At 37.2% G+C, this 288,358-nt stretch overlaps 2 protein-coding genes and 1 long non-coding RNA gene across 11 annotated transcripts; 2 read left to right on the top strand and 1 right to left on the bottom strand.

The window, feature by feature from the left end:
* Positions 1-90,594: 90,594 nt before the first annotated feature.
* On the bottom strand, positions 90,595-239,420 carry CDK8 (cyclin dependent kinase 8). 4 transcript variants are annotated; one of them, XM_072611765.1, is made up of 13 exons: positions 239,293-239,420; positions 176,754-176,829; positions 153,118-153,228; positions 148,830-148,970; positions 109,873-109,930; positions 107,381-107,512; positions 104,739-104,882; positions 101,904-101,973; positions 100,597-100,669; positions 96,128-96,225; positions 95,058-95,148; positions 94,790-94,945; positions 90,595-91,878 (listed from the first exon to the last, which is right to left on the bottom strand). In XM_072611765.1, exons 1-13 carry the CDS (start codon positions 239,418-239,420, stop codon positions 91,753-91,755), a joined length of 1,404 nt encoding a protein of 467 aa, XP_072467866.1. In that variant the 3' UTR covers positions 90,595-91,752. The 4 variants fall into 4 exon arrangements, with proteins under 4 accessions (XP_072467866.1, XP_072467868.1, XP_072467869.1 ...); XM_072611767.1 differs by having other exon boundaries at positions 94,790-94,948; positions 95,070-95,148; XM_072611768.1 differs by having other exon boundaries at positions 95,070-95,148.
* LOC140505613 (uncharacterized) lies at positions 238,778-267,344 on the top strand. 3 transcript variants are annotated; one of them, XR_011967577.1, is made up of 3 exons: positions 238,778-238,900; positions 259,814-265,161; positions 267,233-267,344. It is a non-coding gene; the product is annotated as an uncharacterized lncRNA (long non-coding RNA). The 3 variants fall into 3 exon arrangements; XR_011967578.1 differs by having other exon boundaries at positions 238,784-238,900; positions 259,814-260,029; positions 265,043-267,344; XR_011967576.1 differs by having other exon boundaries at positions 259,814-267,344.
* Positions 267,345-273,666: 6,322 nt separating this feature from the next.
* On the top strand, positions 273,667-285,165 carry RNF6 (ring finger protein 6). 4 transcript variants are annotated; one of them, XM_072611764.1, is made up of 4 exons: positions 273,667-273,790; positions 278,998-279,209; positions 280,119-280,226; positions 282,263-285,165. In XM_072611764.1, the coding sequence occupies exons 2-4, from the start codon at positions 279,017-279,019 to the stop codon at positions 284,023-284,025; spliced, it is 2,064 nt and encodes a 687-aa protein (XP_072467865.1). In that variant the 5' UTR covers positions 273,667-273,790; positions 278,998-279,016; the 3' UTR covers positions 284,026-285,165. The 4 variants fall into 4 exon arrangements, with proteins under 4 accessions (XP_072467865.1, XP_072467862.1, XP_072467863.1 ...); XM_072611761.1 differs by having other exon boundaries at positions 273,671-273,795; XM_072611762.1 differs by lacking the exon at positions 273,667-273,790 and adding an exon at positions 273,990-274,157.
* The last annotated feature ends 3,193 nt before the right edge of the window (positions 285,166-288,358 follow it).

Here is a 288,358-nt window from a genome sequence, read left to right as displayed (position 1 = left end):
CTCTCCCACACTTTCCTTTAGACCCTCCCAAACACTCAGCTAGCTCTGGCAATGCATGTGTCAAACTCCTCATTTATGTACACGTCCCTAGAAAGTACACTTTCAAGGTAAGTGAATTTAGCCACAGTATTCAGTATTCAAGTATTCTTGTAACCAGTGGTTCCACGTATGGATTGTGGGCGCAGGCTGGTAGAGAACCTCTATTTTCTTGGTAGAAATTGTTAGGCCAAAATTAGCCCAGGCAGCAGATAATCAATCTGTATTTGGTTGTATCTCAGTTTCAGAGGGTGCATTGAGTACACAATCATCTGCAAACAGAAAGTAGTGCATCAACTCTCTCCACTTTAGCCTTGGTAATTATTTTTATTATTCCTATTTTATAGATGAGGAAAGTGAGACAGATAAAAGTTAGTTGACTTACCAGAATCATAAAACTAGTAAATACCTGAAGTAAAATTTGAACTCAGGTGTTTCAGACTTAGGGTCCAGTATTCTGTCCCCTCCACTTCACTAGTTATGCCATGTTATGATGTTATGCTAAGCTTTGCCATGCTGTGTTATGCTGTAATATCATGTCATATTGCATCATATATTATGTTATGTTCTCTCATCATATCATATTGTGTTATATTATTTTGCATTTTATTATATCACACAATTCATTATATTTAATAACATTTCATTACATTCCATTGTTACATGACATTGTTACATTATGTTATACTTCATTTTATATTATTCTATATTATTATTGCTGTTATTGCTACTAGCATGGTGTTACAAGCTATAGCTTTGGAGTCAAGAGATCTGGCTTTGAGTGCTAACTCTGATCTTAATTTCTGTGAGACTGTGGAAAAGTCATTTAGCTCCTTTGAGCTTCCATTTTTTTTCACCTTTATGATGAAGATAATAATATTTGTCCTATTTATCTTACTGTGTTGTTTAAGGTAAAGTGTTGTATAAACCTTAAAGCACTATGGAAATGTGAGCAATTATTATTTTTCTTATTAGTTAGTTGCTGTCCTTCATGCTCAGAGGGGACCAAAATGGCACCACTATGTTGGGGTCAAGGTACCATGTGTCTCACTGTGGCTCATCAGACTAATATGAACTCAAATAGTCCATGTGAACCAAACAGAAGGTTTACAGAGGGCTGTGCTGACCTGTGAAATGTGCACAGTCTACCAGCACCTTAGCAAAAACTGAATGGCTTCCATTTGAGTTGTCTTAGGATCTGAGTTGTCTGAGGATCACCTGGCAAGATAAGGTACCAGACACTGAGGTCCTTTCTTTAGCTGAACTGCCAACATAGAGTTGTCTCTAAATTTGCTTATCTCACCTTCCTTTTTGAGCTACTGAATTTTTCTTATATTTAGAACTGGAGTTCATCTTTCTCTAAGTCTCAGTCTTCCTTTTAACCCAGGAAAATAGTTTCTCTTTTCCAGCCCTGAGCATTCTCTGTCAATATCATACCTCATCTGTAACTGACCTATTTCTAACCCCTCCATCACCATGGTTTTTTTCCGGAACATCATTTGACACAAATGAAAGGTGTTTTGCATATCCACAAACAACCTAATAAAAATCAGTATCATCCATATTCAAGGTAGGACAATTTTACCTCTACATGTTCTGTTTCATCCTCAGAAGGAGAATTCTGTGATGAAGATGGCATAAACATATGCAAATGAACTGGAACAGTTTCATTAACACCAAATAAGTGATAATCTTACATTTTATTCATTACCTCGATATAGACCCAGAACAATGATGTCAGATTGACGTAATAACAATGCTTCTGGGGGAGCAAGGGCAGACGGAGAAGGAATAATGTATGAGTTTATGTCTGATATATTTCAGAGAAAAAAATAAAGTCCAAACTCTGGTGGGAAAAATCACCACCTCAGAACAGAATAGTTTGCACACATAATGGATTGTCATAAAATGCATTCGCCATAAATTGAGAATTTGTTTAAATCTTCTGGAAAATAATTTGAGATTATGTGATGAGTTACTAAACTGTTCATACCCTTTCATCCAGTGATTCTCTTCCTGTTTATATCCCCAGTGAGGTCTTTAGCAAAAAGACACATTCCCTGGGCTCTAAAATGCTGAGAGGAGCTAGGAGAAAAAAAGAAATGTTTAAAAGGGAATAAGTAAGGAGATGGAGGGTTAGACAGGCCCTACCTTTTAATGAATACAAGTCACCAGGCCCAGTGTCCTGCAAAAACTGGGAAATATCATTACTCACGTGCTCCAAGGAATTATTGAAAAATGCTTAAAAACAGAAGTAGAACTGGTGACATGTGACAAACATGGTTGTAATTTTCCAAAATAATGGCAAAATAGTATATTTTTTACATTATAACTATGTAAAATGAACTTAGACTCCTGGCAGAATTCTAGAATATATTAAAGGGATGATTGAGAACACTTAGAAAATAAAGTGGTGATCACCAGGACCCAGCAGGAGGTCATCAAGAATTGGCCATGACAGACCAAGTTCATTTCCTCTTTGTCACGATTACAAGCCTGGTGGAGTAGGGGAATACTGCAGCTATAGTCAAGACAAGTGACAAAATGTCTTATATTATCTTTGTGGACAAGATGGAGAATGTGGACTGGAAGACAATAGTACAGTTCGCTGGATTTGGAATTAGTTAAATGACCAGATCTAAAGAGTAGTGATTAATGGATTAATATCAATTAATCATGAAGTGATTAATGACATTTGTAGTGAGATACACTCAGGCTTTGTCCTTGGTCTTGCCTGATGAATTTGTCAGTAGCTTGCATAAAGGGAGAGACAACAGGTTTATCAAATTTGCAGATGACATGAAGTTAGGAGAGGAAGCTAACATGCTGCATGACAAATTTCAGGTTAAAAATATCTTGATTAGTTGGAATCATGTCCTAAACCCAATAGATTACATTTAGAAGGGATAATGTAAATTAGGGTCAAGAAACAACTGTGCAGTAGTCTGTCAGTTAATAAACATTTATTAAGAACATACTCTGTGCCAGGGCCTGTGCTAAGTACTGGGGATACAAAGAAAAGTAAAAGACAGTCTCTGTCCTCGAGAAGCTCACAAACTTTGTGGGAGAGACGACATGCCAATAACAACGTACACACAAGATACATGCAGGATAAATCTGAAATAATCAACAGAGAGAAGGCACTTGAATTAAGGGGATTGGGAAAGGGTTTCTGCAGAAGACGAGATTTTTAGCTGTGACTTTAAGGAAGCCAGGAGGTAGGGATGAGGAGGGAGAGTGTTCCAGGCATGGTGAATAGCTGGTGAAAATGCCCAGAATCAGGAGATGCAGTGTCTTGTTCAAGGAACAAGGGAAGCCAATGTCACTGGACCATAGAATATTGGGAGGGGAATAGTGTGAGTTGTAATGTAAGAATACTGGACAGGAGAAAGTGAGGCTTTGCACAGTCCTCCCTCACTTAAATCCAGTACATTTGCATGTCATGGCTTAATCAGTTCACAGTCTGAGGTCATGGTCCTCTTCAAGAACAAAGGACAAACAAGTACAATAAGAATATTGGAAATGTGAGAAGGGCAAGTTATAAAGGGCTTTGAATGCCAAACAGGAAATTTTATATTTGATCTTGGATATAATGGGGAGCCACTGGAGATCACTGAATAGGATTATGATATGATCAGACCTACGCTTTAGGAAGATTGCTTTGACAGCCAAGTAGGGGATAGACTAGAATGAGGAAAAGCCTGTGGCAAGAAGACCAACCAGTAGCCTATTGCAATACTCCACAGGTACAGAATAGGGGAATTGTGGCTAGATGGTAGTTCCTATAAAAAACCAAAAACTGGATGATTTAGTGAACTGTAAGCTTTCTATGAGTTAACAAAATAACATGCAACCAGAAAAATTAATACAGTATAACCTTAGACTACATACTGATAATAATAGCTAATATTATCTAGTACTTTAAGGTTCACAGATTCACTTTTACCACCACTCTCTCATTTGATCTTCACATTAACTCTGAGAAAATTTGTCATTATCCCTGTTTTACAGATGAGGAAACCGAGCCTTAAAGAATATGTGACTTGTCCATGGTCATAGAGCTGAGTGTCCAAAACCTGATTTAAACTCAAGTCTTCATAACTCCATGTTCAATATTCTACTCGCTGTGCTATCTAGCTGCTCAGTGTCCAAAAAGACGGAAGCCATGATCCCATTGAACTCTGCCCTGGGCCAACTATGCCTGTGTGAGACATTTTAAGAAGGATATGGATGACTTGGAATATATCCAAAGAAAACAAGTGGGATAGTGAGGGCACTGAAACCACACCAAAAGATAACTGAAGGAATAGCAAATGTTTAGTCCGGTGAACACAAAAGTTAAAGGTAGCCATGACAGCTGTCTCCAAATATTGGAAGGGCCATTATACTGAAAAATAAATAGATTTTATTTGCTTAATCCCAGCAGGAAGAACTAGAAGTAATGGACAGCTGCTGCAGAGAGGCCAAAGGAAAGACTTCCTAAAAATTGGAGCCATTCAAAGGTGAAGCAGGTTAGTTTGTATGATAATGAGTCCATAGGATCGCTGATTTCAATCTGAAAGTGACCTTAGTAATCATTTGTATTTAATCCAATCTCTTCATTTGAAGAAAAGGAAACTGAGTCCCAGAGAGGGAGAGTAATTTTCCCAAGATCACATCAGTTTAACTTTATTAAGTCTCCTATGATTACTCTTCCATGTTTACCTTTTTATGCTTCTTTTGAGTCTTGTATTTGGTCTGGTCTTTTTATCAAGAAGCTTTAAAGTCCTCTATTTCATTAAATATTCATTTTTTTACCCCTGAAGGATTATACTCAGTTTCATTGTGTAGGTTATTCTTGGTTGGAATTCTAGCTCCTTTGCTTTCCAAAAGATCATATTCCAAGCCTGCCACTCCTTTAACATAGAAGCCATGACATCTTGCATGATTCTGCCTGTGGCTGCACAATATTTGAATCATTTCTTTCTGGCTGCTTGCAATATTTTCTCCTTGACCTAGCTCTGGAATTTGGCTATAGCATACCTGGGAATTTTCATTTTGAGATCCCTTTTTGGAAGTGATTGATGGATTATTTTAATCTCTATTTTACCCTCTAGATCTAAGATATTGGAGCAGACAGTTTTCCTTTAGAATCTCTTGGAATATAATGTCTAGGCTCTTTTTTAAAAATCATAGTTTTTAATTAGTCTAATAATTTTCAAATGATCTCCCTCCAACTAGTTTCCAGGTCAGTTGTTTTTCTGATGAGAGATTTCACACTTTCTTCTTTTCCCCCCATTCTTTTCACTTTGTTTCATTGTTTCTTGATGTCTCATTGAGTCATTAGCTTCTACTTTCTCTTTTAATTGGTTTTTTTTTTTTTTGGTGAGGTAGTTAGTGTCAAGTGACTTACCCAGGATCACACAGCTAGTAAGTGTTGTATTTGAGGCCAGATTTGAACTCAGGGCCTTCTGACTCTAGGGCCAGTGCTCTATCCACTGTGCCTTAGCTGCCTACCCACCCTCCTTCCCTTTAATTTTTAAGGAATTATTTTACTCAGTGATCTTTTATACCTCTCTTTCCATTTGGCCAATTCTACTTTTGACCATAAGACCAATTCTGTTTTTTAAGGTTTTATTTTCTTCAGGGTTTTTTTTGTGACTCTTTTAATAAGTTGCTAAGTTTCTTTTCATAATTTTCTTGCTTAGCTCATTTTTCCCCATTTTTTCCTCTACTATTCTTATTGCTTTCTTTAACTCTTCCAGGAATTCTTGTAGGGCTTGGATTCAATTGACATTTTTCTTTGATGCTTTGCTTGTAGTCATTTTCATATTGCTGTTTTCTTCTGAAAGTGTGTCTTTCTCCTCCCTGCCTTTCTAGTAGATTGTTATGGTCAAGTTAAATTTTTTTTGTTAATTGCTTATGTTCCCAGTCTATTTTTTTTGCTTTGAACTTTATGCTCAAGATGGACACAGCTCATCTTGGGGTGGAGAAGCACTCTGCCAAGCTTCAGACTCTTTCATGCTATTGTACTCAGAGCTAGTTCTGGGGATCTGAAGTGTGTGATCTGTGGAAAGGTGTTGTCAGTGCTCTCCTCATCTGCATTCTGCATTTACCCAGGAAGGGTCCCTGATCCCTTATAACCACAAGCACTAGCACTCCTCTTTGTCCTGGATCTGTGACCAGGTTGCCTGTTCTCCTGCAACCACAAGCATTAGTCCTCCTTTCTTCCTTGGAACTAGAACCAGGAGCCCTGCTCTCTTGTGACTGACCAGAAAGTGTTCCTCTCTGCCCTGGAACTGTGATCCAGAACTGTATAGGAGCAATGGAGTTGTTGATCACTGCTAGCTGTATTCAGTGCCAGTAAAGGATCCCTTGAAATCTTTCTGACCCTTTTACTGCCTAAGGGCTGAGAGCTCCTGAAGCTGCTGCTGCTGCTGTCATAGCTACCTTCAAGGTCCACTGCCAGTGCTGCTGCTGTTCTCTGGGCCGGCATTCCAGGGGCACAAAATTCTCCTGCTGACCTCTTAAGTTGTCTTAGGCTGGAAAAAAAAAATCTTACTCTGACCTCTTTTGGGTTCTGCCACTCCAAAATCTGATTTGACAACTTATTTTGAAGTTGTTTGGTGGGAAATGTTGAGAGAGTTCAGCTGGGTTGTTGCTTATACTCCATCATCTTGGCTCCACCCCAACATTTTTAATACCTTCTAAGGAAAAAAAAATTCATGCCTGCATGCAGTAGGGCATGTACTGATGGTCACTGAAATATCTGTCTTAAGATATCTCATATAATGCAATGACCTGGTGTTTGGAATGCCTACCACTAGAGTAACTCCTTTGTTGCTGAGAAATTCCTGTTGAAATTCAAACAGTTTCCCTGAGAGATATATTTCCTTGTTCCATTATCGTTACCCGTTTACACATTCCTACAGATTAGCTATATATATATATATATATATATATATATGTATATCGTGGTTACTGTGTGCCAGGCACTGTGCTAAGCACTTTATAAATATTATCTCATTTGATCCTCACCACAACCCTGGGAGGGAAATGCTATTATATCCTCATTTTATAATTGAGGAAACTGAGGCACAGAGACATGAAATGACTTGTCTAGGATCACTCTAGGAATGGATGTGAAGTCAGGTCTCCCTGCCTCCAGGTCCAGTGCCCTATTGTACTTTGTTACCTAGCTGCTTCAACACCAAACAAGCATGTTTTCATATAAGGAAATATTTAGAAAAACCTGAAGTATGAAGTGCTACCTGGATTGGGCAGGCTTCATGAGTCACTGTGCTAGGTTTGATTTTTTTTTTTTTTACAGAAGCTCAGTGCTGATGGGTTAGTGGCACATATCTGCTATAGGCTGAGTTACAAGATCACTTGAATTTGGGAGTTTTGAGCTGAAGTAGGGCTAAAGCTGATCAAGTATGCACTAAATCTGCCACAAATGTTGTTGTGCTTATCCTTCGTTCTTGAAGAGGACCATGACATCAAGATGATGACATGTCTTGCAGCTGACTTTGATTTGAGTGAGGGAGGGCTGTGCAAAGTCACTAGCCTCACTTTCTCCTCTAGAGCCATCTGGGTCCTGTGGCCTGATATTCATCAAGACAACTGGAGAGGGCCCAGGATGCAATGTGGGATCTTGGCCATTTTAGACTAAGGTCTTATCTGACTCTAACTTTGAGTGAGATACACCCATTCAATGAATAGGTCTCTTTAAATGGTTACTCAAGAGATGGCCCCTTTTAAGAAAAGAAAAAAAATCACAAAAACCAAAATCAAACTGTAAGCGGAAGACCTTCAGGGTTCCTGGGTAAAAGAGAAACAGTCATTAATATAGTGAGCCACTGAGAGTGCATGTTTATCCTTCATTGCTGAAGAAGATCATGCAATCAGAGAAATAATGACATGACTTGCACTTGACTTTGTTTTGAGTGAGGGAGGGCTGTGCAGGTCATCAGCCTCACTTCTCCTCCAGATCCATCTGAATCTAGTGACCAGATATTCATCAGGATGATTGGAGATGACCCAGAATGAGGCAATTGGGGTTAAGTGACTTTCCCAAGGTCACACAGCTAGTGAGTGTCAAGTGTCTGAGGTAAGCCCCTGAGAGTAGAGGCAAGCAGATTGCCTAAGGAGGGATGAAACAGCCCAGGTTGGAAACAGAGCAAGCCAAGGCTTCTGTACTGATCACCAGAGGGATGCTGCCAGGAATGTGCAGTTAAGTGTTTAACCTGCATTAGTAACATTTTCTTCATCACATTCTTAAGTCTAGACAATCAACAAAATAATAAATCAAGCCCTGATTTATAGCCTTTGCTGATTCCTGAGGTGCAAATACTAACACTGAAATTTTAACATCTGCAAGCTGGAGGAACTAGCTGCAGAGCACACCCCTACTGGGCCTGTAAGCAGCAGCTACAGATAGGGTCAGATAGGGAGACTCAGGCTCAAAACAAATGAACTACAAAACAGTACCCCAGTGCCTAGCACAGTGTCTAACACACACACAGTAGGGGCTTAATAAATGATTGTTGATGAACTGATTGAACAGAGGGCCTTGGGAAATCATCTGATAATATAGATGGGGTACTGAATTGAAATTTGACTTACTTTATGGTTTTTCTGAGGTCCACTACTAGAAGTGTAGAGGGTCTAAAATGCAAAATAGCCAAGTAGTTGCCTCAGTATGTAGTGAACCGAAGCACATCTACCATAAGGAAATTAGGTCTAACCCTTTAAAGACAAATCAAAGAAGAATTCTTCCTTCTTTTCCCCCTATAATCATCACTATAACAATCCTCGCTAGAAAATGCTTAAAGTGATCCGCTGAATATGATATCATGCTGGGCAACTTGCAAACTGTAGAAACCCATTGTCTGCCTTTTCTAGGAATTTATAACATAAGCAGATAAGCTGAGAGGGCACACATGACCATTTTGCTCATCCATCGAGGCCTGCTGTCAGTGGCATAATAACTATGAAGCCTTCTCAAATCTCCCCCCCCCACAACTCCTTACCCTAGCCAGAAGTAGTCTCTCCCCCCTTTGTTCTCCTCTAAGCAACAGCTAAACCATCTGAAAATCCAATCTGTGCTGAAGCGCCAATGGTTGCTAATAGAACTACTCTTGGTGCTTTGTTTGTACCTGTAGTTTACTGCAGTGTATCTAACTACTTATCTGTCTGTCTGTATCTCTGTCTTCCTTTCTATGTCTGTCTCTTTCTGTCTCTGTCTGTCTCTCTCTCCATATATCTATATAATAGATGTACAAAGTGAGTGCTTAATAAATGTTTGTTGAATATATATGTATATAATACAAACACACACTCAGATATGTTAATATTTTCCCTCTCTCACTATAGTAGGACGCTCCCCTTGAAGGCAACAGTTAAGTCACCAAGAATTAAGCACTTTCTATATCACACGCATGCTAAGATCTAGGGATACAGTTAATAAATATTCATTCATTAAGCATCTACTAAGCACTGGGGATACAAAAGTGGTAAAAGCAGTCCCTACCCTCAAAGAGCTCATAATCTAATACAGGAGACAACAAACAAACAAATAAGCACAAACAAATTATATACAGGATAAATGGAACTAATTAACAGAGGAAAGGCTCTAGATTAAGAGGGGTTGCAAATGCTTCCTATGGAGTAGACCTTAGCTGGGACTTAAAGGAAGCCAGAGAAGGCAGTAGGCAGAGACGAGGAAAGAAAGTGGGGGCATGAGGGAAAAGGAACAGCCAGAGAAAATGTTCACAGGGGAGAGATGAATCCTCTTGTTCATAGAACAGTAAGGATGCCCATGTCACTGAATCTAAGAGTATGTGTTAGGGAGTAAGGTGTAAGAAAGTTGGAAAGGTAGGAGGGAACTAGATTCTATTTGAACATCAAACATAAAATTTTGTATTTGATCCCAGAGGTGACAGTGAGCCGCTGGGGTTTACTGTGGGTGGGGGGAACAGGAGACAGTGTATGACAAATTGTACCTGCACTTTAGGAATATCACTTTGATGGATGAATGGAAGCTGGACTAGATTGAGAGAGACTTGTGGCAGGTAGACCCACCAGGCATGAGGTAGGAGGGCCTGTACTAGTGTCAGAGGAGAGAAGAGGGTGTATTCAAGAGATGTTGCAAAGGTGAAACCAACAGGCCTTGACAACAACCTGGATATGGGGGGAGGGGGCAGGGAAGGGTAAGAGACCTTGAGAAGTCTAGGAAAACTCCTAGTTTGCCAGCATGAGGAACATAGAGGCTGGTGTTGTAAAAAAGGAAACTAAGAGCAGAATAGAGTTTAAAGAGAAAGAAAATGAGCCCAATTCTTGACATGTTGAGTCTACTTACTGGTCATCTCAAACTCAAACTACAATTTTTGATGTCTGAAAAGCAGCTAGAGATGTGAAGTTGAAAGTCGGTAGAGAAATTAGGGTAGGATAAGTAGATTTGAGAATCCTTAGCATAGAAATGGGAATTAAAATCATGGAAGCTGATGAAATTCTCAAGTGGAATTGTACAGAGAGACAAGAGAAGACACCATAGGATAGAAACCTGTGGAACACCTGTGTTTGGAAGGTATGATCTGGATGAGGATCCAACCAAGGAGACTGGGATCAGATAGAAGGAGGGGATCAGATAGATAGGAAGAGACCCAGAAGAGAAGAGTGTCCTGAAAACTTAGAGAGAAGAGAGGACCAAGGAGGAGATAGTGATCAACAATGTGAAAGGCTGCAGAGAGGTCAAAGGGAACGAGGAATGAGAAAAGGCCATTGGAGTGGACAGTGAGAGATCGTTGGTAACTTTGGAGAGATCCATTTCAGTGGAATGATTAAGTCAGAAGCCCAAATGCAAAAAGTGAAGGAGAGGGGGGAGAGAGAAAAAGAGAGACAGAGAGAGAGAGAGAGAGAGAAAGGAGAGGGGAAGAGAGAAAGTGGAAACACCTATGCACCTATTGTAGATGGCCTTCTGAAGGAGTTTAAACACAGAGACAGAAGATATATAGGAGCATAGTTGGGTGGGCTGGAAAAAAACCAAAAGAATTTCTGCCCTCAGGAAGCTCACAGCCTCGTGGGAAGATAGCATGCAAATAACTAAGTACAAATAAGATATATGCAGGATAAATTGGGCTTAGAGGTACTTATAATAGTAGTTTGTATGTAAAAATTGTTCAATAAATGTGAACTGAATTAAACCAACCCAGGAAAGAATGTACACTAAGGAATTTTTATTCTCCATAGCTATGAAGTGATAAGTTGCTGTTGGTAGAACATCTGTGGAATCAGTAACAGCTGCAGCCTGGGAGTTGATCCACAGAAAGAAAGGCTCTCTGTGAAAGGTAGCCTGTGGTATGTGAAACAAAGAAGGAGAGTCAAGCAACAGCCCTTGCAAACAGTGGTTAGAGCTTTGGCCTTAGGAGGAAAGTTATTACATGAATCCAAGAGTTTATTATTCCATGCTCTTTAGCACACTCAGAGGGCAAACTGAAGATCTATTTGACTTAGGAATTCAGGAAGCAGTAGAGGAGCCAACCCCATGGGCCAAGATAAGCAGGACTGGATCAGACAGGAGAGGGAGTCTGTGAATGATGCCAAAGGTCTTCCAAGATTAAGGAACCTGGAACTACCATGCAATTCTAGTGCCACAAGGGCCAGAAAGACACAAAGTTTACTCTCAGGGCCACTCCTGAGCTCAGCATTGTGTTCAGTACAAAGCCTAGGTAGGGTTCCTGCTTTCTAGAAGTTTATGGTATGTTTGGAAAGACAAGAGTCATAGGCATACAACAAGTAGGCATACAAGATGTAAGGGACTTCAAAGGCTTCACATGTTAGTCACATGATACAGAATATGCCTGTGATTTGAGGCCAGAAAAGGGATTAGATTTCCCTGCCAGAAACTCTTCCCTCTCTACAAATAGAACAGGAAGAAGGGTAGAAGTGCTTCTGCTGTGGCTACTTTATCCACCGCCACACTACTGAAGGCCTGTTGTTGTTGAGTTATGTCTAACTCTCCGTGACCCCATTTGGAGTTTTCTTGGCAAAGATACTACAATGGTTTGCCATTTCCTTCTCCAGCTCATCTTACAGAGGAGGAAACTGAGGCAAACAGAGTCAAGTGATTTGTCTAAAGCTAGATTTGAACTCAGATCCTCCTGACTCCAGGCCCAGCACTCTATCCACTGTGCCACCTAACTGCCCTTACTGAAGACCCCCTCCTCTTCTACCTTCCCAGGACCATGATTCAGAGTTACACCCCTGACTGCAAACTCTCATTCATTCTTATAAGCAGTAATGATACCCATCCAGCAGTAATGATGTCTTAAATTTCTGGTAGCTTAATAGAATTCACATACTCTGAAGGGTAACCAGCACATCTGTGAAAACTGAAATAGATTAAGCTTGTATTAAGTGCGTAATTATATATCAGGCACTGAGTTAAACCCTTGGGATACAAATAAAAGCATGCTAGACCGACTCTTCACTCAAGGAATCCATTGTAATGGGAGAAGATAACATGAGTGTACATACCTGGTGAACCTGACAGAAATGACCAAAGAATAATATGGGGGCTTAGAAGCAGAAAGGTCAAAGTTGGCCTGTCAATACCAAGGAAAGTTCCAGGGGACAGAGTGTAATTTTCCACTGGGAAGAAGGTGGAGGTCATGGCCCATGTAGAGATGGCTAAGGGTATCTGAGGATCCAAATTCATTTCAACCCCCAAAGCATGAACAAGAATTTTAAATTAAGGTCTTTAGCATTAACAGGATGTCACTTCAGTTTGAGAGATATTTAATGGTTTCATTGCTGTGAGGAGAGAGAAACTGACAGTCCTAATCTTTGTGAGTCAATGAATCTTCGGGACCTTTCTGCAAGGCTACCCTGCTGTGTAATACAAGAGTAGCCAACTCATTCACAGATGTTCTTTTTCCTACAGAATTGAGAATATTACACAATATCATATACAATATGAGATCACTTTGGGATAGCAAACATCTCTAGACCATGACATCTGCTTCATGGAAAAGCATTGTGTTGAGTTCTCCTAGGTGAGCAAAGTGACCAAATTCTCCCACCTTTGGGATCTGCTTAGTGGCCAAAGAGTGCAATCTCCCTTAGCACAGGAGTAATATCACACATCCTTGGCTTCACCTTTATTCAGTGTTTCCTATAAGGATACGTGCTTCATAGCCAGTCAGACCTAGGGTGAGAAACGGTGGCCTCTGGACACTTACCAAGTACCATTTGAATTTCCTGAACCTGTGTTTCCTGCTAATGTAGACTAGACACCACTGCCAACACAGAGTGGTAGCTCAAGCCTAATAATCTATCCCTGTAAGGTTATCATCCCTCCCCGCCCCCCACTTCTTGATTCATTTTATGTTTTCTGTAATTTTTAATGGAGTAATTTTTTAAAAAAATTAAATTCACTTTAATGTCATTTTAATCTCTCTTGGTCCCCAGTTCCAGATCTTATATTTAAGACTATTCAGCTTTTTAATTGGTTGTATCCTTGCTTGTGACAAATTCCTATTTCTATATAGCCTAGGTCTGCATGGCCTCATCAAAACATTTTACCTTATGTTAGAAAGGGTATGTCATAACATTCAGAAATATTACCAAGCAAGTGAAAGTTTACAGATGTTTTTCATCTACATATGTTTCTTTTATCAGAGGAGGTTGTAGTGGGAAATTGAGGATAAGAATTTGCCAAATTGAGATTTGCCTTGGTAGCTATATCAGACATAGCAAATCTTTCTTAAATTTCAAGATGGACTGGAATATTTATATATAAGCAAATACTTATTGCAATTCAAAAAGGGAGATGTTTTGGAGAGGAGGGCTCTCTTATGAGCTAGTCAAACCTTCCATGACTAAGGCTAATCTAATAGCTGCCTCTTGGGCCTTGATCAGGCATTCCTACACCTGAGCAGGAAGGGCCCCCACAGGCCACATACTCTGTGCAGTTACCTTGGAGATGAGGGCATATACTATCTAAGCAGAGGTAAAGATACTAATGCTAACAGGATGTTTATAACTGGGATTTGACACCAGTCACTGGCACCTAAGCACCTAGAACTCCACTGGCAGCCCCATTCCTTCATTAAGATAGCATTAGAATTTCTCATTCTGGAAACTCTTCTAAGGTATTTCTCAGAATTTTAAGAATTTACATATTGGGGAGAGGGAAGTATATACTAATCAGCCAAGTACATTAAATCTTTATCTCAAGTTTTATAGGAATCCTTTGTGTAAACTTATCAAAAGATCCTTGAAAGGGGCATAAAATCAGAAGGTTGGCTAGTTCTGGGAGAGATAAATAGGTTTGCCATATGGGTGGTCTACAAATTCTTCACCTCTCTTCTGGTTTTTCCTTTACTTAAGGGCTATGGGAAACAAAGGCATTTCACAACACACCAAGGCTGACAGCAAGAGGTAGCTGCCAGATGGTTCCTTCTGAAGACAGAAGTCCCACAGGCTACTTAGCAAATTTCAAAAATGTAAGACCCACTTCCAGACAAATATTTCGGAAAAAGCAATCCAAGGGCAGCTGAGGACACCTGGGAGAACTCCCTTTGCTTCAGTAATGGTGTTTTTGGCAATCTGTATGGCAACTGGATGATTGGTGTTTTCAGTGGGGAATCAGTCTTCTCCTTTGACTTGCTGAACAATACATCATTTCTCCCATCACAAAAATGTTTTCTTTTGCTCTGAGTATGAACACAATAATCAGTGGGCAGAAGACCACTGACCCCAAAGAAAGACCTCAGGATCCAGGAGTCAAAGGTCATAACAAGGACAGAATACCCAGGTGAGAGTAGAGCCACTCTCTTTAAGAGAAGTTCCCACTTGACCCAAGATGTCAGTTAACATCCATCCACGCATGTTATTGGTCAATGACAATTAAACTGAAACTTGGAAGGGGTAATCAACCAACAATAACAAGTATTTATTATAGATGGAACAATGGATAAGAGGGTTGACTAGAGTCACAAAGATCTGCATTAAAATTCTGCTTTAGACATTAGCAGTTGACCTTGGACAAGTCACTGAAATTTTCTCAGCCTCAAGTCCCCACCTATAAAATGAGATAATAATAGCACCTACCTCCCAGTGTGGTCGTGTGCATCAAGTAAGCTAAGCTATGTAAAGCAGCTGCAAACCTTAAAGCACTATACAAACACTAGTTATTATTATTTTTAATAATCATTTATTAAATGTTTAATATGTACCTCGTGCTTCACATACAAACAGCCTCACTATTTTTAGTAAATGCAGATATAAACAAAATCATTAAACAAAAAGTATTTGGGGAGGGAGGGCTTTAGCAGTTGGGGATCAGGAAAGACATCATACAGCACATGGTGTCTGAGCTGCATCTGAAGGGAAGAAAGGGTGGCAGCTAGGTGGTACAGTGGACAGAGTGCCAGGAATGGAGTCAGGAAGACCTAAATTCCAATCCAGCCTCAGAAACTTACTAGCTGTGTGATGCTGAGCAAGTCACTTAACTATATTTACCTCAGTTTTCTTATCTGTAAAAAGAACCAGAGAAGAAAATGGCAAACCGCTCCATATAACATGGGAGATACTGGCACAGGACTGCCCAACTTGGCATGCCCCCATCAGAAAAAGTACTGTGCAGAATTGAAATAGCTCAAAGAAAATGCAGGATGCGCAGATTTAGAGAATCCACCCCAAATGTTCACACAGACCTGACCTGTGGTAGAACGTTCTGAGCTCATATGTCTGATCAGCCACAGTCAGACAGTGAAACTTGACTCTAGCATAGTGATGTCATTTTGGTCCTGTTTGAAAATGAAGGACAATGACCAATCAGCCAAGAAAATTCCAAAGGAAGTCACAAAAAGTTGGACATGATTGAAATGATTGAACAACAATAACAAAGGTAGCTTTAAGAGGAAATGCATGTGAGGCATGGGGGTTGGCCAAAGCAAAGGGACAGACGTTGAAAATGGGGAGTTTGTCGGGTGTGAGGAACAGGGTGAAGGTCAGTTTGACTGGATCAGAGTGTGGGAAAGGGAGTCAGGTTCAATGAAGTTTGAAAGATAGGATGAGGCTACCAGGTTGTGTGAAGCTTTAAAAACTAACCCGAAGAGTTTCTATTTTATTCTAGTGACAACAGGAAGCTGGAGCAACAAGATGGTACAGGAAGACCTGAGTTCAAATTTTTTCAAATTTCAAGTACTTACTAGCTGTGTGACCCTGGGCAAGTCAGTTGCCCCTGTTTGCCTCAGTTTCCTCATCTGTAAAATGAGTTGGAGAAGGAAATGGCAAACCAGTCCAGTATCCCTACCAAGAAAACTCCAAATGGGGTCACAAAGAGTCAAATACAGCTGAATTATTATTCAACAGAATAATTATTCTTCAACAGATAGCCACTAAAGTTGGTTGAACAAGGGAGCAGAGATCTGTGCTTAAAGAAAATTATTGTGACAACAGTGTATACAATGTACTAGAGTGGCAAGACACCTGAAGCAGAGACACCAGTTATGAGGCTATGGCAATAATCTAAGATAGAACTGATAAGGGCTTGAACTAAGGAGATAACTGTGTGAGCAGAGAGAAAAGGCTGGGTGCTAAAAATTCTGTGAATGTCAAAGAGGCAAGATTTAGAAGCTGCTTATATGAGTAAAGGAGAGTGAGGAACTGAGGAAAATGCTGAGGTTGTGGGCTTAAAAGACTAGCAGGTTAGTGTTCCCTTTAATAGGAAATAGGGAAGTTTGGAAGGAGGAGGTCTAAGGGTAAGATAACAAGTTCAGTTTGGGACATGTTGAACTTAAGATGTCTTCAAGCTTTACAGATTGTACTGTCCGATAGGTAATGGGTAATGTGGGGCTGAAGCTTAGGGGAGAGACTAGGACTGAAGACAGACAGAGAGAGAGAGAGAGAGAGAGAGAGAGAGAGAGAGAGAGAGAGAGAGAGAGATAGAAAAATGAAAATATGCTGAGTAATGGAGTGACAAGAAATGTGATGGGGGGGGCAAGATAGTGGAGTAGAAAGATGGACCTGTAGAAGCTCCCTGACATAGCCCACAAAATACCAATAAAAAATGACTCTAAACAAATTCTAGAGCAGCAGAAGTCACAAAATGACAGACTGAAAGAGATTTCCAGCCCAAGACAGCCTAGAAGGCCAATAGGAAAGGTCTATTGCCTCAGGTGCAGAGTAAAGTGCAGCCCAGCATGGGCCACATGGCATAGCAGGGATAGGACCCAGAACAGGCTTCAGGGAGCCACCAGCAGCAATAGTTCCCAGATTGCTCAACCGACAAATGCCAAAGAGAGCTTCAAAGGTCAGTGAGAAAGCTCCTTCACACAAGATAGGGAATGTGGTCTGGACCACCAGCAGCAGCCACTGCAGCAGCAGCATCCATTTTTGGAGTCTTCAGCCTAAAGACCCTAGGGGAATTGAGCAACTGATCTGAATTTCAGCCCTGAGTATAGCCCTGGGGTGAGAAAATGGCCAAAAAAGGGAAAAAATAAGACTATAGAAGTGTATTTTCTTGGTGAACATATATTTTCTTCCATCCTTTTGGATAAGGAAGAACAATGTATATGGTCAGAGGAAGTCAAGGCTTCTGCATCCAAAACCTCCAAAATAAATATGGCCATATTCTCAGGCCATGGAAGAGCTCAAAAAGGATTTTGAAAATCAAGTAAGAGAGGTGAAGTAAAAATTGGAAAGAGAAATGAGAGAGATGCAAGAAAATCATGAAAAGTGAGTCAATAGCTTGCTAAATAGTGCTGAAGAAAATAACACCTTTAAAAATAGGTTAACTCAATTGGCAAAAGTGGTCCAAAAAGCCAATGAGGAGAAGAATGCTTTAAAAAGCAGAATTATCCAAATGGAAAAGGAGGTTCAAAAGCTCATTGAAGAAAATAGTTATTTAAAAATTAGAATGGAACAGATGGAAGCTAATGACTTTATGAGAAACCAAGAAATTACAAAACAAAACCAAAAGAATGAAAAAATAGAAGATAATGTGAAATATCTCATTGGAAAAAACAACTGACCTGAAAAATAGATCCAGGAGAGACAATTTTAAAATGATGGGACTATCTGAAAGTCATGATCAAAAAAAGAGCCTAGACATCATCTTTCATGAAATTTTCAAGGAAAATTGCTCTGATATTCTAGAACCAGAGGGAAAAGTAAATATCGAAAGAATCCACCAATCACCTCCTGAAAGACATCTAAAAAGAGAAACTCCTAAGAATATTGTAGCCAAATTCCAGAGTTCCCAGGTCAAGGAGAAAAGCAAGCAACCAGAAAGAAATAATTCAACTATTGTGGAAATACAATCAGGATGACACAGTATCTAGCAGCTTCTACATTAAGGTATCGAAGGGCTTGGAATAGGATATGCGAGAAGTCAAAGCTACTGGGATTAAAACCAAGAATCACCTATCCAGCAAAACTGAGTATAATACTTCAGAGGAAAAAATAGTGATTCATTGAAATAGAGGACATTCAAGTATTCTTGATGAAAAGACCAGAACTGAATAGAAAATTTGACTTCAAACACAAGAATCAAGAGAAGCATGAAAAGGTAAAGAGGAAAGAGAAATAATAAGAGACTTACTAAAGTTGAACTGTTTACATTTCTACATGGAAAGATAATATTTGTAACTCTTGAAACTTTTCTCAGTATCTGGGTACTTAGAGGGATTATACATACACACACACACAGAGCACAGGGTGAGTTGAATAAGAAGGGATGATATCTAAACAAATAAAGTTAAGGGGTGAGAGAGTAATATATTGGGAGGAGAAAGGGAGAAATGGAGTGGGGCAAATTATCTCTCCTAAGAGGCAAGAAAAAACTTTTTCAATGGAGGAGAAAAGGGAGGAGGTGAGAGGGAAAAAGTGAAGCTTACTCTCTTCACATATAACTTAAGGAGGGAATAATATGTTCAGTCAATTTGGTACGAAAATCTATCTTACACTACTAGAAAATAGGGGAGAAAGGACAAATAGGGCAAAGGGGATGATAGAAGGGAGGGCAAATTGGAGGAGGGAGTAATTAGAAGTAAATACTTTTGGGGAGGGACAAGGTCAGAAGAGAGACTAGAATAAATGGGGGCAGGATAGGATGGAAAGAAATATAGTTAGTCTTATACAACATGACTATTATGGAAGTCTTTTGCAAAACTACCCATATATAGCCTATATTGAATTGCTTGCCTTCTCAGTGGGAATGGGTGGGGAGGGAGGAAGGGAGAGAATTTGTAACTCAAAGTTTTAGGAACAAATGTTGAGAATTGTTTTTGCATACAACTGGGAAATAAGAAATACAGGTAATGGGGTATAGAAATCTATCTTGCCCTACAAGAAAAGAGAGAAGATGGCGATAAGGGAAGGGATGGGTATGATAGAAAGGAGGGCATATTGAGGGAAGGACTAATCAGAATGCAAAGCATTATGGGGTGGGGGGAGGGGAGAGATGGAGAGAAAATTTGGAACTCAAAATTTTGTGGAAATTAATATTGAAAACTAAAAGCAAATAAAAATTAAAAATTAAATAAAAAAAGAAATGTGATGATTCATCATCCTGGAATCTAGGAAAATTCAAGACATTATTAATAACATATTAATGATCATATTATTAATATAACCATATATTATATTAATTATATACAAAATAATCAGTATATCATATTAATATAATTAATAATTTATATAATCAATAATTCATCCATTCTACAAGTGTTTATTAAAAGTAAACCGAAAGTCCAGCATTGCATGATCCATATAAGGGCTTATGATGGCTTGAATTAAGATGGTGGCTATTGAATCCAAGAGAGTTTAAAGGAAAAATTAATCAAATGACAAGTATGAAGGAATGTGAGGAGTTAAAGATGATTTGAAGGGATTATCAATGAATTGATCAAATAGCAAACATTTATTAAGTTCCATGTGTCAGGCACTGTGATTATAAATTCTCTGAATAATAAATTCATATCATAATTATCATCCTATCTCCCCCTGCAGCTAGCACAGTGTATTATATGGAAGAAGCAACTAATAAATGTTTATTGAATGTATGGATAGATGAATGAACAATTGTTTGCTGAATGAAGGGAAGAGAATGAGAAGAATGAGCATTTATTAAGGGCCTTTTATGGGCCAGGCACCATAATTATAAACTTTCTGACTACAGGATTTTAGCCTTACTATGTTCCCCAGCACCTAGCACCATGCACTGTACTCAGTAAGCAATTAACAAATGTTTGCTGAATGTATGAATAGATGAATGAATGAATATTTGCTGAATGAACAGAAATAAGAAGAGTAAGCATTTATTAAGTGCCAATTATGAGCTAGGCGCAGTGATTGTAAATTCCCTGACTACAAGATGCATGCTTTAATTATCAATCTATCTCCCCAGGACCTAGCACAACGCATTGTGCATCGTTAGCAATTAGTAAGTGTTTGTTGAATGTATGCATAGATGAATAAACAAACAATTGCTGAATGAATTATGAATCTGAAGAATCAGGAAGACAGAAATGGGAAAAGATGGAAAGAGGTGCACAAGATTTCTTCAACTGGAATCAACTTCCACATTTTGTTTAGTCATTCTGTCATGTCTGATTCTTCATGATCCCATTTGGGGTTTTCTGGGCAAAGATACTGGAGTGGTTTGTCATTTCTTTCTTCAGCTCATTTTACAAATACGAAATTGAAGCAGACTTAAATGATTTGCCCAGTCTAGTAAGCTCAGTTAGTAAGTGTGTGAAGGAAAATTCAAAATCAGGAAGAGAAGTCTTCCTGACTTCAAGCCCAGAATTAAAACTACTCTGCCACCCAGATGCCCTATTTTCTTTTTTTTCTGTCTTAAATTTTTTTCAACTAACATGCATTTTTTTTCTCCTTCCCACCTTCCTCTGAAAAACAATACCAAAACTCTAATTATAACTATCTATACATAATCAAAAAGAACAAATTTCATGTTCAAAATAAATCATATCCAAAAATGCATGCCTCTTTCTACATGGAGTCTGTCACCTCTCGGTCAGGAAGTGGGCAGCACGTTTCACCATAAGCCTCCTAGAATTGTGATTGGCCTTTGCACTGATCAGAGTTCTTAAGTCTTTCAAAGATGTGTCTCATGGAAAGCATGCTTCTGACGTAAAAGATTAGGGATGCCAGATGTACAGGTAGTGAAGGCCTTGAGAAGGCAAAGATGCCAGACCTAGGAAACAGTCCTAAAGGTCCATGCCAGACACCTTGCTTCTCAGAATGCTCCCTGGCCTTTGGCACTTTCACTAGTTATAAGTCAATGATGTGTTTATTAAGGAATTATAGGGTTATTTGTTGTTGTTTAGTTGTTTTCAGTTGTGTCTGACTCTTCATGAGCCCTTTTGGAGTTTTCTCAACAGAGATAATGAAGTGGTTTGCCATTTTCTTCTCCAGCTCATTTTATAGATGAGGAAACTGAGGCAAAAAGGGGCAAGTGACTTGCCTAGGGTCACATAGCTAGTAAGTGCCTGAGGTCAGACTTGAACTCAGGTCTTCTGGATTGTATGCCTTGCATTCTATTCACCGTGCAACCTAGCTGCTCAGTTTGCAACTTTTCTGAAAATTCAGTACCTGAAGCAAGTGGTTCTTTTTCTTAAAATAGCACTAACAGTGCATTAGCCTGGAAAGAGTCCTCAGCTGGAAGATATGAGGCTTTGGTCCTAGTCCTATGTCAGACCCTCTCTGACTGTTACTTTCAACAAGTCACTGGACTTGCCTCGGCTTTTATTCCTTCCTTTGTAAAATTAAGAGTAGGACTAGATTTTTAAGGTCCAGCACAGTTCTAAACATTCCATGACCTAGGGATACCCTTGAAATTTAGATCAACACTATAACTATTGACTAGATTTATTTAAAATGTTAGAACTTAGGTCAAAATGGAGAAGAATTCTCAATAGAAAATTTGGCAATATAGCTCAGGACTGCTCTTGTCTTCTCTCCTGGAGTGTCAAATATAGTTACCTGGTCAGGCCTATAGATCCTTAACAGGGTCCAAGAACATGAAAGTTTAAAAAAATACATGATCAACACTGTTTTTATTCCTATCTCAAGTCACATTAAATGTCAACATTTTACACTATAGTGTTAAATGTCTTCCTTTATTTGGGCATTAACTTGCAAACTTACCAAATATGAGACATCAATAAACATCTACAGCACCTCTCTACATAGAAAAGTCAAATAGATTTTTTTCCTGTTTGATTACTTTTGCATCTCAACCTTTCACTATTCAAAGAAACAGGATTTGGGGTTTTTTTGTATTTTAGAAAAGGATATTCTCTTTCTCCTGGTGTCAGTTTTATCAAGCAGAGTAACACTGGTCCCCATATAATAATGAGTAAGGTCTGGGGAAGTTGCTAGTTAATATGAGTTTAGGTTTATTTTATCCAAATTCTATTCATCTGATTAACTAGAAATAAATCACAATGAATGTAGATTCCATCAAGCCAAGATTTCATTTTCTTTTATAAAATAAGTAAATAAAATATACACTAATTTAGTATATGTCTATATACCATACTATACTATGTTATAGCATACTAGACTAAACTGTAATATACTATACTATTATTATAATATAATATAATAAAACTAATTTAGTGTACTGCAAAGGTCATAAAGATCAAGACTAGAGATCTTACTATGGGAGAAACCCATAGTAGGACCCATAGAAGTACTAGAGTTTACTCACAATATCCTCCCTATTGCCTCTGAAATGCAGACTAGGACACTGGGATACAAGTTAACCCCTTCACTTGGAGACCGCATGGAAGGAAATGGAAGCGAGTGAGAATTGGATAGGACCTTTAAAACCTAGAGAGGAAAGAGGGAGGGCAATATTGACAGGGTAAGGGGAAAACATGAGGTTTGTCTCAGTACCTTTAGTGAAAAAAATATTTCATCTTACTATGAACGACAATCAACCAGGACCTCATTTTAAACAAGACTGGTGGACTGCAGCTCTGTTTTCATTGATCCAAACCATAGGAATTTATATAACTATATCAAAGTCTGAATGGCCCATTAAGGGCTATTCTAGGGATTGTGCTCACAGAGATCCCCTGGAAACTTTCCAGGGCTCCAAGAATATGACAGTTTTTGACCTTTTGAAGATGATGAACTTTCTGGCTACTTCTAGCCCTGCTATGGATGGCCTTTCACTGAATGGAATTGTCATTTTGGAAAGACATAAAAAGTCTTGAGTACTCTCTTAACACGGTGACAAGGTGTTGCAGTGGATAGAGGGCCAGGCCTGGAGGCAGGAAGACTTGAGTTAAAATCTGGCTTCATACTCTTACTAGCTATGTGATTGTGGGCAAGTCACTTCACTCTGTTTGCCTCAGTTTCCTCATCTGTAAAATGAGCTGGAGAAGGAATGGCAAATCACTTCAGGATCTTTGCCAAGAAAATCCCCAAAGGGGTCACAAAGAGTTGGACATGACTGGAAACAACTAATAACAAGTCTTTTAATATTTTCCCATTCTGTGACTGAATAAGGGGATAAATAACTATATTCATTAAAGGAAGAAAGAAACTTCCTCCATAGCAAGTAGTTCCTGCTCTTATATTCTCCCATGTAAGGGATGGAGGATGGGGAGATGAGTAGTGCTAATTCTTCTTCCGCCCCCCAAGATGCAGGTGACCTCTGGACTCAATCAGGGGAGCTGGAGTCTGGGCCCCTGTCAATGTGTTCTACTATGAATTTCTTTCTCTCAAGAAGTGACCTTATAAATTTGAAAGGTCAATGAGTATGGCAGTGTCAGAGCTCTCCCACCCACATTTACACATGCAGGCAGTAACTGATGAGCCGAACAACATCGCCTCTGCGTCAGAGATGACCGTTGACAAGATCAGCTCAAGCCTAGTTCATTTACCGGTAAATATGTACCAAGGGTTGCCTTGTACATTGTCTAGCTGAAGTGAAATATAAAAAAGACTTTATCAGTAGCACAATAAACTGCTTTATGTTCTAGTAAAGTTAAAACACTACTACCACCACTCCCATTCCCACCCCAAGTGGATTGCTACAGTGCTTATGAGTTAAATTATTGTATCCTGTTCTGTCAAAGTGACTGGGTTGGGTTTTTTTAAATGTTTACCCTTTATTGTGTGCACATGTGCCATTAGTTTGCTAAAAAATGGCATTATCCTTGGGATGGATGCTAGAGACCTGCTTCTGGGAGAATCATGAGACTAGAGTATGTGTGAACATTACGTAACTGTTTTCAGTTGGCCTACCATGGGAGGAGCTGTTTTCCATTGACTGCATTGCCAGAATTATGGGTGTCATCAAAAGAGTATGAGTCAGTACCAGCCAGGAGGCAAGGTAATTCTTTCACTTATAGCTACTTATGAGAAAACCATGATGTAAGAGGAAGGGCTGTAGAGCCTTCTGCCCCTGAGGCCCTAATGGTCCCTGAAATAATGGGCCTAGGTCTTTGGCCTTTTCATTCATTCTTTTCTGTTCTAGGTAAAGGGAGTAGAATTCCCCCATCTAGCCCAGCAGCCCAAGTCTCAGGGATCCAGGAATCCAAGAATCCAGGCTGAATTTTGTAGCTATTCCAGTATCTAGGCCCCGAGGAGCAAGACTTCAGGGGTCTAGCCCTGCAGAAGCCAGTAGAGACTCTGGTTTGGGACATGAACATAGTGAGGTGAGGGTTTTGAAGGAAATGAGCTAAATTGGGAACCTAATCTTCACCACCACCCTGCAGGTGATGTAGGATAAATTATGCCCCTGAGGTATTGGGGAAAACATATTTGTGTGTTTGTTCCTGCTACCTCTGTAAATATTCCCTTATAAGAGCTACCTGATTGTGAGTGGTCAAATGGAAATGGGATGCTAGTCACTGGACATCTAAAAATATGGGGAACAAGAGGCTGCAGGGCTTGAGATGATGGCAGAGAATGGGTCCAGAGTCAACCAGAGTATGTGTCTAGGACTAAGTTACCTGTCCTATATCCAATAACATTATATGTTGAGGATCTCTTTTACCATCTCCTAAGACTTAGAAACAAGTCATAACCTAACTGAAGAACATGAGAATGGGGATCTTAATCCTTCTAATTCGAGATCAGACTTCCAAAACTCATGGCAGAGAGGAATAAGAACTCCAGCCCCTGGTGGCTTCTCAGCAATCCCTAAGGCTAGAGTGCTGGACAAATAAGGGACCATTTCATGAATGTGGTTTTAAATGGTTCTGTGCAGTTGGACATCTATTATTAGTAATAGTGTTCAATCTACCAAGAAACCAGAGCCAACCCAGGCTACCCCTTAAATATGAGGCTTCCCTTTCCTGAGCTACCCCTCCCTTTAATAAACTGGATTGGATTACACAAGCAATATTCATCGCCTTTTACTTAGCAATTCTCTTCAGTTTCTTAGGCATCAGGAATAAACTAGTGATTTAGAGGCCTAGGAGAGAATTGCTGGTCTAGTACAGACCTGCCCCTGGATTTAATTTGTGAAATTACTGAGTTGGAGTTGGGATTTTACCCAACTCTGAGAAAGAAATTACAGACATTCCATATCAATCCATTCATCCCACAAGCAACATGGATTATATTGTGATCACAGGCACACCCTAATGTCTCAGAAAAAAGAATTTGGTATTTTTTATGATTGTGTTTTTTAAAGGAAACTTTAGTTGTTATTTTTAAATCGCTTGCTTAAATTTTGCTTCTTTAGTTTGTTGAATAAAAATGATCTTTATGATCACATATTCAATACTTGCTTGCCTTCAAAAAAATTCTCTGAGTGCATACCTTAAGGAAATGTGCTTCAAACACCTATGATTGTGATTAGAAGTGTCCTGGTGTGAAATGAGTCCTGAATTTGGAGTTAGAGGATCAGAGTTTAAATGCCCATTTTCTTACCTATGTGACCTTTGGCAAATCACTCCAGCTTTCTAATCTCTGGTTCCTTCACTTGTATGATAAGAAAGTGTGCCCTAGGTTACCACTAAGGAAGATCTCTTCTAGCTTCAAATTTATGGTCTATGGATCTAATCTTCTAGAGTGTGTGTGTGTGTGTGTGTGTGTGTGTGTGTGTGCGTGTGCATGTGTGTGTGCGTGTGTGTGTGCGTTTGTGAATAACAACAATATTGTAATAGTAATCAGGAAAACAATAACGTTTGGAAAGTCTTCCAGAATCAAACAGTGCCACTGGGAAAGGATTCTTAAACTTCTCCAACCCACCAACCATTTCAGTGACATACTAAAATATATATATATATACATATATAATGTTATTTATGTATATATAATCTCTTTATCTCTTGGCTTCCACTTGAAATTAAAAGGAAAAATTAATTCACTAGAGAGGAAACATGATACACTGGGAATGAGCAGTAGATTTGGAGTTAGGGGGCCTGGGTTTGAATCTCACACACATACACACACACACACTATTTGCTCTATGATCTTTGATGCTCTTAGCTTTTCTGGGCCTTAGTTTCTTCAATTATAAAAATGGATGAATAGATAGATGGACAGATAGACAGATAGACAGACAGACAGGCAGTCAGACAGACAGACAGACAGACAGACAGACAGAGGGCTGAAACCCTTGAGGTTCCTTACAGCTCTGTGAAACCATAGCAAAAAATGGAATGAAACACCCAACGGGGGACAGTATATTCAGTGAATAAGCATATATATTAAGCACCTACTGTATTTTGTTCCAGGTACTGATAATGACAAAGATTTTAAAAAATGAAACATTCAGTGTTTTCAAAAATCTTACATTGAATTAGGGAAGACAATATGTATGTTGTTGTTCAGTTATGTCTAATTCTTTATGACCCCCTGGACCATGCTGTCCATGGGTTTTTCTTGGCAAGTATATTATAGTGATTTGCCATTTTCTTTTCCACTGGATTATGGCAAACAGAGGTTAAGTGACTTGTCCTGGGTCACACAACTAGCTGTCCATAACCATATTTGAACTCAGGTCTTCCTAATTCCAGGTCTAGTGCTCTATCCCCTGAGCCACCTAGCTGCCTCTTGTAATATGTATAAATATTTATACATACAAATATATGCACACATATACATATAGACAGAATACATGTACAAAATATGTAAAGATATTTATGTATGTATATATGCAGAAAAATTCAAGGTATGTTAGGAAAAAGTCCACTAGCACTTGAAGGGGATCAGGAAAGAGGTTGATACCTGAGCTGCATCTTAAAAGAAGTTAGGGATTCTGGGAGGAGGTGGTGAATTCTAGGCACTACCAGATGGCCACTGCACTTTGTGACAAGCCCATTAATCACTGATTGATGTCTGAAACAAAAATCATAATTTTGAAGATACATCCTACCAGATGTGCAGCTCCCTGATCACAGTTAAATAGGATATTATAAGATATGATAAAGGTTTGGAGAACCTTATGCTTCTGTCCCTTAACCTCCCTGGGGCTCAGTTTCCTCATCTGTAAAATGAGAGTATTGGACAGGATGCCCTCTGCCCGAGGTCCCTTCCAGCACTCTATCTCTGATCCTATGCCTATGGGATACCCTCGTAAATCTGAGGCTAGCTGCATAGGGGCCGTGCCAAGCCGGAGATGGGCACCATGATCGTTTCCTCCCAGTCCCAAGGTTGGCGATGTCACGGCTCCTTCAGTGGGCATGTCCAACTTCGACCACGAGGGGGCACCGCCCGTCACCAAACGTCCCCCAGGCTGGTGGCAAACCTGCTCCGGTGCCAGGGAACTTTCTCCAGCGGCCCCAGCTCAGGGCTGTTGCAAGCGCATGCAAGAAAAAAAAATCCCGTTCCCAGCACAGCCTGGCCAGGGGAAAGGCAGAGGGAGGGGGAGGGTGATGGCTTTTCCCTCACTTTGTTTGATATCCCAGCTGGCAGGGACAGGAAGACTGGAAAAGTAGAGCCGCAAAGCGGAATCTCGCGCCAGGCCCGCTGGAGCTGTGGTTTCTCCCCTGCTGATCTAAGGAAAGTTCAGCCTTCTCTACTGGCTGCCCACACGCACCCCCTGCCCCCGAGCTAGCTCTGGGACACCGGAGCAGCGCAGCCGGGAGTGGGGTACCTCCACCCCGCAAAGTACTGCCCTCCCTAGCGCGCATTCCGCTGCTCCAGCTCGATTACACGCAATCTACACTAGGCTGGGCAGCATTCCGCCTGCTGCTCCTCCAGGCGATCTTCAGGTCCCAATGGCCCCGGTTCCTCGTCTCCTCTCTGCCGGACTTGCACCACCTCCATTACCTCTGCAATTTGCCCTGAAATAGCGGTTCTGTTCCCATCCTGTCTTAGAGTGGGCTTCCTAGCTGCGAGTTTCTTTTCTGACTCGCTTTGAAACCTTTCCATTAAAGCAGAGGTCCTTAACCATTTTTGTGTCTTGAACCCTTTGGAAGGCTGGTAAAGTTATGGACCCCTTATCAAAATAATGCTTTATAAATGCATAAAATACATGGAATTACAAAGGAAGTCAATTATTTTTAAATGCAGGTGCGAAAATGTTTTTTCAAAACAAGTTCTTCAAACACAGCTCAAGAGCACCTGCTTTAGAGTGAGTAGTAACTATCTCCCATCAACCTCTTTTTCTTCTTGGCCTTCAACCCTTATGCCCCACAGACTGTGTAGAAAGAGCTGGAAACTAGGGAAGGGGTACAGAGGACCCGGGAGCATTCAGGGATTGCCATAATCAAGTATTTTATCATTAGGTGGCCAGACGGCTGGTGATGAGCTTCTCTGTACTTGGATAAACTGGTTTACAAAAAGCAGCCCTTGTCTCCTATAAAACAGCCTGCTAGTCTTCTGTGATCCTTTTTTTTTTTATAAACAGACGCTTTTAGTGCCACAAAATTCCACTGCTCAAGGCATGCAGGTATTTATTTTCGGATAAGGAGAGCCACATGTGCACAGTGAAGGCTCAGAGAAAGCCTCTGGCAGACAGTAGCACACAAAGGGTAGAATTTTTAAATCTTGTCTGGGGTCATAAATGCCTTTGTCTGGCTGGCGGTAGGTCTATGAAGATTCCCCAGGCTCTCTTTGAACCAGTCTATCTTCTAGCCCAGACTCTGTAGCCACAAGTTTTAATTCTCCAAATGCCCTCTCTCTCCCTCCCTCCTTCCTTTCTTAACTTTCTTCCTTCTTTATCTTCCTTCCTTCCTCAATTTCCTTCCCTCCTGTCTTTTTTCTACCCCATGTATCCTTCCCCCTCCTTTCCTCTCTTCCTCCTTCTTTGCTCTCCCTTTTATTTTTGTCTTTTTTTCCTATTCTTTCTCTTCAAAATACATTTTATTACTGCCTTTTATGTTTACACCATATTCAAAGGACCTTCTCCTTTCCAATTTACCTTCCCCTTTGTAAAAGGCAGGAAGGAAGCAAGGAGGGAAGAAAGGAAGGAAAGAAGGAAGAAGAAATAAAACATAAACACCATATTCAGTGATCTGCATCTAACAAGGCATACAACATCCTTTCCTGATGGTCCCCAACTCTCCAACGTGAGGAGAATGTGTTGCATTGTGCTTTTCAGCACTTTCAATGGTTTTACAGCTACTTGAAGTTCACTTCCTTTTAGTGAACTTTTTTTCAGTGTTATTGTAGTCATTTTCACCGACTTTTTGTTCTGTCCTCCTTCTCTGCTCTTCTAGTCAATTTAATTCAACATCTGTTGGCCCTTTATTATGTACAGAGCACTGTTCTAGGACACTAGCAGAGATACAAAGGTAAGTGTGATAGAGACCTACTCTCATGTGCCTCTGTGCACACACCTGCACATATGAGAGAAAACAAAATTAAATGTGATAAATGCATGAGAAAGATGAAATTTGACTTTAGATGAAAAGATTTATTTTGAAATAGGAGAAGGAAAAATCATTTCTGACTGGGAAAAAGATACAAAGTTTCATGAAGGAACTAAAATTTAAGATAGAGCTTGGAGGAGAGGTAAAATTTGAACAAAGAAGGGCATACTAGTCCAGGGAATGGGATGACCAAAGACATAGAGATGCAAAGCAATGTGACATGTTGCAGGACAACGAGAACTCATGTTTGGTTGGAAACTTAATTTGGTACTAGATCCATAGAAGCCAAATTAAGGAATTTGGGATATTTGGGAGGCATTGAAAAGTTGAGAAAAGAATACCTCTCCACATAATAAAGATAAGACTGACAGCAATGTGAAATATGGAGAGGAGAAAGTCTGGAAATCACTGATCAGTTAAGAAGTTATTACAATAGGCCAGATGACTACTAGTGAGAGTCTATACACCAGAACGGTGGTAGAGGTGGCAGAAAGGAGATAATTGTTGTGATGACTACTGGGTTCATCACATTGACAGGAATTTGACATTCATTTTGATGAGAATGAAAGAGCAGGAAGAGACCAAAATTTTGGATAGTAGTAGAAAACACTTGTAACCCAGGTTTCCAGTTTGATGAATTTGCATAAACTCTTCATTGGCAGAGAGAAAGATTACTAGAGGCTATGTGCCTGTGTGAAGGGCTGAATTGGTAAAAGTTTATGAGAGGAGAGAACTCCTTGCTCCCGTCTTTGAGAAAGGATCCATGTAATACTCTCAAGCTCTATTCAAAGAGAGATCCTTCGAAAGAAGAGCTGGAAAAGACTTTGGGAAGCAGTAGACACACAGAGGATCTGGCATCTCAACACATTCCTAATTAGAGACTTTGGGGAATTTCCTGATGGATGAGTTTGGGGAGTGAAGTTGAGACAGTTCACTCCCAGTGAGAGAGCTCATTTATTTGTCTTGTATACTCTAAACTGCATAACTTCTCTGACTTCTATTTGCTATTTGTTTGGATAGATGGGTTTATTTGCAATTTATTATTGTGATAGCCTTTTGTGCAACTAGGAAAGGAGTTAAGTTTGGGATATAAACTTGGGGTGTTTCTTCCACTTTAGGGTATAGAGACAAGGAAAGCGGCTGGAACATAAGAACAAAAATAATTTTCCCTGGACTAGCAATATTTGAGGGTGGGAGAGCAGATAAGTATAATTCTAGTCTAGTCTCTGAGGAGAACAGAACAACCAGCCTTGTGACCTCCATCTCCTGTTCTCCTACAGACAGGAACCAGCATTTCCCTTGGAGAAGGACAAAAGAGATTCCAGAGATAGCTATTCATACCTTCCTGCAAGGTACATTTAGACAAACACATATGGACATAAGCATAACCTACATAGACAGTTTACTTATACTCTGAGACACCAGGCACTGAAGAAATGAGTGAAGATACTGATGACCTTAGGGGAGCAGAGAAAAGGAATTAAGGGAGCTCCCATTAGATGTTCCCAATATTTTTAGAGAAGTGGAAGGCAGGGCTCTCTCCTGTGAGTGGAGAGTCATTGTGGGAAATGAGAAAGAGAATCAATCACTGTTGAACAGTATTGTCAACTCACAATGAGGAGGTGGCTTAGGTTTGTGTACTATAAATTTTGAGCAAATGAAATCAATATGATTTAATAATTTTCTCTCTCAGTGCTCATCAGCACTGATGGAGAAGAAGAAATCAGCCGGTGATTGTTACTCAGGGCTTGGGACTGGAAAGTCAAGGGGGTTGAACGAATTCTAGGGCGGTTGCTAGTAAACAACTGAAGTGTGTGTGTGTGTTCATCCTTCATTGCCAAAGAAGACCATGCCATCAGAGAAATGATGACATGACTTGTGCTTGACTTTGTTTTGAGTGAAGGACGGCTGTGAAGGTCACCAGCCTCATTTCTCCCCCATATCCATCTGAATCCAGTGACCAGATATTCATCAGGATGACTGGAGAAGACCCAGGATGAGGCAGTTGGGGTTAAATGACTCGCCCAAGGTCACACAGCTAGTGAGTGTCAAGTGTTTGAGGTGAGATATGAACTCAGGTCCTCCTGACTCCTGCACTAGTGCTCTATCCACTGCACCACCTAGCTGCCCCAAACAATTGAAGTGGTCAAATGGAAAAAGAGGCAAGAGCAACAATAACAAAGGAAAAGACTAGGAAAATAGAGGGGGACTGAGGGAGTCAAGGTCATTGTGAGTGCAAAAATCAGATATAGTATGAGCAGGGGAAGTGAGGAGGTTGTGACCAAAGGGTGGAATGTTAGGATTGAGGGCAATGAATTCTCTGTGATGGTGAAGCTTAGCATCTGATCATCACTGTGGGTACCTGAGGAGGGGTGGAGATAGAAGACCTTGATATTCATCATTCCTAAAATACAATTACCCATCCATCCTGCCACTTTTTTTAAGAAAATGGCCTCCTCTCTGTCTCTGTCTCTGTCTGTCTCTGTCTGTCTCTGTCTGTCTGTCTGTCTGTCTGTCTGTCTGTCTGTCTCTCTGTCTCTCTCTCTCTCTCTCTCTCTCTCTCTCTCTCTCTCTGTCTCTCTCTCTCTCTCTCTGTCTCTCTCTCTCTGTCTTTATTGTTTTTTTCTCTCCATGAATCTCTTCTGTTTATCTCATTGCTAACCCAGGCTCAGCAGGCGAGTCAGTGCTGAGTCACTGGCACCCACCCCTTTTCCTCATAAGTCCTTCCTGCTCTCCTATTTCATAGCCCATTTGGAATAAGACTCCAAACTCCCCTCCTACCTTGCTTGTCAATCTTGTCCATTTGTGTTGATACCTCAGACCTCAGACTCAGATACTATCCTAGACAGGGATGTCTGGATTTGGAATCCAAAGACTTGAGTTTGAATTTTGCCTATGTGACTTCAGCAAAGTCTCATCTCTCTGGGTCTCAGTTTCCTCATCTGTAAAATGAAGACATTATAGTAAATGATCTTTAAATTCCCTTCCAGCTCTAAGTCCTATGATTCCTAAAAGGTCAGGCAGGGGCAAATTGCATGTATGTCATTTCCCCTTCCCCCACATACTTATTATGAGTAAAGATTAAGAAGGGTCATGAACGTAAAAAGAGGTCACAAAACATTCCCTGTGGGAAAATCATGTAGAAAGGTTTGAGGATGAACCTTTTGCATGTGATTTGATCTTAATGGGGCTTTTTGGACTTACTCCATGTATATGAACCTCAGGACTTTTTTGTACCAGCTGGTTGAATGCCATCTCCTTTTCCCTTCTTGAGTCACTGCCCGGTAATCTACTCCTAGCTTGGCTCAGATATGGAGCAATTCTCCCTGGGGCTGACACTAAAGACTGGGATTCCTGGGTTAAGGGCAGTCAGGTGGTGCAGTGGCTAGAATGCTGAATTTGGAATCAGTTCAAACCTTCCTCAGACACTTACTAACAGGGCAACCCTGGCTACCCTGAGACAGGTTCAGCCTCAATTTCCTCATTTGCAAAATGGAATAATGACATCTACCTCACAGGGTTTTTCTGAGGATAAAATGAATTAACATAGTCAATTTGCAAATTGTACATACTATATAAATAAGGGAACCAGAATTCATATTTCAGGTAAATAGTTATGTTCGTGTTTACTCATGTATAACTGAGAAGACTGCTGATAAATCATGTGAAATGAATGGTCTTCACAGACTTGTTCTAAGAGGTCCGGATTCCAGGTTATAAATACCCAGGCACTGGTACTTCCTCTTTGGGCATTCTTAGCTGTGGCAGATTAAGAGCACTGAGGCCCCTCCCTTTCAGTTTGCATTTTTTTGGGGGGTTTTTTTTTGTATTTAAATTTATTTATTTAACTTTTCAACATTCATTTCCACAAAATTTTGGGTTCCAAATTTTCTCCCCATTTCTCCCCTCCCCCCACCCCAAAACACCAAGCATTCTAATTACCCCTATCACCAATCTGTCCTCCCTTCTAACATCCCTCCACTCCCATATTCCCATCTTCTCTTTTGTCCTGAGGGGCAAGATAAATTTCTATACCCCATTACCTGTATTACTTATTTCCTAGTTGCAAGAACAACACTCAACAGGTGTTCCTAAAACTTTGAGTTCCAGCTTCTCTTCATCCCTCCCTCCCCACCCATTCCCTTTGGGAAGGCAAGCAATTCAATATAGGCCAAATCTGTGAAGTTTTGCAAATGACTTCCATAATGGTCATGTTGTGTAAGACTAACTATATTTCCCTCCATCCTATCCTGCCCCCCATTGCTTCTATTCTCTCTTTTGACCTTGTCCTTCCCCAAGAGTGTTGACTACTAATGGCTCCCTCCTCCCACTGCCCTCCCTTCCATCATCCCTCCCACCCTGCTTATCCCCTTATCCCCCACTTTCCTGTATTGTAAGAGGTTTTCATACCAAAATGAGTGTGCATTTTATTCCTTCCTTTAGTTAAATGTGATGAGAGTAAGTTTCATGTTTTTTTCTCTCACCTCCCCTCTTTTTCCCTCTACTGAAAAGTCTTTTACTTGCCTCTTTTCTGAGAGATAATTTGCCCCATTCCATTTCTCCCTTTCTCCTCCCAATATATTTCTCTCTCACTGCTTAATTTCATTATTTTAAGATATGATCCCATCCTATTCAATTCACCCTGTGCTCTCTGTCTCCGTGTGTGTGTGTGTGTGTGTGTGTGTGTGTGTGTGTGTGTGTAATCCCACCAACTACCCAGATACTGAAAAAAGTTTCAAGAATTACAAATATTGTCTTTCCATGTAAGAATTCAAACAGTTCAACTTTAGTAAGTCCCTTATGACTTCTCTTTGCTGTTTACCTTTTCATGCTTCTCTTCATTCCTGTGTTTGAAAGTCAAATTTTCTTTTCAGCTCTGGTCTTTTCATCAAGAATGCTTGAAAGTCCCCAATTTCATTGAAAGACCATTATTTCCCCTGAAGTATTATACTCAGTTTTGCTGGGTAGGTGATTCTTGGTTTTAGTCCTAGTTCCTTTGACTTCTGGAATATCCTATTCCATGCCCTTCGATCCCTTAATGTAGAAGCTGCTAGATCTTGTGTTATCCTGATTGTATTTCCACAATACTTGAATTGTTTCTTTCTAGCTGCTTGCAATATTTTCTCCTTGACCAGAGAACTCTGGAATTTGGCTACAATGTTCCTAGGAGTTTCTCTTTTAGGATCTCTTTCAGGAGGGGATCAGTGGATTCTTTCAATATTTATTTTGCCCCCTGCTTCTAGAATCTCAGGGCAGTTTTCCTTGATAATTTCATGAAAGATGATGTCTAGGCTCTTTTTTTGATCAAGGCTTTCAGGTAGTCCCATAATTTTTAAATTGTCTCTCCTGGATCTATTTTCCAGGTCAGTTGTTTTTCCAATGAGATATTTCACATTGTCTTCCATTTTTTCATTCTTTTGGATGAGTTTTGTGATTTCTTGGTTTCTCATAAAGTCATTAGCCTCCATCTGTTCCATTCTAATTTTGAAAGAACTATTTTCTTCAGTGAGTTTTTGAACCTCCTTTCCATTTGGCTAATTCTACTTTTTAAAGCATTCTTCTCCTCATTGACTTTTTGAACCTCTTTTGCCAATTGAGTTAGTCTATTTTTAAAACTGTTATTTTCTTCAGCATTTTTTTGGGTCTGCTTTAGCAAGCTGTTGACTCGCTTTTCATGCTTTTCTTGCATCTCTCTCATTTCTTTTCCCAATTTTTCCTCCACCTCTCTCACTTGATTTTCAAAATTCTTTTTGAGCTCTTCCATGGCCTGAGCCCATTTAATACTTATTTTGGATGTTTGGGATATAGAAGCCTTGACTTTTATGTCTTTCCCTGGTGGTAAGCATTGTTCTTCCTCATCCGAAAGGATGGGAGGAGGTATCTGTTCACCAAGAAAGTAACCTTCTATACTTTTATTTTTTTTTCCATTTTTTGGGCATTTTTCCCAACCAGTTACTTGATTTTTGGGTCCTTTGTCAAGAGTAGGGTATACTCTGGGAATCTGTCAGATCTCAGTTCCTCCAATGTGGCACGATCAAGCGTGTACTGGTCTGGATGCAGAGAGGGATTTTTTGTGCCCAGAATCGTAGCAGTTACCTCTTCACAGCCACCTGGCCTCCAGTTCTCAAGTCAGGACTAGGGGCTGATTTTCAGATAAGCTGGATGGGCAGGGCCGCCATTCAGTGTGAGACAAAGACCAGATCACCCAGGGCCTCCTCACAGGGCAGAGGCAAGAATCAGCTCTTCAGTGCCCCCAGGATTTTTACACTCCAAAAATGTATGCAGCTGCTAAGCCTGCCATGTAGCCTCTGAGACGCCTGCCTGCTGCCAGAGCTATAGGAAGGCCCTTCTCCCTTCCTGTCCAGCTGGAAAAAACCCGTCACTGACCTTTGGTGTCTATGGGTTGAAGCATCTTTGAACCCACTGCTGCTGGGACTGGGGATTTCACAAATGGAGATTCCACCCCCAATGGCTGTTCGTGAGCTGTGCACTGCACGGCCAAAGCTGGGCTGGGCTCTGTGCTCGGCTCCACATCCAGTGCAACCCACTTTTCCCATGGGTCTTTCAGGTCACCCTGGGCTGGAAATCTCCTCCACTCTGTTGTTCTCCACTTCTGCTGCTACAAAATTTGTTGAGAGTCCCTCTCTACAGCCCTCTATGGGCTGTGGGGGGAGACCCTGTGTATGTGTGTCTTTCTACTCCACCATCTTGGCTCCACCCACCAGTTTGCATTTAAAAAAACCAAAACACATGATCATTTTTTTAATTGTAGGGGAGAATAGATGTTTCATTTGTTATATTATTACTCTCTATTTTCCATCAGCAGCTCTGTTTAATCTGGATTCCACAGAACATCCTGTCCCACCTAGGATAAACTAATCACCTGAAATCTCATCACTAAGCTTTTGATACCCAGCACCTTCTCCCCTTCTTCAGCTGCCTTTCCCTTCTGATTGGTGGGCTGGAGTGTAGAGCATTACATTCTTCCAAAAACCTCTCTATATCTAGCACTGGGATCTGAACTTTCCAAGTAACTCTCCATTTGTCAGCAGCAACTCAGCTTGGTTTTGACTCCTTGAACATCAGACTCCTACCCCACTGTGCCCACCTAGATTTTCAGTTTCCTTTTGTGTATTGTATTCCCCCATTAGAATGTAAGATTCTTGAGGGCAGGGACTATCTTTTTTTCTTAAGAAAGCACTTAGAACAGTGCCTGGCACATAGTAGGTACTTAACAAACGTTTGTTGAATTGAATAATTTATAAATTAAACACTTTCATATGTTGAAATGAAAAAATAAGCCATGGATACTTAGCTTAAACTACTCTGTTTTTGCTTTGAGAACATATAATGCACTTTCAGCCAAGATGGCTGTCCGATGGGGCACCCCCCTCTCTACCCCACTGCCCAGTTCTTACATATTGACTACCATATCTTAAATTTGCACCTGATCAAATAATGGTCAAGAAATCCAACAAGAAACTACAGTGATTTCTTCCACCTCTGAATCTTACCCCCCACAAAACTTAGCCAAAAGTCATGAACAAAAAGATGTTTGCTTACAGCAAATAAGTGTAGATAAATAAGACACAAAGATCTGAGTATGGCCAGAGGTAGGTGTAAACCGAACTGCTGTGTCCCAAGGAATAAGAGTAGGGCCCCTCAAGAAAACTCTAGGGTTTTGGAAAGGCCCAGTGGGCTTAGAAATTCCCAAAGCAGTTAGAAATTCACAATGGGACACTGGAAGCTACAGTGGTCAGAGCAGACAACTCTAAGGTCCCTAGCACTCTGTTCTGAAACACCAGAGGACTTTTACATTCCAAAATTCTGAACTTCAGGATTCATAGAGGTGGATGGAGGTCAAAGCAGGAACCTAGGCAATCAAAAATTAGACTGAGCTTGATCATGTGCCCTAGGTGAGCAATATTTAAGGGAGTAAATAGGTATATCTCTAGGCTAGTACCACCACCTTCTGAGTAGAGCAGAGTAGAGTCCACTGTTCCCAACTTACTGCTTCCTCTCCTGGCAGGAGCAAAATTCTCCCTTAGAGAACAGTAATGGGAGAAGCTAAAGATATCTACTTTAAAGATATCTACAAGCCTCCTCTTTACCACAAGTGGAGCTTCACCATACAGGAAGGACACATTCCTCATTCTTACTCTGTTACTACATATGTATGTAAATATGTGTATGGGTATATATGTGTATGTGTGTGTCTAGGTGGAATATATGTATATATGTATATACACACACACGCACATATATTGTTATTCAGTCATTTTCAGTCATGTTCAACTCTTCTTGACCCCATTTGGGGTTTTCTTAACAAAAGCACTGGAGTGGTTTGCCATTTCCTTTTCCAGATCATTTTACAGATGAGTAAACTGAGGCAAGTAGGGTGAAGTGACTTGCCCAAGGTCACATAGCTATTATCTGATGCCAGATTTTATATTTATATACATATATATACACACATACATATGTGTACATGAGTATATGTATATGTATAGTGTGTGTATGTAGAGACAACTAGATGACACAGTAGATACAGCACTGGACCTAGTTCCAGAGTCAGGAAGACCTAAGTTCAAATATGGCCTCAGACATTTACTAGTTGTGTGGCCCTTGGCAAGTCACTTAACCCTACTTGCCTCAGTTTCCTCTCTATAAAATGAGCTGGAGAAGGAAGTGGCAAACCACTCCATTATCTTTGCCAGGAAAACCCCAAAGTGGGTCATGAAGAGTTGGACATGACTGAAATAAATGAACAACTCTGTGTGTGTGTGTGTGTGTGTGTGTGTGTGTGTGTGTGTGTGTGTGTAGCGGTCTCCTATTTTCCATTTTTGTATCTCCAGAGTCTATTACTTGTTTGGTCCATACTAGATGTTGAATAAATGCTTCTGGACTTGTTTATTTGACTTAACCCATTAGAATGTTAGCTTCTTGAGGGCAGGAACTGTTTTACCTTTTTTTGTATTCCCATTGTTTAGAGTAGTGCCTGACACATAGCAGGTGCTTAATAAATGTTCATTGACTGATTATTCCAAGCATCCAGAAAGGAGTTCAAGTATTGAGGAACCAGTCAGGGTAACACAAAACAGGCTTATAATTAAATAATCTTACATTTATAATAGAATTTTAATGGTATAGAACTTCTGATAAAAGGAAAAAAATACCAAAGCAGAGTAGAAGCTTCAAAGTACAAACACAAGAGTCACAACCTAGAAAGGTAAATTCATTAAAGAAATTCAAAAGAACTGCATGATGTACTAACATTCTAATAAGGTCCAATGACGGATCCCTTTGGCAATGTGGCAAAACCTATAGACTTCAGAATATTTTTAAATACACAAAATAAATTATATAGAATTTCAAAGGAAAATAGCTATACTGAAGTACAATTATAAAAATACTGGGGAGAAAAGTCAGCAAACCCCAAGTTAAAGATCTCTGTAATAGGAGAAGAAATAAGTAATCCTTCAAAACATGAGTATCTCCAAAGAGTTAGTAAAGGGAGGGGTTAAATAAGGAAAAAAAGGAAGACCTGAGGGAAGACTGGCTATATTCTGAGAGTTTTAAGAAAGGAGAGATAAAGGAGGAAAAAAAAAAGAATACTTTCAGGTAGAAAGGTGGAAGGTGGTAGAACTTGGCATTTCTCCATATGCAGAGGTGGAGTAAGCAGGTTTCAGATGAACCTCATTCTAATCTGAAACAAAGAAGGATTGAACACACACAAATAGTTTGGTGTAGAAATGCATCAAAGTCAACAAGGAAAGAGCAGGTATTAAGGGGAGGGATTAAGAGGATGGATAACAACAGGAATAGTCACAAGAAAAACAAACTTCATAGGGCTGAGTAGGGGATTAAGAGAAAAAGAAAACCAGGGGGTGATCATCAATTGGGGAATGGCTGAACAAACTGTAATATGTAAATATAATGGCATATTATTACAGAATGATGAAAGTTGGCACAGTGAATAGAGTGCTGGGCCTGGAGTCAAGAAGACCTGAGTTCAAATCCAATCTCAGACGCTTACTAGCTCTGTGACTCTGAGCAAGTCATTGACTCTATCTGCCTCAGTTTTGTTAACTGTAAAATGGGGATGAAAGTACCCACTTCATAGAGTTGTGAGGATCACATGAAATAATCTTTATAAAGTGCTTAGCACTGTGCCTGGCATATAGTAAGTACTATATAAATGTGTATTCCTTCCATTTTCAGATAGCTAGGGTGAAAAATGGCAAGGACTTTTAGCTTATCTCTTTTGCTTTTTAAAGGAAATTTTTAAGGAAAATTTTAAAGGAAGAGGAAACATTTTTATTTTTACATTTATTTTTATTTTACATTTAAAAGGAAATAAGTCTAGTGTTTTGATTGGAACTCATATACACTCTAAGAAGGTTGTGAAAAATTTCTCTCCCCCTCTACTTTCTCCTTCTGGGTCTCAATCTCTGTCCCCCTGTCTGTTCCTGTCTCTGTGTCCTGTCTCCCTGTGTGTGTGTGTGTGTGTGTGTGTCTGTCTGTCTGTCTGTCTGTCTGTCTGTCCTGTCTGTCTTTGTCTTTCTCTGGCTGCCCCTACCTCAACCAAAGATGGAGAAAAGTAAACAAAATCTGGTCTCTTGTTCTAGTCAGGCTCTGACTTCCTCATTCTCTTAATTTCACTCCACCCCTCGCATAATGAGTGCAAATAGCTAGGATTTTGGGTGGCCATCAAGTTTTTGTTTTTGCTGTTTTTTAAATAACAGTTTAAATAGCATAGAGACAAAAGTAAAGAGTTGGGAAAACTGAAACCTCCAGTGCTGGCTATTTGATCTAGCGGCCAAGGAGAGAGATCAAGAAAAATAGGGGTGAAGATATTGAATGACAAACAGAAGGAAGGAGGAGAAAGGAAAGGGGATGAGGGGGAAAAGGAGAAATATGGGAACTAATGGTGCTAGTAGACAAGATGATCCTCCTCTCTTGTCCCAGGACTGCACCTGGTTTGCGCCTGGTCAGCTCCCAATCCAGTTGTTTTCTATGCCAGGCCATCCCTTTTCTCCTCAACAAATCTAGAATGGAGTCCAAGGGATTCCCCGTCCTAACCCTCCATCATCTCTTCTGCCATCTCTCCTGTAGCTTCCCTGTTGTTTTTTTCCCAAAAGTTAATTCAAGGTCAAACATAAGAGCAATGAAACCCCGAGAACTCTGGGTAGTCTGCTTGGCTTGTAGGCAATTACCTCAGTCACCACATTTCCATGACAATATCTGCAGGTGAAGCCAGAACAAGTTACATTATTAATAACAATAATAACTTCCTCAAAGCCCAATACATCATGTCTTTTGTGGGGAAAGGAGGGTAATGTGGAGAGAAGAAAACAGGTAAATGGTAAAGACAGGAAATGCCAGCCATGGTGATTGTAGTGTTTGCGTGACAAGAGTAGGGACTGAAGAAACCATGTTGACTCTCCATGGAACCATCATGATGAACTGTATTATGTGAAATACAGAAGAAGGAATGGTATTAATTCATGTTCTGGTACCAGAGAAGGCAAGATACACTGGAAGGAATTTGCAAAGCCCAAACCTTTCTGCTGGAAATGCTTTGGTGTGAATGACACTGACCACTAAAATGGGCAAATTATAGGTGCTTGTGAAATGAAGATATAAATGCTTTTATTATGCACCAGTACAACATCATCACAAAATTAGGGACAATCTTATCATTTATAAGGCAGGACTTCATGCTGCTTTTTTCTCACTGACATCCTTAACCCTCAAATTACACATTATTGCAGGGCAAGTATAAGAAAAAACTTTATTCTTAAACCCTGATTGGATGAAATAAAAACAAAAACACAAAGTTATTTAAATCTGAAGAGGGAAAAGATGATGAGCCTTTAAGGCACTGAAAACCTATGCTTAGGGGCCATGAGAACAATATATGCAATAACAACCATATCATACAGACAAAAATCTTTGAAGGTCTTGGGAACTCTGATTTGACCCAACGATCAAACAAGTTTCAGAGGAGTCATGATTAAACACGCTGCCCATCTCCTGACAGGGAAGTGATGGATTCAGAATAATGAGTAAGACTTTTTTTCTATATGGCCAAGGACGGAATTTGTTTTGCTTGACTGTACATGTTTGTTACAAAGATTTTGGGGTTTGTTTTTTTTTTTGCTTTCTTATTTAGGAGGTAGGGAAGAAGTGGAGGGGAAGAAGAAATCTTCATTTGACAATGAAATAAAATTTAATTTTAAAAAAGAATATATGCTTAACAAAAATTCAAAAAGCACTACCAAATAATGAAACAGATGGAATACATAATGCTGATGTCTCAAGTGATTTTGAAGAGAAGACACACATAGATTAGAATTCCAAAAAGCTCTTTTTGAGTGCAATGGTGTAGACCAAGTATATCACAACAGTAAATCACAAAAGTTGATCTCTGCTATAACCATCATGAATGAATGTAATCTCTCAAAATATTTGGTATATAATCTAAAACATTTCAGGACCTGGACACAACACTATATGTTATAGCCATTCCCTTGGCTCAGAAAATTTTATCCATATTTAGCTGGTATGCATAGTAGGAAGCTTAAACACCACACTACCCAATTAAAAGAGACAGCAAAGGAACTTGCATAATGGAATATGGAAAACAACAGCATGTAACAAATTCTTTCTACCTTTGATCAACAATGGAAAGTGAAAGTCAAAAGGTTAAAGTAATAAAAGGAGTCAAAGAAGCACAAATAACAAAAACTTAACATCAGTCCAAAACTAGATTATAGATAGAGTACTTAGATTGGGATCTGTAATAACTCTTTTAATGGAGGATATTTGACATTTTGATAACATTTGAAAATACTTTCATAACCTTATCTATGTAATCGGTTTCCTTTATAATCCTAGGTGTTTTATTTTATGCATTTTAAAAATTATTCCCAGAAGATGGCACATAGGCTATCCAAGGGGCTCATGACACAAAAAAAGATTAAGAATACTTTCCAGAAAGAAGAAAGCACATCCACTAGATATACTACACACAAAAATAATAGTAAAGGCAAGGAAATGTCAATAAGGGCATCGTTCATCAAGAACAGAACATGCCAGACTAACACACACACCAGGATTACTAGATTGTCATATTCAGTAAAGCCTTGAGAAACAAAGAAATTATAGGATAGAGAGAACACCAAAAGGATGTAGACAATTTCTAGTTGTCAAAAGAAGTTCAAAACAGTGAATGTGAAAGTTGGATTAATTATAAAATAGAAAGCTTGCATATCACTAATTCAATGAATGACAGCAGGATTACATCAAGAGAAGTAATTGAAATTGTAGTTTCTCAGCAAAAGGGAAAGTCTTGGCAGGGACAAATAAAGTTCTTAATTGTTAGCTCAAACATTTCACAGTGGTATGTAAATTACCAGAAGACCATTTCACCAGCTTCCTCTTGATGTAATCCTGATCTCATCTTTCTTAACAGAAGACATTATATATTTATTAGCAAAAGATGAGAACACCAGCAACCCCTCCAGCTATAAGTCAATTACATGCTTATGCACTTTATATAAGTATTCATAAAAGTTTCTTTTTTAATTATAAATGCCGGAATATAACTAAAAGTTCCAAAGGTATAAAGATCTACTCACTCTTGACAAGGTGATTGTTGAACAAGACACTCCCAAATGCTGTAATATTAAAATAACTTTATTATATGGGAGGTTGAAATGAACCAATGGATGAAGTTAACTCTTTCATCTTCTTTGGTCAAAACACACTGAGCGTAAAGGTAACAAGAAGCAAGTTGAGGATATACATTTTATATCAGGTACAGAGTTTAAGTAAAGATTAAAAATAGCAAGTAGCATATAAAAACTGGAATTCTCTGAAGTTTCAGGATTGGCGAATCAAATCTAAGAGATTGCACTAAATTTTACTGTCTTGTTACTGACAGATTTTATCAGAATTATCCAGGAACTTATAAAGTGATTTGGAACCAGAGAAGCAAAGCCTTCTTCATAGCTGTCCTGAGAATGAAGCCTATTTCAGAATATACAAGAGCAGATTTCCAAGGATCAGACAATTATATGGGACATCTGGGACTCAAAATGTGCTGATTAAATCAACATTGGGAGTGGTTTACTAGGATACAAGGACATTTGATGTTACTTAATATTGATGGTCATTATTGCGTTGCTCTGTCCTTTTGTTTCATGGTGTTTATGTTTATGTTCCAGTTTTCTTGGTTACCTTGATGATATGTAAATCTCCCATCTCAAAATGAGCTCTCTAAGGAGTTTGATCTGTAACCTGAGAGGTAATTCTTTTTGTGAATATATGAAAAACCTTCTAGATTTGGTTTATAGATAAGTTATCCATGGGGGGAGTAGGCTGCCCACTCCTCCATAAATCAAAAGGGGGAAAACTGAGGGAATCGGTACAAATGGTTAATTGTGGGAATTGAGTGAACCATACTGACTCCATCATGTGATGGATGACTAGCTAGCTCAGTTCTCTTTCTGTTCAGTTATGGATCTAGTCCAAATTTTTCTCCTGTGAGAAAATTTTACTCATTTGTGGGAATTAGGAGAAAACCTTATTGCACTGTTGTAACAGGAAGCACCCTAGCACACCCAGGATGACTTTCTAGTACAGGTTTTTGGATCTGCTTTTCTTAAAGGAAAGCAACTTTTAAGTGGTCAACATTCTTCTTTAATTACATTCACTAGTTCAGGGGAAAAGTCAGCACCCTGAATGTCAGAGAAAATACGAAGAGAACAAAAGCAGAGAAATTAGCATAAAGACTCAAAGCAATATTGCTATACACTTTACATACACTACTGAATCAAGAGAGCCTTTACATCTGAGCAGTCAGGGAACTCTGAACATATGGCTACTCAGTGTCTCAATCAGAAAATCAAATGTTCCTTCTCATAAGCAAACCCCCAAAGCAAAACACCAACTTAAAGTATATATGCACTTCTTAGAGCCAGAAGGCATCACAATCCTCATGACTCAGTGCCTAATCACCTTAGTACCAAAAGGTATAGAAGGCTTTCTATAAGCAAGCCTCCCCTAAGCACGTTTCTCTCTAAGCAAGGTCCCTCCCACAATGGGCTCCATGTGAGGCCCATTAATGGGCAGGGAAGATCTTATTATCCCATTAACATTACAACTATTTGAACCTAGTCCTTAGTGGCTGAGAAACTGGACCGCCTCTTGTGTTCGTCCGTTTTTGAAAAAGACCATGACATCAGAGAAATGATGACATGACTTGAACTTGACTTTGTTTTGAGTGAGGGAAGGCTGTGCAAAGTCACCAGCCTCACTTTTCCTCCTGAGTTGTTGGATTACCTCTACCTGCTATTTAGAGACCTTTTCCTAAGGACTTAGGTTATGATGGTCAGAAACTCAGTCAGATCCAATGACTGATGCAAGGAGCTTTCTCACAGATGTACATCTCAAATAACCCATATGTCTTACCTGAAAATTGGCCCCATTGCGATTAATCAGTTATTGGTTCCATATTCCTTTGTTTACAGAGAAATTTTGGATGATGGAACATCTCTTTTTCTGAATTCAGGGAACTGCACCTGTTCTCTCTCCCCCTCCCAATTTGAAAAGTTTCTAATCTTTCCTCTAATTAGAAATCAGGTTACCTAATGAATTGTTTCCTTTTAATTAATCTGTTTTATTTGATTAACTGTTTTTAAAGTATAAAGGTTTGTCTCTCCCAGTATTCAGAAGCTAAGTCCCAATTTGTTAGGGAGTTGGCATACATTGCTTAGTAAATTGATATGCTCAAAAGATCAAACCTTTGTTTCCTTACATATTTCATCTTTTTCACTACCACCTCCCCCAAACTTTCTTCCCTTCTATCAGTTCCAACTCCTCTTATCCCCTTCCCCTCCTATGTCTCTGTAGGGTAAGATAGATTTCTATACCCAGTTGAGTGTGTGTGTGTGTGTTAATCACTCTTTGAGCCAATTCCAATAAGAGTAATTTTCAAGCACTCCTCCCACACACACACATTCCCACTTCCCCTTTAAAAACTCTTTCATGTGAAATAATTTACCTCATTCCACCTCTCGCTTTCCCCTTTTCCCAGTGCATCTTTCTTTCTCACCCCTTAATTTTATTTTTTAAAAAATATCATCCCAGAAAAAAAAACAAAAGCCTCCTTTTAGCCTAGACACACATCAGCTCAACTTAAAGATCTGTACCTTCTGACTGAAAGAACCAAAAGCTACAACACTCAGCCAACATCATGAATCGGAAAAAGCAGACGAAAAGTGAAAAAACCATAGAATCTTTCTATAGGGATAAGGACCAAAACACAAACACCAAAGAGGTTAGAGCTGAGACTGTACTTCCATCTGAAACCTCAGATGGGACTACGAATTTCTCACAAGCACAACTAGATTACCTGGAACGTCTGAAGAAGGATATAAAAGAAAAACTGGCCAATGATTTTAAAACTATAAAAAAAGAATTCACTGATGAGAACATCACCCTGAAAAAGAAAATTGAAGAAATGGAAAAGGAAGTTCAAAAATTAACTGGAGAGAATAATTCCCTAAAAGGAAGAGCTAATCAAATGGAAAAGGAAACCCAAAACCTAATTGGGAAAATTGATCAGATGGAAAAGGAAACCCAAAACCTAACTGGGAAAATTGGTCGAATGGAAAAAGAAGTACAAAAATTAAATGGAGAAAATAGCTCCTTAAAGGGAAAAATTGGTCAGATGGAAAAGGAGATGGAAAAGCTAACTGAAGAAAACACTACGATGAAGATTAGAATTGGGCAAGTAGAAACTAATGACTCAATGAGGCAACAAGAATCAGTCAAACAAAATCTAAAGAATGAAAAGATAGAAGAAAATGTAAAATATTTAATTGGAAAAACAACTGACCTGGAAAATAGATCCAGGAGAGAAAATCTAAGAATTATTGGCCTGCCAGAAACCCATGATGAAGAAAAGAGTCTGGACAATATCTTCCAGGAAATCATCAAGGAAAACTGTTCAGAAGTACTAGACTCAGAGGGCAAAATAGTCATCGAAAGAATCCACCATTCCCCTCCCGAAAGGGATCCCAAACTCAAAACCCCAAGAAATATAGTTGCCAAATTCCAGAGCTATCAAGTGAAGGAGAAAATATTACAAGCAGCCAGAAAGAAACAATTCAAATATCAAGGACACACAGTCAGGATCACACAGGACCTTGCAGCTTCTACATTAAAAGATCGAAAGAATTGGAACCCAATATTCCGTAAGGCAAAGGAGTTGGGACTTTAACCAAGGATCAACCACCCAGCAAAGTTCAGCATAACATTTCAGGCAAGGAGAAAGTCATTCAACGAAATAAGGGATTTCCAGAGCTTCCCGACCAAAACACCAGAACTCAATAGACAATTTGATCTTCAAATGCAGGTCTCCAGAGAATCATAAAAAGGTAAACAGAGGGGAAAAAACAAAAACAAAAACTTGCTACTCAATTAGGGCAAACTGTTTACCTCCCTATAAGGGAAGATGATACCTGTTAATCTTGAGAACTGTGCAGCTATTATGATAAAAGGGATATATGTAGAGGGAACAGGCATAAAGTAAATGATGTCATGTCAAAAATATGATTTAAGTATGAGAAGGGAATGTAATAGGAGGTGTGGAAAGGGGGAAGCAGAAAATGGCAAATTATATCACAGGAAGAAGTACAAAACTATAGTAGAGGGAAGGTGGGGAGGGAGATGACCATTGTTTGAGAGGTACTCTCATCTGATTTGTTCAAAGGAGGGAACAATAATCTTAAGTAGATAAGACCTAACTAGCTCTATAGGTAGTAGGAGGGGAAGGGGGAAGAAAAGGGAGGGTGGCTAAAAGGGAGGAAAGAAGCAATAAGAGTAAAGGGGAGTAAAAGGGAGGGGGGTCAAAAGAAGGAGGGGAAGGCTGCAGGAGGAGGGGGAGAAAAGTGAATACTATTGAGGAGGGGAAGGGAGACGGGAGAGCTAAAAGCACAAATGGTGGGAAAGAGGTTGGAGGGAAATACACAGATTGTAATCATAACTGTGAATGTGAATGGAATGAACTCTCCCATAAAACGGAGACGGATAGCAGAATGGATTAAAAGCCATAATCCAACAATATGCTGCTTACAAGAAACACATCTGAAATGGGGGGATACACATAGGATAAAGGTCAAAGGATGGAGCAGAATATATTGTGCTTCAGCTCATGTAAGAAAGGCAGGAGTAGCAATCCTAATCTCAGACAAAGCAAAAGCAGAAACAGATCTAATCAAAAGGGATAGGGATGGAAACTATATCCTGCTAAAAGGCACCATAGACAATGAAGCAATATCATTACTAAACATGTATGCTCCAAGTGGTATAGCATCCAGATTCTTAGAGGAGAGGTTGTGGGAGTTGAAGGAAGAAATTGATAGCAAAACTATACTAGTGGGGGACCTCAACCTCCCCCTCTCTGAACTCGATAAATCCAACCTCAAAATAAACAAGAATGAGGTTAAGGAGGTAAATAAAACTCTGGATAAGGTAGATATGATAGATCTTTGGAGAAAATTAAATGGGAATAGAAAGGAATATACTTTTTTCTCAGCGGTACATGGAACATTTACAAAAATTGACCATGTACTAGGACATAAAAATCTCACAATCCAGTGCAGAAAGGTAGAGATAATCAATGCATCCTTTTCAGATCATAATGCATTAAAAATTACATGTAATAAAAGGCCATGGAAAGAGAAACCAAAAATCAATTGGAAACTAAATAATCTAATTCTAAAGAAGGGTTGGGTTAAAGAAGAAATCATAGAAACAATCAACAATTTCATTCGAGAGAATGACAATAGTGAGACAACGTACCAAAACTTATGGGATACTGCAAAAGCAGTTATTAGGGGAAGTTTTATATCTCTGAATGCTTACATAAATAAAATAGAGAAAGAGGAGATCAATGACTTAGGCTTGCAGTTCAAAAAGCTAGAAAAAGAACAAATTGAAAATCCCCAAGTAAATACCAAATTAGAAATACTGAAAACCAAAGGAGAGATTAATAAAATTGAAATTAAGAAAACTATTGAATTAATAAATAAAACCAATAGTTGGTTTTATGAAAAAACTAATAAAATTGATAAACCTTTGGTCAATCTGATTAAAAAAAAGAAAGAAGAAAACCAAATTACTAATATTAAAAATGAAAGGGGTGAACTCACCTCCAATGAGGAGGAAATTAAAACAATAATTAGAAACTACTTTGCCCAACTTTATGCCCACAAATTCGATAATCTAAACGAGATGGATGAATATTTTAAAAAATACAAATTGCCCAGATTAACAGAAGAGGAAGTTGAATACTTAAACAACCCCATCTCAGAAAAAGAAATTGAACAAGCCATCAATGAACTCCCTAGGAAAAAATCTCCAGGGCCAGATGGATTCACAAGTGAATTCTATCAAACATTTAAAGAACAGTTAATTCCAATACTACATACACTATTCTTGAAAATTGGGGAAGAAGGAGTCCTCCCAAATTCTTTCTATGATACAAATATGGTTTTGATACCCAAACCAGGAAGAGACAAAACAGAGAAAGAAAATTATAGACCAATTTCCCTAATGAATATAGATGCAAAAATTTTAAATAAGATTCTAGCAAAACGAATACAGCATCTTATCACGAGATTAATACATTATGATCAGGTAGGATTCATACCAGGACTACAGGGCTGGTTCAATATTAGGAAAACTATTAGCATTATCGATCACATCAACAACAAAGCTAACAAAAACCACATGATTATCTCAATAGATGCAGAAAAAGCTTTTGACAAAATACAACATCCATTCCTACTAAAAACACTGGAGAATGTAGGAATAAAGGGAACTTTCCATAAAATAATAAGCAGTATCTATCTAAAACCTTCAGCAAGCATTATATGCAATGGGGATAAGCTAGATGCATTCCCAATAAGATCAGGGGTGAAACAAGGTTGTCCATTATCACCACTATTATTTAATATGGTACTAGAAATGTTAGCTGTAGCAATTAGACAAGATAAAGATATCCAAGGAATTAAAATAGCCAAAGAAGAAACTAAGTTATCACTCTTTGCAGATGATATGATGATTTACCTAGAGAATCCCAGAGATTCAAGTAAAAAATTACTAGAATTAATAAACAACTTTGGCAAAGTTGCAAGGTACAAAATAAACCCACACAAATCTTCTGCATTCCTATATATTAGCAACAAAGTCCAACAGCAAGAGATAGAAAGAGAAATCCCATTTAAAGTTAGGGTAGACAGTATAAAATACTTAGGAGTCTACCTGCCAAAACAAACCCAGGGATTATATGAACACAATTACAAGACACTTTTTGCACAAATAAAGTCAGATTTAAGTAAGTGAAAAAACATTAGCTGCTCATGGATAGGCCGTGCTAATATAATAAAAATGACAATTCTACCCAAATTAATATACTTATTTAGTGCCATACCAATTAAACTATCAGACAATTACTTTCTAGAGCTGGACAAAATAATATCAAAATTCATTTGGAAGAACAAAAGGTCCAGAATATCAAAGGGACTAATGAAAAGAAATGCTTGGGAAGGTGGCCTAGCGATACCAGACCTCAAACTGTACTATAAAGCAGCAATTATCAAAACCACTTGGTATTGGCTAAGAAACAGAGAGGTAGACAAGTGGAATAGACTTGGCACTCAAGATGCAGTAGGCAAGGAATATAGCAACCTTCTGTTTGATAAACCCAAGGACCCCAGCTTCTGGGATAAGAACTCATTGTTTGACAAAAATTGCTGGGAAAACTGGATAACAGTGTGGTGGAAATTAGGCATAGACCCATACCTGACACCGTACACAAGAATAAAGTCCAAATGGGTACATGATTTAGGTATAAAGATTGATACCATGAATAAACTGGAGAAGCAAGGAATAATGTATTTATCAGATCTATGGAGAAGGGAAGAATTCTTTACTAAAGGAGAGATAGAAAGCATTATGAAATGCAAAATGGATAACTTTGATTACATTAAACTGAGAAGTTTTTGCACAACCAAACCCAATGCAACCAAAATCCGGAGGGATGTAGTAAATTGGGAAAGAATTTTTACAGCTAAGCTCGGGGATAAAGGCCTCATTTCTAGAATATATAGAGAACTGATCTAAATGTATAATCATACAAGTCATTCCCCAATTGATAAATGGTCAAAGGATATGAACAGGCAATTTTCAGAGGAAGAGGTTAAGGCTATCTATAATCATATGAAAAAATGCTCTAAATCACTATTGGTTAGAGAGATGCAAATCAAAATAACTCTGAGGTACCACATCACACCTATAAGATTGGCAAACATGACAGAACAAGAAAATGATAAATGCTGGAGAGGATGTGGGAAAGTTGGAACACTAATTCATTGTTGGTGGAGCTGCAAGCGCATCCAACCATTCTGGAGAGCAATTTGGAACTATGCCCAAAGGGCTACAAAAATGTGCATACCCTTTGACCCAGCAATATCGCTACTAGGACTATATCCCCAAGAGATCATAAAAATGGGAAAGGGTCCCACATGTACAAAAATATTTATAGCAGCACTCTATGTAGTTGCCAAAAACTGGAAGTCAAGGGGATGTCCATCAATTGGGGAATGGCTGAATAAATTATGGTATATGAATGTAATGGAGTACTATTGTGCCATAAGAAATGATGAACAAGAAGACTTCAGAGAGGCCTGGAAGGACTTATATGACCTGATGCTGAGTGAAAGGAGCAGAACCAGGAGAACTTTATGCACAGCAACAACCACAGTGTGTGAGAGTTTTTTCTGGTAGACTTAGATTTTTGTAATAACACAAGAACTTCTTACCAAAAAAAAAAAAAAAAAAAATCCCAATGGAGGATCTCAAGGCAAAATGCCTGCCACACTCAGAGAGAGAAATATGGAAGTCACTCACATATTGTAGCAGATCATGTTTGTGTATGTGTATGTGTTTGTGTATCATGTTCTGATTTGTTATATGATTTCTTTCATTTATCTTAGTCTGACTACATAGCATGACTATAGTGAAAATATACTCAATAGGAAAGTATATGTAGAATCTATACCGAATTGTATGCAGTCGTGGGGAGGGAGGGGGGGCGTGGGGGGTAGGTGGGGGGGATAAAATCACAATTGTATGGCAGTGATTGTTAAACATTACAAAATAAAAAAAAATAAAATAAAATAAAATAAATTAACAGTAAAAATAAATAAATAAATTAATTAATTAATTAATTAAAAAAAGATTTTTGGAGAGGACACAAAATGGAAACCAAAGTCATCTAAAGAAAAAAAAAGGTTAAAATCTCAAAGAAAATAATAAAAAGAAGTAATAAAGAAGAAAAAAATATCATCCCATCACATTCAACTCAAATCCATGTCCTCTATGCATACTCCTTCTAACTACCCTCATAATAAGAAAGTTCTTAGGAGTTACAAATATCATCTTCCTATGTAGGAATGTAAATAGGTTAACCTTATTGAATCCCTTATGAATTGTCTTTCCTATTTACCTTTTTATGCTTGTCTTGATTCTTGTATTTCAAAGTCAAATGTTCTATTCACCTCTGATCTTTTCATCAGGAATGCTTGAAAGTTCTCTATTTCTCTCAACTGAATATCTATTTTCTCCTGAAAGATTATACTCAGTTTTCCTGGGTAGATGATTCTTGGCTGTACTTCTAGCTCTTTACCTACTAGAATATCATATTCCAAACCCTCTGATCCTATAATGTAGAAGCTTCCAAATCTTGTGTGATTCTGCCTGTGGCTCCACAATATTTGAATTGTTTCTTTCTGGCTGTTTGCAATATTTTGACCTGCAAGCTCTGGAATTTGGCTATTGCTGGAAGTTTTTGTTTTGAGATCTCTTCCAGGAAGTGATCAGTGGCTTCTTTCAATTTCTATTTTACTTTTTTGTTCTAACAAATCAGGGCAATTTTCTTTGATAATTTCTTGAAAGATGATGTCTACACTCTTTTCAAATCAAGGCTTTTAGATAGTCCAATAATTCCTAAATTCCTTGATCTAGTTTCTAGGTCAGTTATTTTTCCAATGACATATTTCATATTTTCCACTATTTTTTCATTCTTTAGATTGTGTTGTATTGCTCTTGATATCTCATGGAGTCATAAGCTTCCATTTGTCCAATTCTAATTGTTAAGGAATTATTTATTTCAGTGAGCTTTTGTACATCCTTTTTCATTTGGCCAATTCTATTTTTTTTTTTTTAAAGTTCTTTTCTTCAGTGAGTTTTTGTGCTTCCTTTTACCATTTGGCATGTTCTATTTTTCAAGATGTTATTTTCTTTAGGCTTTTTTTTTGCGTGTATACCTCCTTTACCAAGCTATTGACACTTTTTTTTCATTGTTTTCTTTCATCACTGTCACTTCTTTCCCAATTTTCCTCTACCTCTCTTATTTGATTTTTAAAATCCTTTTTAAGCTCTTTCAGGATTTCTTTTTGGGCCTGAGACCAATTAACATATTTCTTTGAGTCTTTGACTTTAGCAGTTTTGATGTTGTTACCTTCTTCTGAGTTTGTGTTTTGATCTTCCCTGTCACCACAGTAACTTTCTATGGTCAGGATCTTTTTTGGTTGGTTTGTTTGCAATTTGCTCATTTCCCCAGCCTGTTTCTTGATTTTTAACTCTATGTTAAAGTGGGTCTCTTTTCCCAAGTATAGCAGACACTGTCCCAAGCTTTAGGCCTTTCTTGTGGCTGCTCTTAGAGATAGTTCTGGGGCTCTGTAAGTTTTCAGTTCTTCCAAGATGGTATGATATGAGGAGAGGTGTGGTTGCTGCTCTCTTGGCCTATGCTGTGGTCTGTGAGTGACCACAAGTGCTCTTTTCCACCTTGGAACTGTGACCAGAATCCCAGCTCCCCCGCAGCTATAAGCTCTTGTGTGCTAGTGCTCCTTCTTGCCCTGGGACTGCCACCCTGGACTATAAGCTATATCCAGATGTAGATGGTACAAGAGTCCTGCCCCTGGTGCCAGCAAAGGGACCTCTCTAATTTCCTTCTGACCAGTTATCTGACTCCCTTACTGTCTGTGGGCTGAGAGCTCCAGAAGTCACAGTGACTGACTTGATCACCCTCAAGACCTACTACTGGTTGACTCAGGCCTGGCCTATGCTGGCTAAGCCTGCAGTGGACTGTGTTCCACTCTGACCTAGGTGCAACAGACCTTTCCTGCCAATCTTCTAAGATGTCTCAGGCTGGAAAAGTGTTTCACCCTGTCCTTTCGTGGGTCCTGCTTGTTCAGAAATTCATTTTGAGGCATTATTTAAAGTTGTTTGGAAGGGGATTTGGGAGAGCTCAAGTGAATTCCTGCCTTTTATCCACCACCTTGGCTACTCTTCTTAATCAATTTTAAAAAGAAGTCATTTTATCCACCTTGGCAGAAGTCCCCAGGACATTAAATATAAGAGAATTTTTTTTAAGAATATAGAAAGATAGAAATTTGTCTCAAGATCATTTCCATCTAAATATCATTGAAAAATATAAGAAAGATAAAGATTAATAGCAACAATTATGTGACTACTTTAAGGTTTACAAAGTATTTTATATACATTTTCTCATATCATGGCAGTACTTGTACTCAGAAAACCTTGAGATCTTACCCCAAAAAACCAGAAAAGCAAAAGGAATAAGCTGAAAGACTTGCAAAATATGATGGGGGAATGCTGTTTGAGAGGCCATAATAGAGGTAAGAATAGCACAAGTGGATATGTGTATTTCCTTTATGGAACTGAACAATGTTCTTACAAGCCTCAAGGCTACAGTGAAGGGTTCTCTCCATAAATCAAATTAGTCCAGAGGGAAGAAACAAAAAACTAGACTTTCCAATAAGTGAATGATTCCACAGTCTCTCTGCTCCTTTGCTTCTTTCTGCCTTGTTTTCTCTTTTCTCAACTCCTTCTTCTCTTTATCCCTTTAATGTTGTTCCTCCTTGAATTCTTTGACCTTCTTTCTTTGTGTCCAAAGTGCATAACAGAGGACCCTACATACAATGGACGTTCAATACATGTTTAAATGCCGATGAAGGAAATGATAATTGTGTTGTCCAAACTATAAGTGCTCTTTTTAAATTTTTTTAATCCCATTTGGGGATGGCACTTTTGAAAAAGATTACTATTAGGATGCCAGTGAGAAATAGGGTCATAGTTTGAAGAGGAGGAAATAAGCACAAGGAGATGAACCAAGGGGCCTTGGAGAGGATCCTTCAGATTCTGTATTCTCTTAGCTAGGCCAATGGCTCTCTAGGTTCCTACTGACCCAATTCTGATGAATGTTCTATTTTCTCAACTATCCATCCCCTAGCTCCTGATCCCATTTTGTAAAGTCCCCACTTAACCTTTATTGTTTAATGTCTGAGTGCATCTGTACTTATTTCTTGGTAGTAACATGATGGAACAGGGGAAAAATCCTTAATTCACTTAGTACTCACCCAGAAAAAAGATCTACATGTCCTTTCTTTCAGCCTCAGGACTTTATTCAGAGCAGCATCCCAGAGACCCTTAATCTGTACTTTTTTCAAGGAGGGCAGGGTGAATCCTAATTTATATTCAGTCACTGAGACTGAGCTGAAATAACAAGCTATGTCACAGCCACTGTTTTGGGAAATAGGCTCCTAGGCTTGTGAATACATGTACAGTGCTAAGTTCTACACAGGATGGCACAAGGCCACATGCATGTCTTCTGAACAAGTCCACCAGCCTTAAATATTACACTCAAGTGGAAAATGGTTTCTTTTTCTCCTGGAACAATAGAAGGCTTTTAGTCAGGGCACGCTGGGGGAAAGGGCTGGGCATATGCTCAGAACTGTGTAACCTTTGGCAAGTCATTTAACTTCTCTAAAAGATGTACCTAGCTCAATCCATATCTAGCCCTTGTACCATAGTCTTGATACATTGTCATCCAACCCTTTATCATAGACTTAAAGTGAGAGGAAACTAACCTATTACTTCCCAAAGCAGCTCAGAACTCCATTTCTGAGTAGCCTTAAATATGAAAGTGTTTGTGTTTCCCCCTTGCATCAAGCCTAAGTCTGCTCCCATGTCAATGCATTGGTTCAAGTTCTGTCCACTGGGACGTAGAAGAACAATGACAAAATATTACAAATAGGAAAGCTCCCAGAGACCATCTAGTCTGCTCCTTATCTGAACAGGATACCCCCAGAAATAGCCCTGATAAGTGGGCCTCTGCCTAAAGACCTTCAGTGATGGTGAAACCAGTGCCTTCAGGTAGCCAATGCCATTGCTAGACAATCCCAGTTGTGAGGAAACCTATCCTTACATTAACATCCCCAAATCTATTTCACAACAATTTTCACCCTTGCCCATTGTTCTGCCCTTCCTACTCAAGCAGAACAAAGCTAACCCCTTTTTCCCATGATAGTCACCTGAAGGCAAGAGAAAGAGTAAATGAAGGATGTGGTTTGTGTCACTGACAGAAATTGATGCTGCTGTAAACATCCAAAGGAACAGTGTAAGGTTGTTGTAAATTGCAAAGGCCACATGTAACCTATTTTTCTTTTTGTTGAATCCATGATTTCATTGGTGTAGAGAACTCCCATTGAAAAAGCTATCATTATTAATATTTTTGTGTAATGGATGACTGGATCATCCATAACATAGGAGAACCCTTACCCATTCCTGATGAACCCTAAGGCTATGCTGGCACATTCTTCCTGACTTTATCATCCTTGGGTATTGCCATAACTTAAGGTGTTCTACTATTCCCTGACCCACTGAGACGGTGGGGATGGGCTGGTGGGCAATCAGATCCTCCTGGCTTTATTTCATGCAGCACAAGCCATTTTAATTGTCACCACCTTCTTGCATCCTGGGAAAGTGCTGTAAGATCTCCAGATAAAGGAGTCTCCTATAGAAACAGATCATTTAGCCATGAGGGAGAAGCTGAAAAGTAATTTAATAGATGTGAGAATGCAAGAAGGGCTATTATGGAAGTGAGAATAACCACCTGCTTCCACTAAGGATGAAACAAGATGAAATTAGCCTAAGCTACAGTGGAAGGGATTTAGGTTAGCCCAAAAGAAGATTTTCCTAATGAGATCTGGTTCAGTTTGTTTTTGCTGCCAGGTTGGTCAATGAATATTATGATAGCTTATAGCAATATTTGTTGATTTACTGAATGAGTGAGTCATACTGATAGTACAGCATTTGGTGCATGTTATGTGTCTGGTATATTTGACAAAGGTATATGTGAAGTAATGTGTAACCCACAGGGCTATACATCCTGGTACCTAGGCTCATATATAGTCTGGAAAGAATATTCATACATAATTTCAGGGAGTTATCTATATTAACTAAGCACTATACCAGTAGGATACAGTAAGGAAGATAAATAAATGTGTTACAGGCAGTATCTCTCAGTGTACAAATACACTCTGTCACTATTTCTTGCTGTCAAATAGGAGCATGTGTGCTCTTCTGATAGATGGAGGAAATCAGGGACCACTGAAAAACTGAACTAAGACATCAAGAATTGCTAATGCAATAAGACATATGTGTGGGGCAAGTTCATAGGAAAATGAGTCACCATCCATTTTCATATGAAAAATGGGCTTACTACAAGTGGTAAAAATGTTCTTTTATACACACACACACACACACACACACACATACACACATATACATCCATATATGTACCCATGTGAAATATGGGTGAATATGAGTTCAAATCTGGCCTCAGTCACTTAGTAGATATGTGACCCTAGTCAAGTCACTTAACTCTGTTTGGCCAAGTTTCTTCATCTGTAAAATGAGCTGGAGAAGGAAATGGCAAACCACTGCAGTATCTTTGCCAAGAAAACCCCAAACAGGGGTCACAAAGAGTCAGTCACAACTGAAACAACTGAACAACAACATAAATATGAAGAAGGAAATGTTTTTCTTATATCTGTATACCACATACACACATGCAAATGTGTACAAATACTTACAGGTGATTGATATCTTCATTAGCACATAAATATATGTCAATATTAAATCTTCCCATCTTTACCTTCATATTTATTCAAATACCAACTAAGTAAATTATTATCATAGAATTTCAGAGTTGGAAGTTACCACCTGGACCATTTAGTCCTAGTATAAGAATTCTTTCCTTAATATAATGAAAAAGTGATCATCTACTCTTTTCTTAAAAACCTCTATTGAGAGAAAACCCACTTTCTTTTACCATCATATATCTTTCTGACAATATCATTTAGGTTGCTTATCTTATACTATTCTTAATGAGTACTATGTTACAGTCTCCTTATGCCCATCACACATCTTGTCAATACTATATGTATGACTTAGGACTTTAATTCTTTAAATATTGAGGCATTCCCTGATTTCTAGCCATATAACATGAAGAGAAAAATATCAGTGTTAATAAAAATGATCCATAGAGATGGTGTGGCATATCTGTCTCTGGAGTCCAGAAGACTTGGGTTTTATTCCTACACCTGACACATGCTGACTATGACGCAGGGAAAGTCATTTAACCTTTCTTGACCCAAGGCAACTGTTGAAGGCTAAGCTGCAGAGTAGACAACTGGTTTGCTTTGATAGAGAGACCTTCCTCTCTGAGAATTTCCTACACCAATAAAATAAGGCCAGTAAAAGAAAATAAAAAAAAAATAAACAAAGGCTTTTTTTTTTTTTCAGAAAGAAGCTTGGGAGATCCCCAAAGATATTGAATAATTACCCAGGTCAGTCACTGCTTAGTATCCCTACTATTTAACTCACTATAGTTCAATACTCAGTCTGTAATAGCTGTACAAGATGTATGTACACATAGCTAGAGTAGTTCTATAAACTATCCATCCAATAACATATCAGGATCTGGTCAACAAGCATTCTTCATTCATGTGGTTTTTCCTGTGTCAGCTAGGTAGTAGAGAAGAGAGGGTGCTGGGTCTGAAGTCAGGAAGACTTGAGCACTTACTCATGCACTTACTAGCTGTGTGACCCTAGGCAAGTCACTTAATCTTTGTTTGCCTCAGTTTCCTCAAATGTAAAATGGGGATAATAATAATAGCACCTTTCTCCCAGGGTTGCTGAAAGGCTCAAATGCAATAACATTGGTAAAGCACTTAGCACAATGCCTGGCATAAAGTAGGCACTTAATAAATGTTTGCTCCCTTTTCCTCCCCTCCCCTTGTGTAGAGGTAGGATAAATTTTTAAGTAATCATGCATTTAATTGAGGGGGCTCTGTAATGTTCTCGGCTTTGATTTAATCACCGTTATCCACAAAACAGGAGCAACAGGAGGACTTCATCCAAAGGGAATTCTACTTCTTTTTGGACATTGCTTTTAATGCCCTCCATGACAGGGGTAGATACCTTTTTATCAAGTTTGCATACTCATTTTTTATATCTCATTTGATGTTAATAATCAGTAAATTGATAAATTGATTAATTAAAATTAAACAATGCATATTAATTAATTACCTGCTACATTCTAGTTATTGGTTCATTGAACAAAGCTATCTCTCTTGCATCTTAAAAGATATTTTGTATGAGGGTAGCTAGGTGGTAGAGAGGGTAGAGCACTGGCCTTGGAGTCAGGAGGGTCTGAGTTCAAATGTGACTTCGAATACTTATTTGCTGTGTGTCTCTGTGCAAGTCACTTAACGTCAATTGTCTCCAAAAAAAAGATGAAATTTTATATGACTTGGAGAGATACCTTGTTGGAGGAGAGCCTTTAAGGTAGAATTTTACTCTACTGAATCATATGATTTTTAAAAATTATTAATAGACAAAAATCATGGTGAGATTTTGTAGTCTCTGAAGCTCTGTTTTGTGTATGACTGTAGAGTACAGTCTGCTGTAGAATATTGTTGCAAAAGCTCATTTTTTTCCTTATCATAATATCATGTCTGTTATATTTCCCTTATTCAGGTATCTTTAGGATTTATTCCTGAACACCCTCAAAATAAAAGTCCTGTCTGTGTTGGAGAACAACAACTTATCATGGAAGGAAATTTAGATTTGGAGTCAGAAGACCAGGGCTTGAATTCCTGCTCAGTCAGTGATTTGCTATGTGATCTTAGGAAAGTTATTTCTCTCTGAACCTCAGTTTCTTCCTCTGTAAAATAAGGATTTTTGTACTAGATGGCCTCATGTCCCTTCCTGCTCTGGATCCTATGATTCTGTTCAATTCTATGCCATATACTAATAGAGAAATGGACAGAAATAGTGATAGACGATAAATAGATGGACAGACAGAAAGAAAGAGTGAAAGATAGATACACAGACAGACAGACAGATAGATAGATAGATAGATAGATAGATAGATAGATAGATAGATAGATAGAGCATTTATTAAATGCTTAATATGTGTCAGGCACTGTACTAAGCACAGCTAACACCTTTTATTTCTAAATTCCCTAACCAAAAGCAGCAGTAGAACCAATTTACTCTAAAAGCAGACCCCTAGACATCATCTCCCCTGAGTAGATTTAGGTTGCAAAGAAACATTTGCATTTTTGTTCAAACTCAGCTCCTCAAGTCACACATTCAGCAGTGGTTTGATTCTCCCACAGGGTCTCACTCAGCTAGGGCAATTACATGTGCCTTAGGTGCTCTCCTTTGGAAGTGTTCTGAATCTCTTATTGCCTGTCTAACCAATTTCCCAGGCAAGACTGAACAGGCTCCTTGGCGAATAGGTTGGCATGACACCAAAGCCTTTCAGCATTTGAAGCAATTTTCTCCCTGGACTCTCTGCTATGGCACCTCACCTGGAGGCTTGATTACCACTCAACTCTGTTGGTTCCTTCCAGTCCTGCAGCTAATAAAACAAAGCAAATGCTTCCTAGTAAATTAAAGAAAGTGTGACCTGTGAGACAGCATCAAGGATGCGGCAGAGGCTTCTTTGGCTTGGATCTAAAACAACCCATTTCTAAATCAGTCACTGCCATGTGAATGTGGCAAAGTCTCTCCTCTAACACTCATGGGGACAAAGCCTATGATTGTGTAGTTCTTAGAGAAATAAATTAGCTAGGAAATGAGTGTAAAAACGTTCACAGTCAAAGAGTATGCTCTGAATGCCAAGTAAGAACCTCCTTCTCCAAGAAATAAAACATATCTTTTTCAAGACTAATAGATAGTGACTTTTAGAAACTCTTAAGAATATACAATAAGCATGTGAGTTTAAAGATACAAAAAATGTGAAATTTTAACAAAGAATTAATTTAGCTCCAATAATGATAGTGATAATCTCTTGAGGTCATTTAAATTCCACTGAGCACATAATTTAAAAATCCACTTCAATTTCAGGTAAAATTAGGTACCTGGGGAAAATAAACATTCATGTAAATAATGAGTAATAAAGAGCAGAAAAAGCAAATTTCTATACATCTGTACATTTCTATACATTGGGCACAAGTGGCACATCATCAAGAAAGACTAAGAGATGTGATGAGATCTGAAGATCTGTTCAAAGGGGCAATTTGAAACAATGTGTTTCTTCCATGTGAAATCAATAACTTGTGCATAAGCTGTCTCCCTGTTTGCTGTTTGGGGACCTACCAGGCTCACTTCACCAGACTCTTCTCTTCACAGTTACACTGCCATTTCAGTTTTGGATTTAACATAATTGTCATCTGGATATATTAAGAAATAATAGGGGGCGGAGCCAAGATGGTGGAGTAGAAAGACGCACATACACATAGCTCCGAACCCACAACCCATAGAACATCTGTAAAGAGGAACTCATGGCAAATTCTGGAGCAGTAGAGGCCACAGAACAGTGGAGCAAAGGAGATTTCTGTTCCAGAGGGACCTGCAAACTTCTTGCAAAAGGTCCTTCGTGCTGCAGACTGGGCGTCCGGGACTGGGAGCCGAGTACAGCCCTGTTGCGCCCACGGCACCAAGAGAAGCAGATCTGAGCAGGCTTCAGGGACGGGATCTCCAGCGGCCGCACGGGTCCCTCCACCCACAGGTGACGGGGGTCGGTGAGAGGGTCTCTTTGGTGGGTTGAGAGGGGAGTGGGGTGCCCCCATAACTCAGGACCCCTCGGGAGGCAGCAGCTGAGGCAGCAGCAGACCAGGGCTCCCCAAGCAGGCAGGAGCCTGGATCCATTGTTGAAGGTCTCTGCATAAACCCCCTGAGGGAACTGAGCCTGTGAGGCAGCCCTGCCCCCACCTGAGCACCTGAACTTAATCTCACACTGAATAGCAGCCCCGCCCCCGCCCAAAGCCCTGAGGCTGGGAAGCAGCATTTGAATCTCAGACCCCAAACGCTGGCTGGGAGGATCAGGAGGCGAGGTGGGTGTGAGGAGAATATTCAGAGGTCAAGTCACTGGCTGGGAAAATGCCCAGAAAAGGGAAAAGAAATAAGACTATAGAAGGTTACTTTCTTGGTGAACAGACATTTCCTCCCTTCCTTTCTGATGAGGAAGAACAATGCTTACCATCAGGCAAAGACACAGAAGTCAAGGCTTCTGTATCCCAGCCCACTCAATGGGCTCAGGCCATGGAAGAGCTCAAAAGGAATTTTGAAAATCAAGTTAGAGGGGTGGAGGAAAAGCTGGGAAGAGAAATGAGACACATGCAGTCAAAGCATGAACAGCAGGTCAGCACCCTGCTAAAGGAGACCCAAAAAAATGCTGAAGAAAATAACACCTTGAAAAATAGGTTAACTCAATTGGCAAAAGAGGTTCAAAAAGCCAATGAGGAGAAGAATGCTTTCAAAAGCAGAATTAGCCAAATGGAAAAGGAGATTCAAAAGCTCACTGAAGAAAATAGTTCTTTCAAAATTAGAATAGAACAGATGGAGGCTAATGACTTTATGAGAAACCAAGAAATCACAAAACAAAACCAAAAGAATGAAAAAATAGAAGATAATGTGAACTATCTCATTGGAAAAACAACTGACCTGGAAAATAGATCCAGGAGAGACAATTTAAAAATTATGGGACTACCTGAAAGCCATGATCAAAAAAAGAACCTAGACATCATCTTTCATGAAATTATCAAGGAAAACTGCCCTGAGATTCTAGAACCAGAGGGCAAAATAAATATTCAAGGAATCCACAGAACACCACCTGAAAGAGATCCAAAAAGAGAAACTCCTAGGAACACTGTGGCCAAATTCCAGAGTTCCCAGGTCAAGGAGAAAATATTGCAAGCAGCTAGAAAGAAACAATTCAAGTATTGTGGAAATACAATCAGGATAACACAAGATCTAGCAGCTTCTACATTAAGGGATTGAAGGGCATGGAATATCATATTCCAGAAGTTAAAGGAACTAGGACTAAAACCAAGAATCACCTACCAGCAAAACTGAGTATGATACTTCAGGGGAAAAATTGGTCTTTCAATGAAATAGAGGATTTTCAAGCATTCTTGATGAAAAGACCAGAGCTGAAAAGAAAATTTGACTTTCAAACACAAGAATGAAGAGAAGCATGAAAAGGTGAACAGCAAAGAGAAGTCATAAGGGACTTACTAAAGTTGAACTGTTTACATTCCTCCACAGAAAGACAATATTTGCAACTCTTGAAACTTTTCAGTATCTGGGTACTGGGTGGGATTACACACACACACATGCACACACGCACACACACATAGAGACAGAGTGCACAGAGTGAATTGAAGAGGATGGGATCATATCTTAAAAAAATGAAATCAAGCAATGAGAGAGAAATATATTGGGAGGAGAAAGGGAGAAATGCAATGGGGCAAATTATCTCTCATAAAAGAGGCAAGCAAAAGACTTATTAGTGGAGGGATAAAGAGGGGAGGTGAGAGAAAAACATGAAGTTTACTCTCATCACATTCCACTAAAGGAAAGAATAAAATGCACACTCATTTTGGTATGAAAACCTATCTTACAATACAGGAAAGTGGGGGAAAAGGGGATAAGCAGGGTGGGGGGGATGATGGAAGGGAGGGCATGGGGATGAGGGAGCAATTTGAGGTCGACACTCATGGGGAGGGACAGGATCAAAAGAGAATAGAAGTAATGGGGGACAGGATAGGATGGAGGGAAATATAGTTAGTCTTATACAACACAACTATTATGGAAGTCATTTGCAAAACTACACAGATTTGTCCTATATTGAATTGCTTGCCTTCCAAAGGGAAGGGGTGGGGAGGGAGGGAGGTAAAGAAGTTGGAACTCAAAGTGTTAGGAACAACTGTCGAGTAATGTCCTTGCCACTAGGAAATAAGAAATACAGGTAAAGGGGTATAGAAAGTTATCTGGCCCTACAGGACAAAAGAGAAGACGGAGACAAGGGCAGAGAGGGATGATAGAAGAGAGAGCAGATTGGTCATAGGGGCAATTAGAATGCTTGGTGTTTGGGGGGGGGAGGGGATAAAAGGGGAGAAAATTTGGAACCCAAAATTTTGTTAAAATGAATGTCAAATAAATAAATAAATTTAAAAAAAAAAAAGAAATAATAATGCTTCTTTTTGTTCAGCTTCCTAGAAAAGAAGTGACATGAAATATTGGAATGAGTTATGACCTGGGGCAGCCAGAAACCAACTCAGCCACTTCAGATTTCTGGACTTCAGTTTCCTGAGATGTAAAGGAAGGACTTAGACAAATTATCTTGAATGTCTCTTTCAGCTCTATAATTCTGTCTTCCCAATGGCAGAGTTTTCAATTAAGATTCCCATTCCCAGGACAATATAAGTGGAGTAAAATTTGGATCAGTAAGTTGTTGTTAGACTGCCTCCTCCAAACACACCAGTAGTCTCACTAACTGAATATTCCAAATACTGAAATTCTGATAAGGATTCCCAAAAGGGAAGGGCAGTGACTAAGTGGAAGATAAAGGCAAATTTTACTCTAAATGTGGAATTGTCCATCTCTGAGAAAACAATAGAGTGATAAACCTGATGAAAACAGAGGGAAATTTGACCCTATGCCTTCTGTCAAGGTCTTAGGACTCTTTGACTTTATTTATATAAAGATCCAGATTTGGTATCATGTTTAACTTCATTTTGGATGAAGTATTACAGAGTGCTGATGAATACAAAAAAGAATTCTGTTGATGTGAAGGGAACAGAAAGTCACTTTGCATGGGAGAATCTGACTTTTTCTAATCATGTTCTATTGTGGATGATTAGAAAATCTTTGAACATTTTCTTTGAAGAGATCAGAGATACTTGATTAAACCATGGAGACTTGTAGCTTTCAGGGGAAAAAGGAAGAAACAATTATTTTTCTGAGCTATTTGTTTTTAGAGAATGTCAAGCACCATAATGCAGGTACTTAAATATATTTGGAAACGTTGAATGTGCTTCCTGTTGTTTGTCCTACGTTCTTGAAGATGGCCATGACATCAGGGAGGTGATGCCATGACATGCAAGTGAATTGGATTTAAGTGAGGCAGGGCTGTACAAAGTCACCAGACTCACTTTCTCCTCCGGAGCCATCTGGGCCCAGTGGTCAGATATGGATCAGGACAACTGGACATGGCCCCAAAGATAACAAAGATCATCAATATTAAGCATCTTTCCCAGGGGAAAAAAGGGGGCAGCAAAATTCATTTAAAGCAATCACAAAAGAACAATTATATTTTAGATCTCAGGATTTCTGGTCTTCCAACATGCTTCCCTTCTTCCTTTTATCTTGTCAATACTGTTGATCTCAAGTGAAACTGGTTGTGGGAAAAGGAAATCAGGTAAGGTTACAGGATAAAACCACTTTTTTCAAATTTATTCAACACACACACCTGTGACCCAGGCACACAAAATAATCTAGGAAAACAAATCAAGGAGAACTAATTTAAGAATTATTGGACTACCTGAAATCTATAAACAAAACAACAAAGAGAGGCAAGGGATAATATTTCAAGAAATCAAAGAAAGAAAATGCCTAGGTCTCTTAAAACCAGAGGGCAGATTAGAGATAGAAAGAATCCACTAGACACCTCCTAAAAGAAACACAAAATGAAAGCTCCCAGGAATGTTATGGCTATAATTCAGATCTCCTAAGTAAAAGGAAAAATACTGCAAGCAGTCAGGAAAAAAAAAATTAAACTACCAAAGAGACAAAGTCAGGATCATACAAGATTTAACAATCGATACTTTAAAGGAGTAGAAACCTTGGAATAATAATATTCTAAAAGTCAAAAGACAGACTTACAATCAAGAATAAACTATCCAGTATAACTGAGAATAATCCTATAGGCTAAAAACTGGATTTTTACTGAAATAAAGGACTTCCGAACATTTCCTATTGAAAAGATTAGAGCTGAGTAGAAAAAGTGACATAAAAACACAGGAGTCAAGAGACTCTCATGACTGAGCAAGTGTAAGGAATTAAACAAGGTTGAACTGTATACATGTTTATAAGGGGACATGATACATATAGTCCCTCAGAACTCTGTTATCATTACTGGTCATAGAGGTAATCTAACTAGATAGAGGACCTGGTAGTGATTCTGTAATATTGTGGCAATTTTTAAGGTAGAAAGGAAGTGGAAGAGGTATACACGGGGAGGAGGGGAATAGAGAGGGAAATAAGGGAAATTATCTCAAATAAATGGGATATGCAAGTAGAACTACAAAAAGAAGAAGGAAGTGGGGAGGTAAAGGGGAATATTTAAGGTTAGGTCTGCTCTGAACTGGTCAAAGCAGGGAAGAATATACTCACACACACAGCTGAGTATAGAAATATACTTTACCTGATAGGGGACAGGAGGAAAAAGTGTTAAAGAAGGGGGGGTGGAGAATAAGAGGGCCTATAAATTAAGAAAGGAATTATTAAAAAGCAAAACAAACTCTTACTGATGGGATAAGAAACAAAGAAAAGGAAAAGTATAAATGAATAGAGGAAAATACACAGTTAGCAATCAGATCTCATAAAATTGAAAAGAACTACAGAATGGATTAGAAATGAGAATCTAATAATATTTTGTTTACTAGAAACATACTTGAATCAGAAAGACATACACAGAGTTAAAGCAAGCAGCTAGAACAAAATCTATTATGACTCAGGGGAAGTTAAAAAGGCAGGAGTAGAAATCATGATTTTAGACAAAACAGAGATAAAGAACAAAACTTCATTGTTGTTCAGTCATTTCAGATTCTTCATGACTCCATTTGCAGTTTTCTTGGTAAAGATACTGGAGTAGTTTGCCATTTTCTTCTCCAGCTCATTTTACAGATGAGGAAACTGAGGCAAAAAGGTTTAGGTGTCTTTCTTGCCCTGGGTCACACAGTAAGTGTCTGAGGCCAGATTTGACCTCAGGAAGAGTCTTCCTGACTCCAGGCCTAGCAATTTATCCACTGTGTCACCTAGTTGCTCCAAGGAAACTACATTTTACTAAATAGTATCATAGTCAATTAATTAATATCAATACTAAGTATATATGTACAAAGTAGCATAGCATCTAAATTCTTAAAGAAAAAGCTAAATGAGTTACAGGGAGAAATAGGCAGTGAAACTGTAACGGATGGAGACCTAAATTTCCCTCTCCGAGACATAGATCAGGTCTGCACAACCTGCAGTGGCCAATTACGGCCCTCGAGCACGCAAAAAATTTCAGGCAACCATCAAAAAATGTAGAGTATGTTTTCTTCTACATTTTTTGTGGGTTTCTCAAAATCCTTTGGTGTGCTGCAAGAGGTCATGGTCCACAGGCCACAGGTGGTGTGGGCCCGACCTAGATACATCAAACAAAACATACATAAACGAAAAATAAGAAAAAAAGAAAGAAATGTAGAACTTGAATAAAATTTTGGAAAAGTTTAGATATGATAGAACTCTGGAGGATACTGAATGGGAATAGAAAGAAATATAGCTACTTCCCAAATATGCATGGCACATTCACAAAAATTGACCATGTATTTGAGTATTAAAAACTTCAAGAACAAAAGCAGAAAATCAGAAATGTTAAATGCATCTTTCATTAGCCACAAGCCAAAAAAATTATATTAAAAAACGGCCTCTGAGACAAAGATTAAAAATTAACTGGAAACTAATTTAATTCTAAAGAAAGGATGGGTCAAAGAATAAATCACAGAAACAACCAATAATTTAATTAAAAATAATAACAAGAATGATATAAAATACCAAAATATGTGGGACACAGCCAAAGTGGTACTTAGGAGAACATTTTTATCTCTAAACACTTTCACCATTAAAGAGAGGAAAAATTGGGCATGAAATTAAAAAAATAGAAAACCAGTAATTCAAAAACACCCTGAATTAAGCACCAGAGTAGAAATCCTGGAAATCAAAAGGGAGATTGACAAAATCAAAAGCAGAAAAATTACTACATTAATAAAGAAAATTAGAAGCTTTTGGGGGAGAAAAATAAAATAAAAAGTAATTATTTAATTGATTTTTTAAAAGAAAGAAAAACAAATCATCAATACCAAAAAATGAAAAAGGTGAATTCATTACTAATTAATAAAAAGATAAATTATTAGGAAGTATTTTGTCCAATTGGGGCAACTAAATAGCACAGTAGATAGAGTGCCAGGCCTAAAATTAGGAAGACTCATCCTCCTGAGTTAAAATCTGACCTCAGACACTAGATATGTAACCCTGGGTAAATCACTTAACCTTGTTTGCCCCAGTTCCTCATCTGTAAAATGAACTAAAGAAGGAAATGCAAACCACACCAGTATCTTTCCACAAATGGGGTCACAAAGAATCAGACACAATTGAAAACAACTGAACAAAAAAATTTGAATTTATATCAATAAAGATCTAACTGATGATCTAAACAAAATAAATGAATATTTACAAAAATATAAATTGTCCAGATAAACAGAACAGGAAATAAAGTATTTAAATGACTCCATCTTATAAAAAGAAATTGAGCAAGACATAAATGAACTCCCAAAGAAAACAAACTCAGAACAAGATGGCTTTACAAGCTCATTCTATCAAATGCTTAAAGAACAATTAATTCTTATACTAAATAAATTAGTTTTTTTTAAGAAAAAAGGGTGCCATCAAATTCTTTCTATGACAAGAATATGGTCTATATATTTAAACTAGGGAGAAAGAAAAATTAAACCAATAGCTCTAAAGAATATTGATGCAAAAAAAAATTATCAAGAAGACAAGAACAATGTATCACAAAAATTATACAATGTCACCTGGCTAAATTTGTACCTAGGATACTATAGGAAATAGGAAAACTATAAACATAATTGGTCATATTAATAACAAAACTAATCATATTATATCAATAGATGCAAAAAAAAGCTTTTGGCAAAATGCAAACCCCATTCTTTTTTAAAAGCACAAGAAAAGCTGATTCCTATACTTATAGAGTATCATTACACATATGGGCACTCCTCTCCTTGCTACAAATTTAAATATCAATTGCTTATTGATATTTTAGAAACAGTAAAAGTTTTCTATTACTAGGAAAAAAGAATAAAATTATTTTTAAAACACTAGAAACCATAAGAATAAATGGAGTTTTCCTCAATATAAATGATATCTATCTAAAACCAAGAGCCAGAATTATTTGTAGTGAAGATAAAGCTAGAGACCTTTCTAATAAGATCAGAGATAAAGTATTTATGATAAAGATCATAAATACTTTTATGATCACTATTACTATTTCATATAGTGCTAGAATGCTATAGCAATAAGAAAAAAGAAATTGAGGTAATTAGCATTGGCAACAAGAAAATTTTCACTTTTTGCAGAAGATATGATAATTTATTTAGAGAACCCTAGCTAAAAAAAAAAAAACCCTAACTGAAACAATGAACAACTTCAGCAAAGTTACAGTAAATAAAATTGTCTCCCACAAACTAGTAGCTTTTCTGTATATTACCAACAAAATCCAACATAATGAGATAGAAAGAGAAATTCTTTTTAAAATAACTGCAGATTATACAAAATACTTGGGAGTCTATCTACCAAGATCCACAAATTCAGGATCTACAGGAACACAATTACAAAACATTTTCTAAGCAAATAAAGAGATTTAAATAATTGGAAAAATGGGTAGGCTGAGCTAATATAATAAAAATGACAATGTTACTTAATTCACATATTCAGTGTCATCCCAATCAAGCTATCAACAAAAATAGAGCTAGAAAAAAATAACAAAATTTTTCTGTAGGAACAAAAAGTCAAGACTATCAAGAGAATTAATGAAAATAAAAGTGAGAAGGAAAGGACCCTGGCAGTACCAAATTTCAAACTCTACTACAAGGTCATAATTATAAAAAAATATTTTGTACTGGGAAAGAAATAGACAAAATGATCAGTGGAACAGATTAAACACATAATATACAGAAGCAAACAAGCACAGTAATCTAGTGTTTGATAAATCCAAAGGTTCCAGTTGTAATATCTGTAAAGCATTTAGCACAGTACCAAGCCCACAGTAAGCGCTACATAAATGCTACTTGCTGTTATTGCTAGGCGTGTATTGTTGGCAAAACAGGAAAGCAGGCTTGAAGAAACTAGTTATAGACTAGCATCTCATACAGTATACCAAGACAGTATTAATATGGGTCCACAATTTAGATATAAAGGGTGACATCACAAGTTAGAGGAACATGGAATAAATTACCCAATAGATCTATGGATGGAGAAGAGCTCATGACCACACAAGAGACAGAAAGTTTCACAAGAGGAAAAAATGGGCCATTTTGATTATATAACAGAACTAAAATTAGATGGGAAACAGGAAATTATGAAAAACCTTTGCAATGTTTCCCTGATACAGGATAATGTCTAAGATATGTAAAGAACTCGTTTAAGTTTAGAAAGATATGAATAGGAAGTTTTCAGATAAAGAAATCTAAGCTATTATTAGCTACGTGAGGGGTAGGGGGAGAAATGATTTAAATCAGGAATCAGAGAAATTCCAATTAAAAACCTCTGAGATTCTACCTAACACCCATAAGATTGGCAAAGTTGATAAAATAAAGGAAAGTGACAGATAGTGGAAGGGCTGTGGGAAAACATATACATTAATACACTGTTGGTGTAGCTCTAAACTACTCCAGCCATTCTTACACTAGCAGTTCTAGGTTCCCAGAAATAGACTCCCACCATAAACTCTCTTAGGATCTCACAGGTAACCTTATTGAGAGTAAATATCTTCTTAAATCATTCCTCTAGCTCTTGAGCCACACAAGCTGAGACATTTTCTGTCTACCCAAGTCATTTACAATGTATTTATAACCACATAGTACATGATACTTACAAAACTAGGCACTTGCAATAATGACTGTTAGACCTTAAACATAATGACTTGCCTAACAAAAAGGCCAAATAAATAACGTCATCAAGGTTAATATGTTAAAGTAAATATAAATAATAAAATATATCACAACTACAAAGAAACATGGGTCACACACTTTCAGCAAAGCACTTATTCCCTAGGGAGGGAAAGGAGAGAGGAATAGAATTTGGAACTCAAAACTTAAAAAAATTGAATGTTAAAAATAGTTTTTACATGAAGTTAGGGAAAAATAAAATATTCTCTAAAATTAAAAAAATTATTAATCATTACATTTCTGGCCACAGACTGACTAAACATTTTATCTGGGCAGGTTGTTTTACTATCAGAGGAGAAAAAAGTTTAGCATCAAGTTACCATCTTAGCTCAGACCTTCAAACAGCTGTTGTCTGGACTACTTCAATAACCTCCAAAATTGGTCTCTCAGCTTTAAGTATTTCCCTGCTCTGAACCAGCCTTTACACACCTGCCAAATTGATATTCCAGTCTTGACTCTGCTCAAGAAACTACATTAGTTCCCTAATGCTTGAAGGATAAAATGCAAACCCCTTAGTTTGACATTTAAAATGCTTCACAATCTTGATCTATCCATTCTCTTAGGCTTTTTGTATTTTTCTTCCTTTCATGAACATTATGTTCCAACAAAACTCCTCTTATTTCTGCGACATTCCATTTCCTATCTCTGTGTATTTTGCCCCTCACTTTTGCCCGTAAGAATCCTTGGTTTCCTTTAGGGATCAACTCAAGTAAGTCTCCTATAAAAGGTCTTTCCTGGTTCTACAATTTATTATTACCCTCATCTCACCAAAATTACTTTATGTTTTACTCCTACATTTTGTTTTCCTCCAATGAGGTATAAGGTCCTTCAGAGCAAAGACTTTTTCATTTTTGCCTTTGAACACCAGAGTCTAACGCAGTGCCTGGCACATAGTAGGCACTTAACAAATACTTAAACCCTCTGCATAAGCTTTTAAAAAATATTATTAATTTTTATTTTCAATACCGAATTTTCTCCCTCCCTCCAGTCCCTTTCCCACTCATTGAGAAGGCAAGAAATATGATACCCATTATACATAGGAAGTCAAAACATATTTCTGAATTAGCCATGTTGCAAAAAAAAAAAAGCAAGGAGCAAGAAAAATAACAAATTATATATGTGTGTGTATATGTATATATATCAATTTGCACTCAGAGTCCATCAATTCTCTCTGTGGAGGTAGATAGCATTTTTTAATCATGAGTCCTTTGGAATTATTATGGATCACTGTACCGAACAGAGTATTGGTAAGTCTTTCACAATTGATTCTCATTACAATATTGCTATTACTGTGGACATTGTTGTCCTGGTTCTGATAGCTTCACTTTACATGAATTCATATAAATCTTCCAGGTTTTTCTGAAACTTTATCATCTCTTATAGAACAATAGTATTTCACCACATTCCTTTACCCTAACTCATTCAGCCATTGCCCAATTGATGAGCATACTCTCAATTTTCAGTTCTTACCACTACAAAAAGAACTACCATAATTTTTTTGCATAAATGAGTCCTTTTCCTTTTTCTTTGATCTTTCTTGTTTAGACCTGGTAGCAGTATTGCTTTTATAGCTCTCTGGGCATAGCTCCAAATTGTTCTCCACATTGGTAGGATTAGTTCACAACTCCACCCACAGTGCATTAGTGTATCTATTTTTCCAAAACCCCTCTGGTATTTGTCATTTTTCTTTTCTGTCATCTTAACCAATCTGATAGGTGGTACTTCAGACTTGTTTTCATTTGCATTTCTCTAATTATTAGTGATTTAGAGCATTTTTTTCATATGAATATTGTCAGCTTTGAGTTCTTCTGAAAACTGCCTGTTCAGATCCTTTGACCATTTATCACCTGAAGAATGGCTCTTATTTTTGTAAATTTGGCTCAGCTCTCTAAATATTTGAGAAATAGACCTTTATCAGAGAAACTTACTGTAAACCTCCTCCCCCCAATTTCCTGCCTCCCTTCTAATTTTGGCTGCATTGGTTTTGTTTGTGTGAATATTTTAAAATTTAATGTAATCAAAATTATTCACTTTGCCTTCCATGATTCTCCCTATCTTTTGTTTGGACATCAATTTTCCTTTCCATAGATCTGACAGGTAATATTTTCTGTGCTCTCCTAATTTGTACAGGACATCAACTTTTATGTCCAAATCATGTACCCATTTTGAGACTGTCTTGGTGAGATGTTGATCTATACCTTGTTTCTGCTGAACTACTTTTCAATTTTCTCAGCAGTTTTTGACAAATGTTGAGTTCTTGTTCCAATAAATGTGATTTGGGGTCTATCAAACACTAAGTTACTATGCTCATATCCTTCAGTATATTGTGTACCTAATCTATTCCATTCATCAACTACTTTTTCTTATTCAGTACCAACTTGTTTTGATAATTACTGCTTTGTAGTATAGTTTGAGATAGTTCCCCCCCCTTTCTCCATATTTTTTTGATTCGCTTGATAATTTGTAATCTTTTGTTCCTCCAGAGGAATTTTGTTTTTATTCTTTCTACTTCTAGAAGTAATTTTTTGATAGGTTGATATGGGCATGAATCAGTTAATTTCTTTAGTTTATTGTCACTTTTACTATGTGGCCCAGCCTACCCATGACCAATAAATATTTTTCAGTTGTTTGGTGGTGATGGTAGTGTTTGTCCTTCATTCTCGAAGAGGACCAAAATAACACCACTACACTGGAGTCAAGTTACAGTGTGTCCAACTGTGGCTGATCAGACCAATATGAGCAGGTCAGGCACAAATAGTCCATGTGAATATTTAGGATGGATTCTCTAAATTTGCACATCTTGCATTTCTTTTGAGCTACTTCAATTCTGTTTTGCTCATACAGCACAGCACCTTCTGTGATGAAAGCAAGTGCTTGTCCTGTGTGAGTTTTCCTAAAATAGTTTTTTGGCAAGTGTACATTTTGCATTCAAACTATGTGGTCAGTCCATTGGAGTGGAGCTCTCTGCAGTAGGGTTTGAATGCTTGGCAGTTCAGCTCAAGAAAGGACCTCTGTGTCTGGTACCTTATCCTACCAGGTTCAGAATCCTCCTGAGAATTCAAATGGAAGTGATTCAGTTTCCTGGCATGGTACTGGTATACTGTCCAGGTATCATAGGCATACAACAATGAGAGGCCAGTACAACAGCTCTGTAGACCTTCAGTGTGGTAGTCAATGTAATACCTCTTCTCTCTCATACTTTCCTTAGGAGTCTCCCAAACATGGAGCTAGCTCTGGCAATGCATGCCTCAACTTCATTATCAATGTGTACATCCCTGCAAAACACACTAACTATCAAGGTAAATAAACTTACTCATAGCATTCAAAACTTCTCCATTTGCTGTAACTGATGGTTCCATGTATGGATGGTGTCGTGCTGGCTGATGGAGCATCTCTGTTTTCTTGGTTTCTTTCAACTGTTTAAATCTGTCTTTGTGTGAACTGTTTTTAATTGTGTTCGTATAGATTCTCTGTGTCTTAGCACACAAATTCCCAGCTATTTTATACCATTTGCAATTGTTTTAAATGAAATTTCTCTTTCTATCTCTTCCTGCAGGGTTTTGTTGGTATGTAATGTTAATGAGAGTTGCTTGATTGGGGAGGCTTGTTTTGTGAGAAGGTCCACACCTTTTCTTAATTAATGGGGTACTAGGTCATGAGGGTTGTGATGCCCTCTGGCTCTGAAAAGTGTATAAATACCCTGAGGTGAGGTTTTGCTTTGTGAGCTTACTCTTTGGAAGAATTTTCTTGTGATATGACCAGATGAGCCTCTGGGTAAGCCATTAAGAAACCCTCCCTCATCCAGATGTTAGTGCTTCTCTCTCTGGTAACTATGTATGTATGTAATGGTCAAACAGTTGGATCTGTTTGTTAATCTGTGATGTATATATTGCTTATGGTCATACATAGCCTGTCTGTTGGTCTTTATTTCTCTGCTTGTATTTTCTGTTGGCATATGTGATTAAAGAAGATTGTTGACCCCTCATAAGTAGCTTTCCTTTTAGAAAAACAGATCTAAGAACCTGTACAGCAGGCCATCCTGTATATGCCAGGGTGTTTGCTTCTACATGGTAATACATAAAAATGCTGATGATTTGTGTGGGTTTATATCTTGAAATTCTACCAAAGTTGTTCATTGTTTCAAGTAATTTTTTGGTTGATACTCTAGGATTCTACAAATATAACATAATTTTATCTGTTAAGAGTGATAGTTTTGTTTCCTTGTTTCCTATTCCTTCAAGTTTTTTCTTGTCTTTTTGCTATAGCTAGCATTTCTAGTACAATACTGACTAATAGTGGCAATGATGGTCATCCTTGCTTCTCTCTTGAACTTACTGGAAAGACTTCTAATTCATCCTCATTACAGATAACGCTTACTCTTGATTTTACTTATCATTATTATTAATTATTATTATTATTATTAACATTCATCATTCTAAGGAAAGCTCCATTTATTCCTTTGTTCTTGTTTTTAAGGAATGGATGTTGTATTTCATTAAAATTTTCAATAGATTCATTTCTGCATCTATTGATATCATCATATTACTTTTGTGTTACTGGCATTTCAAAACACTTAGAATTTTCCTAATATTTAATACTGAATGAGCCCAGCATTCCTGGCTTAAATACAGTCTGATCATAGTTTCTGTAATCTCTTTGGTAGCATTTTCATTTAAATGTTTTACATCAATCTTCACTAGGAAAATGAATCTATGGGTTTCTTTCCCTGTTTTTGTTCCCCCCTGGTTTAGTTTTCAAAGCCATATATGTATCATAAAAACAATCTGGAAGAACTCCATTACCTATTGTTTCAAAGAATTCCTATAATATTGGAATTAGCTGTTCTTTAAATGTTTGGTAGAATCTACTTGTAAATCTATCAGGTCTTGGGGGGTGGGGAGAGCTAATTTATGGCTTGTTCAATTTCTTTTCCTAAAAGAAGTATATTTAAATATTTTATTTCTTCTTCTGGTAATCTAGAAAATTTGTATTTTTGTAGATATTCATCTACTTCATTTAGATTGTGAGTTTTGTTGGCATAAAGTTGAGGAATATAGCTCTTAATTGCTCTAACTTCATCTTCATTGGTTGTGCATTCACCCATTTCATTTTTGATACTGGTAATTAGGTTTTATTTTCTTAAACCAAATTAGTCAGTAGTTTATCTATATTTTGATTTTTGTCATAAAATCCGCTCCTAGTCTTATTTAATTTTTTAACTTTTGATTTTATTAATTTCTCTTTTGATTTTTAGGATTTCTAGTTTGGTATTTAATTGGGGGTTTTAAATTTGTTGTTTTCCTAGATTTTCTTTTTTAGTTACACTATTTATTTAGAAGCTCAATTTGTTGGTCTGTTTTCTCTTTTTTATGTAAATTTTTAGAGATATAAATTATTTATAAGTACTACTTTATCTGCATAACAAAAATTTTGGTATATTGTCTCATTGTTGTGATTATCTTTAATGAGATTGTAGATTGGTTCTATTATTGGTTCTTTGACCCATTCATTCTTTAGAATTATTGTTTAGTTTCCAATTAATTTATAATCTATGCTTCAAAGGTAATTTATTAAATATAATTTTTATTGTGTTACAGTCTCTCCAAAAAGTGCATTTACTAGTCCTGCTTTTCTGCATTTGTCAGGTTTTTTATGCCCTAATACATGGTCAATTTCTGTAAATGTTCCATGAGCAAGAGAATTAGGTATATTCTTTTCTATTCCTATTCAATATTCTCCAAAGTATTATCTATCTAACTCTCCTTAACTTCTTTCTTTTTTATGTTTAGATTTATCAAGGTCTGAGAAGGGTAAATTACAGATTCCTACAACTCACTTAACTTTTTTTCAAGAATTTGAATACTAAACCTTTTGGTGTATATGTGCCTGCTATTTTTTTCAGTATAATTTATTTATTTTTACTTTATAACATTCATTTCCACAAGATTTTGAATTCCACCCCAGGGCAGTGTGTATTCTGCACTCTATCCACTCCTTCCCCCAATTTGTCTTCCCTTCTATCATGCCCCTTTCTCCAATCCTCCTCCCTTCTATCTTCCTGTGGGGCAAGATAGATTTCTATACCCCACTGTGTGTACATCTTAATTTCCAGTTGCATGCAAAAACAATTTTTAACATTCATTTTTAAAGCTTTAAGTTCCACATTCTCTCCCTCCCTCCACTGCCACCATCCCTCATTGAGAAAGCAAGTAATTCAATGTAGATTATACAAGTGTAGCTAAGCAAAACACTTCCATAACAGTCATGTTGTGAAAGACCACCCACATTTTCGTCTATCCTGTCCTGCCCTTCATCTATTCCATTTTCTCCCTTGACCTGTTCCCCCACAATAGTGCTTGTTTCTGATTACCCCTTCCCCCAGTCTGCCATCCCTTCTATCATCTTCTCTTGACTATCCCCTTCCCCCCTGCCTTCCTGCAGAGTAAGACAGATTTCCATACCCAACTGAGTGTCTGTTACTCCTTCCTTAAGCCAAATATGAGAATAAGGATCACTTGTCCCCCTTCACCTCCTCCCTCTTCCACTCCATTGTAAAAGCTCCTTCTTGCTTCTTTTATGTGATATGATATTCTACCTCTCACTTTCTCTCCCAATACATTCCCCTCAACAGTTAATTTTATTTATCACATATTCTCCCTTCATATTCAGCTCACCCTGGTACCTTTTGTCTATATACACATACATATATAGGTATACACATATACATACATACACATACATATACATATGTGTGTATATATACACACAAATATTTACACACACACATATATGTATATGTATGTATGTAATGTTCCCTTTAACTACTCTAACACTGAGACAGGTCTCATGAATTACAAATATCATCTTTTCATGTAGGAATGCAAACAGTTCAATTTTAATGAGTCTCTTATGGCCTCTCTTTCGTGTTTACTTTTTCATGTTTGTTTTGATTCTAGTATTTGAAAGTCAAATTTTCTATTCAACTCTGGTCTTTTCAACAAGAATGCTTGGAAGTTCTCTATTTCACTGAAATTCCATTTTTTTTCCCCTGAAGTATTATACTTAGTTTTGCTGGATAGGTGACTCTTGATTTTAATTCTACCTCCTTTGACTTCTGGAATATCATATTCCAAGGTCTCCAATACCTTAGCGTAGAAGCTGCTAAATCCTATGTTTTCCTGATTGTATTTCCACAATACTTGAATTGTTTTTTTTCCGGCTGCTTGTAATATTTTCTCCTTGACCTGGGAACTCTGGAATTTGGCTCCAATATTCCTAGGAGTTTTCCTTTTGGACTCCCTTTCAGGAGATGATCAGTGGATTCTTTTCATTTCTATTTTAACTTCTGGTCCTAGAATATCAGGGCAATTTTCTTTTATAATTTCTTGGAAGATGATGTCTAGGCTCTTTTTTTTTAAATTGTTTTCAGGTAGATCAATAATTTTTAAATTCTCACTCGCAGATCTATTTTCAGGTCAGTTGTTTTTCCAGTAACATGTCATACTGTCTTCTATTTTTCATTCTTTTGGTTTTGTTTTATAATTTCTTGATTTCTCATAATGGCTTTAGCTTTCATTTGTCACATTCTAATTTTCAAGGTATTATTTTCTTTAGTGAGTTTTTGCACCTCCTTTTCCATTTGGCAGTTCTGCTTTTCAAGGCATTCTTGTCTTCATTGGCTTTTTGGACCTCTTTTGTCATTTGGGTTAGTCTATTTTTGAAGGTGTAATTTTCTTCAGCATTTTTGGGGTGTCCTTTAGCAAGCTGTTGATTCATTTTTCATGATTTTCTTGCATCACTCTCATTTCTTTTCCCAATTTTTCCTCTGCTTCCCTTACTTGCTTTTCAAAATTCTTTTTGAGCTCTTTCATAGCCTGAGACCATTTCATATATATATATATTTTTGGAGGCTTTGGATGTAGGTATCTTGACCTTGTTATCTTCCTCCAGTTGTATGCCCTGATCTTCCTCATCCAAAAGGATGGAATACCTTTTCACCAAGAAAGTAACCTTCTAATAGTCTTATTTTTCTCCCTTCTTGGACATTTCCCCAGCCAGTTACTTGATTCTGAGCTCTCTGTTAAGTGGAGGATATAATACCCCAAGTTTCAGAGGTTTTGTATAGCTGTTTACAGAAATATCTCTAGGGACCTGTAAGTTCTCAGTTCCTCCAAAGTGGTATAATCAAGGGAGAGGTGTTTACTGCTTTCCTGACCTGAGCTCTGGTCTGTGAGCAACCAAAAGCACTCTTTTCTGCCCTTGAACTGCGTATAGGATTCTTCTCCACAGCTGCCAACAGCTCCACCAGGTCAGCGCTCCTCACCTCAGGACTGTCACTCAGGACTGCGATCTGGATCAAGTGTTCATTTCCCCCATCATCTATCAGTGGTGAGCTGCAGAAGCAGCCACTGCTGCAGCAGTGGCTCCTGCTGCCCTGGGGCCAGACCATATTCCCCTCTCATTCAGGTAAAAGAGCTTTCTCACTGACCTTTAAAACTGTCTTTGGCGTTTGTTGGTTGAGAAACCTGGAAACTGTAGCAGATGCCAGCGATTCAGTCCTGAGTCCTGTTCCAGTCCCATCTGTGCTGGTGCAGCATGGGCCACACTTCGCTCCAAGACCGGTGCAATAGACCCTATCAGCCTTCCAGATTTTCTTGGGTTGGAAATCTGTTTCACTCTGTCATTTTGTGGCTTCTGTTGCTCTAGAATTTGTTTGGAATAATTTTTTACAGGTATTTTGAGGGGTTTGGGGGGGAGAGCTCAAGTAGGTCTCTGCTTTTATTTAGCCATCCTGACCCTGCCCTCCCATATGTGCACTATTAATGCAAATTTACTGTTTATGATACCTTTTAGACAAATGTAGTTTCCTTGAGTGTCACTTTTAATTAAGCTTATTTTTGCTGTTGCTTTGTCTGAGATCATGACTGTTACCTCTACCTTGTTAAATTTCAGCTGAAGCACAAAAACTCTACTCCAGTCCCTTATTTTAACTATGTGTCTTTCTGTTCCAAACATATGTAAACAATATATTGGATTATGGTTTCTAACCCATTTTGTTATCCTTTTCTGTTTTATGGCTGAGTTCATCCCATTCACATTAACAGTTATGATCAACTGGGTATCTACTTCCATCTTCTTTTCTTTTCTTTATCCTTCTTTTCACACTGTCCCCTCCTCAAAAATCTGTTTTGCTTCTGACCACTACCTTCCTTCATCTGCGTTCCCTCTTATCACCTCCCTCTGCTTTCTCCTAGCCCTTTCCCTCCTATCTCACTGCTGGGTAAGATGAATTTCTATACCCAACTCTGTGTGTGTGTGTGTGTGTGTGTGTACATATACACACACAAATACACTATATACATATATACATACTACATACACACACATATATGTATGTGTATATGTATGCTTTCTCCTTGAACCAGTTCAGGTGAGTGAGGTTCAAATATCACCTGCTCCCCCTCACCATTTTCCCCTCCATTACAAAAATTTTTCCTTGCTTACTTGAGATAATTTCCTCCATTTATCTTCTACTTTTCCCCTTCTCCTACCAAATCCCTTTCTCACCCCTTCATTTTTCTTTTGAGACATAAGTCTAACAGACACACCTATTCTCTTTGTCTATGTAGACTCCTTTTAATTGTCTTAATGATGATAATGTTGTTAGGGGCTACATGTATCATCTTCCCATATGGGAATGTAAACAGTTTAACCTGATTAGGTCCCTTAAGATTTTTCCCTCATGTTTGTCTTTTTTATGCTTCTCTTGAGTATTATCTGAATGTCAAAGTTTCTATTCAGCTCTATTCTTTTCATCAGGAATGCTTGAAAGTCCTCTACTTTATTAAATATCCCCTAGTACCCCTGCGTAGATCATTCTTGGTTGTAACAACAAAAAGCAAAACAACAAAACAAAACAAAAAGCTCTGTTGCCTTCATATTCTAAACCTTCCACCACCTTATAGTGGGAGCTGCTGAATCTTGTGTGATTCTGACTGTGGCTACATGGTATCTGAATTTTTTTCTTCCTGACTGCTTGCAATATTTTCTCCTTGACCTGGGAGCTCTAGAATTTGGCTATAATATTCTTGAGAGTTTTCATTTGGGAATTTATTTCAGGGGTTCACTGGTGGGTTCTTTCAATTTCTACTTTGCCCTCTGGTTCTAAGATATTTGGGAAGTTTTCCTTTACAATTTTTTTTGAAATATGATATCTAAGCTCTTTTGTGACCAAGTCTTTCAAGAAGTCCAATAATTATTAAATTATCTCTCCTTATTTTCCAGGTCAGTTGTTTTTTCCCAGTGAGATATTTCATATTATCTTTTGTCATAATTTTCTTACATAGATCTCATTTCTTGACATTTTCATTAACAGCCCATGCTGCTTCCATCATTCCCCTGTGTACCATGCTTCCAGTCAGCTTTCACCCCAGCGTCCACAGACATCTCTTTTTGTCTTTTGTCTTTGAGCTGCCCTGTGCTGGAAAAATGACTTGCTGCGACTTGTTGTTGGCTTTTCTGTTCAGAATTCAATTTGGTATTTTCTGTGGTTGTTTTTGTAGGGGGAAGTTTGAGAGTTGTGACTTTTAATTCTACCATCTTGAAATTAAAGAAGTAACCTTCAACTGGTTTGGCAAGTTACTAGATGAACATTTTGGTGCTAGGTGCGTAAATTCTATATGAAAACAAAAAACACTAATGAAATAGGATTTGTTCAATAATTATTTTCCAAAGTAAACCATTTCCCCCTCTCAAACACACAATGCAAAAGGATCTTCTAAATGCTCCACTAAGAACATGAAATTTTCTTTCCTTTAATAAAAAAATGCTATGGAAAAATAAGCTTAATAGCCTGATCAAGTTAAAATAAAAATAGCTTGCTACTGCCCCCAAGAAACTAAATGGCAAGCTTTTAAAGAAAGTATTATATGGAAAGGGAAGGGAAGGGAGAGATGGTATTCTTCAGGGATAGGAATGTGTTAAGACAAATTCTTTCTGATTTTTTTCTGCATTTCATGCCTCAATGCCATATTCACTCATATAGGAAACATTTATTGAGCACTTACTTGCAAGGCACTGTAAGGGATAAAAGGATGAATAACAGTGTTCACTCTCATGAAGTTTATGATAAACTTGTATGACATGTAGACAAATAGCTATCATAGACAAATAGCTATAGTAGAAGATCAAATGTGATGAATATTATGAAAGGGGGGATAAGAACTCATTGTTTGACAAAAATTGCTGGGAAAACTGGATAACAGTGTGGTGGAAATTAGGCATAGACCCATACCTGACACCGTACACAAGAATAAAGTCCAAATGGGTACATGATTTAGGTATAAAGATTGATACCATGAATAAACTGGAGAAGCAAGGAATAGTGTATTTATCAGATCTATGGAGAAGGGAAGAATTCTTTACTAAAGGAGAGATAGAATGCATTATGAAATGCAAAATGGATAACTTTGATTACATTAAACTGAGAAGTTTTTGCACAACCAAACCCAATGCAACCAAAATCCGGAGGGATGTAGTAAATTGGGAAAGAATTTTTACAGCTAAGCTCGGGGATAAAGGCCTCATTTCTAGAATATATAGAGAACTGATCCAAATGTATAATCATACAAGTCATTCCCCAATTGATAAATGGTCAAAGGATATGAACAGGCAATTTTCAGAGGAAGAGGTTAAGGCTATCTATAATCATATGAAAAAATGCTCTAAATCACTATTGGTTAGAGAGATGCAAATCAAAATAACTCTGAGGTACCACATCACACCTATAAGATTGGCAAACATGACAGAACAAGAAAATGATAAATGCTGGAGAGGATGTGGGAAAGTTGGAACACTAATTCATTGTTGGTGGAGCTGCGAGCACATCCAACCATTCTGGAGAGCAATTTGGAACTATGCCCAAAGGGCTACAAAAATGTGCATACCCTTTGACCCAGCAATATCGCTACTAGGACTATATCCCCAAGAGATCATAAAAATGGGAAAGGGTCCCACATGTACAAAAATATTTATAGCAGCACTCTATGTAGTTGCCAAAAACTGGAAGTCAAGGGGATGTCCATCAATTGGGGAATGGCTGAATAAATTATGGTATATGAATGTAATGGAGTACTATTGTGCCATAAGAAATGATGAACAAGAAGAATTCAGAGAGGCCTGGAAGGACTTATATGACCTGATGCTGAGTGAAAGGAGCAGAACCAGGAGAACTTTATGCACAGCAACAACCACAGTGTGTGAGAGTTTTTTCTGGTAGACTTAGATTTTTGTAATAACACAAGAACTTCTTACCAAAAAAAAAAAAAAAAAATCCCAATGGAGGATCTCAAGGCAAAATGCCTGCCACACTCAGAGAGAGAAATATGGAAGTCACTCACATATTGTAGCAGATCATGTTTGTGTATGTGTATGTGTTTGTGTATCATGTTCTGATTTGTTATATGATTTCTTTCATTTATCTTAGTCTGACTACATAGCATGACTATAGTGAAAATATACTCAATAGAATTGTATGCAGTCGTGGGGAGGGAGGGGGGGAGTGAGGGGTAGGTGGGGGGGATAAAATCACAATTGTATGGCAGTGATTGTTAAACATTACAAAATAAAAAAAAAATATTATGAAAGGGACAGGAAGTATTATGGAAGTGGAGGGAGAAACATCAAAGCAAAACGGAAAATTATTTAAATTTTGGAAAGAATATTTTAATAACAACAATAATAATAGCTAGAATTTGTATGTGCTTTCATGTTTATGAAGCACTTTAAATAACATCCCACTTTATCTTTACAAACAACCCTGAGAGTTAGGTGCCATTACTCTCCCAATTTTACAGATGAGAAAACTGAAACAGACTGAGGTGATTTGCCCAAGGTCTTTTAGCTAGAAGGTTTCTGAGGAGGGATTTGAATGCAGGTCCTCCTGACATTGGGCCCAACACTTTTATCGACTGTACCACTTTGCTGCCCCAGGTGCCCCTTTCCAAGGCAAACTCCCTTACGCGCACACGTGATTTCATTCCAGTCCATCTTCTCCAGCAGATTGTCCCCTCTATCATCTCAGCTCTCTCATTTATCTTCAATCTTTCCCTGTCTACTGGTTGCCCACAAACATGCCCAGGTCTTCCTCATCCTCAGAACACCTCACTTAATTCATCTCTGTATATCATTCCATATCTATTTTACTTTTTTGCAGTCAAACTCCTTGAAGTCCATCCACAGTGAGGGTCTCCACTTCTCTTGCTGACTTTTTAATTTCTCCAGGCTGGTTTCTGACTGCATTATTCAACCAGAACTACTGTCTTCAAAGTTACCAGTGATCCTGTAGCCAGATAAGATGGTCTTTTTTCAGTCTTCATCCTTCTTGATCTTTCTGCAGCCTTTAACACTGTGGATCACCTCCTTCTTGACTTTCTTTCCTCTCTAGGTTTTTGGTACACTACTCTCTTCTGATTCTCCTATCTGATGGATCCTCAGTTTTCTTTGCTAGATCTTCATCTAAGACTAGGTCATGTCCATTAACAGAGAGTGCTCCACAAGGCTCTGTCTTGGGCCCTCTTCTCTTTTTCCTCTAAACTATTTCACGTGGTAATCTCCTCATCTCCCATGGATTCAATTATCATCTGTGTACTGATGATTCTCAAAACTACCTATTCAGCCCTAAGCTCTCCACTGACCTCTAGAATCCCACCTCCAACTGGTTTTTAGGCATCTCAAACTGGATTTCCAATAGATATGTTAAACTCAATGTGTCCAAAATGGAACTCATTATCACTCCTCCCAAACACTACCCCCTTCCAAACTTTCCTGCTATTGTCAAGGTGACTACCACCCCAGTCCTCTAGGTTTACAACCGAGGTGTCATCCTTGACTGCTCACTCTCTTTCACCACCATAATTAAGACTTATCCATTTCACTTTTGCAATATCTCTCAAATATGTCCCCTTTACTCCTCTTGCCACCACCTTGGTTTGAATTCTCATCTCTTCAGGCCTGGACTATTGCAACAGACTGCTAGCGGGTCTGCCTGACACAAGTTTCTCCCCATTCCAGCCCATTCTCCACTCAACTAAAATTTTTCTAAAGTGCAGTTATAATCATGTCACTCACCTAACTCAACAAATTCCAAGTTCCTCATCACCTCCAGAATAAATGCAAAATCCTATATTTGACCTTCAAAGTTGTTAGGCTTACACCTTAGGCTTCTTCCCCTATTAGGTACTTTTCAAGCCACTGACACTGGCCTTCCTGTTCCTTGAAAAGGATACTTGGTCTCCAAACTGGACATTTTCATTAGCTGTCCCTTGTATATGGAATGCTTTCCCTTTTCATCTCTGCTTCCTGAGTGCCCCGGTTTTCTTCAAGTCCCAGATAAAATTCCAGCTTCTATAGGAAGACTTTCACAATCCCTCTTACTTCCATTGCCTACTCTGTTGATTATTTCCTATTTGTAAAGTATATAGCTCATCTGTGAAGTCATTTGTATGTTGTTTCCTGCATTAGATAGTGGGCTCCTCTACAAGGACTATCTTTTACCTTTCTTTGTATCTCTAATACTTAGCACAGTGATTGGCACACAGTAGGTACTTAATAAAAGTCTATTAACTGACATTAATACCAACCTGGTGCAACTTAATATTAACTTAAGATATTTAATATGAGAGAAAAACTTAGCAAATTTCATTAGATTCTAAAATAGAAGCCAAAGAAACATACATTCGCACTACACAAATATGTGCACATACACACATATCTTTTTACCTAAATGAATAAAATATCAAGACATGTTAAGTTATTACCTAGTTGATTTCCCACCAGGATGTTGCAATGGTGAGGTAAACTAAATTACATTTGTTAAATAATAGAGAAGGGAGAAAATGAAACTTTTAATTTTTGTATCTAAGATTAAATGAAGTAAAACACTGCAAATTTTATGCAGATATTCTTGTCCTAAGAATTTTTTAGTCTACCTAGTTAGAGGAAAAAGGAATTTTTTTCTCAAACTTTATTAGTGATCACTTACATTTTTAATAATACTCATATTTCAGGAAATATCTGCAGTTTAAGGACATGATGATAGAAACAAAAATATTCTTTCAGTTCCAACTTGTTTAATAAATATCCTAATATTTAATTTATAATATAGTTTACCATGGTTCTCTAAGACATAGGCAAACCTTAGATCCATACTTTATTTTCTTCTCTAATGCACTTATCCCTCTCACTAACAAAATGCTTTCTCATAGTCACATCCATACTCTTGACCATCACATTCCCCCTTCACTAAGCAACCTCTCCTCTTTTGCGGTTCACACTGTCCAATTTGTCACCCAATCTTGATCCTGCTACCTGTTATTTATTGATGTCCCAGGCACTCTCCTCTCCTTGATGAATTTAATGGTTAGCTCAGTCTTTCCCAACATTTGCTGTCATAACAAGAGAATTAACATACATATTTATGCTCTTTCAACTAACTTCCCAGTTCTTCAGCCTACTTCCTATAACTTACTCTTCCCCGCTACCTCAGCTACATACTAATATACCCTCTTCATAAACTCTAAAATTCCTTTATCTTAATAGTTTCATCATTCTATCTTTCCCTATGCCTTTTGATCCCTTCAACTCTGTTGGGACCTCCCTTGCTCATATCCCTAATGTCCCTTCCCAGAGTATCACTCTATACTTGCTACACTCTCCTCTCCCTTCCGTATCTTGACTCTTTTGATGAAAGAACTCAACACTACACAATCTTTCTTTCTTGAATCTCTTTTCCAAGTGTCCTATGACCAATTATCCCTTATCAAATACCAACCCAGCTTATTTTCATCACTCACAAACTATTGAACAGAGATGGTGGAAATCACAAAATTGTTTTGATTGGTTCCATTACAAACACAATGGACCGTTACTACAGCAAACATTTTATTCCTTCCTGTTTGATTTTGCTCCCTCAATCTCTGTAGTGACTGTTCCAAACCCTGACACTCTTCATGCCTTCTATAGAACCATCGCTAATGAGGATCATCTCTTCAATGAAAAAAAAAAAAATCAGGACATTTGTTGAGAACTTCCTATTACTCTCCTTGTCCTTATTTCACACCATTCAGTTATTTTACCATACTATCTCTTCTGTCATTCCAATCTTGGATGAAAAGGTGTTCCTCCTGACCAAAGCCAATCCTTCTGCATACACCACTGGTCCAATCCCTTCACAATTTCTCCAGCAAATTGTCCATACTTAGCCCAATTCTCTCTTATCTTCAGTCTTTCCCTATTTATCAACTTCTTCCAACCTTCCTATGTCTCCTCTATAATTAAACAAAAAACAAAAGCTTAACTTGATTTTACTATTCCTGCTAACTCTTTTCATGGCTGAACTTGAGGAAACTTGAGTTCTCATTGCCACCTGGCTTCCAATCTTATCATTTACCCTAACTGCCCTGTTCAAAAGTACCTGTAATCCTCTGCCAAATCTTGAGGAACAGCAAGTAGACCTACCACAGAACTTTATATATTTTCTCAATCAACCTTCTTGACCTCTCTGGAGAACTTGACCCTCTAGAGCACACTCTCTTTTCTGAGATTTTGTGACACCATTCTCTACTGGTCATTCTGTCTGACCACTCCTCAGGGTCCTTTGCTGGATGTTCCTCCAGGTCACACCCACAATGGATATACTCCAAAGCTCTATCTTGATCCTATTTTCTTTTTCTCTATCCTATGTCCCTTAATTTAGCCAGTTCTCTTAGGTTCAATTATCATCTCTATGCAGGTGATTCTAAGATCTCTGTGTCTAGCTTTAGTTTCTCTCCTGAGTAGCATTCCTACATCACCAAATGCTTCTGGACATGTCATGCCCACTATCTCCTCATTTCAGCATATCCTCCACTTAGCTGCCATTAATTTTTCCTAAGTATGGCTTTGACCATGTTACTTTCCTCTTCAATGAGCTCCAGGATCTTCCTGTCAGATTCAAGATTAACTATAAAGTTCTATGGCACTGAAAGCTCTTCATAACCTTGTCCTTTCTTATGTTTTTTCATTCTCCTCACACTTGACCTCACTCCTTATATTTCATGATGCAATAAAGTTGATCTACTCAAACAGGACATTACATATCCTATATCTGTTGTACCTTTCTACTGGCTATTCTCCCTTATACTGCTTTTCCTTCTCACCTCTGTCTCATACTTTCCTTGACTTGCTTCACAAGACTTAGTTCAAATCCCACATTCTTTAGGAGATATTTTCTGACCCTGTTTCCTTCTGAGAGCTTATATGCTGCCTTCTCTCAGATTATCTTTTATTTACTCTATATCTTGTATGGTGCAACACAACCTACCCTATTTACATGGGGTCTCCTCCATTAGAGCATATGCTCATTGAATTTAGGGATTGTGGTTTTGCTTTTCTTTGTATCTCCAAGGCTTAGTATAGGACTTGGAATTTTAAGGGTTTTTTTGGCTGAACCAAACAGGTTTATTATATCAATGAAAATGACTTATTGTCAATGACTTATTTGCTATCAACTAGCTTTAACAGCAGTTGTTCATTTAAGCATGCAATAAATGTTTATTCACTGGCTGACTGACACCAGGTTGGGATGAGGAAAGGCTTCACGAAGAAAGCACCTAAGCTGGATTTTAAAGAATTGTTAAGAATTCAACAGGTTCAGAGAAGTGGGGAAAACACTCTAATACAGTGAGCAGTGACAGCAAGAGCATGTTCAGGGGACAGAGTACCCCAGTTTGGCTACAGCATAACATAGGAGATAAAAAAGATGTGTTAAGGCTAGAAAGATAGGGTGGGACCATATTCTAAAGGGTTTTGAATACCAGGCAACAGAATGGGAATTTTACTCAGCAAACAATGAAGTATCATTTAAACTTTTGAGCAGATGAGTGACATGACCAAATCTATGCATAAGGAAGATAAGTCGATAGTAAGTATGAAGGATGGATTAGAAGAATAGTCCAGGTAGGTGATGAGAGCCTGAATTATGATGGTGGCAGAAGGAATCAAGAAGAGGATGTAGATATGAGGATACCTATAGAAAAACTGCCTCAGATAATTGGGAGTTGGTCATTATTCTACTGTATTATATCACTTTCCTCCTAAAATACACTTAAAGTAGCTGAAAAGTATTAATGCATCTTTAAAGCATGAACCTTATTCATTGGGCTGGGACAATTTTCACTGTTCTTAAATTACATTGAAAAATTTTTCTGTGTATACATTGACATTTTTAGAAGCTATGTTAAAGTTCCTCACCCTTTGAAAAAGGGGAAAAAACTATTTCATAGTGACAAAATTATCTTCTGCAAAACAATTATAATCACTTTAAAAATGTATATAGATCATTATTTATTTAATTCCATTTGGTCCATGAGTCTCTTGTATTCAGGAAATCAGAATTTTAGGGAGAAAATGATTCTAATCCAATTTGAGTTGTAATTTTGGTGGCATTAGAACACAACAGTAATTTTGCTAAGTAAAATTAGTCAGTCAATAAGCATTTATTAATAATATACCATGTGCCAGGCACTGTGCTAGGGATAAAAAAAAGAGACAAAAGATAGTCTCTGCCATTAGGAACTCACAATCTAATACGGGACAATATGCAAAAGAACAATATACAAACAAGTTACAAACATAGATTATTTTGAAGTAATCAACAGGGGAGGCAATAGAACTAAGAGGGATTGAGAGTTTCCTGTAGAAGGTAAGATTTTAGTTGGGACTTGAAGGAAGCCAGGCAAGTCAGAAGGTAGAGTTGAAGAAGGAAAGTATTTCAGGCTAAAGGGACAGCCAAAGAAAACGCCTGGAATCAGGAGATGGAGTTTCTTGCTGGACAAACAGCAAGGAGGTCAGTGTCACTGAATTATTTGTGTCTGGGGGATGTGGGTGGGGAGTAAGGAGGAGAGGTGGGTTGTTGAGGGAAGATGTAAAAAGACTGAGAAAGTCTGGGGACACTATGGGAGAAGAGTTATCTAGGTTATAAAGGGCTTTGAATGCTAAAGAGAGGATTTTGTATTAAGTCTTGAGGTAACAGGAAGTCTTGGAGTTGGGCAGACAAGTGTTTTTGGAAAATCATTTTGGCAGTCCAATGGATGGACTAGAGTAGGGAGAGACTGGAGGCAGCAGCAGACTATTGCATTAACAGAGGTGTGAAAAATGAGGGCCTGAACCAGGGTGGTGACACTATCAGAGGAGACTGGATGAGGGTGGGGGGATGGAGTGTGAGAGGAACTGAAGATGCCACCTAGGTTATAAGCCTAAGGTCTGGGAAGATGGCAGTGCCCTTGACAGTAAAAGGGAAATTTGGAAGGGGGGAGGGTTTGGAGTGAAAGATAAGCTCAATTTGGGATAATTATAACAATATATTTAGAAATAGTTTACTTAAATGTCAGGAGAGAAACAAGTATAAAAGGAAGACAAGTAACAGCATATTCAGATTTATGAAAAATAAATTTATTACATAACACCTTGTTTTTAACAATGTTCAATTTTTTCCTCAGAATACTTGCGTCATTCATGTAAAATAGTTTGATACAGTACATTGTATGTTATAGGTTTTTTTTCCTCATAAATTCTAAGGCTCTCCTACTCCTTTCTCCTTTGCTGAAGTAAGGGCACCCTAAGTAACGTGCGAACAAGTTTTAAGAAAGAAAATTAAATGAACAAAATTTTAATTCCACTACACCAAGTCAGCTCTGAAAATCAGGACAAAATATCTGAATGGATGCCGCACCTTTTTAAAGGAAGTTATCACCTCATGCTTTTTCATATCAAAGCATGCTCACAATCAGCAACACCAACAGAAAAAATAAAACACTGTCTATGACAATCTCTTTTAGTTTGTTTGCTAAACCAAACAGGTTTATATCAGTGACAACATACTTATTTACTATCGAATAGCAGCTTTAATACCAGTCAAGTCATCGATTTTAAAAAACAAAAAACAAATTCATAGGTTGGAAATTAATCTTTGGGAGTTCTGAAATCTGCTGAAAAAATTGCGTGGCTTTACGTACTTTGGAAAAAAATGTACTAATTTTGTTGGTCAAAAACACTGATCATGTGGAAAATGAATCAACCCATTGAAAAGACTAAAAAGAAATATATACCAAAATAATCTCAATCTGAATCTTGATTATTTTGTTGGTTTTTGTTGTTAACATATACTGTATGTTTCAAGTACCAGTTAAAGGATTTTGCGTACTATTGGTCAGATAATGTTACATCAAGAGAATTCACCACATACAACAAGGAATGCCTGCCCCTAGCACATTTCACAGCTTCAACTGCTACAGACTGTCACTGAAAAAATGCATTGGTCAGTCTGAACCATGTCAAGTAAACTATGGAAGTAGCACATCCACAACACAAACTGTGCTAGCACTTTCTTTTCAAGTCTAACTCCAAAACAGGGAACATTTGTGAGCCACTACTCCAATCTGTGAAAAGTGGTAGAACTTGGCTATTGGACATTTTGAAGGTGTGGTTGTACAGTACATTCGCATGGCCCATACCAGGTTCCAGGCAGAGAGCTGCATGGTCAGTTCTGCAGCCTTAGCAACAGTGCATTGACATTATTCAGATGCAGCTCAGTACCGGTGTGTCTGATGTGAGTACTGTGGAGGCTGCTGGGAGGTAGTTGAATATCCCATGCTGCTCTGTGGCTGTGATGTGCTTGGTCCAGGGTTGGGATAGGCAGCATGTGGATTGGAACGCTAGAAAAGGAGGCAAAAGGCAAAAGATGTGAGTTAAATGAATAAACAATATGCAGTTGCCATACCTCAAAATGTTACTCAAGTGATTCTCATGAAATGTGCACACAAATCTCTGCTGAGCCAAGGGACTTCTAACACCAGTATCAACATTTTGCAACTTATGCTTTAAATCTCATATTTTCATTCTTTGCTGGATTTGATATTTTACTGGAGAGATTAAAAACCTTCATTACAATGCAATCCATAGTGAACAATGACAATGCTGAAAGACAGGGTATCCCTGGTTACCCTCTTAACCACTGGATGCTCCTTTTCTGGTGTGTTCCAAAATCACTGAACCACGAGAAGGGCAGTCCTTCTCTCTCAGTCCAGATTATAAGTTTATCACTAACATTTAGCAATGCCTCCTTTGAGGTTCACTTCATCTACTGAGGAATACTTGTTGCAGTTATCTAGGTTTCTCTTCTTCACCTCAACACCTGCCCTCTTATATACATTGATGGTTCTTCACCTAAAATCCCATGGCTGTCTTTTGCTCCACCTCAGTCACACACAAATGACCTTTGATCTTATTATCCATAACTCTTCTACCTCCATGGTCTAAAACTCTCAAGTTCTCCTTGCTTGAATCCAACCTCCTGTCATTCAATCTCCTGCTTCACTACTTCACCTATTCTTTGTACATATCACTGTGCCAGCCCATCCCACACTCCTGCCTATCCTTCTCTCTTCACTTCCTTTCCTTCAAAGTCCTGACCCTATGGTCAACTCCATCAACCAAACACTATGCTCTGCCTATCACCAGTCCTGGGTTACTACCACCTACCCCATCCTTTGTTCCCACCAACATGCTGCTTAACATTGGCTGAAGAAAATTATACCACAATGGTGAATAACTTCACTACAAAATAATGGTGACTTATTTGCCATTAGGAGCTCACTACTGCACACTGCCCTGCCACATCTCCTTCTTTATCTTTGCCTCATGGAATCTCAAGCTTCCTTCCAAGCACAGATCAGTTGCTGCTTAATGCAAGAGGCTTGTCCTGGTTCCCCCAGCTGGTAGTGGTCTCTCCATATTGAAATTACCTTGTATTCATTTTGCATGTATTTCTCATTAACTTCTCTGTATATATATATTGTTCCCTCCTGTAACTGTAGGGGCTGGGACTGTTTTGCTTGTACCTTATCCATTCTCTAATACTCAAATGAATTTGTCATCTCACTGATGCATATCAAAACTATAAGGGGCTTAATAAATGTTTACTGAATTGATCTGAACTAATTTCTTAACAATTTTTTACTTTAACTTAATGCTTTATACACTATAGACATTTTTAACATGTGTAAATCTTATTTCTTATCCAGATCAACCCAAGACAATAAACAAAAGAAGAAAAAGAAATCTGACAGTAGGATGGAAGATCTAATGTAGAACAAATCTCACTGTAGGCAGGGATTGTCTCATTTTTGTCTTTATATTGTCAAATCTAGCACAGTGTATGCCACATAATAGGTGCTTTAATGAATGCTTATTGAACAGATGATATATATGGAATTAGTTTATTGTGCTTTGGTATCCTTTATTTATGATTTTTATTTTCTTAAAGAAAGTATTTATTAAAGTAAAAGCAATATATTGGAAAGATAAGGTGGAAAGCAGAATTTTTCAAATTTGGTAACTACACATAGAAAAACAGAAATAACAAAATTAATATTTTTGATAGCTCACTTGGGGTGACAGGATTTTGTCTTCTACCCCACTAAAACAAAAGTGTAGCCATAAAATATTATTTCAAAGAATATTTTACAATATCATTCTTAATTTTTCCAGTGATTCCCTAAACTTATACAAATTTAAAACCACACAGATGTATAAAAATTAAAAACAAATATTTGTTCTCAAAATTAGCCAACATAGATAACGATTTAAAACACTAAAGGATAACCTTGATAAATTTCTTCACTTTTGAAAAATGCTGCTTGGATATTGTAGCACTATTTGACTTCATTCCAAGGTTACCATCTTAATAAAGGTATAAACACATTCTTGAGCCAAAAAAAAGGGAGGGGGGAGAATGTATCCATCCAGGTTGGGTAAAGGGGAAGAAGAGTTAAGCTGTCTTTTGTTGGTGAGACCACGCACAATCAAATTTTTACCCTGAAGTATATAAGGACTAGAGTTATGCTTTCTTTCTTAACCCACATAGTATAGATAGTCTTTCTCTAATAGCTTGAAATTCCCCTTTACTGTAGCCCTGACCCACTCCCTCCCCCAAATCAAGGCCCAGAACATAATCCCTAGGATTATAACAATCTTCAAATCCTATTTGGGAACTGTAGCATTCAATTCAAATAAGACCGTTTTCTTTCATATGTAGGAAAATAACTGGTTGGCTGAGTTTTCAGGGACCATTACATAGTTTGCTGATTAGAATAAGCACAAAAGAAAACCAATCCTCAGAACAAATCTTACAAGAGAAAAATATACATGTCATCTGAATAGGAGACATGCCAACACCTAGGCACCTAGCAAGTACAGTGGATAGTGTGCTGGGCCTGGAGTTAAGACTTGTATTCAAATCTGAGCTAAGGCTAAGGCACTTCCAAGCCATGTGATCTCTGGGCAAATCATTTAACCTCTGCCTCAAGTGTAAAATCGTGATTATAATAGTGTCTACCTAATAGTTTTTGTGAGGATCAAATGAGAATTACCTTATGGGTAAAGTGCTTAGCCCAGTGTCTGTCACGTAGTAGGAATTTAATAAATGCTTGTCCTCAGTCCCACGTGGATAAGGAAAATGTCTAAATGACATGGCTATACATTCTGGAACGTTTACAATGATTTACTGCTTTCTGACTATCTCACCCACATCAAACAGTTTTATATTAAAGTTTAAATCTGAAATACCTGATAGTCTGAGGTCATGATCAGTCCACCTGAGGTAGTGGTAGGAGGAACAACTCTCACTTTTTTCAATGGGGGTCCCTGTGCATGACTGCTGTCTTGATTCCCTGGATGACCAGTTCCATTAGTATGGTTATTGCCCTGCTGCTGCTGCTGGTTCTTCTCAATTGGTTAAACAGAAATATAAATTTCAACTCAGATGGAGAACAAAATTCAAGATGTAAAAGGTTAGGTGTAACAATACAACAAAACAAGAAGCTATAGATTGTACTTCAATATTTACTTTGTCTCCCTTGTCATCAGGCTCTTCTTCTGTTAAAAATTCACGTTTAGGATAAGGGATCTGGCAACCTGCAAAAACACTGGCCATAAGAAAACAAATAGTTACTGTCTTTTTAGAGATGGAATCAAAGTTCCTATGCCCTTATAAGGAAATCTGGCCTATACACAGTGACTTATGCACGGCCTCATTAAATTATTTTCTTCCTTTACTGTTTTTATAGAAAAGGTTGAAACTTATAATCTCAGTGAAACCTTCCTTTGGCACTACCATCAGCACTGCAGCTATGGTATCTGAACAAGGAAAGGCTACAGCTAGCCAATTACATTTTAGTGCTTTATCTAATATTAAATTTCAATCATTTCAGATTTTAAAAAAAGTTTTATTTCAGACTTTCAAAAAACTTTTCATGCATGTAAGAAACAACCTGACTCTTGTATTCCCAAATACTAGCATTACTGTAGGTAGTTTGGGGAATCTTATAAAAAATAAAAAAATCAATCTCAACAGGAATTAGAATAACGTGAATCAACTTTCTTCCTGTATCATTAAATTCCTCTTCTCTAGATGATGTTAGAGAGTACCACCAAAATGTTCAGGTATATAACTACGAAGACAAGAATTTATCTTTAAATGTTTGTTGAACTGAACTGAATTCTACACTTTTGGCCACTTTTATGACAAAAAATGAGAGAGGGAAATATGAACTAATTAGCAAATGGCCCTTGGCATTCCAGAACAGAGAGCTGGAACTTAAGGCCTTGAGCAGGAGTATGGGAAGATCTATAGCATGAATAATCAACCTGCCAGTGAATAAGAGGATTAGTGCTATAACTAATGGGATCAAAGTTTCATAAAGCAAGAGATGAACAGAAATGCCATTTAACTTTAAATCCCTTAAATGGCATGTTGGTTGTCAGTGTTCATTTTTAACTTGTCAGAAGTCAGTACTTTCCGGCCATCTGGGGGGTAGGGGGCTATTTGGAGAGGGGTGACTGGGGAAAACATGCAAGAAACCTTTTAACTTGTCATGCTGATGGGATAAGAAATCAATCACTTACTCTGATGTAGGAAGTGGATCTTCTAAGAAATAAGGATCCTGCATAGCCTGTTCTGAGGTAATTCGCTTTATTGGGTCCATAGTAAGCAACTTCTGAAGCTGAAACCAAAAGTCATAAAAGTTTTAACATATAACTCTGAACCATATGAATGAAGACGTATGACCAGAAGGCCTGACTGTCTTTCAGTAAACAACATCTGAACACAAAAGGTGCCTATCTGTACAACAGAAATATATCAAAATTCACAAGCTATTAGTCCAATGCAATTACAGGTAACAAAAAGTATATTCAACTGGGAGCCTGGAAACCTAGGTTTAATATGAGTTTTGCTACATACTAACTATGTTGTTGTTCAGTCATTCAGCCATGTCTGACTTTCTGTAACCCCATGGACCATGGCATGTTAGGCCCTTCTATCCTCCACCATCTCTCAAGATCTGTCCAAGTTAACGTTCACTGTTTCCATGACATAATCTATTCATCTCATCCTCTGCTGTTCAGTTTTTCTTTTGTCTTCAATCCTTCCCAACTGCAGTCTTTTCCAATGAGTCCTATCTTCTCATTATGTGGTAAAAGTATTTAAGTTTCATCTTATATTTTTCCAGTGAACAGTCTGAATTGATTTCTTTAAGGACTGACTGATTTTAATTCCATGCTCTTCAAGGGACTCTCAAAAGTCTTCTTCTCTATCACCACAATTCAAAAGCATCAATTCTGTGGTGCTTGGCTTTCCTTAAGAGTCCAACTCTCACAGTCATACACTGCTACCAGAAAAACCATAGCTTTAACTACAGGGACCTTCGCTGGAAAGGTGATGTCTCTGCTTTTTGCTATGCTGTCCAGATTTGCCATAGCTTTCCTTCCCAGGAGCAAATGTCTTTTAAATTCATGGCTGTAGTTGCTGTCTGCGGTGATCTTTGAGTCCAAGAATATAAAATCTAACACTGCTTCCATTTCTTCTATTTGCCAGGAAGCGATGGCACAAGTTTCCCAGATGTTGGGTTTGTTTTTTTTTTTATATCAAACTTCACATAAGGTTGGTACCTTCCTCTTTCACCCTCATCAAGAGGCTTCTTGATTTCTCTTCACTTTCTGTCATCAAAATGGTACCATCTATATATCTGAGATTAACATTTCTCTTGGCAATCTTAATTCTGGTTTTTGATTTATCCAGGCTAGCATTTCACATGATATACTCTGTATATAAGTTTATTAAACAAGATGACAATATAGAGACTTATCCAAATCCTTTTCCAATCTTAAACCAATTAACTGTTTCATGTTCAATTCTATCTGTTGCTTCTTGACTCACATAGAAGTTCCTCAGGAGACAAGATGATTTAGTATACTCCCATCTCTGAGGACTTGTCACATTTTATTGTGATCTACACAGTCAAGGGCTTTAGTTTAGTCAATAAAGCAGAAGTAGATGTTTTCCTGGAACTCCTTTGCTTTCTCCATAGTCCAGTGAATGTTGGCAATTTGGTCTCTAGCTCCTCTGCCTCCTGGAAAACCAGTCTGCTCATCTGGTAAAGCTTAGGCTTGTAGAATCTTAAGCCTAACCTTGCTGGCACATAAAATTAGCACATCTGTTCAATAATTTAAACATTCCTTGGCATTACCCTTCTTTAGGATTTATCATCTGTAAAATCAATGGGTTAGATTATATGATCTCTGAGCTCCTTTATAACTATAAAATTCTTTGAAAATACATATACTTGGGACAGGTAGGTGATGCAGAGGATAAAGTACTGGCCCTGGAGTCAGGAGGACCTGAGTTCAAATCCAGTCTCAGACATTTGACACTTACTAGTTGCGTGATCCTAGGCAAGTCATTTAACCCCAACTATCTTACCAAACAAACAAAAAAAAAGAAAATACATATACTTACATGACTCTAGCATTTTCTAAAACATACTAAAATACTTTTTAACTTTTATAACTTTTTTTGGAAAGGAAGAGTAATTAGATTTTGATATAATAAACTAGTGTAAATCAGTGATATGTGAAGGAACAAACATACTAAAAGATGACAAACATTAAATAAATATTTAATAAACTTGAGAACAAATCTGAATCCATTAGGAAAAATGTAAACAGAAGATCCTTGTACTTTCAGTGATCTGTTCTATTATAATTCTGATCTAATAAACCTCACTTGCCTTGAGGTTTAATATGAGAAGATAATAACTGAGATTTATGTAGTACCTTGCAGTCACAAAGTAGTTCTAAGACACTGTTACATCTCTTGTCTCATTTGATCTATGGGGCAGATCTTCACTTTGCAGATAAAGAAATGTAGGGCCAGAGAGAAGTGACTGACCCTAAGGTTATGTGTCTAGTAATTATCTAGTGCTTCTTGACTCTGAACTAAGAAATGAACCTAAAGCTTCTTTTCAAGTCCAATATCCTCTTATGCTATGTTGCCCAGCTGAAGGACTTGAAAGATGTCCACACAGACAGTCCCAATACTAAATGCTTGCTGGAGTGCTATCATTTGACTGAGTTTTTTAAAAGCTGCTATTTTAATGGATTCTACCTTTACCCCCTGGGCTGAAGGAGATAGGAAGATACAATAGAACCTCTGGATCTAGCAGCATAAACTCAAGATAAATACACATCTATCAAGTGCCAACTAAGTATATGACACTGTGTTAGGTTCAGGGGACATCAAAACAAAACAAAAAAATAGGATCTGCTCTCAAGTGGCTACTTGGAACATACAAGAAGTAAATAAATAGGATGGGGGTTTTTTGGGAGGGGAAAGTGGGGTTTGGTTTAGATTTGTGGCTCCATTGAGTATCTGGAGCTCTGGGAAGGCTGTCTTTCTATCTCTACAGGTCAGCACCTGCTTTACAAATAACAGCCTTAGAGAGTTGCTTGGGGCACTGAAAAATTTACTGACTTGCCAAGGATCATATAGCTAATATGAGTCTGAAGCAGAAGTTGAACTCAGGTTTTCTTGACCCTGAGAGGCTGGTATTCTTCCACTATGCCACAATACAGGAGAAAGCAATAGCCACTAGGGACATCAGTAAAGGCCTCTTGTAGTAGGGGAGCCACTAGCTGAGTCCTGAAAGAAGCAAAGGATTCTGAGTCAAAGGACAGAAAAGAAGGCACTCCAGGCACCAAGGTTAGAGATGAAATGATGAAATGGTAGGAAACAGCAAGAAAGCCAATTTGGCAGGTATGCTGACACACAAGAAGGAAAGTGGGTCAAGGATGGAGCCTTGGGAGACACTCACACAAACTGGGTGGAAAGATGATGATCCAGCAAAGGAGACTAAGGATCTAACAGGTATAAAGAAAACTGGTATCACTTAGTTAAAACAGTTTAAGAATGCACAAAAATGCTTATGGAGTTATGTAAGAACTACTGGTTGGCATTATTTAGGATAAACCAAGGAGTGACAGAATCAGTTTAGGTCACCCCATGATACAAATATCTCATTTCTCTTGAAATAAGTTGCAAGGAAGTACAAGTTTAGATTCCTCTGAAATACCTTTTCATGCAAACAATAGGTTTTTTTTTTTAACAATCCACAAACCTACCAATATTTAAAGAACTTGTTCATGACCCTGCTAATTTTATATTTATAAATCAGATTCATTTTGTATAAATTTATTTAACAATTTAGATCTAACTCTAAATATGTTGTAATAATCTGTTACTGAGATCAAAGTAGACTGGTCCTATGGAAAGTAAGAAATGCAGTTTGAAATGTTGACAAGATGTAATCATCATGTTGTTATTATTAGAAATATTTGCTGAGTAAGCATGAAAATGACATTTTTTCAAAGAACTACTAGTATTATTTGTTTAACTGTTAAGGAGCACATGATGGTACAGTGTATAAAAATAAGTCAGAAAATGAAAAAAAAAATCAAACTATCTTCCAAAGATTCCCTTTTGCATTTCAAAGAGCATATTTTTGGAGTCCAATTGCATAAAGCTTCTGTTCCAATGTGACAAAGTTAGTATTGGTGACAAAACATACTGTAAAATATGGAATTGGCAGTAGTAAAAAGTACAATATAACTCCATCATGAATCACTGCACTATTACATAGATCAGTCAAATGCTACACATACAGGGGGATGATGCCTCTTTTAATATAATAATGAAATTTCATAATGTCAGTGTCATCCTTGTTTTCCAACAGCATAATTATACCAGGGTTCAACTATACTTATAAAATGCTGTAAGCAGTTCTTTAAAGTGCTTAACTGCAAAACAAATAAAACAACAAAAAGTATCTGAGTTACTATTCACTGGAAATCTATGTAAAATAATTAAACTCTGACTAGTTAAAATGCCCCCATAAGCCAGGAAGAGTAAGTGCTCTGAAGCATATGCTGCACTAGGCACACAGATGAGCTCTTCTTCTAAGAGACCAGCCCCAAGATGAACTAGTCATTCATTATGCACCAAGGCAGTTTCATTATGATTGCCATTAATCAGGGCTTACCAAGTGGAATGCTTTACTGTCTGGTTTAACTTTATGTTTTTCCATATACTTGATAAGGCTGCAGTTGGTATATCTGAAAGAGAAACACTGTAAGATGTAGAATCATATCAGACTTAAGTTGAGACTCAATTACATTGCAAAAAAAAAGAATAAATAATTTTTTAACTTTGATTATTATGATGTATATGAAAATAGTTATATTCATGTAAAGACTAACATAAAATCCAAACTCATATTTCATCCAATATCTCTTTCAGTCATCTTCTAATTAATGTGGCATATATTTATGTATTTAACCAAGGTGAAAATACATAATGTACACTGAATCATTATTTAAACACAATTTTACACTAAAACTCTTAGAATTTTCAAACCTACCTCTCAAAAATTTATCTCAGCCTTGTAATTAAGTTAAACTACAGAAATACTCCACATAAGGTTGCCCCTAATCAGCATCATTAATACATTTAAGAGCTAGCAGCTAGATAGCACTTTATGGTTTGAAAATATTTTGCCAATATTATCTGACTTTACCTTGACAACAATATTTTGAAGTAGGTCCTATTTTATTGATAGGGAAACAGCCAGACAGAGGTTAAGTGACTTGTCCAGGATCACAGAGCTAGTAAGGGTCTGAGATCACATCTGAACTCAGGTCTCTTCCTGACTCCAGGTCTAACACTTTATCCACTGAGTCACCCATTTGCCAATTATAAACATTATAAGCAAACTCCAAGAAAAATTTCACACTGCAACACTCTTTGACTAAGCATATATACTATAATACTGCTCTATGGGACTAACTGCCCCCATAGCGTTTGTTTGATCTGTAATCATATTTCCCTTTTACCAATCAGTGATGCCAGTTAAGACGTGCGTACACATATAAATTATTGGCACACAATATTTTCCCCACATGAAAGATAAACGTTCATTATTCATTGTGTATACATTATTATCTTGATGAATGAGAAAGTTGTTAATAATAAATTTAGTTTATCTTTAGTTTTAAAAATTATTTTTCCATCCACCAAAATGACATTTATTCATATATGTGGGGGGAGAGAGAGAGAGAGATCTTCTGCCCTGAGATATCAAAATTTTCCCATTCTAAAAATTATCACTCAAGAAAGACCAAGACAACAACCATTTGTCAAAATCTAAAGGACACCAAACGGGCTTAGTATTATGAATAATCTGGTGTTGGGTGATGTCTGACCTCATACTTTGATTACATGGAAATTATAAAATGATAGGACTTCATATTAAATAAAACCGTGCAACAAAATGCATTTTCTGTGACTTACGTATTTCTTCGGAAATCTTTCATTAATGTTGAATGTTCAGGCATCTTTTTTATATCTTCCCAATCTTTATCTGTGAAGTACATTCATTAATTTTATATGCTCAACTTCCTACTATTAGTGCACAAAATAGTGGTCAACTCTATTTTAAGATGTCACCCCAATCTTTATTATGCCACATAGCATAATTCATCTAATTTCACTTTTTGAACTAAACTTTGTTGGTCCCATCTTTAATTTTCTCAAAGGTAAGTGAAAGTTATTCTTCTTTTGTAGTTTTTAAAACTGGTAACAAAATTTTCTCATAATTCTCATGCCCAAAGATCTGGAGCTGGAAGGGACCTCATTTTACACATGAAGAAACCGAGGCCAGAAAATTAAGTGACTTGCCTTAGGTTACATAGATAATAAGTGGCAGAGTCCGGTCTTGAAACCAGGGCTTCTAATGATCTGGTTTCACCTCTTTATCTCATTCTTTATCACATACATCTTTTTTCACAGTAATGTAATGTAACTATTAAGAAGTAAATGTTGTAAAACTTATGCTCATATGAATTTTACTTTCAGACTCAACCAAAATATCTCAAAAGTCCTAGAAACAAAATGGTTTGGGTGAAGAAAATTATTACCTAGAGTAGAATTCCTAAGGAACAAAGCATCTATTTGTCCTACTTATCTAGCCAGTTTGGGGTTTTGTGCTGTTGCTGGTTTTTTTTGCCTAAGAGTTGCTCAGAAAGCTATGCCCAAATGACATTTACTAAGTGCACACTGGATATATAGTGCTGTATTAAGTACAATGAAACACTTTAACAGCACCTTTAGCACATATGTCTCTATCTATATGTATATCTATCTACCTATAGATAGATATAGATAAATATATAGTTGAGATGATTTTACTTTACTCCTCAGGACCAAATATTTTCCCACTACAACTTCCTACTAAACTATAATACTGAAAACGGTGAATGTGCATTCTTTATTTACATTTACTCCTAAAATGAAAATCCCCATCTCATCAGTTTCCCAACTTCACTATCTCTTTGTTAATATCATTCTTCCTATTTCTAAAGTTAGACATCTTAGCATCAACTTTGATTCTTCTCTTTCATCCTCTTTATACAATTTACCAAGTCCAATCAATTCTTTTGAGATGCCTCATGTTTGCCTTTTATCTACATTTCCTTTGTTATCATATTAGTTAAGACCCTCATTACTACAAACAGATTACTCCAACAACCTCCTAGATAGCTTCTCAAAAAAAAAAAACACAAAAAAACCCACCAACTTTCTTCAACCCAATATATCTTATATGGTGTTGTCAAAATTAGTTTTCCTAAATCATTTACTCTTTCATTCATCATGTCACTTCCCTGCTCAGGGATATGTAATAGTTTCTTTTTCCCCTGATTACATCAATTCAAACTTTTCTGGCAGGCTTTCAGTGCTCTCTATAGTCTGATCTCCCCCCCCACTTATCCAATTTATCATTATTTTTCAATAGTTCATGCTGTTTCTGGTCTACTCTAGCAGACTCCATAGAAGTCATGTTCATTCTTGTTTCTGGACCTTTGTTAATGCTTTTCTCCTAGAGTTTAATGACTTCACTATTACTACTCAAACTCTAGCTCTTCTATAAGGCCTACATCTTTTCCAGGAAGTCTTCTGTGACTAATCCAGGACTATAGTACTTTCTGCCCTCTAAACAATTATAGTATGTTTAACATAATAATTTCACATTTAGTTATAAATTAGTTTGTGTTTATGATGCTGAGAGACTACATGGCACCCATGCTAAGTGACAGAAAGCCAGCCTCAAAGACCTGGGTCCAAGTCTAGCCTCTGACATAGACTGGATGTATGATCCTGGGCAATTTACTTAACCTCTCAGAGCTCCAGGCCTCTGTAAGTCTGCGTATTGTGTACCAGTTGCTACTCTGAATTGATAGAAGGGGTTTCATTACCAGGAAGTTTTCTATACTAATTAAATAACAATGGTTCCCTATAGCAAAAAAATAAATGCTTAGGGGGGGAACCTTATAAATATTCTCTAGTTGCTCTAGTATAGGTCTTATTTTTTTCAAGTAGACCCTTTAAGGACAGTTCTCTCATATTTCTTTTAAAACAGCCCCTAGCAAGGTGTTGAGCATATACCATAGTTGTTTGTGTTATTACTGGTCCATCTCCCTCAGAAAAACTAGACAGCATAAGTTTATAGATACTGTAAAGAATGTGGAGATAGAAAATCTTAACTCTAGCTCCAACTCTGCTTAGGACTTCCTATGAGACCAAAGGTAAGTGAAATTTCTCCCTCTGAGAAGAAAAACAATAAATCGTGTGTCTACTCTGTCTTATATGAAGTGGGAGAACAGACTAACAGAAAAGAACACATTTCAAAGAAAGGCAATATATGAATACTTTGATAGTGTTTACTGCATACTAATATTAGAAAATATGAAAGTACAACTCAAGACCTCTCTGAGGCCTTGAACTATAGTGACCTTTACTATATCCTATTCCTACATGGAACCTCAAATTGCAGTGATCTCCTTTTTATTCCATTAAGAGTGGGGTCCATAAAGCAATAAAAATCTTTAAAATATTTTGCCATTTTTCACAAATAAAACAACTTCTATCCCTATTCCCTCTACAAATCCAGATCACCATTTAATATGCAAACTAAATATATATTATGGTATATATTTGTGCAACCTTTTGAACAAAAGATTCTATACAAATAGCTTTTATGCTTTACTTGGTTTAACTTTTGTTTTAAAAAAATCTTATCAAATGCAGATATCTAAAATTAAATAAGAGCGATAAAAATGCAATATGTACCTGCAGGAAATCCCATTACATTGAATATTCTGTCCAGCTGGTCATGGTGATAAGGATTACTAGTTTTGATGTCCTCTTGTCGACAGTGAAATATTGGTTCTGAAGTTAGTAGCTCTGCAAATATACACCCTATAGCCCAAATATCTTTAAGGGAAAAAAAAGAAAGAGAAAAAGGAAAAAGAAAAAGAAAAGGAAAGGAGGAAAATAAAGTGGATCTTTCCAAAAGAAAATGCAATGTTGGGTTTTTGTTTTTGGTTTTTTTTGGAGGGGTGAGTGGAGAAAAGGGAAGGATTCTTTATAAAAAAAAAAAAGGAAAGCATAGTCATTCCTAAACAATTAACTTATGGACAACAAACACCACGAAATTACATTAATTTTAAACTCCATATTTTAAATCCTGTTATCCTCCCTCCCTCCGACCCAGTAGTCTTACTCTAAGCCTCAGTCTAAATTTAGAATATTTGAGTGAAGTTATTTATGCCAAAACCAAAATCACATCCATAAAACTGGTTTCAAAGACCCTTATATCTGAAGTGACAACTAAAAATAAAACAAAATTAAAATTAATCAATACTTTTTTAAAATAGGCAGGTCACTTTTGTGTGATGAAATGATTATGTCATCATTTTTGTCTCCCTGATCATTTGAAAAGTTCAATCATTGCTCTGCCATTAATTCTAATTAGCAAACTCCTATTGCCAGTAGGAAAAGATCAAGTTCCAACTTCAAATATTTACTGAAACAGTATTCCTGTTCTCAAAAAGCATATAGCACTTCAAAGTGTTCCTTTCAGTTACAGTGTATCTCACCCTGGGAGCTGCTTTTCAAATGGCAACAAAATCACTTTTTAAAAGGGGAGTGTCAAGGTGACTGCTTTCTTTTTACACTGTAAACTTTTTGCAAAATTTCAACTACATATTTGTTTTCCTATTGCCTAATGTATAAAGTCTACCTATTGGATTTACCACTGAAAAAATTTTTGAAACACAAATAGGAAAAGATGAAACGACTTATCCTTTAAAAAAATGAAGATGGCAGGCAATATGTGATCCACTGCATGCAACAGATACACAACAAATTCAGGAAAACTGGAATATTTTGGCCAATATATGCATTAAATTTTAAAAAAAATATTCAGATGCAAATCAGTGAAAGAAGAAACTTTTCAAAAGCTTACTTTCAAGTAAGTTAGCTACATTAATTATAGCCCCCAGTATAAAATTTGTGGAGATTCTCAGAGTCAAAGATTAACCATATTGTTACCCTCAGTAAAATAGGATTTGGAAGTATACGAATTATCATCTACCTGTTCTTGAAAGAAAACCTATCAGTGATGCAAAAAGTTCATCTTTGATATGAGCCTGGGTTTCCATTTCCCAGTAATAAATGAATTTCTCAATTTTTGCATTTCACACCAAACAGCCACCAAGCTCAGTTAACACTTTCAAATGAGAACACCTTTGGTCAAAGTAAGTCATGTTCTAAACGTTTATCTCTGAACGATCTTTTCACACAGCATGAATTTAAGAATACTCTAAGGTTGCTCTAAGGCATCCTTACTAAGAAATTATCAAGTGATAATTTATATGGTAATTATACATCAAATTGACCTAAAATAGTTTTAAAGAATCAATTAAGAAATCTACATAATGATGCTATAAAATATGGCTGCATAAAAGAAAAGCAGATGGTACTGTTTTTTTTTTTAAATATAACACATTAGAGTCTTGCTCCAAAGTCTAGGGCATGGCACAGAAGAGACATCAGAATATGTAGGACTTGCTTAAGCTAGGCTCGATGGATAAAAGCAAAATGTAGAGGGGATAAAAAGAGGTAGGTAAATGAAAAGGGAAGAGGGAGTAGTTTGTCCCAAGCCCTTGATCACCTATGGTAGCTTCCTTCTCAACATATACCTCACTTCCAATATCTTCTATGTTTTGCATACTAATTTGAGATCACTTTATTCACATCATTTTGCCCATTTTATTCTCCACTCAAAATTTTCCAGTGATTCCCAGTCAATATACAAATCAAATTAAAATACTTCAACTACAGACTTCAAAATAATTCACTTAGTAGTTTACCATACCTAATTGCTCTCATCCCACGGTACTCTTCAGTCTATGTTGTCAAACACCAATAGAAGGTTCCTATTTATGGTTTCCAATTCCTTCCTCCTTGAACCAATGTGTCTTTTGTTAAGCCATATAATATTTATGGAATATCTTCTCCAATCTCATCTGTCACATCTTGTCTACTTAGCCCTTCCAAAATGATGCAGTTAAATAACTGAAAGATTAAACTTCCTGCTCTCTGACTCTGGAAGGCCGAACTAGGACCAACAAGTAGAAATTATAGGAAAGAACAATTTGGTTCAACATAAGGAAAACTCTCCTAACAATTAGAACTGTCCAAAAAATGGAATGATCTTTTTTTGGGTGGGAGAGTGAATTCTCTGTCACTGGTTGTCTTCAAACAGAGGCTGGTTTGAATGATCACATGTTGGTAAAGTTGTAGACAGGATTCATGCTTTGGATGGGCTTGGACTATATGACCTCTGAGGTCCCTTCCAACTCTTAGATTCTAAAGACTATTTCACAAGAGTAATAGCTAAGCGGCAATTTTTAATTAATTCTACTCACCAATAGCTTTGGTATAATGTCTTGCTCCAAGAAGGAGCTCTGGAGCTCGGTACCAGAATGTTACAACTACTGGATCCAAATCTGCTAAAGGCTTCAAAGGTGAATTAAATAATCGTGCAAAGCCCATGTCAGCTGTGAAATTTAAAACAAAACAAAAAAATCCACTTTAACATTAAGAAAATAGATTCTAAGTTTTACTGATTGTGCAACATTTTATAGTACTCATGCAAAAGAATAATAGTTTGAAGTAATAAAACTTCTATTTCTTAATGAGGTTCCTTATACAACCAACTTATATATCTGTACACCTTGAGTGCTATTCATTGTCACCCAGATCTTTGATTAGATTAGGTCCATGGTCCTGCTCCCTTTGGTAAATATGACCCTACCTCCTCTCATAAGCAGGTTTCCATCTAATTTGCCAACACAGAGGCAAACAGCCATGATCCTAAGATAGGTTTGGTGTTACTGAAGACAAAGTCGGTGACAACCGTAAGGAAATGGCATACAGTTCTGATGAAGATGGATGAATTATCTGCTACTTTAAATTGTTTGTGCCCATTTTACTAGCATGGATAATTGAGAGGCAAGAGTATTTTAATGTCATCACTGATGCTTCTTCCATGGATTTATGTTAGATTTAAGTGACTAAATCATAGAATTTTAAAATTTGAAGGGATCACAAAGATCATCCAGTTCCACCCCATAATTTTAAAGAAGAAACTGAAAACCAGAGTCATTAAATGACTTTTCAAAAGTCATTACATAGTCATTTATGACAGATCTGAAATTCAGTTTATGTGCATGAAGTGTATATGAAATAACTTCTATGTCATCTATTAACTAGTTTCAAGCTTAACTCAGTATTCTTTAAAATTGAAGAACTACTAAGTAAGATTAGCTTCTCTCCTAATTGAACTCTTCAACAAAGGAAGCATTTTTATACTGTACTTAAATTATCTGAATAAGAGAATACAGTAATCACTAATCTGGCAAAGGATTATAATTTTACGTAATCATATTTCAAGAGACAATTACAGATAAAAGTAACACTTCCTTTCAAATTGTCAATCAGCATACATTAACTTCTCCACCCTCCATACCTCCTGAAGAACTTTTACCTTAAAAAGAAGTTTAATAACACCAAATTAGAGAAATTAAATATTTTATGTAAAGTCTCCCCAAATCTCACACTAAGGAGTACATGTAAAAGTATTACTTGGCAGGTTCTCTTCTATTTCTTAAGCTCTGTTAGAAAAAGTATTGCTTGGCAGATTCTCTCATTTCTTAAGCTTTGCTAGAAGCTTACATTTAAATTTTATCAAATTTGATAGACACCTTCTTCTTTGATGCTCAGTTATCTATAAAGTCTAAAGAGATGCTTAGTGGCCTATTCTCCAAAAGATGTGATTTGGGAGTTACTGTGGAGGACATTTGATCAAAAATTTGCACAGTCTAGACTAGTCACAAAAATTGAGATTGTGTAGCCAGGATGTATGTAGTTGATAAAAAACTATCAACTGAGAAGAAATATCAAGGACTTATACAGGGGAAAGAGAGGTGAAGGAGGGTGAAAAGCATGAGAAGCTCACATTTTTGTAGAGCAGAACCTGTCAGATGATACAGAATTCCGCAAACCACAATATTAAATTTGATATACAAGTCTACTCATCTTCCCACTTTAAATTTAATGTAATTTTGTGAAAGCATATCATTATTTCCTAGTACAAAAACATAAAATAGCTTAAATATATATGACTAACATGACTAGGGAAATGATAATGAAAAATGAGAGTCAAATGACACATTTGTTCTTTCCTTTAAGCTTCAGATCATCAAGAAATATATGGAATTGTTATTTCATTTTTAATTAAATAATGCTATAAAAAAATATAGATCCCAGAGTATAGAATGCTTGTGTTATTTATTTGCTTTCAAAAAGACAAAAATTCACAGCAGTATTTTTTTAAAAAAAATGATAGACTGCTTTAGGATTTACTATTTTAAGCTATCAGGCATAAACAGCTGATTAATAGACTTTTATCAAGAAACTGCAGCTTTTAATCCAGTCTTAGTCTACAGAAAAACAAGTGCATTTATATTCTATTGCCCTGGATGAATGGAACTGACAGATCTTGGTACATGTTTTGTCTCACACAATAGATAATGAGAGCTAGCACTAACTAGTCATATGAGTAGAGGTGAATCTAGTTTCTACATTAAATAACCTGTACAGGTTACATATAATGAAGGAATAGGTTTTTTTGGAAACATTCACTGGCTGCTTCATGAAAAAAATGCTTTGGTCTCCAGGCTTATCTGGTACATTTCATGAATGTGAAAAAAATTTCAATCTGAATAAATGCTGTTTAAAAATTATTTCTATCATATATGAATACACACATATCATTACAAAAAAATTTTTTTAATATAACTCCTCTTAAAAGCTCTAAAAATGTGAAGCACTGTGACTTAACAAAGATATAACGTACCAATTTTTACTCTTCCTCGCTCAGGACCTTCACCCATAACTAAAATATTAGCAGGTTTCTGTGGAAACAAAAATTTTTATATTTTTAAGCAGACAACATGCCAATACAAATAAAAATTCATCTGAAATTTGAAAAATATTAATTTACAAAACTGTCAACTGAATTCAGATCAACAAAGAAATGTTTATTTGTGGATATACATGTATTGAGCACATTATGATTATCCAAACAAGTCTTCCCTTTTTGATAAGTACACCTAAGACTTTTCTGAACTTCTTAAATAGCCATTGCTTTCACTACTGCATTTCTTGTGAACTATTTAATAGGAAGCGGATAATTCAAATTAGGCAGCATTTATTAAACAGCTACCATATGACAAAGCCCTGTGCTAGATGCTGAGGATAACAAAGATAAAAACAAAATGGTCCTTGTCCTTAGGGAGCTTTACAAATTAGTGTATCATTTTCTTCTAAGTCCTTTAGTCAAATAAAAACATACCATATGGTTTACATAAGCCTTTCAAATATGACTCCATATGAAAGAGCAAATAAGTTTCATGCAAATATCTCCCAAGCAAACTGCCAAAAATTTTGTGGAAATAATGATTTTTTGTTTCTTTAAAAAAAAATTTAACTAGAATCTAAAAGTAAGAACTAAGAAAACCATTCAATTTTAAAATCTCATTTTAAAAATCACTGACATCCCACAACTCTCTAAAAGCGGTTTTAAAAATGTTATTAATTTCCTAAAACATAAGAAAGTAGACATGTTAATTAAAATACTTAATTTTCTCCCTAGTCTACTGATAGATTTATTCATTCAATACGGCCATAGTTTGCTAAATAGTACAACTGTACTAGAATACAAAAAGGGGGAGGGGGGGAGATAATCCTAAAGATCACATTGAATATTTTTATATCAATTGTGCTTATTCTAGGTATTAGGATCTCCTCTTAATCCTCTACTATACTAATAAAGCCTCTATACCGCCACTGTAAAAGATTCAATACCATACAAGACAGCTGTCATTCCACCTACCATTCAGCTACAAAAGATCTATTTTCAATATCAAAAAGAAAGTATACTACTGAACAATTACTCTGGGTTTGCCATAAAGCTCCAGAGGTTAGAAATTCATAGAATCGTAGAACTTTAGGAATGGAAAGGACAAGAGAAAATGTATTCAAAGTACTTAATTTTAGAAATAAAGCGACTGAGACCACAGTAATTGGTCTTAGTCTGATGCCCTTTCTATAACATGCTTGAAAAAAAAATACTAAGTGACAAAGGTTTTTCTATTAGTGAATACTGACATGCTCATTTTTAATTTGTATTTTCTTCTGGAAAATGACACCAGAATTTAGCCAGTTTCTCAAATGCCATAAATGAATACACTTCTGTGATTAGGTTCGATAACTGCCCTTTTAACTTTTAACAGGTATTCTTACCAACATTCCCCCTAAGGTTCGTTCATGTGTGACCTTAAACATTCTCTTTAGTTTATTGTAGTCAGCATGTTCACCATGGAGTCAGCATTTTGTGAAAGAGCATAAGATCATGAGGCCACAGATGGAGAGGTAGAAGCCACCTCATCTATTCCAACTGCCTAATTTTAAAGACAAAGCAAGAGAAGTTATATCACTGAAAATATCTGATCTTGTCTGATCATGGAAGCAAAGTAGGTTTAGGCCCATAGTTAGGCCATCTGGATGGTCCATCACTTGGGAGTAGGCACTATGACCTAATGAATAAAGTGCTGAACTGGGAGACACAGACATGAAGACCTGGGGTCACTCCCCAAAAAGCACTTAATCTCTCTGAGCCTCAATTTCTTCCTCTGAAAGGTTGGTTGGACTGTGTACTTAAAAGATTCCATCTTCCAGCTTTGAATTTTTGATCTTATGATCCTATAAATGACATACTACACACTACTCTAGAATAGAACAAGCCAATTCTATCCAGCTCAATAAACATTTACCAAGTGTGCTGGGTTCAAGACAATAAAAGTGAAAATCTCTATAGTCTCAGGGAATTTACAATATAAAAGATGGAAATGACATGCACACAAAAAAGTACAAGATAAGAAGTGATAGGACAAAAGAAAAGATCAAGATGAAGTAATCTAGGCAGATCTGAGAACTTACCATTGAAGAGAAATCAGAGAAGGGTTTATAGAAGAGGTGGTCTTTTAGTTGAAAGTTAAAAGAAAATAAGGAATTCAAGAGCCACACATCTAGTCCACATCTCTCCATCTTTTCCATAAGAACAGCTTGGGATACTTTAAGCAAATTCTTTGCTATTTCATATATACATATATGTGTGTATATGTATACACACACACATACATATACATATATAAAAATATAAACTACACCTATACATCTCCCCTGCTTGCATTTGTTATTAAAAGAAAGAAAGAAAGAAAGAAAAGATTAGTCTGGCATGAGCTGTTTTGTTTTTTTTAACCAGTCATCCTAAGTCTTTGTGATTAAAGCTTCTTCTCCATTTGATTTCTGCTATTATCCATTATGCCACAGAGCCTCATAGAGCCTTAACCAGAACTTTTATTTGGTGACATCTTAACTTCACCAATTGCTGTGGCTTACTTATTTGCTTTCATTGCCAAAGAAGACCAAGCCATAAAAGAAATGATGACATGACTTGAACTTGACTTTGTTTTGAGTGAGGGAGGGCTGTGCAAGGTCACCAGCCTCACTTCTCCTCCAGAGTCATCTGGATCCAGTGACCAGATATTCCTCAGGATGACTGGAGATGACCCCAGGATGCACTGGGAAATCTTGGCCCCTTTAGGTTTACTTATTACTATAATGTAGAAGGCTGCTAGCTAAATCCTGGTGCACCTTTAGGTTGAGGGGAGGGGTCTTTCTAAAAGGTAGAACCTATTTGCACATGAAACAGAGAGGTTATGAGAAGGGGGCATAAATCCAGTTGACCAAATTCATCTCTGAAAAATTTTACCCTTTCACTTGTTGTTTACTAATAACAGGGAGCTGCCTATAAAGGAAAATCATCTTTATAAATCCAAGTACGCATAACTTCCCAATTCAGTCACCTAAAAAGAGAAGGGAAATCTACATCTAGGTTCACTAATTGATTCAGCTGACTTGTAAGAGCAAATCCTCTGAAGCTCTCCAGCCTGTGGAACTCTGCAGCTGACAATTAGCCACTGTGCTAATGATTCATTAACTTGATGTTTAAATTTCTCTTACAAAAATCTGAATTTATTGTGGGTGAAAGCCAATCCACTCTGAGGCTTCCATTAAAAGGCCCAAGGATATTGGCAGTATCAGAGAGAAGGGGACTATTCTAGAGATGTTACAGAAGTGAAACTGACAGGTCTTGGCAACAGCTTGGATGTGGGGGGAGGGGAGATGGGAGATGAGAAATAGTGGGAAGTCCAGGATGCCTCCTAGGTTGTAAGCTTGGGGAAACTAGGAGGATAGTGGTGCCCTCAACAGTAATAGGAAAGTCTGGAAGAGGGAAGGGTTTGAAATGTAAAACCACATGAAAAATACATGTGTTGGGTCATATGTCAGCTAATACGGTATATTCTGTTCATGACGTTTTTGTTTTCAACCTAAAAGTTTGGTGGTATGTTTCTTTCTAGCTGCCTGTGTGTCCTCTAACACATTAGCTTTTGTTTTCAACTAAGAGTCTGGTTCTTATCACATTAAAAAAAACAAACAAAAAAACAAAAAAATCTGAGAAAAAAAGTTGCTAAAAGAAAAGTAACTTTGCCCAGAGTGGCAATGCAGTATAATACAAAAGACGCTAGGTGTGAAGTCAAGAGGACAGAGGTTCAAACCCTGCTTGCTTTCGTGACTTTGGGAAAGTCATCTTAGCTCACTGAGCCTCAGCTTCCCCATCTGTAAAAGACGTCCAAGCTTAAAATCCAGAATATGTAATATTCCCTCTCATTTTTGGTAATTATGAACAGATGAACAGCTCAATGAGCCAACAACTATGTTAGACATACACAAAGCAAACTGGAAGGACTGAACAAGGGTGAATAGAGCTTAGTGGATTGAAGGGAAAGTTGGGGTGGGAGGGAAGGTAGGTATAGTTTTACTTGCCTTTGTATTCCCAAGTATCTAGACTAGTACAGTGTCTTGCATGAAGGAGACAATTAATAAATGTTTGTTGAATTAAACACAGGGACCCATCCAGGGCTGGTTTACCAGAGAATACATTCAGGCCTAGTACCACCGGAATCAATTGCAAGCATTTATTGGGCTGCTTGTCCCTCTCAGAATCACCTCATATCTATTTTGTATTTACTTATATATGTGTAAATTATGTCCCCTATGTATATGGTAAACTTTTGAGAGTGCCGGGATTTATGTTCTGGAAGCAGAGGGTATAATGGGAGGAGTTTGGCAGTCAACAGAGCTGACCTTTCCCCCCAATCCATTCACTACACTATTTACCTCTGTTCGGGCTTTCCAGTTAGCTTTGTATATAGCAAGCACAGTTGTTGGCTCATTGGACTTGGTCATTTGTTCTCATTACTGAAAATTAGAAGGAATATTCTGGGTTTTAACAGGACAAAATTAAATGAATGATTTCATAGAATTACAGGGTTTTAAAACTGAAACAGATCTTAGTGGCCACTTTATCTTACCTACACCTGAAAAACAATCCCTACTATAATTGACAAGTGGTCATCCAGCCTCTGCACAAAGGACTCCAATAAAGAGGAACGCATTTCCTCCTGAGGCATTCCATTCCATTTTTAATTATTAAGATACCATCTCATACATCAATAATAAATTTGTATCTTTGCAACTTGCACCTGAGTAGGCCTGAGTCTCCTCCGAATAGTCTTCAGATTGATCCTCATACAGCACTGCTCTCCTCTGGATATTCTCTAGCTCACCATATTATTCCTAAAACTCTCATGCCCAGAAATGAACAAACTATTCTAGATGTGATCTTGCTAAAATTCTGACAACAGAATTATCACTGCTTATTCATGGAAGCTATGACCCTCAGTAAAGCTCAAGATGGCATTAACTTATTTGGCTGTCACATCATGCTGACTTAACAGTGAACTTATAGTCCACTAATATCTATCTCAAGATATGTTACAGTGTTGTCAAGCCATGCTGGACACATCTTGACTTCTGAAGTTGCTTTTTTGAAGTCAAATGTAAGACTTTATCTTTCATAAATTTCATCCTTTTCAACTAGTTGCCAGGTTCTGGATAAGATCTTTTTTTTAATCCTATCTCTATAATTCAGTGTTAGTTACATTACCCAATTTTGTGTCATCTGCACATTTGATAAAGTTGTAATACTTGCTTTTATCTGGGTTACTGATAAAAATGTTAAACAGCACATGGTCAAACACTGATCCCCAGAGCACTTCCTTGGAAATGACCTTCCAACTTGATATCAATTAACAACTACCCCCAGTGTGACCTTTCACAACTAATTCCAAATCTCTTAATTGCCAAAACTAATGGCCTTTTCTCAATCCTCATTTTTCTTGAACTCTCTGAAATCTTTGAAACTGCTGATCACCCTCTTCTTGACATTCTCTTCTCTCTAGGCTTTCAGAAAATTACTCTCCCCTGGTTCTCCTTCTACCTGAGTTCTTGCTCTTAAGTCTTCCTTGCTAGATCTTCATCTAGCTCATGCCAACTAACCATGGCTGTCCCCCACAGTACTGTCCTGGGCCCTCTTCTCTTTCCCTCTATTATACCATTTAGTGATTTCATTAGCTCCCAATGATTCAATTATCACCTCTAAGACGACAATTCGCAGTCCTCCTTATCCAGCCCTACCTTCTCTCCTGACCTTTAGTCCCATACTTCCAACTGCCTATTAGACATATCAAACTGGATATCCCACAGATAGTTAAACACATTTTCCAAAGTGAACTAGTCATCTTTCTCTGCAAAATCTCTTGTCTTCTTAACTTCCCTACTAGTTTTGAGGGTATTACCATCTTCCTAGTCACCCAGACTCACACCCTAACCAATCTCTCACCCACCCTAACCAATCTATTGTCAAGGCCTGTTGATTTTTACCTTTGAAACATCCCTCAAACAGACCCCCTTCTCTGACCCTGGACTACTGCAATAGCCAGCTGACTGTTTTTGACATCGTAAGTCTCTCTCCACTACAAATCACCCTCCAGTCAGCTGTTAAAAGTGATCTTTCTAAAGCCCAGGGTTGACCATGTCAACTCCCCCTCCTCCACACCTCAATAAACTCCAGTGATTCCCTATTACCTCCAGGATCAAATATAAACACCTGTTTGACATTCAAAGCTCTTTATAAACCTCCACCATCAACTTTTTCAGTCTTTTTACACTTAATTCTCCCCACATACACATTTTTGAAGACCAGCTAACTCCACAGATGATCATCACCAGAGAGCTGACCATTAAGTGATTAATATTTTTGATGACTAAAATTCAATAAAATAGATGTAGGGGAGTTACAATCTGAATTACTAGAAGGAGCATCCACAGACATGAAATCATACATCCTTAAGAGAGTAACTTTGTAGGTAGTTCAGTAAAGTACTCCAAATTTCATGGGAAAATTATTTAAGCGCTTGGTTAAAGGTCTTGATCTATTTTCTAAATTTTCATTTTTATGAATTTTATAATTCACAGACCATCATGGGGATTAGTGGCTTAATTTAAATGACAGCAATCATTCAGTGGTGTTAGAAATTTGTTTCTTAAACTTAAAAGTTTTCCTTTATTGTTGCTGCTTTATTTTTTTTAAAAAAACTTTTAAAAAATGCAATTTTTGCAACAATCTTACCTCAACATGAGCCATGTGACAGGTAAATGTTTAAAGTGTTAAAACAAATACATAATGTGATGGTCTTTTTTGATAAATAAAAGACAAAAATCTTTAGCTACTTTGAAAAGGCTAAATATCCTAAAGGCTAAATATCCTTTCAGATAGTAAGTTTCATGTTCCATAGAATCAGTAAGTTTGAGTTCCTACAGAGGTGTTTATTTGAGAATAAAGTTGTCAATAACATTTACTTCCAGTCTACAAGTCTATATACCAATAACTTTACATTGCCTTAAAATTGTAACAAATATACACTGGTACCCTACAACTATAATATTCATCGCTCTCTCTTTAAACATAGAATAGACAAAAAATTAATACCCACCATACATATGAAGTCTTGAAAAACATATTTCTGCATCAGCAATGTTCAAAAAGAAAGCAAGAGAAAGAAATATACTTAAATCTGCCCTGTGACCCCACAAGATTTGATGGTGAATAGCATTTTACATCAGGAGTTCTTTGGAGTTGTGGTGGACCATTGTTATCAATCAGTTACTAAGTCTTTTCACAGTTGATTTTCTTTACTGTGTACAATGGTCTCCTCGTTGCACTCACTTCACATCAATTTACTTAAGTCTTCCCAGGTTTTTTCCTGAAACCATCCCCTTCATCATGTCTTACAGTACAATAGTATTCCACTATATTCATTTACCATTGGTTCAGGTATTCCCCAATTGATGGGTATGCCTTAAGTCTCCAATTTTTTGCCACTGCAAAAGAACTGTTATAAATATTTTTGTATGTATCCCCTTTTCCTTTTTCTTTTACCTCCCTGTGGTATAGATCTAGTAGCACAGCAGCATTGCTGAGTCAAAGGGTATGCCCAATTTTGTTCTCCAGAATGGGTGAACCAGTTCACAGTTCCACCAAAAGTGCATTAGCATTAACTATTTTCCAATATTCCCTCCATTATTTGTCACTTCCAATCAGATAGGAATAAAATAATACTATGTAACTGTTTTCATATGCATTTCTCTAATTATTGGTGATTTTAAGCATTTTTATGTGACTACTGGTAGCTTTGATTTCTTCCTCTAAAAACAGACTGTTCATATCCTTTGCTTATTTTATCAATTGGTGAATAGCTCCTATGGAGATCTGAAATATATTCATAGAACTGATAAATGCTTTCTTCCACAAGGTTAGGGATAATTTTGAAGTAAAATAAAAATATTAAAAATATTAAACCTATATTCACAAGGAAAAATATAGTACAGAAAAAACTATTTTCGATATGTATAGAGGGAAAAATATTGCTACTCTGATGCTTCCTAAAGTGCCCCTCCCTCCATTCACTAAAAAAAAAAAAAGGTTTTGCAGAACACAATTTGGAAAACCTTACTCTCAATATTTATATTACCCTAGATGTGACTTGACTTCTCCATACTGTTCTAAAAAAGGGCAACATACCAATCAGTCAACAAACATTTAATAAGCACTTTCCATGTGTCAGGCATTGTGCTAAGGACTGAGTACACAAAGAAAGGTGAAATACAGTCCCTGACCTAAGGCCATGATAGCTTCTATCCTAGAGGTGAATGAGGGCAAACACCAAAAATGCCAACTTATACTCCACCACTGTTTATATGAAACCTTTGTAAAAAGACTTGAAACATATCCAGGTCCTTAGTGTTACTTAATGTGTTCGTTCTTCATTGCCAAAGAAGACCATGCCATCAGAGAAATAATGACATGACTTGCACTTGACTTTGTTTTGAGTGAGGGAGGGCTATGCAGGCCACCAGCCTCACTTCTCCTCCAGAGCCCTCTGAATCCAATGACCAGATATTCAGCAGGATGAGTAGAGATGACCCAGGATGAGGCACTTGGGGTTAAGTGACTTGCCCAAGGTCACACAAGCTAATGAGTGTCAAGTGTCTGAGGTGAGATTTGAACTCAGCTCCTCCTGACTCCTGCACTGGTGGTCTATTCACTGCACCATCTAGCTGCCCCCCATCAAGATCCTACATGGGACCTAGAACCAGCCCCCAAATTTAGGAACCACACTTAAGGGAGGAAGTAGCATATTGCTGCAGGCTTGTTTCCAAATTTTAAAATCAGGGTCATCAAAGGCTCTTTCAGCAGCCTTTGAAAAGGTTCAAAGGACTAGAGTAAATCTGGATCATTCAACCCAATTCAATAAGCATTTATTAAGCTCCTACTACATGCTAGGGACTGTGCTAAGCACTAGAAAAAGAGGGAAAAAATCCTTGCCCTCAAAGAGTTTACATTCAGGGGGCGGAGCCAAGATGGCGGAGTAGAAAGACACACATACACATAGCTCCGAACCCCCAACCCATAGAACTGGCTACAGGGAAGTAACTCACGGCGAATTCTGCACCCAGAGGCCACGGAACATTGGAGAGAGGGAGATTTCTGTTCTGGAGAGACCTGCAAACCTCTCGCGGGGGGTCCTTCGCGCTGCGGACTGGGCACCGGGACTGGGAGCTGAGTGCAGCCTTGCCGCGGCCGCGGCACCGAGAGGAAAAGATCCAAGCGGGCTTCAGGGACGGGATCTCCAGCGGCCATGCGGGTCCCTCCACCCACAGAGGGACCTGCAAACCTCTCGCAAAAGGTCCGTCGCACTGCAGACGCGGAGCCCAGCCCAGACCTGCCGCGGCCGAGGCACCGAGAGGTACAGATCCGAGCAGGCTTCAGGGACGGGATCTCCAGTGGCCGCACAAGTCCCTCCACCCACAGGTGACGGGGGTCGGTGAGAGAGTCTCTTTGGCGGGGCGAGAGGGGAGTGGGGTGCCCCCATAACTCAGGCCCCCCCGGGAGGTAGAAGCTGAGAGGCGGCTGCAGACCGGGGCTCCCCAAGGGGGCAGGAGCCTGGATCCATTGTGGAAGGTCTGTGCATAAACCCCCTGAGGGAACTGAGCCTGAGAGGCAGCCCTGCCCCGACCTGACCACCTGAACTTAATCTCACACTGAATAGCAGCCCTGCCACCGCCAAAAGCCCTAAGGCTGGAAGCAGCATTTGAATCTCAGACCCCAAATGCTGGCTGGGAGGATCAGGAGGCGAGGTGGGTGTGAGGAGAATATTCAGAGGTCAAGTCACTGGCTGGGAAAATGCCCAGAAAAGGGAAAAGAAATAAGACTATAGAAGGTTACTTTCTTGGGGAACAGGCATTTCCTCCCTTCCTTTCTGATGAGGAAGAACAATGCTTACCATCAGGCAAAGACACAGAAATCAAGGCTTCTGTGTCCCAGCCCACCCAATGGGCTCAGGCCATGGAAGAGCTCAAAAAGAATTTTGAAAATCAAGTTAGAGAGGTAGAGGAAAAGCTGGGAAGAGAAATGAGAGACATGAAGTCAAAGCATGAACAGCAGATCAGCTCCCTGCTAAAGGAGACCCAAAAAAATGTTGAAGAAAATAACACCTTGAAAACTAGCCTAACTCAATTGGCAAAAGAGGTTCAAAAAGCCAATGGGGAGAAGAATGCTTTCAGAAGCTGAATTAGCCAAATGGAAAAGGAGATTCAAAAGCTCACTGAAGAAAATAGTTCTTTCAAAATTAGAATGGCACAGATGGAGGCTAAGGACTTTATGAGAAACCAAGAAATCACAGAACAAAGCGAGAAGAATAGAAAAATGGAAGATAATGTGAAATATCTCATTGGAAAAACAACTGACCTGGAAAAGAGATCCAGGAGAGACAATTTAAAAATTATGGGACTACCTGAAAGCCATGATCAAAAGAAGAGCCTAGACATCATCTTTCATGAAATTATCAAGGAAAACTGCCCTGAGATTCTAGAACCAGAGGGCAAAATAAATATTCAAGGAATCCACAGAACACTGTCTGAAAGAGATCCAAAAAGAGAAACTCCTAGGAACATTGTGGCCAAATTCCAGAGTTCCCAGGTCAAGGAGAAAATATTGCAAGCAGCTAGGAAGAAACAATTCAAGTATTGTGGAAATACAATCAGGATAATACAGGATCTAGCAGCTTCTACATTAAGGGATTGAAGGGCTTGGAGTAGGATATTCCAGAAGTCAAAGGAACTAGGACTAAAACCAAGAATCACCTACCCAGCAAAACTGAGTATAATACTTCAGGGGAAAAATTGGTCTTTCAATGAAATAGAGGACTTTCAAGCATTCTTGATGAAAAGACCAGAGCTGAAAAGAAAATTTGACTTTCAAACACAAGAATGAAGAGAACCATGAAAAGGTAAACAGCAAAGAGAAGTCATAAGGGACTTACTAAAGTTGAACTGTTTGCATTCCTACATGGAAAGACAATATTTGTAACTCTTGAAACATTTCAGTATCTGGGTACTGGGTGGGATTACACACACACAAATGCACACACACACACATACATAGAGACAGAGTGCACAGAGTGAATTGAAGAGGATGGGATCATATCTTAAAAAAAAAAATGAAATCAAGCAGTGAGAGAGAAATATATTGGGAGGAGAAAGGGAGAAATGGAATGGGGCAAATTATCTCTCATAAAAGAGGCAAGTAAAAGACTCATTAGTGGAGGGATAAAGAGGGGAGGTGAGAGAAAAACATGAAGTCTACTCTCATCACATTCCACTAAAGGAAAGAATAAAATGCACACTCATTTTGGTAGGAAAACCTATCTCACAATACAGGAAAGTGGGGGATAAGGGGACAAGCAGGGTGGGGGGGATGATAGAAGGGAGGTCATGGGGAGGATAGTGCAATTCGAGGTCGACACTCATGGGGAGGGATAGGATCAAAACAGAATAGAAGTAATGGGGGACAGGATAGGATGGAGGGAAATATAGTTAGTCCTACACAACACAACTATTATGGAAGTCATTTGCAAAACTACACAGATTTGGCCTATATTGAATTGCTTGCCTTCCAAAGGGAAGGGGTGGAGAAGGAGGGAGGTAAAGAAGTTGGAACTCAAAGTGTTAGGATCAACTGTCGAGTAATGTTCTTGCCACTAGGAAATAAGAAATACAGGTAGAGGGGTACAGAAAGCTATCTGGCCCTACAGGACAAAAGAGAAGACGGAGACAAGGGCAGAGAGGGATGATAGAAGAGAGAGCAGATTGGTCATAGGGGCAATTAGAATGCTTGGTGTTTGGGGGGGGGAGGGGATAAAAGGGGAGAAAATTTGGAACCCAAAATTTTGTGAAAATGAATGTTAAAAGTTAAATAAATAAATTTAATTTAAAAAAAAAAGAGTTTACATTCAATCAGGGTCAAGAGCAAGTACTTAAAAAACAAAAAAATATATCAAGTAAATGCAAAGTGGTGTGGTTTTGGGGGGAAAAGGTGGGGGAGCATTAACTGCTGAGTAGCTAGGATCATGAAAAGCTTCCTGTAAGAGGCTGAACTTGCACTGATTTTTGAAAGAAGCTAAAATTATAAGAGAGTAAAGGTAGGAGTCCATTCCAGGGCAAGGAGATAATCCATATAAAAGTGTGGAGACAATAACAATCTGTATAAGGAATAGCCAGGAGAACAGAATACTGGATTGTACAGTGTATGAAGGAAAATATTGTGCAATGCCAGTCATTTGTAAATGTCAACAAGAAACATCTGTATTTGCTCCTGAAAGTAATAAGGAGCCAACAGGGCTTTTTGAGTAAGAAAGTCATACAGTCAAACCTGTATTTTTGGAGGACAGACAACAGAGGAGAGAGTTTTGAGACTGGAAGATCTATTGTAAGGATATTCCAATAGTCCAGATAAGCAGTGCCCAAAATTGTGACCTATGGACCCTTTTATGTTCCTGAGATCCTTTCAAGGATCAACATGGTTAAAATTATCTTATTATGACCTTTAATTTCCATAATACTAAACTTCAACAAATATTTACATTTTAAAAGTTCTTCAAAAGGTCCTAATAATTAAAGAGTACAAAAGGATATTTAGACCAAAAAGTTTTAAGAACCACTGATCTAAGTGAAAAGTGAATAAATGCAAGCACACCTTAGAGATATTGCTAGTTTGGTTCCAGACAATCACAATGAACCAAACATTGCAATAAAGTGAGTCATAATTTCTTTGGTTTTCCAGAGCACACAAAAGTTTTACTTTATGCTATATTGTAGTCTATTAAGTGTGCAATAGAATTATGTCTAAAAAACTCCAATGTACATATATTAATTTAAAAATACTTTATTACTAAAAAAAAAAATGCTAGCCATCATCTGAGTCTTCAATAAGTCATGGTCTTTTCACTGGTGGAGGGTCTTGCTTCAATGTTAACGGGCTGCTGACTGATCAGAGTGATGGCTGCTAAAGTTTGGGGTGGTTTGTGGCAATTTCTTAAAATAAGACAAGAACAAAGTTTGCCATATCAATTGACTTTTCCTTTCACTTGAACACTTAGAGGCTACTATAGGGTTATTAATTGGCCTAATTTCAACATTGTTGTGTCTCAGGGATAGGAAGGCCCAAAGAGAGGGAAAGAAATAGGGGAACAACCAGTCAGTGGAGCAGTCACAACATGTACAAAATTTATCAATTAAGTTTGTCATTCCTTATGGATACAGTTCATGAGTGCCCCAAAACAATTTACAATAGTAATATAAATGATCTCTGATGACAGATCACCATAAGAGATATAATAATTGTGAAAAAGTTTGAAATATTGTAAGAACTACCAAAATGTAACACACAGGCACAATATGTAAGCACATGTTGGAAAAAATGGCCCACATAGACTTGCTCACTATAAGGGTGCCAGAAACCTTCAAATTGTAAAAAACAAAACAAAACCACATATCTGCAAAGCATAACAAAGTGACATAAAATAAAACCAGGTATGCCTATATAAAAGAAAATGTGGAGACAGAAATGAAGGACTTTGACCAATTATTACATATAGAGGAAATAAAAATCAAATATGACTCCAATAATGCAACCTTGGTGACCGGAAGGACAGAAATAAGGTCATCTACTAAGGAGGGGAAAAAGACTAGTAACCAGTGGCTTCTTTACCCCCACCCTAAGCCTATCCCCTCCAAAGTAAGCAGAGAGCAGAGTTCATGTCAAAACTGGAGAAGATGCCCTGCCACGTTAGAGATCTGTGGCATGTGTCAGGTTTCTCCTACTACCAGCAAGAAGTGGCATAGAGAAACTCTACAAACTTAAAGGCAGGGGACACAGGTAGTACAAAGGCATGAGGAAAAGGAAAAAGAAGAAAAAGAAGAGGGATGGAGGAAGGAGATGTCAACATCCAATGGGAAAGGAAGAGTAGCAAACGGTTTGGGGGGAAGGGCTCTTCAAAGTCCCTGTTGAATTGAGTACAATGGAGCTAGACATGGTAAGATTTGGCAACAGAATAGATATGTGGAGTGAGAGTGACAACTCAAGGACGAACCAAGGACAAGAATCTGGATAACTCCAAGTATGGAAATACCCTTGATAGCAATAGAGAAGTTTGGAAGAAGGTTTGAGAGGAAGGATAATGAGTTCTGTTTTGGTAAATACAGTTTGAGGTGCCTATAAAAAACAGTTCAAAATATGCAATAGGCTGTTGGTGATAGAAGAATGGAGCTCAGAAGAGAGGAGAGGGTTGGATATACAGATATGGGATGATAAATGAAACCTTGGGAGCTGATGAGAAAAGAGAAGAGGGTACAGGAGAGATTACATATACCATGTAGGTATACACAGATGATCATCCAGCAAAGGAGACTGAGGAGAACCAGGAGAGACCATCCAGACAGAGAAAGTGGTCAACAGTGTCAAAGCTGTAAAGATGAGCATATAAAGAACAATGAAGCAGGAGCAAAGGACATTAGATTTGGCAATGAATTTTAACTGAATTTAATGTTGCAAGTCAGACAGTAAGGTGTTGCGAAGAAAAGTTGAGTCAACAAACATAAAAGTTTTGGTTTTGGTTTTATACAAATTTGGCTATGGACAGGACAATAACTTGAGAGGATAGGAGACCTGAACACATTTACAGAGAGCAAAGAAGAAGCCAGTGGACAAAAAATTTGACAATTGGAGGAGATGAGATAACTGTGGCCAGGGGAGTCTGGCACCTTTTCATCAGAGTCAAAAGCAAATTTATGAAACATTTGGGAGTCGACCAACACCAACACATAGGAAACACATATTAATACAACTACCAAACACTCCTTACAGAAATACAGACTTAAATAACTGGAGAAACATTCATTGTTTGTGGGTAGGCTGAAACAACACGATAAAAAAAATGACAATATTACCTGAACAGATTTATTCAGTGCCAATCGAACTACCAAAAGGTGTTAAGAATTAAAAAAAAAAAATTCGTTTGGAGAAAAGAAAGTCAAAAAACCCAAGGAAAATAGTGAAAAAAAGGGGAAGGGAAGAGGATCTAGCAGTACTAGATCTTAAACTATACTGCAAAGCAGTAATCATCAAAATTATTTGGTACTATTGAAAAAATAGAGATCAATCAGTGGAAGAGATGAGGTATACCATATACAAAAGCAAATGAACCTAGTAGCCTTGTGTTCAATGTGTAGTTCAATATGAATTAATGCAAAGTAAAATGAACAGGATGAGGAGAATAATTTATGCAATAACAACATTACAGAAATAAACAGTGAAATAATTAAGAACTCTGATCAACACAAAGAACTAATCATAATTCTGAAGAATGCTACCTACCTGCTAAGAGAGATGTGATAGATTTAAAATGCAAAACGAGACATACACTGGACATGAACAATGTGGAAATAACTTTTGCTCAATTATGAATATTTGTTACAAGACTTCCATTTTTCTTTTTCTTTTTTCCACTGGAGGGGGTGAAAGTGGTGTGAAGTAGAGAAAACAAATGCCTATGAAATTAAAAGATATAAAGAAAGATGGTGTCATGAGATTTAGAGGTAACAAAAATAAAGAGAAGGTAGCTCAGGACAAGTATCCTCATTTTTTTCAGTAAAGTATAAGGTGAAATCTTCTTCTCCAAGAAGAGGGGAGGTAGAAGTTAAATACAAGGCTTGAAGAGAGGGAGCAAAAAAGTTTGGAAGAGCCAATATGGAGAATGTAAAAAAAAGTCAAGTGAAAGGATTAGTTTTGGGCAGTGAGGGCCTAGTAAAGATTAGAAAACATACATCTGTAATGGACCTAGCAAGTAAAATTGCATGACTTCCTCCAGAACCATTTAGCATCACGTAAGCAGAACAAAGGAAGCACATCACAGAATTACAAAACTTGAGATTTAGAAGGAACCTCAGTAGCCATCACATCCAAACAACACATAAGAATGTCCAGAACATAAGCTCCTCAGGAGGATAGATTATTTCATTCACTGTATTGTATGCAGAGTGCCTAGCACAGTTCCTTGGCACATATCAGGAGCTTAATAAATACTTGTTAATTGAATGAAAGGAACTCCCACAACACATAGTCTCTTACTGAAGATCTTCAAGTGGTGGAGGCTCACCACATTTCAAGAGAATTCCTTCCACTTCTGGACATATCTAATTGTTAAGAAGGTTTTCTGTTTGTTTTTTAAAACATCAAGACATCATCTATTCTAATCATTTCATTTTATAGACAGGGAAGCCAAGACCTTTTTTTTTTGTTTTGTTTTAATAACTTGCTTGTGGTCAGCCCGGATTTGAATGTTGGTCCTCTGAATCCAAATCCACAATACTGTTTGTAATGGTTTCTTTTTCTTAAAGAGGCAATTTCCCCAGTATAACCAAAGAAAAAGATTAATATTTTCTTTAAGTAGAAGTGCTCTTGGATTACTGGCATACATACAAATAATAAGCATGAAAGCCAGGGCATTTTCAAAGTTCAAAAATTTTTTTACAAAAGGGAAAAAGAGTGTGTTGCCTGTATTTATCTAATTTACTGTATAAGGAAAAAAACTTAAAGATGTTATGAAATTACATAATTAAAAATTTATGACACAAATTACTAAAAATGAATTAAGACTAAAAAGAATAAAAGAATTTAGAATAAATAAAATTTAAAATTCTTCCTGGATTAAAACAGTATGTCAGTTTATGCTCAGGTAATGTGTTGGCTAGTTTTGTTTAACTGCTTTTTCTCCTCCTTTTTTTATAATTTGTTATAAGAGATTGTTCTATGGGTAGGAAAGGGTAGAAGGAAATATTTGGAAATCAAAAGCCATCAATAAAATTCTTTTCAAAAATTAGAACTGAGAGAGAGAAGGGAGAAAAGTGAAGCCAGATTAGGGATGATGGCCTGGGAGGGTCCTGAGGGACAGACAGATTAAAAGTAAAGATTAAAAGTTTAGAAGGTAAAGTTTAGAAGGAGAGAGATGGAAAGATAGTAGCAAATGAAAAATTAATGAAGATCTCAGATAACAGTTAATAAAATATGCCTTCTTATTCACAATAAAAAGGGGATTACTAAAACACAAAATGATATACACTCAGTCATGGGTTCTGTATCTGTTTTTGTATTTTTAGATGTTTTTCTTTCTCATAAGGGAGCAGTTAGTCTGGAAAAGGAGTTTAAAACAACTGTCATGCAAAGAAAAAAAAGACATGAATTATAAAAAATTTTTTGATATGGAGTTAGAGGTATGGAATAATTTGATCATAATACAAATATTTCCTATGGGAAAGAATTCCTAATGGATCACAATTTGAGCCATAAAAAATTGTGAACAAACTAGATGCATCTTCTATAATCTGAACGTTCTACAGATGATCAGATTAGAAATACTAAGCACCATAAAATACTTATTACTTGTTAACTGACTACTGGCAGTAAATTCTACTATTCATTATTATATCCTACCAAAAAAGATGACATAACTTAAATCATGAGATGGCAATGCATTTTTTCTCCAAAGATGTCACCATATTATTCCCCCAGGGTAAATCAGTGGTCTTAAACAGAACTGTACCGCTGAAGAAATTTTTAAATGTAATTAATGGTGTTGTGTGGGCTCCTAGGATCTTGTTTCAAATACTTTTTCTTTTATACTCCACCTTTATCTTTTTCACTCTAATTCCCTGGCCCATCCCTAAGAAGATGTGCCTTTTCTCTATCCCATTAACACTGTTACCTACTCCTTTTTGCCTTGAAACATGCACAAAGTTCTTTGATTTTTCAGAAACAAAAGCAAGGGGAAAAAATCTTCCATTGAACCTGGTATTCCTTTTAACAATATCCCGTTTCTCTCCTTCCTCTAAGACACATTTCTTACAGGAGTGGTCTTGTCCCAATAACACTAGTTCCCCGCAACTTTCTCTTCTTTGGCTCCTTACAATTCTGATTCCACAATGCCAGTCATATAGTTTCACTAATAACTTTCTTACTGTCAAATTTAATGTGGCTGGGATTTTTCTCACAGAATCAAAGTGATATTCCTAAAGTGAAGTCTGGTCTTACAACCTGGTCTTGTAATATCTTTCCAATCTTTGAATACATTATAATTCTTAGTAATTTTTATTATTGTGAATAATAACAGCTAGCAGTTATGTAATGCTTTAAGGTTTACAAAATGTATTACAAATATTATTTCATTTTATCTTCACAACCAGTAAGGTAGGTGCCATTACTATACCGCCATTTTGCAGAAAAGGAAGCTGAAGCAGAAAGAGGTGAAATAACCTGCCCAAGGTCATACAGTGAGTATCTGAGGCTGGTTTTAAACTCAGGTCTTCCTGACTCCAGTCTTGGTGCCCTGTTCTCTGTGCCACCTCACTATCCTCACTCCCTTTGATGCACTCTCCAGTCTAGCCACTTCACACACAATGATCCACCTCCTGTCCCTGTGCCTACGCAGTGGCTCGTCTCTTGTGCCTGGAGTGCGCTCTTCTCACTTCTACCTCTAGGAATCCCTGCCCTCCTTTAAGAACCAAGTCAAGCACTGCCACCACCACTTGGAGGCCTTTCCATCCCTGTCTCCCACTTCCCATCCTAGTGCATTCATTCCCTTCTATGGCTACCCTCCATTGTGCAGCATTTATCAAGTGTATATTGATTTGTAGTATAGAGTTATACTGTAAATGTATAAATCACACCTCTTCCACTAGAATGTGCACGGATGGGTTTTTGCTTTTTCTTTATATCCAGAGCATTTGCCAAACTGTCTAGCACATGGTAAATACTTAATAAACACTTGCTGATTGATACTTTAGAATACTTGGAATGAGGAGGTCATCAATAAAACTAATACTTCTTCAACCCAAATTACTCTTTATGTCCTTCCCATCCCCAAACTAACTTGTCTTTTAAAAAAAGGATTAAAACCAAAACCAAAAACAAAAAAACAAAACGCTTCTCTAAGACTAGGATGGAATTAGTATAAAATAACCTTCCATCTCACACCCAATTTTCCTAAGCAGTAGGAATTTTTTTAAAATTGTAATCCTTCAGATTATTTCAGTGAAAAAAAAAAACAACTGGTTGGAGATACCCCACTGAGCTCACAGCCATAGCCCCTCCACCTCAGCAATAAGAAACAATAGATTATATATTATTTTTGGAAGAGAGAATACAGTGAAGCAACTCTAAGTAATTATAGCACACGTATTTTTTACCAGCTTCAGGGTCCTTTCTTCTGACCTGTGATGACGTCAAAATGACCAGGGATTCTCACGTTATTCTTTTCATTTTTCTTTGTAACATTTTAAACAGTAAAACAAGAGTAAACAACCTGTGGTACTTGCTTTACCTGAACTATCTTTTATTTTTTCCTGTAACTTTGCCCTTACTCTTTTATTCCCCATGAAAGCCTAAAAATTTAGTAAAGCTGATTTAAAAAAAGTAAAGTGACAAATGTTGGAGAGGCTGCAGGAAAATAAGCATACTATTGCCCTGTTAGTGGACCTGTAAATTGGTCCAGCCATTCTAGAAAGCAATTTGGAACTACACCTCAAAGTTACCTAACAGTATATACTCTTTGACACAGCAATAACACAAGTCCTATTACCCAAAGAGGTTAAAGAATGAGGAAAAGGACCAAAATGTTCAAAAATAAAAATTTGTAAAAGTTCTTTTTGTGGTAGCAAAGAACTAGATACTAAGGGTATGACAATGAAGTGGGAGAATGTGACAAATTACAATATATAAATGTAAAGAAACACTATGCTACAAGAAATGGTGAAAGGGACAGGTCCAGAGAAATCTAGGAAGACTTACATTTACTAAAGCAAGAGTGAGTGAACAGAATTTTACAGGACCAATGATTATACATATGTTAAATGAGTTTTGTAAGGTAAGGAAAGAAAACAAATGCTTCTTAACTGAAAAAATACGAAGGAAAATGAATTTTTTAAAATTCAAGGAAAAAAAAGAAAACCTAACAATACTTCTTTCAGCTAATAAAACTATGGGCCATAGAGGTTTCTGATTCCTGGGCAAAACTAATGGTTTTATTACCTTCCTATGGGGACAGAAAATATGCCCTGTTGGACACTGGAAATTGGAAGGCAAATGTAATAAAGCACACATTTTTCCAACAGGAGAATTTTCTTACCATTCGATCCATCTAACAACAAATGATCACATGATAAGCTTTTCCATCATAGATGGAGATACTACATCACAGATATAGTATAAGGAGGGAAGTTGAGACAGATGACCCATAAGAACCCCAATTCCAAGATTCATTAATTCTATGAAATCAAAAATGCAAAAATCCATTTTGATTTGAAGTATTTATATATCTTTACATAGAGACATAGTGTATATGTTTTTAATATCAGGAGGTAATGCTTTCATTAATGTTAAAGAGATACCTACCTGATTACCTGTTTATACACTTGGATAATACACTCTAGATGGACGACATGCATGCTTGCAGTAAGGTGCCAAAGTGATGGCAAAGTACAATAATTTTTAAAATCACAGATGGAAATAGCAATTTAAAAAAAAAGAGTGAGCTGGGGGGAAAAGTAGCACAAGCCAACTATACCATAAAAATGTCATTAAAAATTATCTCTATAACTGTTTCACAATATAATTCCATTTAGTAAATTGCCTTTTTCTTGATCATAAGCAGTGGCGTTTACATGGTTTTTTAGAAATTACTCAAGACTATGACCTTTCGTGCTAAGTTGCCTGTGAAAGATGACAGGCCAAGCTTTCTAAAAGAAACACTTAATTTCAACCTATCACTTAATCATTTCTCATTTGCACACATTCAGAAGAGTAATAAGGTTATCAAACTGAAAAAGCCTTAATGAAAGATTTATGCAGCTGTGACCACCAAAGACTTATAAATGGTTTATTTCAGAATTTTAGCTGAGATGAGTACCTAACTAATGTATTTCGTCTTTAAATATTAAATTACTTTTTACAAAGCTTCTGAAGACTGGAAAACAATAAAACACTAAAGGCTAGACTGTATTCTTAAGAACAAGATCAAAATATTAATTTTTCATATACCTTATCACAGTACTAAAATCAGTCCATTTCTAAACTTGGTAAACCAAGATATATGAGTTCCTAAAAATCACCATGCTGTGCAAAATCACACAATAAAAGTCATAAGGCTTATTAGGAAAATAGGGTTAGAGGCACAATACTCAAAGCATTATCAGTGACATAGAAAAAGAGATAGGAACCTAATAAAAATGGAGGCACAGTTTTATATATGTTAAATGACTAAGAAATGCAAAAATACTACAATAAATAGTGATGGCATCTCAAGTTACACCCTGGTTCCCATTGGGCCCAAGTGGGCAAAGTTGAGGGCTACTGGTAGTGACTGAAACTCTGGGAAGTGAAGGGTCACAAAGGAAAATAAGAATTGGTAGGGTGGTGGTGTGCTGCCTGTGTGTTTACCAGCCTTCCTCCATCCACAGCTCTACTGTAGCAGAAGATATGTGTTTGGCACTCTACATTGAAAAAGACCTGAACTTTATTTGTGGCAGTGGGTGCTGGAAGGTTTATAGTTTGTGAGTTATTGTGAAGTTCACTCAAAGGTGAAAGTCTGCATAAGTCTACACAAGCAAACTTGAAATTTGCAATATGCTCAAATTTTTCAACAATAATCACAGGTATCACTTACATAACACCTATGTGCCAAACACTATACTAAGTGGTTTACAAATATTTATTCTCAAAATAACCTCGTTTTGTCCTCACAATAACCCTGCAAGGTAGGTACTATTATTATCCCTATTTTACAGCTGAGGAAACTGAGGCAAACAGAGGCTAAGTGACTTGTCCAAGTTCACATACCTAGTAAGTAGTAAGTGCCTTGGATGTGAACTCAGGTCTTCCTCACTCCAAGCCTAACACACTATTCTCTGCACCATCTAGCTGCCTCTGCATAGCAATCATGCTGGTACAAATTCAGATTTTCTTTTTTTAAAAAAAAATTTGTTTATTTCATTAAATATTTTCCAATTACATTTTTAAAATTTTTAAATCATTTTTAAAAATTCTGAGCTCCAAATTCTCCCTTCTCCCTCCCTCAGAAAGCAACTTTATATCAATTATACACTAAAGTCAATTATGTCAATTATACACTCAACTTATTTCGACAATAGACATGTTGCAAAAGAAAACACAAACAAAAAAAAAATTAAAGTTGTGTTTGCTTGTTTTTTAAGCAGGTACTCAATCTTCACTCAGAGCTCATCAATTCCCTTTCTCTGGAGGTGGATAGCATTTTTCATCATGGGTCCATTGAAACTGTCTTGGATCACTGGATCAGAACAGCTAAGTCACTGACCAGATGATCACTCTTACAACATTGCTATTATTGTGTACAATGTTCTCCTGGGTATGCTCATTTTACTTTGCATTAGTTAATATGTCTTCCCAAGTTTTTCTGACACCATCTTGATTGTTATTTCTTATAACACGGTAGTGTTACATTTCATTACAATCATATGCCACAACTTGTTCAGTTATTCCCCATATTGATGGACATTCCCTTGATTTCCAATTCTTTGTCACCACAAAAAACAGTTTGTACAAATAGGTCCTTTCACCTTTTCTTTGTTCTCTTTAGGATACAGACCTAGTAGTGGTATTGCTGGATCAAAGGATATGCATAATATTATAGCCATAGGTCTAATTCTAAATTGTTCTTCAAAATAGTTGAACTGGTGCACAACTCCAACAACAATGCATTAGTGTTCCAATTTTTCCACATTCTCACCAACATTTATTGTTTTTACTTTTCTATCATCTTAGCCAAACTGACAGATATGAGGTGGTATCTCAGAGTTATTTTAATTTGCATTTATCTGATCAATAGTGATTTAGAGCATTTTTCATATGGTTATAGACAGCTTTGATTTCTTCTTCCAAAAACTGCCTGTGGGGGCAGAGCCAAGACGGCAGAGCAATGGTACAGACTTTCTAGAGTGCTCCCCCCAAGCTGAGCCAAATACCAGTAAAAAAATGACTCCAAACAAATTCTGGAGCTGAAGAAACAACAGAATGATGGAGTGAAGCAAATCTCCAGCCCAAGAAAGCCTGGAAGGTTGCTGGGAAGTGTCTATCACACCACGCTGGAGGCAGAGCACAGTACAGCGTGGGCCACGAGTGCACTGAGATGATCTAAGCAGGCACTGGGGGGACTGAATCTCTTCCACCTGTGGCAGTTTCCAGACGTCATGACTCCAAAACGTTGAGAACAAATTGGAAGGTCAGTGGAAAACCCTGTGGGACCAGTGTGACAGAGTAGAGTGGTGGGGTCCCAGCTCCACAGCGGCAGAAGGGGGAAGGAGCACAGAAACCTATGGCAGCCACAACAGCAGCAGCTGCAGCTGCAGCCACTGTTTCCGGAGCTCTAGGCCCACAGATTGTGGGGGGATCGAGTGGCTGACAGTACACTTCATACCCCCACTGGAAACAGAGAACCACATTCACAAAGAGCTCAAAAGTCAAGTAAGTGGCTGGGGAAATGAGCAAAAACTGGAAAAACAATCAGACTATAGAATTTTACTTTGGAGACAAGAAAGACCAAAACATGAAAACAGTCAAAGAAAGCTCCTCCATCCAAAGCCTCCAAGAAAAATGTAAATTGCTCTCATACCAAGGAAGAGCTCAAAAAGGATTTTGAAAATCAAGAGAAGTAGAGCAAAATTTGGGAAGAGAAATGAGAGAGATGAAAGATAATCGTGAAAAGTGAGTCAACTGCTTGCTAAAGGAGACCCCAAAAACTGCTGAAGAAAATAATACTATAAAAACTAGACTAACCCAAATGACAAAAGAGACCCAAAAAGCCAATGAGGAGAACAATGCCCTAAAAACCAGAATTAGCCAGATGGAAAAGGAGGCCCAAAAGCTAACCGAAGAAAATAATTCTTTAAAGATTAGAATGGAAGCTAATGACTTTATGAAAAATCAAGAAATTATCAAACAAAACCAAAGGAATGAAAAAATAGCAAACAACATGAAACATCTCACTGGAAAAATAACTGACCTGGAAAACAGATCCAGGAGAGACAATTTAAAAATTATGGGACTACCTAAAAGCTACAGTCAAAAAAAAGGCTAGACATCATCTTTCAAGAAATTATCAAAGAAAACTGCCCTGATATTCTAGAACCAGAGGGTAAAATAAATATTGAAAAAATCCTAGTAGTTGAAGGAATTACATACATATAGACAGAGTGCACAGAGTGTGTTGAATATGAAGGGATGATACCTAAAAAAATAAAATTTAAGGGGTGAGAGAGGAATGTATTGGGAGGAGAAAAGGAGAAATAGAATAGGGTGAATTATCTCTTGCCTAAGAGAGACAAGAAAAAGCTTTTTTAATGAAGGGGAAGAGGGTGGAGGTGAGAGTGAAAAGTGAACCTTATTCTCATCACATTTGGTTAAGGAGGGGACAACATGTACACTCAATTTGGTATGAAAATCTATCTTACACTACAATAAAGTAGGGGAGAACGGGATAAGCGAGGTGTGAGGGGATGACAGAAGGCAGGGCAAATGGGAGAAGGGGGTAATTAGAAGTAAACACTTATGAGGAGGGATAGGGTCAAAAGAGAGAAGAGAATAAATGGGGGCAGGATAGGATGGAGGGAAATATAGCTGGTCTTTCACAACATGACTTTTATGGAAGTCTTTTGCCTAACTGCACATGTATAACATATCAAATTACTCTCAGTGGGGAATGGGTGGAGAGGAAGGGAGATAAGTTGGAATTCAAAAGTTTTAAAAATGAATGTTAAAAATTGTTTTTACATGCAACTGGAAAATAAGATATACAGGTAATGGGGTATAGAAATCTATCTTGCCCTACAAGAAAACAGAGATGCGAATAAGGGAAAGGATGGGTGTGACAGAAGGAAGTGCAGATTGGGGGAAGGGATAATCAGAATGCATGGTGTCCTGGGTTGAGCGGAGGGGAGAGATGGGGAGAAAATTTGGAACTCAAAATCTTGTGGAAACAAACATTGAAAACTAAAATTAAATAAATTTTTTAAAAGAAAAAATGGTCAAGAATATCAGGGGAATTAATGAACAAAAACGTGAAGGAACATGGGTTAGCCATACTCGATATCAAACTGCATCACAAAGTATAATCATCAAAACAATCGTACTGACTAAGAATTAGAGTAAGCACACAATAGTCAGTAATAAATGATTACAGTAACCTTCTGTTTGATAATCTCAATGATCCACACTTTTGGGAAAAGAATTCAGTATTCCACAAAAACAGTTAAGAACACTGGAAAACATTTTGGCAGAAATTAGCTAGAGACCAATATCTTACAATGTAAAACAATATAAGGTAAAAAAAAAATGGATACAATATTTAGACAACAAGGGGGATACCATAAGCAAATTATGGGAGCACAAAATAGTGTACATGCCAGATCTGTGGAAAAGAAAAAAATTGTGACTAAACAAGAAATAAGGACCACTACAGGGTATTAAAAGGATAATTTTAATTACACGAAATAAAAAAAAAAACTTTTTATGCAAACAAAAGCAGTGCAACCAATATTAGAAGGAAATCAGAAAACTGGGGAAAAAACTTTTATAGCAAGTTTCTCTGATAAAGGCTTTATTTTATTTTTTTAATCAATTTATTTTAAACCTAAATACAAAACCTTAAATAGGCAATAAGAAAATAAAATGAAACTTTTGAAACTTAAATACTAAAGAAAAAGAAAGAAAAGTTGTCATGTGTACAGAAAATCATGAGAGGATTCAAAATATAAATAATAAATTTCCATTTCAAGAGATTTTACATAATAAATATTTTTTAAAAACTGCCCATGCACATCCTTTGACCATTTATCTATCATGCAATGGCTAATTTTCTTTTCTTTTTCTTTTTTTTTTTTTGAAATTTGGCTCAGCAAATAGTCAGATCTAAGTAAATGGAAAAATATCAGTTGCTCACGGATAGGCAGAGCCAATATAATAAAAATGACAATTCTACCTAAATTAATTTACTTATTCAGTGCCATACCAATCAAACTATGAGATAATTATTTTCTAGAGCTAGAACAAATAATATCAAAATTCATCTGGAAGAACAAAAGATCCAGAATATCAAGGAAACCAATGAAAAGAAATGCTAGGGAAGGGGAACTAGCCCTACCAGATCTCAAATTGTATTACAAACCAGCAATCATCAAGACCACTTGGTAATGTCTAAGAAATAGAGAGGTAGACCAGTGGAATAGGTTAGGTACTCAAGACACAGTAGTCAATGAATATAGGAACCTACTTTTTGATAAACTCAAGGACCCCATCTTCTGGAATAAGAACTCACTGTTTGACAAAAATTGCTGGGAAAACTAGATAACAATGTGGTGGAAACTGGGCATAGACCAATGCCTGACACCATACACAAGAATAAAGTCCAAATGGATACATGATCTAGGTATAAAGACTGATACTATAAACAAATTAGGGAGCAAGGAATAGTATGTTTGTCAGGTTTATGGAGAATGGAGAAACTTTTGACCAAACAAGAGATAGAGAACATTATGAAGTGCAAAATGGATAATTATGATTACATTAAACTGAAAAGTTTCTGCACAAACAAACTCAACGCAACCAAGATTAGGAGGGAACAGAAAACTGGTAAAGAAATTTTGCAACTAGTGTCTGTGAGGTCTCATTTCTAAAATATATAGAGAACTGAGTCAAATGTACAAGAATACAAGTCATTTCCCAAATGATAAATGGTCAAAGGATGTGAACAGGAAGTTTTCAGAGGAAGAAATCAAAGCTACCTATAGTCATATGAAAAAAATGCTCTAAATCATTATTGATTAGAGATACAAATCAAAACAACTCTAAAGTACCACATCACACCTATCAGATTGGCTAACATGACAAAACATGAAGACGAAAAATGTTGGAGAAGATGTAGGAGAGCTGGAACACTAATCCATTGTTGGTAGAACTGTGGACTGATCCAATCATTCTGGAGAACAATTTGGAACTATGCCCAAAGGGCTACAAAAATGTGCATACTGTATCCCAAAGAGATCATAAAAATGAGAAAGGGTCCCACATGTACAGAAAATATTTATAGCTGCTCTCTTTCTGGTGGCCAAAAACTGGAAATCAAGGGCATGCCCATCAATTGGGGAATGGCTGAACAAGTTGTGGTATATGAATGTAATGGAATACTATAGCACTATAGGGAGACTTCAGAGAGGCATGGAAGAATTTATATAAACTGATGCTGAGTGAAAGGAGCAAAACCAGGAGACTCTGTACACACCAAAACCATAGTGTGGGATGAAGTTTTCTAGTAGACGTAATCCTTCACACAATACAAGAATCTAAAAAATTCCCAATGAACTCCTAAGGCCAAACACCTTCCACATCCAGAGAAAGAACTATGGAAATGGATCCCAGAATGAAGCAGACCATTTCCTCTTGTGTTATGTTTTGTTTTATGATTTCTCCCATTCATTTTAATTCTTCTATGAAATATGACTAAGGTGAAAACATATTTAATAGGAATATATGTGTACAACCAATGTAAGACTGCACACCATCTTGGGCAGGGAGTGGGAAAGGAGGGAGAAGGAGAGGAAGGGAGGGGAAAAAAAATCTAAGACATACGAAAGTGATTGTAGAAAACCGAAAGCAAATAAAATAATTTTAAAAAGAAATTTGGCTCAGTTACCCGTATATTTGAAAAATGAGTCTTTATGAGAGAAATTTGCTATAAAATTTTCCTAAGTTTCTTGTTTTCCTTCTAATTTTGGCTGCATTAGTTTTGTCTGTGCAAAAGCTTCTTAATTTCATGTAATCAAAATTATAGACATTTTCCCAGATGAAAGTCTCATATCTCAAAAATATAAAGAACTCTGTCAAATCTATAAGAATATGAGTCATTCCCCAAGTGAAAAATGGTCAAAGGATATGAAAAGGCAGCTTTAGATAAAGAAATCAAAACACTTTATAGTCATACAAGAATGTTCTACATCACTATGGAATAGAGACAAATTAGAACAAATTAAGACAACTGTGAAATATCATTTTAGACCTATTAGATTAGCTAAAATGATTAAAGGAGAAAGCAACAAATGCAGGAGGGTATGTAGAAAAATTGGGACATCAATTCATTGCTGGTAGAACTGTGAAATGATCCAACCATTTTGGAAAGCTATCTGGAATTATGCCCAAAGTTATTAAACTACTTATACCCTTTGACCCAGAATACGACTACTTGATCTATTTCCAAAGATGATTAGGGAAAAAGGAAAAGAACCTATATGTTCTAAAATGTTTAGAGCAGCTCTCTTTGTAGTGGTAAAGAACTAGAAATTGTAAGTATATCCGTCAATTGGGGAATGGCTGAACAAGTTGTGGTATACTGTGATGGAATAATACTAAGTTATAAGAAATGATGAGCTCAATGAACTTAGAAAAACATGGAAATACTTGCATAAAATAATGAAGAGCAAAATGAGGAGAACCAAGAGAACATTGTATACAATACCAGCAATGTTGTTTTAAAAAAAACTTTTAGCAAATAAGTCGTTTTGACTATTATAAATACCCAAATTAACTACAAAGGTCATAAAAATGAAGATGCTATCTGCATCCAAAGAAATAACTGGAAGACATATAGAGTAATTTTGCACACACACACACACACACACACACACACACACACACACACACACACACACTGTATCTAATGTTTGTCATCTCTAGAGCAGAGGGAGAGAGAAGAAAAAAGGAGAAAAAAAGAAATTTACATTATTATTTTCTATTCAAAAGGCATAGCAAGTTGCACATAACAGATTTGCAGTTTCATGTGCAATCATCTTTTTTATTATATTATGGAAATGCTCATTTTATTCCATAAATAAAAATTAAATAAATAAAACATCCCTTCTCAAAAAAGTGTATATAGCCTGATAAATAAAAATAAAATTTTTGCCAAACATTTTCATCTCCCCCACATAGGAAACAGAAGATATTTTAAACTGCGAAACTAAGTAGCGGAATTAAAATTAGAGGGGGGTGGAGCCAAGATGGCCAAGTAGAAAGACACACATACACTAGGTCTTCCCCCACAGGCCATAAAATATCTCTAAAGAAAGACTCTCAACAAATTCTAGAGCAGAAGAAGCCACAGAACAACGGAGTGGAGGAGATTTCCAGCTCAGTGTGACCTGAAAGGCCAACAGTAAAGGTTTGTCACACCATGGCGCAGAGCCCAGCCCAGCCTTGGCAGAGAGGCATGGTGCCAGGAGGAGGACCCAAGCAGGCCTTGGAGGCCCAATCCCCAGCTGCTGTAGCAGTTGTTTGCAGACCCCTCAACCCACAGACCCCACAGGTCAGTGAGAGGGTTTTTCAACTGGCCTAGAAGGGAGCAGGGTCTTCCCATAGCTCAGGCATTAGGCAGCGGCAGCTCCCACAGCAGTCCACATCCACTGTTGGATAGTAAAGACCCTGAGAGATCTGAGCAGCTGATCCTTACCTCAGCCCTATGTGGCTGCCCTGCCCTCATCTAATGCTTCTGGAGGAATTGAGCAGCTTATCTGAATCTCAGCCCCCGGAGCTGGCTTGGGGGAATTGGAGGTCAGGTGGTTGTGGAGAGGTAACTCTACCACTCAGATTCTGGGTACAAAAGTTTCTGGTTACCCCCAGACCAGTGTACACCCTTGATTGTGCCACCTTGGAGGAATTAAGATCTTATAGATCCTCAGAGTATACCCTACTCTTGACAAAGGACCCAAAAGTCAAGTAACTGGTTGAGAAAATGCCCAAAAATGGGAAAAAAAATAAGACTAAGGAAGGTTACTTTCCTGGTGAACAGATATCTTCTCCCATTCTTTCAGATGAGGAAGAACAATGCTTACCATCAGGGAAAGACATAAAAGTCAAGGTTTCTGTATCTCAAACATCCAAAATAAATATTCAATGGTCTCAGGCCATGGAAGAGCTCAAAAAGGATTTTGAAAATCAAGTAAGAGAGGTGGAGAAAAAACTGGGAAGAGAAATGAGAGAGATGCAAGAAAATCATGAAAAGTGAGTCAACAGCTTGCTAAAGGAGACCAAAAAAAATGCTGAAGAAAATAACACCTTGAAAAATAGGCTAACTCAATTGGCAAAAGAGGTTCAAAAAGCCAATGAGGAGAAGAATGCTTTCAAAAGCAGAATTAGCCAAATGAAAAAGGTGGTTCAAAAACTCACTGAAGAAAATAGTTCTTCAAAAATTACAATGGAACAGATGGAGGCTAATGACTTTATGAGAAACCAAGAAATCACAAAACAAAACCAAAAGAATGGAAAAATGGAAGATAATGTGAAATATCTTACTGGAAAAACAACTGACCTGGAAAATAGATCCAGGAGAGACAATTTAAAAACTATGGGACTACCTGAAAGCCATGACCAAAAAAAGAGCCTAGACATCATCTTTCATGAAATTATCAAGGAAAACTGCCTTGATATTCTAGAACCAGAGGGTAAAATAAGTATTCAAGGAATCCACAGATCACCACCTGAAAGAGATCCAAAAAGAGAAACTCCTAGGAACACTGTGGCCAAATTCCAGAGTTCCCAGGTCAAGGAGAAAATATTGCAAGCAGCTAGGAAGAAACAATTCAGGTATTGTGGAAATATAATCAGGATAACACAAGATCTAGCAGCTTCTACATTAAGGGATTGAAGGGCGTGGAATATCATATTCCAGAAGTTAAAGGAACTAGGACTAAAACCAAGAATCACCTACCAGCAAAACTGAGTATAATACTTCAGGGGAAAAATTGGTCTTTCAATGAAATAGAGGACTTTCAAGCATTCTTGATGAAAAGACCAGAGCTGAAAAGAAAATCTGACATTCAAACACAAGAATCAAGAGAAGCATGAAAAGATAAACAGGAAAGAGAAATCATAAGGGACTTACTAAAGTTGAACTGTTCACATTCCTACATGGAAAGACAGTATTTGTAACTCTTGAAACTTTTTTCAGTATCTGGGTAGTTCGTGGGATTACACACACACACACACACACACACACACACACACACACACACCCCACAGGGTGAGTTGAACAGGAAGGGATCATATCTAAAAAAACAAAATTAAGGTGTGAGAGAGGAATATATTGGAAGAAATGGAATGGGGCAAATTATCTCTCATTAAAGAGGCAAGAAAAAGACTCTTCAATGGAGGGAAAAAGGGAGGAGGTGAGAGGGAAAACGTGAAGCTTACTCTCATCACATGACTCAAGGAAGGAATAAAATGCACACTCATTTTGGTACAAAAACCTATCTTACAATACAGGAAAGTGGGGTAGAAGGGGATAAGCAGGCTGGGGGGGATGATGGAAGGGAGGCAATGAGAGGAGGGAGCAATTAGAAGTCAATACTCTTGGGCAGGGAAAAGGTCAAAAGAGAGAAGAGAAGAAATGGGGGACAGGATAGGATGGAGGGAAATATAGTTAGTCTTACACAACATGACCATTATGGAAGTCATTTGCAAAACTACACAGATATGACCTATATTGAATTGCTTGCCTTCCCAATGGGGATGGGTGGGGAGGGAGTGAGGAAGAGAAGTTGGAACTCCAAGTTTTAGGAATAACTCTTGAGTATTGTTCTTGCATACAACTGGGAAATAAGAAATACAGGTAATGGGGTACAGAAATTTATCTTGCCCTACAGGACAAAAGAGAAGATGGGGACAAGGGAACAGAGGGATGTTAGAAGGGAGGGCAGATTGGTGGTAGGGGTAATTAGAATGCTAGGTACTTTGGGGTGGGGAGGGGAGAGATAGGGAGAACATTTGTAACTCAAAATTTTGTGGAAATCAATGATGAAAACTTAAAATAAATAAATTTTAAAAAAAAAGAATTAGAACTCACGATGCTTATACTTCTTTTGTAGTCAACTGCCAGACCTATTAACCTGTATCTTAAAGAGTATTATGGCTAGAAGACATTGTTTGGAGGGACCATTTTGACTGATAGGAGTTTAACTGACAACTTCCATAATGATTTTACTTTTCACATATATATGATTATAATAATTATAATATTCCTACCTTTTCCAGAAACTCTTTTACTAATTCATTGTGTGATTTTGAGCAAGTTATTTCACCTATGGATATTAACCTCCCTAATCCCTTAAATGGCAATAATATTACATGTAATACCTATTTCTGAGAATTAATTTAGATCATATAAAGTGCTTTGTAATGCATAAAACACAATATAAATATAAGATAACATTTCTGTTACTATTATGGTGGTATACTGTAACGAACACAAGATTTAGAGTCCAACAGTCTGGTCTGAATACCAGTTCTTCTACTTACAATCTATGTGGTCATAATCAATTTTCTTCTCTCTTCTTCATTTTCCACAGCCATAAAGTAAAAGGGTGGCAAATCAAGTTTGTCAATGCTAAAATCCTCTCATTCTGATGAAACTCTTAACTCTCAAACTTTCCATTTTTCTTAATCAGTTCTTTCATGACATATTCCATTCTCCTTGCCCACATTCCAAGCTTCATGGAAACAATCATATTTTCCTCTTTTGAATATGCAATTCAAGAAGCCAGGAAATGTGCTCATCAAAAAAGCATTCTTTAAAAGCCTAATAATTCCTTATTAACAAAAGAACTGCTCAATCACAAATAACAATTAAACTTGACAGTTAAGAAGCATTTTACTCTCATTAAAATCCCAACACTTTGGAGATAAGTGGATAAGCATTTATGGTATTATTGTGCTAATTCACTTCAAGTTACTGAAAATGAAGCACAGAGAATGCAGTGAATAATCAGAAGTACATAAGTAGAACAAAACTATGATCTGAAGGTAAGTTTCTTAACTCCTTAATTTTTCCAATCATCACTACAGGGAATGCTGCCTCCAATTCTGCAAAAAGTCATCATGGGATCTCTTTTGTTTGTCTTTTGGATATGTGTGAATGGTGATTTTCTTTAAGTTATAAAGAAAAGATTGTGACTTTTTATATAGAGAGACACATGGATACACAGGGTATTACCAACATAAGCCCAAAGAAATACGCTATTGCAAACTGTCTTGATTAAAGGTGTTCCAAGTAAAATGAATAAGAAATATTCTGGAAAAAATATCTGGAATATATGTTTTCTTTGGTAATAATTCAATCCTGAAATTACTTTAAGATTGTCTCTGCTCAATAGGATTTCATTACTGTTAAGAAGCATATATAAAATAAATTATAATGTTAAGCTAGGACACTGCATAGAGGATCTCTACCTTGAAACAACTTAGAATCTAAGATGATTTTAAGATTTGTCATTTTTCTCTTGAAACTTTAATTACATGCTCTTAATTATGCAAAAGTAACATCAGACAGACATGCTCTTCATTCAACATTTTAATTTGTCAATGTTTCTTGATGTGTGAGTAAAGCCACTGAACCCTACTGAACAATCCTGTCATTTCTGTTCCTTTTCAGACAGCCAGACTCTCAGCTAATTCCACTGAATCTTTAGAATTCTGAATATCCATCTACAGTTTCACAAATTGTTACTTATAGGAGATCAAAGGTTGTCTAGCATAATGTGAATATTACTAGTTTGGGAGTCTAGAAAAAATATTGAATTGCAATTTCAGTTTCCATCAAGAACCACATATGTAACCTTGGACAAGTTATGCAAACTCAGTATTTCAATTTTCTCATCTGTAAAATAAGGATAATACCAATTTTAATTTATAGGCTGTTGATAAGATGAAATAAGACAGAAACATTTTTTAAAGCATAATGTTAGGCATTATTATTACTACTGGATAATGTAGAACCTTTTCTGTTTTGACAAATTTTAGAACCAGGATGGCCTTACAGTTGAATTATACAGGCAATGACATGACACGTAATAGTTCTCTGAATAGTCCTTAAAATATCCTTTAAAAGTCTGGGCTTAGTCACAAGGCCCTCCAGAGTCTGGATTCAATTCAGGATCTCTTTTGACATTCACATCCACCCCCAGCACCCAACTAATTGGGGCACAGATTAGACCAAGGTTCCTGATGGCTCCTCCACAATTCCAGAGTCACCCTAAGAAATCAAGTATATCTGTCAGGAAAAACCACAGATCTGGGTATTTTATTTCAGATTCCTGTCTTGAGGAAGCCTGAGAAATAGCTATCCAAACAATCCAAAGTATGATATTTCACAACATAAGCCATTTATGAAATACAATGATCCTAGAGAATCCTGAGGGAGCTTAACTTTCCTCAGCTTCAGCGTCCTCATCTATAAAATGGGAATAAGAATAACATCTATCTCCCAGAGTTGTTATAAAGATAAAATGAAACAATATTGGCACAACATTTCATAAATCTTAAAGTGTATTATAAATGCTAGGTATTATTATAGTGTTTTCAAAAATTTCATTGCAATGATAGGACCTCAGTGGACCCACAAGTGGCTCCTTTACTCTCGAAATCTCTAGGTAAGAAGAGAAACTGCTGCTCTTTCCCCCCAAGATGAAGAAACGTCAACAGCCTGTATTAGCTAACTATAGCTGGCAAGCCCTAGAATAAGCATGTCCAAAAGCTCATCCCTCTAACTCTTCTTGATTGATATAATCTCTTCATTCTCAGAGCCTTATCAATTACCTCTGCAGGCTCTCTCACTACAAGCATCTTGCTGGACTTCCTTGAAGGACCATTTTCTGTTATAAAAACTGTAGTCAGCAGACACTGGGTAGGCCTTCCACAGAGCAGAACCATAGGAAATTGCTTGTTGAGAGCTGAAGGAGCTGAATGAAGGAGTGGGGGTGGTGGAAGGGAAGCACTTTTAAGACAATGGTATTGATACTGTGAGACCCAGATGAATGGTTAAGGTATATTAATAAACCACCTCCTCGCACTTATTCCCCTGATTCATCAAAGTTATCAGCCTGCCTCACAAAAGAAATTAACAAATATTTTGGAACTCAACTGACTTTTCATGTCTGATGATCCATCTTCGCAATCAAGAACAGAACTGTTTTGCCTGAAGTGCTGGTCCACATCTGTTACTTTAACTGGATGTCCAGGCAAAGTTCTATCTCCCAGTATAATCAGAAATTCCACTAACTAAAAGAAAATGCCACTGGTTTTGAAAATTAACAAAAACAATTTTAAAAAAAACCCCAACAAAACAAAACAAAAAATAAGTTATATAAGAAATTTATCCTTAAAGAAAGCTGGGTTCTTACTACCTCTGCTCAAGTTTCATTTAGTGCTAGTACTCGTGAAAAGTACCAGATAGAGAGAGAGACAGACTGAAGTTTTCTGGGTATCTCCAAATCAGCTTATTTCTCAACAACATACTATGTGCTATGAACCCTATTCTAAAAGATTAGCTTTTCAAGATCTTCAGAGAAGAATTCAGAGAATAAAGCAAAATCAATTTTTAGTCATTCTGCAAAGTACCAGCAAATACAAAATAGTTATTTCCAGGATAGAGATTTTCATATCTGGAGATGAATAGGTGAAAACCCCACCAAACTCATTTCCTCTACAACACTGAATTTAAAACTCTTTATTGTGAGTTTCTTGACCAAATTTGAAATCACAATCACTGTTTCTTCCCCAGATTCTTGTTCCCCTCTATATTCCTTTTCCCCTCTATCACCAGGATGCTTTCCCACTTAGAGGGATGACTCAGGAAAAAAAAGAAAGCAAAATCCAAGGTGAGGGGTAGGAATAAATACCCTTTCCCACAAAACTTGTTTTTCCCCCCAAAAAAAATGTGAATTAAAATTAACAAACTCATTTTTTATTCCAAAGTCTTGGTTCTCCGTCCATTCTTTCACATCTCTAAATATACCAAATATCTTACTTGCATATGCAAAATTAATACAACTCACTTTTCTATTCTGAAACAAAATAACTGGATCCTTCATTTTTCTGTATCTCCTGATTATTGCTTAAAACATTTATATAAAGTTTATATCTTTATTTCCCCGTATCCTATTTCTGTTCAATATTTCCCCGTATCCTATTTCTGTTCAAGGTGACAACACCACAAAATATGGTGTAAGAAACTCTGGTCTCAGCTAAAAACCTGGCAATAAATAACAGTAACTTTTAGACCAAGTATGATCACATTTGTAATTAATCCAAATCCCTCAAAAATGTCAAAATAATATATCTCCTAAACTTTCTATCTCATACCAGTGTTTTGGTTCTCAAAAGAATTACAATGTCCACACTACAGTTGATTCTATATATCCCAAGTGCTAACATTATAATCGAGTTCCACTATAACATCATTCTTAGGGATCAATGATTATAACCTTATAAGCCATTCCTTTGGGCAAGTAAATAATCAAATTTCACTGATTAGAGAGAAAGCTTCATACAGATTAAACCCTATTTAACTAGAGGTTTCCAACTCACATAATATATATTAATTAAAATGAAAGCACAGTATTAAACTATAATGTTCATTTTTAACTTCTCAATATAAATCATGTTTCATGTGTTTTATTTTCAAGAACAAATTCAGGGATGGGGGTGGATGGTGGGTGAATGAGTCAGAGCAAGGCAACAAGATGTTTGCACAGGTCCTAAAAAAGTAGACTCCTGAAGAATTAATACTATGCTTGCAACTGCTATCTCTAACTACATTTAAATACCTATGTAATGTTAAATGCTAAAATTTCTGGCTTGGTGATTTATATATGCATTATAGAGTATTTCCTACTAGAACTAAAGAGTATGGAGGTCCCATCTTCAAGGAAATCCTAGTGGTACCTGCCTCCAGGGGGCAAGGGACAAAAATTGGCATGGATCAAAAACTGTTAAGCTAATAGTTCACTGGATAGTATAAGGTATTCATCTTCAAGATACACAAGGAGGATTTAAGGGCAACAACCGAGCTAGAACAAAAAGGATTTCATATGAAGTAAAAGAGACATATGATAGAGGCAACAACAGCCAAACTATAGAATACCAAATCAAGGAAAAATCTTGATTAAACATACTGACAAACAAATGAGACATAGAATAATACACAGTCTATAGTATTTCTACTTCAAACAGAATGTTTTAGTCATATTAGTGAAGATCTATCTACCAAAAAATGAACAGCTTTGACATAAGAAATGGATTTTACTATCATTATTTAAACAGAACTATTCTCCTGTACTGAATTCAATCTATAAACAGCATAACAGATTCAAGTATATTATGTATAATCTTACACATGAATCAAATAACTAGGAAAAAAATTAGCATACACTTGCTAGTGTGTACATGTATATATATATATGTACGTATGTGTGTGTACACAAATAGAGAGAAAAATATTAAATAAGAAAAAGATCACGAAGAAATAAAATATAATACAATGCCTTTGTATTTCTCTAAAATGTATTTAATCAGAAAGGGGGGTATGGGTGTTGGCAAAAAGCATGTCCCCAGTATGTGTTTTTATATTTTGTTCTTTTGATATCATAGAAATGAGCAAGGATTAAAAATTAACCATTTCTCCTAATATATCATCACCTTCCCCTGATTACCCACTTTCTCACAACCTTTTCTTAAGTTTTAGAATAAATGTAAAAGACAACTTTTTTTAAAAAATAATAAGTTGTGTAATATAACTCTTCAGTGCCATAAAAATGTTCTAATCCTGTGAAAAACATACTTTAAATATAGGATAAAGGTCTTTCATCCACTTTTTGCAGTATCTATTTTAAACATTTCCTGGGGTACAAGGCAAAATAATCATCATTAACCATATTTCAAGGGGATTACTGAAGCAAGATGAAAGAGCTAGAAGATATGACACTGGAATAGCTAATTTGAAGGCCAGAGATTTAATGCATCAAACATAGAGAAGTTTACAATCAGTTAACTACTTGAGAGGTCAAACCAGCCCTACCTCAGATTCTATATGGACTTTCTCCAGTACATTACTAAAATATCTATGATTAGGGAACCACAATTATCATTTACAGTATTGTGCTCAGAATTGTTTGAAATGAATGAACTATTAAAAACCTCAATTGCTTTTAAAATAAGAATAAAAGCTCCACATAATTTTGAAGTATGTTCAATAAGAAAGGATAATTTGAGATTTAGATAATTTAACTCTATTAAGATTCAGGATGAAATAATATAGTAGGCAGAAAATAACAGATGCCTATATTGTATTCCTATAGAAAAAATTTTTAAAGAACTTATAGAAGACAATTTATCAAATTTTAAATGCCATTAATTTTTCTAAACCAGGATTCTTTTAAATCACTTTTTAAAAAACAGATTACTCAGTACCATTCTTTATAAATGATGAATAAAAGCTTGCTAGTCAAAAGACTTCTATACAATTGGCAATATAACAAAATGAACAGTTTTAATGACATATTCCTTTTCTATTTCCTAATACATCACAGTTGTTCTCCAGATTTGTGTAAAATTACTCATAAATCTATTCACTCCCAGTGTTCTCCTGGCATATATAAATAACATATAGCACTTAATAAATGCTATTAGACTGACCTGACTAAAACAAATCATGCTTTATTTCTAGAATCAAGGAGAAACAAAAGTGCAGGAAAATGAACCTGATCTTTACCACTATTAACAAAAATAACACACACACATGTACACGTATAAAATAGTAGAAAGCTTTACATTACGTTGGGTAATGTTTTTAAGTCCGCACACATTCTTTAATCCCTAAAAAGTTAGCTAGCCTAGAGCCTTACACCTCATGAAGTGTTTAAGATCTAAAAGCGACTAGTAACACAACCAGTAAATGCTTCTTACCAGTCCACTGCAGATCAACTTACCAAATCCCTGTGCAACACCCAGTTAGCATGCAGGTAGTGAATACCATCTAGGATCTGATATAATAGTGACTTGACCATTCCCCGAGGTAACTGAACTGGCTTCTTGTTTGCTTTAGAAGCTCTGTGAAACTTGATTATGTGCTAAAAGAAAGAAAAAATAGCAACAGAATCAGAAAAAGAAGGACACTTTGAGGTGTAATGCTTTACTGAAAAAGAAAATCTCCAGAGATTCCTCATGATGCATGCCAATATCATTCCATTCTCTTCTAAATAACTCAAGTAACTTCAAAATTTCCAAACAATTGTGCTTAGGGTCCAAATAGTTTCCAATACACAATAAAAACATTATAAATGATGGCCATCATCCCAGAAAATAAATGGATATAACAGGAATTGTATTTTTCATAATTTCATTTAAAAATACAGCTAAAATATAACCATTTCTTTAGAGAACATTCTATCTTAATGTGTCTAATGAAAAACCATGAGCATTTCAAAAAGAAAATTTACAACAAACTGTAATAAATTTTAAGTATTTTGACTACTATAATAGTACTGTACATTTATAACACATCACTAATATTGAAGATAATTTAAGGCAAGCAGACCCTTCTATTTTGTAACAAACAAGTGGATATGAAGAAGAAATGATCAGCAATAATGACTATGTTCACATAAGAAATCTACAGAAACAAACTGAAGAGTTGGTTTAATAATTCAAAGAGAGGCAAAAAGATTGTCTTTTCTATACCTGACAGGAGGAACTTTGAAGGATCTGATATTCTTTCTTGGACCTTGCTAAAATTTAATTCCACAATCAAACCTTATTTTAAAAACCATTCATTAAGTAAAGAGTCACCTTTATGGAGATAATGCTGCTGTCTCCCCTCCCTTACCCACTAGGAGAATATGAGCTAATAGAAGACAGGGACTGCTTGGCATATAGCAGGTACTTAGGAAAATCTTAAGAGTATCACACTTTTTGGGGTAGAAGTGAATAGAAATGAATTGCTATGCTAGAGACAAGTTGAAGTTCATAACTTAAATTTTAAAATGGACAAGTCTTACATACCTAAGGCAACATGAATACTAAAGGAAGATACACAAACAAAAAAGACCACAGAAATGATCAGGCAAGCTAATTAATTATTACATTGTGCAAGGAAAAGAGGAATCATTAAGCTGAGGACATACAAATTTGGCAATTACAGATTAAAATAAGAATGACACAAACACTTGTAACTATAATACAAAATAGTCCACAAATGCATGAGAGAGGTCAGAGCTAACTGCTACACAAAGAAATAGCATCTGAGATAGTTTTCAAGGATGGAAAAATATTCAGCAGATTGGGGGCTGGGGGTGGGGTTTAAGCATAAAGGATTGAAAGGGCAGGCATACCATGGAGACAAAGAAGAGTCCAATTTAGATGGAACACAGAGTACACATGGGAGAAGACACAAAGTTGAAGAGTGGTGCCAGAATGTGAAAGGCCTTGAATACTAGGCAAGGATATCTGAACTTTACTCAGTAGTCAATAATGACTGCCTCAGTTTGATACCTCTCCTTCCTAAGGTAAATATGATTTTCCCCCTTTCCTAATCTTTCTTTCTCTTTGACTGACCACTTTTATATATTGATCACATTCTAAATTCTATCAGAGTTATTCAAATATGTCTTTTCCTACTAAATTGTGTCAAGGATTATACTACTTTCACTGTATGCCACTTTTTGTCTGCCACTTTTTGTCTACCACTTTTGGTGTAACCCACCTTCTAGTTCAGTGCCTTACAAATAGAAAGTTTCTGTGAACTGAACTAGCCAAAAGAAGCCCAGGGCTTCAAGCTCACCTGATAGTTATCTTTGTTTTGTCTTTAGAAAAATATACAAGTCAGGCACATATGTGGGAAAGGGTTAGATTGATCAAGCACTTATAGTTCATGAAGAAAATCAGAACATGAAAAAGAAATCTCCCATAAAAAATTAAAATTTGTGACATCTTATTCCTCTATCAGATACTAAAAAGGTATTAGGATCATGAGAATAAAATAATGAATAATGAAAAGACATGACCAGTAGAAGAAGCAACTTGGTCATAAAAGAAATACCTATTTGCATAAAGTACGATTTCATTAATAAGGAAAAATACAAATACGTGGTAGAAAAGGTGTGAGTGTATATGTGATGTGATTAGTTTTTATGGTAACATGGTATTCTATTTTCTTCTCCCTCATTCTCCAAAACACATAATAATGCAAAAATTATATTAAACCTCACTAACCTAGAATGCTTTGCCATCTGCTTTAATGCACCACTGTCAATGTCATGGTGCTGGGTTTAAAACTTTAATTAAAAAATATCACAATTTAGCTTAATTCCTGTAGCTCTGCTATTTTGCTTTAACAAACATTATTTAAAAAGTTGTTTTTGTTTTGTTTTTTTTTTAAGCTAAGACTGAATGGAAGAAAAAAGTATTCAGGCACTAAGGAATCAAATGAATCCTTCCAGCCTCTCCCTAACATCTACAAATAAGTTTACCCTTCTAGGTTATGTGGAGTATGTAGATATATAACTGCATAATCAGCACTAAAGAGTTTTCTGGAAGCAGTAATCAAAATAAAACTAAATCAAGGGTGGAATGTGGAAAAAATATCCCCTTTCTTTGTAAGGTCCACAGAATCATATTGTTTAATTATTCTAGATATATCAATTGGTTCTGACTACACATATGCCTTTGACTCACCAATCTATTGGTAATTAGTAGGGAGCTAGTATCAAAAGATTTTAAAAATTCTGGATATACTATTAATGTTTCCTTTGTGTAAGTCATTTTGGGCTTCTCTAACTACTATACGGGCTATATATTGGTTGTACAAATAGGATTTTTGCGGTGGAGGTTAATTTTGATTCCCCTAAATTTTATCATAGTCTTAATTCTACTAAAAAGAAGTTCTTGGGCTGCTTAGTATGAAGCCAACTATTTCGTAGACATTAAATGATTCAAAGTTGGTTGTATAATGAGGCTAGTTAAATTCATCCGAAAAATTTAGTTTTACTATAATTATTTAAAAGACTACTGCTTTTCTATTTTTGAAATATCCAGAATTTTCACTTTTTATTTTCATTTTATATTATTAACATTTGACATATACTGTATTTGTTCAAATGAAAATGCTGGTCATCTCTCTTAAAACAAATGTTAAATATGAAAAAGAAAATCAGCTCTAAGACAAAAATAAGACATAAATACAATACAAAAAGGCATGCACCTACAGATTAAAACTTGTGTTAATTTTGTTCATAGGTCAGAAAGACATAAGATATATTAAATGTTATATGTATCTATTTTCAAACTGATCTCATTTCGCAATATAGATCTTTCTACAAGGATATTTTTTCATGGAGAGTATATGCATAACTCCACAAAGTATAATTGTTAAATAAGCTTTTTTAATGAATGACACAATTGTGTTGGGAAAGTGAATTTCAGTTATCTATAATCAATAACTAAATTACATAGTCAACCAAGGCATGATATGAAAGAGACTTTAAGTTCTTATGAAATGACCATAATATAAATCATTCTTTTCCTCCATATTTGGATTAAGCAAAACCACTTTCACTAGCTTTTCTCCACGTTGCCTCTAGTCGCTTTTATTAAAAAGCCAGGATTCAAAGAGGAATTCTGACTGGTCTCCACCACTTTCTTTGATACCTCCCTCTACTGAAATCATGCTCTAAAATTGCCTATGGTGCTTGTTTATATAAGTTCTGGACAAGGCATGCAACCTTCCCGCCCCCCCTTCCTAATCTTCTGCCCAACTCTCAAAATAAGTATGTATGTGCATGTAGCTATAGACATACATTCATTTTTAATATGGTGTTTTGCGTGATTATTTTTCATTACTGAGCTAAATATATATTCTTCCAAAAAGATCATATTTTAAGGATACAGTAGATGACTAAGTCATTATACAACACATTTTTATTTTATCATAAACATGAGTTAGTGAATATCCATAAAATAACTGACGTATGCACTTGCATGTATTCTGAATTCTTTTTCTATGATATGCTATTTTATTTCTCTTTACACAAAGGACAAATGATAGTGGCACAAGGAACTATACAAAGCAAAAATACTATGAAAGAGAACAGGTACATCCACACCCTATTAGTTTATTTCTATTACATAAGTGGATATCAAAGCCTACATATAGTTTGCAATTCCCTTAGAGTTATTAACTAAAAAATATTATCAAATAAATATGAATGTAAAATGCCTTACCCAGAGGTCATGTTCAGCATAGTCAAACAGAAGCCACACTTTCCTGTCAGCATGAGACAAAAACACCTTTTGAAGAGAAATGACATTTGGATGCTTAAGCTCTCGAAGTAGCTGCAAAGCAAAGGAAAACCATTAAAGACGTCTCTAACACAAAAAGAGAACAGTCAAGAATATCCTTTTGGCCTTTAACCTGGCACAAGTCCTCTGCTTTTGATCTTAGATATCCGATCCACTACATAAAACTTGAAACTATTAATTTAGGTTTCAAAGTAAAAAAGAGAAAAGGATGATGAAGAAACAAATGACTTAAGTTTTTACTTATAATTTTGCATGTATTTTCCAGAAGATTATCAAATACAAAAGTTTTCACACAGAGATGAGAACATTTTCAAAGATCATCTTACTTGTGGCTTTCAATGTCTATATTTTATCCCTACGTAATTTAAATTTGAGTGGTACAAAATGAGCCAGCTCCCCCAAAAGGTTATTATTCTTCCTCTTCCCCCAACAAACTCCAATTTTAACACCACCTATTTTTAAATAGATTTTAACTAACGTTGTTTTTATATCCTCTTCATTCTCCATGCTGAATCCTTTATATTTCTTCCCCAGAAAACCATTATTTATAACAATTTTTTAAAAAGGGAAACAGAAAAAAAAATCAAAACCAATCAACACATATTTTTAAAATCTGATGTAATATGATGCAATGCTCCATACCTATAAACTTTAATTTCTGTAAGGCAGTGGTGAAGGTGTTTCCTTGTATCTCTGCTTTGAGGCCAATCTTGGTCTTTATAATTTTACAAAATTGGATTTTGAATATATTATGGCAATTCACTCCATTTACATTGTTTCAGTCATTATGTATATTGCTTTTTTGGCTCTGTTTACTTTACATTGGATCAGTTCATATAAATCTTTCCATATTTCTCTACAGTCATGATATTTATCATTTTTTATAGCATAGTACATTCAAGTACTATAATTTGTTTAACCATTCACCAATAGACGAGCTTTTTTTCTGGTTCTTTACTATCACAAAAAGTAAATCACTATTTTGATGCATAAGGGACCTTTGTTTTTGTCAATGTCCTCCTTAGGGTGTATATTTAGTAGTGAAATCTCTAGATCAAAGAATATGAGCATAAAATGACCAATTTTGATTACATAAAATTAAAGTTTTTTCACAAACAAAGCCATTCCAGCTAAAATTAGAAGGGAAGTGGGAAATGGGAGAGGGGAAACTTTGCAGCAAATTTCTGATAAAGACCTCATTTCTAGAACATGTATCTTACTGAGTCAAAATTATAAGAATATGAGCCACTTCCCAACTGAAAAATGGTCAAAGATTAGGAACAGGTAGTTTTCAGAGAAGAAATACAAGGAATCAAGCTGTATTTAAAAAAAAACAACTCAATCACAAATAATTAGAGAAATGCAAATTAAAACAACTACTAGGTACTATGTCATACCCATCAGATTGGCTAAGATGACCAAAAAGGAAAATGGCAAATTTTCGAGGGGATGTGGGAAAATAGGTACACCAATGTATTGAAGGTAGAACTGTGAACTAGTACAATGATTGTGGAGAACATTTAAACTGAACACACAATCTGGTACTGTCTAAGAAATAGAGTGATGGATCAGTGGAAAAGATTAGGTATAAATGACATTGTAGTAAAAGACTATAGTAATCTAGTATATGATAAGCCCAAAGATTTAAGCTTTTGGAACAAATATTCATTACTTAACAAAAGGTAGAAATTGTATGGCAAAAACTAGGTCCAGACCAACATCTCACACTGTACATACACCAAGAGAAAGTTAAAATGACTACATGATTTACACATAAAGGAATATATCATAAGCAAATTAAGGGATCACAGAATAGTTTATCTGTCAGATTTACAGATGAGGGAAGAATTTAGGAAAAAGACGATACAGAGAGCATTACAAAATGTAAGATAATTGATTATGTAACATTAAAAAGTTTTTGCACAACAAAACCAATGCAACCAAAATAATAAGGAAAGTAGAAAGCCAGGGAGAGGGGGAGAATTTTCAACAAATATCACTGATAAAAGTTTTTATTTCTTAAATATTATAGAGAACTGAGTCAATTTATAGGAATACATGTCACTCCTCAGTTGGCAAATATCATCAAAAGATATGAACAGGCAGTTTGCAGACAAAGAAATCAAAGCTATCTATAGTCATAAAAAATGCTTCAAATCACTATTCATTAGAGAAATGCAAATTAAAACAACTCTGAGGCACCACCTCATACCTATCAGAGTGGCTTTCTTGACAAAAAAAAGGAAAATGTTGGATATTGGAGGGGATGTGGGAAAACTGGGACACTAATGCACTGTTGGTGGGGTTGTGAACTGATCCAACCATTCTGGAGAGCAATTTGGAACTATGCCCAAAGGGCTATAAAACTGTGTATTCCCTTCATTTCAGCAATACCACCGCTAGATCTACATTCCAAAAAAGATCTATTTGTACAAAAATATTCATAGCAGCTCTGTGTAGTGGTTAAGAATTAGAAATCAAAGAGATGTCCATCAATTGGGCAATGGCAAAACAAGCGGTGGCATATGACTGCAACGGAATGGTATTGTGCTATAAAAAATGACCAGTAGGATTTCAGAGAAACGTGGAAAGACTTATGTGAACTGATGTGCAGTGAAGTGAACAGTACCAGAACATTGTACACAGTAACAGCAATACTGTTTGATGAAGAACTGTGAAGGACTTGGCTCTTCTCAACGATACAATGATCCAAGACAACTCCAAAAGACTAATGATAAAGCACAACATCTGCCTCCAGAGAAAGAACTGAGACTGTTTGAATAGAAAATGAAAATGCTATTTTTCACTCTTCTGTTTTTTCTTTTGTTGACTAATATGAAAATATTATACATAACTGCACATGTATAACATATATCTGATTGCTTACCATCTCAAGGAGGGAAAGAAGTAAAACATTTTGGAACTCAAAACTTTAAATAAAAATAGGCGTTTAAAAAATAAATAAACAAAAATTAAACAGAAAAGTTAGATTAATGGAACAGATTAGCCAAGAATCAGAAATACTGGAACTCAACTCAGTGTTTGATAAACATGACAATAACAATTACCTAGGAAATAAATCTTTCATTTTATAAAAAGTGATAGGAGAAAAAATGAAAAGCAGTCTGCCATAAATTAGGCTTAAGTCAACATCTTACCTCTTATTTCACAGTAAAAGCAAAATGGATACATGACTGGGCCATGGTGCCCTTAGGACCCCCAATTTCCCTTCTTTTTAAACAAGATGTTATTCATGTCCCAACATTCCCTCACAAAGAACAGCCTCCCTAAGCCCCAACTCTCCCCAGATTAGACCCATGATAAAGTTCCCTTCTCCCATTACAATCATATCCTCTTCAGTATTCCCCTCCTTCAGCCCTCCCATGGGCTGAGATTTCCAGCATGAGTGTAACTTGTCCCAGTTCTGCCCTGGTTCTTAATCCTTCCTTCTCTGGTTGGACTAAATCAACTTCTGCCACTTCTGAAAGACTAGGGAGGGTGGTGTTATTCTGGAATCTTGGGTATGATCACGGGCATCTTTAGCAGAAGGAAGCTCAATGTCTGCTTTTCACATTTTCTTCCTCACGTGTCTGGATAGAGTCAATGCCTATTGCATGCTGTAGTAGGGTAGGGGATAGGAATGGCATGGTAAATACCAGAAGAGTCTCTGCAGAAAAGACCCATAGGTCAGTCTGCCTCCTGCTGGAACATAAAGGCTGGTAGGAGAGAGATACTAAGGTACAAATGATGAGATCCTGATTAGCATTTTCCATTCCAGAGATAATTCATGAGGCTGTTGTCTTGGCAGAATTCTTGCTTTCTTGTCCTACAAATTCTTTTCCTACAAATGTAATTGCTCTAGCTCTGGTGAATAATACCACTCTGGGTTTTTGTTTTGTTTTGGAGTTGGCAGGGACCAAAGAAAATGTCTAGCCTCCCATGACCACTCCTCACTATTCAATCATTTTAAATGACCATAGGAAAATAAAAAATATTCCTAATTATACTCTAAGCTACCTCTTTGGATCTCAGATTATCTGGGGAAAAAAAGGGGAACTAGACTAAAAAGCCACTAAGGGACATCCCTTCCTGCTCCAAACCCTATCTACTAGCCAAGTGATAAACAAGCTATGACAACAGAATAAGACTTGGGGGCTTTATTACCTTTCTAGATCAATGTTCCACCAATGTGGACCAAATTTTCAGTTAACAAAATAGTGTTGTAATGTGCTATTGTTTGGAACACTGGAAAGCCACTTGGAAGACTCAGCAAAGAGTTTGAGTGGCTTCCTCTTACAAGAAATAAGCAATTAAATCTCTTAAATATCACAAACTACTTTTGTTCTAATATCAATGTTGGCTTCTCCAATTGAGCATTAACAGAAAAATAAAGGAATACTGCAGTTGTTTATTCATTTTCATTAATAACATGACAAAAAAGTGCAGGGAAAGCTGGAGAATAGTCTAATAAAAATTAGCTTCATGCCAATATCTTAAACCATTTACCTCAGGAAGGTCTAAATGGTTATATATCATTAAACAATGAGAAACAAGAGAAATAACAACTGTAAAGAACAGAAAGAATATGTGGAGAGGAAAGATTTAAAGAAATATCAATAGACTGATAAAAAATAGTAAAGAAAGCATCAGGAAATGAAGCAGATTTAGGGAAAGACTATTCAAATATACGATGGAATATATGACATATATATGGTGGAACTGTCCCTGTGATGGAGGAGAGAGGGAAGAGAACAAGCATTAAGTGCCTACAATGTGCCAGGCATCATGCTAAGAGCTTACATCACATTTATCAATTATATAGCGCTTTAAGGTCTGCAAAGTACTGTACAACTACTCTATCATTTTTATCCTCACAATAACCCTAGGAAGCAGGTCCTATTATTATCCCCATTTTACAAATGAAGAAACCGAGGCAGAAAGAGGTTAAGTGACTTACTCAGGGTTATACAGCTATCAAGTGTCTGGGGCTAGATTTGAACTCAGGTCTTTCTAACTCCAAGTCTAGTGATCTATCCATCATGGTACTCAGTTGCCTACATATTTGATGTTTATATATTATAGGTCTTTGTGGTAGGTAATAAAATATACTTTTTAAACAGAGTTTTTGATTTTTTTTAACATAAAAGGTATGCTCAAGGTAAAATGTTTTTTTACAAAAATCTCATCTCAATGATCCACACCTACGGAAGAGCTTAATAGTAAGAAAAAACAAAAATGATGACTATAAAGAAGCACAAAAGACTGACATGATGTAAAGTGAAATAAGCAGAGCCAGGGCATGGAGTGGGATGGGATACCTATATCTGTCTATTGATCTATATTTCATAGCTATATTCATAGCTAAAAATCAATAAACATAAAATAACTAGAAGAAATATGAGAATATCCTTCCCTCCGCTCATCTACAAAGATTAGGGGTCTGTGAGTGAGGAAAATTCAATTTAATAACAAATTTCTCCCCAATGTTCTGACTGGTTTTGCAGATTATTTCTTCTTTCTTCTCCTTCTCTTTCTCCTCCTCCTGCTTCCTTTTAAAGTACTTGCTCTAAGGGGTATTACCTGGGAACAGATAAGGGAAAGGATACAGGGGGAAGAGTGGGTGATGTAAAAGTTACAGAATACAAGACCCAGGGACTCGTGACTTTCTCCATGAAGATTTGCCATTAAAAGCAGTTCTTCAGCACAGATTGCTCCTGCCTGCATTGACTGTTACCTGCTGTCACAGTGATCACAGGATCATAAGATGTTAGGCATAAAAAAGGACTGTTTAGAGATCACACAGGTCAAATCCCTCATATTAATGGATAAGGAAAGTGAAGACAAAAAAGGTAAAATGACTTGCCTAAGATCAGAGTGAGCAACTAATAAAGCTAAAATTGAAACTCATTTTCTGACTCAAAATACACAACTCTCTATAAAGAGTCAAATGGCAGCAATATTATCTTTTTTATTAATCTTGTAAAAATTTTTTATTCACTTTGTTTTAATTTATGTAAAAAAAACAAGCATTTCTATAACACAGTATAAGATGGTTGCACATGAAACTACAAATCATTTTATATAACTTGCTATTCCTCTTAAACATTAAAGTTATCACATAAATTTTTTTCCCTTCCTTCCCCCACCCTAGAGAGGGCTACCTACCATTGGACACAAATATGTATATTATATGTAAAATCATTCTACACATATTTCCATTTATCAGTTATTTCTCTGGATGCAGATAGCATCTTCCTCCCAACTTCCTTTGTAGTTAATGTGAGTATCTCTGACAGTCAAAATGACTTATCTGCAAAAAGTTGCTCTTAAAATAATATTGCTATTACCATATTCAATGTCCTCTTGATTCTGCACATTCTGCTCATTCTTAGCTAATAATCTCTCCCTAAGTATCTATTTTCTCATAAAACCTCATTACTTTTCACTGAGGCCCCCATTCCTTGATCAATGGGGCACAAAGTAGAAAATTTAGACAAAGACTCTTGCTCTGTTTCTAATTTCACTACTTCCCTCATCCCCCACCTGATGAGCCAAACTTTTCTTCAAGCCTCTCAGGCACTGAAAACTTCAACTCTGATTTTAGTGAGGAAATCATGGTCATTCGTTATGTGTGTCTTGTTCTCCTCCACTCCACAACTTAGAATGCCTACACATGTTTACACACCTTATCCTCTCTTGCTCCAGTCTCTGAGGAAAAAGTGGCCTCTTTCCAGGTCAAAACTAATTTCTACTTTTGCCCTTGACATTATCCCTTCTCAATTATTTTGATGTTAAGAAGAAACTAGGAAGCCTCTCTGGGCAAAGAAACCAATTTTTATTAAGAGAAATGGGGGTAGAGTCAAGATGGTGGAGTAGAGGGACAGACCTGTAGAAGCTCTCCCCCAACAGCCCATAAAGTACCTGTAAAAAATGACTCTTCGTGGTTTTTTTGGTTTTTTTTTTTTATTGAACTTTTAACATTCATTTTCACAGAATTCTGGATTCCAAATTTTCTCCCCCCTTGTCCCCTCCCCCCACCCCAAAACACCAAGCATTCCAATTGCCCCCATCACCAATCTGCTCTCTCCTCTATCATCCCTCTCTGCCCTTGTCTCCATCCTCTCCTCTGTCCTGTAGGGCCAAATAATTTTCTATACCCCTTTACCTGTATTTCTTCTTTCCTAGTGGCAAGAACAGTACTTGACAGTCGTTCCTAAAACTTTGAGTTCCAACTTCTTTTCCTCCCTCCCTCCCCACTCCCTCCCTTTGGAAGGCAAGTAATTCAACATAGGCCAAATCTGTGTAGTTTTGCAAATGACTTCCATGATAGTCATGTTGTATAAGACTAACTATATTTCCCTTTATCCTATCCTGCCCCCAATTACTTCTATTCTCTCTTTTGAACCTGTCCCTCCCCATGAGTGTCATCCTCAAATTGCTTCCTCCTCCCCATGACCTCCCTTCCATCATCCTCCCACCCTGTTTATCCCCTTATCCCCCACTTTCCTGTATTGTAAGATAGGTTTTCATACCAAAATGAGTGTGCATTTTATTCCTTCCTTTAGTGGAATGTGATGAGAGTAAATTTCATGTTTTTCTTGCACCTCCCCTCTTTTTCCCTAAACTAAAAAAGTCTTTTGCTTGCTTCTTTTATGAGAGATAATTTGCCCCATTCCATTTCTCCCTTTCTCCTCCCATATATTTCTCTCTCACTGCTTGATTTCATTTTTTTTAAGGTATGATACCATCCTCTTCAATTCACTCTGCACACTCTGTCTCTATGTGTGTGTACATGTGCATGTGTGTGTGTGTAATCCCATTCAGTACCCAGATAGTGAATAGTTTCAAGAGCTACAAATATTGTCTTTCCATGTAGGAATGTAAACAGTTCAACTTTAGTAAGTCCCTTATGACTTCTCTTTGCTGTTTACCTTTGCATGCTTCTTTTCATTCTTGTGTTTGAAAGTCAAATTTTCTTTTCAGCTCTGGTCTTTTCATCAAGAATGCTTGAAAGTCCTCTATTTCATTGAAAGACCAATTTTTCCCCTGAAGTATTATACTCAGTTTTGCTGGGTAGGTGATTCTTGGTTTTAGTCCTAGTTCCTTTGACTTCTGGAATATCCTACTCCAAGCCCTTCAATCCCTTAATGTAGAAGCTGCTAGATCCTGTATTATCCTGATTGTATTTCCACAATACTTGAATTGTTTCTTCCTAGCTGCTTGCAATATTTTCTCCTTGACCTGGGAACTCTGGAATTTGGCCACAATGTTCCTAGGAGTTTCTCTTTTTGGATCTCTTTCAGACAGTGTTCTGTGGATTCCTTGAATATTTATTTTGCCCTCTGGTTCTAGAATCTCAGGGCAGTTTTCCTTGATAATTTCATGAAAGATGATGTCTAGGCTCTTCTTTTGATCATGGCTTTCAGGTAGTCCCATAATTTTTAAATTGTCTCTCCTGGATCTCTTTTCCAGGTCAGTTGTTTTTCCAATGAGATATTTCACATTATCTTCCATTTTTCCATTCTTTTGGTTTTGTTTTGTGATTTCTTGGTTTCTCTTCCATGGCCTGAGCCCATTGGGTGGGCTGGGATACAGAAGCCTTGACTGCTGTGTCTTTCCCTGATGGTAAGCATTGTTCTTCCTCATCAGAAAGGAAGGGAGGAGATATCTTTTCACCAAGAAAGTAACCTTCTGTGGTCTTATTTTTTTCCCCTTTTCTGGGCATTTTCCCAGCCAGTGACTTGACTTCTGAGTGTCCTCTCCACACCCACCTTCCCTCCAGATCCTCCCAGCCAGCACTTGGGGTCTGAGAATCAAATCCTGCTTCCCAGCCTCAGGGCTTCAGTGGGGGCGGGGCTGCTATTCAGTGTGAGATCAAGCTCAGGTGGGGGCAGGGCTGCCTCACAGGCTCAGTTCCCTCAGGGGGTTTATGCAGAGACCTTCAACAATGGATCCAGGCTTCTGCCTGCTTGGGGAGCCCCTGTCTGCTTCCACCTCCGTTGCTGCATCCCAAGGGGGCCTGAGTTATGGGGGCACCCCACTCCCCTCTCGACCCCCCAAAGACACCCTCTCACCGACCCTTGTCACCTGTGGGTGGAGGGACCCTCACAGCTGCTGGAGATTCTGTCCCTGAAGCCTGCACGGATCTGCTCCTCTCGTCGCTGGGCGGCCAACGCAGGGCTGGGCTCTGATCCGCATCCGCAGTGCGAAGAACCTTTTGCGAGAGGTTTTCAGGCTCTCTGGAACAGAAATCTCGTCCGCTCCACTGTTCTATGGCTTCTGCTGCTCCAGAATTTATTGGCAGTTCTTTTTTACAGATATTTTATGGGCTGTGGGTTCGGAGCTAGCATATGTGTGTGTTTCTACTCCACCATCTTGGCTCCGCCCCCCAAAAAATGACTCTTAACAAACTCTAGAGCAGTAGAAGCCACAAAATGACAGAATGAAAGAGATTTCCAGCCCAAGGCAACCTGGAAGGCTAACAGGAAAGGTCTATCACATTGGGCTCAGAACAGAGTGCCACCACGTGCTGCAGGGACAGCATTGGAGCAAGATGGGGCACAGAATCCCGGGCAGCAGCTGCAGTTCCCAGATTCCTCAACCCACAAATGCCAGAGACAGCTTCAAAGGTCAGTGACAAAGCCCTTTCATGAGAGTGAGAAGGGAACAGGGTCCTTCCCTAGCCCAGGGTCCTTCTCTAGCCCCAGCCCCTGGTGGTGGGGGCAGCAGCAGTGTCCACTTTTGGAGCCCTCAAGCTAAAGACCCTGGGGAAATCAAGTGGCTGATCTGGATCTCAGTCTTGAGTGGAGTTTCTGGGGTGAGGAGGAACACTTGTTGGTGGAGTTGGTAGAGCCTCTGGAAAGGGAATCCTATTAGCAGATCCTGGGCAAAAAAGCTTGTGGTTGCTCCCTTGATTGTGCCACCTGGGAGGAACTGAGAACTTACAGGTCCCCAGAGTATACCCTCCTCTTGACAAAGGACTCAAAAGTCAAGTAACTGGTTGGGGAAATGCCCAAAAAAGGGAAAAGAAATAAGAATATAGAAGGTTACTTTCTTGGTGAATCGGTATTTTCTTCTATCCTTTTGGATGAAGAAGAACAATGCATACCATCAGAGGAAGACAACAAAGTCAAGGCTTCTCCATCCAAAACCTCCAAAATAAGTATGCAATGGTCTCAGGCCATGGAAGAGTTCAAAAAGGATTTTGAAAATCAAGTAGGAGAAAGTGGAGGAAAAATTGGGAAAAGAAATTAGAGTGATGTAAGAAAATCATGAAAAGTGAGTCAACAGCTTGCTAAAGGAGACCAAAAAAAATGCTGAAGAAAATAACACCTTTAGAAATAGACTAACTCAAATGGCAAAAGAGGTCCAAAAAGCCAACAAGGGGAAGAATGCTTTAAAAAAGCAGACTTTGCCAAATGGAAAAGGAGGTTCAAAAGCTCACTGAAGAAAATAGTTTTTTAAAAATTAGAATGAAGCAGATGGAAACTAATGACTTTATGAGAAACCAAGAAATCACAAAACAAAACCAAAAGAATGAAAAAATGGAAGATAATGTGAAAAATCTCACTGGAAAAACAACTGACTTGGAAAATAGATCCAGGAGAGACAATTTAAAAATGATGGGACAACCTGAAAGCCATGATCAAAAAAAGAGCCTAGACATCATCTTTCACGAAATTATCAAGGAAAACTGCCCTGATATTCTAGAACCAGAGGGTAAAATATATATTGAAAGAATCCACCAATCACCTCCTAAAAGAGATCTGAAAAGAAAAACTCCTAGGAATATTGTAGCCAAATTCCAGAGTTCCCAGGTCAAGGAGAAAATATTGCAAGCAGCCAGAAAGAAACAATTCGAGTATTGAGGAAATACAATCAGGATAATACAAGATCTAGCAGCTTCTACATTAAGGAATGGAAGGGCTCGGAACGTGATATTCAGAAGTCAAAGGAACTAGGATTAAAACCAAGAATATCCTACCCAGCAAACCTGAGCATAATACTTCAGGGGGAAAAAATGGTAATTCAATGAAATAGAGGACTTTCAAACACTCTTGATGAAAACACTAGAGCTGAAAAGAAAATCTGACACTCACACACAAGAATCAAGAGAAGCATGAAAAGGTAAACAGGAAAGAGAAATCATAAGGGACTTACTAAAGTTGAACTCTTTACATTCCTACATGGAAAGATAATATTTATAACTCTTGAAACTTTTCTCAGTATTTGTGTAGTTGGTGGGATTATACACACACACACACACAGAGGGCACAGGGTGAGTTGAATAGGAAGGGATGGTATCTAAAAAAAATACAATTAAGGGGTGAGAGAGGAATATATTGGGAGGAGAAAGGAAAAAATGGAATGGGGCAAATTATCTCTCATAAAAAAGGCAAGAAAAAGCTTCTTCAACGGAGGGGAAAAGGGGGGAGGTGAGAGGGAAAAAGTGAAGCTTACTCTTGTCACATTTAGTTTATGGAGGGAATAACAGGCACACTGAATTTGGCATGAAAATCTATCTTACACTGCAGGAAAGTAGGGGAGAAAGGGAAAACTGGGGTGTGTATATGGGTGGGATGATAGAAGGGAGGGCAAATGAGAGGAGGGAGTAATTAGAAGTAAACTCTTTAGGGGAGGGATAAGGTCAAAAGAGAGAATAGAATAAATGGGGGGCAGGATAGGATGGAGGGAAACATAGTCTTTCACAACATGACTTTAATGGAAGTCTTTAGCAAAATTACACATATATAGCCTATACTGAATGTTTGCCTTCTCCGTGGGGATGGGTGGGGAGGAAGGGAGAGAAGTTGGAACTCAAAGTTTTAGGAATGAATGTTGAGAACTGTTTTTGCACGCAACTGGGAAGTAAGAAATACAGGTAATGGGGTATAGAAATCTATCTTGCCCTACAAGAAAAGAGAGAAGATGGGGATGAGGGAAGGGAGGGGCGTGATAGAAGGGAGGGCAAATTGGGGGAAGAGGTAATCAGAATGCATGGCATTTTGGGATACAGGAGAGAGAGATGGGGAGAAAATTTCGAACTCAAAATCTTGTGGAAATGAATGTTGAAAACTAAAAATAAATAAATAAATTTTAAAAAAAAAGAGAGAGAGAGAGAGAGATAGAAACAAAGGTGGGGTCTATAATTTGCCCAGTACAGATTGAAACACTGAGATACTGAATTCAGAATTATTTATAGGTCTCCTGATTCATGTACAATGCAACAAAGTCCTTTAGAAGCTGATTCATGCAAGATTGCATTTTGCAGGTCACTATGTCCTAAGTTCATATTTTCCACAATACCTCAATTAGCCCTTTACAGGACTTTCTTACTTTATCATTTTAACATGAAGATTAATATATAGGTATGATTATTATGGTCACATAATTAATGTACATACTTTATAATGATTCAGTTACATTTCTAAGGTTAACTAACAGGAATTTTCTTGGAGATAGTATCAGAGTTTGGTTATATACAGCTTTTTTACCCAGGACTATGTTTTTTATCATAAATCATACAGTTATTTCTTAACCTAATGATTATAGCTGATATAAGATTAGCAAGGCAACACAGAGCAAAGCACTAAAGGCAATGATTATTGATCTTTTTCCTTGTAATTTCCCTCTTAGATCATTTTTTCAATTCACTGGGAATTGGATCAATTACAGGGTGAGCATTGCATTTAGTTCTATAGAGGGTAATCCTCTACCCTACCAAGGTGCAAAATTACAGAAAGTTTTCTTCTGGAACAATCTATGGATGACTGCAGCTCAGGTAACTCTGGACAGGTGACTTGCAGCTCAGGTGTTTCTGGATAACTTGAGGGATGAAAAGGCAAGAGATACTGGAACATGAGGATTATTAGTAGGAAGATGGGGGAGGACCTGGGTAGTCAAGAAAAGGGTTATTACCAGGATACACATGGTCAAATTGAAAGGAAAAAGATCAATAATCAACGTCTTGAGCAGAAAATTCACTTACTACTTGAGAAAAAAACTACTAATTGTCTCTACTACTAAACCTATGGCTTGAGTAGCTGGTTAAGCAGTTCTCTAACAGGCAAACAAAAGAGACAAAAGGTTCAGTTTCCTCAGATATTCTACAACCACAATAGAACAAAGAATTGACTACTGAAATCACAAAGCACCTGAGAAGATAAGAGAAAAGTTAATAATTATTTTTAAAAGGTTTATAGCTGGTATATAGCTGGAGACAAGAGAACCTGAGTTCAAATGAGGCCTCAGACACTTTTGATACATACTAGCTGTCTGACCCTGGGCAAGTCACTTAACCTAGATTGCCTTACAAAAAATAACAGGTTATAGCTTAAGAAACTAACCTAAATTCTTCTAAGAAAAAAATAACTATTTCTAACATATTTATGGCTTAAACAACAACTAACCTACAAAGTTTCTTAATTACAAAGTATGATATCACAAAGAATTAAGAAGAGAAAAATAAATTCACCAGTTATTTCTTTTAGCTGATTTATGGTTTAAGTAACTGGTTAAGGAATTAAATAGAAGTATTAACAAGAATTCTGATCAGAACAACACACTGATTTAATATTTACATACTGTCAGTATAAGCAATCAAACAAGGACCTGTTAAGCCTTCCTAGATATTCCTAGCTGCTAATGCAATTCTGTCAGATCAGCTCTGGCTTGTTCTTGAGCTGGTGGCTGCCTGAATTTGTCACACAGTGCAATTAACAAGGGTGACTCCTGTGGGGTTTTTTGTTTTAAGAAAAAAAACCATTAAATAATGCACTAAGTTGTCATCTATCTAAACTGAGTGAGTCCCTATCTACAGTACCTGCAGTGCAGCCAGGCAATTCTATAATGCTCCTCAATCCTTTGGATCTCCCCCTTTATGTCACCTTCTCTATGTAGAATTGCGACTGCCTTTGAAGCTGTGACATTACTCATGCAGTTTAGTGTCTGGCTGCTAAACCCATCTCTTTGCTACACCTCTTACCTATAACAAAGAGAGCCCTAACTAAATGCCTAATCTAAATCCTGTTTGCTGCAGTGACAAGATTATTTAACTGACCTAACTAGCTGGTAACCAGAGGTAAGTCCATGCAGCTTATGGTACCCTTGTTAAGTATGGGCCCTAGCAGCTTGTTTCTTGGGTTAGAGATTAACCCCTCCTCACTGCCTATGTGTGGTGTACCCCACACAAACTGAAGCTAACCTCCCTATGTCTGTCTCATACAGACTAGTCTGATCTCTTTCCCATCAGGATTTACTCAGGAATCTGAATCTAAATTCTCATCTAAGATCTAAAAATCTGGTACCTGTCAAATAAAGCAGACAAACAGAACTAAGTAAAACATTAAATTATTTTCCTTTTTTTGCAAACTTAGTTTCTAATCGATTTATGTCTTAGTTTCTGTCCTTTAAGATTTTCTTTTCCCTTTAGAAAGCCAAAAGAAAAGGAATAAGTACATTATAGACCAAAATACTCAACAACTTTTTAAATCACAGTTTTAGAATGACAATTTTAGTCTCAAATTATTTATTATCTGTCCTTTATCTCTGCAACCAATGTGGCCAACATTGGAAAAAGAGAAAGAAAAAGAGACTTGTCTTCTATGAAGACTTTCTTTTGAAAATTTATTTTTTATAGCTGTTTCTTTTTGGTTGATCAAGCCAAAAGAAAAGGCATAAGTTAAAAATGGTACAGACACTTACACCAGCAGGGCCTTTAAAGAATAACTGACATGTCCTAGTCTTAATTTCTAAAAAAAGAAAATTTAAAAAAACTACAATTGCCTTATTTCTGATCCTGCAAAATCTTTCTCCAAATACTTTTTAACTTTTTCTTTAAGTGAAAACCAGAGGGAGATTACATGAAAAATTTAGCAAGAGAAACAGAAAAGAAAAACAGGATCCTCCTAAAGTTGGAGACTTGCCTGAACGCAGAGAGAAAGGGATTGGTAAAAAAAGGAGTCCAGGTCCAGGGTCCTCTGGAGAAGGAGCCAGGTCTACAGTCCCTGGAGCATTCACCCAAGGATCCTAGGAGCCAGAGTCCAATTTATGGCTTAGTCCATCCTGTCTGTGGGCACCAATCTGTAAAAAAGAAAGTGAGAAGCCTCTCTGGGAAAAGAAACCAACTATAGTAAAAGAAACAAAGGTGGGGCCTCAAACTGTACTGGGCAAACTGTGGATCCCACCTTTGCTTCTCTTAATAAAGGCTGGTTTCTTTGCCTAGAGAGGCTTCCCAGTTTCTTTTTTACACTAGGAAATAATCCCAGCACAACAGTTAATAGAGCATTAGGTGTAACACATCATGAAGAAAGTTCAAATCCTACTTCAGACACTTACTAGCAATGTATCCCTGGCAAGTCATTTACCCTGTTTCAGACTGCTTCCTCATTTACTGTGTACAGGTAATAGTACCCTATGATTTGTTGTAAGGAGCAACTGCAATCATGCATGTAAAGCACTCTGCAAACCTTAAAGAAGAAAAAAATGTATAATACACATATTTTTCATGCTTCTTATTTATTTTTAGCATCTTTTACTTTTGACAGAGCTCTGATAAATTGTTTAGATAGTTAAGTGGAAAAGTTGGTATCTTGCCATCATTCATTAAAGCTTTAGTATTTGGTAAACTATTATGTAGGTAGACAAAGTGATTTTTGTAACTGAATGAAAGTAATGAGATGCAGGCTGATTTCCTGTAGCAGTTTCGAGACAACTCTGAAAAGATGACTGCAACAACAGGTAATTCTTCCCGTTATCACATTTTTAAAAAATTTCTTCCTTAGGATGCTCATAAAGTCGTTTTTATTACATGTAGTTTGGAGCATATGAGGCATCATTATGGCAACAGCTATTTAAAATGTTCTTAAATCTTTGTGGATTGATGTTATTTTCAAGTGATTATGGACAATAATATTCTCTGTGACAATGCTTCAGCAGTTTTTTCTCAAGGATATGTTAAGGTAGTATGGAGATTATGTTAGTTTATGAAGATCAGAAAGTCTCTAGTATATAATTTTAGCCATTTGATAATGTTTTCATAGGTATTAGGTGAGTACTAAGTTTCTGCAAACTTTTTATATATTGCAGTTTCTACCGTATCTTTGCAAAGTCTGCACTGTAATTAAGTTCAAGTTCATTAAGAATGACTTTTTTGTAGTCTCTAGTAGCAATTACCTAATTGTATATAGCTATTTAGAACCCTCTGTTTCAATAAACAAATCTGCTTTACCTAGTCCTTTTTTGTTCTTAAATTATCCTAGGAAATTTTTTAGCCTGCTACTGTACAATTAAATACAACATCCCATGGAGTATTGCAGAGATGGATAAAATGACAGCTATATATATATATATTAGGATATGTCCATTCTCTGGAGACTCAGTGAAAACATAGTACCTACAGGATATTGTCTGAGAGTAAGGAGCCATTGGACAAGGTTCTGATTGGATTATCCTCCAATGTGGCCAATTTTACTCTCACAAAACTAATTGTTAACAAACTGACATTATGTAGGTGTTAATTACACTAAATGTACTCTTACCATTAATATAAGGGTATCAGTCATTCTCTTAAGATATCTAGCTTCATTTTGCTCTGCATAGTCCTATATTCAATGCATCTTGCCTGAAAATGATCAATCTACGTATCTTCTTTATCTTTGGTTCTGTTTGACTTTAAGATTTAAGTTCAAAGCTTTCAGTGTCTATTCTTTGTTTGCACACATTAAAGAATTTTATAGAAAGTTTCCATGTCATAGAATAGCTATTTAGTGGACTTTTCAGTGTAGTCATATTACTTGATACATGCAATAATCCATGTACATCAAGTGATTAACAGGATGTTTTGGTACTACTTCCTCTCTGATTGGGAAGTAAAAATCAGAGATTAAGGCTTGGAAAAACAATAGAGGACTTAAACTTACTTCCTTAAAGATGCTATGTTTTACATTAAATACTCTTAACATTACTGAGTTGGTAGGGTACTTTGGATCTATTTTATATATTTGCAGTATATGAATAACCATGAGTGTAGAACAATGTCAAAGACTTTGTGACAATCAGCAGAAGACAATACTACTGTGCTTTCAAGTAGTTTGTTCAATAATAATCAAACTGACAATACACAGCTGAGATTTTTTGGCATAATCTTTTTGATCCATTATACATTGTTTTCCTGTAAGTTTTTATAAATATTTTTAGTGATACAAGCTTAGCGTGGCATACAGTATATAAACATGTTAATTTGTCTGTATTCAGAGGGGTCACTGATGCATCTTTTGTTAATAGATATGTGATGCCTTCTGTTAATAAAGGTAGGATAAGTTTTAAATCTCAGAAGAAGCTAATAAAAAAACCTGCCAGTAATTTATTTAGCAGTATAAAACATGTGAACCAATAATTATACATGTTACCTGGCCCCACTGACTTCCGGTTTTGCGGAGAAATTTGAGTTTCAGTCAGTTACCTTTACTGACCTAAGTATACTATTGTTCATCATATCAATATTATACAAGTTTTCCCTTTCTCATTTGATCCAACTTATGTTTTTGTTGTGCTGGAGCCTTTGAGACCAAATGTCACTGTCATCATCATCCTCACCATCATCACCTCATTCTTCTCATCTCGGACAGATAGAAATGGTTCCAAGAAAAGGTGCTATCTTGCCATTATTCTTTTATATTTCATGGATTATGGACTACTGTACAAGAAGATAAAATAGTTCAGCATTAGGACAGAATATCATCGTCTTTAAGTTCACTAAAAGGATCCTTAGTAGAACTACAGTTAGAGAGGACACCAAGGATGATATGCACTTCATACTCTTCCTAAATTATTGGGGTCTCTTCTACTTGAGTGTTATATTTTGAAACTTTTTGTTCCATGTAGCTTGCATAGTATAAAGATTTGGTATGGCAATATCTAATAAAAAATTGCTCTTAAGTTTTTATGGATCAGTGTAAAGTCCAGGTGATTGATTGCAGGACTGTGATAATGGTTCAGTCAAAGTACAATTTCTTGGTTAAACTCTCAAGGATATTTTAAAACTGCTGCTTGTCAATACATAAAAGTTAGTGGGTTTCTCATTTATAAATTCTAGCTTTCAGTTGCTGATTAAGAGAATATAGAATTTCTGATGTGCTGTTGTTTTCTGGATTCATTTTCATATTTTTGTTGTTGTTGCTGTTAAGTAGGAAATATAGCATTCAAGTTTTCTACTGCATGTACCAGCTAAATATTATTGTAATCTTGGATCTCTCAAATCATAGTGACGTTTGAATCCTTAGGGGTATTTCTTTATAGCTACATCTCTCTTCTTCCAGTTCTTACTTTTGGCAAGAGCTGACACATATACTGTTGTGTACAGGTCCTAAAATAGTTTTCGCTTTTGGTCAAATTAAGGAGAAAGGGTTCATTCGTGATACCGGTGGGTTTTTTTGTTTTTTTTTTAATTACTCTGTTTCAGAATAATTCCTCTGCTAGTTGGGTTCACACCTTTAGACTCAAAAAGATCTTTTTGAATTCCAGTCTAAGTATGACTAAGTATTATCTCTTTTTCAAAATCACTTCAGGTATCAGAGTGTTTATTCTCATGTTTTTCATGTATTTCATATTTTCAGTATTTGAGGGTTACTCCCAAGCCTTCACAGCTACCACAACAGTTTCGGGGCACACACCCTGCACACCAGTGGTTGCCATTCCATTACTTTGTCGCTGTCCTACTCCCTGATGGCAAGGATGATGAATTGGGCTTTGAGTTATTATGATTTTAATTACGATTTGTAATAGTAGTAGTAGCAGCAGCAGCAGCAGCAGCAGCAACAGTCATAATCACAGTGCTACTACTGGTAATTTACCTCCTTACTGGCAACTTCCTGTCACCTATAAATGTACTCTGGCTCAACCTCCCATTTTTAGAATATCTTCATGGGAGCCTATCGTTTCTGCAAGTTGTCCTATAGTTCTCACCCTTCACTTTCACTGAAAGATTCCTAGAGGCAGCTATACTTAGTGCTTCCAATTCCTTACCAGCGATTCACTTCTCAGCTCCTGTTTCAGATCCCGACATGACTAACACTTCTCTCTCCAATTTTACCATCTCTTAGCTACTAAATTTCACGCATCTTTCTCTTTTTCTTCCTCACCAGTCTATTTCCTTGGATTTTTATATGCAAAATGAATCAATGACAGCTTTGTGCAATTGTGATTCCACATTCTAAATCATAAAAATAGAATCCATTTTCCATCTCTCTACCATCTCATGTAATTATCTTCTTTCACTCAAAACATCCCCTAAAACTGAATTCCTGCATGAAGTTTCACACTAGGAAAGGCTTAAACTTTAGTGTAAGAATGAAATTATAATTTCCGCTGACCTTATTTCTTTTATTGGATATACTACAAAATATATTTACCATTTTTCCTGAATATTTTAGATATTTGTTCAATAAGTCCGACTCCAATATCTCATAATAGCATGGTAACAGGCCTGAGTTTTGAAGGTTACATCAGTAGAACACAAACACTGACTAGTCCTATATCACAGCAGAAAGTCTTCAAGCATTGTTCCAAAACAGGAGTGTGAGAATGCGGATGCTTCCTCCATTGAAGACCAGTGATGTCAAATAGAAACAGATCCTTGAAATCACATACTGACTTAAAAAAACATAAATAAACATTATCCATGTTGTATGGTATTTCTGTATGTATGTTAAATATTTTCAAATTATATTTAATCTGGTTTGGAACTTTTCTTTCCTTGCCTTGAGTGACAGTTTCATGATCTGATGTGCCAAAACATTTCATCACCTAGTTGTTAATGTCATGGTGATGAGCATCTACTAAAATCAGGGTTTCTCAACTTGGATTACAATGGTCTCCCTTGGACAGATGTTAGGGAACATGGATAAAAAAAAATTAATCATCATTTTCATTAAATTTCAACTGCAATTAACATTTCCTTCAATTATGAATTGTTACAAAAAATATTGTGAGACATTCATAAGCTTCAATAGATTGCCAAAGCAGACTATTACTCTCTCTCTCTCTCTCACACACACACATACACACACACACACACACACAATCTCTGACTTAGATAGACTGATGCTCAGACAAATTTCCTTCATTGGAAATCTTTGGCCCTTTCCACTTAGGAAGTATCTAATAATCTCTGATAAACAGAGTCTTCAAGATCCCAAGATGGCCTCCATCCCACAATGAAACATTAAATTACAATAAAATAATTATAAATTAATGTATTGTTTTGGATACCAAATAAAACTTTCGTAAAAACCTTACACATCTATGGCTTCCAGCTAATTTGTCAACATAATAAAAGTCCTCTAGTAATGCATCATTTGACAGAATTTCCTTTCTATCCTGAAGATTAAAATATTCCTCTTTCAGACAATCTTATCCATTTGATACCAGTCTGATAATTCATTTGCTATTTGTGTAAGGCATTGATACTAATAAAGAGTGTGTCAATGTCTGGCTATTTGACATCATCATTTAATACAATTCAATAAATAGTTATTGTTAGTCACATATGAAGCACCTCCTCTAAGTGCTGGGGATACAAAAGGAAGCAAAAGACTGTCCCTGCCCTCAGGGGGCTCACAGTCTAACCAGGGAACAGACCAACAAATGTGTACAAATAAGCTATATACAGGATAAACAGAAATAATCAACAGAAGGAAGGCAGCAGAATTAAGAGAATAAGAAAGGCTTCCAGTAGAAAACAGGATTTTAGTCAGCACTTAAAAGAAGCCAGGGAAACTGGGGGGCAGAGATGAGGAAGGAGAGTATTCCAAGCATGGGAGAAAGGCAGAGAAAAAGGCAAGAGACAAGAAATGGAGCATCTTATTCCAGAATAGAAAGGAGGCCACTATCACGGAACTGAAGAGTACATGGTGGATAGTAAGGTATAATAAGACTGGAAAGGTGGGAGAGGAATAATTTATGAGGGTTTTGAACACCAGAGTATTTTGTATTTGATCCTGGAGGCAATAAGAAGCCACTGATGTCAGAGGGGGAGAGGGAGTTTACATGGTTAGACTTGAGCTTTAGAAAAAATCACTTAGTTGGCTTAAGGGAAGATGGATTGGAGTGCGTAGAGATTTGCGATAGGCCAACCTACCAGAAGATTATTGCAATAGTCCAGACATGAGGTAATAAGGGTCTGCATCAAAACAGTGGCTGTTAGAGGAGAGAAGGGAGAATATTCACAAGATAATACAAGGTGAAATTAGCAGCCTTTCGCAACAGATTGATCTGGTAAAGGTGAAAGGGGAAGTGTGGTCAGACAAAGTAGGAAGAGAATAAGGAATGAGTAGGGTCCCAAAAACGCAGAGAGAGGGTGTCAAGGAGAAGAGGGTAATAAAGTGTCAAAGGCTACAGAGAGGTCAAGGAGAGTCAGGATTGAGAAAAGGACATTTGGTTTGGCAAATAAGAGATCACACTGGAAACTTTACAAAGAGTTTTCAGTGGAATGATATGGTCAGAAACTATACTGTAATAGATTAAGAAGAGAGTGAGAAAGTATAACGGAAGTAGAAAAGGCCTATGGATTTACCAATTAAAAATCATTGGTAACTTCTAGACAGAACAATTTTGGTTGAATGTTGAGGTTTGCCTGAATGATGAGAGACTGTGGAGAGTTTAGAAGAGAGTGGGAGGAAAGAAAGCAGAAGCACCTATTTTAGATGATCTTTTAAATTTTACCTACAAAGAGCAGAAGAGATACAGCCTAGATGGAAGGATCAACCACATATAAGCCACTGTGCTAGACTAAAGATAACATACAAAAAAAGTTGACAATGTGGTAAAGAATTTTACAAAAGGTATCAATTAGACAAACTATCAGAAACTGCCTTCAGAAACTTTGAAATTGCTGCCAAACAGTTTTAGCTTAAGTACCATTCCATTCAAAGTCACATGATTAAAAGACTTCTCAATACTCAAACATTCAACTCACAAAACATATTTAAGAAATGAAAATTAAATTAGGAATTCATTTTCTAATTGATCTCTGATCAACGGACAATAGAAAAAAGTTGTTCAAAAATTCCTATAAAACAAGAGCTGTCGACATCACAAGTACTATGTGAATATAAGAGCCCCATATCTTATCCATTGTTCCATACTGTCTCTATAAATTTAATTCTTAAAACATACACAGTACACTATGGTATATACCTGAAAAGTAACAATTTCCTAGGGCTCTTCATAGTTAATAATACATGAAAAAATTCAAACCCAAGATAATAACATCAAATGACATCAATCGTTAGCGATTTTGTGGAAAGGTTCCTTGTACAGCAACATGAACTAGACAGTATCTGAAGTCCCTTTCAAAAGTAAGATTGCACATATTCAGTTGTTTGTTACAAGGTCTGTGAAAAGTGTAAAATTCCTAAAACTCATGTTACTTTTAAGTGTGAGTAGAAAGGGTAAGTAAATAAAAGTATAGATTCTAATGCTTATCTTTGAATACTTAAATAATCTAAATAAACAAATCTGGAAAAATATCTTTAAAATATGAACACAGAAAATAAAAAAATCTTAGTTGGCAATAAATGGATAAGCAAGTTGCTATATAAAGTGTTTACAAAAATTCCAAATAAATATTCCATTACAAACAAAAATGTCATTCAAAACTATATGATCTAAAAAATACATATTTTGCTTTGCACACATGATTAAATAAACAGCAGCTATGAAAACAAAGTATTGGAATGTTAGTTTAAAGCTCATAAAACTTTAGTTTTAAGCTCATATAATAATAATCATCCATGAATTCCACCAGAATAAGGATTTTTCTATTGCTTAAGCAAATTAATATACAACTACTAATAGATATAGCTGACAGGGTGAGCTCCACGAGTGTAGGGAGTGTTCTTGCCTTTTTTGTATTCCTAGCACTTAGCATAGTGTCTGCACATAGTTTGGTGCTTAATAAATTCTTCTTAATTTGATATCAAGGTTTTCATGGCACTTTACAGATATATTACATTTGCTGATCCTTGCAACAAGCCTGTGAAGTAGACATTACAAATAGTCTTAATCTTATTTCACATATGAGGAAAATGAAGTTCAGAGAAGTTTAATTAACTTGTCCAGAGTCATACAACTCTTCAACAACAATACATACAACAACAATTCAAGGCAGGAGACAGGAAACCCTTATTATCTGTCTCCTAAAATCAAGTCTAGTGCTCTTTCCACTATGTTCCATAATCTCATTTTCTTGTACAATCAAACACACAATATAGCTAAGACACAAGTATTTACATAAGAAAGAGCTATTCCCAAATAAGTGCAAAGATAAATTATTTCTGGAGTCAAAGACCACATTTACAATAAAACTAACATATCTTATATTTGATGAGAATTGTTTTTAACAAAATTTTTAGTTTTCATAATCTACTACAATACTACAAAAAAATTTAGTGTCAAGAAAACTGAATTGCAATACAAAGGAATGACATATAACAGACACTCAATTAATGTTTGTTGATGATAACAGCAATAATAACAACAATGAAAAGATATTTACTTACTGCTATTTCTCTGCATGCTGACATAGAAATCCCAGTTCCTTCTATTTGTTTTAAAGCATAATCTTTATCATCTTTCCTATAAAAACATAAAAAAAATTTAATAAACATTGAATCCAGATTTAGATTCATTATGCAGAAAATAAAATGCATAAATATGTATTCATATGTGTATATAGCCACATAATAAAAACACTAACCAAATACATTCTATTAGAAATTAAATTAAAATGGTTTTGGTAGCTTCCAGATTTTTGTATAGATCAGCAAAATAAACCACCTGAAAACTATTTACCAATCTAAATACATAGTTCAGAAATAAAAGCATTATTATCTATTAGTCATGTCATACTAGATGTCCTGCAAGCATCTCAAACTCAAATCCAAAGCAGAATTCACTATCTTTCTTCAAAAATTCATCCATCTTCTGAACTTGCATATACTGCCAACAATACAACTACCCTTTCCCAATCACCCAAATTCACATTTCCAGTGGCATCCTCAACTTCTCAGTCTCAGTCATGCCACATATCCAATCAGTTGCCAAAGTTTGTTATTTCTCTCTCCACAACCTCTTTCATATATTTCTTTTTTTCTCTTCTCACACAACCACTGCCCTAATTAAAATCTTCATCAACTCTCTCTCACTTGAACTAGTATGACAAATTCCTATTTGTACTCCTTGATGCAAGTTTCTCTCCACTCCAATCTATCTTCCTCATAGATGCAAAAGTGATTTTCCTAAAGCGTAGATCTGACCAATCATCGCCCTTTTCAAGAAACTCCAGTGGTAGACTCATACCTCTAGGATCATCTACAAACTACTCCACTTACTAGCACTGGAAGCAGGATCAAGTGCCATTTGGCAGCTCTGTTGCCTATTATCCAGTTCCAGGTTGCAGTTTCAGGGTGGGGAGGAGAGGTCATGGTTAAGAAGGCCCTACCTGGGTAAGGATCACAGCACAGACTAAAAAGTCAATGACCAAACCTCTCTCCAAATTATAGCATGTTGGAAGCACCAAAAACTTACACAACTCCAAACCAAATTGGGAAAGCAGAAGGAAATAAAAGACTGAAGTTCAAACCAGTCTTCCCCTCCAGAGGTGAGCAAAGCCCAACTCTCACAAAGTTCAAAGTGAAGAAACAGGCTGGAAGAAAGAGCGAACAGCAGCAACAACAACAAAAAAAAGAACCTGGTGAAAGTGATGCTCAACATACAAACCCAGAAGAGAATGATTTGAAAGCATCTACAAGCAAAGCCTCCAAGGAAAAAATTCAGATTGAACACAAGCTAAACAAGAATTCCTAGAAAAGCTAAAGAGATATTTTTTAAAAATAACCAAAAAATGGAATCAAATAAGGGCAACAGTGGAAAACCTGGTAAGGGAAATGAGAACAATGCAAGAAAATTATGAAAAGAAAATTAACAGCTTTATAAAATAGGCACAAAAATAATTAAGAAAATTACTCCTTAAAAATTAAAATTGGGCAGTGAAAGCTAATGACTTCATGAGAAACCAAGAAACAATAAAACAAAATTCAAAGACTGGGGAAAAAATGGAAGAAAATGTGAACTATCTCACAAGAAAAACAAATGACCTAGAAAATAGATGGAGGAGAAATATTTAAGAATTATTGGTCTACTTGAAAACCATGAATAAAAAAAAAAGAGCCTAGACATTATATTTCAAGAAATTATACAGAAAAATTGACCAGCTATCTCAGAACCAGAGGACAAAGAAGAAACTGAAAGAATCTACCAGTCACCTCCAGAAAGAAATCCTAAAATGAAAACTCCGAGGAATATTATAGCCAAATTCCAGAGCTCCCACATCAAGGAAAAAAATACTACAAAAGCAGCCAGAAATAATTCAAATATCCTAAAGTCACAGTCAGAATCACATGAAATTTACCAGCTACCACAGAAGGCTTGGTGCTATTCTAGAAGACAAAGGAGCTAAGATTACAATCAAAAATAGCTTACCAAAAAAACCTGAGTATAATCCTCTAAGTGAAAAAAATAGATATTTAATTAAACAGAGAATTTACAAGCAGTCCTGATGAAAAGACCAGAGCTAAATAGAAATTCTGACACTCAAACACAAGAATTAAGAGCAGTATATAAAAAGGTTTTGATGAATGAGAAATAATAAGGGACTAAACAAAGTTAAACTGTTTATATTCCTAAATACAAAGAAAATGCATGTAACCCCTAAGAACGATATTATAATTAAGGCAATAAAAAGGAGCCTAGACAAAGAGCATATGTCTATTATGTTGAGATGATGGAGAAAAATATCTCACATAAAAGAGCGTGCAAAGAAAAGCTTATACAATGGAGGAGGAAATAGGGGAAGGAAGAGGGTAACACCTGAAACTCACTCTCATTTGAACTGTTTCAAGGAAGGAAGAATATACATACACACACAACTGAGTGCAGAAATTTATTTTACTCCAAGACAACTCTGAAGGACTCATGATGAAAAATGCTATCCACCTTTAGATGGACAACTGAAGGACTCAAAGTGCAAACTGAAGCATATTTTTTTTTCCTTTCTTCATTTTCCTTGCTTCCCTTCCACTTCCATCCTAGAAAATAGCTAATGTGGAAATGTTTTGCATGACTTCATTTATGTAATGGGTATCATATTTCTTGCCTTCTCAACTGGATTGAGAGGGAAACAGAAAATTTGGAACTAAAATTTTTTTAAAGAAAAAAGTTCTGAGAGTTTATATGCAAATTAGATAAAGTTTTATCTAAAACAAAAGCAAAACTAGACCTGATTAAAAGAGATAATAAAAAAAAATAAAAAAAGATAATCAGGGTACCTACATATTGTTAAAAGAACTACAAACAATAAATTAATATCAATGCTGAACATAAATGCACCAAATGGCATAGCATCCAAATTCTTGAAGGAAAACTTAAACGAGTTACAGGAGGAAACAGACAATAAAACTATATTAGTCAGAGTCCTCAATTTACCCCTCTCAGAACTACCTAAATCTAACTATAAAATAAATAAGAATGAAGTTAAGGAGATGAATAGAATTTTAGAAAAGTTAGTTACAACAGATTAAGATCCCTAATGAATATTAGGAAAATTTCTAAGTAAAAATGTGGGAAAATAAGTACACTAATACACTATTTGGTGGAGCTGTGAACTAGCACAACCATTTTGGAGAATATTTTGGAACTATACACCCAAGCGGCTATAAAACCATGCATACCCTCTGACCCAGTAACACCGCTACTAGGTCTATACCCAAAAGAGATTAAATAAAAAGGAAAAGGACTCATATGTACAAAAATATTTATAGCAGCTCTTTTTTGGTGGCAAAGAATTGGAAACTAAGAGGATGCCCATAAATTGGGGAATGGCTAAACAGCTTTTGATATGGATTATAATGAAATATTATTATGCTGTAAGAAATGATGAAGGGAATGGTTTCAGAAAACCTAGGAACATTTATGTGAATTGATGTAAAGTGAAGTGAGAAGAACCAGGAAAACAATGTACACAGTAATAGCAATACTGTGAAGATAATCAACTATGAAAGACAGTTGATTCTGATCAATGCAAGGATCCCCAACAATTCTAGGGGACTCATAATGAAAAATGCTATCCACCTTTAGATGGACAACTGAAGGACTCAAAGTGCAGACTGAAATGTATTTTTTTTTCCTTTCTCTGTTTCCGTTGCTTCCCCTTCTACCTCCATCCTGGAACATAGCTAATGTGAAAATATGTTATGCATGACTTCATTTGAGTAACGGGTATCATAATTCTCACCTTCTCAACGGGATGGGGAAGAAAACAGAAAATGTGGAATATAAAATTTAAAATAAAAAGTTCTGAGAGTTATATGCAAAAAAATAGACTGACTTAAAAAAATAAAATTAAAATCCTAGTAAAGAACAGAAATATAACTAGAAATTAATTATGACCAAAATGGATTCGCATCAAAGATGTTAAGATGGTTCAACAATAGGAAAACAATGAGCACAATTAATGTGGGAGAAAATGGAATGTGGGCTGAACTTGAAAGTCCCAAGAATCTGAATCCTGATTCTGCAACTTACTACTCGCATAGTAATCTCTTCCAAGTAACTTAAACTTTCAGAACCTCATTTGCAAAATCGGGAAGTTGGACTATGTCACCCGAGAGCCCTTCCAACTTCAAATCTATGAGCATAAAAATAACAAAAAAAAGCATGTGACATCAACAGAAAAACAAAAGTCTTAGACAAAATATAGCACTTCCATGTTAAAAGTTATAAAAAGCATATTTCTAAAAATAAAATCTCGCATTATTTACAATGGAATAACACTATAAGCTTTCCAGGACAGACAGAAATTTTTTAAAAAGGGGGGTGTGTGTTACCCATCTGTCCACTAGTATTTGGCAATTCTTATAAGGTCAGCTATACCAAAAAGTTTTAAATTAAAGAATTAAAACATAGAAAAAGAGGAAACAAAATTAACACTTTTTCAAGTTATGACATAATGGTTTGCAGTAAACATGATAACTTACTTAGAAAACTCCTAAAAATCAGTCAAGAAACCAAATGAAATAATTAATAGGTTCATAGAGCTGGTAGAGTTCTCCAGAGACTACCTAATATCAAATCATTTTACAGCTGAAGAAACTGAAGGTCAAGATGTTAAGTGACTTGCTCACAGTTCTAGAAAATAAATTTTAAAAAAATAAATAGTACTTCAGAAAATCATATGGAAGAGAAATTTAATTTTTAACTCAAAAATAATTAAAAATATCTGGGACTTGAGAGCCAGGCACTTATCAAAATACAACTACAAAAACACTTTTTTTACTTAAGTTAGATAAAATAATTTAGTGTTCATGTCTGTGCTGTACCAATATAACAAAAATGGTAATACTGTCTGAGACTATGTATAGATTTAATACCATATTAAATCTGGGTGCTTTATAATACCCAGAAGAAAGAAATACTTAATAGAACTGGGGTGGAGTGGGGGGAAATCATTTGGGGAAATAAAAGGTATAGGCTCTCAAGGAAAATAATAGGAAAAAAAGTCCAAAAGTAGGGTCATATAGCATTATTAGAATGTTAATTAAACCATAAAGAAGTTATGAACAAAATCTTTTGGTATCAATTAAAAAACAGAATGGTAGATTAGTGGGTCTGACTTGGTAAGCAAGAATCAGAAGCAAGTGAAAACAGTAGCCCAATGTTTAATTGCCCCAAAAACACAAGTTACAGGAAAACGAAACTCCCTATTTTACACAAACTGCTTGAAAAACTAGAAAATGGTTTGGAAGAAATTAGGTTGAAACCAATAAGTTCCAAATAAATACATGTATAAATGGTCAAATCCTAAGAAAATTAGAGAGCTCACTAAGATTTAGAAAAGAGACTGATGAATGGTTAAATAGACAGAACAGGAACTCTGAGAAAAAAATATCACTAAAACCTAGAGGAGAGTATCCAGGAGAAAAGGATAGTCAAACAGTATCAAATACTGCAGAGAGGTTAAGAAGGATGGAGATTGACAAGAGACCATAGTTTGGGGATGAAGAGAACATTAAGGGATGAAGATGCCAAAGCAAAGTACAAAGGGTTCATCAAAGAGTGAACGGAAAGGAAATAGAAACATGATTTTTTTTTTTTTTAAGTTTAGTTGAGAAGGGGAGAATTGTAGGATGATATACAGGATTCTAGTGACTGGACAGACTTCGGCATGTGTATAGACATCAGGAAAAAATGAGACTAAAGATCAGATAGAAGGGGAATGATGGTAAAAGAAATATGCTGCAGAAAATAGCAAGGGCATCAAAAACTGGCCTTGGCAAGAAGTATCACCTCTTCATCAGAGATTGGAGTAAAGGAGAAAATAATGAGGAATAATGTTACAGTGAAAATGAGGGGAAAAGGAGCTCACAGTGAATTGCTTCAATTTTTTTCACTGAAGTTATGAGACAAGGTCCTCAGCTGAATGTGGAGGGATGGTTGTTGTGAAAGGTTTGAGGAGAGAAAAAAATGTTTTTAAAAGTTGCTGCAGTAAATGATATAGAGAATCCTTTAGGAAAAGGTACGAGGATTGCCTTGCTGGAGTGAGGACACAGTAGATACTAAATAATAAATTTAAAATGGAGCCAATCAGAATGGTTTCTTGACTTCCTCCACCAAAGTGAGTAGGAGCAAAGGAAACTGATAATGTGGTTGGGATTTGGCAAGGTATGATTAACAACAGAACAAGTGAGCAAGGGATTCAGGAAGAGAGGTTAAAATAGTTTGACTAGTTTACCAAGAGGTCAAGATTGGGAAGGGAGGAATATATGCAGCCAGTGAAGGGGTGATGGTGATTTACTGGTCACAGAAGGGAAGTCAGATTTGCTCCCCTTTGTCACCTCCAGGTCCTCTTTCAACCACCTTTACTAAGCAACCATCATCATTTAGGTCCAGATTATCTAAATGTATCACCAATCCAGCTCCTCTTGGCTCTTAAATGGTCCTTAAGACACTCTCTATGGTGTAATGAGTTCATACCTGTCTCACTCTTTCCCATTTTCCATCTCCTGTCCTCATAGCAGAGGATTTCAACCTAATATTGATATTACCATAAATATCCTCTGTTCTCAGTCCCACAATATATTCAAATCCTATAACCTATTTCCTCCATTCTACCTCAGCTACAGAGAGAGATGGTCAAATTTCCAATCCTGCCATCAATCACAAATGTTCCATTTCTATGTTCACACGTTCTGATATTCCTTTATCATAATCTTTTATCATTCCACCTTTCTTATACCCTACAATTCTTAAGCCTGTTCTTTATCCTCATTGTGACCTCCATTCCCTCCATCCTGTTTTTTCTCCAGGCTATCATTTTTACACAGGCTTATGTGAAGCAACTCAATTCTCCACTATCCTCCATCCTCAATTTTCTTGCCCCTTTGTTGATCGCACTGTGCCAAGACCCAACCATGGCATTATTCCCCTTTTCTGCCTCATTCACTCCCATTCACCTATCGCTACATATGAAACAATGCTAAAGGCCTACTATAAATTTAGAAGCAACAGTGGATAAGGGACTGGGCCTGGAGTCAGAAAGATCCAAGTTCAATCAGCTTCAGATACTTACTAGCTAGATGACCTTGGGAAAGATACTTAACTCTATTTGCCTCAATTTGTTCAACTCTAAAACGGAGATAATAAATGTACCTACCTCACAGGATTGTGAGAATCTAATGCCTGGCACATAGCAGGAACTATATAAACACTTATTTCATTCCATTCTATGTTATCTAATCTGAACTGCAGCAAGGCAAACATTCTGCTCCATTGTAAATGATTCACTATCACACTCTCCTCAGTGGCTACACCAAATCTCTCTCCTCTTGTATCCCACAGGACCCACTCCCTCCACTCTCCCATGTTAGGACCTCACCGTACACTTGACACACACACAAAAAATATTGAATCCATTTGCCTAAAGTTCCACCTTTTCTTCTCCTCCTCATGCCATATCATTACATTCTTTCACTATCTCTTCCTTCATATCAGTCTCAGCTAAAAATGTAGCCCTTCTTGCCAAGGCAAATCCCTCTACATGTAACTTTTGTCCTGTCCTCTCCTGAATTATACACCAAATTGTCCCCACTATTATATCCATTCCCTCTCACATACAATTTCTCCCTATCTACTGGCTTGTTCTGGGCTGCCTACAATCACAGGGGAAATTGTCCTATTCACTCATACACCCCCTTTCTTTGAAAAACAAACAAAAACTGGATCCAACCATCTCACCTTTTCATTATGAGTCCCCTATAATTGTTGGGGATCCTTGCATTGATCAGAGGAAACAAAATTATCACTTTTTCTCTTTCTTCTCCTTCTTGGCCAAACGCCTTGAGAAAGTCATCTAAATTAGGTAGTAGTGTACTTCCACATCCTTTTGTCTAAGTCTTCTGCAATCCAGCTTTCAATCTCATCATTCAACTGAAATTGCCTTCTATGAAATTACCAATGATCTCTTAACAGCCAAGTATTTTTGCAACCTCCTTTATCTCTTTACAACATTTGACATTACTGATAATCCTCTACTTGTTAATCTCTCTTCTCTAGATTTTCCTGACATTGGGGAGCAACAGTGGATAGAATGCCTGGAGTCAGGAAGACCTGAGTTCAGATCAAGTCTCAGACACTTATTAGCTGTGTGACCCTAGGATTCCTCAGTTTTCTCATCTGTAAAATGAGCTGGAGAAGGAAATGGCAAACCACTCCAGTATCTTTGTCAAGAAAACCCCAAATAGGGTCAACAAGAGTTTGCCAGGACTGAAATAATTTACCAACAACAAAAAATTTTCTCCTGGTTCTCCCTCACTCTCCTTTATTGGTTGTCATCCATTTCATGGCCTCGAGCTCACACTATATTATTTCTCTCGGTGATGTCATCAAGTTAAATTATCCTGTGGGTTAAATTATCATCTCCATGTGGATAATGCCCAGATCTATATATCCAGCCCCCAAGTTACAATCATGCATTTCCAACTGCCTTTTGAACATCTCAAATTGGATAGTCTTAATAGCTACTTAAAATCAACACAAAACAGTACTAATTACCTTCTCACAAAACTCTCCCTTCTTTTTCAAGGTATCATCATCTTCCCAGTCACCTAGACCCACAATCTTAGCACCATCCTCAGTTCTTCACTCTCACCTCCTATAGCAAAGCTGTTCGCAAATCTTGTTGTTTCTACATTCACAACATATATATATATATATATATATATATATATATATATATATATATATATATATATATATATATTCCTCTGTTTTCTTTATTCATATAGCCAAAATCTTATTTCAGGCCCTCATCACCTTTGACCTACTGGAATAACCAATCTTCTTGACTCAAGTCTCTCCCCGTCTAATCCATCCTGCACTCAGCTGCCAAGGTTATTTTTTATACTTCTCTTTCTCCCTCTCCTCTCCCCCCACCTCCCAACATCCTCACTCCTACCAGTTCCATAAGCACAAATGGATCCTTATTACCTCCAGTATCCAATGTTTAGCATTTAAAATTATTCCTAACCCAGGCCCCTTCCTACCTTTTCAGTTTCATTACACTTCACTTCCCTTGACACACTCTATAATCTATCTACTCTGTTTTACTTGAAGTTCCTCAATCACAATACTCCATTTCCCATCTCTGTGCCTTGGTACTGGCTGTTCCTCATGTCCAGAGGATGAGAAAGTGAGGCTGGTGATCTTGCACATTCCTCCCTCCCTCAAAACAAAGTCAACTGCAAGTCATGTCATCATTTCTCTGAAGTCATGGTCTTCTTCGAAAACGAAAGACACACACAATTCTTATGCCCAAAATAATCTGTCCCCTTGCATCTCAGTTTTCTTCAAGGTTCAGCTCAAAGTCCATTTAGTGTAGGATGCCTTCCCCTTTCAAATGACCTTGCATTTACTTTGTACATAGCTTGAATTTGTCTTCCCCATTCTTTGAGTGCAGGCACTGTTTCCCCCCCACACCCCACCCCCGCCATTTCTTTTTTATTTCAGTGTTTTTAACAGAGTGTCTGATACATTGTAAGTGCTTAAGAAATTCTTACTGATTTTTGACTGACCCACTGGTCTGGTAATATATGGAGAAGCACAGAGACAGAGGTCACAGTGTGGATAAACAACAGAAGGAATGAGGTATAAGAAATGATGGAATTAAAAAAAAAACTGGATAAAGAGATTGTGGAATCCGTGAACATGAGAGTGGCATTACTTGTGAGTAATGGTGAGATCACGGCCAGAGCCATCATTATGTGCACTTTAAGTGTGAGAGAGGGAGAGCATGGGAAATGAACATATTCAGAAAATGGGTCAGGGTACTGGAAGGAACATCAACATGAAAAAGCAGCTAAGCAGTGTCAAGTATGTGGAGAAGCAAGATGTGAGTGTACGAGAAGGGAACAAGCAGGCCTTAACGAAGAAAATTCTATAGCAGACTATACCTTTCCAGCCATATAAATGATTTAGAAGTACAGAGAACAAAGGACACTACTGAAAGCTCTGTGAGAACAGTTACCATTTTAGTTTTTGTAGCCTTATCCCCAATACCCAGCACAGAGCACTGTACATGGTAGCTGCTTGACATTTATTGAATCAAATTGCTTACCATTTGTTGACAATAAAAAAGGATTTCATTCAGTACGACAAAATACATTTTAAAGGCTTTCCTCCAACAAGCTATCTCTCATGCATGTTAAAGTCATATAAAATAATACCCTGAGAGATGCAATAGAATTAACTTCATTCAATGAATGAAGCCTTTATTAAGTGCTTACTATTCCCAAAGCACAAACTTAGGTATGCTAAATGCTGAGGATACAAAAAGAAAAGTCAGACAGCCCTGCTCTCCAGGAGCTCACATTCTAATGGAAGAGAAAGCACATAGCAGGTTTCAGCTGTGAGTCAAATGGAAAGGTCCCATGATCCTTAGTATACAGCAGGTGGTAATGCCTCTTTTCATTTAAATGTCATTTCCATTGAAAAAAAAATCATATCAGTTTTTGGTATTGAGTCATCTGACAGTTCCAAAGATTTTCATGACAAAAGGACTTTCTTTTCTGTGTCTTCAATAGCTGTGGTTGTAGCATGTGCAGGAGCACTTGCCAGGCTGCATCTCCAGAGGTTGCTTCCCTGGATGATAGCTATAGGCACTAGACTTAAACACTGTTATTACTAAGTCTCTTGTGTTCTGGGTCCTGGACTGTCTCCATCAGGAGGAGGGATCCAAGATGGTGGTAGTTTGACTTGCTGGACAAATGTTGCTTATCTTTCCCTCCCGGTACCTTGCTTCTTCTGCTAGGCTGGCTTGCCTGTCCTGTCTTAGCATTTGGTTATCAATTGGTGGGGATGACTGGCCCTCCTCCAGAGAAGCTGCTTCCCTGACGGACGGCTCCCAGGACTGTACTGGAAGCAGGACTGGTAGTGGTTTGACTTCTCTGGCACAAGCCTGGCACATGGAAAGGAATTTCTGTCTTTCTGGATGCTTTGCTACCAGGACCCATGGATGATTAATATCAAAGAGATATATATTTATCAAAATTTTTTTGACAAATTAGCATTATGTTGTAGTGGAAAGAGCATAGGATTTCCTGGCTCTATCACTTATTATCTATGATACCCTGAACAAGTCCTTTAACTTCCCTTTGTCTCAGTTTCCTTATCAGTAACATGAGGAAACTGAATTAAAAGCTCTCCTAGGTCTCTTTCAGCTCTGTAGCAGCCTCTCTATAACCTATTAACTACATCTATTATCCTCTATAATGGAGCATGTTTGGTACAGAATCCAAATGTCTGCAGATGACACAGTGCTGATTTCAGTCAGCCAATAATAATTTATTACGCACCTACTATTGCCAGGCATTCTTTTAAGCTCTAGGGATACAATGTAAGGTAAAAACAAATTAAGTCCCTACTTTCAAAGAGCTCACAGTCTAACAAGGAAGACAACATACACACAACTATGTACAAAAAAAGATAAAAAGAGGGTAATTGGGAATAGTTTCACAGGGAAGGCACTAAGATTAAGGAGGACTAGGAAAATCTTGCAAAAAGTGAGAGCTGAGGGAAGACAGGGAAGTCAGGAGGGAGACATGAGGAGGGAAAGAATTCCAGGCAAGGGAGACAGCTAGTGAAAATGCACAGTTGGGAGGCAGATGAGAGTGTCTTGTGCTAGAAACCACAAGAAAGTCAATGTCACTAGATTACTAAGCATACAGAAGGGAATAAGGTATACCACTGGAAAGGCAAGAGGAAGTAGGTGAGTTATGAAAGGTTTTAAAGCCCAAAATGAGTTTATATTTAATCCTAGAGGCAACCAATATGGAGCCAGTGAAGTTTATTGAATGGGGCTGGAGGGGGAAGGGGATGAGAAGGTTGACATGATATGACATATGCTTTAGAAAGTTTGCTTTGATGCACGGAGATGAACTAGAGTGGGGAATGAACTTGCGGCAACAACAAGATATTGCAATAGTCCAGACATAAGGTGATTTAACCTACAACAGGGTGGTAAAAATATCAGAAAAAGGGGGACACACACAAGAGAAAGCTGTTGAGAGACAGAAATAAAAGGACATAACAACTGATTGGATATGGGAGTAGGGGAGGCTGAGTGTGAGACATCAAGAAAAACAGCCAGATTTCCAGCATAGGTGACTGAGAAGAGGGTGGTATCCTAGAAGATAATAGGGAATTAGGGGAGAAGGGAGAATTAGTGGGGGAAAGATAAGGAGTTCAGCTTGAGGTATAATGAATTTAAGATATATATATGGGACATTCAGTTCAAGATGTTCAAGAGGCAGTGGAGACTGTAAGACTAGACATCAAGAGAGAGGTTAGGGCTGAACACATAATCCAGAGAGAACCGAACCAAAGAGAACACCAAGCACAACAGCATAGAGGGAGAAAGGAAAGGAGCCCACAGCACAGCCTTGAGGAATACTTCATGGACTTCAAATCCTCAAATACAACAGAGCCTCCTAAATGAGATCCATAATGACTCAAAGAGAAATAACTTAGGGTTGTGGACAAATAGTGAGCTTCTCAGGAAGACGGGTTGAAGGCATTGTGTAGTTATATAAAACATATTGTATAGCAGTACGCATTGCTGTATAACCCTAAATAAATCATTTAACTTTACATTGACCTTAGACAACTATAATCTCAACAATAATTCAACATATCCATTGATAGGAGCTTCTTCACTAGAAGTCCTTCCACCAATAAAACCATAAGCCTGGACCAAAAAATGAAAAGAAAATGATGTGAAAATCAGGTGTTTGAAAAATGCCTATTGTTCTATGATAAGCAAATAGACGGTTCAGTGAATACATCATTGGGCTTTGAGTCAAAATTTGAGTTCAAATCCAGTCTCAGACACTATCTGTGGCACCCTGGGCAAGTTGTTTAATTTGATTAACTCAATTTCCCCACTGTAAAATGGGGAAAGTAACAGTACAATCTCAAAAGGTCATTGTAAAGATCAAATGAGATAATATTTGTAAAGTGCTTAATAGTGTCTAGCACATAGTCCCTTAATAAATGCTTATGATAGGCAGTTGGATTCCTATTCCACAGAATTTGTTCATCCATTTGTATGTGTATGCTATATGTATATAAATATACACATGTATGTGTACTGCATATATAAAATTGATGATCTCACACACATACACACATACACACACACACTCCCACCCCTTCCCCCCCACTCTACACTCAAGATAGACAATGAATTGGGCTTAGAATTGAACAGAGGGAGGAAAACAGGCTGCACTGCACATGGAAAATAGTGCTAGTATTGATAATGATTCAAACATTTCTGAGTACAAAAACCCGTATTTTTAACATTATTATTCTTCTGGCGATTCTAAACAGCTGCAATACAAAGATTACCAATCTCAAAAGAATTAATGTTGTCATTCAAAGGGCAATGGAAAAATGGATGGTATTGAGATTATGAACTAAGAGATGTGTGCCAAAACTAACATAAAAGATATCATCAGGGAGATATGTGACTTGAAAAGGAGATGACCAGTCACCTAACAAAAGCAAGGGATGAAAGATGGACAGCTTGTGTCTTCACAGATACACATTTAATGTTAAGAAATAAAAAGGAAGTCCCCCACCCCAAACTCATTGGGCAAACCTCTGGCAGAGCCTATAAGAGAAAACAGAGACAAAGTTGCACAGGTAAAGAAGGTATACATGGGCCATGGTTTGTACTGCTGGAAACAGTTACCCACTTTAAAGAAATCAGAGATCTATTTAAGTATCAGAATAAACTCTAATAAATTCTCTCATTAGTTTATACTGTACTTTTTCTTAAAATTTAACATGTCCCTGGGCACCTTAACAACTTTAACAATGGAAAAATTCAGAAAATGACATTGTTGCCCACAGTGACACAGAGCTCTTTAAATTCTGCAAAATACTTAAAAGACATTATCTCATTTGAACCTATCAATGAAAGAAGATACAAGCTAATTTTTTTTTTTGGCAAGCATATTTCTATGCAAGTTTTCCTAGAAAAAAATTTTTAAAGTTTACAATTCTAGTTTTTGAGAGATTTCTTTTTCTATCAAGTAAATTACAAATTCTAAAATCATGTGGGATTTGTCATGTTTTCCTTAAAAAAAATAACCATGAGGCTGCTTATTATTAACATTTTCTTTCTAGAAGTTAAAATACTAAGCCAAGACATGCCTTCGGATTCCTATTATTCCTTGACTCTCAGCATAGGTATGCAAAAAATCTTATGAAGGCATTTTAGGACATATCTGATCACCTTGGACAATAGGGGCATAATGATCAGTAGCATTTCTCTCCTTACCTGTTGAAAGGTATGAAAGATTTAAAGCCACAAGCAACTTCAGAAAATATTCTAAAGGAATTCATGTGACAGAACAGAGAAAGTCTATTGTGAATGGTTTAAGGATGATAAATCTTGGGAGGTTCTTTGTAACTAAAAATTTCCAATGCAATACAGTTTTAGTAATGAAGGTCTCATCGAAATTCTCACTTGGAATTCAAACCTGATTCACAAATGGTTTTGCCAGATGGACAGCTTTATGGCTAAGCCTGTTAGCTTTTGTATTTCTGATTCATTTTTACCTTGCTAGAAAGACAGCTGCAAGACTGAAAAGACTGTCGGCCTCGGAGGCCAGAAAATAGCTCCTGTTCTTTTCCTTTTTTGGCAGGGTTGCTAGACAGGCAGATCTGGGGAATGCCTGGATTCTAGTAAAGCACTTGACAAAGTCTCTTAAGATGTTCTTGTGGAAAAGATGGAAAGATGTGGGTAGTACAGTTAAGTAGATTTAAAAATGATGGGATGAACAAAGTCAAAGACTGGTGATAAATGAATAAAGATCTTCTAGGGGAGTTTTCAGAGGCTTATGCTTGTCCTGATCAAACTTATTTATTATCAATGATTTGGATGAAAAAGTTGATAATACTAACATTTATAAAGCACTTTCACATTTGCAAAGCAGAGACAGCATTATGGTCTTAAATTTGCAGATTACAAAAGTTACCTGGGAGAACTATTAGATTTTCATAGGAGGATGATAGGCTGACTCTAACAATATGAATTCTACTAAGGATTAATGTAAAACATTGCTCTTTAATTTTAAAAAATTACCAGTAAAAGTGCAGTATGGGGGAGAAATACCTAAAAAACAATTCACGTGATAACTGGAGCTGGAGACTTTGGTGTAATGTATATTCAATATGAGTCGTTAGTACTGGCATGGAAGACAAAAGAGTCAACGTCATCTCAGTCTGCATTAATAGAGTCATAATATTAAAAACAAGCAAAGTCTGGAAATACCCTACCCCTAGTCAGAAAAGATCTAAAATATAATGTTGGTTCTGGGCATGCTATGTTATATGGGACACGGGAAATGGGAGTCAGAAAAACCTAGATTCAAAACCTGCATCAGACATTTAACTTTGTGACCCTGGACAAGTCACTTCACCCCTGGGCATCCCAATTTCTTCACCTCTAAAATAAGGGAGTTGAATTCAATGGGTTTTAAGGTTCTTTCTAGTTCTTAAGTTTCTGAATTTATGATTCTATGTCCAGAGGAAGATTTAAAAGAACTTGAAACTATAAGTAGCTGCTGAAGAATTGGGAGTATTTAGCTTAGGGAAGAAAAGAATTAAGCATGATCTGATAGATTTCTTCAAGAACTGCATCTGAAGAACTGTCACAGAGAAGAGAAATAAGACTTGTTTTGTTTGGTTTGCCAATTTGGGAGCTTTCCTCCCAATTAAAGTTTTGAAAAATCCCAATTTCTTCACCTCTAAAATAAGGGAGTTGAATCAGTTCTCATGTTACTAGCAAATATCATAATCCCTCTAAAATCTTACTAAGTCAACATGGTGGATAACTGACACCATATTCAGTCTTCTCAGTCTGGTGAAATCTAATTGTGCTACTATACTGACAAAGCCTTTAACTCCAGGGTATAAAAAAATAGGACTTAAGAGAAGTCATCTAAAAGAAGGAAAAGGTGGCACTTTAAATAAAAATTAACATGTATTAACAATTTTACCAAAATAAGTCCTTTATTCTAGAATGAAACCAGGAATTATTAAACTGTTTTCATATATAATTAATCTTCTTCAATTGAAGGCATTTTCTTTTTAAACTATAGTACCTATAAGTAATTACAGTTTATTGATTAAGCTCATGCTTTGCCAAAGTCCTTGTGTTGTTTCTCATTTTCCACCTTCTTTTTTATTCTACCAATTTAAAAAAAGCCACCAGACCCAATTTACTTCTCACCATATCAATATTAGTAGCACTAAATTCTACCATAAGTCAAATGAATATAGTGGTTGAAAATAACAAAATGAATGCTTGCTGATGAAAGGATAAAAAGGAAGGGAAAATTGGGTTTCATAACTTAGTCTCTCATGTGGAAATAAAGTTTTATTATACCACTAGTCTTTTAAAAAAATTGCAGTTCTATTTATATAGATAAGAACATTTTTTTCCACAGGCTTCTAGTATATCTAAACTATAAATATAAAATAATCCAGCTTCAAATTTTCCTGATTGAAATAAGGTACATATCCCTTCATTTAGTTTTTACATTCTTTCTCTGGTGTCACCATTTCCAATGTTCTTTAAAACAAATCAACATTATTCTGTAATTCTCATGTATATTATATTAAAAATAAGACAATTCTAACATCTGACATATGGAAGGTACCAAAAAAATCTGATCTAATCCTTCATTTTACAGAAAACTGAATTAAATTAAATACAACTATAAAATCCCCAAATCCTTCACTGTTCCTCCCCCTACATAAAGTGCCAGGATGTGGGGGGTGGCAGGGAAATTATTTTGGAAGTTGACAAAAAGCTCTACTTTAAGCAGGTACAATAAATACTGGTAACAGGTACAACACTTTGCACACAGGTGCTCAATAAATATTTGCTGAGTTTGTTGACCAGGAAGGTGGCTTAGAAACCTACTTAGCCCGTGACCAGGTCAGACAGTATATTAAAGCAGCTCACAGAATTTTAGTGTTCACATAGGCCTTAGAAATCACCATTCCAGTCTCACTCTTATTTTAGCGATATGGAAACTGAGGTCCAGAGGGGTCAAATGATTTGCCTAAAGTCATAGTATATTAAGTGGTAATTCCTGAAACAGTAGACAGAACACCGGTCCTGGATTCTGGAAGACCCAAATTTAAATCTTGCCTCAGAAACTTATTGTGTGACCTGAGCAAGTCATTTAAAAATCTCCATCTGCATCCGTTTTCTCAACTGTAAAATGGGGAAAATAAAAATACCTACCTCTCAGGAATGATGTGAGAAACAAGTGAGATGATATTTCCAAACTGCTTAAAACATACCTGACACAAAGCAGGTCCTTTCCTTCCTTCTCTTCCTTCATAATATAAGCAACATTTGTTGAGGTATATATTCTACATTACTACTAAGAACATGAGCAAGGTTTAAAGTTTATTTTTCCAATAAAAAAATTCTACTATGCAAATTGCTCACTACTAACAGACTGGCTTCATGCCATGAGGGAATATACAACAAACAGTCTGCAGCACTACTGGGAAAAAGTCACTGAATATCAGAACCAAAATAACCACAAAATGTAGCACTCAGTGGAAAAAAAGTTACCTTGGAATTTGTACCACAATTTTCTAATCCCTGAACAAAAATAAGATATTTCTCCGTATATTTTAAAAATCAAATTCTAAGTGATCTCAAACAGTACTGTTATCTCTTTCATCACTAAAGATCCTAATACCTCGTCAGTTGAGCTTCCTTTTACTATGTTATTACTGCATTAGCTCTACAAAACTGCAACTCTTATAGGAGAGAAAAAAAGAGAACGTCTTATCATTCAAGTGAAAGGTATTCTATATCATAGATCATGCAAATTCATGCAGTATATTTCACCTTTAAAACAGTTACAGACTTAGAGAAAAATTACTGCAAATGGACTAACTGAAGACATCAAAAACTGAGCATCTTTATACAGCTGTCAAGCAGGAGGAGCATGGACTCTGTTACTGTCAGTTTTCTCACAAAGCATGCCAATGTCTCTCTACCTTGACTTTGCAGTCCTAGCTCTGGAGCTCCAAAGGTGATAGTAATCTTTATTCTTCTCTGCCACTAAAGTCATCCAAAAGTTGAAAAAAAAAAAAAAACCCAACCACCTGGTTTATAAAAACCAAACACCTTTTATAAATGCTACCTATGCAAATTCATCTTTCTGAATTTAAGCAGTGATCTAGGGGAAAAGATTCTTGAATAACTATAATCTACATTGCAATTTATTCAGTTCTTCAAAATCTGCTCTTAGTCATTCCCACAAAACTAAGTTATATTTTACTGTCCAGTTCTTTTAGGATATACTACTCCAACAACAAAATGTTCAAAACAGTAATATTTATAAGGAAATTTAATACTCTCTTTAGCATATTCCTTTTAAGGTCAAGGTATACCTCACTTTACAAGTATATGCATTCTATGTAAAGTTAATTACATAGTGATTTTGTTAGAATTAAACAGCTCCCTTATACTTATTTAGCTCAAGATCCAACAGCAACACTAGGAGGAGCCTCAGCTCCTTAGTAGCTATGGACCCACTTCACCAAGAGCTCTCAGGTTCCAAATACTATTTGGGTGACCTCATCTGGTCTGATGGGTTCAACTACAAACTCTTGCAGAAGAAAAATACAGGGATCCAACTTTGTTCATTTTACTGAACTGCAGTCCAGAATCACCAACTGTCTGTAGACATTTCGGCTAGAAGTCCAACAGTATCTCAAACTCAACCTGTCCAAAAAAGACCTCATTAATTTCTCCTCAACCACATTCCCTTTCCTAACTTCCTTTTTTCTGTCAGGTACACCATCCTTCCACCAGGCTGATAACCTACAATCATCCTCAATTTCTCTACTCTGCCCCATCTCCCAAATAAAATTAACTAACAAAGTCTCATCAATTCTACCTCCAAAACAACTCTTAAATTCCATTCCCTTTTCTCCAATCACATAGAGAAGATCCTGGTTCATGCCTTTATCACCTCTTGCTTAGAATACTATAAGAGATCTTTAATTCTTAAGGCCTCAATACCTCCAATCCCTCCCCCCTTCCCCCATAATCCATCCTCCACACAGCTGTGAGTGATATTCCAAAAGCATAGGTATGATCAAAGCATTCTCCTGACGAATAAAATCCAAGCGCTCTCTACTAGCTTTATGATTAAATACTAACTTCTCTCTTTAGCACTCAAAGACCTTCAAAAACTGACTCCAGCCTATCTTTTCAGACTTATTGCACATTATTCTCCATTATGCAATTTAGTAAACTAATGCAAGTCAATCTGATCTATTCACCATTTCTGACAAAAGTTATTCCCTAATAAACAAGAGGTCAAAGGATACAAACAAACTGTTCTCAAAAGAAAAATACAAACATTAATAACCATTTTAAAAAAATGCTCCAAATCACTAATAATATGAGAACAAAAGCTCATCACTCCAGAGATTACACCAGCATTGACACTACTCTGGCTCCTCTAATTGGAGAGCTGCAGGGCAGAGCAGAAACCTTCTTCCAAAGCCTCTATGTAAAAAGGGCTCACAGGTCAGCCATTGCAGAGGGTTGGGTACCTCTTTCTAGCTAAGTACCTTGCCTCACCCTCCCTCCAAGCTTCTTTTTCTGTACTGGTTGTCTCTATTAGATGGTAAGCTCCTAGAGGGTATAAATTATTTTTTTCTTATTAGTATACCCAGCATTTAGCACAGTGCCTGACTCAAAGAATGTGGAAAGAAAGGAAGGGAGGGAGGGAGAGACAGAGAGAGAGGAAGGAAGGAAGGGAGGAAGGAAGGAAGGAAGGAAGGAAGGAAGGAAGGAAGGAAGGAAGGAAGGAAGGAAGGAAGGAAGGAAGGAAAGAAGGAAAGAAGGAAGGAAGGAGAGAGAGAAAGAGAGAAAGGGAGGAAAAAAGAGAAAGAAAGAGGCAAAGAAAGAAAGAAAGAAAGAAAGGAAGGAAGGAAGGAAGAAAGAAAAAAGGGAGGGAGGGGAGAGAGAAAGAGAAGGAAGGAAGGAAGGAAGGAAGGAAGGAAGGAAGGAAGGAAGGAAGGAAGGAAGGAGGGAAAAATGAGATAGATGTAGGTCAAAACAACACTGAAGTTTTACCTCACATCCAAGCAAAATGACAAAGATGACAAAAGATCTTAATACTCAATGTTGGTGACAAGAAGGCACACCAATATGTTGTCAAGATTACTGGGAATTAGCCTAAACATTTTGGAAAATAATTTAGAATTATGAAAATAAAGTAACTAAAATGCTCATAACCTTTGATGCAAAGATACCACTACTATGCATATACCCAAAGTAACTTACAGATAAAAAGAAAGATATTCTATATACTAATATATTTATAGCAGCACTTTTTGTCCTGATCGTGGTAGCAAAGAATTAGAAACAAAGTTGATGCCTATCAAATGGAGAGTGGCTAAATAAATTGTGGTGCATAAATGTAGTGAAATATTATTGTGTTATTAGAAACAATAAGCATGATGAGTACAGAGAAATGGGAAAAAACTTACATACAGTGATACAAAGTGAAGAGAGCCAGGAAAACAATATGCACAATACAATACTACAATACAAATGCAAAGAATAACCCTATTTTGAGGATTCTGATAAGACTATGACACCACACCTTAGCTGTCTCATCACATCATTCGTTTTTAAATTCTTCCAAGAGCCTCAAATTTAAGGAAGGCCCAGACCAGATATCCCTTATGCCGTGGATTCTACCTCTCTGCCCCATCAAGGCTACCTCCACTCCCTCACTCTTTCCAGATCCCTTTTATACGTTGTCTTCCTCCATTAGAACGCAAGCTCCTTGAGGAACTGATTTTGTTGTTGTTTACATGCATATTTCTAGCACTTAATAGAATTCATGGCACGTGGTAAGCACTCAACAAATATCTGATGACTTGACTACAAAACAATCAAAACCAAATGTTGCAAAATTATTAAGGATAGCCTGGCCCCAAGGAAGATATCAAAAGACATCTCCCTCTACTCCTTTGCAGAGGAGAGGGATCCAGAAGTGTGGAATACTGAACAGATTTTTTTTCCTATGCATTATGATTAGTCTTGCTAAATTTTTTTTTCTTCTTCCTCTTTAAAAAAAATGCTTTTATAAATGACAGCTTTCTGAAAAGACAAAACAAGGAAACAAGTGTAATGTAGGTGACATAAAAACAAAAAAATGTAACTAAAAAAATCTATTAAATAAACAGTCTTTTTTTAAAGGCATGTAGGTTGTATGCGGACAATTTTGTATTTTATTCTTCAGGGAATAGAAAGCCACTTAAGATTTTGGGCTAGGGTGTGACATAGATGATCTATGTTTTTGAGAGATCAATTTGTCAGATGCATTGAGGATGGATTATAGAGGAAAAGCACCAAAAGCTGGGAATTCAAATGAGAGGATATTGCAACAAGCATAAATAAAAAATGTGATCATGACCTGAGTTAAGATTTAGTTAACTGTATCCCCCCGCAATCTTCAATTCAACCCTAGTTTATAGTACCACAGAATAAAAAGTAGAGTTTTCTTAAGAAAACCTTTATAGCAGCAAGCAGTGACAACTGACAGAAATGAAGCACATTTGCACACACATGCAAGCCCACAAATCTAGTGTAGAAGCAAACAGTGCTGACTCATTCATGTGCACAAAGCACCAGCAGGAGTCATTATGTCACAGCACAGTACAATCAATAATTTATCGTCCAAAATGTTGACCAAAAGTCTTTAAGAAAAGTTTAATTTATGTTCTGTTTGCTCTCTTTACTAAGGCAGGTAAATGTACAATGCATTTATAACGATTACCATTCAAAAAAAACAAACCCACAATTCATTCAACAAGCATTCCACTGAGTATCAACTACAGAGGAAAAAGGCACAGTGTAGGAGGAGAACCTAGGTTCCACTGATCAGAGTTGGAATTTTACTGTGAAAGCATTATCAGGAAATGGCAAAAAATAAAAAAAATACAATCAACTCTCCATGAACTTAGATGCATAATTATGATAGTGAAGTCATCTAAACTTTTAGTGACAGCTACCAGAAAAGAAACAATCACGTTAAATTTTCCATCAGAAGATGGAGATTGAAGAGAATTTGATAAAAGTATATTAGAAAGAGCTCTACACAAATCAGGCAAACCCATCAACTAGAGAATGTTGATCAAATTATGATATACAAATATAACTAAGTATTATTGCACCATAAAAAATTATCAAAGGGACAGATTCAGAGACATCTAAGGAAGACGTATAAAATGATGGAGAGTAAGGTTGTTAAAACTACGAGAAGAATTAATACAACATCATAAAGAAAATAACTTTGAAAGACTAAAGAACTCTGATCAATTGCACTGATCACAGCACAACTCTGGAGACCAATAAGTAAGAATACTTTCCACTTCTTGACAGAGAGATGAGGAACTAGAGATGAAGAAAGACACATATATTTTAGGATGTGGGTGGATTTATTCTGTTAACTTGTTACAAGGGTAGGAAGGGAACAGTTCTGGGACAATTGAGCTACTGATAGTAGTACAAAAGAAAAAAGTATCAATGAAGCATTTTTTTAAAAGGCGCATAAGTGATCCAAAGGAGGATCAGAGAACAACACAGACAAACAAGACAGCTTTGGAACTGAAGTGATGAACTAAGTATATACTAAAAAAAACAACAACAAAAAAACTGAAGTATATTTAACAAAAAGACCAGAACTCAACAGAAAATCTGATATGAAAGATCCACAAGAAATGTAAGGAAAACATTAAAGACTAACTATAAGGTGCTCACTAAGGTCAGACTGTTTACTTATTATGTATATGAAAAATGTTATCAGTATTCTTATAACTGTCATCATTACTAAGATAGTTTGAAAGAAGGGCTGGAGCTATGTATGATTGGGTGATTCCAAAAAACAAAACTGGGTAGGAAAAGGTAAAAGAAGCAATTCTATCAAAAAAAAATGGGGCACAAAAGGAAGAACTAATACAGAAGAAGCAGGTGGGGGTGGAAGGGTGGTAACATTGGAAACTTACTCTCATGTGGATTGAAGGGGAAACAACTGGAAGGATGCAGAAGTCTTCTGAACTTGTAGACAGGTGAAAAAAATGAACAGGGTGGGGGAGGGACTTTTATAAAGATATGCAGATTAAGATTTAGGAGAAGATAAGGGAGGGACTTTTGGAGGGGTATGTGTATATCTTATGTGCAGTCATCTTTTTATTATACTGTTATGGAAATGGTTGTTTTATTTCATAAATTAAAAATAAAATATTCTTTTTTTAAAAGCTGAGAATCATAGTTTTATATACAATTCCTTTTTACTGTTCTTTGTATAGGGAAATGTTCATGTTTCAGCAACTGTTTGGCAATCACTTCAATGTTTTATACTGCCAAGGAACCATAACAAGTCACCTCAAAGTTCACTGAAAACAGTTTCTGAGAAAGCTTGGTTGCTACAAGCTCTTCTATATCCTTTGTTCATGCCTTTGTTTGGAATTTGTGTGGAATTCCTTCCCTCACATCCCCCTCCCCCCCCAAACTTCTCAGGTCAAGTGCCACTGTCTACAAAAGATAATCATAATATAATGCCTTTTCTCAATCCTTATTCCCCTAGACTTCTCTGCAGCCACTGACACAGTTGATCACTGTCTCTTCTTTGACATTCTCCCTAGGTAAAAGAAGCCATTCTTTGCCTCATTTCTTACCTAGCCTTAATCACTGAATGGGCACTGCCTCAAATAAACTGAAGCCTGGGAAGGACCTTAGCTTAAAAAGGCCACAGTCTCCCTGCATCCGAGGCCATCGCCAGTCATCCTGATCTGTCTTGCCACTGGACCCTGAAGGTTCTGGGGGAGATAGTGAGGCTGGTGATTTTGTACAGTTCTCCCTCACTTAAATCCAATTCACTTGCAAGTCATGACACCACTTTCCTGATGTTATGGTCCTTTCAGGAACAAAAGATAAACAACAAATGAACAAGGTTGGCAGGACACCACTCTCTCCTGGTTCTCCTTCAATCTATCTACCTATCTGCTCTTTGTCTGTCCCTTTGCTGAATCCGCCTCTAGATCATGCCCTCTTACTACAGCATTCTGTCCTGTGTTCTCTTCTCCCTCTATAGTACTTCACTTAGTGATCTCAACAGCTCTATGGATTTTTTTACCATCTCTATGCTGATGATTCTCTCATCTACCTGTCCTACCCCAATCTCTCAGCTGATTTCCAATTTCGCATCTTCAATTACCTTTCAGATATCTTGAACAGAATGTACAATAGACACCTTAAACTGAGTATATCCAAAAACAGAACTTGTTATCTTTCCTTCTAAACTCTCACCAACTCTTACTTTCCTTATTACTGTAGAGGGAAACAATACCATCTTTCCAATCCCTCAGCCTTCCAATCTAGGAGTCACCCTGGATTCTTCAGTATCTCTCACCACTTCCATATCCATATTGATGCTAAGGCCTGTCAATTTCATCTTTGCAACATCTTTTAAATACACCCTCTTCTCTCCTCTGACATTGCCTTAATCACTTCACACCTTGATTACTGCAGCAGCCTGCTGGTGGGGGCCTGCCTTCCTCAAGTCTCTCCTCACTCCAATACATCCTCCATTCAGCTACTAAAATGATTTTCCTGAAGCCAAGTCCGATCATGTCAATACACCAACCATCACCATCCCCACTCAATAAATTTCCTGTTGCCTCTAGGACCAAATACTAAATGCTTTGTTTGGCATTCAAAGTCCCTCATAATCTAGTCCCCTCTCCTACCTTCCCAATCTTCTTACATCTTATGCCATGACATGTATGTACTCTTGGATTCTGTATTCTCTTCTTATTCACTCCATTAGACTTAAGAGTCTTTCCTTTTCTGCCACTTTCAACATAACCTAATAAGGTTTCAGTGAACTGAATTGAAAACAAATTTAGATCACCAATCAAGATATAACACTGATATTTTCCTGATGTCTTCTAAACAAGAACTATGTTCTGTAATGAAAGGAAATCAATGCTAAATGAAAGCAAACCTAGTTCTAACATCTCCCTACCCTACCCCATCCCCCACAAAGCAATTAACTCAGTTTGACCTTGGCACATCACAACTCTGTGTTCTCATTTATCTCACCTGTAAACTATATTTAATATCTTACTTAAGTGATGGTAGAGTCCCAGAATAGTTGATCTGAGAGTTGTTTCCAGCTTTAACATCGTTGTGAAAAGAAGTAAAGAACTGCAGTAAAGAACATGCAGCTTTCCTCCAATTTGTAAAGTTTCACATACCCAAAAATCTGGTCCCTTGCTTAAATCCCATCTTCCAATATTTATTTGGTGCTGTGACCAAGGGAAAAAAAAGTTTTTGAAATACAGAAATGTCAGCAAACCAGACCAAGAGCCTATGAACAGCTCTTACTTCCTTTTCTCAAATATGACATTTCCTTTTATCAACAATTTATGGACAGATGCAAGAAGAAATAGAAGTAATGTGTGGTAATGTTTGTCTATGTAGAGAAAATAAATATAAACTATAAGGTTAAATGGCTACCACAACACAGAATAAAGAAAAAATCCATAAGGGCCAGGTTCAGTGTTCCAGTTCTGTAATTCCTCATACTGGGAGGCTGCAAAATTATCTATGGTCTTTTCATTGCCATAGCTAACGTCCTTTTTTCAACCCTTACCCTTCTTGACCCCTCTGCAGTCTTTGGCATGGTATGTCACCCTCTTTTCCTAGATACCGTCCATCCTAGCCCAGGTCCCACCCATTAAAAGCCTTGGCCCTCCTCTAATATATAGAGAATATTTTATTTGTTTATTTCATCAGTCTCCCAGGTTTCAATTGTCTGTATGTCTTATTTTCAGATCTACTTATCTAGCCCTAACCTCTGACTTCTAGACTTTCATCTTCTACTGCATGTCTCAGACTGGGTATCTCTCAGACATGTTAAACTCAGCATGTCCAAAACAGAAGTCTTTTTCTTAAAATAATTTTTCCCTTCCAATTTTCCCTACTGCTATCAAGGGCACTGCCACACTCCCAGTCACCCAGGTTCACAATCTAGGGTTTCACTCTTGTCTCTTCATTCTCTCTTCCCCAATATCCAATCTATTATACCAAAGCCTTTCAATTTGACCTTTATAATATCTGTCAAATGTGTCTCTTTCTCTCCTCCGGCACTGACACCATCCTGGTGAACACTCCCATCACTTCATGCCTGTATTACTACAACAGACTGCAGGTTGATCTCCCTGCCTCAAATTTCTCCCTGCTCCAATTCATCCTTCATTATCAAATTAATCTTCCTAAAGGACAGATCTGACCATGTCACCCCCACCTCCATTCAATAAATTTCAAAGTTCTATTATCTCCAAGATCAAATACAAAATCCTCTGTTATGTACTCAAAAATCTTCACCACCTGTTTTCCTGCTACTGTTCCAGTCTTGTCAAACTTTATTCCCCTCAACATATTCTGTGGCCTCCTTGCTCTTGCTCTTCCATGACCAAAACACTCCACCTACTACTGACTCCAGGCATTTTTACTGGCTATTTCTCATGTCTGGAATGTTCTCCTTCCTCATCTCTACCTCCTGGCTTCCCTGAGGTCCTTCAAGCTAAAATCTTTCCTGACACTGCCCTCCCCCTTAATACTAGTGCCTTCCTTCTCCTGATTATCTCCAATTTATCCTGTACAGATCTCATGTCTCTCATTTCATCTCCACCATTAATTTGTGAATTCCTTGAGAGTGGGGACTGTCTTTTGCCTTTCTTTTTATCCCCAGTGCTTATGCCTGGCACATAATAGGCTCTTAATAAAGGCTTACTGACTGAAACAAGAATTTGGAAACTGAAATTTTCCAAATAAAAGTATTCTCAATAAATGGCTGCCACTGCATTTCTTTAATTTCTCATTTATTTGTATTGTATACAACCCATACCTTGCCCCAAATTCAATAAAATCTCTTCTTTCAAAATTCTGTCAAAGTATCTGACTCAAAGCCAGGCTTCATCACAATGAGTCTTTGTTGTTTTTAAGAACAGACACTCAACAAATCACCAAACTTCGTTTTAAACAGCATTTAATTTTTTGTCTAGCTCTTTATATGTCATTTTATTTTAAGATCTAGAATACACATATAATTCTTTCTTATTAAGAATTCAAAATTTGGAAATTTGGAGGATTTTTCTGAAACACAGATATTACTATCAAAGGTATAGAAGAAGCACATATTGTTTCCTGTACCCAACAACCAGTACTCACAGACATCATAAAATAAACCTAGAAGTCGACATTTAAGACACCTCAATGGAAGAAAAAAATAAACATAAAATTATTTTTAAAAAGCTCAAAATGTTATTACTGGAGTCAGAGCCCTTAAGATTCAACAAAATCAGTCATACAAAAACAACGTTGTTTGTGCATAATAACACAGAAAAATGAAACCTGAGGTTTTTTCTCTTTCTGTGCCAAATTAGGTACTTTAAAAAACAGATGAAGAGGAAGCAGAACATTCCATAAACAAAAAGTACACAAAGTCAAGTGAACTTTGCAATTAAAAGAATTCAGTGAATGAGACTTTATAATAAGAAACCTCTTAAAGTTGTGGCGCAACATCAAGAAAGAAGCTTCTATTTTTTAACTATAAGGAGTGAGAAGAATTAAATTATAAATATGAGGGACTGAAATGAAATTTGACCAAAGTGGTATCCAATATTTATCCCCTGCACTGATCTGATTGGCAGTTGTCTACCATATCTAGTCATAGTTACCCACTACAGCTTCTCCTCACTCCTAGTCCAGTTTCTGGTCAATTCCCATGCTGCACCTGGCATACCTTTCTATCCTACTTCCTTTTTTTCCAGTTCTGAGTCAAACCAGCTCTATCTTTGATCTTCAAAAGGGTACTTCAGTTACACTATGAGGGATAGAATTCTTGGCTTAAAGTTAGGAAGAGCTGGGATTAGATTCAACAAGACACTAACCCAGTTGTGTGACTTGTGTGCAAGTAGCCACTTAGTCTCCTTTGGCCTCAGTTCCTCATCTATAAAATGAAGGGGGAAAAAAGGCCTCTAAGGTCTGTCCCCTTCCATCTACAAATCTATAATCTTATGTTTTTATGGTCTACCTCTCTATGGTTCTACTCAGTATTATTCTTATTTTGCCAACCAAAACATCCCTCCCTGACTACCACTTCTATCAAAGTAGTCTCCTCTATCTGAATGAATACTCCTTGAGAACTCAGACTGTCTTCAATTTCATATTTTAATTTCCAGACGTTAGCACAATGCTGTGCACATGGTAAGTTCTTAATAAATGCTATTTAATTCACTAACTCCTTGTTACTCTAAGAATGCCCACTCCAGGAGTACAGCTGATGACTTAGTAGAATCTCTGTTGAAAACATTTTAGGGAATTATTATAATATGAGATTAAAAAGATCACACAAGATTTCATACAAAAAACTTCATGGAGTTTTTTTAACCTAAAATAGTCTATTCTTCTACATTTTTACAGACTACCAGCATAGAATTGTTAATGGAAAGAGAGCAGAGAAGTAAAAAGTCTATCTGTTCAGAGTGCAAATTCATAAAGTAAGTGAGTGGGGTACACTGGTACAACAGATAGCAGCCTGGTGAAAGGCTAAAGGAGTACTAGGTGTGGCAGTGTCTATGGAGCTATTGCTAAGACAAAAAAAAAAAACGGAATCTGAGTGCGGGGTTCCAAGTTATTAAGAAATTATAATTGCCAATAAAAAATTTCCACTAGAACTAAGGCTCCACTTTCCTTTAATGGTAAAAAATTTGTTGGAGAAATCTTTGCAGATCTTTTCCACTTTATATCTCTTTTAGTGTACTCCTATTCCTTCCAATTTTATCCTTAAACGCCCTCTAGATAACTTTGGTTATTTAGGTGTCTGGACTAGGTTTTCTTTAAATTGGTTTTTCAACTTTTGTACAGTGCCACTGTTCATAATCTTTCACCACTCTTAACCATAAGATTTTACAAACAAGTGTATATCCTTCTTTCTTTCTGCACTATCATTCCTTCAGGTAAATAATTTTTAATTTGATGACTAATTCAAATTTGGGGTTCCTCATTATGACAACGTTCATAAATAATTCCACATAATACTAACAAAAACCAGGAAGAAATCATAAAAAAAGGAAATACATTCAAACTAATTAGGAAATTAGACAAAGAAAACTACAAACCAAGGGTACTTGAATTTACCGTGTGTTTGGACCCCTTTGGCAGTCTGGAGAAGCTGAAAGACTACTTCTAAGAAAAATATTTTTAAATGCATGAAATGAAATACACAGGGTTACAAAGTAAAACAATTATATTGAAACAGTCATCAAAATACTTTTAAAAGACAAATTCATAAATCCAAGAGTAAGAACATCTCCTTATAGGCCAATATCCCTAATGAACAATGACACAGAAATAGTAAATGAAATATTAGCAGCAAATAGGCTACAACATTTCAAAAAAGATTATACACTCTAATCTGATTACGTTGATACCAGAAATTTAAGGTTCAATATAGAGAAAACTAAAAAATAATAGGCCATGAGAAAAATAATTAAGACCACAATATATCAATCAATGCAGAAAAGGGTTTTGACAAAATCTAGCGACAATTTTTATTAAAAACAACTAGAAAGCATAAGAATAAATGAATATTTCCTTAAAATAGCATCTAAAACCAAGAGCATACATAATTTGTAATAGAAAAAAATTGAGATTTTTTCCAATAAGATCTGAAGTAAATCAGAGATGCCCATTATTACCAATACTACTTAATAGAGTGCTAGAAATCCAAGCCATAAGTAAAAAAAAAAAAAGAAAGAAAAGAAATTGAGGAAATAAGCATAAGCAAAAAGAAAAATATTTATTACTTTTTGCAAATATGATAGTCACTTAAAGAATACTAAATGGTTAAAAAAACTTAGCTGAAACAATAAATTTGACAAAATTGTAGGAAATAAAATAAAACCACATAAATTAGCATTTCATTCTACCAACAAAACCCAACAGAAAAAGATAAATTCCAACAATACTATTTAAATTAATTCACTTATTCAGTGATACACCAACTGCCAAAAAATGTCCTCATACAACTGGGAGAAAAAATAAAATTCATCTAGAGGAACAAAAGTTCAAGAATCTCAAAGGAAATAATGAAAAAAATGAGAAAGGAGCCTAACAAAACCAAATACAAAGCAGTAATCATCCACAAAAAGGTTAAAGAAAAAAACAGATGCAGAACCCAACATATAGAAGCAAATCAATTTACTAGGAGAGCAAAACTAGACTGTATAAACTTTGAAAAAAATTTAAAAAGTGATTATTAGAAGGTGGCAGAGGAATTCTCTGAAAGCAGTAGTAGGAAACAAGGAATATACCAATACCTTTTCTTGCCCTATAAGGAACAAGTTGCTTTGGAGAAGGTGGCTCAGGATGTGCTATCCCTAGGAGAAATGTTTCTTGAATGGAACTGAAAGCCGGGTTGTTTAGGGTTTTTTTTTTAAAACAAATTAGGATGAACATTCAAAAAAAGATAAAGAAAAATGGTTCAAATAGAATGAGAGTTCCAAAGGACATATAGGAAAGGGTGGACAAATGTTTGGGGTGTTAACATCTCACTGCCGTTCTTTCCACAGTGAAAACATTTGATATCCTCAAATGTCATTTCCTAATGCCATAATCCTCCCTTTCAATCAAACTCCTTTAATTTGTTTTTTAAAAAGGTATCTATGTAAATTACCCCTATTTCTTTACTTCCCACACTCCTAAACTCCTTGCTATCTGCTTTCTTTACTGTAAAATTCGTTGGCTTCTTCAAGTTTTCATTAGTATTTAACATTTATTACTCCTCCCTCCTTCAAGATAGTTTTTCCCCTACAGTTTCTGTGATACTCTTCTGTTAGAGTTATCTACCTCTATGTCTTATCAATAATTTTCAATCCTTTTCAGTTTCCTTTCTGAATTCATCATTCACATTCTGCTCCCTATGTAAAAGCATATCCCAAGACTGTTCCAGGCCTCTGCTTCTTTCTCTCTTCTCAGTAATTTTATCAGTTCCCATGGATTCAACTACCAAATCTACACAAATAACTCCCAAATCTACTTGCAGGTATGAAGTTCTTATCCCTCTCTTGAACTCCGGTCTTGAATCTCTTACTGCCCCCTTGGATATCTTCACCTGGCTGGCCCACAGGCTCATAACCTAAGAGTCATCTTTAATTCTTCATTCACCCCCATCAATTAGTTGTAAAGTCTTGTTAATCCACTTTCTTATGACTTCTCCCAGTTGTCCCTTTCTTTTGCCTCACAAGTCACCACACTAGTTCAAGTCCTCCTCACTTTTCACCTACACTATTGCAATATAGTGCAATACACACACTCATACACATTCTCTCTCTCTCTCTCTCCTTTTCCCTCTCCCTCTCCCTCTCTCTCTCTCTCTCTCTCTATATATATATATATATGTATATATACAGTGTATTCCTGGGATCCCCATATCCCAATTCTACCCTCTACAAGCCTTCCTCCATACAGTTGCTAAATTTATGGTCTAAAGTGCAGGTCTGACTGTGACAATCCTCTGCTCACCAAGTTTCAGCATCTCCCCACTGCCTTGAGAATAAAGCTGCTCTGTAGGGCAAGAGTCACAGCCCTTCAAAATCTGTTTCTAGTCCGATTTCCCTATTACTCCCTGCACACTTCCCTTGGCCATCCTGCTGTTTTCTGTACAGAATATCCCATCTCATGCCATCTCTGTGACTTTGCCCAGGTTGTAGTTCATGCTTTCCTTCCTCATCTCCACCTCTTAGAATCCCTAACTCTCTTCAAAGCTCAGTTGAGCTTCTGCATCCTTCAACAAAATGTTCAATCACTAAGCAGTTATAAAGTTTCTACTACAGTGAGTGCCAGGCACTGTGCTAGGCACTGGAGATACAAAAAGAAAAAGTTAGACAATCTCTACCCTTTAAGGAGTTTTTATTCTACTAGGAGAATACACATTCACAAATAAACACATACAAAATATATCTCTCCCCATATTCATAGATATAGATATCGATATAGATACACAGTGATTGGAGAAAGAGGCACTAACAATTAGGGAAAGAAGGCAAGGTCTCCTAGAGAGATTACCACTTGGGCTTAGCTCTGAAGGAAGTTAGGGATTCTAAGAGTTGGAGGTAAAGAGGGAAAGTGTTCCATACAAAGGGTTCAGCCCGTAAAAACTTATTGATATAGGATAAGTAATACTGTATATGAGGAACAGCAAGTAAGTCAACCTGATTGTAAGAGAAAATATGAGGGTGAATAATATGTGATCAATTTGAAAAGATAAGGACTGGACTACAAATGTTAAATAAAAGCTTTCATATTTTTCCTGAGTGAAATGGGGAGAGAGGGAAGAGAAGGGATACTTTTTGAGAAGAGGAGTGATCGGTTCAGACCTATGCTTTAGGAATATCAACTTGGAAGATGTATCTCCATTTGACAGATGAGGAAACTGAGGCATACGGAGGTTAGGTAACTTACCCACGGTATAGCTGGTAAGTATCTGAAGATAGATTTAAACACAGATCTTCCTGACTCCAGGCTCAGTTCACTGCATGACCTAGCTGCCCCAGAATTTGTATCCCCAGTACCCAATACAGTGCATTTAATAAATGCTTGCTGATTATTATCAATTGATCTAGTTTTTTAAAATACCCATTTGAGCAGTTATCTCATAAATAGTATCCCTTACTAATGGTCATCAAGTTCCTACTTAAAGACCACCAGTGACAAAGAATTCAACATCACTTAAGGCTTTCACTTCAGTTTTTGATCACTTATATTAGGAAATTATTGCTTATGTTCAATCAATCAATAAACATTTACTAAGCACCTTCTGTGTGCCAGGCACTGTGCTAAAGTGCTGGCAATACAAAAGGCAAAAGGCAGTCCCTGCCTTTAAGGAGTACAAAATCCTATTAAGGAGAAGAAAACATACAAACAAATATATATACAAACAGAATAAATAGGAAATAATTAACAGAAAAAAACACTAGAATTAAGAGGGGTTGTGGAAGGTTTCCTACAGAAAGTAGGTTTTTTGCTGGGACTTAAAGGAAGCCAGGAATATCAGTAGTGTTGGAGCAGAGAAGGGAATGTTCCAGGCTTGGGGGACAACCAGAAAGAATGTCCAGAGCTGAGAGGTGTTGAGTTCAAATAGGATTTCCTATAACCTTCATCCATAGTTCTTCCCTCTGACAATCAAGTACAAGTTCAATCCCTCTTTATGACAATATTTCAAATAACTGTAGACAGATCTCATATCCTCCTTAACCCCTGGAACAGTTTCCATAACCTTCAACACCCAGAAAAAGAAAAATCTTAGGATAGGATTATACTTCTGTTAGTGGTATAGTGGACGTCTGAGATGACCTAGTCCAAGTTCCTCATTTACAGACAAAGTTGTGACTTGCCAAAGGAACACAGGGGGTGTGGGTGTGTGTGTGTGTGTGTGTGTGTGTGTGTGTCTGTGTGTGTGTCTGTGTGTGTGTGTGTGTGTGTGTCTGTGTGTGTGTTTGTGTCTGTGTCTCATACTGGGTAGAAGTAGTAGTAAATGGCTCATATGACTTGAAGTGAAAACCTTAGCTCAATTTTTTTTAATCTCTCTCATCTTCTGCCTCATCATCTGTAAAATGAGGATAACAAGAACTGTAATATATACCCCATAGGGTTTTTGTAATGATCAAATAAGAAATGTACATTAAGCACTTTGCAAGCTTTAAACTACTGTATAGATGTCCACTGTTGTTAAGATACCCATATATCCCTAGAGAAAGGCAATTCATCAGGCTATCAGAGCTTGATGAAAATATTCTTTAAAGACATCTCATTCCCTTTGCTCTATTATATATTCAAAAAGTGCCATTCTAATCTAGTCTCTTGAGTGAACCCAATCAACTGGAGGGAGTATCATGTGCAAATAACCAGTACCAATTAATTTACCAAAAACATCTCCCACTATAAATTAATATTCTGATTTATAAGTCAGTTTCTTGTTGAATGTGATTAATGTGCCAATTCTCAAGAGACACAAATCCCTGGATAAAGTGAGAAAACCAAATTTCTGAACTGCCTAAGCCAAGAACCAAATCCTAGATCCAAGGTGACCTAACTATGGTCTGAAATTCATTTGGTTTTTTAAAAAAATCTTTGTTAATTCTTCCTCTTTTTAATGTCCTGTTTCATTCCCCCCCCTTAATCCCCTCCCCCCCCCCCCAGGAATTTCTTTGAGGCTTTGCTTGTAGAAGTTATGGAATCATTCTCTTCTTTTGGTTTTGTGTCTTGAGCTTCCCTGTCTCCTGTCTCCATAATAGCTCTTTATGATTAAATTATTCATCTTTTTTTTGCTTATTCTTTTCAGTCTACTTTATGATAGGATCAGGTTATGCACATTTTTGGAAGGGAATAATATAGCGGAACTTTTGTCCTCTTTGGTACTTCTGCTGCAGAATTTCAGAGATTGTCTGGTCTAACCTATGCCTTGACATTCTCAGACATCCAAGCATGTCATTTCACTTCAGTACCATCAGGGAAGAGAATGTCACTACTTTTTGAGGCAACATGTCCTACTTTTGTAGATAGCTAGTAGAAAGTTTTTCCAATAAAACCTGTCTTTCTGCAACTTCCACTCATTATTCCTAGATGTGCCCTCTGGTATGGATCAGAAAGCTTAATTTCTATTCCATATTACAGTTCTTCAAATACTAGTCTATTGAGATCTTCAAAACTTTACTGTCCAATGTGTTAGCTAGTATTCCCAACTTTGTGTCACCATCAGATCTGAACATCTATGACTTCATCAAAGTCACTGATCAAAATGGTGGACCCTGTGAGGCTCTCTATAAGTAATCAGTCTTCCAACATCATCTTGGTTGCAACATTTACTATTTACATCATTTCCAACTACTAACAGATCATAATATAATTTTATAAAAATATCTCACTGCCAAAAAATGTACAAACAATGAGAGATGCCAGTTAAACACTTAATATATGCAAAGCACTATGCTAAGTACTAGAGATAGAAATATAAGCTAAGACAGATGGTCCATGCCCTCAAGTAGCTTATATTCTAATGGAGAAAGATAACACATAAAGGGAAGCTGGAAAGGCAGAGGGAGAAGAATGTTTATGGAGGTATAGTATGGAGATAGCCAAGAATGGTCAGGAAGGCTTAGTTCCTGCCAAGATGAGGTGAAAGTTTACCTACCAGAGTCCAGGATCTCAGAGGCAGAACACAATGTTCCTATATAAATGTTTATTGACTGACTGAGTGAGAGGGATAAGCATGTGGTTAAAGGGCAGGAAGCATGGGATGGAGAAGACAAGATGAGGAGAAAACTCACATATGACAGCCGGGAATCTAAAAAGCAGACTACTAGTTTCTGTTGGGAAGGTGGAGCAGTCAGGTCAATTCCCTAGAACTTTAAGTCCAATATTATAATGAAATTAAATACCACTAGGTCACTTAACAGTTAATAAAAGGAAGTTTGCTCAGTTGGCATGCTAAAGGATCCTTGACAAGGATAAAACATTGGTGAGTTCCTTTCACCTCCTTATGGAAATGAGTCTAGTTAGCAGGGAAGGGTGTAGTGATTTACACAGACCTGAGACACCCTCCAAGTCTGAAAGGCCCAGGCTCTCAGTGACTGGGCTTTTCTTGTGGCCTGAAGCAACTGAGAGGTTTGAACCTTAGTCCCCAAGCCCATCAAGGTTTAGAGACAAGCTTCCTTACCCTTTAGGGAAAGAACTAGCCTAACTTAACAAAATAAAGGTGGAAACAGGATCCCACTCAAAATCCTATTATACATTACCCCTTCATGGTAAGGTCCTAAAAGTCTTCCAAAGGATTTTACAGTATTTAAATGGCTGTATTTAAAAAACCAACCATTTAAGGTGGTTATTAGACTACCCTAACATCAGAAATGTGAGGCAGTACTGTTAGAACAAAAAGGGAGTAGGGGGTTACAAAGAAGACTGGTCCTGGTAACTAGACATTGCAGGAACTATGTGGCTCTGAACCAAGGAGCTGAGCAGGGACTCAGCTTTAACTTACAGCCTGGGATGAAGTTTATATCACAATAATCAGGAAAGGAATATTAGAGCAAAGGGAGACCTGAAATTCAATCACTGTGGACCTGCCAAACTTCCCATACTATGGTTGAGTAAAGGTGATGATAGAAATTCCACTGGAACTTCCAACCAGGAACAAGCTAACAGACCCAAACCTCAAGTCAGAAACTTGCAGAGCTTGGATCAGGACAACAGCGAGCAGAGTTTGGCCCAGACTGTGTCACTCTAGGAGCACTGAAAACTTGCACGTCCCCAGCCTAAGTTGTCCCTGAGAGCTTGTAACAAATATTCAATAACCGAATAAGGCAGCAGAAGTACCAAAGAGGACAAAAGTTCCGCTATATTATTCCCTTCCAAAAATGTGCATAACCTGATCCTACCATAAAGTAGACTGAAAAGAATAAGCAAAAAAAAAGATGAATAATTTAATCATAAAGAGCTATTATGGAGACAGGAGACAGGGAAGCTCAAGACACAAAACCAAAAGAAGAGAATGATTCCATAACTTCTACAAGCAAAGCCTCAAAGAAATTCCTGGGGGGGGGGGGGGAAGACAAAGGGGGGGGGAATGAAACAGGACATTAAAAAGAGAAAGAATTAACAAAGATTTTTTAAAAAACCAAATGAAAGTGGGAGATGGAAAATGGGAAAAGAAATGAGAGATAAGGAAGAAAAAATTAGAAACGGAATGGTTTGGCATAAAAAGTACAAAACCAACCCAAGTAACAAACTCCCTGAAAATTAGGAATGGAACAAACAGAAGCTGATAACTCCATGAGCCACCACAAAATATTAAAACTAAGTCAAAACACTGAAAAAAATTAAAGAAAATATAAAGTATCTCATAGCAAAAACAGCTAACCTGGAAAATAGATCTTGGAGAGATGATTTAAGAATAACTAGACCACCTGGAAGTCATGATAAAAAAAAATCTTAGACATTATATTTCAAGAAATCATAAAACTGCCCATATCTCTTAGAATCAGAGCGCAAAGTGGAAATAGAATCTACTCATCACCTCCTAAAAGAAACCTCCCAGGAACACTGTAATCAACCCAGAACTTCCAGTTCAAAGCAAAAATGCAGCAAGCAGCTGGAAAAAATTCAAGTATCAAGAAACAACAATTGGTATCACACATGATTTAGCAGCTGCACAAAAGAGAAGAAAGCTTAGAATATGACATTCCAGAAGGCAAAGAATATAAGCTGACCCAGCAAAAAATCCTACAGTGGAAAAAAATGGACTTTAAATCAAACAGAGTATTCCAAGTATTCCTTTTGAAAATTCCAAAACCTCATAGAAACGGTGACATACAAACACAAGGAATTAAAAGAAGTAAAAAATAAATATGAACAAATGCTTACATTTTAATATGGGGAAATGATACATATTTCTCATCTGAACTCTATCATTATCAGAATCCACAGAGGGACTCTAATTAGAAGGACTGGGCGTGTTCCATTATGTTCAGATGACATTAAAAGAATGGAAAGGGAGGGAAGGAGGAATATACAAGGAAGAGAATGGAAAGAATAGTTAGGGAAAGTTATCTCACATAATCAGGGTATACAAGTAAAAATCCATACAAAGAAGGAAGAAAGGGGTGGAGAGAAGGATGGCCGATTCTTGAACTTCACTCTCATCTGAACAGGTTAAAGAAGGAAAGGAAGGACATATACAAATATATACATACACAGAGCTGGGTACACAAATAAGAGAGAAATTGTGAAAAGGTATCATATGCCAGGTTACAATATTAGTATTTTATCCCCTAGACCAGGGCTTCTTAAACTTTTTCCTCTCCTAACCCCCTTTTCCTCTTTTGGCAGCATTAGGTGACATTCCATGGCCTAAGGGCATGCACAGGGCAAAGTGCGCATGCTTTGTGTTCAGAACCAAGGTTGCAATGAAGTTTTTTTGATGCCACATGGGCAAGCACTGCCAGAAACACCCTGGATTCATTTGATTTTCAATTAAGTTTTGGTTGCTGTGTGTTCAGAAACCTTTTTACTATTGCCAGATTTTTTGTGACCCATATATGGAGTCAAAACCCACAATTTAAGAAGCACTGCTAGACAATGAGATGCTACAGAAGGTTCTTGAGCAAAGGACTAAAGCAGTCAGAACTAGACATGAGAAAGATAACTTGAAGAATGAAGTTAAGGATGACCAGGAAAAGGGCAGACCAGGTCAGTGAGACCAACTACCAGGTTATGATCCATATAAGAGCTAACGACGGCCTGAATAACAATGGTTATAATACTGAATGAGAAGAAGAGATAGGACCAAATGAAAGGGAGATGCCACAGGAACCGGCAACTGATCAAAAATGAGAAATGAGGCAAATGAAGTCAAATGACTCTAAAATTTCAAGTCTGGGTGACTAGGAAGATGGCAGTGCCATGAAATGTAACAGGGAAATTGGGAGTAGGGGACAGTGAACATGAATTGAGTATCAGAAATGTTAAATTTTAGAGAAAAGTAGGCTATCCAAGTGAAAACATCTTACAGGCAGATGGATATACATTTCATGAGAGAAAAATATAGTATTATGTGATCTTGATCTGAATACCACCATCACTTGTTTAAATGTGGACAAGGCAAAGGAACATGGACTCTCATAATTTTAACTAAATTTCAAACAGGATATACAAAAATACAGAAGCACTGAAGACAACTAATCAACTGGACAATATACCTCCAAAATAACAAAATAAAGATATGTACAAATTAAGTCAATACACATTCTGACTAGATGAAATGAAAGGAAAGATGAGAAAAGGTGAGGATGGTGAGAAATATGTGGGAAAGTAGAGCTCATGGAAAATGAATGAAAAAAAACAAAAGATGTGCAGACTACATAGAGACCTCACTCTTTTATATCATGAATAATTTCTTTGAGCAAAGAATTAGTAGTCCTGGACGTAATATGCCCAAAAAAATAACACAAAAAAATGAAATAGGCTATGTTTTAAAGAGCAAAACTTTGTTATTTATGTAGGAGTTATCTCTGTATCAATTATGTACAATAATTTTTCAGGACAAAGATCAAAATTAGTAGAAAAAAATTTTTAAGTAAGAAGGGAAAAACTAAGACATATAATGGAAACAACTCAACTATTTAAACAATTAGCTAGCAATAAAAGATGGGAAATGGACGTCAGAAACGATGTCTAAATTTATTATAATGAGTTGATAAAATTTAGTCAATATAAATACTGGCACAAAAAGACACAAAGATCCCATAAAGTATCAGCAAACATGCAATTCATTTGTCACCAACACTATCTTCCATTTACATAAATGCAATAAAACTTCATGGTTGCGCCCTCACTGCAAACATTAGTATTTAAAAGACTAACTACATCATTGCAAGGAAGAGAGACAACAGGATGTAAGAGTGACAAAGGCAGAGTGCTGAACCAATCATAGATTTATCCTCTTCAAGCTAAACATTCACAACCAAAAAAAGCAGCAGCCCCAAGACAAGACAACCACCAGGGGACTTAATGTCAACAAATCAGAGCACTTCTTCACAAGTGAACAGTTTTTTGTTAACTTGGAGGGAAAACTGAGCCAACACAGTTGGCAACAGCGGAGCAGAAAATCAGTAGGCAGTTTTCAGAGATTTGGTGTACTAGACCAGAACACTCACAAACATCAAGGTTGGTTTGATGAAAATGAAGGGGAAATACAAAAGCTAAAAAACAAAAAAACAAGAACTCCCAAGGTTAACCAACAGATAGTTTGTCTCTCTAAGAAGGCAGCATTTAATTCCATCAAAAGTAAAGTGTAAGTGAAGCTTAGGGAGATGTAAGATTCTTAGGTAATCATGATGGCAGATGAAATTCAGTTTTACACTGATAATAACAATCTAAAAAAGTGCTTTTGTGATCTCCTGGAGGCTATTTAAGGGCCAAAGACCTGTGGAGCATCTCAGCTACTTAGTGTTGATGGAGCCACACTGATTAGTGATAAAGACATGATCCTGGAGAAACAGGCTGAACACTTCCATAGTGTTCTTCAAGAGATTATCATCAACCAACGCTGAAGTAGGACTTCCAATTGAAGAGAAGATTTTGAATGCCATCAGGCTCCTCTCATATGGCAAAGCACCTAGTGCTGATTTATTCCAGCTGAGATTTACAAGCAGAGGGTCCACTGCTCATATAAAAGCTGACTGAAATCTTCCTGGTTACACTGCAAGAGGAATTAGACACCCAGGAGTTCAAAGATGTTGAACTGTCACTGTCCATCTCTATAAAGGAAAAGGAAATAGGCTATCCTGTGCCAATCGCAAGAGAGTCTCTCTTAGTCACTTCTGGTAAGATTCTTGCCAGAATCCTCCTTAATAGGATGATGTTTCACCTGGAAGATGGTCATCTACCCAAGAGTCAGTCTTGGCTTCAGAAAGGGCCATGGAATGGTTGATATGGTGTTTGCTGCCTGAAACTTGAAGAGAAATGCCAGGAAAAGTACAAAGGTCTGTACACAAACATTCCTTGATTTGACCACTGATTTGAAACCATTTGTCATAAGGGTTTATGGAAGATCATGGCAAAAACTGGACATCCAGAGAAGTTCATCTGTACTATACACTAGTCCCATGATAGCATGCTTACATGGGTCCTAGATAATGGATGATACTCTTTTGCTTTCCTGGTCACCAGTGGAGTGAAGCAGGGCTGTATGCTTCCTCCCATGTTTTCCAGTAGGATGTTTTCGGCCATGTTGTCAGAAGCCTTTAACAAAGATGACAATGGCCTCAAGGTCAGCTACCACAGTGATGGTAAATTACTTAATTTGAAAAGGCTACAAAAGCAAAGACTAAAGTGGAGGGAAAGTTGGTGTACAACTTTTCACTCACAGATGATTGTGCACTCAATGCAGTCTCTGAAGCTGAAATGCAACAGAGTGTGGATTAATTCTCCTGCCTGTGCTAAATTTGGCCTGACAATTAACATCAAGAAACAGAGGTTTTCCATCAGTCAGAACCACACCATCCATATGTGGAACCATTAGTTACTGTAAATGGAGGAATTCTGAATGCTGTGGATGAATTCACTTACCTTGGCAGTGTACTTTCCAGTGATGTACATACATAGATGGAGAAAGCTCAGTGTTTGGGAGGCTCCAAAGGAAAATGTGGGAGAGAAAAAGTATTACATTGACTACCAAACTGAAGGTCAATGCAGCCACTGTACTGACCTCATTGCTGTATGCCCACATAACCTACACAGTATACCACAGTGCCATGCTAGGAAACTGAATTTCTTCCATCTGAATTGTCTTGGGAACACTCTAATAATCAACTGAAAAGATAAGGTGCCTAACACTGAGGTCCTCTCTGAAGGTGAGATGCCAAGCATTCAAACTCTACTGCAGAAAGCACAACTCCAATGGGCTAGCCCACCTTGTTCGCATGTCAAAAGTACCTTTGCCTAAAAGACTATCTTACAGAGAACTCACACTAGGCAGGCACTCACATGGAGGTCAGAAGAAGCCATACGTGCACACTGTCAAGGCCTCTCTGAAGAGCTTTGGAATCAATAAAAGACATGAGAGCCAGTGGCACAGGATCATCCAGCATGGCATGCCTGCATCAAAGAATGTGCTATGCTCTATAAACAAAGAAGAATTGCGGTAGCTCTAGAAATGTGAGATGCACAAATTTATAGACATCTCCACTACAAATGTTCACATGGATTATTTGTGCACAACCTCTAGTAGAGTCTTCTGAGCTTATATGGGTCTGATCAGCCAGTTAGATACATAGTACTTTGACCCCAACATAGGGATGTCATTTTGGTCCTCTACACAATAAGAACAACAATCATATGACAACAAGCCACAGAAAGTGTCTGAAGAATTAAAAAGGAATAACAGACAGCAATAGAAAGAAGCAGAAAAGGTATGAAAAGATTACTACATTATAACCAATAAAGAAACTTCAAAGACAAAAGTAAAAGATGCCATCAAAGAAATGCATGCTAGGAAGAGAAGATGAGTTGGTCATATAGCAAAAGTGACAGCAAAACTGTTCCACGACAACCCTTACAACGTCAGGAAGAAATGAAGGCCTCCAGCATGTTGAGAGAGCTCTGCATTCAGAACTTATTGAAGAACATTAAGAGTCACACAGGAAAGACAGGAATGGGTGGATTGCAATATGCATTACTGGAGGAAATTTCCTTACCAATTAGATCATAGACCCATTAGGTTATCTGCATAGAAGATGGAAGCAAGAGAAGATATCAGAAGATTAAAACAAAAGGATGGAATGGTCCATTAAGATTATTCTCAGAAGACTGATAAATGATAAAGATCAGGATGAGCTGAGACTGGTGAGGAAAGCAAATTATAATAAAAGGGATAAAATTGGGGAAAGAGAAGGACTGAAAGGATAAAACTACTGCCCAGAGTAAAAGGAACCATGATGACTAACAACAAAGATAAGGGAGAGTGGCTCAGTGGTTATTTTGCTTCCATCTTCTTTACCAAGAAGAATAATTTTTGTTAAATTAAAAAGGAAAGGACAAATATGGCTAATAATAAGTTGAAATCAAATATAAAAAGATAATGAGCACTAAATTTAAGTTATTTGGCCTACATGAGCTGTATCTTTGAGTACTGAAAGAATTAGTACAACTTGAGCAACTATATAATAGCTGAAAGATCATGGTGAAAGGGAGGGGTATCACAGGACTAAAGAAAAGCAAATGTTGTCCTGATTTTTTTTTCCCAAAAGAAAAAGAATACTCGGAAAGCCACAAGCCAGCAGCCTAACTACGACTCCTGGAAAAATTCTAAAATGAATTATTAAAGAGATGCTTTAAAAAAAAAAAAGTGATGATCACAACACTAGAAGGATTTCATTAAGAGTAGATCATACTAAGCTAACTATATTCCTTTTGTGACAGAACTACTAAATTGGTAGATTAAAAAGAACCTATAAATACAGTTTACCAAGATTTTGGACAGACATTTGAGAAAGTAGTTTATGCTATTCTGGGAGGTGGGAAAGGGGGTGAGATATAATGCAAAGGCATGAGATAAACAATAATACAAGAGTAACTTTCAATCGGTTAAATGGCCAGACCCAGAGTGATGGCTACTTCCGTGTCAACTTGGAAGAAGGCTTCCAGTAGAACATATCAGGGATCTGTTTCACAATGTTTAACATTCTGTTACTGATTTGGATAAACTCGTGCTTCTCACATTTGCAGATGACAGACAACAAGAGAGATAGCTAACATACTAGAAGACAGAATCAAAAAATACCTTAATAGGCTAAAATACTTGGTTATATCTATGATGAAATAGCATAGAGATAAATATGAAATCCATAAGACCCTGAGCAAGTCATCTAAGCTCTAAGTGGTTCTCAGTTCAATAAGACTATAAACTGCAGAGCAGGTAACAATCTGTATTGATAAGAGGAAGCCTCCTTATTAAGAGTTCCTTACAACAATGAAATCAAAGGACTGGTTTAAAAAAAATCTTATTTCACTTTTTAACTTGGATTCAAAAATCAATTTCAGAAATACAAAGACATGGTCAGACATCACGTTTGACTAAAAAGGTCTGGCGGACTTAGTAAACTAGAAATTCAATATGCAACCTGAAGACAACAAAGTTAATAAGATCTTGCCCAACACTGAGAAAATCATAACTTCCAGAAATAAGGAATAGGACAATATGACTATAATCTGATCAGACCACATCATTATTTAGAAAAGGATGACTTCTGTTTACTCTCATCACATTTGACTAAAGGAAGGAATAAAATGCACACTCATTTTGGTATGAAAATCTATCTTACAACACAGGAAAGTAGGGGAGAAGGGGATAAGCAGGGTGGGGGGGATGATGGAAAGGAGGGCAATGGGAGGAGGGAGCAATTTGAAGTCAATACTCTTGGGGAGGGACAGGATCAAAAGAGAGAATAGAAGCAATGGGGGGGCAGGATAGGATGGAGGGAAATATAGTTAGTCTTACACAACAAGAATATTATGGAAGTCATTTGCAAAACTACACAGATATGGCCTATATTGAATTGCTTGCCTTCCAAAGGGAATGGGTGGGGAGGGAGGGATGAAGAGAAGTAGGAACTCAAAGTTTTAGGAACAACTGTCGAGTACTGTTCTTGCTACTAGGAAATAAGAAATACAGGTAATGGGGTATAGAAAGTTATCTGGTCCTACAGGACAAAAGAGAAGATGGGGACAAGGGAAGGGAGGGATGATAGAAGAGAGGGCAGATTGGTGATAGGGGCAATCAGAATGCTTGGTGTTTTGGGGTGGGGGGAGAGGACAAATGGGGAGAAAATTTGGAACCCAAAATTTTGTGAAAATGAATGTTAAAAGTTAAATAAATAAATTTTTAAAAAAATTTAAAAAAAGAAAGAAAAGGATGACTTCTAATTCAATTATGTCATCTGAAAATAGAAAAATTTTTGTTTTCTTTTAGTCTATATTTTTCCCTTTTTTTGGTCTTATTTTGAAAGTCAGAATTTCTAGCACATAGTGGAGACCATGAATAAATGGTCAAAGGAACAAGAACAAACAGTTCTCAAAATAAGAAACAAAAACTATTAACAACCATATGAAAGGAAGAGTTTTTTCTTCCATCAAGCCTAAATTTGTCTGTCTGCAAGTTCTATCCAGGTTCTTCCTTCTAGAGTCAAGCAGAGTAAGTCTAATCCTTAATATTTTGTCATACATTTGATGGCAATTATCATGTTCTCTCTCAATCTTTTCATCTCCAGGCTAACCATCCCTATTTTTAAGATCTCAGGTCTCTTCATCATCCTTATAAGATGACCTCCAGCTTGTCAGTATTTTTACGAGCTATAAAATGTGATGATTACAGAGAAGTACGGAAAGATCTGCAAGAATTGATGCAGAAACTAGAAAACAACATACTGTACACAATGACTACAACAACATAAATAGAATTATACCAACAACAACAAAAATCAAATGTGAATGTTGCAAAATTACAAAGAAAAAGCCTAACTCCAAAATGTGAGAAGACACTCCCATACCACCTCTTTGCAGAGGTAGAAGTCCAAAAGTGTGGTACACTGTATATAATTTCAGATTTTTTTCAATGGATTGATCAGTTGTATTGATTTATTTCTCTTGTTTTTCATCTTTTAAAAATATTACTTGTTTCTTTTTTTGGCTCTTTAAAATAGGACTACTGGATCCAAGATGACAGAGTAAGGAAGGAACTTGTCTGACTCCAAAATTCACCTCCAACCAACTACAAAATAATGCCTCAAAACAAACACTGAAGTGGCAGAACCAATAAAAGGAGGAGGTGAAACAGTTTTCCAGCCCAAGACAACTTACAAGGTTGGTAAGAAAGGTCTATCTCTCTGAGGTATAAAGGGAGCACACAAGCAGCATCCAAGCAAGCCAGCAGTCAGGCTGTGAGCCCTGGGACAATCCAGTGGAGAAGTCCTGCAGCCTTCTGTACAGCCCAGAGGCAAAGTCCTGCAGCCACCAGCACAGACCTATGGAAAGGCCCCATAGTTCCTCACAGGAAGTTTGGCACAATGACCCCTCCAGCACAGGAGCAAAGCCAATTTTAAATTTTAGCCTAAAAGTAACAAACAGGCTAGAAAAATGAGGAAAAAAAACAACTAAAAAAGAATCTGACCATAAGAAGTTATTATGATGATAGGGAAGATGAAAACATAAACTCAGAAGAGGATGGTAATGTCAAAATGCCTACAAAGGAAGACTCAAAGAAAAATGTGAATTGGTTTCAGACCCAAAAAGAACTCCTGGAGGTCAAAAAGGTTTTAAAAATTCAAATAAGCAAAGCAGAAGAAAAACTGGGAAAAGAAATGAGACTTGCAAGAAAATCATGAGTTAGCAATTTGGCAAAAGAAGCATATGCAAAAAAATGGGAAAAAAAAAGATGCACAAAAATTCAATGAAGAAAACTCCTTAAAAAGTAGAATTGGCCAAACACAGAAGGAGGTACAAAATCCACTAAAGAAAAGAACTTTTAAAAGTAGAATTGGTCAACTGGAAAAGGAGGTATAAAGCTCACTGAAGAAAATAATTCTTTAAAAATTAGAATTGGGCAAGGAGAAGCTAATGACTCCATGAAACATCAAGAAATAATAAAACAAAATATAAAGAAAAAATAGAAGAAAATATGTAATAACTCATAGGAAAAAAGTGGCCTAGAAAACAGAGGAGAGACAATTTAAGGATTATTGGACTACCTGAAAATCATGATCAAAAAGAAACAAAAAAGCCTGGACATCATATTTCAAGAAATTATTGAGGAAAACTGCCCTGGTATCCTAGAACCAGAGGGTAAAGTAGAAGTTGGAAATGATCCACTAATCACCTCCTGAAAGAGACTGTAAAATTAAAACTCCAGAAATATTATAGCCAAATTCCAGAGCTTCCAGTTCAAGAAGAAAATACTGCAAACAGTCAAAAAGAAACAATTCAAATATCTTGGAACCATAGTCAGGATTACACAGGATTTAGCAGCTTCCACATTAGAGGACTGAAGGATTTGAAATATGATATTCTAGAAGGCAAAGGAGCTCAGAGTACATCCAAGAATCACCACCTATCCAGTGACACTGAGTATGATCCTACAGAGGAAAAATGAACCTGCAAAGAAATAGAGGACTTTCAAGCATTCCTGAGGAAAAAAAACCAGAGCTTATGAGAAAAATGTGATTCTCAAATACAAGACTCAAAAGAAGTACCAAAAGGTAAACAGGAAAGAGAAAACATAAGGGATTCAATAAGGTTAAATTATTTATTTTCCTACATAAGAAGATGACACTTGGCATCTAAACAAAAATTAGCCATGTGTTACAGCACAAAAACCTCACAATTAAATACTGAGAAGCAGAAATATTAAATACATACTTTTCAGATCATAATGCAATAAAAATGACATTAAATAAGGGGCAGAAAGATTAAAAATTAATTGGAAACTAAATAAACTAATCTGAAAGAATGAGTGGATCAAAGAACAAATCATAGAAATAATCAATAATTTCATTATAGAGTAACAATAAATGCAACAACATATCAAAATTTATGGGATGCAGCCAAAGCAATATTAAAGAAAAATTTATTAAACACTTAAATCAATAAAATTGAGGAAGATCCAATTGGTGAATTGGGCATGCAACTAAAAGAACTAGAAAAAGAACAAATTAAAAATACCCAATTAAACATCAAATTGGAAACCCTGAAAAATCAAAGGAGAGATTTTAAAAACTGAAAGAAAATCATTGAACTAATAAATAAACTAGGAATTGTTTTTCTTTTTTGAGGGGGAGACAATAAAATAGATAAACCATTGGTTAATTTGATATTTTTTTTAAAAATAAGAAAAGCAAATTGCCAGTATCAAAAACAAAAAGGATAAACCAATGAAGAGGAAATTTAAAAAATTAGTAAAAGCTATTTTGTCCAATTATATGCCAAAAAAATCTGACAATCTAAGTGAAATGGATGAACATTTACAAAAGGAAACAGAATATTTAAATAATCCCATTTTAGAAAAAGAAATTGAATAAGCCATCAATTAACTCCCTAAGAAAAAATTCCAAGGGCCAAAAGAATTCACAAATGAATTCTACCAAACGTTAAAAGAATAATTAATTCTAACACTATATAAACTATTTGAAAAAATAGGCAAGGGAATCCTACTAAATTATTTTTATGACACAAATCTGATGCTGATAACTAAATCAAAAAAAAGCAAAAAACAGAGAAAGACAACCTTAGACCAATTTCCTTAATGGATATTGGTGCAAAAAAATTTAAATAAAATACTAGCAAGGACATTACAGTAATATATCACAAGGATTATACACTATTACCAGATAGGATTTCTACCAGGAGTTCACTATTAGGAAAACTATTAGCTTAACTAACTATACCAATGACAAAACCAAAAAAACTGTACAATTATCTCAGTAGATGCAAAAAAGACTTTTTGACAAAATATAACACCCATTCCAATTTTAAAAAAAAAACAAACACTGGACAACATCGGAATAAGTAAAATAAAATAAAAAGGAGTTTTCTTTAAAATGATCAGTAATATCTCTCTAAAACCATCAGCAAGCATTATCTGTAATGAGGACAAGCTAGAAGCCTTACCAATAGGATTAGGGGTGAAGCAAGAATGCCCATTATCACTACAATCATTTAATATTGTCCTGAAATGTTAGCTATAGCAATAAAAAAAGAAAAAGAAATTGAAAGAATCAAAATAGGCAATGAGGAAACAAAACTATCACTCTTTGCAGATGGTATATACATATATATGTGTATATATATATATATGTGTATATATATATATACACACACATAGACAGAGGGCACAGAGTGAGCTGAATATGAAGAATACATAAAAAAATAAAATTTACTGTTGAATGGAATGTACTAGGAGTAAGAGAAAGGAAGAAGTAGAATGCAGCAAATCATCTCACAAGAGCGAAGAAAGAGCTTTTATAATTGAAGGGAAGAGGTGGAAGATGAAAAGAAATAAGTGAGCCTTACTCTCATGGGATTTGGCTTAAGGAGGGAATAACACACTCAACTGGATATGGAAATCAATTTTATCCTGCAGGAAGGCAAGGGGGAAGGGAATAGGAGAGTAAAGATAATAGAAGGGACAGCAAATTGGGCAAGGGATAATCAGAAACATACTCTATTGTGGAAGGATAGGTCAAGGGAGAGGATGGAATAAATGGAGGGCAAGATAGGACAGATGGAAATGTGGTTAGTCTTTTACAACATAACTATTATGGAAGTGCTTTGCATTGCTACACATGTATGACCTATATTGAATTGCTTGCTTTCTCCATGAGGGTGGGTGGGGAGGGAGGGAGAGAATATGGAACTCAAAGCTTTAATAATGAATGTTAAAAACTATTTGAAAATGCAACTGGAAATTAAGATATGCATGCAATGGAATATAGAAATCTATTTTACCCTACAGCAAAACAGAGGGGAATGGGAATGGAAGAAGGGTGGGTAACAGAAAGGACTGGAAGAAGGGGTGGATGGGGTACATGCTGTCCTGGGATGCAGGGTGGGTAGAGATGGGGAGAAAATTTTGAATTCAAATTCTTGTGGAAGTGAATATTGAGAACTGAAAAGTAAAAAAATTATATAACATGGTTAAAAAAAAAAAAGAAATGATGAGCAGGATGATTTAAGAAAAACCTGGAAAAATTTTCATAAATTGATACAAAGTGAAGTAAGGAGAACTGGAACATTATACATGATAACAGCAATACTATAGGATGATCAACTGAATGACCTAGCTATTCTCAGCAACAGAATGACAGAAGACAATTTCCAAAGGGCTCATGATGAAAAATATTATCCACCTCCAGAGAAAGAACTGATGGAATCTGAATGCTGATTGAAGCATACTATTTTTCACTTTATTTTTTCTCATGATGATTTGTTTGTTTTTGGCCTGTGTTTTCTTTTACATGACTAATATGCAAGTGCTTCATATAATTACACATGTATAAAATCACAATGCTTACCATCTCAGGGAGGGAGGTAAGGGAGGAGAATTTGGAATTCAAAAAAATTTTTTAAAGTATTAAAAATTGGTTTTATGTGTAATTGGGAAAAAACAAAATATTATTAAAAATAAGATAAAATAGTACTATTTGTTATATGGGATGGTTCTCTCAGGGGAGGAGAGGGAGGATATTGGGGGAAACTATGGTAATGTACATATATTTTTTTAATAATGTCTTTTTTTATCACTATGCATAGGAGATATACTCTCAAACAATCAGGGATAGAGGCAACTACAAAAGATAAAAATAGATAACTGATTACATGAAATTGAAAAGTTTTTGTATAATCAAAACTGATGCACCTAGAATAAGAAAACAAGTGGTTGAAAGGGGAAAAAATTGTTTAGTAAATTTTTCACATGAAATAAAACTTCATCATTTAAAGATAACAAAAATTGGAGAGGCAATGTTGGAAGGCTCATGGGAACACAAACATACTAATACAGTGCTGATGGAAAATATGAAATGGCACAACCCTTCTGAAAAGCAATTTGGAATTATTCTAAGAAAGAGACTAGAACACCCATATCTTTTGATTCAAAGATCTTACTGCTAGGCATATAACAGTGAGAGGAGGTGAAAGAAAGACCCATAGTCTCCTACATATTTAAAGCAAGAAAGACTGTAAGCAAAGAATTGGAAACAAAATAGATGCCCATAAATTGGAGAACAGCTAAAATAATTATGGCATATTAATGTACCACAATATTACTTCTCCATAACAAATGACTGTAATACAAAGAACCATGGGAAGACTTATATGAACTGAAAGAACTACAAAAAAAGAAATTTAACATTGTAAATTATATTGACTAAGTTTGGTCCTGATTAGAGGAGAAAATATACCTCCCTTCCTTCTGTGCAGAAGAGAGAGCACACTGCTGGATATAGTATGCTACATATACTGTCAGATTCCACTGATGTGTTCGTTAACTAGTTGTATTGAATTGACTTTTTTTTAACCCCCTCTCCCTTCTTTGTTAAAAGGAATGGCTCTTTAGAGAGGGTGGGTGAAGTATATTTGAAAATGAAATTGATATAAAAACAGACATCCATAAAAAAATTTAATAGAGTCACTGAGCACATGTGTATTTGGCTATGAAATGTTCCATTAAAAACTTAAATCTTATCTTTAAATCAAAAAAGCATCAATAAAAATGAGAAAAAAATTTTAATAACATTAAAATTGCATGTAAATTTGATTTGTATAATTCTAATACAAATTTAAATGAAAAAGGTTGTTTATTAATTAAAATTATTCTTTAGTAAAGATTTATACCAGCTAATTTACCTGTTCCACAGGATCAAAATTTCATATGCACTATTTGGTTTCCTTAAAATAAAACATTTCAGTGCATAATTTAATAAATACCATGAGATCCTGAATAATTTTAAATAGTAAAGTCAAAATTTTTTATATCAACAAGAACAACAAAATCCAATTACTTTTAATTCCATAGACAAACAGTGGCTTCAGAGGAGGATAAACATATTTAAAAGCCTAAGTCATGAGACAATTCTCACCATGAATTGTTCCCTTGTTAGAATTCATACTCAAAAGTCTATGGCCTTAGACTTTAAGTTTAAAGACCTTAACTGAATAGAAGATGAGTAATTAAAGATTGTTTTACATCTCCACACACAAAAATGAACTTAAGTGATTCTTTTATATCTAATATCAAGAAGGAACTTGAATCAAATTAAATATGTTTGGGTCAAGTTTAGTTCAGAAAACATTTTGATGTGATTATTCTTTTTTGCTGCTGTTACAAATATTATTTTTGTATGGGCAGCAAAGTGGCACAGTGGAGAGAATACCCAGCCCTGGACTCAGAAGCACCTAAATTCAAATCTGATCTCAGACATTACTGTGCGACCCAGAGCAAGTCACTTAACCCTATCTGCTTCAGTTCCTTGTCTGCAAAATGAGATAGAGAAGGAAATGCCAAATCACCCCAATATCTTTGCTGAGAACACCCCAAATGGGGTCACTGAGAGTCGAATATCACCGAAACAATGCAGCAACAACCACCACCACAACATTTTTTTGTTTTCTTCCTTATTGCATAGAAACAGATATTAACAGTACGGATGGATGGATTTTAAGTTTATTTCACCTATCATGTTTGAGTATTGTTACTTATTGATCCAAGTGGAAAATTATAGCTTAATAGTTTTAGAAAACACATATATTTGAACTCAATGTAAACTAGTTTACTAAGCTTTTAAAAAAAAAGCACCTTTATTCTAGTTCTTTTTATTTTAAATTAGAATTGTTACAGTTTCTGGTTCACAGTCTAAGTCATTCAACTCCCTGGCATCAAAGTGGCATATCAAATTTTTCTCCTCCATGAGATATCAGAGTGCTTAACTTTTTTATAATCTTAAGGTACTTTCCTAGATTTTAATGAAGAAACTGAGGCCCAGAGATAAGTGAGATACTAAGGTCACACAGACAGTAAGTAACAATTATGGCATCCTGAGAGTCCAAATGCCATACTCTTCCCACTATATCATGACAACTTTCAACTCTTGAAAAAATAGTTTTATGAGATAATCACTGAAAAGGGAACGAAAATAGTTTTGCACAGAGAAAAGAGAGGCCTCTCTAAAACTCTTCTTCCAATAAGATGGAAAGGCTTTGAAAAATTGGTAGAATCAGAATCTATTAAAATGATCTAGTTCATCAAACTGAAAGGGAAAGGTATTCTCCAAATAAAGTATAGCCTGGGATACAGCTCAAATGAAAAGGCATAATAATCTGTCAAAGGAATGAATCAACGTGACAGACAAAAGCAAAAAGCAAAGAGAAGGCCTAGTAGAGGACACAAGAAGAGGGCAATCACATAAATCAGCTTCAAACAGAGGGAAAGAATCTTGGCAAAAAGATATTCCCAAGACAGGACATATGTTCAAAACAACAGGTGACAAACTTTTGGCAAATTCTGATAATATGAAGAAAAGCCTTAGCAATAGAGAACAGTACTAAACGTTGAGTCTAATGAAAAGGAGATTGTTATTACTCCAGGGAAACACAAAAAAGAACAGTACTTACCTAGACTGAAAGCCTGTATTAATGAAAAAGAATCAAGTGCTGCTCTGAGAGACTGGGCATGAGGGGAGGGAAGAAGAGGGGTTTGAATACCTTAACACTAGCAAAAAGGAGGCAAGAATCTACAGAGAATTAACCAACAAGCATTTATGAAGTACTCACTAGGTGCTAGGCACTGGGTTAGGTGTTAAGGATACAAAGACAAAAGCTCAAGCCACTGCCTTAAAAAAGCTTACATTGTCTCAGAGGCAACAAACTGGACTCATTTAAGTACATAAAATACAGCCAAAATAAAGGTGAAAGCCCAAAAGAGCTGGATTTAACAATAAGACTAAATTCTTTTTAAAAGGAGGGGCAAGGAGTGAGGAAGGAAATATGGAAATACAGAAAGGGAAAGAAAACAAGTAATCAAAAGTGCTGTGATGAAGGCAATCTCCAATCTTACAAATGTTACAAAAGTTTATTTGTAATTACTCCTTTGGAACTCACAGAAACAATGTTAATATATAGTTGCTAAGTTCCCAGCAAGCTCTCAGTAGCTTATTTAACTCTTAGTTCAAGAACACTAATAATGCTACAGCTTTTATTATTTCTAAGAGGAAAATCACCTCAATTTCCAAGTAGGGATTTGGGGTGCCCAGAAGACATTGCTACAGCTTTACTTGTTAAATAATGTCCTACTACATTTACCCAAATTCCATGGCAGAAAGTATTTCTCTTCCCCACCCCAGTGTAGTCTTGTTACCCTTCTACTTCCAGAGTATCAAAAAGAACTGCCTTCTACCTAAATTACTATCCTAATGGGATGCTTACATCTTTAGGACTGCCTGTGACCGTGATAGAAACTTCCTAAACTCACAGAGACCTTAACTGCATGTAAACAAAAAAGCACTCTGGCAGAAAATTAAGGCAAGAAGACCTTACTTTTAATCTAAGGGACAATTCCCAAGGATAAGAGGTGGGGATCAAGGACTGAGAAGACCTTGCATGAACTTAAGTCTTTAAAGTTTGTTCAAACGACTTTAAAACTTTCTGAGCAATACTACTGTAACCTAAGAAGTGACAAAAATGAAGTATACAAGGAGGCATGGGAAAACTGACACAAAGTGAAGAAAATGTAATTGGGAACACAAATATATACATGTGTGTGCATATATATTACACATACATATACATACACATATACACATATGTAAGAGTTAATTTATTGTAATTTAATTCGCCAGTTTCCTTTGCTTCAAAAAAAAAAAAAGCCACAAAGCAAAACCCTCAGTAGCACAAAGAATGTAAATGTCCTCAAATGTAAAAAGGTAAGGGGTGCTGAGGAAATCTTAGAATTATAGAATCCCACTCTCAGAAATCTAGTCCTTTTACCATGAATGTATTTTAAAACATTCCCTACTAGAGGTCATCTTCAACTTGTATTATTTCTCCAGAGATATTCACCACCTTCTAACTGAGTCCACTGCATTTTTTTATACAGCTCTAATTGCTAGCAAGTTTTTCTTCATATTTTCTTCAAGCTTCCCTGAAGCTCTTGCCTATTATAGTTCTAGCCACTAAAGCAAAGCAGAATAAATACATTCAAACAACTGAAATAGTCATTCCCATCCATTCCTGAGGCTTCTCCTCTGTACGATAAACATCCCCAGCTCCTCCAACCAGTCCCTATATGGAATTGCTCTAATTCCCCTCACCATCCAGATTAAGCAACAGTGGATGAGCTCCAGTTTATCAATACAGTTGTCCAATAATAAAGTAATTTGGTGGTAAGCACTAACAACAATGTGGGAAAAAAGGTCTCTTCAAGGAGTTACCACTTGAATTTAGCCTTCAAGGGAGCCAGGAATTCCAAGAAAACAAAGGAGAGCATTTCAGGAATGGGGAACAGGCTGTACAAAGGAAGGAGTTTCATGTAGCTGGCATAGAAAGTACATCCATTTGGCTACAGAGGAAATAATGTAAAATGTCTGCAAAGATAGACTGCAGTAAGATTGTAAAGAGGTTTAGTGTCAAACAATATAGAAGCAACAGCGAGCCACTGAAGTTTCTTTAAACTCAGGGAGTAGCATGGTGAGACCCTAGTTGTTAGAAATGTTAATTTAGAAGCCATGTGGAGTATAGACTGAAGAGAAGACTGCAGATAGGAAGACAATATAGAAGACTTCTGCAATAGTTCAAGTAAGAGGTGATGAAGGCCTGGATGATGATGATGGCTATTGAGTGGAGAGAAGAGGACAGAGACAGATGTATTGTAGAGACAGAATAAGACCTATCAACTGACTGGATATAAAGGGTGAGAAAGAGCAGAACATCAAGGATGACACCAATCTTGAGAACCTAGGTGACTGGGAGAATAGTGTTTCCCTTAATGGAAATAAACTTAAAAAGGACAAGTATAAGGATAAAGATAACGGGCTTTGTTTTGATCTTGCTGAGTTTGAGATGCCTATATAACAACTAAGTGGGGATGTTTGAAGGGTTGAGATTAAAAGTTTAAGACTTTAGGGCTGGATATGTAGGTCTGAGGGCCATCTACACAGTGATCATTGATAAAATGAAATCTGATAAGATCACAGAGAGAAAGGGGAAAAAAATAAAAGGGAGAAGGGAGAGAGGGAGGGAAGAGCTTAGGACAGAGTTTAATGCATGGAGATCAGGACATGAATGAAAATCGAGAAAAGAATACTGAAAGAGTGTGGTCAGCATGGCAAGAAGAGAACCAGGAGAAAGCAGTGTCATGAAAATCCAGGAAACAGAACTTATTGTCAGGAAAATCCAGGAAAGAGAGCCTATCTAAAAAGAGGAAATGCTTAACAGCATCAAAACACTGAGAAGTTTGAAAAAATAAACACTAAAAGAAAAGGCCACTGGATTTAGCAATTAGGATTGTTGGTAACCTTAGTGAGAGCTGTTTTAATCAAGTGGAAAAGTCAGAAACCAGAACTGAGGAAAAATTAGCAAGTATAAGCAACAAATGTAGAATAGATAAAGATTTTGTTGCTGTTCAATCATTTTTCGGTTGTGTCCAACTCTTTTTTTACCCCATTTGGGGATTTCTTGGCAAATATGGAGTAGTTTGCCATTTCCTTCTTCAGCTCATTTTACAAATGAGGAAACTGAAGCATAAGGAGGTTAAGTGACTTGCCCAGAATCACACAACTAGTTAAGTATCTGAGGCCAGATTTGAACTCAGGAAGATGATAGCCTTTTCTAACTGATGGTCAGTGAAAGGGAAAAGATAAAGGACAAAATCTTGAGAGAATAGCAAGGTCAAATAAAGTTTAATTCCAAATAGGGAAGTTATTGGTCATAAGAGAATAAAACTTCAGAGATTTATCAACCAACAGGAAGTAAATGAAAAAACTTGAATAGGAAGCAAAAAAGTTCCAATCTAGTTGTAGCTCTGTCACTTTTCTCCACTACATAACCCTAAGCAAGTGACTTCCCCTCTGGACCTCAGTTTCCTCATTTATAAAATAAGGGGGCTAACCTATAATATGTAAGGTCTCCTCCAGGTCTACAAGGTGGGTAAAGACGTTTAAGGTCCCCTCCAGCTCTTATGAATTATAAGCTTATTTCAATACTTCAAGGACCTATAGTTTAATCAGTGGTGATGCTTCCTCCACTAATATAAATCACAACCCTTGTATACTTCCTCTGTGTGAACTGCTGTGCCAAAGAATTCACCACCCTGCAGCCAATCTGATGATGATCCTCTCCAAACTTATCTAAGCCAGTCCTTGAAGAGTTATAAAGTTTGTCATTGGGCTCCTATCCAAAGCTTTTCCAAAATGATATGTCCTCTAAGAGATTGCATTCTCCTGTCAAAAGCCTTGGAGAACCATGGTCACATTCTTAACACAGTAAATTTTTTTTAAAAAATTCAATATATAAAGAGAAGTTGAAAATCAGGAAGAGACGTAAGCTAAGAGGCAGATTCCCTGAGAAGACATGAAGGGAAAGGACCACAGCAACAAGAAGAGGGGGTGCCATTGGCAAAAAGGGCCATCTTATTTTCTGAAATGAGAGCAAAAAAAAAAGAGAGGAAGCTCAGGACAGATGGCCTCAATTTTTTCAGTAAAACATAAAACAAAGTAATTTGATGACATGGGGGAGATATGGCAGTGTACATGGCTTAAGAAGAGATGATATGGAAAAGCCACTGTGGAAAACACGACAGTGAGTAAATCAAGAAAAGTAAAAGAATTACAGTGCAGTAGTTAGGGCCCAGTTAAGACTGGAAAACCTAAACATGTAATAGATGTAACCATTACAGTTGTGATTTCCTCTAACTGCACTGAATAGGAAAAGAGAAAACAGACGGTAGCTTGGGATCTGGAAAGGAATGAGTAACAGAGTAGAAGGAAAAACTCTGGAGTCATAAAATAGGGATTCAAATCTTATTGCTGATACTTGGATAAGTTGTTTAACTTCTCTGGAATTCATCTGTAAAATGAGAAAGTTAGACTAGGAGGACCCTGAGGTCTCTTCCAGCTCTAGATCTATCAAACATTCAATTAGTAAACATTTATTAAGCATCTACTACATGCCAGGTACTGTGTTAAGTGCTAGGGACACAAAAAGAGGCAAAAGATAGTCTCAGTCCTCAAGGAACTCCTAAGATCTGTGACCTATGACCATACATTTATGAGGCAAGGGATTCAAGGGTCCAGTGTAAATTAGACTGCTTACTAAGGGGCTAAGATTTGGTAGACTTTTTCAAAAGGATATACCTAGCTGCTGACACCCTTTCATTTGATAATCCCATGGAGCAAGAGTCTGGAGCAAATGAATCACAGAGTAACACAACAAAAGGCAGTTGGTTACTAGGATGCCAGGGCAGCTTCTAAAAAACGCAATGACAGTAGTAAGGCAGCTGCAGCATGCATCTTTTTGCCATGAGAGAGCCAAGGAATGTCAATTCCAGATTTCAAAAATGCTATGAAACAAATTGCTAATAATTAGTAAACAGATATCCACTTCTCCTTAAGAGTTAACAAAAGCCTACGTCCCAATATGAAACAAAAGTCACCATGGACATGAAATAGAAGACAGTTATGCAAGACTACGGGATGCCTCATAAAATCCCAAATTTAACAGCTGTTGAATTTTATCTCACTTTGCAAAAAATGTTTTATCTTGTACACACTAAATTTTATACTTTTTTTTAAATATCCAGAAGTTTTCTTTTTCCATCAGAATTTTAAACTTTCAGTCTTAAGGAAATTACCTTCACCAAAACTGTCTGTGATTGAAAAGTACTGTAAGTGATTAGCTTTATGGTTCTAAGCATAAAGATTCCAAGAGTTCAAGAACACATAAGAATATACACCAGTTTACTAAATATAATTACACAAAGTAAGAGAAAGCATATTTAATTCTGTTAGGAAATACAAATGTGTATGTACACATACACACACACCATATATTTTTCATTACACATAAAGAATAGTGAATCTTCCAAGAACAATTTTAACCATGAATACTTATATTAATGCCATTATGTTCATTTATAAGTAGCCCTAATAATCTTCAAAAATACCTTGAAGGAATTTTTCCTAATTTTTGCCCACTCAAAAAAACTTTGAATTATGTAATATTTACTTTCTCAGGAAACCCATAATATTAAGGCAATCTACTAAAAGAACTATGTTAAGATATGAAAATCTTACCATGAAAGTACATTTTAAATACTACAAAATGATCTGGTCTTAAACTGAGTTTGGACCTTTAAAACTCACAAACCCAGTATGTCTACTGCTGCACACATCCCCACATTTTTAAAACAAACTGGATTTAGTTGTCTAAACTTTGTACAAAGTACATGCAAGTGCCCTGAGAAGAAGCCACCCACAGAGTTGGTATCCAGACAGAAAGAACACTTTCTATCTTATTTATATTGATAATGGGCACAAATTAACTTCAAGGTTTACTATGCATTTATGTAACACTTAATTTAACACTTTTGGGGATTATTTAAAACTAACTCAATTATAAGAAGTTCTTTCCCCTAAAATATATATTAACACATCAAAAGAACTTTCAATTGCTTCACTTTTAGTTCTCAAAATTCAAGCTTAACAGCTGGTTTAACTTATACAACTTGTCATATGACAGAATGATGACACAAATTTAAAAGAAAAAAGTATAATAAATATATTTCATTCCAAAAGTGTGATTACTGAAGGAAATCCTTGCTGATTTGCTTTAGTGTAGATAGGTACACCAACTATCTGTATTTCAAAGTTCACTTGGTAATGAGAATAATCTGATATAATAGTTACGAGATTTAATTATAATTGCATTTTAATAGGTGTTAAAATATCTAAACAAAACTAATTTCATCTTACTATACACAGTAAAGATAAAATTTCATAGCAATAATCATGTTTCTCAAATTTGTGCCTATCATTTGTTGAGCTCTTTGATCAGGTTGAAATGTAAGCTGTAGAATCAATACTGAAAAACAAAAATTACTTAATCATCTTTATTTTATTAAAAAATTTAATGGCTGTAGACTTCGCATCACTAAGATGAAGGGTAAATTACATTGCATTAAACAGACATACAATAAAAAGATAACTTCAGAGAGACACAATACTATATTTTACTGGAAGAAGTCAAAGAGAAAAATGAACCTCTGGAAAACTGAAACAATCTTAGGTTAAAATCCGATATTCAATACATCTTTGAAAGCTCATCATATAAACAAAAGGAAGCTCAAAGAATTTTAAATAAAAAAAATCTCCTTTTGAAAATACAGTCAGTATTCCTTTTGTTACAATAAAATTTTTTAAAAAAACAATTTATACAAGGTACTCTTTTTAAAACTGTTTTTAAATTATGGTAATTCTATCTTTTTAAAACAACATAAATTAAAACATGACAATGAGACATAAAAACATGTTGAAAAGTATCTCCTTCAAGCATACTGTAATACAGCTGGTTTAATAAAACGTGTAATCATAGTTAAAGCCACAAATTTGCATATTTATATCAGCATACATTGGCAATTTCTTGCAAATGTAGCTGGTTCCTCTTAAGGAATAAAAGAGTAATTCATAGTCAGTAGAATTTTATAAAATGCATGACAAGTTGATCAAAACAACTAGACTTTCCAATTTCCTGGGGTTCAAAATTTTATTAATTTCTCCAAACTTTTACACTGTGGGGAGAGGAGATTTTTGGGAAAATGTCTGTGAGAAATTAATCAAGCATGATTTGTAAAATGCATATATACTCTTCTGGTCATATTTTAATGACAAATCTAACTGGACAATAGAGTAAGCAATATATCCAGAAATTGTTTTCTTAAATGTCACTGAACTGACTATTCTGTTTTTAAAATGGGGGGAGGCAGAATTTTAAATATATTCAATAAATAGTATCAAGCTTTGAAATCCCTCCAGATTGATTGCAGATATATAAAAAGCTTTAACTCTCCAGAAAACTGCTGGAGTATACATACAAATCAGTAACTATGGCACTTTTCCTCATGGGCTTTCTATTTCACATTCTTTTTGAAAGAAATTTCAGTAAAGGTAAGAAAAATGCTGAATAAGTACTTTCTCTTCAATATGCAGAATATTCAAATTGTTTTTAATTGTTTCAATATTCGAAGATGACTTATTTCAGTTTTGTCAAATGCTTATTTCTGTGCCGACATTCCTGATTGATCCATCACATCCTGCTTTTCAAATAGAAAGAAAAAATCAAGCTGCCCTATTTTTAAGGTTAAGTAGTAAATAATCAAAAATGATGGGGATATGCAAGTATTCCTATGTTGATTTTTAATAAAATTCCAAAGCTTATATAACAAGACTTGAATAGTCTCTTCCCAACAATTCCAAGTGGAACGCAGGCTGGGAAGATATTTATTCATGTAAAAGAAAACAGGGAGTAATCAAATACATTTTCCACCCCAAATGACAACTGTCTTCTCTTTTGTCGATGTTATAAAATATTCCATCTACTGACAAAGGGAAAAAGGGAGTATTTCACCTGTCAGTTCGAGTAGCTATATTGAGAGGATTACCAGTCATAGATTTAATTAAGTTATGTACAAGAAAAAAAATTTTTTCAAGTAAACGGACTATTTAAAGTTCACTTCCAGCTCCTAAATTTGGGGAGGGGAGGAGGGAATACCTAGGCATAGAACATAGTCCCTATTTGTCACTAGTCATTTCCCACCACCCACCCTGCATCAAACCCCCATTGTTCTATGTAAAAACTCACTGCTTCTCCATGGGCTAATGAAATCTAAATGGCAAGTGCCACATACACGTAGGAGATGATCATAGTAATCAGCTCCCGCTATCAACATTTCTTTGCCGCCTTCCTTCCAAGAAATAAAACCCGAATTTAAAGGTAAAAAACGATTACAAACTGAGGGGAGGAAAGAGAGAAGGAAGGAGAGGGAGAGAGAGGGAGGGGGAGAGGGTGAGAGAGAGTGAGAGTGAGTGAGAGAGAGAGAGAGAGAGAGAGAGAGAGAGGAGGGAGAGGAAGGGAGAGGGAGGGAGAGAGAGGGAGGGGGAGAGAGGGAGAGGGAGGGAGAGAGAGGGAGGGAGAGAGAAAGAGACAGAGACAAACAGACAGAGAGAGGGAGGGAGAGAGAGGGAGAGGAAGGGAGAGAGAGAGGAAGAGAGAGGGAGGGGGAGAGGGAGAGGGAGGGGGAGAGGGTGAGGGAGGGGGAGGGAGAGAGGGAGGGAAAGGGAGGGAGAGGGAGGGAGAGGGAGGGAGAGGGAGGGAGAGAGAAACAGAGACAGACAGACAGAGAGAGAGGGAGGGAGAGAGAGGGAGAGGAAGAGAGAGGGAGAGGAAGAGAGAGAGAGAGAGAGAGAGAGAGAGAGAGAGAGAGAGAGAGAGAGAGAGAGGGAGAGGCAGAGAGGGAAGGAGGGAGAGGGGGGAGAGAGGGAGAGAGAGAGAGAGAGAGAGAGAGAGAGAGAGAGAGAGAGGGGGGGGGGGAGAGAGGGGGAGAGGGGGAGAGAGGGAGAGAGGGAGAGAGGGAGAGAGAGAGAGAGAGAGAAAGAGAGAGAGAGAGAGAGAGAGAGAGAGAGAGAGAGAGAGAGAGGAGAGAGAGAGAGAGAGAGAGAGAGAGAGAAGCAGAGAGGCGACCCCAGCTGCCCTTAAACTGCACCGCTCTCCAGACTGATGGATGTCACTCGGGAGGGGGATGGGAAAGTCCCCAGAACGGTAAGCACAGCATACTAATGCAACTTCTAACACCCAGCTCGCCGCCCTCCGACCAGAGGCGCTTCTGCCGACCCCTCCTCAAAGAGCACAGCTGCCGAGGGCCGGGGACGCCCCTCTCCCGCGGCTGCCACCGCCACCCCTACCCACGGTGGAAACAAGCACAAGCGGCACCTGGGATTTCTGGCTATCTGGATTCCTCCCCCATCCCCCCTTCCGCGCAGACCTGGCTAAGGGGACCAGGAAGAATGGGAAGCGTGGGAGAAGGGCTGCGGGGCAGAGCCGGCGGGTGACACGGCCGCCCCCCCACGCCCCAGCCCGGCCCGGCCCTCCCGCCGGCCTGCTGGAGCGCACCCGGGCGGGCACGCACCGGGGCCCACGCACGGCCCACTCACCCGTCCTTCCTCTTGGCTTTGTAGACGTGACCGTAAGTGCCGCGGCCAACTTTGCAGCCCTCGTATTCAAACAGGTCCTCGACGCGCTCCCGCTCGCTGCTGAGCTTCACTTTGAAGTCATAGTCCATTGTCACAGCCTCCGGGCGGGCGGGCGGGGAGGGGGAGGCGCCGGGGCCCGGGCCGGGGTCCGGGGGGGAGCGGAGGCAGCCGCGGCCCCCGGGGTCCCGCCCGCTTCACGCCCGCCGGCGGCGGCACCACCCCGGCTGATGCAGGAAGAGGAGGAGGAGGAGGCCCCGCGCCGGAGCCGGGGACATCCAGCGGAGGGGCGAGAGACGGAGCCGGGGAGCGAAGGGGAAGCGGCCGGGGCCCGGAGCCCGGAGCCCGAGCCGCTCTCGGTCCTCGTCCCCGGGCTGGCTGGGGCGGCGGCGGCGGCTGCAGAGGCTGCCGCTCTCTTCCTCCTCCTCCTCCTCCTCCTCCTCTCCCTCACACACTCACTCCCTCTCTCACCCACTCACACACACACTCACCCACTCACACGCGCAAGCACACTCACCCAGAGAGGCAGCGGCACCACACAACAGCCGGTATCTACACACACATACACACACACACACACATACACACACACATACATACACACACTCACACGCACACACACACACAAACACAGAGAGAGGGAGAGCGAGACCGGAGGGGAGGGGGAAATCACGGAACGCGGCCGCGGCTGTCGCAAAAAAACGTCGCAAACCCTCAGGTTCCCTTCTCCTCCTCCTCTTCGTCTTCCTCCTCCTCCTCCCCCTCCCCGACAGCTCTCGGCCTCGGAGCTCGCTGCCCCTCGCGGCGACACCCGAGCCTCACGGAGCCGGTGGGGTGAGAGTGTGAGGCAGCCGGCAAACCCCAGCTGGTGCCGGGCCGACCACGTGGACTAGTCCGAGGCGTAGGGACTACGACTCCCAGAAAGCAGCATGCTCCTCCCTTCCCTCCGGCTCCCACCCCCTTTCATGACTCCGCCCCCGGAGGGAAGTTTTTATTGCATCCTGGGATTTGTAGTCCTCTCGAGGATTACGTGCCTGTATAGAGCTGGAAGGCACCCTAGTAGGAAGTGCGGAAATAAGTATTTATTTAATGCGATGTGCCAAGCGCTTTATAAATACTATTTCGTTTAATCCTCACCACAAAGTGGGGATCATAATAGCACCTACTTCCAGAATGGTCGTGAGGATCAATCGAGATAATATTTGTAAAGCTTCGCATAGTGTCTATGAAACATTTCTAAAGCTCAGCATGGTACCTGGCACGTAGGAAGTGCTATAAACTTTTGTGATCATTATCCCCACTGAAGAAACTGAGGCAGACCGAGGTTAAGAGACTTGCCCAGAATCATGACGCTAGGAACCGTCTGCGATGGGATTTGAACTCAGGTCTTCCTGCCTCCAGACCAGCTGCTTTAGCCACTGAGCTAGTTTCCTGTCACTCTGGACTTTAGAAGTCACCTAGTTCAATCATCTTATTTCCCAGATGATCAAAGTAAAGGTCCAGAGTCCTGCCCAAAGCAGAGTCAAACCCTGTCCCAGATATTTCCTGGCTATGTGACCCTGGGTCAGTCACACCTCCGTGCCTCAGTTTTCTCTTTTGTAGAAAATGGAGACTGGTTTCAGGGTCCTCACCGTTTTCTCTTCCCAGCTCTAAATCTATGTTCCCATCAATCAAAATATAATAAAAGCCCATAGTCTGTTATTATATCTTACCAAGTTATTATAGTTTTACCCATATCATAGTTTACCAAGAACATTCCTAAAAACCAGCCTGGCAAGGTTGATAGTGCAAATATTATTTGCCTTTTTTAGAGTTAAAACAAAATGAAGCTCCACAGAGCCATTCTCTAATGCCTTGATAATGTGAGGTGGCCCTGTCTTCATAAAGTCAGTGCCAGTGGAGGACAATACGTGGCAGTTTCTACTATTGTGGAAAGGGTTCCAACATGACAAGAACCATAGACTGTTTCTCCTTTGTAAAGACTGTCATAGAGGTATATAGGGAGGGTCAGTACCAATAAACAGACTTCTTGTTGATGAATTTTTCACCCATAGCAACCTATGAACCAAAATAAAAGACAAAACAGTCCTCAATCCTGTGCTGCCCCCTTCTGCTTCTGCTGTGAGGGTGACAGAGTTTTAGAGAAAAGGAAAAAATGGTTCTGTGAATCGCACAGCTATAAACATTAATTTAGCTACTTGAACACAGAATGTTAGATCCTTATCCAAGGACCACTTACTAAAACAGCTGAATCATAGCAATTTTAACTTTTCACTATTGATGGAACCAGAAGACATAGAAAGTTGTAGTTAAATGGAAGGATGGATCACAGATTCTCCATGGAAAGGCACTTAAAGAACTGGCCTAGTTGGTTTTATTCTGCATTCAAAGATGAACAAGAAATATCATAGCACATTTGATTATCTTATATGGCAGTGCTCAAAATAGATGTATAGGAAAATACCACCATGAAAATTATTGTAATTTATACATCAATATTGTTGCAGAGAATTGAGAAGTAAAGAAATTTTGCAGATACAAAAAGACCTTTCAAATTAAATTATCATCTATATTCATACATGGTGATATCAACATAAACATGAGAATGGAGGAACTATGCAAGAATGGATAAAATATATTTCAGGAGTAAGGGATGCAAGAGGACAAAGAATTATATACTCCATAGAAATCCCACACCTATACGCCAGGAATATTTTTTTTTTCAAATTTATTGATTTATTTGTTTTCAATTTTCAACAATCACTTCCATAAGTTTTAAATTTTCTCCCTTTCCTCCCCCCTTCTTCCTTAAGATGGCATACAATCTTATATGGGCTCTACATATACATTATTAAACACATTTTCACATTAGTAATGTTGCATAGAAGAATTAAAATGAATGGGAGAAACCATGAGAAAAACAAAAGAGAAAATAGTCTGCTTCATTCTGCATTCTGACTCCATACTTCTTTCTCTGGATATGGGTGGCATTTTGTATCATGAGCTTTTGGAAATGTTTTAGGTACTTGCATTGCTACAAAAGGCTAAGTCCATTAAAAATAGTCTGCATACTGCCTGTTACTGTGTATAATGTTCCCCTGATTCTGTTCACTTCACTCAGCATCAGCTCATATAAGTCTTTCCAGGTTTTTCTGAAGTCTACCTGTACATCATTTCTTATAGCACAATAGTATTCCATTATATTCATATACCACAACCTGTTCAGCCATTCCCCAATTGATGGGCATCCCCTTTATTTCTAGTTCTTGGCCAAGGAGGGCAGCTAGGTGGTGCAGTGGATAGAGCACCAGTACAGGAATCAGGAGGACCTGAGTTCAAATCTCACCTCAGATACTTGACACTCACTAACTGTGTGACCTTGGACAAGTCACTTAACCCCAACTGGGTCATCTCTAGTCATCCTGATGAATATCTGTTCACTGGATTCAGATGGCTCTGAAGGAGAAGTGAGGCTGGTAACCTGCACAGCCCTCCCTCACTCAAAACAAAGTCAAGTGCAAGTCATGTCATTATTTCTCTGATGGCATGGTCTTCTTCAGCAACAAAGGACAAACACACACAGTTCTTGGACACTCCAAAAAGAGCTGCTATACATATTTTTGTACATGTGGGTCCTTTGCCCATTTTTATGATCTCTTTGGAATACAGTCCTAGAAGTAGTATTTCTGGGTCAAAGGGTATGCACATTTTTATAGCCCTTTGGGCATAGTTCCAAATTGCTCTCCAGAATGGTTGGACCAGCTCACAGCTCCACCAACAATGAATTAGTGTTCCAACTCTCCCACATCTTTTCCAACATTTATCATTTTCCTTTTTTGTTATGTTAGCCAGTCTAATAGGTATGATGTGGTACCTCAGAGTTGTTTTGATTTGCATCTCTCTAATCAATAGTGATTTAGTGCATTTTTTCATATGACTACAAATGGCTTTAATTTCTTCTTCTGAAAACTGCTTGTTCATATCCTTTGACCATTTATCAATTGGGGAATGACATATTCTTTTAAATCTGACTCAGTTCTCTATATATTTTAGAAATGAGACTTTCATCACAGACACTAGTTGTAAAAATTCTTTCCTACTTTTCTGCTTCCTTCCTAATCTTGGTTGCATTAGCTTTGTGCAAAAACTTATCAATTTAATGTAATCAGAATTATCCAATTTGCACTTCATAATGTTCTGTATCTTTTGGTCATAAATTCCTCCATTCTCCGTAAATCTGACAAATAAACTATCCCTTCCTCCCCTAATTTGTCTATAGTATCAGCCTTTATATCTAAATCATGTACCCATTTGGACTTTATTCTGGCATACAGTGTCAGATGTTGGTCTATGCCCAGTTTCTGCCACACTATTTCCCAGTTTTCCCAGCAGTTTTTGTCAAACAATGAATTCTTATCCCAAAAGCTTGGGATTATCAAATGTAGACATGAATACTTTCTTAGAGAAAAGATTTGGAAAACACTGGGCATGATGAACACCAAATAACATCACCAAAAAAATTAAATGATTATAGTTTAACAAGCAAGAAAGAACTTGTTCCTGATATGGGAGCCATTGCTAAATCAGCTCTCTGAGTAGAGTCAACCTCTAACTTCTTAGAGCAAAGATCAAAAGTAATATAAAATTACATGAAAGAATAAAAAAAAGATAGAATGTGCAATTTTAAAAAGTCAGCTCCAACTTGACTTTTTTCAATAAGCTTTTGACATATAAAATAGAAAATGGATATAGGAAAAGACATACAATGATCAAAACTTCACACCAAAGCACAATTGATATGTCAATTGTCATTATGTTGAAATCAAAGAAGCTGAAAAATCACCTCAGGCACCAAATACTTGATCTATTTGAGAAGTAGAGATATATCAGCCAATGACAAAACCAGGTTAGAATATAAGCTTGTTTGTAAAACCTTACAGAAAAGGATAGTCGTAGATTATGAACAGTATCATCTCATGAAATAGCTAAAAAGCAGTGGTGGAAAGAAAAACAGTTTAAAAATAGGTGAGAAACCAAACTAAAATAAACTCATCCCAAATCTATCTATTTAACAATGAAAGTAAAAGGTGAACATCCAGCAGATGAAAGATGTTTAATTAGGCTCTGTACATGTACAAATAACATCAATTTGCTAAGATGGCATCTCTCAACATGGAGAGAGTCTTGGTTGTGTTTTATAAAGACTGGAATGTGTAGACATTCTACATTGGCCTACCCTGTGGTTTGGAGAAGCTTCTTTTTTCATTGACTGTGTAATGAGAACTATTGCCATTTTTTAAATGGTCAGAGTCAGCACCAGCTAAGGATTCCAGCATTCATATCTGATGGACTAAGGTGACTTCTGTGAGAGAACCCACAGGTAAGGGAAGAGCCTTGTGGTCTTCCCTCCTCACCCCTCCTTCCCAAGTCAATTAAAGATTCTACTTCCTGTACTGGGACAAGAAAAGAATGAACAAAAAGATAAAACCCTAGGTCTGCTTCTAGGATGATATGAAAGATCTCCAAAAATGTTTATAACAAACTCTTTTCACCATCAAGGACAGTGGAGCCATCACATTTGGTACAAATATTACAGACATGGAGATATTTATCTCAAAAGTGGAGAAAACTCAAAAGACAACAAATGAGAGCAAGTATATACAGTGGACCATGCTGGAGGCAGGATACTTTTTTTTAGTTCATTGAGGGATTAAATCCAAAGAAGGGGAAGATATCAAAGCCATAGGGAAAAAATCACATATTACCAATAAACAAAACAAAACAAAAACCCAACAACACCTAAGAGAACATAGGATCAAAAAATTATAGATTTAGAGATGAAATGAGTTTTTCAATAACTCCCAACCAACGTGGCTACTTTTTCATCTATATAAAATTCTTATAAAAATAATGCATTTACAAATGTATCAAGGGCACTTTTGATGAAGATTAGAAAGGAACCAGTAAATTCACAAGAAATATTTACAGTAGATTATCCCTTTACTATTATGTGATTTTCTGGGGTGGGATGAGGGAGAAGATGCTACAAAATCTCATTTGTCATAAGTTAAGTAAAAAAAAAGCATTTGATTTGTTATAATGTAAGGTACTTTCCCCCTTCCAAAGTGAATGTTTTAGTTGCTGAAAGGAGTGGAAAAAAGGAAATCTGTATGAGAAAAACAGCAAGATAGTTCTGAAGACCTGAGAGAAAACAACTCTCAGAAAAATGACCTGTTTGAAGTTGAAAGAATAATGTGAAGGTTGTTGGTGGTGGTGTTCAATCATTTCAGTGGTGTCCAACTCTCCATGACCCTGTTGGTAGCTTTCTTGACAGAGTACTAGAGTGGTTTACCATTTCTCTCTTCAGCTTATTTTAAGCTGAGGAAGCTAAGGCAAACAGGGCTAGGTTACTTGCCCAGGGTCACATTTTAAGTATCTGAGGCCAGATTTGAAATCAGGAAGATGAGTCTTTCAGATTCCAGGCCCTGCACTCTATCCATTTTACCACCCAGCTAACCTGATCTAAACATAGGGAAGGTTATATGTAACAGCAAGGACCTCAGCATACACAAAAGGGCCTGCTGTATAGGTTCTTAGATCCACTTTTCTAAAAGGAAAGCAACTTTTGAGAGGTAAACAATCTACTTTAATCAAGCACAAATATCATTCACTTAGTTCAGGGAGAAAAGTCAGTACCCTAAACTTCAGAGAAAATACAAACAGACAAATAAAGACCAACAGACAGAACTTCCAACTGTCTGACTGTAAGCAATATATACATCATAGGTCAATAGGCAGATCCAAATGATCATTACATACATAGTTAGCAGAGAGAGGCACCAACATCTGGGTTTTCAAAGCTAGGGGCTCCTTAGCAGCTATCCAGAGTCTCATGTGGCCAAACAAACACCTCCAATGAGTAAGCCCCAAAACAAAACCTCAGCTCAGAGTATATCTACACTTTTCAGAGCCAGAGGGCATCACAACCCTTGAGAACCAGTGCCTCTTTAGAAATTAACAAAAAGTGTTGGCCTTCCTACAAAATAAATCTCCCCTAATCAAACTATACTTAATGGATGGGGAACCTCTTTAACTCTCATTAACATAATTTACATTACCCTATATGACATTGTTATTCATTAGTTCATTTACATATGACTTTTCAGACTTTCTAAGGATATAACTGAGCAACCACAAATCAGAGAACTATTTGGGAAAACAAATATGGGAAAATTTGCATATTGTCTATTTGTGTCATACTTGAAAAAATTTTGAATTTGAGTTTTTCAGCCTGAAATAGAAATAGGACAGACAGAGGTTAAATACTTATTGAGGAGGTACAGATTTAAGACATTAGAAGTCACAAGCAGAATGTAAAAGGAATTGGAAGAAGATAGAGAACAAACAACACAAAAGTTAAGAGAAACTGAGAAAATAGCTGCTTAGAGCTGAGATAGTTAACAGGAGAAAGACATGCTGGGAACCATGCTGATTGAATTACAAAACTGTGTTTTGCTGAAAACTGATTGGCTGGATAATCAGTGTACTGTCCTTTGTCACCATCTATAACTTGAGAGAGGGGAAACTTCTCAAGGATGCCTATATTGTCCTTTACTAACCTCTACAATCTAACATGGACTTAAATCAATAAGCAGGTAGGTGGCACAGTGGATGGAGTGCCAGGCCTGGAATCTGGCAAGACTGGAAGACCCATCTTCCTGAGCTCAAGTCTAGCTTCAGACACTGAACAGTTGTGTGAATCTGAGCAAATCACTTAACCCTGTTTGCCTCAGTTTTCTCATCTGTAAAATGAACTGGAGAAGGAAATAGCAAACTACTCCAGTACTTTGTCGAGAAAACCTCAAATGAGGTTACAGAGAGTCAGAAATGACGGGAAAAAATGACTGAACAACAAGCTAGGAAAAGAGGAAGAAGGAGGAGGAAAGCAATCTTTGCAGCTGTTTTGCAGGGAATTACACTTCCTTGAGAAGAAACATTATTGCTTGGAGCTGATTGAAGAAATCAAAATCCTGTTCCATAAAGAGTTGGCAGGGCTGATCTGTATTGCTTTTCAACAACCAGCCAAGAAAGCAGATGTAGGAAGCTGAAGACTCCAGGTTTTGGATTGCTATTTTACTTAAAACAATAAGTGTAAAGTTGATATATTTTTGCTAAAAGAGGATATCATTTTCTCAGCATCTTGCCAAGGGTGGCTATGTGCTAAAAGAACTCAACACTGCTTCAATGACCTGAGAATATCAGAGAAGCATCTTCTTTAAGCAGGAGAGTTGTGACGACCTGCACAGAAACACATAGTAAAGAAATAGTTTGGACCAACAAGTGATATATTATTCCTTAAAGAGACTAAGGACATTAAGGTCTACAGTGTAATGTTACAAGTCACCCCAGGCACAGAAGTTTCCTTACTCATGAGCCATTCTGTGAGGTATTTATAACTGTGTTCCTACTTTCCCAAAGACACATTAGTTACATTGATGGGAGAGTATGAACCAGGTTAATGGGTAAGTACTTTTGCTTTCTAGTAAGTAAATGTCAGGGGCAGCTAGGTGGTGCAGTGGATAGAGCACCAGTGCAGGAGTCAGGAGGACCTGAGTTCAAATCTCACCTCAGACACTTGACATGTCTCACTAGCTGTGTGATCTTGGGCAAGTCACTTAACCCCAAGTGCCTCATCCTGGGTCATCTCTACTCATCCTGCTGAATATCTGGTCATTAGATTCAGAGGGCTCTGGAGGAGAAGTGAGGCTGGTGGCCTGCATAGCCCTCCCTCACTCAAAACAAAGTCAAGTGCAAGTCATGTCATCATGTCTCTGATGGCATGGTCTTCTTCAGTGAAGAAGGATGAACACACACCAGTAAATGTCATGATGATTCTTGCTTTTGCTCTCTCATTTAGTAAATGTTTTATGTTTTAAAATTAGTGGTATTTTTGTGACTGTTTTGTGTAAACAGGAAATATACTAGAGGGGCCTCATAAATTGCAGTGGTAAGTAGCAGTAGAACTCAGTCTTTCCCAACATACCAAAGTTATCATAGAATCTTAAGGACAATCCTAATAGATGAGAGGCTACCCCTATGGGAAATCACCTTGACTTTGACCTACCAGTGTGGATACAGGTTAGATGCATGAAGCAGGCCTAATCCAGAAACTGAGAGAGCCTGGAGAGTTCTGTGCTCAGCAAAGTACTGCTTTCAAGGAGCACCTCTAAATAGACACCTCCCAGGCTTACACTGAAAATCATATAAGATTCCATAAGAGGAGTAGGAAATATTGACAAAGATAATTTATTCAGTAAACTTTAGGTTACTAATATCAATTGAGATATAGTACAAAAAGATTTATACTAAGTAAAATTATTCACCACTGTCATGGAGAGCATCTCATATTCCAAATCAAAGAGAGATTCCCTGTAGATTGGAAGGTTCTACAAATTTTTCTGTTTGTGAATAATATGCTGGTTTCCTCAAGTTCTGGAACATCATTATAAAGATTCCTAAATGAGATCCATAATCACTCAAAAGACTCTATCCTAACTACCCACACAGGAAAAATCAAGTTGATGAAGAGTGCCTATTGTTCAGACTATGATACAGAATTGGATAAAAACTCTATACACCTAACCTATGTCATCCATCAGTGTGTGTATGTGTATGTGTATGTGTGTGTGTGTGTATCTGTGTATGTCTGTGTGTGTATGTGAAATAGATATTGTCCTAGAATTGGTCCTAGAATTGAACAGGAGGAGGTAAGGGTGCTGGAATCCCTTTGAGAAATTGCCAAGTTCCTTAAATTATATCAAATGTGATAAGATCAGTATCTGACATAGTTTCTTCTCCCCTGATATGTAGTTAAGGCTAGTTGTTTCCTTAATGTCCAAAGAAAGGGTACCTAAGACTTAATTGGTTCAGAAGATGAAGGCTCAAGCCAAGATGCTATTGACACTATCTTCCTAGTGCTTCTAGCCATGTTAACATGACTCCTTGGTCATTTAAAGGATATAAAATGTCTGTCCACATAGGAGTTAAGGCCCTCCAAACTTAGTAGAAGACCCAAGGCCACTTGAATCTCCAAACCCTGCCTTGATGAACAGGAAAGTTTTCATATGAAGGTGAAGGGGCCCTGTCTAGCCAAGCTAAGTATTTTATCTTCATCAAGTATCCTTTCTATGCTATGGATAAATAAAACCCCTTTGAATGACTGATGGACTGTGCCTTTCTTTGTACCATGCTGCCTCTTATATAGAATAAATAAAAAGTGTTTTTCCTTCTGAAAATATGATTTTATTGATGTATGGAATTCCTAGTGTGGAAATTCTTGGACCAAAGCACTTCTAGAATTTATAATCAAAATTTCCTGGAGAATTAAGAAGTTAAGTGATTTGTTCATGTTCATGTGACCAGCATATAGCAGAGCTAGAATTAGAACCAAGGCCTTCTTGACTCTAAGATCAGCTCTGTAGCTTACTATGCCATCCTACCTCTTTTTATACCAATACTTCTCCCAAGTAGCTGATGCCTGGAGGGAGGGGTTAAGTCAGGATGGGCAAATAGGTGGGTGAGAACTCATTCCATTTCCTTTTCTCCCCATCTGAAGCCCTATATTAAGCTTAATATTCAAAAAAGTTCTATTGTAGAATATTAACCAAATGGACTAAGATGTAGTGGGAAGTTGTCTGATCTTTAGAAAGTCAAAACAACGTATACCCTTTGAATGGTGCTTGATTAGCCATAAATGATCTTCCAAAGGAAAAAACTCCAGAACCAGATGGATTCAAAAGTGAATTCTATCAAGCATTCAAAGGAAAATTGATTTGAATATTACATAAATTATTTGCAAAAATAGCAGAAGAAAAAAATTCAACCAAATTCCTTCTATCACACAGATGTGGTCTTTATATGTAAACTAGGGGAAAATCAAAAGAGGAAAAAAAGTATAGATCAATATCCATAATAAACAGGTGCAGAAACCTTAAAATACTATAAAAGAGGTTAAAATACCACATTACATACATTATACACTGTGACCAGGCTGGATTTATGCCAAGAATTGCAGGATTAGTATAATATTAGGAAAAGTATAAACTCAAATAATTATATTAATAAATCAATAAAATCACATTATTGAAGAAAAAGCTTTTGACAAAATACAGCAGCAACTTCTGTTTTTAATTAAAAATATAGGAATAAAATGAGCCTTTAAAATTGTATATAGAATATATCTAAAACCAAGTGATACCACTTTTTATAACAGAGACAAACTAGATTCCTTTCCAGTAAATTCAGAGGTGAGACAAGGATGTCCATTGTCACCAATTCCATTTGACATAGTACTAGCATAATTTATAGCTCACAGCCCATTTATGTAGAATTTTCCTCCTTGGTAGGGATTGATTATTTAATGTGTCATACCTGCATGAAGAGACAGTTATCAAGAGCTTGAGAGAAAAGAAATCCTGGTCTCCATATAAATCTATTTTAAGATTTAAGAGGGTAAAGCTCAATTGTACAATGAAAATTCACATATCTATTTGGAGATTAATTTTAAAATGTCTGTTAATTTCATAGGGAAAATTTATTGAGTTATTACCTTTTAACTGACAACTGTCACTGAGTGCCAGAAGGCTCTATTTTAAACCATGGAAAAATACAGCATATAGGAGACTGAGACTGAAACTGAAACTAGAAGTAGTTGGCAAGTGAAGACTGAGGAAAACAGTAGGGTGTCAAAAGAGTAGCTCTGTGGGAACATGTGTAGAGAAGTGGCAATTGGTGACAGCAGCCTTCAGGTCCATGATTCCTGATTAGATGGAAAGAAATAGTCTCATAAAATGAGCTTAAGTTCCAGGCATTACTCTTCAGTGTATACTAAAGTTCAGGAGAAGTAAAGACTCTCAGAAGCTCGTGTTGCTCTTTTCTGCCACGTCTGATTTGAAGGTGGAAACAGAAAGGCGAAGGACAAGTTCTGATGCTGCTTTCCTATATAAAAAGAGCTGACATTTATAAGGGGTAAATGGTGAATTATGTGAGTTTAGTTCCCTACAACAGAGCTACCAGTGGGACCTTGAAAAAATTTAAGTGTAACTGTATGGTGGTGATCTTTCTCTACCAGGATGAGAGCAAACTGTATCAAGCAAACCAGAGCAGAGGCCACTAAGTGTCCATATGTCTATATGAGAGTTATAAAGCAGTACAGAGTAGGTAGAGACACACCCCCATAATCCATTGCCCTTGAATGTGACTGCTAGCTTAGTATTTTCTATGTGTTTATTAGCTTGTTACACCGAGGTGGGTAGGGGGGTCCCGATACCATGAAAGAATCCATGATTCAACAATTTATCCTTTTTGTATGATTAACGATGCCATTATTCTCCCAATTTTTTGGCTAGACACCTTGGAGTTGTCTTTGAGTCCATTATCTTTCTTGATTCTATTTACCAATACAGAATAAAAAGGTCTCAGTTTCCATTATCTATAAAATTGAGGCAGTTGAATTAGATGATCTTTAAGGTTCCTTCCAGTTCTATCTACCTGCAAGTCCTTTATTTCTTCATTTACAGCCCCTTTTATCTGTCTCTTTCTTTTCATTCCCATTACTTTTTTAATTCAATTTTTTATTTTAATTTTTTAAATTAAATTTAATTTTTTTATTCAATCCTTTTTCACCTTATTCTTGGACTACTGCAATAATCTCCCACCTAGTATATTTTGGTGCCTTTTAAAAAAATATCAGTCATTTATAAATATACTCTCATTCTCCACCTTCCACTGAACCCTACTTTTTTAGAAAGAAAAGTTTGTTTTGATAGGGCCTGTTTTTACTTTGATATAGGGAGTTCCTGATGAGGAAATGACAGCTATCGATGCATGATGGTACTTGCTCTGCAAGTTCTAATCTTAGAAAGCTGCCTGGGGCACTGAGAGGTTAAGTTATTTGTCCAGGATCATATAGTGTGTGTCAGAGGCAATACTTAGACAGAGAGAGAGAGAGAGAGAGAGAGAGAGAGAGAGAGAGAGAGAGAGAGAGAGAAGGCAGGTAAGAAGAAAAAAGAGAGAAAAAAGAAAGGAACAAAGGAAGAAAAGAAGGAAGGAAAAAAGGAAGGAAGGAAGGAAAGAAGAAAAGGGGGAAAAGAAAGTAGTTAAGTAAATCTGATTCAAAACATAGGAAATATTCCATTTTCATTCCACAATTTCTTTAATGATAGGAGACAAAGGTGTTTTATTATGTGATAACTGGGACTGGGATTAGTCATTGCGATTAATTACAATTTAGCTGCTGTTTAGTGTTGTTTTTGCTTGCATTATTGTAGTTATAGTACATATAATTCTCTTCTTTCTTCTCTTTATAAAAATTCATATAAATCTTCCTGTGTTTGTTAGTTTCTCAAATTCATTGTTTTATGCATCATAATAGTATTTCATCACATTCACATCCATTTCAAAATTAATAGATACCCAGTTTCCAATACTGTGCTTTTTCTTTAATTTAATTTTATTTATTTTTTAATGTTCTACAATCACTACCATAAAATTTAGATTTTAACCCCCCCTGCACCTACCCCCCCCCCCACTCCTCTCCCTCCCCAAGACAGCATACAATTCTATATAGGATCTACATATACTTTCCTATTGAATATGTTTTCACTGTAGTCATGCTATGTAGACGAACTAAAATAAATGGAAGAAATCATATAACAAATCAAAACATAATACACAAACACACACACACACACACACACACACACACACACACACATGATCTGCTACATTCTGCAAATGAATTCCATAGTTCTTTCTCTGAGTGTGGAAGGTATTTTGCCTTAGAAAACCATTGGGATTTTTTTTTTTAAGTTCTTGCGTTATTAAGAAGTTCTAAGTCTACCAGAAAAAACTCTCGCACACTGTGGCCGTTGCTGTGCACAAAGTTCTCCTGGTTCTACTCCTTTCCAATACTGTGCTTTCATAAAAAGAGTTCTTATGATGGTTATTTTGGTGTAATCATTTTGTACACATTTTGGCACCTTTCTTTTTGCCTCTGTCCTCCTTGGGTTATATTGCCAGTGTTGAAATTGCTACAGAAGCGTATGAACAGTTTAGTGACTTTTCTTGTGTAATTCCAAATTGTTATCCAAAATTATTAGACTAATTCATAGGTCCACTAAAAGTATATTGTTGTACCTGTCTTCCTAAAGTACCTCCAACATTGACTTTTGTCATCTAGGGGTAGGTACTATAATTAAGAGATGTTGGGAAAGGTATCCTGTAGAAGATGAGATTTTAGTTGGGATTTGAAGGAAGTCAAGATATAGAGATGAGGAAGGAAAGCATTCTAGGCATGGAGGACAGCCAGAGAAAATGACCTGAAAAAAGAGGAGTATCTTGTTTGAGCAGCAAAGAGACCAGTGTCAATGGATTGAAGAGAACATGGTGGGGGATGGTGTACGATGAAAGGCCCTAAGAAATTGAAGGTCTTGAATGCCAAGGACAGGATTTCATATTTGACTCTGGAGGTGATGGGGAGATATTGGAATTTATTGAGTACCTGGGTGATATGGCCAGATCTATGCTTTATGAAAACCCCTTTGGTAGCTGGATAGCCAGGAGTGGAAAGAGACTTATGACAGGCAGACCAACCAGTGCCTTTTCCCAAAGTAAGCATGGAGCATTGGATCGTCCATCTACTACTTCTCCTTACTGATATATATGACTGGCTCAGCTCCTTTCTAGGCTACATGACTTTGGTGATATTTTTCATATCCCTTCCCAGGCTCAAGTTATTATTGATAATGAGCTGCAGTCTATTTATGTATATTAGGTTACCTGCTATTTTGTAACTATAACTTTGCAATTATTCTTAATTTTGAGAGGCTTAGGGAGTTGGACCTTGGACCTGGGGAGAAGGGAAAAGGCAAGGGGGAGAAGGAAAGGAACCATGGGAAAAGGAAAAGAATCAGGACTCAATTCTCAAGGAAGATTTATTAGAGTTCAGAGGAATTGAACACCTTGGCCAACGAGAACTCCACCCTTCTTCAAAAAGGGAGAGAGAAAAAGAGGGATACAGAAGTGAGGGCATTTTTATAAAGTTAGTGCAGGACAGATCCTCCCATCAGAGGATAGATTGGTCCATTCTCTTTCGGGTCAGAATTTTTTGACACGCCCACTGTACATCATTAACAAACACAGTTGTTACAATGACTTCATGTTCTCCTTTCTGATAAGCTTTCCCTCAAACACTTGTCAAGCCTGTGCACAAGTTTCTGACCTTTAGTCTGACTGTGCTAAGTCACAACTCCGATTAACTACCACCCAAGGAGGAAAGGGAACTTTTTCCTTCATTTCCCACACTTATCTTCCATTATTCTCCCTATATGAATCCTATGAGGCCAAGAGAATAACCATCTTTGTGGGCAGCTGAAGTAGAATTAAGGTGCATGTCATGGAAGGTGAGAAGGTTAATGAACTAGGAGGTCAGAGTGTTTGAGAGGACATCAACATATAGGTTGAAATCTCTAAATATAAGGCTTGGGATAGGAAGGAAAACTGAGGGCCAAATACTGGACTCCTTGGGAGAGAGGACTGACGATGAGGTAGGCATACTACCCATCTCTTGACAGAGGTGATGGACTCAAGATGCCTAAGAAATTTTCAGACAGTCATTGTGAGAACTTACTTTGCATGACTCTGCATATTTGTTACAACAGGTTTATTTGTCTTTTTTCTCAATGGCAGGTGAGTGGGAGGGAAAAGGGGGCTGGGCATAGGTTAATCTTTCCTTCCCACCAAAAAGGCAAAGAAAAGAAAGAAAAAAAAGAGAAAAGAAATTAAGGAGGATATTTGAAGCGTTTTTAATGCACAAGAGAATAGAAGGAAGGACAAAAGAAAAACAGAGGACACCTTTGAAAGTTTCATGTTGAATTTAGCACGTAAAGTATTTTTAAAAAGCAAGCTATACATGATCAGGACTCACAATTTCATGTATAATCCTTTTTTCTGTTCTATTGTGTATATGGAAATGTTCATCTTATTTGGTATTTATTGAGTTCAGAATTTTTTTAAAAAATGAGTATCCTCTGATGTATTCAAACTAGTCTACTTGCTAACCTCTGAACATGACTCATATCTTCCTACCTCCATTTCTCTGCTCATACCATTCACTATGTATATACTATACTTAGCTCCCCTCCTCTATTGCCATCTATCAAAATCCTACCCATTGTTCAAGGCTGAAATAAAACTTTACCTACTTCTCCACCACAATGATCTTTCCTTTTTTCCAAAGTCCTTTATCACTTGTTGTCCTACTTATTCATACTTGTACTTATCATACACCATCTTGTAATTTATTTATTTCTGTGTAAACATACCTCCAGTGAGATTACACACTCGAGAAAGGTAAGGGCTGTGTTTTAGACTTTTTTGTAAGCCTCACAACACCAATCTTTTGTGCCACAGACACTCAAGAATAATTGTGGAATGAATACTGCACTTCAATATTTCAATAGATCTGTTATATTATTGATGTAGAGTCTCCCTCTGATCAGTCAACATATATGAGTGAAGCACTTAACATATGCCAGGCACTGTACTAAGCACTAGGGGTACACAGAAAGGTAGAAACACAGTGCTGGTTCTCAGGGAGCTCATGTTCTAATGGGGAGACAACATGCAAATACGTATGTACTTACAAGATAAATGCAGTGTAAGTGGGAGATAACCTCAGATGGAAGGCACTAGCAATAGGGGCAATTGGATAGAATCCTGCAGAAGGTAGAATGTGAGTTGACTCTCGAAGGCAGTCAGAAAAGCCAATAGACAGACCTGAGGAGAGACAGAATTTCAGGCAAGGGGGACAGTCAGTGAAAAGACACAACCAGGACATACACGTACTACTGGGTTTGAATAAGAGTAAGAAGGCAGATATGACATCATGAAATATGAGGAAAGGCATAAAATGAAGGAAAACTGGTAAAATAGGAAGGAGTAAAGTTATTAAGGTCATTAAACATCAAACGGAGCATTTTGTATTCGATCCTGGAGCTATTAGGGAGCCACTAGAGTTTATTGTGCAGTGGAGTGGGGGAGGTGACATTGTCAGACCTGCACTTGAACAAATAGATCACAGTCCATCTATACCTTCTCTCTTGTGTGATTCTCATGCATGTTCTTTCATAGATCCTCCATAGAGTACCTTTCAACATGCTGTCAACCAACCTTTCTTTAGGAATTTTTACATTTTATGGGTATCAGTGCTATACTTCACCCTTTTTTCTATTATTCAAAGACTGGCTGATTTCTTTTTCTGGCCACTGGTCACATATTTTCTTCCTTCCTTCCTCACTTTCTCCTTTTCTTCCTTCTTACCTTCCTTTCTTCACATTCTTTGACTCATTAAATCCTATCCCATTGTGACCCAAGTAAGATTTACTGAAAGCTTATATCTTGACTTGTGTCTAGGGTCTCCTCAAAGAGGAAAATAGGTTAGTCAATGTATAATGTAAATCAGAAATGAGAGGTATTTATTTCCTACACACACACACACACACACACACAGAGTTAATAGAAAAGAGTCTCATCAGCTCGCTTTGACAGAAAAACATAAACAAGTAAACAATGAGCAGAAATAACCATTGTTATGATTTTCCAGGACACTGAGACTTAACACCATCATCAAAACATTAAGCATTTGCCAGGGCTGTTAAACAACAGAGATTTCACATTTCACTTCATCACTGTCTCTCCCCCCCCACCCCCACACCAGGTAGATATCTTGTATCTTGGGACAGCAAGGAATAGGTTTATTCTCTGGCCTGTGGTCATGGCTTTCCTCGATGCTGGAGTAGTTGCTAGAATCTCCTTTTGAAGTGTAACTAACCCAGGGGTATGCTAGAGCCAGTTTGAACTGGCTGGTGAGAATAGCCATGGTAAATTTTTAGTGTGAATATTCTGTTGTTCAGTCATGTCCTCCTCTTTGTGACCCCCCCATTTGGGGTTTACTTTGCAAAAATACTAGAGTGGTTTGCCATTTTCTTCTCCAGCTCATTTTGCAGATGAGGAAGCTGAGGCAAACAGGAGTAAGGGACTTGCCAGGGTTCCATTGCTAATAAGTATCTGCAGCCAGATTTGAACTGAGAAACATGAGTCTTCTTAATTCTAAGCCCAGTGCTCTATCCACTGTACCCCTAACTACCCTGTGGAAGCATTTACAATTTGGAAATCAACAAATACTGATTGTCTTAAAATAGAAAGTGTCAGAGAAAATGTTAATCATGAAGATTAAAATTAAAAGTGGTTCTCTGGTTATGTTCCATCCACTCACCCAGACCCATTGTCAACATTTACCAGCACACCCCTTCCCAATCCCCTCCCCTCCACCTCCAACCTCAACTGAGTACCCAGGATCCAAACTATGGTAATCCACCAGGTCACCTCCTAGTCTGAACATATTCACTTTAAGATTAATTCAGTCACCTAAGATCAAGCAAAGAAAAAGCAATTGGAGGATTGGATCTAATTTGACCAGTTAAGCACCCCTGCTTTAGTTGCTACATGGGAGCAGCTGACATACTTCTGGGACAAAGTCACCCCTCCCACAGACTTTGTGGGGAGTTTCTGAATCACATGATGCTACCTGGTAGGTAGAAGGAAAAAAAGAAGCCAGGGTGGAGTTCCTTCCTTTTTAAAGTTCCAGTGAGTCAGCAGTTCATCCTGCCTCGTGGCTAGTAAGGGGATTCTTCTACTAGAACTGAGTCAAACCTGGCCACTGAGAAGCAACCTGGGAGTTCTTCAAAACCAAAGCCCTTAGGGCAGCTTTATGAATGTCCTTTTACATCAGGAATGTTGCACTGAGGATCCTTTTTCAGTTATGCTTGGACTAAATGTCCTCTGAAGTCCCTTCCAACTCTGAAATTCTGTCACTGTCATTCATTGAGAAGTTCTCATAATGTACCTCTGTCTCCTCATCTATAAAATGAGTGGGTTGGACCAGATGGCTTCTGAATTTTCTTCTAGCTTTATATCTCGGATCTTCCCATCCTTTTTTTTTTTAAGTAATTGCCCTCTGAAAACCCAGAGAACTTACTCACAGAAAATAAGTTGTGAGGTATTAAACCAACTGTAAAAATGCAAGGGCATTCAGTAATCCCTTTATGAAAGTGGAACAAGTCCCTGGAGTAGATTAATAACCCCACTGGTTATGAAATGATAAACTATACCTGGATCACCCTTAAAAGACAGTTCCCATGAAGACAGGCTGGCCCCAGAATCAAGCAGAAACCCAGCTCCTACTGAGACATGTAAAAGACCACAGTACAGGAGAAAAAGAACTATGAGTACAGGCAGACACCAGAAACAGTGGGGCCAGGACTCAAAGAAAGACTGACTGAACCCTAGAAATGTCAGGAGGGATACCGTGTTGATGAAATCCTCCATACTACAGATGCCAAAGCTGTAATTCTTATTTCCTTTTTCTTTGACTCCTTCATAGGAGTCTCTAAGTCAATCCACAAACATTTATTAAGCACTTACATGTCCTAAATTCTGGAAATACAAAGAAAAGTAACAATATGAAACAAAACAAAAATACCTACAGTCCCTTCTCTTTAGGACCTTACATTCTAATGGGGAAGACAACATATAAATATTTAGGTACATACAAAATATATAGAGAGAATATGAAGATAATTTGAAAAAAGGAGACATGGGAGTGAGGGGAAGGTAGGCCAAGTTCCCTTTTCTCCAGTACCAAGTAATCCCATGTAGCCTAAAGCTTTTTGCTCTGGTCACTGCAAAGGTCAGTTTATCTTTCCTTGTACTCAGTGTTTGCTTCACCTTTATAAACAGTGCCAACTATGGGTGTTTGCAAATCTGGGTGTATAATTAGAATTATAGTTGAGAGGAGGCTGATGGTGATCATTCCAGGTGAAGAGAAAAGAGAAATTTAGAACTGTGCTGACTTTCCTGAGGGGAGTCAGCTAGAAAGATAAAGAATTGTTACAACTTACCAGAGCCCAGTAGAGGGTTATACAAGGACCCCCAAGGAGGCATTGAATCAGTAATAGGTTGAGGAAACCAATAGCAATAGTTGAATAACTCTATTCACCAAACTAGCCCCGACTGATAGACTGTGTGAAATTCAAACTCATTAGCCTAGTATTTCAGGTCCAAAGTCACCCTTTCCAACCTGATGCCCTGTTCTTTCGATACAGACGCTCTGTGCCCCAGCCAAACAATTCAGATACATCACCAGCTGTCATGATCTCATTCATGCTATTTTGTTCATATGGCATGTCCACTTCCTCTCCCCTCACCCCTATCACTTTCTTTAGAAATCCTACCTATCATTCAAGGTCAATCTCAAGCTACTAGGAAGCCTTCCCCATTCCTCGCAATTGAATGTGATCACTTCTTTTTCTGAACTCCCCAGGCACTTTGTATCCCATTATCCCCCTTTTCCTATTCTACTTTACAGCTATGCTTCTTAACTAGATTTTGAGAGACGCTCTTTGACCATTACCAAACCATGCCTTGAGGGAAAGAGAATGGCCTCAGGTGGTATCAAGGAAGCAGCTGGACTTCGGGCTCAGATTGCCATTCACCCATTTCTCACTTGGCCTTCTAAATGCTGGAGAGGCCTCGAGGCATTTCATCAGAGGAAACAGGAATGTACCCAGAAGGACGCACAAAGGTAACTGTACTCTTGGGAGATAGAAAAAGAACACAAAAACATAGACTAAAGGGAAGACACTTTTATTTATCCCAATCCCTAGTGCTCTTACTCTGCAGTGGCAGAATTATAAGATCCAAATTTAGAGAAATACCATATATGTAGCATTGTTTGCCATGGGGCTGAGAAACAGCTGAACTTGGAGGGGATGCTGTAGCAGCTTGGGAAAATTCCCTATATGCACAGACCTTGCCGCTGTAGGAGCGACTGGTGTATGTTATTGGCTGTGCTGGCATTTCCACAAGATTATTTAGGGGTACCAGAGAGTAGGAAGAGGGAGTAGTGTGCAAGTGCTGATGGATGCAGAGCCAACCTTAATTTGGCAGTGAGGGAGAAGAGGGTGTGAAGATGCTAGATCGGAAGTGGGAGTCAGGATGTCACAGTGAGAATCAGAGGAGGATGAACTTTTCCAGGGGGAGATGAGTACAGACTAGGAGGCACATGGTAGCAAAGGTCCAGGGCAAAGTGTGAAAAACAGAGAAACAAAAATAGCCTTCAGTCCCATGCAGTGCCCTTTAGTTTCTACAGGGAGGGGCAGAAAAGGGGACAGGGAGTGCTAAGAATCACTTAGTTTTGGAACTATCTATAAACAATAACCTGCCAGTTCTTAAAAGGAGAGAGCCTCATATAAAGACTGAGGATATGCTACAGGAGGAACTCAATCAGATGTGACTGTGGCGCATACTGTATGTACACTTACCCCTTGAGACACCAGAAGTATCTCAGGAGCAGTATTTTAAGGACCTACTATGAGTCAGGCACTGGGGAAAGTGCTGTGAATATAAATACAACAAACAAACAAACTGACGCAAAGGCAGTCCTTGCCCTTAGGGAACTTGAAATTTAGCCGGAAAGACAACATACAAAGGGAAGCTGAAGAGGAATGAGGGACAGGAGGTACCAGAAGTCCAAAGAAAGGCAGTCATATGGGAAATGAAGAGATGGCTGAGCTGGGAACCCTCTTTAAATGGAGACTTTGGGAGAAGTTCTTTGTTCCGGCCTTCCTCCAGTCCTAGGGGCAGAGGTACTGAGAACTCTGAGGAGGTATGAGTGCCCAGGATGATGCAACTGATTATGGTCAGTTTCCTGATGATGAGGTTCCTGGGAGCATGCTGGAAGCCAGTTCAAGGAGTAGAGAAAGGGGGGAAATAAAATCAGTAGCAGCAGAAGTCCACAGCAGTTTATGTCCTACTACCTTTAATCTCATAGAAAGGCAAAGGTTCACTTCATAATTGATCAGTGAGGAGTTGTAATATGTAATTAGCCCACCAGGTGGCTCTATATTCAGTACTCCAGCTGAAGGGTTCCAGCAAGATTTCTTTGCTATATGTGCACATTTTTTTTTTTTAATTTTAACATGCACAAGTTATCCACCCCTCCAACCCTTGCAGCTTCACAAGGGGTGGGTGGTCAAGGAAAAAAAAGACCAAGACCAAAAAAAAAAAGAGCATTCTGACTAGATGCTGAATTACAACCTTGAGAGTGATGAAAAATTGCTCATAATTATAAAAATAGTACAATATACAGCTCTAGGGTTCCCACTTCACCTTTGAGAAATTTCCTAGCTCACTTTCAACATCTTATTTATATTAGTTAGGCAATCAACTTTCTATAGCCACATGGTTTATTATGTATAGCAGTATTACAAAAAACAAAATTGTTAAACCCTTGGAGTGCCTTACTAAATTATTTCTCAAAACCTGTTCCTACATCCTTGTCTTTTCAGGATTTCAGAGGTACAGTTCTGAATTTTACACCCTATACAGGTCATAGGTCTGGGAACCACCTGAGATCAACTTTGCAAGAAAGGTAGAACAGGGAAAAGGCAAGGAAACAAACCCAAAGTTAAGTATAAAAGAAGAAATCTTGAAAATTAGAGGAGAAATAGATAAATTAAAAACTCTAAAGACTACAGAACTGAAACAAAACTAAAAGCTCATCCTTTGAAAAGACTAACAAAATGGATAAACTTTTAGCCCACATAATTTAAAAAAAGAGATCAGAAAATCAAATGAGCAATAACAACCACAAAAAAGGAACAGGGTGAAATTACAATAAGTGGAAAAGCAATAAAAAAGAATTATGAGAACCTACTATAAATAGTCATATTGCAACAAAATTTAGAAGTCAAAAGAAATAAATTGTCTACAAAGATATAACATACTCAAATCAACAAGCCAAATAAAGAACTTTCATTTTCTCTCCTGAACACCTCTCCCATTTGTAGGGGGAAAAGCACTAAATACACAGTCAAGCAAGACAAACTCCCACATTGACCATATCCAAAAATGCATGATTCATTTATTCTGCATCTTAAATCTATCACCTCTCTGAGAGGAGGTGGGTAACATGTCATCATTAGTCCTTTGAACTTATGGATTTTGTATGGATTAGAGTTTTTAAAGTCTTTCAAAGTTGTTTACCTTTACGATGTTGGTTTTGTATAAATTGTTCTAGTTCTGCTCACTTCATTCTGCATCACTTCTTATAAGACTTCCCAGGTTTCTCTGAACCATTCCATTCATTGTTTCTTATGGTACAATATACTGCATTAAATTCTTGTGCCATAATTTGGTTAGTTATTCTCCAACTGACTGACACCCCCTTAAATTCTAGTTCTTTGCCACCACAAAAAGGGTTGCTATAAATACATCATTTGATAAAATATTCATTAAGCATTTACTATGTGCCAAGTACTGTCTTAAGCTTTAGGGGTACAAATACAAAAAAAAAAAAAAGGATGTTCTCTACTCTCGAGGTGCTTCTAACAGTGGAAAATAAAACATAAAGGGAAGCAGGAAAGCAGGTGGGCATAAAGGGCTAAGGACCTTTGGAGAGTTCATTGAGACTCTTTAGCCTTCCTTTGCTTTCCCTACCATCCCAAACTTATCTCACCCTACAGCTGACTCCAGGAAAATTCAAGACTTTTATTTTAAAAGGAAATATTATGGACCATCCAACTTGAAAATAGTGAATGATTTTTAGAAATTGTGCTTGTATTCTTTTTGCCAAGATTTTATTTAAAATTTTTGAGTCTATTTCTTTGGGATGATGGTCTATGGTTCTCTTTCTTTGCTTTGTGGCCCTCATGTTACATGTTAGGAATATGTTTGTATCAAAATGACATTAGTAGAATGCTTCCTTTCTCAATTTTTGAGAACAATTTGTACAGCATAGGTATTTATAGTTCTTTAAAATTATAATTCCTTTACATTTTAATTTTTATTATCAATTATTCAGTGTTTTCCAAATTTGAAAATTGCATATGTAGTTCACTAATCTCTTTTTCTGTTTTATTAATGTATGCTATTAGGAATGTAATTTTTCCTCTGAGAGAAGTGCTTTAGCTGTATTTCATAATTTTAGTGTGTTGTTTCATTGTAATCACTGTCTTTCACATAGCTATTGTTTCTATGATTTGTTCTTTGACCCATTGGTTGTTTAGAATTGCATTATTATTATAAACTTCACATTATTATGTTTCTGTTTAGGTCTTTCTCTTTTATTTGTGTCACCTGTATTGATTGCTATTCTATTGTATTATGATCTGTAAAGGATATGTTCAATATTTTTGCCTTTTTGCACTAATTTACAATTTTTCTGTGCCCTAAAACACAATCTATTTTTATGAAGGTGCCATGTGGCACTGAGATACATGTGCATTTGTTGAGAAATAAGCACATTTGTTAATGGTCCCATTCATCAGATACCATACAACTTTTACTTCTAAATTCACAGGCTGAACTATTGTAATAGCCTTCTAACTGAATCTCTTTGTTTCTAGTCTCTCCTCTCTTCGATACATGTTCCATACAGTTTGGAAAATAGTCTTCCTAAATCACAGGTCTGTTCTCCAGGGCTTATAAAATGAATACAAACTGTTTAACCAAGCATTTAAGGACCTCCACAGTCTGGCTTCTTCCTATCTTTCCAGCTTTATTTCCTTCTATTACACTTGGTGAACTTGACATGGAGCCAAGAGTTGGAATGTTATGTGGGATGAATCTCAAGTAAACCAGTGTAGCTAGATAGTTCATGAAGGTAGGAGGGGTCAGGTCTGAAGGTTTTAAATTACACACAGGTGACCTGATGTCAGTCCAGACCAGAAGGTAATATATCTAAATGGATATTTGCTCCTCCTGTAAGGCAAACCCCAACTTACAGACATCTGACATAAATAATAGCTTGCATCTGTATAGTACTTGACAGAATACAAAGCATTTTCTTCTGTTTTTATTATCCTTTTAACAGAAGAGAAAACTGAGGCTGAGAGAAGTGAATGGTTTGTGGACGAATTATGTAAGAACTCAGGCCTTTAACTCAATGTGAAGTTCAGTTCTCTTTCCATTGTTCCATGCTGCCTCCCATTACCCCCTTTATCCTCTCCTCCCCACCCCCTTTTTTTTTAATCAATGGCTACCGTCCGCCCTACCTTCCTACTATCAAAGCAGCTGCTGCTGTGCGCGCGCGCGCACACACACACACACACACACACACACACACACACACACACACACACACACACACACACACACACACACACACACACACACACACACACACACACACACACACACACACACACACACACACACACACACACACAGAGTATTTTTGGAAAATCTGTGTGTTCAGTAGTGGAGAAGGAGAAGAAGTTGTGAAATGCAGGAATAGCTTATGGAGCTAATCCTAGAGGCAGACTCCTCCCCAAGCAGGTGTAACTATGTAGTTGTTCTTTGGCTCTAAAACAGCTTTCCTCACTCCATCTGAATTTCTTACACTGCATTTTTGTAGCAATGCCTGAAACTTTGATAATTATAGATTAATTTTTTTTAAAAATACTAATGCTTCTGCAATGGTCAAGGAGTTATTAGTTATTTACACCTTCATGTATATCACCTAGTTTCCTAATTACTAGCTTAATTTTACTGTGTTGAAGAATGGATTCTTTAATAGCCTGTTTTCTTTCAATAGCCTGTTAGGGACCAAAGGCTATTACCTTGTGACCATGGAGCACTCTGGAAGGCTATGTATGATACCATAGCAGAGGAGGCACTGGGTGCCTAGGAACTGGAGAAAGAGGGAACAAAAAGGTAAAAGCATATCAAAGGTAAACTTAGACTATTTGACAATGTTCACCTGGGATAGGTCTAGTGCCTTGGAGAAGAAACTCTCTGCTTCTTATCCTCACACTTCTCCATCCTACTGCAGTGAATGATTCCTTATCCCGAAAACCCTAGATTTAGCCTGGAATAATTAGTTCTATAGTAGAGCTACATTTTGAGTTAAATAGACTTTTGTGGATTAGTCTTGGCATCTCGTCTGCAGCATTTACAGCCACTGTTTCTATAGGTCAATGTATTTTTATTTCTGAACAAATGACCTATAAATGAATTTATGGAACACAGATGCCCTGCTAAGTTAAGGACTCTGTTTAAAAAAAAGTTAATTTAAAATTATGGATTCCCTTCCCTAAAAGGGCCTTCAGTCTAAAGCAAAGATATTATGTGCAAAGATGTAAAAGATCAGTCTTTCAAAAAAAATTAGTTTTATGTGCATAGGTATGAAATAAAAGGATATGTTAGCATACATGTCATAGCTAAAGTCCAAACTCCTCTAATGTCAACATGGGCATAATCCAAAAATCTAGCAAATGTTTAAACTTTACAAAAACAGAGAGTTAATTTATTAACTAATCTCTAAGAAGTATTACCTACATGTTTGTAAAGTGAATAGTTGCTTTTTTAAACGATGCTAATATCTTGTCAAAATCTATTGTTTTACTTTTTTTCAAAAAATTTAAGAGTAGTTTGAACATGTACCATAGTCATTATACATGGTGTTCCTAGCCTCATAGATTTCGAACTGGAAGAGACCTTAAAAGTCATCTAAGTCCAACCCTTTCATGTTTACAGATGTAGTTTTTAGTCCAAGGAAGTTTGTCACTTTCCCATGATCACAAGAATGGTAAATTGGAAGAGCTGGGATTTGAACTATAGTCCTCTGAATCCAAATCCAACATTCCTTCCACTGAAACAGACACACATACACACACATCCCACAGATATTTGCATATCTGTGGTCTCAGCAATAGACTGTATATCTATTGTCCAAGGATAAACTTAAAAGTTTGGAAAGTCTTGTCACCAGTTTGGTCAAAGTATGGTATTTTTGCCACAGCAACTCTCAAAAAAAATCTCCTAAATTACATAGTTTTTATAACCTGCATGAATAGAAAGGTGGCCCACACCAATCTTTGAAATGTGTATTTTCTGACCACAATACAATAAAAATTATATTCAATAATGGGCCTTTGAAGCATAAATTAGAAATTAATTGGAAACTAAATATCTTAATCCTAAAGACTGAATGAGTCAAAAAACCAAATCATTGGAACAATCAATAACTTCATTAAAGATAATGATAACAATGAGAGACAACAAACACTATTTCTTGACAAATGCAACTCTGTTCAATACTCCTCTCATCATTTATACCAAATGAAGCATAAAACAGGGATATAAATGCTCACCAGAGGTGCTGCCACTGTTTAGGATGTGCTATATGACATCCTAGTAAGGGATTTCCTATAGATGATGAACTAGCTATTCTAGATATTTCCACATTGAGTTGATTTCATAAAAATCTAGAACACTGCATGTCCTCCCCAATGTGATCTATGGCAGTGTTTCTTAAACTATGGATCACATCCCCATAAGGAGTCACGTAACTGAATGTGTGGGGGTCATGAAAAATTTGGCATCAGTAAAAGATTTCTGAACAATTCAAAATTCACACATAATGTATCTGAGTTGTTTCTGGCAGCACCTGCCCGTGTTGCATTGGGAAACGTCACTGCAGCTTTGGTTCTGAACACACAACGTGAAAACTGTGCTCTGCACGTGTCATGTCACACAACACCAACGAGCATTGCCAGAAACACCTCAGCTTAGATTGAAGACTGTTGTGTTATGAATTGCAGTTTTTACTATACATACAAAGTTTTCTGCTCTTACAGAAACATAACAGTTTAACTGCAGAAAATAAAAAACTTTTAATATTTTCCTACTGTCATTCCTCAGCATGTATCAAATTAGTATATCTTTGGATTGTGTTGTTAGAATATTTAATTTTAAAAATTGCTGTTATCTCCTTCTTTTGCAGAAACATAAGTGCTTAATTGCAACAAGAAAAAAGCCCTTTAATATTTCTCCACCATCACCACTGTATAAGTGTGAACATCATTTTAAAAAATTAAACACAAATGTAACTTCATAGACTAAAGCTAGCATTTATTTGAGAAATTATTAGCAATATTTATTTATATTTTAGGACAAAAAATATTTTTGGTTGTGGATAAGTGGCTAAATTTAGGCAGAAGAAGTTAAAATACTGATGACAGTGTGACAAAGTCTTCACTACCAAGTTATAGTATACTTAAATTGACAAGAAAAAGAAAATAAATTGAATCATTTTTGCAGTATGCATTTATTTCTAATGATGATAGCGTGGAAAAACTTCTGCTTAACTTATAATGAAGTTTTGGCTGTGGAGAGCATGAAACTAGCCAAATTTAAACAGTATCTTAATATCAAGCATGCAGCACACTGCAATAAACTAAAGGAATATTTTGAACAACTTTTAAAATCTTCAAATAAAGAAAAACAATGTTTTGAGAAATTTGTTACTGTCAATGAAAAAATACTTACCTGCAGCTTATGAAACTTATTTAATTGCGCAAACTAAAAAGCCCTACACAATAGGAGATCTCATGTTACCTGCTGCTATTAAAATGTCAGAAATGGTTCATGGGAAAAAAGTTTGGGGATGAAATTCATAAAATTCCTTTATTGACTGATATTGTTTCCTAAAGAAATTTCTGACATTAGTAATGACCAATTCCAGGAGCTTATTACTAAGCTTAAGGGCAGCCCAAAGTTTGCAATCAATTAGATGAAACAATTGATACTTCTAACATGGCACAGTTGTTACTTTATGTAAGACAGGTTTAAGAAGGAAGCACACATTAGGAATTGTTATTCTGTCACCCTTTGGAAGGGCACACAAGAGGGAAAGAAATAACTTAAAGTCTATGAATTTTTCACAAATGACAGTTTACAGTAGAAAAATTGCATTGGAGTCTTTACAGACAGTGCTGGAGCAATGATGGATGAAAATGTTGGAATTGTAGCAAAAGTTAAAGCTGGTGGCAAGGCACATATTACCTTTACTCACATGTGATCCATTGGGAGGCACTCATAGCCAAAAAAAAAAAAAAGTCCACCAGAGTCAGATGTTGTGTTTTGAGATACTGTTAAAATTATTAACTTCATTAAAAACTGTGCACTTAACAGTTGTTTTCAAATCTTTGGAAAGGTTTGAACTCTAATTACAAAAGTTTATTACTATATGCAGAGATAAGGTGATTCTCAAAAGGGCAAAATTTAAACAGATCATTGATACTGAAAGATGAAGTTGTTATATTTTTGACTGAACAGAAATTTGATTTTGTTAATTTTTTTAAATAATGACTATGGCTTTCAAAACTGTTATTTGTCAGATATTTTCAAAAAACTCAACAATTTAAGCATGTTGCTTCAAGGAAAAAGATGTAACATATTTATGTCAAAAGATAAAATTGAAAGTTTTATTTAAAAAGTTAACATGTAGAAGAATAGGGCGGAAAATGGTTCTTTAGAAATGTTTACGGCTACAAATGATGTTATAATTGAAAATAACCTTTCCAAAGATTTAATTGTATAAGCTATAATCAATCATCTGAAGTGACTGCAGACAGTTTCAGAAATACTTCTCTTGAAATAAAAAATGTCAGTCATCTGCCATTAGAATCAAGAATTTGCTGAGTTATCAAGCAACACAGGTTTAAAACTTGAGTTTCCTATAAAAAATTTGTTTCATGAATTTTGGCTTTGGATTAGGACAGCATTCTTAATAATTTCTAAAATGGCCCTAAACATACTTCTGCTATTTTGTACTATGTATTTATGTAAGGTGGCACTCTCAGCATTGACAATTATAAAACCAAAATATTAATCAACTTTGAAAAATGTTGAAGGTGCACTACATCCTGCAGTATCAAATATTCCACCAAGATTTAATTCTATATGTAAAAATAAACAAGCACATCCATCTCATTAGTATGCAAATTTGCTTTCATCTTTAATAAATGGTAAAATTACATGTATACCAAATAATTGTTTTATTTATTATCCATAAATGTTTGATTTATATACCTACATTAAATACCTATATACCCAGGGTAGTGTAAAAATTTCTCAGGTGAAAATGGGCGGCAAGTGGGTCTCAAGTGGATCTCCTGATCCATGGTTGCTCAGCTGAACAAGTCATACAGGAAAAACTAAACTAAATGGATAAAAAAGTACATTGTCCATGGAATATGTATATGGAATACAGTTGAATGGTCGGTCTGACGGGTTACTATATCAGAACATATATCTGGGACAGGCACTAAGAATTAGGATGTAGGTGACCTATTGATATAGGCATATATGGAGCATGGGCCAGGGGTGCCAGTACATTCTGGGAGGAAGGAAAGGGCCAATGAAAATATTCCCCTAAGATGTGCTAGCACATCTGGCCCAAAGTCTATGCATATCTATATTAAAAAAGCAATGGAGAGATGTTCTACAGAAATTGGTTACAACCTATTTCCAATAATGACTTAAGGGCAAGTGGCATGAAGGAGATCATTAAGAAAATGTATACTCTCTGAGAGGGTAGAATGGCATAATAGATAGAAGTCCAGCCTTGCAGTCAGAAACACTTGAATTAAGTCCTATCTCTATATATACCATGTTGTCTGTTGTTTAGTCATTTAGTTGTGTCCTTCTCAGTGACATTGTATGAAGGAAAACAAAGCTCTTTGGACAGCCCTATTCTGTTATTCCCAAAGAGCACATATTTAGAGTTAGAAGGCATCTTTACAGTTATTTTGTTTAATCCCCTTATTTTTCAATGGAGGCTACAGAGGCCCAGAGAAGTGACTTGGTCTTATGGGGACAGATCCAGATTTTGACCCCAAATCCTCTCTCAATCCAGTCAGGACTCTTTCTACTCTACATATTGCATTCCTCATGGTTTTGGTGCAATAACAAAAACATATGACTTCAGAGGGTCTTTAGACCTTAGGGTTACTGGGAGCTACTTGTTGCTAAATGTGTTCTATTGATTTTCACTTTTTGTTTGATACACTACTTCTTTGACATGTCAAGCCAGTCTACTTGTTAGGCCAAGTACTTGCACCGAAGACCAGGAGAGTGTCCCCAAAATAAATTCCCCTACAGGCAATTTCCCTAAGACAGAATCATAGAATTTCAGAGTTGGAAGGGACCTATAAGGCACTTCATTTCAATTCAACCAACATTTATTACAGGGAACTGATGTTTAAGGCACTGTTCTAAAACAAAACAGTCCCTGCTCTCAAGAAACTCATTTTCCTGGGGTTAAGATGAGGTTTATTTGAGTGAAACACTATAGGTAAGTGGTACAATTGCCAGCTGGCCAATCTTTGATCTTCCTGGGCAATAGTTTATTACAGAAGGAAGCCCAAGAGTGCTCTTCCTGACGTTATGCCTTTAAAAATATAGTCTGGGTTTTGATAATCATACTGGGTGGAAGTTAGTCTGATTGACAGATTTCGTTGTAATAGTCAGGAGACTTGTGTTAACCTTGGGCCTCAGTTATACTATAAGAAACTCTAAAATTTCTTACTAATTCTAGAAAATGAGTTTAGTCTAGATATTCTCTAAGGTCTGTTTCAGCTATAAAAGTTTATGATGTTATAATTTTAGTAAGACTAAGCAGCTCAAGAACACATCTGAGGGGTAGGGACTTTGGAGACTTCAACTAAAGAACCTTAACTGTACCTTAACACTCCATATACAAGTCAGAAAAGAAAGGTATGGGGGTGGTCAAGAATTAAGTTTTAGTCTAGAACTAGTTATGGGCTAGAAAGAGCAATATAAAGAAACATTCATAAATCAAAATAGAGTTTTCAGTTCCCCAAATATGTCTTGTAGATAAAGAATCCAACTCCCCTTCCCTCCTCAACCCTGAAACACACATACTTTTCTCCTGCCTCCAACCCCCACCAAACCAACTGCTAACCAACTGTCACTAGTGGGCAGGTAAGCTTCTTGGGAAAAGCAGAAGAAACACTAGATTTGGAGACTGAGGACCTATATTCAAATTCAGTCTGTGCCACCCAGGTGACTTTGGGCAAGTCAACTTCAGCTTCCTTATCCATTGAGCAACCGATAAGATCCTTATAACTTTAAATTTGTCATCCTCTGATCTTAGCTCCTAAACTGAAAATAAGTGATAAATGAGCTTGTGTAGAAGATGTGACCCAAAGACTATGGAGAACTCATGGAAAGAACATGAGGCAGACTCCAGGCTCTCTCATAATGGTACCAAGAGACCCTGCTATTTAGGACTCCACTGAACTCACATCTGTCCCTTCTCAAATACTGTCTATTGTTGAAGATCCAACAAAGGCATCCTCCTCTATGAAATGCTCCCAGATGACCCCATTGCAGTGATCTCACTCTTCTGATTTGTACCACTCATGATACTAGGTACTGCTTCCTGACACTTAAACTTGTTTCATTAGATTTCTTCATTCTTTTTCTTCTCTCCCAGTTAAACTGTACATGCCTTAAAAGTGAGGACCCTCTTATATTCTTTCATAGTAGAGGTTTAAAAAGATTTCCTTGATTTATTTTATTTAGTTCTACTCTAAGAGAGATACAGCATGATATAGCAGGAAAAGAGAGGGCTTATGAAGACCTGGTCTCAAGTCTGGCCTTTGACATGCATTGACTGTGCAACCCTGGGCAAATCATTTAACCTGAAGCTACTGAGAACAACTCATATCCCCATAAGAATCTCTCTAATAAGATACTCCAAATAGATGGGCATCTAGCCTTCCTTTGAAGACCTCAAGGAAGAGTCCACTTCCTCCTAATGTAGTCCATTCCACTCTTGGACAGTTAGGAAGTTATCTGCATCTCTGTAATTTCTACCCCTTGCTTACAGTTGTGCCTTCTGGACCAAGTCTCACTTGCTTCTGCATAACAGTACTTTAAGGCCGCTATCAGAAAAATGGAAAGATATAAACAATTATATAGTGCCTTCTATATGCCATATGGTACTAAGCTAGGCACTTTACTATTTATCTCACTTGATCCTTATAAGGCTCCTTAAAACAACCCAGTGAGGTAGGCACTGTTATCTTCATTTTACAGTGAGGAAAGTGAATTAAACAGAAATTGTGATTTGCCCAGGGTCACACAGCTAGATAAGTGTCTGAGACTGGATTTGAACTTAGTTCTTCCCAAGTTCAGGTCCAGTGCTTTATCCACTGTGTGGCCTACAATCAAGTCTTCTCTGAGTCCTATCTTTTCCTGGCTGTTCCTCAATTATTTCAACTTTGCTTGTATGGCATGCCCCTTTTCTGACAGTCTCATACTCCCTCACTATCCTGCCTACTCTCTCATGTATGCCTTCAAGCTTGAGTCCTTACTAAAATGGGGCACCTGAGTCCAACTCCATACGAGCTGAAGGATCTTTCATTTTCCTAGTCTTGTGATCCTGGGCAAATCATTTCTCAGGACTCTATCTAGGCAATTCTCTAAGACTGTAAAAGTTGCAGAGAAGGTACTACATTACACTAGGAAAGAGAATCAAATTTGTACCTCGGGAGTTCCCTATACCAATGAAATCCCAGGACCCCTCCTAAGCCTTATCCCTTAAACAGACTCATTCGGCTTGAGGTTCACTAAAACCCCTGAGATATTTTTTTCTATACAATTTACCCCATGGTGCCAGCCTGGTCATTGTGTACCTGGTTTGTTATTCTGATACCAGTCCTTCGAGACAAAGTCCGTTTCATTTCTGTCTTTGATTCCCAGAATCTAACAGTGCCTAGACGCAAAAGTTATTCACTGTCTGCTGAAATTGAACTGAATCCCAGCAACAATGTATTTCTTTAGAGGAAATCTTCTTTTAGGTAAATAATATTAAGAGTGAATTGATACTGTTTCACCTCCACCCCTCAGCCACATCACACACTATGGGTTTTACTAATTAGGAGAAAAAGACTGGCCCTCAGCTCTCCTCCAAGTCCACGAACCAACAGCCCCTCAGCTGCTGCGTGTGCTGCACACTAGGCAGGAGGAGGAGCGCAAAGACACGCCCAGAGAAGGCCACGTGGTAACCAGCTGGGAGGGAGGGGGTGTGGAGCCTAGGAGTGGTCGAGTGGGCGGAACGCAGGACTCAGGAATCCTGGCTCCTCGCCGGACGGCGATTCCAGCTGCACCCGCGATGCTCTCAACCCGCGGTAGAGCCGATCCCCGCGTTCGAGCGGCGGCTCGGCCTGGCAGGTGACGGGTGGACGGGCTCCGGGGGAGGGATCGGGGGTGGTAAGAAGTCGCAGCACCCGTCCCCCACCCTCTCTCCGCCCCCGTCTCCTTTCCCCTTCGTCCGGACGTTCTCCGAGCCGCGGTCTGGCCCGTCTCCAGGTCAACGGCTTCCCGACGCAGCAGGCCCGTCCGGCCCGGCCGTTCGGCACCAGGAACCGCTTCGGGGGGGAAGCGGCCACCGCCCCCGCCACTTCCTCCAGGGCCCCGCGAGGAGAGCCGCCGTTTCCGCCGCGGCCGGACCAGGAGCCCAGAACGAAGGGTGAGGTGAGCCGGGGGCTCGGTGGCAACGGCTGCGGTGGGACCGAGCGGCCGCCGCTGCCCTGGGAGGAAGAGGTGGAGGAGGAGGTGGAGGAGGAGGAGGAAAGCAGGCCATCCTCGCCCTAGCCGGCCCCACCCACCTCCCCTCTGATTGGCTGAGGCCCTCGCTAATGAGCGCCTCTCGTCTACGATTGGCTGGAGAGTGCTGCCTATCAACCTTGCCCCGGTGGGAGTCCAGGTTGCTGAGGGACGCTCGACTGCAGGCTGGATTTGGGGAGGGGTTGGGGGCCCTGGGGCCGAGGGACCCAGCTCTTGTTTTAGGCGACTGCCCCTTTCCCTGCCCCGAAGGGGACCAGTAGCGGATCAAGGTGGGCTTGGCAGCGGGTGGAAAGAGGATCTGGAGCCTTGGGGCGAAACTTGAACTACGGCCCTAGTAACTGAGTGGGGGTTAGTGGTTAAGGAAGAAGATTTAGAGGCAAGTCCAACCCCGTGTGGAAGAAAGGCCTAGATTTCTCTTGTTCGATGTAGGGGATGTCACACCGCATTTTGGTAACTTAATTTTGGGAGGAATCTCATTTTCTAGGCCTGTTGTCTGTCAAAACCCACGTGGGGAATTTGTAGTCTATTGGGGGCAGCAAATGACAGAATACCAGGAAGTATCCAGGCTTCAGAGTGAATATTTAGCCCCTTTCTCCTTGCTTTTGAAGGTATCTCCCCCTCAAAAAAGTAATTAAAGGATAATAGCAGCTCATGACTTTTTTTAAAAATTGGAAGGAAGTTAAACTATGTTTAAATCTTATGGTTAAATGATAATTCATACATGAAAATATCTTTGGAGTATTCAAATTATTACTACCAGTAATAATTTTAGAATAGCTTGATAATTTAGTTTTTTTCAGGTATTTAGAAGAAAATAGCATTCAAGGCTCTGTGTTCTTTGCTTAATGGTAGATCATGTCCTAATATGAAAAATTAAAAAATAGAAAGATAGCTTTTACAGCTGTTAACTTCCGTGTTAGCTGTTGTTTGTCCCATTTAATATCTGAGTTTTTCTTAAAAGTTAATCAGCATGAGATTTTTATTAAGAATTAGAATACATAAATATCACTTGAACATTCTCAGCCTGTTCTTTGTGGCACTGTCTTAAATGTGTGGGTGTTTCCTACCTTTGGTGAGTAGTCATTTACTTAAGAAATTCTCTGTATCTTGTGGTGATGAAATAACATTGGGCTAGAAATCCGTAGAGCTGGGCTCTAATTTGAATTTGTCTGAAACTATGGCCCTGGGCAAGCTACATGACCTTTGGCCTCCGTTTTTTCTTTTCTAAAATGTGTGGGTGAGAAGTTAGGTTTCTTACAGCTGAACCAAATATTCAGTGATGATTTGGGAACTCCAAGGCTAAGTTGGAAACCTAGTAGGCAAAGAGCTATGTTATATGTACCTGTGCCTGACTTCACCAAGGAATAAAGGTTGTTTCATGTACAAAATACTCAACTCTTGCTCTTAAAATAGCTTCTCAAGGTGCAAGGGTTAAGACGTGCTATACAATCAGATGTAAGACTGAGTGCTCTTTGTGGACCATGGAAAGAACTTGTTGCCAAAGGAATGGACAAGTGTAGCTAAGAATGCATATTTGTTACTTTTTGTGGAACTCAATTACCATGTTGGAAATGTTCCACTAGTAATAATATCTAACAGTACCTAGCAATATATGATGCTCTTAATACTTTTCAAGCCACATTTACAGCTCTAATTTGTGGACTTTAAGGGGGAATTTTTTAAAATTACTATGTTTAATAGATTATGTCGACTAAATTACCAGAAATTGTGTTTAATACTGTGTTCCATTCTTCCCAGCCTTAAATCACTCTCTAGAAATAAAGGAGGTAGATTAATACTTTTAGATCATCCTGGAACTCTTCAGTGTAAATGCAGTCATCTTCTGTCTCCTTGTTTCAATCTATCCTTTTCCCTGCTATTTACATAAACTTCCTAATGAGTTCATCTGCTCCAAAATGCTTCAGGGCTCCCTATTGCCTACTGAGTAAAATGTAAATTTCATAACCTGGCTTTCGAAGACTTCCACTTTTGGAAACTAACTTTTCTTTCTACTCTTATCTCTTGCTGTTCCCCTTTATGTACTCATACAGATAACCAAACTGTACTGTAATGTTAGTCGTTCTTGACCTCTCTTTTTTTGTCTTTTGCCTTTGTCCACCCTGTCCCTTTTCTTGGAATGAATTCACCTCACCTTTCATCCTTTTCCTCCAATTTTTGCCTGTTGAAATTCTTTACTTCAAGATCCATCTTTGGTGATAACTCAGTAATAGCCTTCTTACTTCTCTAGCTCCCAAGCTGGAAGTGATCTATTCTAAAATTTCTCATAGCATTTTGTTTGTACCTCTCTCTCCACACTTATCACATTATACCTTGCATTATAGTTATATTTGTACATACCTTATCATCCACATTTGATTACAAGCTCCTTGAAGGGCAAAGACACTTTTATCTTTGTATCCCTAGTTCCTTGTTAATAGGGCTTAATAAATGTTTGTAGAATTGAATGCCATTACAGTTAGTTTTATTTAATTAAACAGACATTTTCCTTAACATAGAAATTTTTAAAAATGTATAAGACAAAAATTTCTCATTTACTTGAATCATAATTTAAGAGATTGGCTTCAGGGGAGAAACAAATGTGACTATAAGCCAGAAATTTTTCTTGCTGCCTAATCAAAATATCCTTTCATTGACAGGTTTCAGCAAGGCTCACCACAAGTCAGACATTAGGAAAATGTCAATTGGGTAGGGAAAGTTTGGGGTTTAGGATGAGGAGCCATCACATACTCTAATGTAATACCCTAGACTCCAGCATCTGTATGGAAGTGGCAGTTTCCTATGAGATTTCTTCATATTGTCATTGTACAGGTAGCAGATCTTTCTTTTTATATTGGGGAAATAACTTCTCCAGGCAGAGTAGGTAGGATATCGTTAATGGAATTATAGTAGAGTGTGGTATAGGGAGTATTTTACGATTTAGGACTTTACCTTTCGAAATCCACTTGAATATACTGTCTTATTTTTTATAATCTTCAGGTGTCCCTTTGAAAACATGAGAATTACCTAGGTAGTTCATGTAAATTAAAATTCTCTTTATCTAGAAAGATACTGAAAATTGAGTTACAAGCAGGCTGTTTTCACAGTTATCTGGATGTTTCAGTTTGTCACTTTGACATAACTGATACGAGAAATGTACAGTGCAAATAAATTTAGACTAACACTGAGGGCTTGACTGTCTTTTAGCTATTCCTAACTTACTATAATAATTGGAGTTTTTAAGGTCTTAGATTCATTGAAATTACTTAATAGTAGTAACTCAGATTTATTTAGTACTTTGAGGTTTACAAAGTATTTTCCTGATAACCCTGTGAGGTAGTAATACAAGAAGGTAATAATACAAGTATTATTAACTCCACTTACAGATGGAGAAACCAGAGCTGAGATTGAGATTTACTGCTAGTAAATATTGGAGCTAAGATTCAAATTAAGGTTTAAGCTCTCTTGCAACAGTTTTTTGGCATGCAAAGTCAGGAAGTGCACATCAAAAAATCTAGTTCTTTGTTCCTTAAAATTTTTAAAAATATACTTCATTCAGCAAATCCTTTGTGGCAAAGACTCTGCACTGGGTGAAATATTAAAGTTTACATGAGATGAGTCCCTTTGTTGGGAGCTTATAGTCTAATGGAAGATAATGCATAATATTGCAATTAATATATGTAATATTGGTATAACACCTGACACATAATGCTTCATTTGTTCCATCTGTCTTTCTATTTAAGTATATTGGAGAGTTGCAAAACAAAGCACTGTATGAGTTCATAGGTTGAAATATTTCTGACTGGAAAGGTATGAATCAGGGAAGGCTTTGTGGTGGAAATGGTATCTGAGGTGCCTTGAAAGGTGGGGTAGGCATTCAACAAGTTTAGAGAATGAGGGAGAAGACACTGTAAGTATAGGAAGCAGCCTGAGAAAAGATGTTAGGGAAGCTTGAAGGCCCAGGGTATACAGGGTTTAGGAGCAGAAAGTATTTTTGTTTGGTTGAAGTATAGCATGAATGAAGGGAAGTAATATGAGATAAGGTTTGGAAAAGTTTTGTGGAACAATATTTAATATGTTGTATGCCAGTCAGAGGAGTATAAACCTTTGCCTGCTATTGCCTACCAAATACTGAAGTTTTTGAGATAAGGCGTGATATGCCCAGATCCATGTGTGAGGAAGATTATTTTGTCATCAGTATAAAGAATGAACTGAACTGGAAGAAATTAAAGATAGAAAACCTGTTGGGAAGCTAATATAATAACCCAGGCAGGTAATAATAAAGGCCTGTATTGGGGTCCTTGAATACATAAAAGAAGGGATGGATGTGAGAGATACTCTTAGACGTAAAATTGACAGGATTGGTAATGAGAGAGAAGAATGAAATACATTGTCAAAACAGTGACATGAGGTGCATGTTTATGTGTATATTATACATAATGTACCTTATGTCACTGTTTTAATTTTATATATTTAAGAAATAAGAAGTCAGAGGGAGGAACAGGTTTAGGAAAAAGGATAGTAAGCTTGGACTGAGTATTGACAAGATTTTCAAGAATTTTAGCAGTAAAGGATAAGAAAGATGAGATGATAACTAATGGTTTTGAGAGGCAAAGGTTTTTATATATTTTTAAGAACTGGGAAGATCTGAGCATGTTTATTTTTTTTATTTGTTTTTTTTAGCAGATGAGAAGAAATCAGTGATGAAAGAAAGATTAAAGGCTCATGAAGGGGAGTGGGAGGGATGGACACAGGAACAAGAACCAGAAGAGGTTGGGAGGAAATAGAATCAAAGGGGGTTGGTAGAGAGATGAATCTTAGGAAGAAGGAGTGAATACACCTTGTGTTCTGCTGCTAGAGGAAAGGGCCCTGATGCCAAGGTATAAGAATGAAATGAGGGGGGAGGGGTGAAGAATGTCTAGTCATTTGCCCTCAATATATTCCCAGGGAAGTGAATAGCTGTGTCATCTGTGTAAGGGTGGAGGGTGGTAGTGTGGTTGGGTGCAAAAAGAGAGGAAAACAAAGTTTTCTAGTCCAACTTAAATGAAAAATGAAGCAACCTGTAATCCATGATTAACACATTGAATTTTTTTTTGTGTATCGGTTGAACAGGAAGCCAGGATATCACAGCATGGATCAGTCTAGGTCTAGTTCAGGTGGAGGTAGTGAACAGGCCTCTTCTCAAGACCACCGTCACAGTGAAGATGAGCGAAGATGGCAGCAAGAGCGCCTCAGCAGGGAAGAGGCCTATTACCAGTTCATTAATGAACTCAATGATGAAGATTATAGGTTAATGAGAGACCACAATCTCCTAGGCACCCCTGGTAAGAGATGTATAGCAGGAGAGAAATATTTTGGCATTTAAGGAGATAATTTAGAAGCATAGCAAGTGAGAAGTTCTTTTCAGAGAATCAGAGTACTGGTTTCTGCCTTAAAATGACAAGTAAGAAAAAACCTGGAATACTCCTTTATGTTGGTATAGGATAGAAAGCAGAAAATAATTCTGCTACACAAGCAACCTAACAAAACAGGTTGATGATTCATAAGGACATCTGTCCAATAAGATATTCTAGAAAGGGGTAAAGACTTATATTTATTTGTGTGTGTACATACACATACACACTCACACATATACATATTTAAGCACAATTTTCATGAATGAAATTACAGTTACTATTCAAAATAAGAGTCTGCATATCTTTAGGTATAATTACTTATTTAACTATTTAATTTACTGCCTCTCATTAGAAGCCAGTGTACTCTGTAGAACTAACTTGATCATTGGATTATATATAAGATTTATTAAATGAAGTTCAAGAAGATTTTGGAAATAAATAACAGTTGACATTTCCAGAAGCATTCCTTCCTTGATTTCTACATCAAGTTGAGGAAATCCACAGAATTGTAGTCCAAAGTTTATCAACCTAGGGCAGCTTGCCAGGGGATCAAAGGATACATTTAATTTGAATAAAAACAGTTGTAAAAAAAATTATTTGGATTTTCTGGTGAATAGAATGTGCTATTAGAAGTTAAAAATTCCTAGTTATTTACTCTTTGGGCCCAACATTTGTACTGCTTTCACTTTCCTTTAGCATCTCCAAAACAATGAACATTTAAATTCTTTCTGTTATAGTATGCTAAAGATTTGTTCCACATCTCATATGTTCCCCTTATAAAACTGAACAATGAAATTTAGGCTGACCTTAAAGTTTGCATTTCCTAATTGCTTTTAGGAGAAATAACATCAGAAGAGCTACAGCAGCGATTAGATGGAGCCAAGGAGCATCTAGCATCCCAGCCTGACCTGGAAAATAGACCAACTGAGGGAGGAACTTTGGGAGGTATGGTGAGGACTTTTGCTTCACCTCCACAAGTAATAGACTTTATATGAACATATACAACAGTGAAATATATTAGTTGCTGGACAGTCTAGTCTTACATATTCAGTTTTTGTTTTATTAGATTCATTATTAGGTCTGGCTTCACTCTGCTCTAAGAATGTGGAACTTGTCTACCAAAAAGATATAACTAAAGTTCTAATTGTTTATCAGTAGAGAATGGAATAACTAAATGTCTAGATGCTTGATGAAATTTCCATGTGTGAACATACATATGGACACGTATCTCGCTTATTATTGCCACTTACTAAGCTTTACTCTTAGTCTTCTTGCCTTAGTAATGAAGTAGTAAAAATATCTTAGAATTGTCAAGAACTGCAGAAATTGGATGTGAAAGATATGTTAACTCTATGTGGTAAAGTTAATTTTTTTTTTGTTTTACTGTTCTCCTTGATACCATTTTACATATTTGGAAAATACAATAAAGGACATCTGGTTACACATGCTGTGCCTGCAGTCATACCATGTGTTTGAGTTATCAAATAAGGAAGTGATTTTAAATTGTCACTATTTGTTTTAAATGCCTTTTTATTGATGAACTTTCCAAAGCTCATTGGCCAAAAAAAATTAACCCATTTGCTTCCTCATATTCCATATGTATGTTAAGTTTAATTACATTTTTACAAATAATAAAAAAAGAAGCAGCTTTTAAAAGACCATGAAACCAGTGATTTGATTACATTTTAATGGAAGAGAATTCTTCATACTACTGTGTTGTGACCCTGTAGAGATCTTCCTTGTTGAAGGTCATCTCGTCCAAAAACTTTCATATTAAATACGAAGACCCTTGTGTTACTGATGATAAGACATTTCATCATCTTATCACCCATTCTTTAATTATGAATAAATATACTAATACTAGGTAGATATAATGAAGATCTGTATTCCTATCCATTTAAAAATTTTCCCTTATTATCTACTTAGCAATTTTACTCTCTACTATAATCTTCTTCAGCAAGACAGGTCATGGTTAAATGGTTAACTATAGTCATCTCACCTATTTTTAATAGTTATTAGTTAATGGAAGAATTTTGTGAATAGAATGATATTTTGTAACTTGATTTGTTAAAACTATGGTTTTCTAAAAAAACCTCACTTATGGTGTGGCTTTTTAACTCTTTAAGAATTTACTAATTTAGTAGTTAACAGTAGAAAATATTAAGAGCTTTACAGACTGTGCTGACAGGCAGTACACAGCTCTCACAACATTTATTTGTTCAGTGCATCAGTGTCTGATGACGCTGGCGATTGTCTTCAGAATTCCTTTCCTGAGCTCCAAACTTGTGGAAGTTCCTGAATAATAAGGTACAGTTTTTGGAGTTCCAAATTTAGAGTGGCTCTTTATTTGGCTCAAGAGGTTGATGGTTCTGATTCTTAACTTTGGCCAAAATAATTTTACACACACAAAGTGAATGTACTACTGTCTTTTGCTTTTCTTTTCAATGAGGGTAAGATAATTTTAAAAGCCTTTCATTTTAAAATATAATAATGATTCCTATTTACAAAGTACTTTATGGTTACAAAACATTAATTCGTAAAGTTTTGATAGATCATGAGAGCTAGGAGGGATCTCAGAGATCATCTTCCATGCTCCTCAATGTACAGATGAGATAACTTGGGATTCAGAGATGAAATGACTTGTCTACAGTCATACAAGCAAGTAAGGCTGTGACAACACTGGAATCCAGGTCTTCCTACAGCTAGTCCAAAACTTTTTCCGCTGCATCATGGTGCCTTTTGTTTAGTATTTCATACTTGTTCTGATGTTTATTGTTCCAATGAGGATTTATCTGCTGTGATCTTATAGACATGATTTTAAGTTTTGTGATGTTATGGTAGTCCTAAAACTTTAAAATGTAGTCATACTTATTCTATTAATGTGACAAACTTTGTTGTTTTTCTTAAGCTCCCTATGAAAATAGTGTGTATAAATTAATTTTGAAAATTTATTTAAATTCATTTTTTTCTGTGTTTTCTAGATGCAGAGATCCCCAGGGAGAATTCAAATGGAGACTCCCTGTTAGAATGGCTGAACACTTTCCGTCGGACAGGCAATGCAACTCGAAGTGGGCAGAGTGGGAATCAAACTTGGAGAGCTGTGAGTCGAACAAATCCGAATAGTGGAGAGTTTCGGTTTAGTCTTGAAATTAATATAAATCATGAAAACCACGGATTTGAAGCTCCCAGTGATGAATATGCAAGTGTTTCTCATTCTCACACCAGCAGAAATCATCCTGGAAATGGACACCAAAGACCAGTTAGTCCTGTTGCCAGGAGAACAAGGAGCCAGACCTCAGTGACTCTGAATGGTGATAGTCTCAGGGTCCCAAGGACTAGAATGGCAAGAAGTTCAAGGAGGCGGAATTCAGTGGAAATGTCTTTTTCTATGTTGGGGAGGATGAGGAGCAGAAATAGAGGGTCAGTAAGTGATAGAACAAATTCTGTGAATGATCATCCTCTGAGTGGTCATACCAACCCCCAGGGCACTAGTGAATACAACATTAGAGAAGGGCTAGGTGCATCTTCACAGCTCCAGGGAAACAGAGGTAGAACTCCTGTTCCCACGAGGAGTGCAAGCCAAAGACAAGATCCAGTAAACTTAGAGTCTGTTGCAAATAGTCGAAGCCGGTCACCAGTTCAAAGACAGGGTGATGCTATGGATTCTGAAGAACATGATTCACATAGGGAAAATAGACCTTTACAGCAGACCTTTAGAAGATCGGTTAGGAGGAGACATGTAGCTCGTGTCTATTTAGAGCCAGCTGGGGAACATAGAGGTACTACCCCTACTCCACTGTCCAATTCAGGACTACTGTCAAGAATTACAGTGGAAGGGGAAGAATCCATTAGGCCCACAGCTGCTGTGAGGCGACATCCAACTATCACACTAGACCTTCAGGTTCGAAGGATTCGTCCTGGGGAAAATAGAGATCGGGATAGTATTGCAAATAGAACTCGCTCTAGAGTAGGACTGGCAGAAAACACAGTCACCTTTGAGAGCAATAGTGGAGGCTTTCGTCGAACCATTTCTCGCTCAGAACGTGCCGGCATTCGAACCTACGTCAGTACCATAAGAATTCCACTCCGTAGGATTTCAGAGAATGGACTTGGTGAACCATCATCAGTGGCTTTACGGTCAATTTTAAGGCAAATCATGACTGGATTTGGGGAACTGAGTTCTCTAATGGAAACTGAATCTGAGTCTGAGTTTCAGAGGAGTGGGCAACATTTAAGGGAGATGCATTCAGAGGTGAGTAGCTCACATGCAGTTGATGGCAGTCAACAAAATGAAGTCTCTTTTCAAGACAGGCAGGCCCAAGAAGGCAGCATTGAAATGAGTGGTGAAAATGAGAGGACTCAATCTAATAACCGTAACAGTGAAAATAGAGAGAACAGGCAATCTCAAGATGCAAACAATTTAGTTGAAAGTGGGACACTACCTATTCTTCGACTTGCCCATTTCTTTTTATTAAATGAGGATGATGATGATGAGCACTTTAGGGGCTTAACCAAAGAGCAGATTGACAATCTTTCTACACGGAACTTTGGAGATATTGAGAGCGAACTAAGTAAAACCTGTAGTGTTTGTATCAATGAATATGTAACAGGAAACAAGCTCAGGCAGTTACCATGCATGCATGAGTTTCATATTCATTGTATTGATCGCTGGCTATCTGAGAACTGTACTTGTCCTATTTGTCGGCAGCCTGTTTTAGGATCCAATGTAGCAGACAATGGATAAAATAATGGAATTTGCTTTAATAATTATATTTTATCATAGCTTAGTATGTGTTTAAGCATTCATTTTTTAGCCTATTTGTGATGAGCCAACTGGGATAAATAATAATTTAGATAATGGTTTGGGCTATTTTCTTTAAAAAAAAAAAACAAAAAATACTTGTTTGAAGAGGTAGGAAATTTGCATAAATTTTAAAATGCAAAATTACTTTACAAAGTTTAGAACAATTAATATTGCTAGAACCAAATAATCTTTAATATGTTTTTATTTTGTTATGCTAAGCACTTTCATATACGTAGAATATAGTAGGATAAAATCAATTTGCTTATTGTTAACAGTGCAACAGACTTTATTTAGAATTCAAATTTTCACAGACTCAGTACTGTGTCAAGAAATTGGTGTCTAAATAGTCACTCATTAGCTTTTTGTTCTAAGAACAATTTCTTTTCATAAAAGAATCTTTTGCTGGATGTTTGCTAAAAGTATTTAAGTTACTTGAAATGTTCAATTTAATATGCAGTATACTATACAAACATATATATATATCTATTTTTAAGATTGAAATGTCCAGTCTGAAAACTACCAGTTTGGTTCTATTTAAACTTTTTGGCAATTTTTGCATGTGGTTTTACACAATGCTTAATGTTGATAAGTTCATCTTGGAAAGTGGGTGGATTAAGGGGACATTTAAAATATATATGCAGTTGAGTACGATGTTTCTGACAATCTGACTTTCAGTAAGCAGCAAGCAATCTATTATAGTAAACAAGTATTTCTTTATAGCATATTTGAACTTGAAATAGATATGAATTCGGAAATGGAACGTGAAAATTTTAGGATATCTAGATTACTTTAACTTTGGTTCATCTTGTTTTTTACTTTATTATTTTGAAAATGCAAAGACTTCTCTTGGATTATAATAATGTATACAGTATGCACGGTTTCTCAAACCTATATTAAAAAGTTTTTTGGAAAGGATACCATTTCTGTACTGAATAAAATGTATAGATAATATAGTGAGTTCTCTTTGAGGCATAATAAAATAACTATAATAAAGAAAATGTAGACTTTATATGAACACCAAAAGTCATGTATTAAAAAAAAAAGCTTTTCTATTTCTACAATAAACATTAATGCAAAGGCTGTGTGCAATATTTTTGTAATCATACAATCTCAAGAGTTGGAAGGAGTTTTGGTGGCCCACCCTTGGACAAGAATTTTTTCTGTGATATCTCTAGAAAGCAGTTCTCCAGTCTGTGAAGATCTCTCGTGATATCTATGCCACTGTGTCTGAAGCAGTTCATTTTACTTTTTGACACCTCTCAGTTTTCACAAGTTTTTTTCTTTATAGGCTCAGGTAATTTAGAGCTGAAATAGGAACTGAGATCAACAATTCATGCCTTTTCCAAATCATAAATTCTACTTCCAAAATTCCTAGTAACTGGTCACCCAGTCTGTAGTTGGTGATTCAGGACTGAAGCACAGAGGTGATACAGGGGTTGATTATATAGACTGGTGAGTCATTTCAGATGAAAATTATCTTACAGATGGTAATGAAACCCATGGGAGTTTAAAAGGTCTCCAAGAAAGATGGTATATGATTTTGATGAAATACTATTGTACTATAAGAAATGACAAGCAGGATGGTTTCAGAAAAACCAGGGAAGACTTAAAAGAACTGATGCAAGTGAGTGGAGCCAAGAGACCGTTGTACACAGTAACAGCAATGTTGTATAATGATCAACCAGGAATGATTTAGGTATTCTTAGTAATGCAATGATCCAAAATAATTTTGAAGGATGTATGATGAAAAATACTAACCATCTCCAGAGAAAACTGATGGAGTCTGAATGTAGATCGAAGCATACTTTGTAATCTTTATTTTATTTTTTCTCTGTTTTGATCTGTATTCTCTTTTGCAACATCATGGCTAACATGACTGCACATGTATAATCTATATCAAGTGCTTGCCAACATTCTTTTAAGAAAAAGAGTGTATAGCAAGAGAAGATAACACAGGAGTGAGATTTTGGGATCATCCACAGTTAGGAGGTATGATGACCACAATGACCCAGGAAAGGAGACTAAGGAGTAGTCAGGCGGGAAAACCAGGAAAGAGTAGTGGCAGGAAAACACAAAGGATGAAGAACGACTGAAAAGCTATGAAATTTAACAATTGGAAGAGATCATTGGTAACTGGAAAGAGCAGTGTCAATTCAGTGATGAGGTAGGAAGCCACACTGCAAAGAATTTAGGAATAAGTGAGAGGGTAGGAAGTGAAAACATTAAGTGTAGACAGCTTTAGTTTAAAATGATGGTAGAGTCCAGTGAAAGTTTATTGTTTTAGGACGTGGGAAATTTAGGCATGTTGTACACAGTGGGGAAGAAACTAGTCATTTCAGAATACATGAAGGGATTATTGAGGATGCAATCAAGGGCACATGAAGGAGGACAGGCTTTGGCAAGAAGAAAGACCATCTCATCAGAGACTAGTGGAAAGAATTAGAATAGTAGATGGGTTTTGAGGTAAAGAGAAGGGGAGAAGCCCTGGGAGCTCACAGTTGAATGACCTTAGTTTTCCAAGTAAAGTACATGGTGCGGTCTTTAGCTAAAAGTCAGGAAGAGGTGTAGATGCCTTGAGGACAAGGTTGGGGATTAAATTCTGAGAGGCATGAGGGAATCAATTAGGGAAGAATAAAGTATTACTGCACTAAGAGTCTACCTGAAAATTATATAACAAATCTGTGGTGTTATCCAATTTGTGTGATTGTGTGACTTTTTCCAGCTGCTTAGCAGCATGTTTGTAGGACTAGAGGAAGGTGGGTGGTGGGAGTAATCTAGGTTTGGTGTTTATCAAGAAATTAGCTCTAATGGGATAGCAGGGTGAGGGATTTGAGAGTTAGCTATAGGACTGAGATTGGTAAGGGAGGAAAGTGGAATGAGAGCAAAAGTAATGTCCTTGCAAATGTGTGTGTGTGTGTGTGTTTGTCCTTCGCTGCCAAAGAAGACCATGCCACCAGAGAAATGATGACATGACTTGCACTCGACTTTGTTTTGAGTGAGGGAGGGCTGTGCAGGTCACCAGCCTCACTTCTCCTCCAGAGTCATCTGAATCCAGTGACCAGATATTCATCAGAATGACTGGAGATGACCTAGGAAGAGGCAATTGGGGTTAAGTGACTTGCCCAAGGTCACACAGCTAGTGAGTGTCAAGTGTCTGAGGTGAGATTTGAACTTAGGTCCTTCTGACTCCTGCACTGGTGCTCCATCCACTGCACCACCTAGCTTCCCCTTAGCAATACTAAAGGACAGAGGGGGGATGTCTCATCAATGACAATGAATGGTTTTAAGAGGGCATAAGCCATTGGAAAACATGAAATGATTGAGAAATGTTCACATTTTTGACCAAGGAAATGGAATGCTCACCATTGTGAGAACCATGGTATGACCATCACTCTGTGTGGCTGAGGTGGAGTGTAGAAATAAGTAACGGGATTTGAGGAGATTGAGGAAATAGTTTAGGGAATTACAGGGAACATTACCTTGAATGTTGCAGAAACCTAATATAAGGGCAGAAGTTGTGGAGGTATGAGTAAGCCAGATGCTAAGAAAGCAAGGAGTATCAGCTGTATGCTAGTATACAATAGGTACCATGATTTGAATAATGTAGAAAGTTTTAATAACATGATCTTCAAAGGAATGGGTTGCTTAATTCTGATAGCAGAAGGAGAGTTTGGAGAGCAAAGAATCTTTCAACTCCCTTCCAAGACTAGTGTACTGGGGAGGAGAAAGAGTGAGTGAAGGTACATCCATCATTGAAAAGGGTATAGTGTTGTCTTGAGGAAGTCAGAAGGTCTTGGTGAGAACAAGGAGTTGAAGGATTATGAAACGATGAGGTCCAGAATGAAGGGAAGTTTGTTCAGTATGGAATTGGAATTCCAGAGGGCACCGTGGAGGGAATAAGCAGGCTTGGAATGGAACTTGGGTGGGGTACAGCTGAGAAGAATGGAGATAAAAGAACAAGAAGTAGGGATTTGGTATAGTTTACTCCTGGGTCTCAGGCAACTAATACAGGAATAGGGAGAATAACAGTTGGTGGGAATATGGTAGCTATAGGAGTAGAAGGAGGCAGCAGACAAATTATAATAGAATCTTCAAGGAGTGTAATTGCTGGGCCACAGACCGTCTACTGCTTCTCCATACTGGGTGGGTAGAGTTGTAACTGGATCATCCATGATGAAATAATTATTAATCTATGTGTATGTGTGTGTGTGTGTGTGTGTGTGTATACATATATAGATAGATATTTATATAGATACATAGTGCTTGAACTTCA

This window comes from Notamacropus eugenii, chromosome 5 (genome assembly GCF_028372415.1).
Source record: "Notamacropus eugenii isolate mMacEug1 chromosome 5, mMacEug1.pri_v2, whole genome shotgun sequence".
In the NCBI taxonomy this organism is placed as follows: Eukaryota; Metazoa; Chordata; class Mammalia; order Diprotodontia; family Macropodidae; genus Notamacropus; species Notamacropus eugenii.
Note: the sequence above shows the minus strand (reverse complement) of the source record. Positions and strands in the feature narration are given on the sequence as shown.

Excerpts from the sequence above, each read along its gene's own strand:
- RNF6 (XM_072611764.1), top strand. The coding sequence starts at position 279,017 with ATGGATCAGTCTAGGTCTAGTTCAGGTGGAGGTAGTGAACAGGCCTCT. Across the intron at positions 279,210-280,118 it reads CAATCTCCTAGGCACCCCTG|GAGAAATAACATCAGAAGAG; the intron begins GTAAGAGATGTA and ends AATTGCTTTTAG. Across the intron at positions 280,227-282,262 it reads TGAGGGAGGAACTTTGGGAG|ATGCAGAGATCCCCAGGGAG; the intron begins GTATGGTGAGGA and ends TGTGTTTTCTAG.
- CDK8 (XM_072611765.1), bottom strand. The coding sequence starts at position 239,420 with ATGGACTATGACTTCAAAGTGAAGCTCAGCAGCGAGCGGGAGCGCGTC. Across the intron at positions 107,513-109,872 it reads GCGAGGAAGAGTAAAAATTG|CTGACATGGGCTTTGCACGA; the intron begins GTACGTTATATC and ends TAAATTTCACAG. Across the intron at positions 101,974-104,738 it reads TGTAATGGGATTTCCTGCAG|ATAAAGATTGGGAAGATATA; the intron begins GTACATATTGCA and ends TGTACTTCACAG.